The 288,358-nt window shown below is 36.1% G+C and overlaps 3 protein-coding genes across 5 annotated transcripts; all 3 read right to left on the minus strand.

Moving 5' to 3' along the window:
• Positions 1 to 57,792: 57,792 nt before the first annotated feature.
• LOC145674442 (uncharacterized) lies at positions 57,793 to 128,990 on the minus strand. Of its 3 annotated transcripts, XM_081744505.1 has the most exons (11): positions 128,852 to 128,990; positions 125,461 to 125,601; positions 119,140 to 119,349; positions 117,541 to 117,657; positions 107,975 to 108,127; positions 100,116 to 100,165; positions 96,626 to 96,718; positions 86,128 to 86,214; positions 76,239 to 76,343; positions 67,332 to 67,592; positions 57,793 to 60,364 (listed from the first exon to the last, which is right to left on the minus strand). In XM_081744505.1, the coding sequence occupies exons 2-10, from the start codon at positions 125,540 to 125,542 to the stop codon at positions 67,332 to 67,334; spliced, it is 1,158 nt and encodes a 385-aa protein (XP_081600631.1). In that variant the 5' UTR covers positions 125,543 to 125,601; positions 128,852 to 128,990; the 3' UTR covers positions 57,793 to 60,364. The 3 variants fall into 3 exon arrangements, with proteins under 3 accessions (XP_081600631.1, XP_081600633.1, XP_081600632.1); XM_081744507.1 differs by lacking the exon at positions 117,541 to 117,657; XM_081744506.1 differs by lacking the exon at positions 76,239 to 76,343.
• On the minus strand, positions 80,495 to 84,729 carry LOC145674614 (decapping and exoribonuclease protein-like). The gene is given in 3 exon segments (XM_081744831.1): positions 80,495 to 81,435; positions 81,437 to 82,274; positions 84,672 to 84,729. Coding segments are annotated over 3 exon segments (1,221 nt in total). The 3' UTR covers positions 80,495 to 81,110.
• Positions 128,991 to 129,349: 359 nt separating the features above from the next.
• LOC145674441 (uncharacterized) lies at positions 129,350 to 188,649 on the minus strand. The gene is made up of 7 exons (XM_081744504.1): positions 188,532 to 188,649; positions 176,266 to 176,370; positions 157,899 to 158,819; positions 148,388 to 148,492; positions 143,056 to 143,158; positions 135,690 to 135,821; positions 129,350 to 129,484 (listed from the first exon to the last, which is right to left on the minus strand). The coding sequence occupies exons 2-7, from the start codon at positions 176,365 to 176,367 to the stop codon at positions 129,420 to 129,422; spliced, it is 1,428 nt and encodes a 475-aa protein (XP_081600630.1). The 5' UTR covers positions 176,368 to 176,370; positions 188,532 to 188,649; the 3' UTR covers positions 129,350 to 129,419.
• Positions 188,650 to 288,358: the final 99,709 nt, after the last annotated feature.

Genomic DNA, 288,358 nt, shown 5'->3' on the forward strand with positions numbered 1-288,358 from the left:
GTTCTTAGAACAGCTAAAGATGACTTTTCTGAAGAAAATTTGGACTACTTTCTTTTTCCAGAACGATAATGCTTCATGTCACCGAGCAAAAATCGTTCAAGAATATGACTATTTAGAGACTCATGTGGCCTACAAACTCCCCTGACATGAATCCAGTTGAAAATTTGTGGATCAATATGAGCAGAAGATTCAATAGACAACTATCTCAAATAGAATGGAATTCAAGGAACAGATAATCCGGGCCTTATTTCGTGAAATCGAGGTTGCATTTTGTAATAGCCTTGTTACCAAAGGGCTCCGATGATTCGCTGCACTCCAGAAAGCCTATGGTGCACATACAAAACACTAGTTTGGTGTATGGTACTTCCCGATGTTTGCACACAGTATGTCTTACCCTTAAGAAATTCCATTTCTTGTTTTCTGCTATTGTTGTTGATCTTTTTCAGTTTTATGTATAACTCTTCCTATAAACGATTTTGCTCTAAACACACATAACTACTTATATGTGTATATAAATTCATTAAATTCATGTCAAAAGCCTGAAACTTTGGCGCAAGTATTAAGAATGAACTGCTTATTAGGAATATGCATTGTAATATTATCAGGAATTCATGTAAAAAATCATATTGATTAAAGTATGTTGCGAAAACCATATCCGAGCAAGTGTCGCTATTTTTTCTTTACAGAGTGTAGTATGTGCCCTATCCAAATATCTAAGCTTCATGATCCTGCGGTATTTCCGCAACAATTTTTATTGAGGTAGTTGGTGAGTACTTCAAATTATACGCCCGTAGCCTAACTCCCTCTATAAAAATTGTTACGTGAGTACTTTAGGATTCTGAAACTTTTTTTTCTTGATAGCATATATATTAGTTCCTAAGTGAAGTCTTGACCCGACTAAGGTAGATCCCATAGTTTTGGAGCTGTGAATCTTTAAAGTTCATTTTTTTATGTTTTCGGCAGCATATAACTCCGAAAAGAGGCATTTGTGCACCCAGATACTTTTTGTCTTATCTTGGTGTCAGGAATCACCTCCCAAACATTGTCGGTGTTGTTTTGAAACACCCTCTACACATATATGCTAAAGCTACAAATTCGAATTAGAAAAACTAAATAATGCAAAATAAATTACTACAAAAACACACATATATATGAGATATAAAAGAATAACTTCCGTAATAAAGGAACATATACATGAATAATTCTTATATAAGCAACTTAAAAATAAATTACAGGACCTTAGAAGTGTTCATAATTAACAATATGAGCATTAAAGGTAAAGCGAAAAATGAAAATATGGGAAAAGTATAAATGTTTTCTGTCATTTTTACTTTAACTAACTAATTCTTTTGCCTATGGCAAGTTTTCTCAACCTGGGGGTCACGACGCCTAGAGGATCGCGAGGATAAGCGGAAGAGAGAAATATAATTGGAATCTAATACCGGAAAATATTTTAAATATTAATTTGAATTTTGTTCTGATAGGCATATTTTTGTTATTATACATACTATTAAGAGCAACAAAAAATTGGCCTACTAGACATTTTCAACAGGCACAGAGTTGTTTAAAAATCAATTGAAATGAAATAGGTACGATACGAAACTAATGAGAACTGCGTATTGAAATACCAGAAAAATACAAATGCAACAAAACCTGCATATTGAAATACAATTAAAATTGAACGCTAATGAGATATCTGAGCATGGTGTGATTTTACTAGTGCGGCAGCCAAAATTAGAAATAACTTTTTTTTATCATGTGACCCAAAATTAAAGGAGTTACGAAGTTTTAATTTTCAAATGGCATCCGTTCTGAAACAACATGACGGATCGGATTCTATGGATGAGCTCACCAAATTTGGTTTTAATCTATTCGTTTCTAGGAAAGTTACTGTATCCACCTATATACATGAAATCGATTCTACTATTATAGAAATAGAGGGATATCGTGAGATCTCCGTAGAACCGCTACCAGGTTATAGAAGGATTTTTTGTGGACACTCTGTATATTTCGTAAAGACAGTGATTATTATTTTCGATTTGTACTTTATTCTGCGACGTATATAAGTTCTTTCCTCGGTGGTAATTGATTCTTTCCCACACAAGTGGACAAAGAAGTCTTCTATGGCTTTTTCATATATATATTTAAAACATTGCTTTTGGTGAGAACATTTCAGTTAGTGACAAACCATTTCAGTGTTTCTCCCTGACTTATTATATGCACAGTATATATTCTATAGTTATTGGGAACTGAATTAAGTGTTTTTTTTAATCGCTTATGAAACATTCCAATAGATTAGAGCAGACTAGACCAGAACAGGTATTCAAGTGACCATAGTGGCACCAATTGCGTTGCTTTGCAGTCCCTTATCTGTACTTTCTCACGCCCGAGTTATCGCAGTGTCTCGTCCATTGTGGGCAGTTGACTAAAATTAACATAAATTATCTTCCGTATTCTGTTTGTATGTGCATACAGGTGAGTTAACTGAGTGATTTTTGGAATGAACTGCCAACACTCTTCGGTCGACCATTGCAGCCCGTACCTTGAGCTTTGGTGCTCAGGGAGTTTGACTCCGGTATTGTACGCAGCCACCACGCACGTTGCGTCGGGAACCAAGTATGATTGTGTGTTAAGGGGCACAAGCTATTAGCCGGAGAAGGACGTTTTCTTACGGTTAGCCCCCAACTAGTGAAGTCCCAGGTGCACAAACCTTGTGCGTTTAAAAAGTTATACACGCGCCCTCCAACATCAGCATTCTACTTTCTCTTTTTAATTTGCTGAAAACTCATCTTTACGCTTCAGGATTGTCTGGCGTTTTAACTGGATTCCTCGTGGGAGTATCCAGGCAACTTTTCCCCAGTGCCAATCCCCCAAGTGCGTCTATGGTGTGAGAGAAGCATTTGCAGGGAAATCTGAATTATAATCTCATATATATATATATAAAGGGCTACGTTGCATTAGAACGGCAAAGTGTGATTTTAGTGATGAAAATTATTATACATATTCTGTGTTCAGTGTTGTGTTTATTCCTCTTCGCTATTTTTTTAATATAATAGTGTTCTAATAAATAAGTATTGTGTTTTCGTTGTTTGTATGAGTGATGTTTGTGTGCGTTATGGTCTGGATGACAGTCTGATCGTCCGTGAGGTTTTCGAGACGAGACACTCGAACCTCTCGGCGCCTAATACTCATCTCATCATTGAGACCGACGAGCCATTTGGGAACAATTTGTAACTCTTCTTGGATCGTTCTGTCCAGGTAAGTTCAAGTTTCAGGAGAATAGTTATTGGTAGGACCACGAAGCATGAACAGCGACCAGATTACACGGATTGGTTACAGATAAATGTCCGCCCGAAAAGAGACCTCGAATTGAATTGGTTACATCCGCAATAGGTATACTAAAAATCCCACACAAGCTTACTACACTCCAAATATATAAGGGGGTCGCTGGCAAAATGATGTGATAAAATGGGGATCTTGAAAGGAATTAGGTTGAGAAACACTGGCCTATGGAACCCGGAGATTCAATGCCGCGTTCACAAAAGCTCTCCATTGACCTCTATTCTTAGCCAACTGGATCCAGTTTCTATTTTGTATTCCTATTTCTGCGAGATCCATCTTAATATTATCCTCCCATCTTCGCCTAGGTCTTCCTAATGGTCATTTTCCGATTGGATTTCCAGTTAAAACATTGAAAGTGTTCAAACTTTCTTCCATTCTGGCTACATTAGCCTCTTAGACAATGGTGCTATTCTAATTTGTTGACAATCGATTCTCTCTCTCTCTCTCTCTCTCTCTCTCTCTCTATATATATATATATATATATATATATATATATATATATATATATATATATATATATATATATATAGAGAGAGAGAGAGAGAGAGAGAGAGAGAGAGAGAGAGAGATACGAGGAGTGGTCAGAAAATAAAGTTGCAAAGCCTGCAGTAAAGCGTGTATGTATTATTTCATACAACCAATACAGTCAACATGTAGTACAACCATTAGGTTATTTATCGACATAGTCTCCATGTCAGTTGAGGTACTTGTCATATCGTGGGATGTGCTTGAAGGTTCCCTCTTGGTAAAAAAACCTGTCCATGCGTGTCCAGCCACGTTGTCACGAAGTGTTTCACCTTCTCGTCTGAAACGAAACGACAGGCTCCTAGGAGCTTCTTCAAGTAATGGAACAGGTGAAAGTCGTTTGCAGCGAGTCTCGGGCTGTAGGGAGGGTGGTCGATGATGTTGCAGCCAAACTGATTCAACAGCGTGATGGTTATCTGGAATGTATGCGGGCATGCGTTGCCGTGAAGGAAGATGACGCCCTCAGTGAGAAGTCCTGGCCTTTTCTTCCTGATTGCTTCGCGCAGTCGTGCCAAGATCTCACAGCATCGATCAGCAGTAACTAAGCGCTCTCTTTTCCAAAACTCCACCGGCGCTGTCTCGAAAGACTGTGACCTTCATCTTCCCGTCAGATGGTGTCACCTTAAACTCCTTTGTCTTTCGAGAGAGGGGTGTTTCCACTCTTTTGATGACCTCTTACCGCTGGGGAGGTATCGTCACCCTTGACAAAGGGGTGAAGAAAACAGTTCCCTTTCGTGGAGAACCGTTCCAAAGCGGTGAAGAAAACAGTTCCCTTTCGTGGAGAACCGTTCCAAAAGTGGCAGACTTGTCCACAAGTACTTCTCCATGTGTCGGTTGGACAGTTTACGAGGAACCCATCGGGAACAAACTTTCCGGTACTGCAGAGTACCGTACACAATGTGACGAACGGTTCCGACATTCCCAACTCTGTCATCAGATCCCGTAACGTGATCTTTCTGTTTTCCTGAATCACCTCCTCCACGCGAGTTGTATTCAAATCTGTTCATGTCATGCTGGGTCGGCCGACGCGCTCCTCGTCGGTGACATTTTCTCTACCAATCGCTAACTTTCGACACCATTCTGCGACATGCTGACGAGACATTACAGTCTTTCTGTAAACCTCTACCAGCTGCTGGTGAATTTTAGCTTCGGTTGTATGTTTCGCCCACAGAAATCGAATAACTGAGCGAATTTCTTTGCAAGACCTGTTTTCCAAACGAGTCGCCATTTGTGTTTACCTACAACTAGTGCCATAGGTGGTGGTTGAGTTAAACTCTACACAGTTGCCAACTCCATGTATTAAAATTACTGCACACTCCTCGTTCCTCTATAACAGACGAAACTCTAGAAATATTGGCCTGTAACCTTAGTTTCTGATTATATATAGATATATAGATCTCTCTTAGGAAACAAACCATACAAGGTAGACAAAACCAAATACTTTTACTGGATACTACAAGTGACAAATAGATACCTACACAGCATCCTAATACAAGGTGGTGTGACGAAATTATGTAGCACTGCGAATATATTGGAAACGAATTGTCTATGATAGATAGTTGTCAAAATGTATTGGAAAGACCTTCATCCAGCAATGGATTGACAATTGTTGATACTAATGTGTATGTGTTTCAAATACAAATAAGGCTCAGCACTTCACACATATAACCTCAGTGTTCATTCTTGATATCTGAGCATTTGAGATTAAGGAATAAACGCTTATGTTTAACCCTATACAGTAGTTATAAGAATTTCTAAACACAAAGACATTTGAGATAAAATCTGCAGTTCCCCACCCCGCTATTAATCTTCTGATATGTACAGAGCACAGCAAGGTTTTTTAAATAGACCAATTGTTTTTGACTGTGAAAAATGTGTATTCAACAAGCTCTCCTCTCCAGCTACGCGATAAAGTGAAACTAAATGGCTTTCTACTATGTGTGTAAGTTTATGACTTGGTATAACAAACGGTTCTGCGAACTCGAAATATTTTAACAACCGGTTCTGGCGAATCTGTGAGAACCGGCTGAATAGCACTACTGCTCTTGGATTTGATGATTCTAACAATGTTTGGTAAACGTTATAAATTATGTAGCTCCTCGTTATGAAGTTTCCGCCATACCCCATTCCCGTTTCCCTTGGGTCCGAATATTCGTCTTAGGATCTTGTTCTCTAACACTTTCAGTCTGCGTTCTTCCCTTAGACTAAGTGACCATCTTTCGCAACCATACAGAACAACAGCATGATTATCATTTTATATATTTTAAGCTTCAAATTCCTCGACAGAATTCGCTATGAGAAAACTGAATAACGAATCCCCTGCTTTTAGTTGACATTTAATTTCTTCGTGAATATGGTTTTGGCCTGTTAATATTGATCGTAGGTGTTTGAAACTGTCCATTTTATCAAAACTATTGTTCGATATTTTAACGCATCCATAATTTTCAGTATTACGATCTCGATGGACTTCTATGAATGTCACTTTTTACATATTTCACTTTAATAATTGTCTAAAATTTATATTGAAAAATATAAGAAATCTCACTGTAATGCCTTTAAAATTACAAGGATGGTAAATTTTATAAAATATTCCCTACAGAACATCATGTTTACATTCTAATTATTCACAACATATTATTTTATTTTATTTATTTATTTGTTTATTTTATTGTTTCCAAAATCAGTCGTGTGTTAAGTTTTATTGTCATGTTAACAATAATTTTCAAAAAATAATGTAATAAATGTGGTGTGGATAGTAGGAAACTTGCCTATCTTGTGGATTAGGTGAGTGGGTAGTTGGCATCTTTTCGTCACTCTTGAATATTCATGAGTGGCGATATTTTTAATATCGTAAGAGTTCTTAATGATATATTTGATGATATGTTGTAGTTACATTCACGGGCGGTTGACAGTTCAAATAATTGATGCTTTCTTCCTCCGCATATGTAATGGTCCACTTTGTATATGTAAATGACAGAGATACATATAATAAAAACTACGATAATATATGCAGCTATGAATTACGAAGCGTACGGACGTTTTAAAGAGGAAGAGAATATGACGTAATGAATGTTTTTCTCTCTTGTGAAATGCTAATTAGACAAACAGAATATAAATTGACTTTAGAAATGAAATATGCAGATCACACACGTATAAGAAGGTAATATATTTGTGGAGATCCGCTTGATGTGGAATGGGATATCACGTGGTGAACTAAACATATTAAATATCCGGCGTTTGTAGTGAAAAAGGGTTATAATTTGATTTTAAAACATGGATTTACCGAAACCTTTGAATCTTAGTACAAGAGGTGAAAGTGATTTCACAGAGTCGTCATCTTTGTCGGGGACAGAGTTTTCAACATTGTCGAAAGTGACCCCGCAATTTCCGCCAATGGAAACAGAAGTTACTTCGTCTAAATTGGATGTATTAACATCTTTACCGGAAACAGAGTTTTCATCCCAATGGGTGGTGAGCCCGCAACATCCGTCACTGCAAACAGAAGTTACCCCGGCAACTTGGATGTACTGACATCTTTATCGGGGATATCCCAACCGGTGGTGAGCCCGCAACATCCGACACTGGAAACAGAAGTTTTCCCGTCACTTGATGTATTGTGGGCCGATCATGAAATAAAAGAATATCCCCGGTGCAATAGTGAGTAATTCCCCGGTGCAGAATTGGGAGTTGGAAGAATTTTTGAATGTACAATGTGAGTGTACTCTAGAACGAACATCATTGGATTGTATAAAAGACTGTATAATATACTGCAAACCAGAAGATATATCTATTTGTTTCGCTTGCGGGTTCGGAGACGGCACTCATTGGATACATGACTGCTTGGTGTTGGATACGGAATCTCTTGAACGGAAACAAAGCTGTAACAAAATATGAGGTTCACGAAGAATTATTATCAATTTACAGAAGAAAGCACGGACAGCCTTTTGCGGTGATATGGAACTTCATTGAACGTTTTCGAGATCTTGTGTGGGACTTTGAATATAGGCCGACGCTAGTGAAAATTTTACGAGAGAAAGATTATGGGAAATACGTGGACATGTGGTGAATTGTGTATTGTTTTCACTTTTAATTGTTTGATTTCCTTTTATTATTATTAGTATTATTAATCATGTATTGTGATAGTGAGAATTGTGGACAAAACATTAGTGAAAGTTGTGTGTTAGAAACTATAACTGTATACTTACGCTCAAATGGAATAAGTGGTATGCAGCATAATCCTGGAATTTTTTTTGAAAAACACTTGTTGAATGATAAGACTTTAATAGAACTCTTTGAAATCTTTCATGAACGGCACCGTGAAATTTCAATTACAAACTTTATGTTAAAAACTGGTGAATGTTTGAAATATACTGAATTTATTGGACAACTTATTCCAGTTGTCATGGAGCGTTCGTGTGAAATTTCAGTTTGCCATAAAATGTATATTGTAGACATACAGCGATTTAAGATTTCCCCGAATTAATTTGTGATACGTGAATTTTCTCTTACTGCGTATGAAGATACATTAAATTTCCATTGTTTAGTAAAAGTACCATATGTATTTAACGATTTAGCAAAAAGTTGCCAAAACAAATCGATTGGCTTACAAACCACTTGCATGGCTTGTCGTGGTCTAGTAAGACTGACTATCTCGTATCACATATTCGGAATATTATGTATGATTTTTGTGCATCAGATGCAACTTTTCTTTGTAAAGGTGGGGAAAAATCCATTTGGATAAAGAAAATCTTGCACTAGCAAACGTTGTGGATCTGGGAACAAAAGATTGTCCACCATTAGCAGAATTACAAGATACCGTTTGTAATGAAATTTGTTCATTTCATAAAAAAGTAGAATCAAAATCGGCATATGCATATCGAAATGCACAGCAATTGACTTGTTGGTGGAAAAATGAACGATCCACAACCCTTACTAAGCGCATAGAAAGTTTAATGTTTTCATTGTAACCTTAAAATTACTGTAAGAAAGACATATTTTATGGAGAAATAAGAATATAAAATTTTAAAAAATTGGTATTTATTTATTTCTAAAAATCTAAAACTCTACTTTTTCTTTTTCATTAGGTTTTCTACATGTTTTTTTGACAAGCTTATCATTATCTTTTAATTTTTTATGACTAAACAATGCAATACATTTTTCAAATGAAACACCACGTATCATATAATAGAGAAAATACAAAATATCCACACGTAACAGAATGATTTTATTGAATTTCTACAGTATTTACAAAATAGAGTTTACAATTCTTTTGTAGGAACTGTTGAATTAGTTTAGGCACACCCTGTGCCAGAGAATCAAAAGAGTATCCATATTTATTGTTATCGATATAGATCACTACCCAATGGCTACCAGGTAAATCAGACTTGCCCAAATTAATAATTAGCACTACTGTGTGTTGAACAAGTATAAGTAAACGATCAATGGGATAAATTCCAGTCACATTTGCACCACTAATACAGTCCTTTAGTAACACTTGTAATAATTGATGACTACATGTCTATTAGTCTATTTCATCCTTACTTTCCTCCTCTTGTTTTATTTTTGATGGAACATACGTTGCACTATTTGGATTTACGTATAAAACATAAGCATAGACTTTTAAGTATTCAGCATATAATAAAGCTTTACGCACACAACACTTAAATTGTCCAAATCTGTTTTTTAAATGAGCACAAGAATAGAATGAAATCCCAGTGAAGAAGCTTTTGGGCACTGTAAATCTTCTAAATGCACAACAGTCCGTTCCAATAGTTCTTGCAGATAGTCTTGACGTGTCTTACCATAAGTGTACAAGGAACAGGTATTAGCACAATATTGTTTCAATATAGTAGGTAACAACAAGTAATCTACATCTCCATCGTACCAATCAACATCGTAATCATGTTGTACTAGACGTTTGTTCGAAAATATAAGCAGCACACATAATTCATGTAATGGATATGGTAGTTTAAAAATCCAGCCTTGTACGAAGAGGATATCAGGATTTACAATTGCAAGTTCCTTAATAGTATGGTGGAATGAGACTCTGGGAGGTAATGGGAGTACCCGGAAATCTCACAGATACAATATTGTCCATTGCAAACTTACTGGGCCGGGGATCGAGCCAGGGACTCAATGCACCGAAGGTAAGCAATCTACCAGTGAGCCCCATTGCCTCATTTTAATTGGATAATAAGTCTAACAAAGAGTATACATAAGTTAGGAATTAGATTTCTGGGCTTTCGGCATCTATGACCATGTTAGCCTGTCACGTATGAGGGATGACGTCCCTCGGCGATAACACTATCCGAAGTAATGGAAGGAAGAAAAAGGATTGGGACCTGTATGTTAAGTACCATCTCGGCATTTGCCTAGTGTGAATGAGTAAACCCAGGAAAATCTCACTCAGGATGACTGGCCTGAAAAGGCTTTAAACAATTTTTCGACCGAGTGCTCCCACCAAATGCGAGTGTGTTAGCGATTACGCCACGTGGGGCCACGAGTATACATAGGTATAAATGTTATGTCCATATATTTCATACCAACTAAAGATGCCCTGCGGTAATAGTTTCCTACGAATCAATTCAAATTGAAATTTTTGCATGCGATATTTTTAGTGTGCAGAACATATATTGATATGCTATTCGTGATGCATTCAATACATAAATACTATTTTCATGTAATGAGCCCAGCTTTGAATTCATTTACAGTAATTTTGTAGAACGCTATTTCACATACCAGTACATCTGCCTACATTACTTGGTTGAGTGTAAAACAGTAAACAAAGACTGAAACATTGTGTCCATATCGTCGCATGAGAACCAGACAAACGTAACTCCATTTTCGTAGGTTTACAGGCGAGAGAACAAAAATAATATTTTCTTAGAAAGATGTATTTTCAATAAGATGGTAATTGAGCTACATTAAAACAGATGATGGACAAGGAGAATAGATGGCGTTACGTTCCATTTACACCAAGTGGAGCTTTCAAAATTATGTCCAAACATGAAGAAAACGAAAACCACATTTTTGGAGTTAAGTTCCTCTGGTTCTCATGCGACGATATATTACAGAAACACATGCATACCTATACAGATACTTTACATACGTACGTATAACAATACCTCCAAAACGGATTTTAAATCCCGTGTACATTGTATCTTACGTTTTCTAATGGAACTTCTACAGCTAAATGCACTAGCAGACATGAGCAAAAAACCTGCAACATGAGCATTTAAGTTTATTGTGAAACAACAAAGTCTTTTGCTCCAAAATAAGTGTGTAGGGGAGGACGCCGAGATTTCTTCTGGCGTGATTCGTGCCACTTAGACGTTATGTTGATTCCCTACAGCTTAACGTAAGCCCCGAACCACATGAGCCACCGCCGGGAATCGATCCGGGTCTCCCACGCTAAACAAGCGTATAATAATAATAATAATAATAATAATAATAATAATAATAATAATAATAATATGAACTGCGTTCTGGTAGTGATGAAGGAGGTATTAAGGCTAATAGTGATCTTCTGGACACTAGAACTCCGGATTTATTTTAAAGGTTTAGTAATTTGCACTAAGAAGGAATCACAATGGGATATATAGAAAAGGTTTTACACCTGTACATCTTATTTTTGGATAAATTAGAATGTTGTCCATCACCTCCGTGTAATACATATACTATAAAAGTGTACGAAAAAATAAATAAAAATTACAAAATGAAAAAAAGTGAGAACATCGAGTGGGACTCGAACCAGGTTTAAAAGTACTAAATCCGCAAAGAAAGCAAGAACTTACCTCGCATGGTTACCGAAACAACTCTGAAGTTCCATTCCTATTTCATGAATAAAGAAAGAATTTCTTCGTATTCGAAAAGCGTGTGTGTTTTACTTACAATCAAGTTTTCTGCATTTACCAAGTACTATGATGTTCTAAATGTATCATTACATTAAGTTATAAAAAGACAACTGAGTATTTCAAACAGCAAACTGTAAGCTGTATTGGGAAGTCTCGTTATTTTTTCTTTTTACTTCCCCTACCATTACGCCTGCGATATTTGCCAAACCTACAATTTTAAGGGACTTAGAAAAATTCGGGCATGCAATTATATTTTGGAGAAGTGTACATAGTTTCGAAATAATGCATCCTTAAGTATTATGATGAGTGTTACTTTTTTCTACATTTTATAACATTTCAACATATCACCAGTGGCGTCTCCTGACGCGAATGTTATGGCGTTGGCATAAAGGAAAAATATATTAATCCTCACAACCATAGGCGAAACTAGAGGGGATTCACTCTCCCCAGGAGCAAAGCTGGGCCCACCCACATTCCTTTTACTCATCGAAAATAGTGCGGTAAGTTCGCCTCAATTTAGGCATAACTATTTTAATGGGGTTTGCATTTAACATATTTAATAGTGACTATACTTTTCCCATCCGTCGATTTCTTGAATATAGCCTGAATAGGAATGGGCACAAATCGAGATAAAACGCGACTCAACTCGAATTAGACTGTTTTGGAGGTCGAATTTCGAGTCGAGTCGAGTTTGGTAAGTGACTCGCTCGTTCAGCTTGTTTTGACTCGTTTTGAAAGCATGCCTGATTAGACTTGAAAGCGAAAGCCATGAGAAATGGAGGCAGAATGTGGAATGCAATGCTTTTATTGTTGCTCACGAGAGGTGACATTACTGGCATCTCGTCTCGATAACGAGACGACAATAGATTTTTATAACGAGACATCCTCAAATATCTTGAGCACCAATATAAGTAGCTACCTAGGTATATACTGTAGTTCTTACCATCAAGGCTGAGACTTGTATGGTCGAATTTTTGAGCCCAAGCTGAAACCAACCCGAGTAGTGATGTCAACCGGCTCGGCTCAGTTCAACTGAGCGAGCAGCTCGAGCCGGCTCGGTTGGGATGAACTACCGACCAAGTGAGCCATCGGCTCGAGCCGACTCCGTTGAAACGAGTCCATCGGCTCAGCTGTTCAGCTCAACTGAGCCGATAGCTTGAACCGGCTCAGTTTGGGTGAGCCTCGGCTCGAGCCGCCACGGTGGAGTGAGCTGTTGGCTCGGCTCATTTGTCGGTTCGACTAGATAGTGGACGAGCTGTGAGCCAAGCCGCTCGAGCCGTTAACAACCTTAAATTCTGATCGAGCAGTTTTGAATATGTTTTGCCGGCGCCCTATAATTTTTAACAATTTTTGGCTCGTGTCCGAATACTTGCTCGTCGGGGACTCAAACCCAGAACCTTGTGAACAATGTCCTTGCCTCCTGAAGACTTCTAGACGAATGAGATCGGCAGCTAACTAGTTTTTAGTATTCAGATACAAACCGCGTATCTTTCATGGTTATACACGGTGTTGTTATAATAATAATAAGGGTAATAGTAATGATAATACGTAACAATAATTTGTAGTATTGTTAATAATTATATTGTCTATGTAGAATACTGTAGGAAGTACTTGAAACTACACACTGGATTTAGCTCGATTTGGCTCGACTCGGAATCTTTTCGAGTCAAGCTCAAAGATGTCTGTTTCGAGTCGAGTAGAGTTTCAAGAAAAACTCGCTCGTGCCCATCCGTAAGTCTGAGCCTGGAAGTTCTTGCAATTTTCGGAAGTAAGGGACCATGGCCGTCTCCAGCACAATGTCCTAGCTACACCAATACCGACTACCTATAAATAACAATTTTCTTCTAATAATTATAAATACAAATCAAGGAGGAAGCTATTACGTAAGCATTACGTTTAATTACAATACTTGTAGCTAAAGTATGAAACTGAAAATCAAAAACATGCAACCGTCTACTTGCAATTACTTTAATTCCAGCTCATTCTCATTATAAGAAACTAATGAAAAAGGACTTTTCAATATTTTTTTGAATTCTCAAAAAGCTGAAACCACTACAATCGTAAACGCGAAAGACAAGGGGACACCCGGCATTGCTAAATCAGAAAGCCAAAATATCTACAATCTACCGTACAATATATGTATAATTTTATATTTTTAAAAAATCTGTAATGATTTTTCTGTATCTGAACTTTTCTCAGCTACCTACTAATTTCAATATAATAGGCTTATTTAATAGATAATCTCAAAACGAAGAAAGTGAAACAATTCCTTTTTGCAGCATTCAGAGACAACACAAAAGCGATACCTCAGTAAGCACTCGGAGACAGTGTAAGAGACCCCGAAACCGTAAGTCTTGAGGATAACGCACTAGCGACAAAGTAAATAAAAATTTGGAAAAAAAAAAGCAGAATGGAAACCGTAGCTCAACGTGGAGGCGCTTTTTCACCAACTGACACTTCGAACACAACTTGAATCGAGAAAACAATGATGTTTCCTTTCACCGTGTTCCTTACACGTATTTCAGGAAGACGTTTGTACCCATAACGCCTTGTGATTTGAACGATATGTTTAACAATAAAAGTAAGTCCGTAGAACATACGAAAAAAAATGTATCTCTCTACAATTGTTTTGTATAAATCTACATACTTGGGAGCGCTTGACACAAGCAGAAAACTCAAGACGTTGACTTTCTAAACAACGCCTTGGATCACAGAAACACGAAGCGCACGTGAAATCTGAGTCTAGTAGAGCAGTGAAAATGCCAAGGATGTTATAAAATAGAGGATCTGCCAATATGTATCTTCATCCTGTTAACTCAACCAAGCCAAAATACAAGCGAGCATCGGTACGTCTGATTGGCTACTCTCGTCTTCGCCTTCATCTGATTGGCTACTTTCGTTTCTGCCATTATTGTTGGCTCAAAACATTGCGATGCTATTGGGCTTGGTGGGCAGCGTAGGAGTGGCAAAACCGTGACGTATGGCTTCTTGGTTGTATAGGAAGATCCTCTATTTTAAAACATCCTTGGAAAATCGAGCCAAACCTTTGCCAACGACAATGACACTCGCATAGATGCCTCCTCAAAACATCACGGAGAATGGGTAGGACTTGTCTGTTCTTCCGCACTTCAACAGTTGATTCTGTTTTGTTGAAAATAAAGAAAATCCCTAGTTCCGATGATACGTTTAATTAAATTAAAGTACTTTTTTTTTTCGTTGGGCGTTAGCACACGACTTCTGAAAAATGAATAATTTTTATTTTGGACGTGTGGTTTCAGCTATTCAATTCATAAATCTGTTCTCATTATAACGTGTTAACGTTTCTCATATTAGCGTTTTCGTATATAAGTGATGGACATGGTGAATAAATGTGACTGGCCTTTGAAACGTAACAGTTCATCTGGTTTTGTTTCTTCAAGCACTTCAAAGTAGAAATTTATATTTAAAAAAAAAGTTTCCGTAAAATGAAAAAAAAACCTCCGTACTCACAATTCGAACTGCCGCCCTTCGATTTAAGAATTTCAGCAACACTACTAAACCCGCTTGACCACCATAGCAATTTACGACGGACACGTAATATTGCTAATATATCGCTCCAAGCGCAGGTTCACGCTTGAAGTTTTAAACAGTCATTTGGGCATGAAGTGTCAATTGTATGTTCATGGCAGAAATACATAGCTTTATCTTCTGATCTTTACACTTCACATCAGTGGCGGTGGTTGGACGTTAAAAGTGGGGGGGGGGCAAGATATGATCTGAATATTTGCATATAAATGTTACTTTTCCTGGTTGTTTCTAACATTTTGTTTGACGAAAGATTGTATAACTAATAGGATACTATCTTTTTCAGTTAAAATACCGTTTATCGTATTTCATATTTTATAAGTTAATTGACAAGAGCAACGCCAGTAGGTAGTAGTCCTTTGTACTCTTAAACAACGAAAGTTTAAGAAGAGATTTGATTCCTTGCTCTTGAACATCTTAAAATTCTGTTTGGAAAACTGAGTGATCAGATTATTTAATAACAAATTTGCAAAACAAATAAATAGAAAGGATAATATTAATCATAGTAAGGAATAATGATGCTTGTTTTGCAAAATTATATTTAAACCAGGGATTAATGAACAACTTACTACATCTTTAATTCCACACATGTTATTATATGGATTTTGTTACTCTTAGAAAATGAAAGACGGTAAATACTACAAGCATATGCTATTACATTTAAAGAAATATTTGACTTTGCAACTTCACGAAACATGTTCGTTGCCATTAGGTGCAGTTTTCACTTTCTTGGAGCACATCAAAACACAACAATACTTAGAATAACTCCATACTCCAGTTATACAAAATAATTCTAAACCCTAGAATTATGTTGAAATCTCTAAATTTAATTATAATACAATTATACATCCCTAACACACCACTTCACTCGTATATTACACTACAAAACAATGGAAAAGATAGAAGTTGTTTCTCATTACGCTTTTTTCCTTACGTTTTAGGAACTGTCAACTTGTGAAAGTAAAGAATAACTTGTGACTTACTTTTTCTTTTTGCGAAATGTTCTCTCAATTAGTTTCAAAGCGGCTGACAAACATATCGAGCCCTCGTAAGAAGTGAAGGTATGATGAAATTGTTGTGCTCAAATAGGTTAATTTTAGGGTTATTTTGTGTGGGAATTAAAACGCAATTCCTCCACTTTTCTTTGCTCCACGGGAACACAACCAATACGTACTCATAGAACGGCAAATATATGGCACCATTTTTTCTATAACCAATAATACATACAAACACTTCACATTTCGAAATGAAACTATATATATTAATGGGTTACTTCAAAAAAGTGCAAAAAAGTGTGGGGGCAACTGCCCCCTAACGCCGCCCATGCTTCACACACACCTATATATATCTTTGTGAGTGTTCCTAATACCTGGGCACTGTGCCGAGTCATTTTCCTTTACATTTCCACCAGAAAATTCTTCGGGTAATTATTTGGCTGTGAATAAGTTTTATAACATCAAAGGTTTTTTGCTTATAATGTTCTTATTTTGCTTTATTTTTTCTCAAAACTCATAAATAACTATTCATTACTACACTGCTTTGTTAAAACAAAGCACAAGGAAGCAATAATGAAAATGTGGAAGTTATAGCATATGCGAACTTTTTTTCAGATGACAGTACATTTTGAATTCTTATATATGTTGGTAGTATAAAACAGACCCATCAAAGGAGTCATTTTATTGTCATTTTATTCCGTGTAAACTACTACAGTGAAAGTCATAAGTATTCGTACACCGACTGCAAACTATGAATAAATGCCTGTAGCTCTGATTTCCTTGGGGATAGAGCATTGAAACAAACGGCACTGCATTCTGGATTAAGATCTTTAGTATTTACAAAAGAAACGTTCCGTGAATGTGGAAACATAGATAAATAATATCAAAAGAAACAAAAGTGGACATGGTTTTGATGTGTCAAAAGTATTCGTACACGTATGAAACGTCTAGAAAGAAAATGATTGTGCATGATTCAATACTTGGATGGATACCTTTTGGCCCTAATTACAGCTAAAAGGAGCTTCGGCATCGATTGCGCCAAATGTCGAAAATCTTTGACTGTTATAGAAACTCATTCCTCTTCAAGTGCAGTTTGTAAAGAACGTTTACTCGTAATGTTGCGATTGCGGAGTTTCTTTCCGAGTCAGTACCATAACACTCAATCGGATTGAGGTCAGGCGATTGATGAGGAGTGGCCAGTTGCTTTGGCACATTGTATAGTAACCAGAGCCTTGTATTGTGTGCCGTATATTTGGAATCATTATCCTGTTGAAATATAAAGTGGTCGTGCAGGCCCATTTGATCAGCACTAGGACGTAGATTTTTCTTCAAGATATCAGTATACATATGCTGGTATATAATACCGTCGATAATTGTCAACTTTCATACTCCCACAGCACGCATGCGCCCCCAAACTAGCACTTCTCCACCTCAATGCTTGACAGTTTGCTGCATATATTTCGAGTTCATCTCTGTATTTGGCTCCCGCCACATTATTTTTCTACCGTCGGAGCCAAACACACTAAATTTACTATCATCTGAGAATATCACTTTTTCCCAGAAAGCTACATCTTTGTTCACGCAAGCTTTCGCAAACAGGAGCCGCTTCTTCCTATTCATCTCGGAAGCAAAAAATTTCTTTCAAGCAACGCGCCCATTATAACCTTGTTTGTTTCACGCACGACGCACAGTACTATCCGAAACTAACATACCTGATTTGGCTGCTTCTGCCAGCATCTGTGGAGCACTGATTCTTGGGTTCTTCTTAATTTCATTCAGCAGTATGCGCGTCCAAAGATCTTCCGTGGGTGTTCACTACGCGGCATGTTTTTGACTGTGTTTGTTTCGCAGAATCTATCTATGATTGACTGCATGGTCGAATGTGGTCGTCCGATAACATCTTATATCTCCCGTAAGAATTTGCAGTCGATGGTAGATCGTTATGAAGCCTTATAACTATTTTACTTTCTGCATCTGTTGTCTCCGTCCCTTTTTGACCCATTACGTCTTCCGTCTTGAATAACTCTTTGAATTTCTATGATATTTCGCTTGCCTGTAGTTGTATTTAGCTTTGCAAACCTCCAAAGGGCGTTCTATGTCAACAACAGCTCGAACAGCTGGACGTTTTTGTCTTTAATTTCAGTGTACGAATACTTTTGACAGATCAAAACCATGTTCATTTTCGTTTCTTCTGCCATTATTTTTCTGTTTTCGCACTCACGGAACGTTAGTTTTGTAAATAATAAAGAATTTAATGGAGAATGCAGTATCCTTTGTTCCAACGCTCTATCTCCAACAAAGTCGGAGCTACAGGCATTTATTCATAGCTTGCAACCGGTGTACGAATACTTATGACTTTCACTGTATTAACTACTAATCTTGTGTTAGATCTAAGCAATTGTCTAAGCCAATCATTATCTCACATATAACTTCAGATATACAAAGTGTTTCAAAACAACACCGACAACATTTGACAGGTGATTCCTGACACCAAGATAAGACGAAAACTATAGACCAACTTGGGTGCGCAAATGCTCCCTTTCGGAGTTAAAGGCTGCCGAAAACACGAGAAAATGAACTTTCAAGCCCCATAGCTTCAAAAATATGGGACCTAACGTAGGCGGGTCAAGACTTCACTTACTAGGGATGATTTCATACCGGGACCAAGCACCTGGATAAAACTTATATATCTCCTGAAAGCTCTCGCCATGAGAAATACAAAACAGTTTTCAAATCACGGACAAACCCAAAACCTGACATTATAAGGGGCCAGTTTGTTGGTGTTTCTGACCCTATGTATGACATATTCGACAGAATTAAAAATGAATGTTATGACGCATCACGCGTAAGCGTTTGAACCTATTATGTCCCTTTTTGGCTCAATCCTAGAACGTGACTCGGGCAAGGGTTTGATAATATGACTTTGCACCCAGACGTACCCATTTGGTCAGTGTTCCCAACGAATTGTAAATACAATGTAGCAGATGGTTACTCTACCACTGGATGTATATCCATGTAACATGGCATAAACATCATTCTTCACTAGACAAAATATACTGTGGACTTATTCCTCTCTCAAGGACCCCAGTATGTCATTGTTGCTAACCAATTGTAAAAATGAAAAGGTGTAAAACAGGTTCGTACGACGAGATGTTTATACACCAAATAACTTGGCAGAAACATCTCACGACATTAAAGCAAAAAGATGTTCAGTGTAACCGTCCTCTAACCTTTCCAAGTTGTCAGTGTTGCCAACTAAGTGTAAACATCACAATGTTGCAAGTGGCGTGTTGGAAATTGAACGAATATATAACAAATGTAACATAAGCAACATTGGACAATGGAAAACCTAGCAGAGTTTACAGTGTAATTATGTCCATCAATGCAGTAGACTTCATGCGAAAATCATGAATGTTCGCATTGGTTGGCAACACTGCTAAACTGGGATTCTTGTGAGACGGCGACGCTCATACTATGTTTTCCATTGTCCAATGTTGATTACCACACATTTGTCATATATTAATTCAATGGCGCGCAGGCAATTTGCAACATTGTGATGTTTAAATTTGGTTAGCAACACTGACAACCTAGAAAGGTTGGAAGACGGTTACACTGAACGTCTTTTTGATGTAGTGTCGTGTGATGTTTCTGCCAAGCTTGGTGTATAAACATCTCGTCGTACGAACCTGTTTTACACTTTTTCATTTTCACAATTGGTTGGCAACCAGTGGCGGCTAATGTTAGTGTTGCAGCGTTGCGCAACGACCAAAGTATTTCAAGAAAAAAAATATTATTAGCAATAGTAGTAAAGAACAGAAAAAATACTTTCTAATACTCCCATATATACTTTATATAACATACTTTCTTTTTTTACTTCTGTAACTGTCCGTTTCGTTAATCCATTTTAAAAAGCGAAAAATAATCCGTCACAGAGTCTCTAATTTATATTGTGTTGCAGCGAGCATACAACGACCAGATTCCTTCAGCGCGGAAATTGGAGCGAATGTTAAGTCTCCTTTCCCCTATCTCAGAAGTTAAAGGGTCTGGTCGTTGCAGTGCTTCTGCAACACAGCACGGTTTCCGGTGAATGAGAAAGTTTTTCGCGCTAAATAAGCTTTCTGAATTTTATTTTATTAGCAATTAGCAAATGGAATTTGTTTTTATGCATTCATATTTTTAAATTACGGCACTTATACTGAAGCAAATCAATATAATGACAATTTTAAAAAAAGTTATAGCAGAATTACAAAAAAAGAAAAAAAAATATGTAGTAGAGCAGAAATCAAATGAAAGTAGATCCGCATTTATAAGTTAATTCTTAGCTTATATAGATAATGAAGGTTTCTTCTACAGTAATTTGTGAATCAAATATTAATAAGTCAATATGCAGAATCTCCTTTCCCCCTCTGTGGATAGTATTTTAGTATATACATATTTCTTTTATAAAATAAGTATATTTTATACTCTTGATAAAACTTTATGGTGGAGAACGCCACATTGAATTTGGGACTAGTTAACAATGCTCAGAGGCGTAGCCACGAGGGGGAGGGGCACCGGGTCCGGACCTCCCAAAAATTTCGAAACTTCACTAACCTTTGTAGACTTTCCTAACGAACTATACTTGTTTAACAGAGAAATGATTGATGTACGCTAAATATTTTATTTTACGCCTCATCATGTACTCTTTCTTTTCTTATAGAAATAATCGTTCTATCATTTTTTCTAAAAATATAGGTGACAGTAATTTAGAATTACTTATCTTTTCGGGTACAGTATAAGACAGGTTCCTCAAATACCTAGACGTATTGGACCTTCCTCAAATACTTTGGACCCCTCCCAGCTAACATGTTTCTATATCTGGCGGGTTTCAAGGTTGCTTTCCAGAACGTGGATAAACATAGTTTCGCCTCATGTGGAAGTATATTGTGTTCATCGTGCATTGCGTAACAACCAAGACGGATGATTTGGAATGTAGTTTTTTTCTTTTACGCACATGTGTGTGTGTGCGCGTGTGTGTTGATATATTAATAGGGTTGCCAACTCTGTAAAATAAAATAAAACGGCACTTCCTCAAAATTCTCTATGCTATAGGTCTCAGCGTGAAGTATCTCTGTTCGGACCTATCCATGGAAAGGAAATGTACTATCGTGAACGAAAGTGCATTAACACATATATTCTGTATGTCCATAGAACATTTACTAATAAGCTTAATAGATATATTGTGCTATAAATGAGAAACTGAAATTGATTAATCGGCATTGATCAATTTATTGTATTTACCAGTAACTATAATTTCTTTAAAATTATCGAAACAGATGAACAAAAGTATAATAATCTTTACTTGACAATTTTGGATTTGGAAAATGAAATTCACTCTTTAAACATATAGTCTCTAGTAGGCCTATGGCAATATGTGCTCAAAACAAGGGGCGGTAATTACAATAGCAAATGCTTGTAAACGTGAGAGAAGCTCTTATGTAGCTGTCTCGTAATTTGAACCTTGTGTCAATTAAACAAAGAAGGAGCTGTCAATTTAATGTGAGATATGGATGTTGCACAATACTTTAACTGTTGGAAGGCAGAGAGACATGTGAAATAACTTTTAGAAACATGAGAAACATGAAAGAAAAGGATACAATTTGAAATTGACAAGCTTTTTGTAACACTGTTACAATTTGAACCTTCTGTCATTAAAAGAAAGAATATATTGTTACTTAAACGTGACATATGGGTGTCTGAGAAAGTTTAACTGTTGGAAGTCAGAAAAGAGTGTTTTAAACGTGTCAAATAATTTAGTTTAATGTATTTAGAAACATGGGAAACTCTCGATAAAGAACAATTGTTAAAAGATATTGACTGTCTAAGATGGAAGGCGTAGGAGAAAGAGAACCCTTTGATGGGTGAAGAGTAACGAAAGGAACATAGACACCTGCTTGTATGTGTGTGTTCCAAGGTGATGGAGTTGGGGGAGCGAAGTGTAGTGTCCTATGGAGTAAAAGACCATGTTTAATTGGGACTGTAACTTGCACCCTATGGAGAGATAACAGACATTATACTGAAGGAGTGAGAATGTAAGAAAGAGATAGTTACGTGTTACATTGCCACATACTGAGAGACGGGGCATACAATTGTATAAGGGAATTGTATTGTCCTTTTGAGCAAAGGACCAGTTTAAATTAACGTGGGACTTGTTAAGTAAAAGTTAAGGATACTTTTTAAAAGTTAATGTATTGCCTCATACTGGGAGACGGGACATAAGATTGCATGAGAACTGTATTATTATTTTAAGCAAAAGGCTTGGTTTTAAATCGGCGTGGGTTTTGTTAGGGCAATAGTTAAGGATTATAACACCTACAGTGAATTTTGTGTGGATGAGAAAACGTCATGTTAGTTGCGACTCACCTGTATGTCTAACTCTTTTTAGAAAAGAAAGAAAGAATTGAAATAGTTGAAAAAAAAGATCTTTTAAGTTGTTAGGATGTAGAAAGTTATTTGAGAAAACGTATGTGACATTTATTGTTGACGGTTGAGACCCCCTGTAATTTTGAGTTGAACGTAACTCTTTTTAGAAAAAAAAAAGATTTTTCTGACTTGTTAGAGAGAAAAATGTTTCATTTAGAATGTTTTTCTACTCTAATAGAATGGAAAAAGAAAGAAAGAAAAAGCCATTTTTCTGGAAAAGATTCTTGTTAACTTTAAAGAATAGCTATTGTACTTGTTTTTGTGAAAAACGGAAGGGTGTGTGTGAACGCTTGAACCACCCAGGTTAACGAATATATATATATATATATATATATATATATATATATATATATATATAAGGAAGTTGAAATGAGACCAGATTATATAGTGTGCTTTTTAGCGTTGTGGAAAGTTGGTGTGTGTATTTTTCTGTGACTGTGTTGTTTGGAGAATAATTTTGGAATTACTGGAAGGAAAAAGGTAACTTAAAATTTACCATTTAGATAAATAAATATGATAAAAAATATTGAACTTGGATTTTAAATGTATTTACACGAATTAAAATGACTTGTGTTTGCTTTTATTTATTGGATAAATGTCGGATATAACAGTTGTTATGATTGAAAAAGGCATTGAGATTTTTTTACGGGAATTTTTAAGATTGAAATACGCAAACCGGAAATGTTGTGCATTTCCTCAATGGTTTTTATGAGGCAATTTAAAACGCTAAGAAGCCCAAAGTGTACAGATTGCTTACCTAGCATAAAAGAGCGTAAGAGAGCGAGAGAGGGAGGAAAAAAAAAAGTTTGCTTCATTGTACGCTAGGGACCCGGGCGGAGGTTTGTTAGTAGTTTGAAGGAAACAGCGATAGAGACGCGAGGGGATTTTGTGCTTGTAGTTTGACGGAAAGAGTGCATGCGAGAGAGAGAGAGAATGTCTGCAAGGATGGATAAATGCGTTCGGTGCGTGAGAGGGGCGAAAGGATTTTGTGCTTGTAGTTTGACGGAAAGAGTGCATGCGAGAGAGAGAGAGAGAATGTATACATGTATTGGTGTGCGTGAGAGGAGAGGGGCGGGAGGATTTTGTGCTTGTAGTTTGACGGAAAGAGGAAAAAGAGTGGGAGAGAAAGAGAGAGAGAGAAAGAATGCTGGAAGCACACATATATGTATTGGTGTCCGTGAGAGGGGTGAGGTTAACCTGAATGCTGCTTCAGGCGATTTTTTATTGCTAGTTGAATGGAATGGAATTTACAAGGAAAGAAGGAACACGAAAAGTGTAAGTTCGTTTAACCCATGAGAAAACGAATACCAAATGATTGAATTAAATGAACGAAAACGAATAATTTATCTGTTGATATCACTGGCGTATATGCGCGCGTTTATTGAGATTCTAAGTGAATATGTAAATGGTTTTGAGTGACTATTTTTTTCTTTAAAAATATGTGTGTCATTTGAAATAATAGAAATGGATTTATCAGATATGCCTATGTAAAGCTACATTATACTGTATGGGAAAGCACATGTGAAGTATAGAAATGTTAAAATGCTGATACTTACCTAACAGAAATTGTTTTCTCTGATGTTTGAAGCACATACGGGAACTGTATATGATGAACTAATATATGGCGGGAAAAAAAAGACGGGAAACGACAAAATATTTTTGTCGGTAAGCGTATAAGGCAATGCCGGTTGTACAAATAACACTAGAGCGATACGGTTTGATGTTATCGGCACAAAAGCATGCATGGTACTGACATGTGTTGCTATATAGGTGGCGCTGATGCAAAAAGACTAAGATTTTTTCGTATATTAACTTTAAATGCTCATAAATCGTAAACGGTTGATCGCAGGTGAAAATGGACTACAGAAATCGATTTGTCAGGTCAAAATCTATATAGAAAGACACCCTACATGATAAATTTGAACAATTTTTATTTTTTTCGATTTTATACCGGGTGTTCAAAAAGTATAGTTTTTTATTTTTTCGCTTTTTACGGCCAACTATTGGTCGTAGAAAGAAAAGAAAGGTATTTTCTTAATCGTTAGGACCTAATGAACACTACTATACAGATTAGAACATTGTAACTTTAAAATAATATTAAATGGGTGTAACTCCTAAACGGTTGATCGTAGGTGAAAATGGACAACAGAAATCGATTTGTTAGGTCAAAATCTATATAGAAAGACACCCTACATGATAAACTTGAACAATTTTTATTTTTTTCGATTTTATATACAGGGTGTTCAAAAAGTATAGTTTTTTATTTTTTCGCTTTTTACGGCCAACTATTGGTCGTAGAAAGTGAAGTATTTTCTTAATCGTTAGGACCTAAGGAACATGCTCATATCTCGTAAACTATTCATCGTACGACAAAATGGACAACAGAAATCGATTTGTTAGGTCAAAATCTATATAGAAAGACACCCTACATGATAAACTTGAACACTTTTTATTTTTTTCGATTTTATACCGGGTGTTCAAAAAGTATCGTTTTTTTATTTTTTCGCTTTTTACGGCCAACTATTGGTCGTAGAAAGAAAAGAAAGGTATTTTCTTAATCGTTAGGACGTAAGGAACACTACTATACAAATTAGAACAATGTAAATTGAAAATAAAAATTTAATGAATTTACATAAACAATATGGCGTCGATTTTTTTGAAACTTTGGAAATATGTTTATTAAAGGATATATTTTTATATGAGTAGGTAAAATGAATAATATTACTAAAATAAATACCATTTTCGCGCGTTTTTTTATCGCGACCGGTGCGCGCCGCGCGTTTTTACCGCAACCGGTGCGCGCCGCGCGGTATTTGCGCCCGGAAAAATGTTTTCGCGACGCGGGACGCGTAAAATATTGCCGCCCGGAAACTGCGCGGGGTATTGCCGGTTATAAAAAACAAACAACACTCGGTAACTTGATATGGTACATGTACACACACGCACAGTCTTATACACACTAATGTGAATGTTATGGTACAGGTGGCGTTGTTTCAAGAAACAAACATGGAAGATGGATTTTAATGTGTTTTCTTTGCATTAATCTAGTATACATTATTTTTAAAACAGCATTAATTAAAAATTTAAACAAGTTAACACGAACTTAACAGAAGTTTTACGAACATTGCCGAACAAACAAAAATGTATCCACAATTTTGTACATATTGGTTAATGTATCACACAAATAGTTGCGAACTTAACCGAAGTTTCCCGAACATTGCCGAACATAAACCTAAGAGTTTATTTACAATTTGTGTACATGATTATACATGTACCACACAAACGGTTCCGAACATAAACATAAAAATATATTATCATTAATTACCGTACACGTTTAGTATATGTATCCTTTGCATTAAATATAATTTAGTTACCGTCCAAAATAATAATTATAATGTTAACATGGAGTATAACACTATTACTTGTATATGATGTAACACAGTTTGTAATCTCGTACCCAAACGCATTTAGTTTTTGTAGTCTCGTACCCAAAGGCATTTCGTTTTGTAATCTCGTACCCAAAAGCATTTGGTTTTGTAATCTCGTACGCAGGTGCTTTAACATATTTTAAATATAGTAACAGTGATATTACACAATATGATGTAATTTGTACCTTATGTTAGTGGGTTTAAAAAATTCCTTTGTTAGTAATGCTAGGAATTTCTTGTGTTTGCCTTGCTGCAGGTGTTTAAACTGGTTTTATTGTTTTTTTTGTTAGGCATTGTGTATATATACCCCCGTTGCTAAGGAAATATTATCATATGAATGTTGGTAACCCTACCTTCAACACAATATTTACTTAGTTAGTGAATAAATTTATACAACCATATAATAAAAGAAATATTAAAATATTATATTTAGAGAAGAGTATTAATATTAACTGTATTGTTACAGTTGTTGAAATTGAAAACAACATAAGAAGAAAAAAACAAAAGAAGAAAGGAAGTAAGGAAGAAATCCTGATTTTTACCAAGTTTAGAATACATACCAGATTTACTTAGAAGATCATCGTAAGTATAATTATATATTATACATATTTGAATGATAATGTTTTTATACTTTGATTAAATATAGTTATAAAAAATATTATTTTTAAATTGTAATATGATAAATATTTACAATAATATTTTATTTAAAACATACGAAATTTGTTTTATCATTGCACAAAACGTGTTTTTAATAGATTTACACTTTATTTTATGAACAAAGTTGTTGCAGAATTTTAAAAACGTTTACACACCATTTTAAGAACGAACTTTTTGCAGAAGTTTAAAAATGATCACACTCCATTTTAACAATGAAGTTCTTGCAGAATTTTAAAAAAATGTTTACACTCCATTTTAACAACGAAGTTCTTGCAGAATTTTAATGATGATCACACTTTATGAGTGTTCTATTAACAGAAAAAATAAGTAGAGCTTCTTAGAAGGAAACTAAATAATATTGTTAACTGAATAACACTATATTTTTATATATTGTTGTATTTATTTTAATGTATACTAATTTTCGTTTTTATATTTTACAGATGGAATTTCTCGGTGCATCATACGTAAACGAGTTTAACGAAATTGATGAAATTTACCTGGCTGGTGTTATAGAAGGCCTGAATACAAAGGAACGCGTTTTGGAGACTTCGTGGCGTATTATGGATAAGCAACGCCAAGGATTTCGTGGCAGTGAAAGGTATGATACCTTGTTATCAGCTCTTTTTAATTTTTACCATGATAATCAAGCACTTATATTACAATACACAATGTCTAGTGCTGACATTGTTGAGTTATTTGTACACGGATTTTTCCGTGAGCAAATCATGTACCAGTGGGCACATGATAAATTCATTCATTTTAATTATTTTAATTGTGCACAAGGTGATAGGATGAATGCAGCAGAGGTAGCCGAATTTTGTAATTATGGATCGCGTTTTATTTTGGTTCATAATAATGTGATGCCATCTGTTGAAAATTCCGTAACCTCGGTCCACCAAGAAAGTCAACCCTTGGAAAACATACTTCAAGAAGAAGATTTTAATTTAATTGATGAAATTATTAATGAACAAATACAAAATGAAGCAGCAGATGGTACACAAACAATTGAAAATTCCGCAGTTTTAGTAAATTCCGATGAGTTTGGAACATCTGATTATGTAGAGGCTTTATTAAACGAGTTGTGTGAAAACGGACAAAATCCTGTGGATGTTGTAAATAATGAAGTACAGCTATCAAGTGTACAATGTTCACGGGATACTCGTGGTTACGGAATGGGCTCTCCACAGCCTAGCACATCCGGTTACGTTCCTCCAAGTGAACGTAGCGGACATACAGATGTTCAAAATACAGGGGAAGGTAATTTCGAAGTGGTACATGAAAGCAGAAAAAGTTTCACTAAGTTTAACTTGGTGGGACATGAAATTGCGGTAAGGCCAATGGGAATTGAAGAAATTAGAAATCCTGCGGCCTATATTGAAAACCTAATGAACTTCGCATTGGATAATGTACTAAACAATGCGAGACCTAACGATTTTGTTGGAATGTACATTGATTCCTCCAATAGTAAGGATAAGAAAGCAGTGTATGTTCCATGGAGACGCCGCAAACACATTTCTGCTAAGTCCGTTTTAGCTTCCATTACTAGAGTGTTAAATAGTAATGAAGACTTCCTTTTAGGTAATCATGTCCTGTTTCGATTTCATATAGTAAATTCGATGTTTGGTGCTGGAAAAACACGAGATAATAATTCCACACTAAACAAATATTTACCGTTAAATGAATTTTTAGTACAACATTTGGTTGAGCTTCCGGGAACCGATAATGACAAACTTTGTTTACCTAAAAGTATTGCTTGGGTTATAGCAAAGCATACCGAAACACGTCGAAATTTGAGTAATTTAACAGATCCAACTAGAGATACATTAAAAGGTAGAGCTATTAAGCTTTGTACTGAGGCAGGTGTTAGCGTTAAAAGTGGTTGCGATTTTAATGACGTTGAATTATTTGAAAAACATTTAGCTCCAAATTATCAAATTATTATTTATGAAAAAGTACCCGAAAGCAAACGTGAATTTAGAGTACGTTACCCGGAAACAGAAGTACAAAGACCAGAATTGCAGGATGCAAAACCCATTTATATTTATTATGATGAAAGGGGAAGTATTGGACATTTTCGTCCTATTCGTACAATAACGTCATTTTTAAGAAAAGAAAAGTACTGCTTGCATTGTTTAAAGGGTTTTAATGGTTTAAATCGTTTTCATAAGTGTGAGTTAATGTGTTCATCTTGCGAACATATGCATAAACTTGATGTTACGATGGATAAAATGAAATGCAATGCATGCAATAGATATTTTACTAGGGGTGAATGTTTCGACAATCACTTAAAGGTAATCAAATTGGCAAGAATGTGTGTGAATATGTGAAAGTTTGCATCAACTGTAATGCACTCTATGATTTAAGAACACGAAAATCCGATCATACATGTGGTGAATACTTTTGCAGTACATGTCGTGAACATGTACAGGAAGGTCACTCATGTTATGTGAAGAAAGTAAAACCTACTCATATCAAGAGGTTTCTTTATATTGTCTTTGACGTAGAAACCATGCTCAAACTGGAAAATGAGCGTGGGGAGCGGGAACACGTTGTTTGCTTGGTATGCGCTAGACATGTATGCCATAAATGTATGAACACAGGCATTGATGAAGCCTGCAGTACATGTGGTGATGGAAACGGTAACCGCTCGTTTTCTTTTAAAACCATTGATGAATTTATTACACATATTTTATTAGATAGACCCCAATTTAGTAAAGTTTGTGTTATAAGTCATAATGGTAGTCGATTTGATAACATTTTCTGTTTGAGATCACTCATTGAGTCCCAGCATATCATTCCAAAAACTTTAATTCAGGGTCAAAAGATTTTTAGTATTTCTATTCATAATAAAATAATTTTTAGAGATAGTTATTTGTTTGTTGGTGTAAAATTATCAAAATTACCTAAAACGTTAGGCCTTTCAGAAAATTTAAAGAAGGGAGATTTCCCATACTTGTTTAATACATTAGAGAACCAAAATTATGTAGGACCATATCCGGGAATAGAGTACTATGATCCTGAATCGCGATCTGGTGAAGAAAGAAAGCGGTTGGAGGGATGGCACCAAGAACGGGTGCAATTGGGAGAGCAATTTAATTTGCAAAAGGAAATGCTGGAGTATTGTGAAAATGATGTGAGAATTCTCACAGAAGCTGTTATTAAATTTAGTAATATCATAGAAGAGAAAACGGGTGGATTACAATGTTTTCTAGTATCGTCTACGATTGCAAGTTTAGCCATGCAAACATATCGTACATCATATCTTCCAGAAGAAAGTATTTCTGTTATACCACCTTTGGGGTACCATTATAAAAAAACCAGTGAAAAAGCAATGAAATGGCTAAAGTATATGGAACACCAATTGGGTATAGAAATCCAGCATGCTGGACGAAACGGAGAACAATCTTTTGGAAGGTATAATGTTGACGGATACAATGCAGAGCTTAATGCCGTGTTTGAATTTATGGGATGTTACTGGCATGCCTGTAAAACGTGTTTTCCAAATAACCGTAATGCCATAATAGATAATGCACATGGTCCGTACAACACATTTGAAAAAGGTACGAACATACGGAAATCCGGCGAAAATATTTCACAGAAATTCTAAAAATGAATTTGTATGAAATATGGGAGTGCTCTTGGGATAATAAAGTACGCACAGATGTAGATTTACAAAAGTTCCTTAAAGAACAATGTGATACTACTGCAGACTTTCTTATTCCTAAGAGTTGCTACAACGGAGGCCGTACTGAAGTATTTCGTTCATATGTAAATTGTGCGGACGATGAATCCATTCTTTATTATGATATTACATCGTTATACCCCTACGTAATGGCAAGGAAACCTCTTCCGGTGGGGGCACCTAAGGTGCATAAGGGGCCGGTTTTCCCAGATGTGGGAAAAATTCATGGGATTGTAAAATGTACTGTATTGGCTCCTAAACAACTCTTTTTTCCCATCTTACCGTATGTAGCACAAAGCCGATTAATATTTAGACTTTGTAGGCTATGTATGGAAGGAGAAACTATTGATAATTGCACACATAGTGATACTGAACGTGCATTAACTGGAACTTTTTGTACACCAGAGCTTCACCGTGCTCTTGAAAACGGTTATAAAATCGTCAAAATTTATGAAATATGGGAATTTGAACTCATGGGTTCTGAAGATCGGAATTCACCTAGTTTATTCCGGGACTATGTGAATACGTTTCTTCAGATGAAGCAGGAAGCTTCAGGCTATCCTGCTTGGTGTAAAACTGAAGAAAACAAAGATAAGTATATTGACGATTACTATGCTCACGAAGGCATAAAATTAAATAAAGATAATATTAGGACGAACCCTGGACTTAGACAATGCGCGAAGTTGTACCTCAATTCCTTATACGGAAAATGGGGACAGCGTACAGATATGACACAGTGTGTAATTATTGATAGTGGGGCAGAGTTCCATAGGTACCATGCTACACCGAGATATGAGGTTCATAGTGTTATTCCAGTTGGTGATGAACATCTTATTCTAACATATAAAGACTTGGAAACTGAAAATGTACCTTTACAATTTTCCAATGTCATCCTTGCTGGTTTTATTACTTCATGGGCCAGGCTACAATTATATGATTTACTTGTGACTGTAGGACCTGAAGACGTAATTTATTGTGACACAGACAGTATTATGTTTACGTGTAAAAAAGATAGGAAACCTCCGTTGAAGCTTGGAAGCTATTTGGGTGATCTTACTAATGAAATTGAAGAAGGGTGGGAGTTTGTAACGTTTATAGGATTAGGGCCAAAAAATTATAGTATGCGGCTTAAAAATGCCGCAGGGGAATTTCGAAATATTTTCAAAATTCGGGGAATTACACTAAATGATAGGACCTCTCAAAGAATAAACTTTGAGAGTTTCTATGGATTAGTGACAGGAAATATTAACTGTACAATTATAGAAAATCCAAATAGCATTGTGCGGAAACAGGGCTTCACTATCTTTTCACGTAAAGAGACAAAAACACACCAAGAGGTAAACAAAAAACGTAAACGTATTGACGATATACAAAGTGACGAACCAGTACCAAAGACAAAAAGTTTACCTCATGGATATGTACAATAATAATTTTAGCTTGGCTTATAAGTGATTGTTTTTATTTATTTATTTATTTATTTATTTATTTTTTAACAGATCATTAGTAGTTTTTCACTATAAATTTATTTATTTATTCCATTGTTTGCTGTGCAAACTTATAAATTGTAAACCAAAGTATATTCATAACAACAGCTAAGCTGTGATTTTAGTCATTTCAAGCTTTAATATTTATTTTTTAACTTATTCTTAATTTATTTTTAATTTATTTTGTTAATTGTGTTAGTGAGTGAGTGTGTGAATGAGTGTATATAAAGTAAAGTATCTATTGTGTGCATTCAGTTTAATACAAGATGTTAAAGTTTCAACATCCATCAACCATTTTAATTGCTGGTCCTTCACGTGCAGGTAAAACATGTTTTGTAAATCGATTATTAAATGAACGTGATCAAATGTTTACTATGAAATTTAATGAAATTGTTTGGTGTTATGGTGCAGTCATACCAAATTTAGATGCAAGTTCAGAAATTCGATTTATAGAAGGTATTCCAGATATGAATAATTTTGAAATACAAGAAAATTCATTATTAATATTAGATGATTTAATGTCTGAAACCAATGGTGATGTTGCAAACTTATTTACAAAATATGCACATCATAAAAAATTAACAGTAATATTTATTGTTCAAAATTTATTTCCAAAAGGAAAACATGCCCGTGATATAAGTTTAAATGCACATTATATTATAGTATTTAAAAATCCTCGTGATAAATTACAAATACAATATTTAGCAAGACAAATTATGCCACGATATAGTAAACAAGTTGTGAATGTGTTCGAAGATGTAACACGTGAACCTCACACTTATTTGTTATTTGACTTAACTCAAAAAACAAATGATGCATTACGATTACGTACAAATATTTTTCCTAATGAAACACTGCATGTATATGCAAATGTAAAAGACAGTAATTCAGTCGTTTACGTTTAGTTTAGTTCAAGATGTTGAAGGTGAAACAACACTTTGATACTCTCCGTGCTATGTGCAAATGCAAAAGCGCAAAGCGAAAACAAATTATACGACATGCATCTGGTGATTTAATACGTACTATTTCACAAGTTGCTAAAAACACAATAAAAGGAAACATTCCGTTGAATTCGCGTCAGAAGCAACGTTTACGTAGACATAAAAAGATCTTGCGTGCTTTATCTGCACAACGTACAGCACTTAATAAGAAAAAGAAAATTTTATTGCAGAAAGGTGGGGCATTTTTACCATTAATTTTAGGACCATTACTTGGTGCAGTAGCAAGTAGTTTGTTTGGAAGATAAGTATGTCGGAATTTCGTAAAATGATATTAGTGCCTGAAAATGCAATGCAACAAATGCATGCAAATATAAAATCAATAGATTCACATCAATCGCGTTTAGATGAAGAAATGAATAGTATTTTACAACGTCGTAATCTTAGTATTGAAGAAAAATGGAAATTGTATCAGCAAGCATTACAACAATATTTAAATTATACTTCATCAGTTTCACAAAATCCAATTACATTACCTATTATTGAAAAAGATGTTCCTCAAACATCATCATCATCATTATCTCAAGAAGAAAAAAAAATAATTCAATTTTACCCTTTGTATCAGACATTTTACAATCAGTACCAAAAACACAACGAAGGAAAACAGATCTCTTATTAAAACAATTAACAAGTTCTAATAAAATTCATTGGGATCAATCAGGAACAGTACGTATTCAAGGAAAAATAATACCAGGTTCTAATATTATTGATTTAATAAATGATGTTGTTCGTACACGAAAATATTCAAGAAATCCGATAGGCATTCACGAGTTTAAAAATTTATTGGATGATCTTAATGTACCACGTGAATTTATTTCTACTCCTATAGTGAAATCACATAGCAAACTTAAAAAATCACAAAGTCCAACACTAGTAACAAATATTTTTAAAAACTGGAAAGAATATAAAATGTAAATAAAAATGGGAAAATTGTCAAAATTATATTATGATTATACGAATCCTACTTCTTTATCAAGTATTAAAACATTACAAACAAAAACAAAATTATCAAAAAAGAAAATTAAAAATTGGTTAGCATCTCAAGATGCATATACATTACATGCACCAGCACGTAAACTGTTTGAACGTAAACAATATTATGTTAGTGCACCAAATGAAACATTACAAATGGATTTAGCAGATATGCAAAATATTGCCAAGTATAACAAAAATTATAAGTATATATTATGTTGTATTGATATTTTTTCACGGTATGCGTATTGTGTTCCCTTAAAAACAAAAACAGGTCCTGAAATGGCAAAAGCAATCAAAAAAATTTTAAAACATTTTAAACTACCTGTGTTTAATGTACAAACGGATTTAGGTACAGAATTTTATAATCGGCATGTAAAACGTTTATTTAAAGAATACGAAATTAATCATTACAGTGTACATTCAGAAATTAAATGTGCATTAGCTGAACGCTTTATAAGAACATTAAAAGAAAAATTATATCGTTATTTTACGGCTAAAAATACATACCGTTATATAGATGTCTTAGATCAATTTGTAAAAAATTATAATCATTCGTATCATAGTAGTATTAAAATGGCACCGGCAAATGTAAATTACTCTAATGTTAATCAAGTTTTGAATACGTTGTACGGTGATAAAACGAATAAAAACAAATTAACATGTAAATTTCACCCTGGTGATTATGTGCGTGTTAATAAATATAAACATAAATTAGAAAAGGGATATTTACCAAAATGGTCACAAGAAATTTTTATTGTTGATAAATGTATTCCGACAAATCCTATTACATATAAATTAAAAGATTGGAATGATGAGGAAATTAAAGGAATATTTTACACAGAAGAATTACAAAAAGGAAATGTAAATTCAAACAAAACATTTTTAATTGAAAAAGTACTAAAACGAAAAAAAGATATGCTGTATGTAAAGTGGTTGGGATATCCATCAAGTATGAATTCATGGATTAAAACAAATTCTGTTCAGTCTTCAAAATGAGTTCAATGATAGAACATGATTTCTATGTTACTCTTCCTTCAAATGCTAGTAGTGAAATTTTTACTAATAATACAACTTCTTCATTTATAGTAAAGTTAGCACAACCTATTCACTTAAGTGAAGGAGAATGGTATGTTGCCTTAACGCAACTTAATGTACCTTTTAGTTTTTATAATGTTGGTAAAAATGAAAAAATTACAATTGAAACCATCGTTAATGATGAACTTGAAATTGTAGATGTTGATATTACACCAGGATACTATACTTCTATTACATCCATTTTAGAAATGATTCCTGAAGAATTACGCATGTTAAAATATTATAAAAATAAAAATCAAGTTGGAATTAGACATTCTTTAAAATTAAAAGATTTTTGTGTTATTGCAATGACACGTGGGTTACAACATTTACTTGGATTTATAAATGAAAATACAACAGAGTTTACAGATGCTGTTTTTGTAAAACCAGTTAATGAAAATGTTCCAACCGTAACACGCGCAAAATTTCCATGCAATTTAGAATATACCAAACGTTTTTAATGTTTGTGTTGATATTGTAAAACAACAAGAAAATATTGGACCAGTACTTCGTAAAGTTAGTGCATATACTATTGAGCACGGGGATGTAAAATGTTTTCTATTTCACACACCACAATCTGTTAAAGTTGTAAAATCTTATTTTAACACGATTGAAGTAAACTTAAAAGATGAGCACGGTTTAAAATTGCCATTTCAATTTGGAACTTCAAACTTAACACTTCACTTTAAACGAAAATGATTTCTGAAAGTATTGATGATAGTTTTTACATTACACTTGTATCAAACGCAAGTACTGATGTATATCCTACAAATAGTCCAACACATTTTATTAATCAACTAAAAAATAATATTCAATTATCAGAAACCGATTGGCATGTAGGAATAAGTGAATTACATGTTCCTTTAACATGTTATAATGTTAACGATGGAGAAAATGTTATGTGGTATAAAATAAAAATGAAGAAGCACAAAAAGGTAAAATTGTAAGTGGATATTATCACTCTGCACATCATATTATTGATGAATTAAATAAAATATCAAAAGAAATAAAATTTTCTATATCAAATATTGTACAAGTAGATTGTAGTGATTGTGTTGAATCGGCCTTATTATCAGCAACATTAGCAATGCAATTAGGACTTCGTCAACATAAAGATCTTGTCTTGTATAAACGTGGATTTAAACAACCATATGTTGATATTGGATATCCTCATCAAATTTTTATTTATACTGATACCATACAATATCAGTTTCTAGGTGATACAAAAGCACCTTTATTACGTATTGCAACAATATCAAATGTAAAATACGGTAAAGTGAAAACATTAACATTTCAAGATATTCATTATCTTCCACTTGCAAAGTTTTCATTTAACAGTATTGAAATACTATTAAAAGACCATGCATGACGAAATTTGCCATTTCGTTCTGGGACACTAAGTGTTACACTTCATTTTAAGCGCTCTCCTAATAAAAAAGTAATTAATTAATTATATTTTAAAAATGAAATTTAGACGACATTACGGACATGGTATCCCATACTTTTCAGGACCTGTATATCAACGGGGACATGGTATAGGTAGTTTCTTCCAAGGATTATTTCGTTTTGCTTTACCATTTCTTAAACAGGTTGCAAAAACTTTAGGTCGACAAGCATTACAAACGGGAATACAAGTAGCGGGTGATGTATTAGAAGATAAACCATTTAAAGAATCTGTTCGTGCACGTGTAAAACAAGCTGGTGAAACATTAAAGACAAAAGCTGCTAACAAAGTTGGTCAGTTATTAACTGGAAGTGGTAAGAGACGGCCACGCAAGCGTAAAGCTCCGGCAATTATTCGTTTTGGACCTCCAACTAAACGTAAGCGTACAAACAAAAGCAAAAGCAAAAGAAAAGTAAAAAGAAAAATAAGTCGTGTTACAGATATATTTTCATAATGGCACTACTTAATTCGAACAGTGTTGAATGCTGTACCAACGATTTCGATTTATTTAGTACTCCAATGACACAAACTGCAATTGAATCTTGCTTTAATGCTGAATACCGTCCAATTTCAACATTAAGTTCTGATGGACCTATTGAATTTTTTATTCCCGGTGAAACAGGAGAATTTATTCATACTGCATATCTTTATCTTTACGTACGTTGTAAAATTACAAAACCTGATGATACACCATTAGCTGACACTGATGTTGTAGCACCAACAAATAATTTCCTACATTCATTATTTAGTCAAATTGACATTTCATTAAATGATAAATTAATTACTTCTTCATCAGGATTTTATCCTTATCGTGCGTACCTTGAAACATTATTAAATTATTCCCGTGATGCTTCTGATACACATTTGAAATTAGGTATGTGGTATAAAGATACTGCTAAACAATTTGATAGCATTGGTAATGCTAATGTAGGTTTTCAACAACGTGCTAATTATATTAAAAATAGTAAATCGTTTGAAATGTATGGTCGTCTGTATACAGATATTGCTGGATTACCAAGAGCACTTGTAAATAAAGTAGGTCTTCGTATAAAATTACATCGTAGTAAAGATGCTTTTTGTTTATTATCTCCTGCAAATACTTCTTATAAAGTAAAACTTGAAGATGTTACTCTACATATACGTCGCATTGATGTTGCACCTCATTTGGCAATGGAAATCAATACTAATATGAATCATGAAACAGCAAAATATCCCCTTACAAGAGTAGAAACAAGATCGTATACTATTCCTGCAAACGTTAATTCATACAATCTTGATAATATTTTTCTGGGTAACGTACCTAAAGGTGTTGTTATCGGGTTTGTTTCCAATTCGGCATTTAATGGAAAATCTGAACTAAATCCATTTCATTTTCAACACTTTAACGTTAACAAACTGCAGCTACAAGTTGGATCAAAATCTTTTCCTCCCAGTCCCCTCACCCCCGATTTTCAAAACAATTTGTACCTTCTAAGTTACCATTCTCTGTTTTCCGGTACTGGTTTATATTATAAAGATGATGCACATACTATTACTCCTGAAGAATATCCACACGGCTATACTCTTTATGCATTTATTCTATCACCTACAGCAACATTAGATGACTGTACATGGGACCTTGTGCGTGATGCACCTGTAAATATTAAAGTTTCCTTTTCTGAAAATTTAACTGAGCCTATAAAATGTATTGTTTACGCTCAGTTTGATTCTTTAATTCAAATTGATAAAGATAGAAATATATATACTGATAATACTTTTTAAAAGTATCATTTTAATAAAAGAAGTATAACTGTTCACTTCTAAGCATATGAATTACATGTGTCCTACTGGTACAAAGTGTGTTAAACATTGTATATTGTAATATTTTTGCTTGATTATTCAAAGAGTTGCAAGGTATCATACTATGAAGTTTGTCAAAAGTATTTTTTATGCGTTAGCACCATTCATCGTTATTGGAAAAGTTATAAAAAAACTGTCATGAATATTTTAAACATGTTATTTCGTTTTATGAGAATATTCCATATACTCCACTAGGTCTTCCAACATATACGCGTATAAAGTGAAGTGAAGTGATGTGAATTTAAAAAGAAAAGTTATGTACACGGATGATTTAATAAAAGTGTTACTTCGTGATAAAGTTACTGGTGCGAATGTGCATGGCATTTATCCTATTGATAGAATACCAAAAACTGTGCAACCACCGGCTGGACTTATTATAAATTTAAGCAATTCATCTTCAGGTGGCACACATTGGGTGTCTGTATTCATTGATGAAAATCAAAGAGGATACTATTTCGATAGCTTAGCATTACCATTTCCAAAAGAAATAAAAACTTTTTTAAATAAAAATTGTAAAATATATTTTACAAATAGTTCCGCATATCAAGATGATAATTCAATCTTGTGTGGACAATTTATGTTGTACTTTCTGCATCATATTGTACGAAAGAAAAGCTTTAACGAATGTTTAAATTTGTTCAAAAAAAATAATCTTAAACAAAATGATAAAATTGTATTCAATCATGTAAGCAATATAATGAAAAAGAAAAAACAAGTAGATTAGTTTAATGAAAATTTTTTATTTACAATTGAAAATCTTGTATTTTTATTTACAAGAACATATCATATCCTTTTTTACAACTTTGCAAATGCATTAGTTAATGTTATAGTACGTTGAAACTTCCACCAATAACATAACTGTTGTGCATTACGAAATGCACATCCTGATTTTTTCTCAAGTTTAATATTTTGTTCATGAAAAGCACAATAATCATTAAATACGTTTGCATGCATTGTGTTTAATGGTGGACACTGTTTACTTTCCAAATCAATAACATTAGCTAGTGCAAAAATATTTTTAATCCAAAGTGTTTTTTCTGCACCTTTACAATAAAAGGTTGCATCTTGTTTACAAAGTTGATATATAAGGTTACGTATGTGTGATACAGTATAACCGCATTTATCATTCCAAGTTAATCCATGTAAGTTTAATGTTAACCATTCAATTTGTTTTTGACAACCTAATGGAAGTATATTGTATTCTACTGGTGATTTTATTAAACAATGCAAATTTACTGTATCATCACACGCAGTTAAACAAAATTCACGTATAATAAATTCATGATTTGAAATCTTAAAACCTTGTATGTCAATAATGTATTCATTAACACATGGTGAAATTTTATGTTTACGTTCTAAGAAAAATGGTATAATTTGTCCAACAAATTCAGTGTTCTTTAAACAATCACGCACTTTGCGTATAAAGTTTATACTTGAAATTTCACTATGATGTTCTTCAAACACTTCAAATAAATCAATAAGAGTTATGTCGTTGGATAAATATCCTACAGCAAAAGTTCCAATATCATCGTGAAATAAACATTGATGTTCAAGATGCAGCAAGCATTGTTCACAAGAAATATTATTATTAAAACGTAAGTATGAACTTATAGTTTTTAAAACACAAACTTCACTAATTTGTTCTTCACTACATGATACACAAAAATTATTTTCTAAATACATTATGTACAGTACGTTTTCTTAACACACCTCACTATACTCGTTCGATCTGTCTTTTTCAAGGAAAATACTTAAAAGTTCTTTTCGTACATTCACATCCACTGATAGTTCACCAAATGTAATATTAAAATAATCTCTTGTTAATGTTGTAATAACTGTATGTGTTTCTGCATAAATATCAAATAATTCCTCCTGTACACGAGGATTCACTAACACAGACCAAACACGAATGTCTAAAACGTCTTCATTACAATAAAAACATTCATGAGACCATTCACATGTATCATGCCAATAGCATGCATAGCATATTAAATAATCATTTGGTTTCCATTTTGCAATGCAGTCTCTTACACAGTTCACATCCACATAGTTAACACCACATTCACAGTTCCAACTTAATTCTGATAAATCAGGTGAACATGGCGGCGTATCTACATTTGATACCACTTCGTCATTTGATTCCGCCTCAAAATCTGACTTATCTTGCGAAAATTCATACACTTCATTATCTATTCCAGCCTCACTATCACTTGTATAAACTTTTATATTTTCGTTTTCATATCTTTCTAATTCATTTTCATCAAATGTACAATATGGAGAATCTGGATATTCATTCTCAGCGTTTAACTTATGCTTCACATCAATGTCCTCTACAAACTGACGGTTCTCCATCGCTAACAAAACTATACATGTCTATTTTTTAAAACCAATATTTAAATAAAAATTTCAAATGACGTCACGCGCTCGCGCCCGCGCACGCGGGTATTTTCCGTTCGCGCCCCCCCCCCGCCTTCCCGCGCCGCGTCCGCGTTTCCGCCGCCGCCGGGTTAAAAATTCTTTTCTTTTTCTTTATAACAATCCGCTATTGTTCATCACCTAAATTATTATTCTTTAACGCATACAGCTGCAAGGTTTCTCTTTACATACACCTGCAAAGTAATCTATAGTTCTATTATTCTTTATAACAAGCTTCACATTGTTCAACAAGTTTTCCAAGGTTTCTCTTTTATTATTCTTTACATACACCTGCAAAGTATTCTATAGTTCTATTATTCCTTATAACAAGCTTCCCATTGTTCAACAAGTTTTCCAAGGTTTTTTAAAAATCATTTATCTTTTCAACTTTGACATCTTTTATTATTCTCTTTTGTGTCACTACTATACATACAATAGTACACCAGCCATTACCTGTCATCATATGTCATTTAAACAATAGTGTATTTCTATACAACTATACTATCTACCCATTGTCTGCAGGGCAACCCGCTGATGCTTCACTATTATGAATACAAAAGGTTTCTATTCTGTTTACCTCCCCTTGTTTTGAGCACATATTGCCATAGGCCTACTGTCTCTACTTCAACTATGGGAAATTACTTTAAGAAGTCCCTTTCCACTCTTAATAAATGTATAAAATTCCTTGAAAGTAAATTTCAAATTGTCCCTGATACAGTCCCTGTCATCTCTCTAAAATTTTCTAAACAGGTGAACAAAATATATTAATCGTTGATAGATGGTGGAAGATAACAGTTTTGAGTTTACAGAATGACAGCTACTTTTCAATATCTATACTTCGAACTAGATACAAATTAAAAAAAAAGTTATAAAGGGGCTGGTGAGAAGTTTGTACCCGTCACCGGCTTTAATCAAAATAACATCAATTTTTCCGGCCAGGCCAATGAAAAGCCGGCCAGGTGACAGCTCTATGTATGAATATGTAACATTCGCAATTCATATACCAGTATCTCTTTTGTATCAGCTGTTTTGGTTATTAGATTTAATTTTATTGTGTGCGCTTTAATTCTGTACATAACGTACAAATTGTGAATGAATTGTATACCATGACTTCTGTAAATAACTCACAAACAAAAATGCCCAGCTTTCAACCGAGGAAAAACTTACAATTAAGGTTTAGACAAAACAAGCAAAGTGTAATTCAGGTGTGTGTTCGACAAAAAAAAAAAAAAAAGTTTAAATTTACAGGACATCTTATGGCAGTAATGTTGTATGCACTAGATACATTTCCACAATTTATTTACATTTTCGTAGATAAATTGTGAATAAAGCGTGTTCAATGTACATTTTTTATAACAATCTCTCCTACGAACTCTCTTCAATCTACACTGAAGAGGAATTCGGATCACTGTCAGGGACTGAGTTTGCTAGAATGAATTGTTCACAGTAATCTAGAAAAAATATTTAGTGAATCTACAAAGCTTCTGAAACTAATATTAACTGTACCTATGGCGTCAGTAAAAGAAGAAAAGTTTTTTTTCACATCAAAAAGAATTGACACTTTCAAGAAATTCAATGTCCCAAGAAAGTTGTCATCATAGGTTATGCTTTCCATTGAAAAAGACCTGACAATAAGAATACTACAGTTTAACCAGAATGTATTAGGCAGATTTGTTCCAATCAAAGAGAGAAGAATGAACTTGCTAATTGAATAAGGTGATTAATAGGATTAAATGTTCTGCATTTTTTATTTTTTAAAACCATAATTTTATTTGAAGGGTAAGGGGAAAAAAGAAGGAATGTCACAAAACTACATTTTCGAGAAAACGGCACTTTAATATTGGAAAGCTGTATATAATGAATAGGGTTAGTCAAATCTTTTCCCCGTTTTACGTGGACATTTCTACATCTACGCATGCAAGCATATACAGTCAAATAGTACCGACAGTCACCAATAGATAGAACAAAGCACCCGTTAATGCACCCACATGGACATTCCTTGTTTTTTCCCCTTACCCTTCATTTAATTTAACATGTTACATAGCATTTGCAGGTAAAGTTATGCTGATTAGTCAATGAGCCATTTTATATCTTCCGTCTCCGATCGTTCGTACTGCAACACCCGAAACCACAATCCACCGGCCACCACTGTTGGCAACACTCACAGACTGGTGTACTTGAGAGAGGAATACGTCCACAGTATATTTTCTCTAATGAAGAATGAAGTTTATGCAACGTTACATGGATATACATCCAGTGGTAGAGAAACCATCTGCCAAAATGTATTTACAATTCGTTGGGCACACTGACCAAATGGGTACGTCTGGCTGCAAAGTGATATTATAAAACCCTTGCCCGAGTCACGTTCTAACCAAAAAAGGAGCATGATCGTCTCAGGCACTTACGCGTGATGCATCGTAACATTCATTTTCACTTCTGTCGAATATGCCATACATAGGGTCACAAACACAAACAAACTGGCCCCTTATGATGTCAGGTTGAGGATTTGAAAACGGTTTCGTACTTCGCATGGCAAGAACTTTCAGAGGTTATATACAGATGGTGATCAGAAAAATGGAAACACCTGTAGTTGGCAGCACGTCAGATGCATGGGTTGGTAGTGGTGTCGTGGCGCCCGCAGCGCCGGACCGCTGGTGGTGGTGTGTTAGGTCGGTCTCCATACTACGTCAGGCGCAGTGGAACAGCAGTGTCCAGTGGCTGCAGCAGACGGAGGTAGTGTAAAATGGGAGACCTCTCAGATTTTCAAAGAGGACAAATTGTTGGTGCGCGGTTATGTGGAGTGAGTGTGACGGCAGTGGCTACTGTGTTAGGTGTGTCGCGTGGGACAGTGTCGAAGGTGATGACGGCCTACACAACACACGGGAAAACCACATCGGGGAAGCGGAACAATGGGCGGAAGAAAATCATGAGTGACAGGTCACGCCGGGTATTAAAGCGCATTGTCACGCAGAACCGTCGTGCCACTGCGGAGCAAGTGACGGAGGAACTCAATCAGCACCTCCCCCACCCTGTTTCGACAATCACAGTCCGCCGCGAATTACATGACATGAACTTACGGGGTCGTGTTGCACGGGCCAAACCGCTCATCAGGGACCATAACGCTTTCGCACGCCGCAAATGGTGCCGCGACCATGCAACTTGGACCGTTGAGGACTGGAAACATGTGATATGGTCGGATGAGTTATCCTTCACCCTATTCCCAACCACGTTTATGTGTGGAGAACGCCCAAAGAAGCTTATGATCTGCAGTGTCCCCGCCCAACTGTGAAACATGGCGGCGGCTCGGTGATGCTGTGGGCCGCCATATCATGGTTTTCATTGGGTCCTTTGGTCACACTTAGCGGACGAATCACTGCCAACGATTATGTGGCAATTTTAGGAGACCACTTGCATCCTATGGTCCGGATGTTGTTCCCGGACAATGACGCCATCTTCCAGGATGATAATGCACCCATTCACACAGCTGGCGTTGTTGCAGCGTGGTTTGAGGAACATCGGGATGAAGTTCAACACTTCCCCTGGCCCGCCCAATCCCCAGATCTCAACATAATTGAACACTTGAGGTCCGTCTTGGAAACACGACTCCGGCGACGATTTCCACCTCCATCCTCTCTCACAGAACTGATCGATGCCCTGCACGAGGAATGGTGTAAACAGTGGCGTGCCGTGACTTTTCTCACAGGGGACTAGGTTCGAAGAGAATGTGTGCTGTAGAGTGGAGGTCCTGAGTAGTATTGTTGACACCAAATAACACAATTTATATGTTTCTGTAAATGCTTCTTCTACCATGCCTCTTTCTTTCAAGAAATGGATAATTTCAGTCACAGTTTTATTTGAAAAATCTAAGAGTCTGTAAACCTATATTAATTCACTCCGCAAATTGTTAAAATTAAAAAGAAAACTCCCGTAAATTGATTTAAGGGTCAAAAACAAGCAATCAGGAAAACAAGTTTTCAAGCACTGAAAATTCTTTAAATCTAACAACTCAAGAAATTGTAACTCACTGAGATCTTGAAATCACAGTATTAATAATGTCATTGAAGATCCGCACATATTTAATTTCTGAATCTGTTGAGTCATCTACTTTACGTCTTTTATTAGAAGGTTCCCGTTGTCATCCAATTCTACTTTTCTATAAGTCTTCAAAATCATTTCTTGCATTTCTAAGTTGAGATACCATCTTTTGTACTTTTTGGATGCAATATTTCACATCCAAGATTTTACTTTAAAGAATGTTGAACAGTATGTCCGTGCGCGAAAAAAAAATTACTGAAAACTTTTAGTAGAAATGCAAAATCGAAATCCTTCAATGATAACTCACACATTTTTCTTTTTTTCTTTTTTGTAGTCATGAAAGCTTCGGTATCGCAATTATCTGAATCTTCTACAATGTTCTCAGAACACCATAAGAGTTCTATTTGATTTTCATTTACTGCATTCACAATTTTGGAATTGTAATTCCATCTTATAGTGGCAACCGTTGGAAATCACTTAGTTACTTCTGATTCAGCAAGCGCGTTACAGCGTTTCGATGAATATGAAAAGAAATTTGGAATGCCATTTATTCTAAAAATATTTTACATTCCTTGATGTGATTAACATACTGTGGAACAACGAGATTGAGTCTGTGATGATAGAGTGTATGGTGAGTGCACTCAAACACCTTTTCACAAAAGATTGTAAACCGTTCAAATGTCCAGAAAATGTAGCAGCTCCATCCATAGCCTAGTGCTACAAGCTTTTGTTTACAATTAAAATGAGAGAGAATTTGGAAAGCATGCTCAATTAGAGCAGTCGCAGTGCAATCACTAGTAACATCTGCAAACCAAATGTCTTTCATGAATTGCCGTCTTTCACGTACCGATTGAATGTTGAGAGATCTTTGCAATGTCCGTAGTTTTGTCCAACATTATTGCTGTAAGAAGTGTATTGTTTATTTCTGACTTAATTTTATCCAGAATTACTCAACAAACACATTTAATAATATAATTCTGAATTCTGTTTGACGTTCCTTTAAACACTCCCATGCTGTGAAGATGACAAGTCAACATGGGCGCCCGAACGAGAGGGTAGGGTGGGGCCCGGACCTTCCTCTGGCTCACGAAAATGTATATGTAATATAGCAAACCACGTATATTAAATACCAGAAATACCAGACGTAACATAGCAACCATGGAGATGGGACCCTCCCTAGAAAATTTTCTTCAGGCGCCCCTGCAAGTCCTTTTAGTGTCGTACTTAGAAAGTAACTGAATTACTTCAATATAATTTCCCTAATTGACAGAATCTTCCTGTTTGTTATGACTTCTAAATGATAGCTCTTGTTTAGCCATAAAACAAGAGGAATAAATCAATCGGTTCATTAGTTCTCGGTTTGAATCAACTTCTGCATTGGCCCCCGCCAAGTGAACTTTGTGGTGGACAAACACCGTGCTCGTGGGTTTTCTCGGGGTTCTCCCGTTTTCTCCCACTTTCTTCATTCCACCATTTCACTCATCTCTCATCATCACCGTCTCCTTTAGCCTAACCGGCATAACCGTGGGACGTAAAACTCAGATTTCATTTCATTTCATTTCATTTCAACTTCTGCATTGCTTGCTCAATTAAAAATCAATTCTGGTTTCCCGAAAGTTTTCAATTTAGTTATTGTGGACAGGTGTGAATAACATTTTTCTTGGCGCAACTTGGGTTTGTGAAAATTGTTCATTCACAAAAGCCATCATTATTCCACACGTCCTTTTCTATGTGGAACAGAGTACAAGGCCAGCAATACAGTTTGTTTCTTGTCTTACATGCAGTTAACTATTTTGAAGATGCAAAATAATCCGTTTTGATATTATGTATATAATCTTTAATTGGAATTGTCTAAATGGAAATGCTTGGAGTTGTTCTACTACTGGTTATTATTTGTTGCATTTCTTGAAAATTAAGGAATTTAATAGTCCAGAATACAAGACTGAAACGGCCGATCCCCGCCCCTACTGTCCCCTATACCAATTGAAGTAATATCACTGCTTGCGCCATCGCTTTGCCGTAAGGGACTCGATTTCTCAGACGAGTCCCCTTCCATACTTTATTCTTCGAGTCATTTGCACAATATATTGATAATCTAAAAAGTTCACACTTCACTAGATTTCTGAAAGTGTCAAGATTAATACTGTAAATTTAATAGCGTTAAAACTATTAACTGTAAAAAGCAAACGAGCATTAAATTCGCTTACGACAGAACGCCCATGCTTAGAGCTTAGACAACATAATATGAGGACTAGCTGACTGGACCCTGTTCCCTTCCCCGAGAAAAGCCGATTAAAACCCGAGCGTTTCCGATCTCCACTTCGCTGTCGCACCCAGCACACGGGCGCTGACTATAGTTGTGTCAGAACAATTGAAATAGTGTTATTTTACAAAAATAGAGAAATACAAACAATGTTTTCGTTTTCTTTGGTATATATTTATCACTAAATCCTTTAATTAAAATTCCAGGGGACTAGCCTAGTCCCCTAGTCCCCTTGACGGCACGCCGCTGGGTGTAAAATTCCATTTGCTACCATTCACGACCTCTCTGCCTCCATCCCACGTCGCATCAAGGCTGTTCTGAAGGCGAAAGGTGGCCCGACACCATATTAATCTGGTAAGTTGCAATTTCATTCAGGTGTTTCCATTTTTCTGATCACTATCTGTAAGTTTCATTCAGGTACTTGGTCATGGAATCATCCCTAGTTAAAAGCTAGTAGACCCCTATGTGCCCTATACAAATATCCAAGTTTCAGAATCCTGCGGTACTTTCCCAACAATTTTTATAGAGGTGAGTACTTCAAATTGTATGCCCGTAGCAAAACTTCCTCTATAAAAATTGTTGCGGAAGTACGTACCGCAGGATTCTGAAACATATATTTTTGGCTAAAGCACATGTTGGTTCCTAATTGAAGTCTTGAACCGACAATGGTAAGTCCCATAGTTTTGGAGCTATAGACCTTTAAAGTTCATTTTTTTTTTTCATATTTCAGCAGCCTTTAACTCCAAAAGGAAGTTTACATTTTCATTTTACGGAAACTTTTTTTTTTTTTTTTTAAATATAAATTTCTACTTTGAAGTGCCTGAAGAAACAAAACCAGATGAACTGTTACGTTTCAAAGCCCAGTCACATTTATTCACCATGTCCATCACTTATATACGAAAACGCTAATATGAGAAACGTTAACACGTTATAATGAGAACAGATTTATGAATTGAATAGCTGAAACCACACGTCCAAAAAAAAAAAAAAAAAAAATTATTCATTTTTCTGAAGTCGTGTGCTAACGCCCAACGAAAAAAAAAAGTATTTTAATTTAATTAAACGTATCATCGGAACTAGAGATTTTCTTTATTTTCAACAAAACAGAATCAACTGTTGAAGTGCGGAAGAACAGACAAGTCCTACCCATTCTCCGTGATGTTTTGAGGAGGCATCTATGCGAGTGTCATTGTCGTTGGCAAAGGTTTGGCTCGATTTTCCAAGGATGTTTTAAAATAGAGGATCCTCCTATACAAACAAATCTTGAAGCCATACGTCACGGTTTTGCCACTCCTACGCTGCCTGCCCACCAAGCCCAATAGCATCGCAAAGTTTTGAGCCAACAATAATGGCAGAAACGAAAGTAGCCAATCAGATGAAGGCGAAGACGAGAGTAGCCAATCAGACGTACCGATGCTCGCTTGTATTTTGGCTTGATTGAGTTAACAGGATGAAGATACATATTGGCAGATCCTCTATTTTATAACATCCTTGGCATTTTCACTGCTCTACTAGACTCAGATTTCACGTGCGCTTCGTGTTTCTGTGATCCAAGGCGTTGTTTAGAAAGTCAACGTCTTGAGTTTTCTGCTTGTGTCAAGCGCTCCCAAGTATGTAGATTTATACAAAACAATTGTAGAGAGATACATTTTTTTTCGTATGTTCTACGGACTTACTTTTATTGTTAAACATATCGTTCAAATCACAAGGCGTTATGGGTACAAACGTCTTCCTGAAATACGTGTAAGGAACACGGTGAAAGGAAACATCATTGTTTTCTCGATTCAAGTTGTGTTCGAAGTGTCAGTTGGTGAAAAAGCGCCTCCACGTTGAGCTACGTTTTCCATTCTGCTTTTTTCTTTCCCAAATTTTTATTTACTTTGTCGCTAGTGCGTTATCCTCAAGACTTACGATTTCGGGGTCTCTTACACTGTCTCCGAGTGCTTACTGAGGTATCGCTTTTGTGTTGTCTCTGAATGCTGCAAAAAGGAAATGTTTCACTTTCTTCGTTTTGAGATTATCTATTAAATAGGCCTATTATATTGAAATTAGTAGGCAGCTGAGAAAAGTTCAGACAGAAAAATCATTACAGACTTTTTAAAAATATAAAATTATACATATATTGTACGGTAGATTGTAGATATTTTGGCTTTCTGATTTGGCTCTTATATTGGTGCTCACGATATTTGAGGATGTCTCGTTATAAAAATCTATTGTCGTCTCGTTATCGAGACGAGACGAGATGCGAGTAATGTCCCCTCTTGTGAGCAACAATAAAAGCATTCCACATTCTGCCTCCATTTCTCATGGCTTTCGCTTTCCAGTCTAATCAGGCATGCTTTCAAAACGAGTTAAAACAAGCTGAACGAGCGAGTCACTTACCAAACTCGACTCGACTCGAAATTCGACCTCCAAAACAGTCTAATGCGAGTTGAGTCGCGTTTTATCTCGATTTGTGCCCATTCCTATTCAGGCTATATTCAAGAAATCGACGGATGGGAAAAGTATAGTCACTATTAAATATGTCAAATGCAAACCCCATTAAAATAGTTATGCCTAAATTGAGGCGAACTTACCGCACTATTTTCGATGAGTAAAAGGAATGTGGGTGGGCCCAGCTTTGCTCCTGGGGAGAGTGAATCCCCTCTAGTTTCGCCTATGGTTGTGAGGATTAATATATTTTTCCTTTATGCCAACGCCATAACATTCGCGTCAGGAGACGCCACTGGTGATATGTTGAAATGTTATAAAATGTAGAAAAAAGTAACACTCATCGTAATACTTAAGGATGCATTATTTCGAAACTATGTACACTTCTCCAAAATATAATTGCATACCCGAATTTTTCTAAGTCCCTTAAAATTGTAGGTTTGGCAAATATCGCAGGCGTAATGGTAGGGGAAGTAAAAAGAAAAAAATAACGAGACTTCCCAATGCAGCTTACAGTTTGCTGTTTGAAATACTCAGTTGTCTTTTTATAACTTAATGTAATGATACATTTAGAACATCATAGTACTTGGTAAATGCAGAAAACTTGATTGTAAGTAAAGCACACACGCTTTTCGACTACAAAGAAATTCGTTCTTTATTCATGAAATAGGAATGGAACTTCAGAGTTGTTTCGGTAACCATGCGAGCTAAGTTCTTGCTTTCTTTGCGGATTTAGTACTTTTGAACCTGGTTCGAGTGCCACTCGATGTTCTCACTTTTTTTCATTTTGTAATTTTTATTTATTTTTGCCATACACTTTTATAGTATTTGGTCTAGGAATTAATTCGTGTGGGTAGACAAGAGATGGCGCAACGAACGGAGCGTCCCACAGTTCCGTGTATCCACACATGTGTTGCAAACCCCTGTCATCGCGTATCGTTCGTAGTATAGGGCAGTGGATTAAAGCGTCAACAACACCAGTTTGTAGTTAAGTGAACATGGCGCAATTTGTGCCTGATAAAGTGTTTTTGCGGGGTGTCCTGCTGCATTACTTTAACATGCAGAAAAGTGCGACTGAAAGTCATCGTATTTTGGTGGAAGTGTATGGTGACCATGCTCTAGCTGAGCGAACGTGTCAGAAGTGGTTTGCACGGTTTAGAAGTGGTGATTTCGGCTTGGCAGACCAAGAGCGAGCTGGACAGCCAAAAAAATTTCAAGACGATGAATTGACAGCATTGCTCGAGCAGGATTCGTGTCAAACGCAGGAACTTGCAGCAGCATTAGGCGTTGATCAAACAACAGTCTCCAAACGCTTGAAAGCCATGGGAATGATTCAAAAGATGTCACATTGGGTTCCACATGAATTGAAAGACAGAGACGTTGAAAGACGAAAAACCATTTGCGAATTGCTGCTTCAACGACAGAGCAGGAAGGGGTTTCTGCATCGAATTATTACGGGTGATGAGAAGTGGATCCATTACGAGAACCCTAAACGAAAAAAGGCCTGGGTGAAACCAGGTGAACCAGGTCCATCACAACCAAAACGAGATATTCACTGTGCAAAGGTTATGCTGTGCATATGGTGGGATATGAAAGGTGTGGTGTACTATGAGCTGCTGCAACCGGGTGAAACTATGAATGGAGAACGTTATCGACGACAATTAATGCGTTTGAAGCAAGCTCTGGCCAGAACACGACCAGAATGGGAGAACAGACATGATAAACTTATTGTTCAACATGATAACGCTCGCCCACATGTCGCAAAACCGGTCAAAACCTACTTAGAAAATGTCGGATGGGAAGTTTTACCCCACCCGCCGTATTCACCAGACGTTGCTCCTTCGGACTACTACTTGTTCGATTGCATGAACAACGATTTGATTGGACAGTGGTTTACTTCTTCAGAAGATATCGAAACATGGGTCTCTGACTGGATCGCTTCCAAGGATGAGGACTTCTTTCGCCACGGAATCCGTACATTGCCTGACAGATGGGCGGGCGAAAGTGGTGGCTAGCGATGGACAATATTTTTCTTAAGGTATTTATGTATTTTGTGTTTGTACTACAGCTTCAATGTGTGCGTACCAACCGCACGAATTAATTCCTAGACCAAATATATGTATTACACGGAGGTGATGGACAACAGATGTACAGGTGTAAATCCTTTTCTATATATCCCATTGTGATTCCTTCTTAGTGCAAATTACTAAACCTTAAAATAAATCCGGAGTTCTAGTGTCCAGAAGATCACTATCAGCCTTAATACCTCCTTGATCACTACCAGAACGCAGTTCATATTATTATTATTATTATTATTATACGCTTGTTTAGCGTGGGAGACCCGGATCGATTCCCGGCGGGGGCTCATGTGGTTCGGGGCTTACGTTAAGCTGTAGGGAATCAACATAACGTCTAAGTGGCACGAATCACGCCAGAAGAAATCTCGGCGTCCTCCCCTACACACTTATTTTGGAGCAAAAGACTTTGTTGTTTCACAATAAACTTAAATGCTCATGTTGCAGGTTTTTTGCTCATGTCTGCTAGTGCATTTAGCTGTAGAAGTTCCATTAGAAAACGTAAGATACAATGTACACGGGATTTAAAATCCGTTTTGGAGGTATTGTTATACGTACGTATGTAAAGTATCTGTATAGGTATGCATGTGTTTCTGTAATATATCGTCGCATGAGAACCAGAGGAACTTAACTCCAAAAATGTGGTTTTCGTTTTCTTCATGTTTGGACATAATTTTGAAAGCTCCACTTGGTGTAAATGGAACGTAACGCCATCTATTCTCCTTGTCCATCATCTGTTTTAATGTAGCTCAATTACCATCTTATTGAAAATACATCTTTCTAAGAAAATATTATTTTTGTTCTCTCGCCTGTAAACCTACGAAAATGGAGTTACGTTTGTCTGGTTCTCATGCGACGATATGGACACAATGTTTCAGTCTTTGTTTACTGTTTTACACTCAACCAAGTAATGTAGGCAGATGTACTGGTATGTGAAATAGCGTTCTACAAAATTACTGTAAATGAATTCAAAGCTGGGCTCATTACATGAAAATAGTATTTATGTATTGAATGCATCACGAATAGCATATCAATATATGTTCTGCACACTAAAAATATCGCATGCAAAAATTTCAATTTGAATTGATTCGTAGGAAACTATTACCGCAGGGCATCTTTAGTTGGTATGAAATATATGGACATAACATTTATACCTATGTATACTCGTGGCCCCACGTGGCGTAATCGCTAACACACTCGCATTTGGTGGGAGCACTCGGTCGAAAAATTGTTTAAAGCCTTTTCAGGCCAGTCATCCTGAGTGAGATTTTCCTGGGTTTACTCATTCACACTAGGCAAATGCCGAGATGGTACTTAACATACAGGTCCCAATCCTTTTTCTTCCTTCCATTACTTCGGATAGTGTTATCGCCGAGGGACGTCATCCCTCATACGTGACAGGCTAACATGGTCATAGATGCCGAAAGCCCAGAAATCTAATTCCTAACTTATGTATACTCTTTGTTAGACTTATTATCCAATTAAAATGAGGCAATGGGGCTCACTGGTAGATTGCTTACCTTCGGTGCATTGAGTCCCTGGCTCGATCCCCGGCCCAGTAAGTTTGCAATGGACAATATTGTATCCGTGGGATTTCCGGGTACTCCCATTACCTCCCAGATTCTCATTCCACCAATTCTTCTATCATTCACTTGTCTTAATCATCCGTCCCTCTTAGTCTAAAGAGCATAATAGTGGGACGTTGAACTCAAAGATTTAATTTCACTTTATTATCTGATTAATACATGCAGCTATGCATGAAAAAATCAGAATTTTAACATTGTGAATGTCTAACATGAGTTCTATTATATACAATTTAAATTAATATATTTCTTGACAAATATATTAAATAACATAACTTGACATCATCCTGGCTGCACATCTAGGATGATCTCAAATGAAAGAACAATGCTGAAAGATAGGTACTTACCTATTTTCTTTCAAGAGATTGAATTATTAATTCATGCATACATCATTCTCATATGCGTTGAAACCATGTGCAAACTTGTTCATACACACACACACTTCCGTTGCTTATACAGATGTTAACCTCGCTCACGCTTCCTGTTACCTGCACCACTTATATTAACAAACTACCTATGGACCAGAGATGTTCACCCTCTCGAGGGCATCCTCACCCTCATGTTCCCTCGCCCACAGTGACGCGAGGGCGAGGACAAGTGTTGGCCGCGAGGGCGAGGACAAGTGTTGGCCGCGAGGGCGAGGGTGCGCGAGGGCGAGGACAAGTTTCGGCAGGGAGGGCGAGGACAAGCTTCGATGGCGAGGGTGAGGGTGCGCGAGGGCGAGGAAAAGCTTCGACGAAAAGGGCGAGGGTTGCGAGGGCGAGGAAAAGCTTCGACAGCGAGGGTGAGGGTGCGCGAGGGCGAGGACAAGCTTCGATGGCGAGGGTGAGGGTGCGAGAGGGCGAGGAAAAGCTTCGACGGCGAGGGCGAGGACAAGTTTCGGCAGCGAGGGCAAGGGTGCGCGAGGACGAGGGCAACCTTTGATGGCGAGGGTGAGGGTGCGCGAGGACGAGGGCAAGCTTTGATGGCGAGGGTGAGGGTGCGCGAGGACGAGGGCAAGCTTTGATGGCGAGGGTGAGGGTGCGCGAGGGCGAGGACAAGCTGCGAGTGCGAGGGTGCGCGAGGGCGAGGACAAGCTTCGACGGCGAGGACGAGGGTGCGCGAGGGCGAGGACAAGTTTCGACAGCGAGGACGAGGGTGCGCGAGGGCGATGGACAATTCCATTCGCGAGGGTGAGGGCGCGCGAGGGCGATGGACAATTCCATTCGCGAGGGTGAGGGCGCGCGAGGGCGAGGGCCAACTGCTACTGCGAGGGTGAGGGTGAGTGAGGTCGAAGTAAAATGAACATCTATGCTATGGACTTCAAGATCGTTTCACTTCCCTTATGCAATCCACGTGACGCTACTGACTTAATTTGGGTACATGATGTTCATCATAGAATAGTCTGTATTCTCTTGACATTTTCTCGAACTTTTATTCTATTGCTTCTAGTATAATTGATATTGTTATTAATACCACACTAATATTTTTCTAACATGATTCTCATGATTTATACTATTAACAGTATTTTATGAATGCCTTTCAATAATGTTTTGTAATTGCAATAAGATTTCAAAATGAATAAGTATAGGTTTGAGTGAAATAATTTCGTTTCTTTGTATTATCTGTTAAATTAGTATTTATTCTTAGAAGGCTGGTAAAACTACACTTTGTTAGTACTACTAAGTACTCTTTCCTTTAAATATGCATTTGCAATGGAGTGGCGTGACACTTTGACGATTGTTACCGGTTGTGGATACTACAAGTAACTTAGTTTCTCAGTATCAGAAAATCTCTTACTCACTTTTCTTTCAGCGTATCAAGCATTTCAAACTATAGGCATTGGCAATGATTTTTTTTGAAGGGAGGTGAAATTTCACTTTATTTCCTCTTGACCTTTTCGAACAGTGTGGCTGTTCAGATTCTTCCATTTTTAGTAAATATAATCAAAATCGAAACTGTCTTTCAATGATCCTAGATTTTCTTCAAAGTCATCAATTTTCTTTCTGCAGTAACCTACTTTTTTTTGGGGGGGGGGGGGTAAAATATTGAATAAGATTCCTTATCTTGATGCTATAACAGAAAACAGTCCAAGGAAAAAATTGAAGTCAAAACTTTGAAGGGTTTGATAGTATTTTACTGCACTAATTCTGGTTTGAGAATCTCATTCGTCGGTGTTTTCCATCATGCATTTAAAGAAGTCCTAACAGTTCATCTTTATACAGCACACCATGTATCCTACTGCTATAGTTGCACCTTGTGTTTGAGGGTGTTGCGATACTTTTTGTTGAGTATATAATTCAGAGCATTTGTTCTTTTTGAAGACTTCGAGAAAAAAGAAGCAAATCCCGACACAGCCTTTTAACTTACACCCTTTTGTACAGTCAACGGACTTGTCTAAAACTAAACTAACCTTATGGGCATAATAATGAAAAAATAAGACTTATGTATGCCTTTGTTTAACAACAGGCTGCAGCTTCCTACCTCACCAACCATAACCGAAGCTCCATTGTATGTTTGAGCAACAAGTTTTCTGTATTGAAAATTAGTCATTCAACCACAGTTTGGGGCAGTCAAACTATGGCATGATGAAGACAATTGCAAAGTTCTTTTTCAACACATCAAACTGCATCAAAATGCAAATTCAACGAGTAGGGTAGCGGCTAGAGTTAGAAATTTGTTGAATCGAAAGTACTCTATACTAAATTAAAAACAAAATATTTTCAACTTAATTAACATAAATTCTAAATACTAATAAGTATTCGAATTGAAAGGAGCGCAGGAATCATTTCTGCTTCTCTCTAAGCTTCATTACTATTCCCCCTTGCCCTTGAAACAGTTTCCACATAGTACAATGTGTTTCATCGGTAGGTATTTCAGAGACTGACAATATCTTTGCTCTTTTAGGAAAGAGAGCAAATTCTACCATCTAAATTTTCTACCGTTTAAACAGAAATAGAATCTCAATTTAATAAATAAATAAATATAAATAAATTCCCATAAGCTCAAATTAACAGTCAATGAAAAACTTCATTTTGAATCAAAGTAAACCTATATTAAATTTCTTTGTTAGAACATCCTATGGAATATATTCTTCTTGTTCTCTGTTGCTGTATAATTCAAATTTAAAGATAACGTATTAACATACGAAGTCCTGCAAAAATGACATGTTAACATATAAATAACACACTTCGGACCAGTCTCACAGTAGCAGGTGTTCAAGGCTAGACCTATTACTATGAATAACCTGCTACTTACAGATATTTGTCTGAAATTGTGTACTGTTAAGACAATGAAATAACCTTATGAATACGGAAATTACAGTCACATTTCCATCCTTGGAATGGGGAAGCAAACAAAATAGTATAATAGAATCACCGCCCGTTCGATTTTCTAAAGTGAGAGAGCGTAGCGAGTGACTCCAGCGGGAGGTGAGTACAATATACACACTGATGGAATTCTAGATTCTCTTTGTTTTGAGAGGGATTATTCAATTTTTTCCTGATCCACTCGCTGAACGGTAACATAATGGTAATTTCGAAAGTTCAAATACGAGAGCGCAAGATGCTTTCGGCTGGCACGCTGAAAGGTGCTTCTGGAGTGAGTGACCGCTATCTCTGAAATATGTGGTATCAACAACAGTATGTTTGTTGCCTTCATTCACATTGTAAATGCGGCATAGGCCGTCCAAACTTAAAAAGAGAAAAAAAAAATGTAAACATCTTCCCATATTGATAATGAAATTTAGACACACGTGAAAACAACGGAAAATTGTCATATTTTTACCGTTACCGCCTGTAACAGTGGTAATATACAATACACGTCCCTGTGTATTTGATAGTTTTATGTCTTGTTTTCTACGTATAAAATGTTAAATAACTGACACCTTGTTTTCTGACATGGTATTGTTTTTATTGCTGGTTATTATCTTACATTTTCTATAAATAATTTCTATAATTCTTCATCATAGCAGTCTAATTCTGGTAATTTACACAAACCGTTCAGTCTTCCTATAAATCGTGTCCTCTATAGCAGTGCGAAGTTTTAGTATTTCACATTCGGTGAATGTTCCTTTTAACATTATGTAATTTTTGGTTCGCAATTTTTATTAATACAGAATTTTATCAATGAGGTTTTAACATGTTCCAAAAGAATCTTGTGCATTATTACTTATGAATTATACTAAAAATGAAAACAAAGTATTCTCTTAAGAATAATAATAATATGAACGAATAATTTAAATAATTAACAAGTGCTATCGTATACTAATAGCTACCTCTTAATGAAAGAGCTTGTACATACAGCAAAGGACTGCAGAAGATATGAAAACGTTTCGCTTTTAAAAAATAATAAAGTTAGGAAACGACATTACAACGTTAGTTAGTTTTATGAAAAAAATACAATTTCTTTTTCAATATATTTTACACAACGAATACATACAATAAGAGACAACAAATTAGGAATTTTTTATGAGAATCTTACGTCACGAATTCTCAGCATGATTACACACACCAGCATGTCTTTGAAAACATGAATGTGAAGCATTCTTTTCCGCTTGATTACGAATTTGATTTACGTATTCCCACCAGACGGATCTGAGATTTGATTTCCCTATCCACCTACTTCCAGCCGGTGCAAGATGGCAAGATTGTTAGTTTTGTTTGTCTTAATTTACGTTCAATTTTTTAAAAATAAATTGCTTACTTCAATCATGTTGGTTAAATTAGCATGATATAGCAAGGAATCAACAACAATAGGTAAAACAAATGAACTTGATTTCAAGTCAAAAGAAGGAAAATGTAGCTGCGTTGAAAAGCTGTAATTTAAAATTGAGTGTTATACTTAGCAAAGAAATGTAATATTTCCCCCTCAAAGGTTGGAAGAATTCAAAAGACCTACACATGGGCAAAGCAGTATCAACAACAACCCGACATGCCGGTTTTGTCCGGGAAGTAGCAGGACTGTTTTTTCGGCCAAAACATGAAGGAGAGGGATGTCATTGCGCTGGTTGGGTGGTGGGGGTCTTAGCTACCAAATCGCCAATCGTCTCCAAGCCATCGAGTTTAAGGTGAACCCCTTCCACCATGCCTTGTCATCTTCACAATGAATCGTTTGTTAGAGTAGCGTTACGCGGTGAAGTTCTGCGTCGAACTGAGAAAAACTGCGAGTGAGACCCATAACATGATCAAGACTGCGTATGGGAATGATGCCATGGATTGATTAAGTGTTTCTGAATGGCACAATTGTTTCGGGAGGGAAGAGAGCAAGTTGAAGATGAGCAACAGCCAAGACGCCCTTCAACGGCAAAAAGTGACGAAAACTTAGTGAAAGTGCGAAACCTTTTGAACTCTGACCGCAGACTGTGTGCGCGGATGATATCAGGATAATTATCCTTGCCAAAAACTATTATACACGTAACTGTGACCGAAAACTTCGGAATGAGAAAAGTTTGTGTAAAACGAGGGAGCTGAAGAGCATTCCAGTTTCTGCGTTCCAGGGAGCCTTCAGTGACAGGTAGAGTCACTGGAAACGCTGTGTTGATGCAGAAGGGGTATATTTTGAAAACTATTAGGTCGATGTGTCAAATTTGTGAATGACTTGATATATACGGTGTATTTTGAAAACTATTAGGTCGATGTGTCAAATTTGTGAATGACTTGATATATATATATATTTGGTCTAGGAATTAATTCGTGCGGGTGGACAAGAGATGGCGCAACGAACGGAGCGTCCCACAGTTCCGTGTATCCACACATGTGTTGCAAACCCCTGTCATCGCATATCGTTCGTAGTATAGGGCAGTGGATTAAAGCGTCAACAACACCAGTTTGTAGTTAAGTGAACATGGCGCAATTTGTGCCTGATAAAGTGTTTTTGCGGGGTGTCCTGCTGCATTACTTTAACATGCAGAAAAGTGCGACTGAAAGTCATCGTATTTTGGTGGAAGTGTATGGTGACCATGCTCTAGCTGAGCGAACGTGTCAGAAGTGGTTTGCACGGTTTAGAAGTGGTGATTTCGGCTTGGCAGACCAAGAGCGAGCTGGACAGCCAAAAAAATTTCAAGACGAAGAATTGACAGCATTGCTCGAGCAGGATTCGTGTCAAACGCAGGAACAACTTGCAGCAGCATTAGGCGTTGATCAAACAACAGTCTCCAAACGCTTGAAAGCCATGGGAATGATTCAAAAGATGTCACATTGGGTTCCACATGAATTGAAAGACAGAGACGTTGAAAGACGAAAAACCATTGCGAATTGCTGCTTCAACGACAGAGCAGAAAGGGGTTTCTGCATCGAATTATTACGGGTGATGAGAAGTGGATCCATTACGAGAACCCTAAACGAAAAAAGGCCTGGGTGAAACCAGGTGAACCAGGTCCATCACAACCAAAACGAGATATTCACTGTGCAAAGGTTATGCTGTGCATATGGTGGGATATGAAAGGTGTGGTGTACTATGAGCTGCTGCAACCGGGTGAAACTATGAATGGAGAACGTTATCGACGACAATTAATGCGTTTGAAGCAAGCTCTGGCCAGAACACGACCAGAATGGGAGAACAGACATGATAAACTTATTGTTGAACATGATAACGCTCGCCCACATGTCGCAAAACCGGTCAAAACCTATTTAGAAAATGTCGGATGGGAAGTTTTACCCCACCCGCCGTATTCACCAGACGTTGCTCCTTCGGACTACTACTTGTTCGATTGCATGAACAACGATTTGATTGGACAGGGTTTACTTCTTCAGAAGATATCGAAACATGGGTCTCTGACTGGATCGCTTCCAAGGATGAGGACTTCTTTCGCCACGGAATCCGTACATTGCCTGACAGATGGGCGAAAGTGGTGGCTAGCGATGGACAATATTTTTCTTAAGGTATTTATGTATTTTGTGTTTGTACTACAGCTTGAATGTGTGCGTACCAACGGCACGAATTAATTCCTAGACCAAATATATATATATATATATATATATATATATATATATATATATATATATATATATATATATATTCAGTCCTACTACTTTCTGGAAAAACACTAACTTCGAAGGACTGAGGAAGATCGCATCAAGAGGAAAAGAATGCTCGAGAATACTGATTTAAGTAACAGACAGGATACTGCAAAAACAACATCGCTTAATATTAAAAAAAAAAAAAAGTTCTTAACGCTATTACAATTTAGTGAAGAAAAACATAAATAAACAGGAATATTCGAATGTGGTCAACCAATAGGATTCCTCCATTTGAACTTCATACTGAAAAGAAACGTTAAACTATAATTAATCAACCATAAAAACAGAACAAGCGGGTAGTTTCAAAATAGCAGATTACTGTCATCGAGGAATTCAATCTCTATCTACATCAAAATAGCAATGTTTTCAACCTTTAAAATGAAAAAAAAAAATAGTTTTACGTCCAACGATTATGCCCTTTAGCTTAAAGAAGATGAAAAGTAAACGACTGTGAGAGTTGGTGAAATGAGAATGTATAGGGGAGAGGGAGATCCGAGAAAATCCAAGGACAGAAAGCCGCATAGCCTGGGATTGAACCAGAGATCCTTCGCACCAGAATTAGCGCTCTACCACTTGAGCCATCATGTCTTCTTCAACCCTTAAAATGTAGCGAAGCATTATTTACTCGAAGGAGATTACTCCTAGGCTAGTTTTGTAAAAAGCATTTTCTAGAAAAGAATATTAATAGTTTAAAAGTGAGGTTCAAACCTCTATGTTTATATTGGAAACTACGTACCTACACAAAGAATCGAACCAGGGACGACTAACATGCATGCACCTTAATCATTTATTAAATAAAAAAAAATAATATATATATATCGAATCAGATTATTTCCTTATTTTTCTTTCGTTTTCCATGTTATTCATTTTAGTTTTTTTTAATTCGTACAACAAAAATACAAACATTGAAATTTCGAGGACAATTATTAACACTCATGTTCAGAGTGATAAATCAAAACGACGATACTTTACTTCCGGGTTATCAGCTTAGTACTATTTTTTTTTAAAACATTATAACAAGGTTGGTTTCGAAATTGGCGCGGTGTCAAGTTACAGAAATTATTACTACTAACTTTCTCAGGGTTCCAATTGTCGAATGGAGGGCACAGTGGCTCAGAGGTAGAGCGCTTACCTCTGGTACGTGAGGTCCCTAGTTCGATCCCCATCCAAGTAAGTTTATGGTGGACAATATCGTGACAGTGTGTTCTCTCGGAGTACCCTCGTTTCCTCCCATTTTTTCATTCCACCAATTCTTCCATCAGTATTCATCTGCCTAAATCATCCATCACCCTTAACCTAACGGGCATAATCATGGGACGTTAAATTGAGAGATTTTTCCTATTGTCGATTATAAATCTAGTGCCTGGAGTCCCGTTCTTCGCAAGGGGAGAGTAAAGGCTATGCAAAATAAAGAAACGACTACAAGAAATAAATAAATGACGAATAATCCCGGGCCAGCCGACAGCCCAATTCTTCTCTCAACTTGGGCTTAAAGGTCATTAGCAATGTCATTAATCAGCTTAGCGACCCCGAGAAATACGAATTCGACACTAATCTGGATTATTTTTAAAGCACCCTTTTCCATTCGTTAGGGGTGTTAATGGAGGCTGAATCCGGACTTAAACAGCATCTGGAGTGTCAGTATTCATCTCAACAATCCTTACAACTGTAGATCGAAAATAGTATCGGTCGTTTTCGATCATTTTTACTCGTCTATACTTCCCACTTCTTTTAACAGTATTCTTTTTTCAGATTATAAGTCACATGTGTACCAAGTTTCGTTGAAATTGATCGAGGCGTTCCAAGTTATCCAGGAACATACATACAACCTTGCCTCCCTTTAAACGGAAAGTTTAAAAATACTCAGGGACACAAGCTCGTTTATTTTAAACAAATTATTTACATACGACGTTTCATTTTCCCAAGTTGACAGGATCGTGAAACAATCTTTCGCATAAATACTCAGCCCCCACCCATTCTTAGGATTACCTTTGGCGTGGGAGACCCGGCTTCGATTCCCGGCGGGACCTCATGTGGTTCGGATCCCACGTTAAACTGTAGGCCCACGTCTCATCAAATCAAATCAAAACCCTCTTAGGATTGTTATCAAACCATGGTTCACTCACCAATAATCATCAAACTCGAGGTCTACAAGGAGTTCACTGACAAACAATGTTATATTCATTTTTTAATAAATAGTAAATGCCTTCTTGCCTTTCCTTAAAACGGGAATTTTCAAAAATCCTAAGACCTGATTCCGCTCATTTTAAATGAAGAAGTTATATACCTAATTTCATCTTCTTCAGTTGACAGAATCAGGAGATACTTAAATTTACGTATAAATTTTGACACTCCCTGCTCTCTCCTTAGAATAAGCACTTTAATAACATAAAATTAGATACCTAAGTTAATCCATAGTCTAGAGGCATGAACCGAAAATTATCAACTCGGTGTAGTGGCCTAGAAGAAATTAGCAGACAAACATTCTTATATTGATTAGATACTAACGGAATACCCGTTCTTCGCACGGGGAGAATACCTTTCATTGTGGACATAAAGTACAAATGAGGGCTGAATTTCGATTTAAACGGCATCGGAAGTGTCACTGTTCGTCCCAGCAACCCCGAAAACTACTTATTCGGCTCTAATATCGGTCATTTTCGATCACATCTCTATATCTCCCCTCCCGCTCCCCCAAGTTGCAGGGCTTAATTTGGAGTTAAACGGCATCGGAAGTATCCCTGTTCATCTTAGCGATCCCGGAAACTATTAGTTCGGCTCTAATTTCGGTCATTTTCAATATTTTTTCTATATCTCCCCCTCCCAAAGTTACGGAGCTCAATGGCATCAGAAGTGCCACTGTTCATCTCAGCGACCCTGAAAACTATGGATTCGACACTAAACATCGGTCATTTTCGATCATTTTAAATCTCTCTCTCCTTCCCCTCGCCAAAGTTACACCGATAAAGTGAAATGACAAACTATCCCAAGCCCGAACCTCATCTGTGTGGCAAATTTGATCGAGATTGGTCGGGTAGTTAATATTTAGTGAATCACAAGCACAGCGACTTTAATTTTTATATATAGGGCATCTCAAAAGTCCCCTGACATGGGGTAACTCTGTTATTATCAGAGTTACAAGAAAATGTAAGAGGAAAAACCATCTCAAAATATGATGTTTTTAATCTAAAGTGAACGAATTTTTTAAATCAGACAAGCCATTAGGGCTGTACACTCTTTATGCACAAAATGTTAAATGAAAATGCAACGCTGCCGTTTACCTGGACCCACAACATAAATGAATGAAGTTACTATTTGAAATAGGGGCTGGCCATCGACATGTTAGCGTAAAAGGCAGTATCTTCATTCACTTATGTTGTGGGTCCAGGTAAACGGCAACCTTGTATTTTCATTTAACACTGGGCGCATAAAGAATGTACAGCCCAAACGGCTCGTCTGATTTAAAAAATTTCTTCACTTTAGATCGAAAATATTATATTTGGAGACGGTTTCCCGTTTTACATTTTATTGTAACTCTGATAATAACAGAGTTACCCTACGTCAGAGGACTTCTAAGACACCCTGTATATAGAATAGGGCCCCCTTTATAACAACAATTTTCAAAGATGCTATGACATGGGTCAGTTTACTTCATATGAAGAATTTGTATACTAAGTCTCATCTTTCTAGGTTGAGGGGATCATGAGATACTCGTTTTTTTTTTTTTTTTTTTTTTTTTTTTCAAATTTCGACCCTCTTGTTCTATCTCTTAGGATACGAATTCGAATAAAGTAACGTATCTAGAACCTAAGATAGGTCATTGTCCACTCCTATACCAAAAAATGACCGAAATCGATCTTCTGGTCTAAGAGGAGTTCGTGGAGAAACATCGTTACACTTATTATTCATTTTGATTTATATCCATATACAGGGTGGACAATTTATCTGGAACATCCAAGATAACGGACAAACTAGAAGAGGGAGAAAAGTGAAACTTTGCACGGAACAACTATAAGAAGGGGGACATTGTTTTACGTATTAAACAACATTCAGTGAACAGTGTTGCCATCCCAGTATAAAGTTATATTTTTCAAATGACACTACGTCAGATTATTACAATTTCAAATCAACATGTTAAACGAAAACTTAAAAGGCCACATTTATTATTCAGTGTTGCAAACTAAGGATGTTATAATATTACAAACATCCAAAGTTTGGAAGCCTCCATCACACATAACTCAACAGAGATGGACAAGAGAATGCACACCGGAAATATCTCAGCGTTGGATACTATGGTCATGGCATGACTTGTTTTGAATGAATAGCAACGAAGTTACAAGGGCTTGAAAATTTGAATTTTTTTGAAAGTATTTTTAAAAAAATGCTTAAATAAGTACCGTAACTAGTTACCTGTGTGGTTTGCAATGGATGTTTAAATTATTTTGCCGTTTACACCACTTCGATATATCTAATCGTTCCGGAGATATGATACACATTGCTGAAGTTTGCAACACTGCTTAAATCATGTAATTGCGAGGACTTGTAATTACAACTACTAAGTTATTCCTGCAATGCTATAAAAGAGAGGGAAAACAACAACCAGTTTAAATATTGTCCAGAAATACCCCCTTTTCAGCAATGTTATGAACTTTATCAATGTTTATCATATATCCAGAACGATTTGAGATATCGAAGTGCTGTAAACGGCAAAATGATTTACACGTCCATTGCAAGCCACACAGGTAACTAGTTACGATACTTATCTAAGCATTTTTTTTTTCGAAATAAAGACTTTCGAAAAAATTCAAATTTTCAAGCCCTTGTAACTTCGTTGCTATTCATTCAAAACAAGTCCTATCATGACCATAGTATCCAATGCGCGTTGTCTTGTCCGTCTCCGTTGTGCTGTATGTGTGCAAGAGGCTTCCAAACTTTGGATGTTTGTAATATTATAACATCTTTAGTTTGCAACACTGAATAATAAATGTGGTATTTTAAGTTTTCGTTTAACATGTTGATTTGAAATTTAATAATCTGACGTAGTGCCATTTGAAAAATATAACTTTATACTGGGATGGCAACACTGTTCATTGGGTGTTGTTTAATCCCCTTCTTATAGTTGTTCCGTGCAAAGTTTCACTTTTCTCCCTCTTCTGGTTTCTCCGTTATCATGGATGTTCCAGGCAAATTGTCCACCCTGTATATGGATATAAATCAAAATGAATAATAAGTGTAACGATGTTTCTCCACAAACTCCCCTTAGACCAAAAGATCGATTTGGGTCATTTTTGGTACAGGAGTGGATCATGGTCTAACTTAGGTTTTCATCACATTAGTTTTCCCGAGAGGGTTCCCTAAGAGGAAAAAAGCCCTAGTACCGGCATTCGAATGATAACATGAAGGGGAAAAAATTAACGAAAATGGGTTATTACTTTATTAACAATTTTTATTTTTCTTTAAACACAATTAAATTTTATTTATACGACTAAAATACCGTAAAGTAGATATTTTAACGTCAGAACTTCCGCCGTCCGAAATTTTCTTTGTTGCGGCAACTTTGTAATTGCGAGAAAATGGCTGGCTCCTTTGAAACGCATTTTAAAACATACTACATACCTCAAGATGAAATTTTCTATCACATCACTTTAATTAAAGGGCGTATCGTAAGTGGGTAGGAAGGTTCAAAAATGTATTTATCTTTGCCGGGTGTTCAAATTATCTCCTTAAACCTGTTTTCCCCGTGCGACGAACGGCGATTTTAGGTAGCTTATTTATAACAACATGTGGTCTTTATTAGTAATGTGGTTATGAATTTCAAACATATCACATTTCTTATTTACCTGTATAGATAGTAACAATCGTTCCGTCATAAAGGGCATCTCCACCCAATGCATTGTTGACTCCCTACTTTCTTGACTGCTGAGTACCAAGTTCGATATGGATATGTAGAGAACCGGTAGGCTCTGTAGGTCACGAATAAGTTGATCTCGGTGTTGCAAAATGAGGTGTGTTTAAACAGGAGTTGAAAAACCGATCGACGGTCCCGACAGTGTTGTGGTCACTTCTCGGGTCACTGAGCACCAGTGGAGAGGCTTCCGGTGGAGATCTTGGGGTTTACCTTCATCTTCTGACTCTGCTGCGTAATTGTATGTCGCACATTACTCATAAAACCACAGAGATCCAGCAGGATCCTTACAAGAGATGACTAGAACCAGCCCAGAAGCACGGATTGTTTACTTATGGAGCGCGTATCTCTGGTGACCGTCTGGCCCCTCGGGCAATGTGGGTATGGGGAGATCGGGAAGAAACGCTAGTTTCTGATCATGCAAATCCCGGTGTCACATTTGAAGTTATTACAGTGCCGGAGCTCAAAACAGCCATACACTGCTGATCGCTCTAGTCTATTTCGACCAATACGCCAGCTAAGCTGAGATTGGTTAGGTTCCAGTTGAAGCCAATTCTTGGGCTTAGTTGTGATATCCAGCAGGCTCATAGGTAGGAGTATCTTATGGGGGAGGCACATTTCAATTTGTTCCCTGACTGACTGACTGACAGACAGACAGACAGACACACACACACACACACACACACACACACAAAATAGGGAGTGGAAATTGCCCAGAGCGATTACCAGTGTCTGGCTGTTTTGGGCCCCGGCACTGGAACAATTTCAAATGCGAAATCACTGTTTGCTTATTCGGAAACTAACGTGTCTACACGTTCTCCCTATATCCACGCTGCTCGAGGGGCCCTTCGGTCACTGGACATACGCCCCCACAGATAAACAATACGTGCTTCTGGGCTGGTTTTCATCACTTCTTGTGAGGATCCTGCTGGACCTTTGTTGTTTCATGAGTAATGTGCGGCATAGAGTTACGCAGCATAGTCGGAAGATGAGGATAGACCCAAAGATCACCGAAAGCCTCTCCAGTGGTGCACGGTAACCCGAGAAGTAACTACAACACTGTTTAGACCATCGATCGATTTATCGACTCCTGTTCAAACACACACCACTTTGCGACATCAAAACCAACGTACTCGTGATCTACAGAACCTAGCGGTTCTCTACATACCCATATCGACCCTGCTATTCACCAGTCAATAAAGTAGGGAGTTACTATAGATGCCCTTTATGAACGTTGTTGGAACACGCGAATTTACTCATTAGGTGTGAGACTAAAATTTCAAAATATGTTCAAATGATACTTACTTATGAGCAAGTGCCACCATTTTCACACACATTCACAAATTTTCCAGCTTGGAAGCACAATCCCGTTGAACAAAAATGAGGATATATGGCCGTAATTCTACTGCCACACTCGAAGCAAAAACCCTCTAACCACCGGCTGCAGCAATCGAAACAACTATAAAAATGTTTACATGGCCAGAATAAAGTTTCCCTTGTTTGCTTCCTACAGAATACACATACTGACATCGCTGACAGAAGAAAAGCCTGACCAGGATTTCGTACCTGTAAAATAGAACAAAAATTAAAAGGAAAATGACACGAAATATTCAGTTTAACATACTACCGTTATAAGATTTTCATGAGAAGCACAATTAAAGGAGATAATAGTTTTACGTCCCATAGTTATGCCAGCTAGGCTAAAGGAGACGGTGATCATGAGAAATGAATGAAATGATGGAATGAATAAACTGGTAGGAAACGGGAGACCACCGAGAAAACCCATGCACATGATCTTTCTGACCACAAAGTCCACTTGGCGCTAGCTCCGATCAAACGAGGAACTCCACGCACCAGAAGTGAACGCTCTATTAGTGAGCCACCTCCCCCCCTTCCCCTAATGGAAAGAAGAGAGTAAGGAGGAATGGCACAATCTCGTGGAAACTCAGACATACGGCTTGTTAGCAAAACAAATACTCATTTGCAGTAGAGACGACCGCTGTACTGCTGAGCTACCGTGCCTTCCTCGAAGAAAGTAATGTGTAATTTTGTTCGTATTGCATACAGTCTTCTGTCTGCGCTGTGCCTCAAACAGGGGAGGAGGGTTTAGTGCTTTAATCGAAACCGCATCAGCCAAGGTACTTCAGTCAGGAACGTGTCCTCTTCCCTGAACAAATGGCTATCCGCGTGCTTTTGGTGCACGAGATCCACGGTTCGACTACCGATGGGAGAAAATTGAACGCATTATAGAGTTCGGACTGCAGTTTGAACTGTAGGTCTCTTTTTAAATAGCCTCACTGCTGACAAAGGAAGTAAACACAAATAAATCGATCAGTCGTGAGTATGCATAGGAACGGAGAACAGTTCATTTGACGTTGACATTCGTCTTCTAGTGTAGAAGCTACGTGACTACAACGCAACATATTGGAGTTGTCATTAAATTATTACATTTCTTTCAGAAAGGACACGCTGTGAGGGGATAATTCGTTGATTCAAAATACAGGTAACATTACTACGTTGTTTTTGCTTCCAGAGTTCGGTTGAATAAACAAAATCGTAATTTTGCTGTTTCTGGTGGTACAGTCAGAAGCAAATGAAATATCTACTAGCTGAACCTGCGCTCTCAACACATATGAGCATGAATCTTCTTATCATCCCTCACAACATCTGTACATGTCCCTTCACAGACACAAGTGAAAGAAGTCTTGATAAAAATCAGCAAGGGGTACCATAAAGGAGAGATTTTTTCGATTATTTTTTTCCAATATCTCGCACCGTTTACAAGATTTGAGCCTACTTCCGGTTAGAGTTTCTAATTCATGTATGATCAGTGTTTTCTTTCTTCTTACATGCAGTATGTAATACAAGTAAATACATTACATACACAATTAATTATATTGTCAGTGATATAAGGTGTTCATTGGGCAAAACACTCCAAACAATAAAGATTCATCTTAGCCTGGAGAAATAGTTATCCTTCGTTTTTCATTATTATTTGGCCATGAAACAAACGCCTGAGAGATATACAACCCCTGTATACAAATATGTAGTGTTGGAATGTATAACTCGTAGGATATGATGCTTTACTTTTTAAAAATTTCAACACTTCCAGTGTACACTTTAAAAATATAATAAAGAAGTAACAGACATTTTTTTAAATATTCAATTAGAACTTGACAATCTACACAAAATTTGGAATCGACTAGTGAAAACAGCAAGATCTAGCACTTATGGTTTTCGAGATCTCATTGTCGAAAGGATTGGAGACAAACATATAAACCTAGCATTTTAATATATAGATAAAATTTAGTTTAGTTAATAACCGAAAGAAATTGATAGAATACTGGTTTTCCTGGTGTTTTCATTTTCCTCATAAACATAAAGAAAAAATTCTAACACAAATTTCCAACAGTAAAAAAGTACACGTTCTGAGAAAATTTGCACGTGCTCATGAATAGAAATAATAAGTCATTACTGTGGGCTTCCTGCAAATGTATACACCGGTTTCATGAGATTTCCCATCTTCTAAGCTCCTGACTGTGCACTGGGCAGAACAACAAATTCCCTTTCACAATAGCTCACAAATCCTTTGCCTGTACACTGTTATTGTTAAAAGGAAGGAAACGCTTTTCTGTTGTAGTTCGTGCCTTACTTCTAAGTAGCTAAAGTAACTTGGATTCTGTAAAAGATTAAGATATTCGGTGTGAGAGACTTAAGAAATAAGATTCTAAACAAAAGTTTCAGGGAAGTAGAGTGTAAAGAGAGAGAGCTATCGATGGAAAGAAGATAGGGAATGTAGATATGAAGAACAACAAACTTGGCTAGACGCTCAACGCAGAAACTATTCCCGAAGTCTAGCCTGTAAAGTCCTTTTGAGGGTCGACTAAGAAGTTCAGAGGCAAGGAGCTAAACGGAACACGAAGAAATACATGGAAACAAGACCGAGTCAGCAATCCATCAGTCCGATTATAGCCAAATGACGACATGGACATTCACCAACCGTGTTTAGAGTAACACTGCACCATTAAGGAGTTTGCTTTTGTAACACTCAGGTACTACGCTTGAGGTTCCTTTTAATTCCTCTTTTACTTTCTCCATTAAAAAAAAAAAAAAAAAAAAACTAACTTTGAGCTTTCACGTTCTGCATTTATCCAAAACACCCCATTTGTTTTTAAGCCGCAATACCCCTGTGAACAATGCAAATTACTGGAAACTATCGTTCTCTTAAGATCAGTGTGTAAATTGATGGGAGAATGCGAGGAATTTCCCACATGACAAAACTTGATTTCCCTGCAGAAGAAAATTTTCGTCTCTGGTAAAGATAGCTTTTCTCCCTCTAGATTTTTTTCAAATGCGCAAAAAAAAAAAAAAAACTTTTATTTGACTTAAAAACAGTTTATGAAACATCTCGTTTCTCAACTTTATTGTAGACGGCTCAGGGGTAGAGCGTTCACCTCTGGTGCATGGTGTCCTTCGGTTCGATTCCAGCTCGCACCAAGTAAATTTTGTGGTGGACAAACACCGTGTGGATTTTCTCGGGGTTCTTCCGTTCCCTCCTGCATTCTTCATTCCACCATTTCATTCATTTCTCATCATCACCGTCTCCTTTAGCCTAGCCGGCATAACTGTTAGACGTAAAACTTACACATTTAATTTCATTTTTTCAACTTTATTGTAGTCGTTAGAATCATACACTTTTGTTGAAATATTTATCTATACATGCGGAAAAGACATTCCTTTATCCAGGAGCAAGCTGAAGAATATCTTTTCCGCAAGGATACAAGGATGCAAGGTCATCGAGAGTCTCGGTCTGCAATTCTTCGAAAAGCATCCTTGTATGCCGTGTCAGTGCCACAACATTCGTTCAAATTATGTTCTGGTGATCTAGTTTCACCTAGAAGCATGTACATATTTGTAATACGAAGATGATAACTAACTAACTAAGTAACTCTATGGCCTATGGAACCCGGAGGTTCAGTGCCGCGTTCACAAAACCTCTCCACTGACTTCTATCCTTAGCTAATTGGATCCAGTTTCTACTTTGTATTCCAATTTCTGCGAGATCCATCTTAATATTGTCCTCCCATCTGCGCCTAGGTCTTCCTAATGGTCGTTTTCCTATGGGTCTACCAGTCAAGACTTTGAAAGTGTTTCTACTTTCTTCCATTCTAGCTACATGACCCGCCCACCTAAGCCTCCTAGACTTGACGATCCTAACAATGTTGGGTAGACCATATAAATTATGTAGTTCCTCGTTATGAAGTTTCCGCCATTCCCCATTCCCGTTCCTCTTGGGTCCGAATATTCGTCTCAGGATCTTGTTCTCAAATACTTTCAGTCTATGTTCTTCCCTCAGAGTAAGTGACCATGTTTCGCAGCCATACAGAACAACAGGCATAATTATCGTTTTGTATATTTTAAGCTTCAAATTCCTTGACAGAATTCGCGACGACAATACGAAGATGATAGCAAAAATAATAATAAAACTAATAATGATAATGATATATATATCCCTCATATATGTTCCAATCACAATGGCCATTGGTGATTGGAACGAAGCAGTCAGTGTCATCTTAGCGTCAACTATAGAAGTAGTAAGAGAAATTAGAAGGGGGGAAAATAGAAGAGGTGAGAAGTTTTCGATACCTGGGTAGTATTATTACTGATGATATGAAGTTCGAACGTGAAATAAAAGCAAGGATAGGAATGGCGAAAGAAGCCTTGAGGAGGAAGAAAAGAGTATTTTGTGGGACTTTGAATAAAGAGTTGAGAAAAGAGACACACAAAATGCTTCGCCTGGAGTATTGTGCTGTATGGGACAGAAACATGGACATTACGCAAAAATGATGATAAACGACTAGAAGCTTTCGAAATGTGGGTGTGCAGAAGAATGGAGAGGATTAGCTGGGCCGAGCGAGAAACGAATGAGAGGGTGTTAGAAATGGTTGGGGAGAAAACCATTTTAGATAATGTTAAAAGGTGGATGTGAAACTGTTTGGGACATTGGCCTAAGAAGGAACTGTATCATGAGGGACGTACTAGAGGGTATGATGGCAGGAAAGAGAGGGAGGGAGCGAAGGAGACTACAATTAATGGACGATATCAAAACAGAAAAAATAGTACGTGAAGACGACGAAGTTAGCAGAAGACTGTGAAGCGTGAAAGCCTCTCAGTTGTAGCAAGGAGGAATTGCTGCGATGGCTGGGTGGATGTATGAACGAAATTTCTCAGAAAAATATTAAATTTGTACACTGTTTGTGATAAAATGTAGAATGAACTGATAGGTATAACGAAAAACAGTAGAGTATTAGAATGTTCAAAAAATCTTGGGTCATTCCTCCTGTTTTAAAAGAATATATTCTGTCAGCCTTACGTAGGAAATTCTAATACTTCTGTTTTAAATAATTGGTCAAAGAAAATTCACATTTGTTTAATTTAATTCCAGCTGCGGGTAAGAGTACAGGGATCTTGATATAGAGGTGGCTGACCAGGGACTTTTGAACACGACTGTACAATCGCAAGAATATATTACTATTAATTCATCCACCCATACCTTTCGTACGGAATCGAAGCCTGGTATGGAAAATTAAGTATCCAGCTTAAATATAAGATCCTTGTTCTTTAGAACAAAGTAATAAGAATAATAAGGAATGAACATTTTCTTGTGCATACAGAAACGCTACTCCACGAACTGAATATATTAAAATTAGATAAACTTTATTTCTATTGGATAAATTGCCTAATGTACAGAATCCTCAAAAAAACATGCAATTATATTTTCAGCACAGTTAGAAATAAAGTACTTAGTTTACAACACGCGCAAAGACATATAACTTTTAAAAACATAGACCACGATTAAATTATGGTATCAAAAGTAACAGCTACCAATGTGTTAAGGCCTGGAACGCACTACCACTGACAAGGAGACTTACGGAAGTGTCACTCACCGATTTGAATGAAACTGCATACTTGTAGAACATCGAGAAATAATAGACACGTATCTTTTTTATCTCGGTAATGGTGAGGATTTAAAGGTAGAAACCATCCTTTGAACGGTAGGGGTGGTCTCCAAGCATAGACAGAAAACAATCATTTAATGTAGAAGAAAACATACTGCCAGAACAGAACAGCTAATGCAGAATCTGACGTCAAAATTACAAAATTCAAAATGGCGGATTCAGTACGGTGATTACAATTAAAAAATGTCTTCTGGTTTGAAATGTTCTGTAGTTAGGTAAGAACAACTATAGTTGGCAGGTGTTACTGCGAGAATGTTGCAGACCGATTTAAAACCCCTTTCTGTAGTTATTTTAACGGGATGCTTGATTAAAGTGCGTCTCTGCGCCTCTCACTATTAAGAGTGCTTATTTATAATGAACCCTCGTCTTTCACTATTCGGGGTGTTTATTTAAAGTAAGACCCCTCGCCTCTCACTACGTCAGAACTTCATATATTCTCAATTGTTGTAATTATGAATTTATCGAGAAAACTTTTTACAATAATGATATTCCGCAAAAGGTGTGTGATGTATAAACATCGTTAACACCACGCACACTTATTATAGAAATAAGTGTAAATAAATCGCAAAGTGCCACAGAATCTTTGAAACAAAATGCTACAGGATTTTCAAACACAGGTGGTTTTCCTTCTAAATAACCACTTTTGTACCACGTATACCTAATAAGATTTGCAAATCTGGGAAAAGAAAACTGATTATGAATCATTGATTGGATCTTAATTATATTATTATGGAAATGTAAATTTATATTATAGTTGTAGAGGACAATATCAGTAAAATGTCTCAAGAAGCTTTTCCACGGCCTGAAGAAGAACACATCAAGAGGCTGAATGCTACCATTGTTCCTGAAGGAATTGTTTCTATTTTTAGGTACTCTTTTGTTCGTAAAATAGGTTCAAAATTGATGAATTTTGACTACTCGACGAGTCGAACAACAAAATGGACTTTGTATTAGACTCTGGGAGAAAACCCACTTGAAACCATGATCTCACAAGACTTGTTAATCTTCCCTAATTTAATGCTTTAACAACGACACTTTCAGATTTAAAGAGGTTGTTTTGGACCACAATGAGAAGGCGAGGGGACTCACTTTAAATAAGCATGATTGTTCTTGCCTAACTACAGAACATTTCAAACCAGAAGACTTTTTGTACTTGTAATCGCCATATTGGATCCGCCATTTTGAATTTTGTAATTTTGAAGTCAGATTCTGCATCAGTTGTTTTAAAAGCCTCCTGGCAGTATGTTTGCTTCTACGTTAAATGATTATTTTCTGTCTATGCTTGGAGACTACCCCTACCGTTCAAAGGGTAGTTTGTATCCTTAAACCGATACCATTGCCGAAATAAAAAAGAACGTGTCGATTATTTTTCGGTGTTCTACAAGTATGCAAAGTTTCATTCAAATCGGTGAGTGACACTTTCGTAAGTCTCCTTGTGAGTATCAGAGAATTAGAAACTTTTAGAAAATTAAAAAAATAATAATAATAATAATAATAAAAACCAGCTGGATGAATATTTGAAAACTGAGACACTACTATGTTAGTGTGTCATTATTATTATTATTATTAACTTGTTAACTTATTAAGTAACCTCATGTATTTTGTGTTAGCTACACATATTAAGCATTTACCCGCCATCCTATAATATGTAAAAATAAATTCTGAAAGGGAGAATCACAAACAGCAGTAGCTCGACATCTCCTTGAATCGTTTATAGACTGTAAAGTAACCGTTTTGTAATCATATAAATTCTATTCTGAACTCTATCATCCTTCTGAAAACCCACTGTAACATTTGTACTATATGTATGGCCAAATGACACGGTAAAAAACACTTTACACTTCCAAACTATGATATGCCTAAGTGTCAGAAGCCTTATAAGAACGCCTTTGTACGTCCGTCAAACGACAGGTGTCAGAGCAAAAAACGGTGAGAGAGATCAAGATGCAGTTATCTGCAATCGATTCATTGTCCCAAGAGTAGATTTCATCTTATTTATTTAACCCTATATTGAAACCCAAAGTGGTTCAAAATAGCGATTTCCGGTTTCAACATTTATCGCCATAGAACAAAAACGTTTACAAATAGCGGCAAGCGGTTCTCTTGAAACAATTTAGGGTTTCAATAGAACTTACCAGCACAACCCAAAACATTCTACCGAATCCGGAAGTGGCTGAAATTTACTACTATTTTCGGTATCAATACTAATTTTTATAGAGCAAAAACGGTAAGAAATATCCATATGGTTTTATCCAATCGGTTCAGCGTCCCAAGAATAGGTTCGATTTTCTCTGCTAACACACTATTCAAACTGGAAGTGGTTCAAATTAGAAATTTCTGATTTCAACATTTATGGCCATACAACAAAAATGGTATTAGATAACGTCAAGCGATTTCTGCAAACGATTCAGGGTCTTAAGAGAACATAGCATCACAATTTGCAGCACTACCAACACCATAAATGGTTGAAATTTACTACTACTTTCGGTTTCAGTACAGATTTCTGTTGAGCAAAAAACGGTACGATCTGTAGGAATGCGATTTCGTGCAATCAATTCAGCGCCCCAAGGATAGGTTCCATCTCCTCCGGAAATAGTTTAAAATACCCACTCCCGGTTTCAACATTTATAACCATAGAACAAAAACGGTACTAGCGACAAGCTGTTTTCTGCATACGATTCAGTCTCTCAAGAGTGCATATCACAACCCGCAACATTCTACCAAAACCGAAAGTGTTTGATATTAATGACTTCGGCTTTCAATCTTCATTGTCATAGAACAAAAGCAGTCAGGCACAGGGTGTAATGGCTTTTCGAAGTGGACTCAACGTCCGAGAAATAAGTTCTATCTTTGATCTTATTAATCTATTGCAACCAGACTTCACAGATTTATTCTTCGAGTTTGCGTACTGAATTTCCACAGCTTGGAAATCTACTGTAGTGTTACACTGTGAAGCGAAACTCATATATGGCGGGTGGGTGTGTAAAGTGCGTTGTCAAAAGTTAGTGTTTTAGAGAAGTCTCATTTGAAATTTCAGATATGTCCAAAAATCCGATTTTGGGTTTCAGACATAAATAAATTATATATATATAAACAGTCTTATTAACATGAAGAGGTACAACAGCTAATCATTTTCCCAAGGCAAAATGGGTATTACTACTCTTCTTGTAAATTAAAAATGAAACATCTTTACCTCCTCGTTGCCATCATCTCCTGTCAATAAATTGTCGTGGCACATAGTTCGGATGGTTGTTCTTGCATTCAAAACACAGTCAACTCCATGCCGTTTTATTAGTTCCTATAAATAATGAATTGAAATACATTTATATTCATCTTCAGTCATTTTCTTTATTAATACTTTTTAGTATTTAATACAGTGGCGTCATTACGCCCTTCAGCGGGAAGGGTAATTTGCCCCTGAGTTTGACAAACACACACTTTAATTAATAAAATAATAATAAAAAAACTACTTAAAAACGTGAAAACCATTGGACAGTCTTGTCCTTCCCCAAGCAAAACCTTAAATGCCGCTACTGATTTAACGTACCAGTACAATACAGATAATCGAAAAAAAAAAAAAAAACTTTATTTCATTCTATTTTCAACGAACTTAAAAAGTTCGTTATTGAATTCTCTATGTTTGTGTGTGTGTGTGTGTGTGTGTGTTATTTGCGATTTTTCCAATTTTGGGTCATAGACGATGAGCCTAACTTTCCGTTTTGGGAAGGAGGAGAAACGCCATACTTTTAGGAATTATTCATTGATTATCTACGCCGTTAAAAAGTAGGTAACGAAGCGACTTCGAATTAGTTAATGAGTGATTCGAGAAGAAAAGAAAGCGTACCTGTATTCAGCTCTCTTGCTAGTTTTCGTCCCTTTGTTTGTTTTGACGACTTGCGCGTTTCAAAGGTTTGATGAGACGTCAGTGAATGCAACTGCGTCTGCGCAGATTGATGTAGGTGGCGACTGGAGTAGTGAAAGAGAAGGAAGAACAGAAGAAGAGAGCAGGTAAAGGATTACTAGTGCGGAGCTTTGCTCTCAATATTTTTATTCAATTTTTACTTTTGACAATTTAAATGTTTAATACAATTTTCATATACTGTGTTACATTTTCCATGAGTACGTGCGCCGATTCTTCCTCTTATTTACAATTGCAGTGTGGAAACATTTTTACGTAAAACAGGCAGTTTCAGCCATCTTGGCACGTGCCATTTTTGTACATATAATTATTTTTAAAAAAATTGGCTGTTGTGGAAATCACGGAAATCACCACTGAAAACGTAAAAATGATAGAACACGTGTCCTGCTTACCGGTAAGTTGTGTTCTAAATGTTGTAGGGACGCGGTTTTTTTCTAGGGAAAGGAATGTGTTTCGCTCACAACTTTCTGTTGGAAGTTGCTCGCATATACCCTCCAACCATTTGAGGTATGTGAAAATAAATGCTTCGTGGTTCTTATTCTCTTTTTCGTTGCATTCCTGAAAATTGCCCTTGTACTTAATGTGTGTTTTTCTAGTGCCCTTGTACTTAATGTATGACTATGTGTGGGGGGAATTGAAACCATATCGCATGTACCATGTTGGAGTGTGGGCAGAACATGATCTGGGTTTGTTGTGTGTTCTATTACCACTTGTACGTGATATAGAATCATTTCTGTAGGTAGTACAACCGTAAGAAGTATCCACGTGCACGGGAGATGAGAAGTTGCTGTTGTAAACTATTACCCAATTTTGAGCCCTCCATTCGAAACTATCTGAAAGAAGTGATGTTATTTCTTGCGTCACTTTTACCGTTTCGGACTTCGGGAGATTTAAGGAGCGATATCTCGGGAACCATAATTCATAGAGAGGTGATATTTTGCGAATTTTTCAATTTTAAGCATGTTTCTTCGTAAAACAACATATCATAGAACATTTTAACAGAACTCTTAAACAAAACTTGTGGTAAAAAGAATAGTACTGAAGGAAATTATAAATGGATATATATGTTACAATTGTTTAATGAGTATAATAATAAAGTACATAGAACAATTGATATAAAGCTTGTAGAAGTTACTAAGAAAAATTAATTCTTTTTAACTTCCTTCTGGCAATGCTCTTGGAGTATTCTCAACTGTTTCTCTCTCTCTCTCTCTCTCTAACTGCTATTTAAACATAATTCCTTACGTTTTTATGACGTTGATACGAATGAAATATCCACCCCAAGCACGTCATTTCCAAAGGAAACAAAAAATTACAACACCTGCTTAGTCGACATTAGGGACACCAATTCCGGAATTCAGAAAAAAATTCGATTTCGAAAAAAATCAGAATTTGAAAAAAAAATTAAACAATTTAGAAAAGGTTTCATCACCCGTCACTATGTCTGAAACCATGGAATTTATGAAGCATGTCTTAACACCATTCCACATCTGCCTGCTTTTGATTTTCAGTCAACTTGTCTGGCACCCACCGGGATGAAACCTTTCTCACACACAAGTGTTATATGCAGTATGGTTGAATAACTTGGCGCATTAATTCCAAGAGTATACTCAATGTCACTGCATGTCACTTGCGGATCGTCTTTAATAATCTGTTCCACGGCATCAATGTTTTCCTCTGTCATTACAGTTGATAGGCTTCCACTGCGCCCCTCGTCTTCTCATGTCGTCTGGCCTGTTTAAATTCTGAAAACCAACGAAACACTGTTGCACGCGATGGTGTACTCTCTCTAAAGATTCGTGTTAACCTTTACACCGATTCCGACTCGTTAAACCACATTTCAAGTCGTACACGCAAATCCCTTCTTTCTAACTCCATTGCTGCGGTGCAAATGGTCGAAAATCCGGTCACTTGGCAACACCACTCACCAGGTCATATGGTCGTCGCAAAACTGGGCGAGTTAACTTACAAAGAAAAGACGCTTTTCGTGCAAGCAAAATTTCATTCCCGCAGTGTCCCGTTCGGTTGTATCTCAAACCTTTCCTAGTACCACGCAACGTCTCTAGATTAGTTGCCAACCTAGCATAAAGATGTATTTTGTTAAAATTGCACTACATCAGATACTTCATACCTACATGTTAAACGAAAATTTACATTACATCTATTTTAACATTCAGTGTTACAAACTAAGGACGCTACAGCCAGGGCCGGCCCTAGGCAATTTGCCGCCCCCTTTCTCCAGAAAGAACAAATTTTAAAAGCCACGATTTTAAGTATTCTGCCCCATCATGAACACCGAAGGGGAAAAAAAGGACACTCGTACTCAGAAAGGTCTAAACACTACAAATATACTCTCGTTCTGTCTTTTCTTTTTTCTTTAAATAATAATCTATTACTACGATACTATTCGTCGGAGGTCCCTGGTTCGATTTCATCGACGGACTTTTGGATTCACGACATCTACTTCTCTGATTTTTTTTTTCAGTTAAGTATTTTCTTTATTACAAATTTTTGGTGAAGTTGAAAAACTTGGTTAAAATACATATTAGTTGTACATTATATAATATTGCACTCATTGTAAAATTTACATGCTTCACAATATTTGTACAACATACATTTATTTATATCCTTTGATTATAACACTAAATTGTAAACTTTAATATATCACTATACCTGAATATATTGCGAGCGGCGATTGCATTTAGAAACAATTATAAATAAAAAGAAAAAAAGAAAACTTAGTACTCAGCGCAGACCAAGTGTTCATCTAAGACAGCGTTTCCCAACCTTTTTCAACTTGCGGCACACTACGGGTCTAACTTGAATTCTCACGGCACAATCATAGGTATTATTATTATTATTATTATTATTATTATTTGTAAATAGAAAATACCGTCGTATTTGTTTTCTTTGATTACTGACCTCCTTCTCACAAAGAATAAAGCTCGATCACTGGTTTTCCTCCATCGTAATCATTATACTTACTTTTCATTCAAATTAAAAAATAGAAAACAATTCCAATGAAATATAGAACTCAGTCTTTTAAAAAATACACTTTCTTTTTCGAAGAATGTATCCAACCTTTCACAAGGAAGACCACTAAATTACGAACGAACAAACAAATCTCGTACTTTTAAAACAGAATTGCGGTAATTTGTATGAGTGTTTGCTTTGTCGAAAGGATATAATGAGATTTTAAAATTTCAAGTTACGAAATAATCTGTAACAATAAAGAAACAATAATGGTCATAACAGTGATAATTAATACTTTTTTCAACATTAAAAATGAACAGATAAGTAACACAGTGTGAAACTTATAATTTATTAACATGGTTAATATACGTCACAATTTTAAATATTAATAAAATTCTGTTTTCGAAATACGATCTATGTAGTAATAATGTATGTAAAATAATATATTACAATTACAGTATTTTTTCATTGTAGAGATTCATAGTAATGTGAAATTTAAATACACATATTTCCTGTCTTGCAATTATGTTCCTATATAATTAATAATTTTGTTTTCATTTCCTCGCGGCACACCAGCGGCCCATTCGCGGCACACCAGTGTGCCGCGGCACACCGGTTGGGAAACGCTGATCTAAGAACTACTTTCGAAAATTACTATTTCCATTCTCAACTTAGCAGTTGGAAAAACAAAATTTAGCAATTCATTTTCAATATCATGTGAAAATCTTTCTGAAACAGAATATTGGTAACCTGCAGGAAGACCTTCGCACGAGACTGAAAATTAGTGAACTCTGGAAGGTAAATATAGTTAAGTCCTTTCTCATGCTAATTCTAATCCCTTTTTGTGCACAAATTATAGTAGTATTATGGCGTTATAAGGCCTATTTTATGCAACGCGTCATATGTGTAAGTACAAGTTGTCAGTTAAATTCCATGATAGTGAACCTCAAATTTTTCTTCATAATAATCCTGAGGATGGGAATAATACTGGCCCTGAAAGTGTTGGACGTTTCAAGGCAATTCGTCTGGCTGACTATACGAAAACATCTTTCCAGGATAAAATTAATGCAATAATTTGTAATAAATCTAGATATAATTCCCATTAATGAAACAGGATCTTAAAACCGATTAATGTACTTAGACTAGAAATGAACAAGGCACTCAGAAAACACTTTACAATTCAAAGGCGTTTGTAAACCATGAAGGCAGGAGACGATATTCCTCATCATTTTCGAATCTTTCCACCTTTATGTCTTCTATTGTTGGCTTCCTACTTGGTGAAGAAGGTTCCCATTGGAATTTCCATATAACATCTGGGTTATCATCCGTTACAACTTCTTTTGCAAGGCACAGGAAATCATAGCAAAACTTCAAGCATTCACTGGATTGCCCATCTTTGGCTAGCTTTGGAAGGTCCGATACCTTGTATTCCTCTAATTTAAGAACTATTCCATTGTCGTCTCGGATACCACATACAATCTTCTTTGTTCGTACAAGAGTTTTGTATCCACCATCTGAGAGACTTATACCTCTTAAAGCTGTTCATAATTTTTTTCGTTTCTTTAATGTCCTTCTGTACTTTCAGTTCTATGAATGGCAGCGAATCCCATGGAATATCGGAAGAATTTCGGTGATCAACTTCCGAATACATACCATCGACTTCCGCAGCATAAAGCATACCATAATGACCAAAGCGAGATTGAAACACACAACACAGTTCTTCATTTTCATCTACAGGTTTATCTACGTTTGGGCGTCGCCCGGGTTTATCACTTAACATATACTGTTCGAACTTCGCTCCCCATGCTGTAAATTTCTGTTGATATGAGTTCATATTCTTTTTACTATCTATCTCCTTTTCCGTCCTAAAAGGACAGAAGTATATAATGCCATCAAAATTTGTTGCCCAAATGATCCATCCATATTCAGTTTCATAAGGAGTTCGCATTAGGAATTTAAAGAGACCCCGGAAGGAAGCAAAATCGATTTGTGGTAACTTGTTTCCAATCCTTTCATAGTTATCAAGAATCCATTTTAAGATATTGTCTATTTTCTCATCTCTTTGAAGAAAATTATCACTTTTCTTGATTCTCTTCTCCATCCCACGATTTAAGTCGAAGTATACTTCGTTAGGTTTGTAAGGGTATATGTACTTCAACTGATTCAAACCCAAAGTATATTCCCTTTTCTCGTTGACACAGTAATGACCATGCACCTGTTTTACCTCAAACTCATATCTTCCGTATTTACGTGGTGGTTCTTCCGATTCTTTAGTCTCCTCGAATGTTCTCGACCACCTCAACCTTTTTCTACTTTTCTCAACATTCTCTGCGTCACCTTGACCGGCAGGTTAAAATTATTTACGATTAATCATTCCGTATTGGTCTTCAAACGCTTCTTATCACATAGTATAAACACTTAATTTTAAAATTTTGCTGCATCTTCCTTCTATTCTTTTCTTCCTACCTGCCTTGCTCCTCTTGTTTGCATAATGCTGCTCCTGGTCGATGGAATCGAACCAGGGACCTCCGACGAATAGTATCGTAACACTATTATGTTAGTGGAAGATAAAACAAACACACCTGCACAGATGGTAATCATTTTTATAGAATTCAATATCGTGCTTCAATCTCAATATATTAGTTTGGTATTCCAGTGTAACTAACTTTTTTATCTTTATTTCTTGATTTTCCATCTACATTTGATAATTATAATAATAATAATAATAATAATAATAATAATAATAATAATAATAATAATAATAATAATAATCATAAACTTGTTTCCACCTTCAATGATAAGGAACTTGTTTGTGACAAAGATAATACTAGTTTTCATATCAAAATTGTGATAACTAACTAAATGAAACAGGTGTTCGCCACTGTTCGAAAATTTAGTTCTTATATTTAACAACAATCAAGCAATTCATGCTAGGATGTTTGACCATTTGCTTTAGCACTGTTCATGTGACCTTAAACTAATGCGACCTAAACATGATTTATGAATGTAGTATTGAAATAGGTCAGTTTAGTAAATTCAACTACCACAACCATGAAATCTGTTTCCAACAAGAAATATTTATTTTAAATAATACAGTTATGACAGATTTTAATGCCCCGTGCAAATGCATTTGTTGCACAAATGGTAGAGCCGGCCCTGGCTACAGTATCACAAATATTAGTAGATATATAAGTTTTGCTTCCTTTTACAACAGTAATAACACAAGTGAGACGGACATGCCAATAAACATCGGACGTACTACAGTGCAGAATAGTATGATCATGATATGACACATTTCTGGCAAATAGGAACAAAATTACAATGGATTAAAAGCTCGACCTTCTTCAAAAAGGTTTTCTTTCGAAAAAGTGCTAAGTATAGCATCGAATAACAATGGTTTTCATTAAACGTAATAATCATAATGCCGTTTACACCACTTTGATACGAAGGGTGGTCAGATAGTAGAATTCCAAAGCCTGCAGAATAACGTGTATACATTATCTCATACAACCAATACAGCCAACATATAGTACAGGGTTTTCATAAAGTCTGGACGGATTTAATTCGCTTATAATTTACATAAAAATGCTCATATTGAAATCAAATAAAGTGCAAACGGTAGCGGAAGGATTAAATTTTTACCTGTAATCTGCACCAGCTCAGTTCATTCACCGCCACACCTCCAACTGGGCGCCATTTACGTCAACACATTCGCGTAGGCGGCGCTGGAATCCACTCACAGCGTTCCGCCGTGTTTGATCCGAAATGCCAGCCATAGACGCCCTGATTTTGTCCTTTAAGTTCTCCAAACCACTTGGCTTCTTTGCATAATCTTCCGTTTTCACATGACCCCAAAGCCAGACAACTTACTTTTAACAGTCAACATTGAAACAACAATGAAAACAACAATGGATGGAATTTGCTAAGAAACTGACCCTTGCCCTCCCTCTCCCTCTCTCAACGTGTTCAGAGTTGCCGCTTATCTAACAGTGTTGCCAGCTAAAAATTTAATCCTTCCTCTACCGTTTGCACTTTACTTGATTTCATTATGAGCATTTTTGTGAAAATTATAAGCAAATTAAATCCGTCCAGACTTTATGAAAACCCTGTACATATATTAGGCTATTTTTCGTCATAAGTCTCCATATCGGTTGAGCGACTTGACGCATCGGGGGATGAATCTGAATATTCCTTCCTGGTAAAAATCCTCTCCTTGCGTGTTCAGCTACGTTGTCACGAAGTGTTTCACCTTCTCGTCTGAAGCAAATGCAATGAACGCTTCCGAGCAACATTCTCAATTCTGCCATCAGATGCCGTAACGTGGTCCTCCACACGAGCTGTGTTCAAATCTGTTGATACCGTGCTAGGTCGGTTTGATTTGATTTTTAGCTTAGCGTCCCGTTCAGCAGTGAGGCTATGATATGTGGACGTACAGCTTAACGTGGGATCTGAACCACATGAGCTCCCACCGGGAATCGAACCCGGGTCTCCCACGCCAAACACGCACGTACTCTAGCGTGCTAGGTCGGCCACTGCGCTCCTCGTCGGTGACGTTTTCTCCACCAGCAGCGAACTTTCGACACGACTCTGCGACATGTTGACGAGGCTCCGTAAACCTCTACCAGTGGCCGGTGAATTTCAGCCGCGGTTACATATTTCGCCCACAGAAATCGAATAACTCAGCGGACATCTTCGCGAGACCAGTTTTCGAAACGAGACGCCATTTGTGTTTACCTGAAACTAGCGCCATAGGTGGCAGATGGCTGAAACGCTGCACATTTGGCGACTCCATGTATTAAAACTACCGCACACTTCTCATTCCTCTACAACAGACGAACCTCCAGAAATATCAACATTGTAACCTTATTTTTTGAAAACAATTTCCCACAAACACGTGATTTTAAGTATCATCATCCACGGAATGTGTTGAGATATCAGGGAGGATCTGAAACTGTTTTTCTCTACCTCTATAACATTGCAGCAATAGTTTTTGGTAATTGTAATTACAGCAAGTTCTCGCAATTTTAAACAGTGTTGCAAACTGTCATCCAAATCATTCTTGACCCAAACCGTTGGGGAATGGGCCCAGGGACAATATTTTGCAAATAAAGAAGCGCTTCACATAAACTTCATTCTTACCTGTAAATTATAGTTTAAAAAAAAAAATCACTTCAATTCCTTTCGTACTACCGTTTGCATGCAATTCATAGTAATCAGGAATGTGTCTGTATAATTTAAAAGACTGTCATTTAATACATTTGAGTGTTGTATGTATTTTATTTGTTTATTTACTACTGAAATACTAGTTTTTCGCACGGGAGGATAAGGTTTATTCAACATTTGAAAGTAAAGAAATAAATAAGGAGAGCAATCCCTTCGGACTTATTCCTGTCAAATCCTGCGCCAGCTGACATGTCCTTTTAATCTTAAACTTGGGCATAAACGTCATCAAGACTGTCACCAATCAACATGGCGATCCTAGATCGACACTAATATAAGGCATTTTGAATATTTTTTAACGCCTCCTCTCCCCAATGACGATAAGGGCTTAAGTTGGACTGTTTCTCACATCTAGATTGTTTCTATACATCTCAGCAACCATGGGAACTATGGATTCCACACAAATGTCGGTCATTTTTGACAAGCTATTTTTTCACCCCCTCTCCGATGACAATGAAGGCTAAAGTTGGATTTAAACACGACGTTACCAATGTTACTATTCATCTCACCACCCTCAAAACTATGAATTTGACTTCAATATCGGTAATTTTTGACATGTCATCTTTACCCTCCCTTCCCCGATGAGGATGGATAGTTGAACTTAAACGACGTCGGTAGTGTCGCTATTCATCTCAGCGATCCTGAAAACTATGGATTTGATACCAATATCCACCGTCCCAAGTATTTATTCTTTCCTTTAATTTTATGCATACATGTTCACCCCTCGTCAATTCTTTCAAATTACTACGGGATACTAATAACTCTGCTTATTAATACTAATAATACTTCGTAACATGCATTCTGTATTGGACCAATTGGACACACAATTCTTTTCACTTCAACTAGGCTTCATTTTCTAAGTATTGTGTAAACGGGAATACCGCCTCTGCCACTCTGGGGTTACTTACACTATGGGTAAGAACTTTTTGTTCGTATAAAAACTAATGAACAAAAAATTAAACTTCCTTACCTCCGGCATCATGCCAAGCAAATCCCTGACTACTTTCTTCATAGATGTGTATTTTTGGCATCTTATTGGCGGTTCCTCGCTATCTTCCTGAAAAATGGTATTGTGATAATATTTTAAAGAATAATTAAAAGGTAAAGAATAACATCTAGAGAAGATATGATAACTCATTTTTTTTAGTAATGTAGCCAAACAACTTGAGTAGATTTTGAGTTTAGCGTCCTTTTCAGCAGCCAAGCTATATGAGAAGTGGACCTACTGATTAACGTGGAATCCGAAACACACTAGCTCCAGCCGCGAATCGAACCCGGCTCTCCTACGCCAAAGGCGCGTATGCTAACCGCTTAGCCACAAAGGAACTCTTAGTAAAAAAAAAAAAAAATGAAATCTTTGAGCTTTACGTCCCATGACTACGCCGCGTGGGCTAAAGGAGGCATTGATGATGAGAAATGAAGTAGGAGGAAATGGGAGAACCCTGAGAAAATCCATGTACACTCATGTCCAAAATTATTGTCGCATGTCTATAAAGATGTTCTTCTAGGAATATAATTTGATAACGAATTCGCCTGGTATTTTTGATAACGTTAGTATGTGTAAAATTTCATATCAAAAGAGCAATAAATAAGAACAAAAAAGCGAAAATAAAACTTTCTTGTCCATTTAGCAACATTTTGTTTTACTCATTCTAATTTTCGTATTTATAATTCTTTTCCTATGAAATTTACCAGAAATATACATTTACCGATTATACACATAGTATCAGTATTAAAAGTACCCTGCAAAATCATTATCAAATTATATTCTTACAAGAAGACGGTTATAGATATGCGACAATCATTTTGGACATGAGTGTACATGGTGTTTGTCCACCAGAAAGCCCACTTGGGGCGAGCTGGGATCGGGCATTTTTTCTTTTTCCGTTACAGAGATCCCACTGACACCAAACGATCAAATTAACAGCTTTTTCACAGTTTTTATGATTTAATTTTTTTTCAATTCGCGGTCAGGAACTTCATAAAAATAACCTTACTGACCGCACAACACAATGAAAACAGCCCGGTGCAAGTTCTGTTTTTTTTTTTTTTTTTTTTTTCTATTAATTTCAAAATCATCTACATTTTGCAATGTCTGATAACGAAATTTATGGCCTATTCCAGGTTTTTTCATGAATCCGAACCACATGAGCTCCCTCCGGGAATTGAACTCATAGCACAGTTCAAAAATCTGATATATAGTGTTTCAATACAACACCGACAACGTTTGGAAGGTGATTCCTGACACTAAGGTACAACAAAAAGTATAGACCAATCTGGGTGCACAAATGCTTCCTTTCGGAGTTATGGGCAGCCGAAAACATAAAAAAAATGAACTTTAATGGTCCATAGCTCCAAAACTATGGGACCTAACGTAGTCGGGTTAAGAAACTAAAATGTGGTCTATCCAAAAATACATGCTTCAGAATTCTGCAGCACTTCCGCAACAATTTTTATAGAGGTAGTTAGTGAGTACTTCAGATTATATGCCCGTAACCAAGCTGCCGCTACAAAAGTTGTTGCGTGGGTACCTTAGGATTCTGAAACATGTATTTTTGGATAGAGCACATATAAGTTCCTAAATGAAGTCTTCACCCGACTATAGTAGGTCCCATAGTATTGTAGAAGAGATCAAAACCAACGCGATGCATGAACTCGATGAACTCGATGAAGATACCGAAAGAAGACTTTCGTCGGGTTTCCAGCAGGTGCTCCCTTTGAAGGCGATTAAGAAAATGTGTACTTACATTGTGGTATAAAGAGCTGCAACAGAATTCCGGGAACATTCTGACCGTCCCTCGTATCGTAAGATAATAAATATCAGTATTCTCGACGCACACTGCCGGTATTTTACGGTTGGTCCAATGGTTAACTGTAGCTCTGGTTAATATCCCCTATAAAAACTCATCAGCAAAAGGTTGCTAAAAACACGATGTGTAGACAATAATCGAACCAATTAACACAAACCAAAATACTAAAAAGGAAGCACAAACAATAATAGATATTTATTTGTGTATACGAATGTGAAAAGACCGAGCAAAAATTTTAGTTATTTTAATATCAGTTTAAAACTATTGAGCCTTTTGCTCACGATTTGACATTAGTGTACAAAATCTCAGGACATTTCGATGTTCAGGATGCTCCTCGCAGTGAGCGAACAATCACAGGAAAAGTGAATGATATTCTCGCAAAAGTCGAGCAAGATTGGCATGTAAGCAGCCACGACGTCGCCAATGACCTAAGTATCCATCAAAAAACAGTGTTAAATCATTTGGAGAAAATGACTTATATACACACATTTATTCGTGCGAATTGCTATCTGCAAATGTCTACTGAAACGTAACGAACTCTAACCATTTCTGAAACAGTTAATCACGAGTGATGAAAAGTGGATAACCTACAACAGCAGTAAGCGAAAAAGATTGTGGTCGAAGCGAGGCTCCACAGTCTGTGACAAAGCCAATACTGAAGGTCATGATCTGCTTTCAGTGGGATTGCCAATGCATGTGGTGTGTTACAAATTTCGGCCGCCGATCAGAACGATAAACTACCTATATTATCGAAAATTGACGCGAGTATAGCTAGCAATTCAAGAGAAATGACAGAAGAGATGATGTTGCGAAGCTGACAACGGCAGATCGTAAACATGTTTAATGACCCGTGAAAAATTTAGAGAACTTAGCTAGGAAATTATAATGCATTGACCGTATACTCAAGTCCTAAATTATGATGATAAAAGAACAAACACGGTACAGTAAATAATAACAATTACAGTAGTTTACGGTTTTATTTTCACAACCCATTCTACCGTATTTAAACCCAAAATAAAAATAATTACAACAATGGGCGTTAATTTCAATATACGAAGTGTGTTCAAAAAGTATCGAAACTTATTTTCCCCCGCGTAAACCAATGAAGCGCGGGAGACTTTCTTCAGTGTAGGAGTAGACGGGACACTCGTGCGCAGTCATGAATTTTTTTCCGCCCGGAGAAAACGTCAGTCGCTGGCAGTCGGCCAATAAATGAAGATGTGTATTAAGCGGTCGTCGGATTTCAGTTTCTTGTAAAACGACAGAAAAACTTGCAGCGATTTTGCATCAAATTTTACCAAAAGCTTGGCGATACCCAAGCTGAAATCATTAAATCGGATCCGTATATTGAATTTTGAACGAGAATTTCGGTATGAGGAAAGTGTCTGCAAAATTTGATTGAGGCTTTCATCACCAAACACAACATTCATACGTGTCCTCAGGCTGCGTACTCACCCGACATGGCTCCGTATGGCTTTTGGTTATTTCCTAAGATGGAAACGCCACTAAAAGGAATCCGATTTGAGTCAAGAGAAGACATCATGCGGAATGCGACAGCACAATTGCTCACCATTAAAAAAAAAACTGCGTTCCAGAAGTGTTTCTATCAATGGTGGGAGAGCTGGGAGAAGTGTATGCATTACCAAGGAGACTACTTTGAAGGTGATTAGTGTTTCGGATTTCCAAATCAATACATTTATTTTTGTCAATCAAAGGTTTGATACTTTTTGAACACACCTCTTGTATCTGTGTAAATACATACCTGTAATAGTAAACCAAACCACTGGCTAATATATTTAGAAGTCTATTCTAAAAAAGTTCAACTTAAACCTGCCATCAGTACTGGAGGAAACAATTTATTTATTTAATTTGTAGTAGAGGTTACCGATCACTTCAAGGTTAACCTTACTTTTATATACTTTTACTCATATTTTATACAGACAGAGATTCAGTAACGAACTTTTTGAGTTCGTTGGAAAGTAAAGAAAAAGAAATTGACAGAGATGAAAATTGATGGTTGGAAAATAGAGTAAATGTATTTGATTAGATTTCAATTTAACGTCCCTTTCAGCAGTGAGGTTATATGAGACGTGGACCTACAGCTTAATGTGGGATCCGAGCCACATGAGCTCCCGCCAGGAATCGAACCCGGGTCTCTCACGCCATGTAGTGGTTGTAGCGAGGTAAGACATTATAAACTGTTTCACCTTCTATAATACAGCCTTTCTTATTGAAAACAGTCATTGAAAATTCAGTCAAATGAATAACACGTCTTTCTTCAGTTTCTGTCAACATGTAAATTATTTAACCAAAGAAAATATACAAATTCTCCGTTGTTCTTCAAATACATTTCAACATTTGTTTTCAAAAGATGATACTGATTTATCTTATACAGGGTGTTTGGAAACAACCCCGACAACGTTTGGGAGGTGATTCCTGACACAAAGATAAGACAAGAAGTATAGACCAACCTGGGTGCACAAATCCTTTCTTTCGGAATTATATAGACTCCCAAAAACGTGGAAATATGAACTTTAAAGGTGCATAGCTCCAAAACTGTGGGACCTACCGTAGTTGAATCAAGGCTTCACTTAGCGTATTTCTTACTAACTCTTGTAAGATTCAGAACATTATAATTTGCGACATTCCTCGCTACGTAGAAAACGTAGGTAACATTTTTCTTTCTCTCCGTGCTTAAAAGGTAAAATTAGATTTTAAAAAAATATACACTGGTAGAATCGCATTTTAGAACAACCCGTAAACATCGCCCATTAGAACGAAATACGCACCACAGTGTGTGTGTTCAAGGAGTGATTTTAATTAAAATTCCAAGCATAGTGGCCACCGCAGAGGACACGTTAATCGTAGCCGCACCTTAAAGAGCATGCTACTAATAGAAGAAATGAAAATATAATCTTTCAGTTTAACGCTCCGCGATTATGCTCTTAGAAGAAATGGTGGAATGAGAATATGGGAGGATTAGGGAGTACCCCAAGAAAACCCACGATGTTCACCAGAAACTTACTTGGCAGGAAATCGAATCAGGGACCCCACACAACAGAAGTAAGCGCTCTACCACTGAGCCCTCCAATATAATAGAATGGAGATTTACTATGTTTATAATATGCATGCTGACAAATTTTCAATATGTACAAGTAAGAGTTTGAAAAAAATGTATAGGCGCCAATAGAATATGAACTATCAAAGCACTGAGAGCCAAATTTTAAAAATAAAGAAAAGCTATATTTGTAGCTATTATATGGTGACTTATTCTCAATCTGCGTGTGCTGTACTTTCAATTTGAATTGATGTAGTAGTTAGATTCCTAGCTTTTGAGATTTAATAATATAATAAAATAATCTTGCTGATACTAATAAAACACCTTGCTTTTGTTGTTCTGACGTAAGCAGCGCATTTTTGCATTGTTTGAAGCTTTGTATCTCTTTAACTAAGAAATATTTTACTGAGATTTTTGAGTTGATTTTGAGTTCAACGTTCCTTTCAGCAGCGAGGCTATATGAGACGGAACCTACTGATTAACGTGGAATCCAAACCACATGAGCTCCCGCCGGGAATCGAACCCGGGTCTCCCACGCCAAAGGCCTGTACGCTAGCCGCTTAGCCACGAAGGAGCTCCCAGAGATTTTTGATACCCCTTATACTGAAGACTAGTTTTACAAGATGGTCTCAATAAATTACAACTTTTGGTCAGAAAGGAAATGTCCATTGCGTACCAGACGATGGGCTACTTGCCCACTGAATTTCGTTCAGATCCGGCCAGTAGCTATTGAGAAATAAAGTACAACGTACACATACATACACCTGGAGTGAATCCATAAGCTTCTGTATGATTAAGCCGGAAGCTTTAATATATATCTATCTATCTATATATATATATATATGTATATATATATATATATCTCGATATATATATATATATATCTTATAAATAATTAGGTTTTCACAACACATTTCTTTTCTTTAAAGGCTTCTCAATTGGGTCTGTTGCTTGGGTTGAAATCAGCCAGAGACAATTCACAAAATTTAAAGAATTAGAATCACATTTTAAACTTAAGGTTTTCAGAGAGTCTCTCGATACCCTTTCTCCACCACCACTACCACAACAAAAATTATAAGGCTGACATTTTTATGGCTAAAAGTTGAAGATAGGAAACAATAAATAAACACCATAAACCAACATATCACTGACTATTCTATAACATCTAATATAGCATTGTACAATTCTCTTTCAGTAATTTGCCACTGAAGTGGAAAAGATAGTTCGTTGATTTGTAATACTGATATAAGCTTTTGTTATTAAGAAACCAGTTTTAATGTAGATCATCCAATATTAAGTCCCAGAAGTACTAGCAAATTTCAGACTATTTTTTTACGAATCTGAAAAAGAAATCAATTGAAAGGTGTGCATAATTAGTGAAAAAGACATCAGTGTCACCCACTACATATATTTGAATTCAAGTGACCAAGAGGAGTATATACTGCGAACTTAATTGAACTCTTGTATTGAAAGCAAAGTTACACACCATTTTCATACTTTTTCATGTTTTTTTTTTTTTAAAAAAAATGACATTACGTATCATTTTTATTTAAAAGATCTGCAACGCAAGGTTAATAGATTTCTTGTTGTGACGCATATGATACACTAGTTCTTGCATTGAATTAAAAAAATAATACAATGAAACGAAATCTTTAAGTTTTACGTCCCCCAGTTATGACGGCTAGGCTAACGGAGACGGATGATGATGAGAAGTGAATTAAATGGCGGAATGAAGAAAGTGGGAAAACCCCTAGAAAACACACGCACACGGTGTTGGTTCAGCACAAAGCTCACTTGGCGCGAACTGGGATTGAACCAAGGATCCCATGCTGGAGAGATGAACGCTTTACCACTGAGCAACCTTCCTCCCCCCAAAAAAAATGATGATGAAGGGAAAGGAAACAATCGAACGAAAATAAGAAAAACTTAGTTCATTGATATGTTGAATTGTGTTCTTACGATTCAATGCAAAACAGTTATTTTTCTCAACTTTCACAGGTCACTGAGTCAATACAGACCCTACAGACCAGTATACCCTCATGATTAAAGTGAGTGTTCTCGAGTTTAGTTTTCGGAAGAGTCGCATAATTTTGGTGTTAATCGCGAGGCAGTTTGCGAAGCTACCTGAATTAAGAGGTCTTGAGCCTTCTTATTTCAAGTGTGACCCTGATGGTGCTTCTGTTTTCATGTACTTCCCTCGAAAGAGGAGGGACACGTTGCTGTAGCCGAAATCCTTCAATAGGTGGATTTGGACAGGGTTGCCAGGTTGACGGGCTTCGCTATGCATTGTCTTGTTAAAGTAGCCTACAATATTTACTCGAAAAGACCAAACAACTGAATGACGAATTGGCAACACAGCCGAGGTCACATTCACTTCTTTCCCCACAGCAAAGGGAAGATTTCCTCCGTAAAAGGTGGCGGAGGTGGAGCCGAAGTATGTTTCACACATTTTCCGAGGACATACTTGAAATAGAAAGGCTGTAGCGAGAAATGACGATGGAAGCCGATGTGTTGTTCATATATTACGCAGTTAAAAACTTGAGCATTGTTGTTGTGAACTACACAATTGTTATGAGCTACAATGATCACATATCCGCCAACGAAGATTATGATTGCATGACTTGAGAAGTACAGTCTCCGAAAAAATATTTAACTTACGCACAGAATAACTATTATTATTATTCGAACATGTACATACTCAATATATTTACAACAAATCTCAACATTCTAACATAAAACAAATATTTGGAGATATTTCCATGTAATATCTTATCGGATAACAGCTTGAGGGAAAAAAAAGTAGAAATACAATACAATCTCTCATCGAATTAAAAAACAAAAATGCATAAGAAGAATTTACCACCGAAACCAAAAACAATGAACTAAAATCTAATAATTTCTCTCACATTGTTAAGTCTGTGATGACGTGTTTACACATACTTGACAACTGGATGTACTCACCGCTCCACACTAGGCTTGCAATGGATTCCTCCAGATATTTGGGAACCAGCATAATTCTTCCTCGAAAGGATAAAATTGAGACAAAATGTGGATAAAACATCAAGTTAGAATGAAGAAATTATCACAGTACACCCCAATAAAATATAATGAGTCAGATAAATGAACAGGTATGCTAAAATATAAAATGGCGGAAAAAAAATATTCCTTATTTCATAGATTCAAGGAAGGGATACATTCGAGAAAGGAATACATTCGAGGAAGGGATACATTCGAGGAAGGAATATATTCGGGGAAGAAATACATTCGAGGAAGGGATATATTCAAGGAATACATTGAGGAAGGATACACTGGAGGAAGGGATACATTCAAGGAAGGAATACGCTCGAGGAAGGAACACACTCGACGAAGGGATACATTCGAGGAAGGGATATATTCAAGGAATACGTTGAGGAAGGGATACATTCGAGGAAGGGATACATTTGAGGAAGAAATACATTCAAGGAATACATTGAGGAAGGGGTACATTCAAAGAAGGGATACATTCGAGGAAGGGATACATTCAAATAAATACATTCAAGGAAGGAATATATTAGAGGAATACATACAAAGAAATGAGGAAACTATTTCTGAATTGGAAAACACTTACTCAGAAAAAGAAAGGAATAATAATAATAATAAAAATACTTATAAGACTAAAATTTTACATAAATCAAAGTTCTAGACAGAAAAGAATAGTCTAAATCATTTTTCGTTAAAAACTTCAGATCTATCTCTCAATGCTGAACTGCAATAATATCAATGGTATTTTCAAAAGTAATGTCATTTTCAATAAATAACTTTAATAGTCACAGAGATATTTCACTAGTATTCCAGCCTCACTCGCTAATCCCCCCCCCAAAAAAAATAAATAAATAAATTCTAATTTCTTACCCATAAACAAATTTTTCTGACCCAGTATTTTGTGGTCCAACTATGGAGTCAGAAACACTGGTCTACGAAATATTTCTACTGCTCCTAAGTAACATAAATTATATACTAAGCACCGTTTTGATTGGAAATGAATTAATGTAATAAATAAGTGTGCCTCAACTTCTTGCAGGAGCATGCATTTTACATGCCAGGAAAATTATAGTACGAAATATGATCTTTTGGATCTAAACAATTTTCAGACATGACAGAATCAACCCTGTGATCCCATGTGCCAAAGACATGTAGCATTTGGAGAGAGCTAACTTTATCGTATGGTCCTATTAGAATAAACCAGTCGTCTTTTAACCGCACTTTATTCACACCTCTAACCGAGATTAAGCTAAAATTTTAAAACTTTTCGCATTTATTTTACTAGAAACGAAGTACTAAGCATACACAGAATTCGATTTAATCTCCTTCAAAGTACTGTCCTTGGCTAGAAATGCATTTATCCCAACGTTGAATCCATGACTGGAAGCATTTCTGGAAGGCTTCTTTTGGAAGGGCGTTCAGCTCCTCTGTCATGGCCCTCTTAATGTCAGGAATGATGTCAAAACGTTTTTCTTTAAGCACGGTTTTAATTTTTGGGAAGAGCCAGAAGTCGCGTGGTGCTATATCTGGAGGGCACAGCGAATGTAGATAGAGAGGATTATTTTTTCGGCCAAAAACTCGCGGATCAATACCAAGATGTTGCACAGCGCGTTTCCGTGGTGAAGAAGGAACTCATCTGCCTATTTAATCGGTGGTTAAAATGCTTTTCACAGACCCATACGAGATGTTTAGTTCTTTGAAAAACTCTCGAACAGTCATTAGCCTGTTTGAACAAATCATTTGTGCCACTTTTTGCACGTTTTCATCTGTTTTAGACGTTGACGGAGATCTCGATCATTGCTCATTTTCAACCGACCCCTTGCCACTTTTGAAATGAAATGAAATGAAACTAAGTTTTACGTCCCACGGTTAGTCGGCTAGACTAAAAGACAGTGGTGATGAGAAATGAATGAAATGGTGGAATGAAGAAAGTGGGAGGAAACAAGAGAACCCCGAGAAAAACCACGCACGCGGTGTTTGTCCACCACAAAGCTCACTTGGCGCGAGCTGGGACCGAACCAAGGACCCCATGCACCACCTTGCCACTTTTGAATCGCTCATACCATTTTGTAAACAGTCTTCAATGCCATGCTTCATCGCCATACACTGATTTTAACATTTCGTGAGCTTCTTTGACACTTTGTTGCAGCTTAGACCAAAACTTATGTTGGCGCGCAACACACTCTTAACACGTCCTCATTCTTTTGCCTCTGGAAGCCAACATGTCACAATTCGTTCAAACTCGATACTGACTGTACCAAAAGTTCAGGCTACCGGGTTTACTAATTGAAATGGATACAACATCGATAGATAAAACTGTACAACTACATTCACCGCACTTTTTGATCACCCTTCACAAAGAATTCTAACCATACTAAGTCCCAAGTCACTTGCTTTAGCATTACTGCAAAACTTTAATAAAACATGAGCCTGTTTCAAGTAAGATGAAGGCAGTTTGACAATAAGTTGGTAGATCTCTTAAAAACACTAATTTTTATACAATTTTTAAACTTTGAAAAATCCTATCAATCTATCTGAAATTTTTATGTACATATATATATTAAAATTAAAGTTCTTACAAATCTTTGAATTGGACGAGGGATCTTGCTTGGCTCACTGATATTAATATATCTCTTGTGCGAACGTTCTACTGCTCCCCTTCCGGGCATATTCTAAGGGAAGAAAGAGAGAAGTCAATTAGAACACGAAAGATTTCCCATATATTTTACATACATACAAACTAAAGATATTCCTGTATAGATATTATACATAATTCATATGGACATGCAAGTGCAACCAACAACTTATATAATCTGCAGTCAGGAAATTTAAAATATGCTCTCTCAGATTCGGTAAATTATACTAGTTAGAATAATAATAATAATAATAATAATAATAATAATAATAATAATAAGAAGAAGAAGAAGAAGAAGAAGAAGAAGAATAGAAAGAAAAACAACAATATTAACTCATATATGCACAGTGGATTTTTTCTTTTTTAATTTCTAAGTTTTATATTTGATAATATTTCTACGAGGGGCACTCAAGAAGTTCCCCGAATGCTGTTGTAGTTTTGGCATTTGTGAAGCAATCACAATGAATCTTGTACAGTCCGCAGCAAAAAAACTGCAACATGAGCATGTAAGTTTATTGTGAAACTACGCCTAACAGCCCAGGGAATCAACATAACGTCTAAGTGGCACGAATCACACCAGGAGAAACCTAGGCGTCCTCCCCTGCACACTTATTTTGGAGAAAAAGACTTCGTCGTTTCACAATAAACTTATATGCTCATGTTGCAGGATTTTTGCTGCGGACTGTACAGTATTTACGAATATGACAAGTGTGAATAGATCATAACAGTCAGTATTTACGAGTAGTGTACCTAAACCGAGGAGTATGTGGTGATGAGTTGATGTATTATCGCAGGTTCGAGCAACGAGCGAGTTTTATACAAATTGGGGGAATCTGCTTAAGATACATACTTTGGTAGCTTTAAAGTCAGTTTACGGTGGCAATGCTTTAAGGAAAACAGCACTGCTACTCGTTTCGCCAACAGGGGGCGCGGTGGCTCAGTGGTAGAGCGTTCACCTCTGGTGCTTGGGGTCCCGGGTTCGATCCCAGCCCCCGCCAAGTGAACTTTGTGGTGGACAAACACCGCGCTCGTGGGTTTTCTCGGGGTTCTCCCGTTTCCTCCCACTTTCTTCATTCCACCATTTCACTCATCTCTCATCATCACCGTCTCCTTTAGCCTAACCGGCATAACCGTGGGACGTAAAACTTAAAGATTCCATTTCATTTCGTTTCGTTTCGCCATCGTGGAAGAGATCAAAAACAACGCGACGGCTGAACTTCTGAAGATACCAAAAGAGGCCTTACGTCTGTGTTTCCGGCAATAGCAGGAGCGATGGAGGAAGTTTGTGTATTCCGAATGTGTCTACTTTAAAGGCAATTAAAGGTCTTTAGTAAATGTACTTATATTGTGGTAATAAAGAGCTACAATAGAATTCCGCGAACTTTTTGACTGCCCCTCGTATATAATGAAATAAAGCTTGCTTCAGTATATGATTATGTTACCGCCTAAGTTATGATTTTGTTGTTAACAGAAAATTCAATCTTTGTGCAATACACATACAGGTTTAAAACGAAGTATTTCAACATCTACAGTGTTTTATTTTCTGACTTTCGAGTTCCAAATTATTCTATGAATATGTATCGAAAATTTATGGCGGTTACCGTATGCGCCTTTGGCGCCGGAGACCCGGCTTCAATTCCCAGAGGGAGTTCAAATGGTTCGGATTCCACGTTAATCACTAGGTCCACGTCTCATATAGCCTCGCTGCTGAACGGGACGTTAAACTCAAAAGTCCTAGTTCCGAAAATCTTATGCAACATTTATGTTCTTCTTCGAGATATTAAAGCGAAAATTGTAAGAAATTTCGTAAAGCGGCTGTTTGCAATCGATTGAGCGTGTGTCCTAACAATAGGTTCCATCTACTGCATTAACTCTCTAGTCACTGGATAGATGATTATGCAATGCCAAATTCTTCGTTATTATTTCTGTAATATTTGTACCTCATACCAGAATTTAAAGAATTACTTCAAACTGAAATACCAGTAGAGGGCCCTAAAACCGAGAGTATTACAGGCTTTATTGCCACTCTTAATCTGACTTTCTTCTTACAGAACTCTGAAGCCGCCACTGATCGTACATAAAGCGAAAAATAGTGAAGATATTAAAAAAAAAAAAAATAACAATACTATATGGCAGAGAAGTGGACAAATGGGTAAAGGACTAGTGCTTATCACACAAAGATAGGAGGTAAGATATTGGATCATCCTAACTTCTAGTACGGCGAGTGAAAAGCAGTATTAATTAAAACATTAAATAATAATAATAATAATAATAATTATAATTATAATAATACTTATGCAAAAAAAAAAAAGTTCAAAAACATTTCTAACCAATGTAATTACAATGATTGGTCAAATGAAATAGTGATGAACACTCTAGAACAGTTCCTAAGCAGGATGTGGATTACCCGAGCGCACTGTTAGCAACAACCAGTGGAAAATCATGTTGGGGTATGTCTCTCAACACACAGGCACAAGGCAAGAAAAAAAAAATAAATCTGGCGTCAAATGAGCTGTCATCCAACGATACTCTGCCAGCTGTGTCAGAACTCGTTTAGGGCATGGCAGTTACATTCATCGGAGGATGGATTGACGTTCATGGGGAAGATTGTACGTCACAGACAAACGTGTCTCAGAAAATTTTTGATTTCCTACAACAATCTCACTTTGGAAAAAATGGAATCTTCAAATTAACTTTTCATTAATGAAGAGGGATGATTACTGAAAGTGAATTATTATGGAGTAAGTGATGTAATGAAAAAAAAGTATAAGGACACCAGAGAACATTGAAGGAAACCCACAGACACAACATCGTTCACCACGAACTCATATCGCCTGAAATTGAATTACAGCCTAGAACTCTACTATTGAGCTAACGTGTCCTCAGCAACGCTGGAACATTCGTCCTAGAGCCAAGACCAGTCAACGAGCGACTTTCATTTGTCTCTTCTCAAGAAATACATAAAGGGTAGAAGTTTTAGATCGTATGCCGAATGTCGGACGTGTGTGAAGAACTGGTGCTTTATGGCCCAATGTCTTCCTTCACCAGGGCATCTCCCGGCAGTCTCCGAGCAGAATGTGGATCACTCTAGTGCACTGCTAGGAATCCAGAGCTAAATAAACTCATGATCTCTGCAGTCAGTTAAATAAGATCGAGCACACATAGTTACCCACGAACACAGAAATCACAGATTTAATACTTGAATACATCAGAAGCAGTATGGACTCCAGAAACACCCTCGGATAATGCTTACTTATGCTGACTAAGAAACCAATCTTACGTAGCTGAAGGATTCTGCTTGGGACAGAAGTGTAATTCCTACTTTCAGCAGTACGGCACGTAATGCCAACTGGTACTATTCCATCTTTCTATTTGACCAATCAATGCAGTTTATATTTAGTTCAGAAAGGTTTATTAACAACTAGTCATTTTACCTTCTTTGTGACACAGCGGATCTTCTCTTTACCTCCATAACGAATCAATTCTGAAAGAAAGAAAGAGAGAGAGAAAAAAAATAGTGAAGTCTTTTGAATTTGTATTACTGATTTCTTATTTTCTACTTCAGTGTCTTGTCTTTCTTACGGAAAATTTCAGAAGTTCTATTACAAGCCAGTCATCTTTTAAAAATAAATTTCCGCTTCTACTGTAGCTAACATTTTTCTCCAATAACTCTGCTTTCTATGTATCTATCTATATTGGTGGAAACGCATTTTAAAAACATCCAATAGGAATTCACGGATCTGGCTCAAAGTTAGTACACAAAAACAACATAATGGAAGATATTGTCCGTTCACTCTAGGATGGAGGATTGTTTACAAACAACAATTGTAGTGCGAGCGTCAAAACTTTGCTTCTCAAATTACATGGTTAATTCATGGTTGCCAGGCACATAAATCGTCAAACTGAATGTACCTACTTCTGCACTACCATGGATAAATTATTATTACTACATAAATTTTTATTTTTGAGATGACTGAAACATTAATGTTATGACACATCAATTTAATTATGATGTAATTCAATCTTACATATAATGCTCACTCAATTTTGTACAAGTGTTCTTGTTCGAAACTGTGAGAAAGCCATGTACGCCTGGCAACTTTGAGGTTGCAGTTTGTGTTGTAAATAATAAACAGAGAGAGCAAAAGACCGTTAGGTTCCCTGGACAGCATTGTTTTCATGATAAGGCGACAGAAACGTATTGTACTGATTGTAAACAAGGGCTGGGAATTTCGATGCGAGTGTAGGTGGAAATATTCTCGCCACATATTGCCTGTTGGTGAAGGTTTGCAATGTTGCAAACTGCCAAAGTTAGAATTTCATACTAATTGAATGAGCTTTGAGAAGGAGGATTAGGATGCAATAATTATAACGACTAACAACCATGGACTTAAAGTACTAGGAAATAAAGCATACTGCTGTAAGAAGAATAGAATACACATTGAATTACGGGTTGAAAGTACAATATAAAGCAAATTTTAACATGTAAACATTTTTAAGCAATACAGATTTGTCCTCACTGTCTTGGTGCCCTTATCAGACTCTCCAACAAAAAACGTAATAAAACAGATCGAGCGTGGAAACGAACTGCGAACGTTGGCTGCGGCTAGTCAGGAAGATTAAGGTTTTCCTCAGTCCCACGAGGTGAATGCCTAGACGGAAGTTTCTGTAAGGCCAGAGCATCTAATTTGCGCAGCCTTGTTCCTCTTACGCGCAACACAAGTATATATTCTCAGGATAAACCAAGCACATAACCACCGGAATATGCGATATGTTCACAATATTCCTGATATGCGCAGTATCCTCTTAGCAATTGCTAAGAATATCGCTATATCAGCTCTTTATATATATTTTAGCATATTCTTTTCAATATGTTATATTCTTTTCAATATGTTTAGCATATTTTTCAGTTTTTTCCACGGATATTCTTTTTAGTACATTCGCATATTCTTTTCAATATAATATGGCCTCGCGTAGCGTAGTCGCTAATGCTCTCGCCTTCGGTGCGAGCGGCCACGGGTTCAATTCCCGGTGGGGTCACTCGGTCAAAAAGTGTAACACGCTTTTTCAGGCCAGCCACCCTGCATGAGGTTTTCCTGGGTTTTCCTCATACACAACAGGTAAATGCCGGGGTGATACCTAACTTATAGGTCCCAGATCGCTTCCTTCCTTCCCCAATCCTTTCTTCCTTCCCTTTCCCCGGATTGTGTGCTCGCCGAGGGACGTCATCCCTCAAATCGTGAAGGGCTAAATGGCCTTAGATGCCGAAAGCCCAGAAATCTAAATCCTAAATCTTTTCAATATATTGTAAAAAAAAAAGAATATATTGATATACTAAAAGGAATATGCGTGGAAAAACTTAAAAACATACATAAAGAACACACTGAAAAGAATATATATAAAAAGCGGAAACAGCGATATTCCTAGCAATTGTCGAGAAGATACTACGCAAATCTGGGAATATACTGAACATATTCGCATATGCTGTGCTATTTGGCTTTAAGTACAAAAAATACCAAGGAAATACTATATGTACTGTAGGTTATTATATATATATATATATACACGTGTGTGTGTGTGTGAAATTTCACTGTTTCACAACCTTATGAAGTAGGATGTTTTGTTTAAAGTAACTTCCAAGGAACACTTTCCGAATAAATATTACAGATGCACATACATCAAACAAACATTATTTTTTTTACACAAATATAGATACTCAATATAATTATACTTCAAAGAGACAAGAAGCCATTTCTTGTTCACACATATACATAGCTAATATAGGCCTAGTCTATACACGTATACTTCAGAACACCTAAACACAATTATACTTACTTCTGCACACAAAGTCTATAGGCGTACTTCTGACAGTGAGCCACGAAGTATTTTAGCACACAAAATATATACAGTTAATATAGTCTATATGCTTCAGAGTCATTAAACATATACACATTTATTTTATACACAAATGCACAAAGTTAATATTTACAATACAGAGACACGAAATACCTACATGTTTATATACAAACATCACAACCTCACTAGTGCTAAAGTTGATTAGTTAGTACCACTGTTGCCATTGCGATAAGGGGAATGGAGGGGAAGGACTGCTAAAATTCGCTAGCCAGCTTTTGTGTCAAAACACAGCGCCAAGCTACAGCAAACAGAACAATACACATCGTAACATAAACAGGTTTTCTAGCAAATAGCTACCCCCTCCCCCCCCCCAAAAAAAGCAATGTTTGTCTGAGGTACGGTATAACACTTTGTGCAGATTTTGGTGTAGCTGGGTAATGATTATTATTGGAGTTCGACGGGCGGTCAAGCGCTGTCCTGCCATGTCCCACACATGCTGAGCCAGGGACCCAGAAGGATAAAAATTCGGCCAAGTGACATCAGCACTACTTACGTCATTTAACGTGAAAAATATGTTTTTTTATGATCTATATCTAGATACATTATATGCTTGGACTTTATGATTCAGCTTTCCCAAGATTGCTTTATATTTGCTGTAGAGACATCATTAATCATATTCATTGCTCAGAACAAAAACCTACTCTGTCACGTTCCAATATATATATCGGGTGTAGCAAAATAAGTGTTACAACTCTTGGGAGGTGACTCCTGCCACTGAGACAACAAAACAAGTTCTCTTGAACTTTCGGCTATCGGACATAGTTTCGGATCTACAACGTGCCGAAAGCGTGGGAAAATGACTTTCGGACTCCAATAGTTCGGAAACTATCCAACGTAAAGAGGGCGGGTAAAAAATTCACTGAAGAAGTCATACCTGCTCTATTGAATTTTACATGTTTCGTAATCCTACCATGCACGCGCAAGGAATTCCCCAAAGGAACGTAAGGAGTCCCTCATAATCTGTCAATGAAAATTGGTCTAAATGGATATGAATTGATAGGGTTTCTATCAGGTAACAACAATTCGCTTGTATTAAGTCGATATCTGGAACAAATACAAAATGGCGGACACCTTCATGCCCGTTGTGTGTGGTTGCATAAGCGCAGGTACGGATGCTGACCAAGAGTGACGCTCTGAGTATTAAGTGTAGCGAATTTGTAGTCAAATGCTCTAGAAAGACATCTGGAGTGTCGGTAGAGCACAACACATGAAGCAGGGTGATTCACATGTGTGGAAACAATTAACGAAAAAGACCCAAAAATACACTCATACTCAGTAAACGTGAGTTGAAAACGTCGAAAATGTAAGGAATAGCATCAAGAACATGAAAGCCATTGCCAATTCACCAATATTCCCTCAATCCGATGCAATATGATGTGCATGGTTGCATACCAATAAGGATGCAGTAACTGATGCCAAGTTGAAATTGTGCAAGGGGACTCACTAAGAAACTGGGTAAACTAAATGAATGTCACATGATCGATGTTGAAATGTGGCCAATGTGTGTGTTCATATCAACATGTAGCTAATGGACAAATGTCAACATGTCCCACTACTGCTGGGACACCGTCTCAGGTGCGAAAATAGGAAAATAACTACTCGGGTCTTGAATCTGAGGCCGTGGGCTACCAGTAGGATTGGAAACTGCGACTACGCGAGCGAAAGCGAGCGCTCTAGCCCTGAGACTTCGAGGGAGCCTCACTTTCTCTGTATTTATTTCTTTGAGGAGTACCCGATTTGATTGGCAAGTGCTCTTGTACATCCTCCCGACAAGCTTGTGTGTTTCATTTTGTTACTCCTACTGCACACTTGTAAACAATTAGAGCTTTAAGACGTTTATTCCTATTTCTCATATCGTTTAATTTTCCATATATGTGTGTTCCAACAGTAGTGTTACATGAACCAAATTAGTTCATTTTCATCTTTGCCTTGGCATGTGCACTGTGTAAGATACGAATTTCTGGAGGTATTTTCCTATATTTCGAGAACGTATTATGTCCCAAAAGACGTGGGACATGATACAAGTTTGTTAGTTTCACGCTCTATCAGAATTTGAACCATAGATTAAGATATTTCTTTTTATATGTGTCGACGGTGGGACAATGTCCCAAATAAAGAGGGACATTGATACAATCGTATTCTAGTTACGTTCTACCAAAAAGTCCACCAGGTGTAATACAGAATGTACAACGTTATTTTCCTAGTTTTCGCACGTGGGACATGTTGACATTTGTCCATTAGCTACATGTCGATATCAACACACACATTGGCCACATTTCAATATCGATCATGCGATCCACTAGTGACATTTATTTAGTTTACCCAGTTTCTTTGTGAGTCCCCTTGCACAATTTCAACTTGGCGTCAGTTGTTGCATCCTTATTGGTATGCAACCATGCACATCATATTGCATCCGATTGATGGAATATTATTGGTGAATTGGCAATGGCTTTCATGTTCTTGACTCTAATCCTTACATTTTCGACGCTTTGAACTCACGTTTACTAAGTATAAGTGCATTTCTGGTAATTTTTCCTTATGTGTTTCCACACATGTGAATCATCCTGCTTCATGTGTTGTGCTCTACCGACACTCCAGATGTCTTTCTAGAGCATTTGACTACAAATTCGCTACACTTAATATTCAAAACATCACTGTTGGCCAGCATCCGTACCTGCGTTTATGCAACCACACACAACGGGCATGAAGGTGTCCGCCATTTTGTATTTGTACTAGATGTCGACTTAATACAAACGAATTATTGTTACCTGGTAGAAACCCTATCAATTCATATCCATTTAGACCAATTTTCATTTGACAGATTATGAGGGACTCCCTACGTTCCTTTGGGGAATTCCTTGCGCGTGCATGGTAGGATTGTGAAACATGTAAAATTCAATACAGCAGGTATGACTTCTTCAGTGAATTTTTTACCCGCCCTCTTTACGTTGGATAGTTTCCGAACTATTGGCGTCCGAAAGTCATTTTCCCACGCTTTCGGCACGTTGTAGATCCGAAACTATGTCCGATAGCCGATAGTTGAAGAGAACTTTTTTTCTTGTCTCAGTAGCAGGAGTCACCTCCCAAGAGTTGTAACACTGATTTTGCATATAAAGATTCCTTATGATATCGATGTACGTAGACTTACATTTGTCATGGAAAATATGGCCTACCTACAAAAATGGCAAATTTTAAGTTCTACAAGATAAATAGTAAAATTAAACCGCAACTAGGCTTATTATTATTTTGACAATGAATGTTGAATTTGTTCTAAAATCTGTTTCATAAACGCTGATAGCGAGTATACACGTTACTTTGGTGTGCATTTGCTGTTCCCAACTACTATACTAGTATTGTCAAATATAACTCTCTAGAAAGAGGTTCGCAGGATGATGTTCTTTTCATATTATTTTCTAACATCATATGTTTTTCTAGTATTAAAAAATGAAATTTTTGAGTTTTACGTCCCACGGTTATGCCGGTTAGGCTAAAGGAGACGGTGATGATGAGTAATGAATGAAATGGTGGAATGAAAGAAGTGGGAGGAAACGGGAGAACCCCGAGAAAACCCACGCACACGGTGTTTGTCCACCACAAAGTTCACTTGGCGGGAGCAGGGTTTGAACCCGAGACCCCTAGCACCAGAGGTGAACGCTCTACCACTGAGCCACCGCGGCCCCCCTTCTAGTATTAAAAAGAGCTATGTACATTAGTATGTGTGTGGTCTTACAAACATCATTATTAAATTTATGCAAATATATATCTGATGGTGAACTAAAATTTTTCAATACGTTGCTGCACTATAAGAGAGGCGGAGAAAAATTCGTCCGTCGTTGGTTAGAGCAAAACTTCATTTTCACCATACAAATCACCACAAGACTAATCAACACAGGTAATTTTCATTAGTGTCAAAGTCTGTTTCTTCCTCACTTGAAAATGCATTTTTGGTGTACAATCTTCACAAGGAAATGGAAATTGACTTCAACACAGTATAATGCTTTCCCATCATTTGAATCGTCTCTGCATATTATGTACGTTCTATACCCTGGACGTGTACTTTTTCCGTTCTTACAAGAATTTTGTCAAGTTCGTCAATGGCACAATCACACATTTTCCAGGAAACTAACACCTGGCACCGTGACAAGTTCTTGAATCTCCAATCGTTTATGCTGTATCAGTTATGTATTCTCCCGTTCCGCAACATGGTTTGATTTGCTTTCTACAAAGCAGGATACCTGGATATCGAACCCGAAGCATTCCAGACACCCATTCAGTAATGCTTCGACTCCCTTACCACTGAATTGCGTTATCATTGCAAGTCGATGATCATTGCAAGATATCCACATTGTAAAACTGCTTTTGTTTGCATTATTCGATTTTTCTACTCTCCATATCAACTGTGTGGCTTGAACATGTCATTTGAACTGTTACCCCACCTTCACAAATACATAAGAAAGACGGAAGAAACGCATTGTTTCTTGCGTTTGCCATAGACCCCCATGTTACCTTTGAAGTCCCATCACTCTCTCCCTATTGGCGAACTGTAGCTAATAAGTTGGTAATTAACTAACAATATGATGCTCTTTAAGGATATATAACTTGTACTGCGCAACTCGAGTCTGATATCGTACCCTCTGCTTGTTAGCATTTCAATTCATATGCCATTCAAGTTTGTGAATTACATGCAAATAACTGCAATACTACTAATAGTCTAATTATCACAATTAAGCTACATGATTCATATAGAACAGTGATCGCCAAACTGTCGGTCGCGAGCTACTAGTAGCTCGCGGGGGCATTTCTGGTACATCGCGTTAACGCTCCGATTGGCTAACCTTGATTCGTCCACTGAGCTGACGCTAACGATTGGAGGCGCTGACGACAACAACTGCTTGTTTCTCCCGTGCAACTGCCATTATCAGCCTCATCTCACAGTTGACTGTGTATGCTTGGCTTGTGCACATTGTTTTTCGTGTGTATATTAGACATTTGCTAACTTGGATAGTTATGCACTTTGTTTTTCGTGTGTATATTAGATATTTGCTAAATTGGATAGTTTGATTTCATATTTACTAGAAATGTAAGTTTATAGGAAATAAATAAATATAAGATTTGTTTTAAATGATAGTTTTTTTTTTTTTTTTTTTTTTGATTGGTAGCTCACAAAACGGTACGGTAGCTCAGAAGCTCCAAAAGTTTGGCGACCACTGATATAGAGAATCTTAGTTAATAATCTCAATTAGTAAATTGATTAATAATCTGGAGCCAAACTAGTTTTGTTTTCTTAAGAAAATCTTGCCTAGGTCCTGTCAATACATCATTAACCAATTAACCAATACGTCAATAAACCCGTATACGTCTATACTTCATGACTTACGTCTTCCATGTTGGAGTGGCCGATGCATTTCCAGATCACTTTTGCTCGACACACCCGATCCAGATGTGCCGCGAGAAGTCAAACGTGAGGCTGTACTTGGACTATGGCTTCTGAATGAAGTCCTCCTTGTTTTTGCTGCTGGCCCCATTATACCTATGAATTATAAAATGAAAGACATAATAAGACGAATTTGTGAATTTTACAATTTCTTCTCAGTGCAGGACCTGTTCTTCTAAAGTTTGACACCCAAACTTGAATAGTTTTTCTATCCGAAACAGAATTATATCGGCCAAATCCGAACCGAATGAGAAATGCCTGCTGAGTATTAATCACAGATCTACCATTACGAATATACTTCTCCACAACAAACGCATGATGCCATTGAGACTACTGAAAATGGAATATGCCACTATCAATCGATACCGCCACCGTATCCGCATCACAACTCGCATAGCACCCTCTCCAAATACGGGAGGACTCTTTGCCGGACCCTGTATTTCGCGATGTTTAAGAGGAATGAGCTTAACCTCCTACGTAAGATATTTTCTTTAGTCGAGGTGAAAGCAGAGAAGATTAAAAACCGAATGGGTTTATATTGAGCCATGATAAATTAGTTGGGAACAGAAACACTGGGAACGAAGTTGGGTGATCACGATCCTCCTTTTTATTTTATATATTTATTTTGGACCATAATATGATTTTTTCATGAAAATTCAATAACACTATATATCGTATGAGTTCAACTGAACTCATCCAATCGGAATCAAACTTGCCTTTGGTGGTCGATTATGAACTGTTATAAAAGAGCCAAACATTATGTTATCCAGACTTTCGGTTTCCGAGTAATAGGCAGTCAAATTTTGATTCATATTTTCGAAAACAAGAATTATACGAGCTCGTACAACGAACTTATCCGATCAGGATCAAACTTAGCATGCGATATACCCTGAACTCCTATTTAAGTGAATAAAATATTATGTTGGGCAAGCTTCTGCTTTCGTGTTATGGGAGGGTGAAATTTTGGGTCACATTCTCGAAGAAAAAGAACATGAACCGAACTCATCTGAAGTACATTGGACAGGTTCTTTATCTGTGACGTTGCCACATAGTGTAATTCGCGTCTCCAGATAAGGACCAAAAAGGTACACAATTATAGATATAGATATATATATATATATATATATATATATATATATTTTTTTTTTGCTTTGTTTTGACTTTATGTATATAGAGTGACTGGTAATTCGACCTTTTCCTTGAAATGGGTCATTCTACAGCTAATTGGGAACAAATTTGTCCCTATGAACCGGGTTGTCAAACATCAGTGGTTTCGAAGTAATTTGCAGAGCTATGCTTTCTTTGAGATTTGCCAACTTACAACCAAAAACTGCAAATTTTGAACAAACTACTCTTACTCTGACCACTAAAATTATATTTTTCTAAGAGCTGACAAATGAAGTACAACTGAAAAAAAAGTCACAAATCCTAAATCGTGTTATTTTCTAAAAACTTCTTTACACCAAAACGAAAAACTTAAAAAGACGTTAAGACACTTCACGTAAAACTTACTAAAATAACTACTTAATTTCATAAGCTTTCCACAAAGGTATAAATGTTGTTAAGTTTCGAAAAAGTTACACAAAAAAAGACACAATGCGCTGTAGTATTAATTTGGATTTGATTCGTAACTTGAACATGGGAAAGTTGCCAGTATAAAGAAATAAATGAGGAAAAGGTTGCAAAGTAATCAAGTTTGATGAAACAAATCAAAAATAAACTTAAAAATTACAAATTATTTTCGAATTCCCCCTTTGATTGCCCATGGAAACACGCAGCCTACGACGTAATAAAGTCACTATCATTCGCGATGAGAGCGTATCTTTATGCTCTAGGCGACTGCCAAGATCCTCTCTCTTGCAACTCTTTTACGGTTGCTACTGGTGTACTGTAACAGATTCTTCATGTGACCCCCAATTTTGAAGTCTCGTGAAGTTGAATCCAGATTTCGCGCCACTCATCGGTATTGAACCACCACCTCCACAAATGTTCGAATACACGAAAACAATTACGCGCAAGGCATAGTAGTTCTTTTTACAAGAATACTGCATTTGTCAAGTATTTGAAAAATGTCGCAGCATATTAGGATATAAAAGATATGCTTTTGTTTCTCTGTTTGTTTCTAAGAAAGAAAATTGCCATGCTATTGGAACAAGTGACGATAGCCACAAGAAGAGACTTGGTTTACCAGCATGATGGCTGCCCAGTCCACTTTTACCGAGAAGTATAACAGTGGATGGACAATAATTATCTACTCAGATGGATCGGTCGATTTGATTTGTGAGTTCAGCGTCCTGCTCAGCAGCAAGGCTATATGAGACGCAGACCTACAGTTTTAAATTGAATCCGAACCAAATGAGCTCCCACGGGAAATCAAACCCGGGTCTCCCACGCCAAAGGCATGTACGCTAACCGCTTAGGCACGAGGGAGCTCATGGCTCGGTCGAGGTCACACAAAATATGTCGCATACCGCACACCGGTAGTATCCGTAAAAGAGTTGGGAGATGTGAACTTGGCATCCGCCTAGCACGTAAAAGACACGCCTTCAATGCCAATGACAGTGACTGAAGTACGTCGCAGGCTGCGTGCTTGAATACCCAATCAAGGAATGCAATTCGAACGTTTTATAATTTGTAAATATATTATCGAATTGTTTCATTAAACCTCATAACATTTTAACTTTTTCCCCGCTTCCTTCTTCACAATGACAACTTTCTCAAAAAGCTCAAGTGAATTTAAGAATCTAATTAGTTCTACAGTGCGCTGTGTATTGTTTTCTTGTCTAACTCTTTCGAATCTTGGTAACATTTGTACCTTTGTGGAAAGCTTACGAAATGAGGTAATCATTTTAGCAATATGTACATTTTTTTTTTAAGTAAGTTATTCACTTTGATTTAAAGGAGTTCTTTGAAAAGGTATAATACAATTTTCGATTCGTGACATGAAACTTATATATGAACCAACGAGAAACTGACAGAGGAAATTGCAATTGGAAGGGAAGTTCGACGAAGATGCTGCCTCTCGCCAACACTATTTAATGTCTATCTAGAAGAGATAGTGAAAAAGAGTTTACATGATGAAGATGGCATTTCGGTAGGAGGTAGAATGATTAGCTGTATAAGATTTGCAAACGATATGGCGCTTGTTGCAGAATCTAAACAGAAAATCAATAGGGTGTTAGAAAACTTGAGGAAGGGCTTTGAAGATTATAGGATGAAAATGTTAGAAAGACAAAAGTCATGGTGATTGGAACGAAGCTGTTTCTGACAAATATAAAAGTGGGAAGACAGAAAATAAAACAAGTGAATAGTTTTCGATATCTGGCTAGTATTCTCAGTAATGACATGAAGTGCGAAAGTGAAATAAAAGCAAGGATAGGAATGGCGAAAGAAGCCTTAAAGAGGAAGAAAAGGCCTTGAATAAAGAGTTGAGAAAAAGACTTATAAAATGATTCGTGTGTTGTGTTGTATGGGACGGAAATATGGACATTACGCAAAAGTGATGAAAAACGACTGGAAGCCTTCGAAATGTGGGTGTGGAGAAGAATGGAAAGAATTGGTTGAGTCGAGCGGAAAACGAATGAGAGGGTGTTAGAAATAGTAGTGGAGGGGGAAAGAACAGTTTTAGACATTATGGAGAGGAGGAAGAGAAACTGGTTGGGACATTGCCTGAGAAGAAATTGTATCATGAGGGACGTGCTCGAGGAAATGAAATGAAATCTTAAGTTTTACGTCCCACAGTTATGCCGGTTAGGCTAAAGGAGACGGTGATGAGAAATGAATGAAATGTTGGAATGAAGAAAGTGGGAGGAAACGGGAGAACCCCGAGAAAACCCACGAGCACGGGACGTGCTCGAGAGTATGCTGGCAGGAAAGAGAGAGGGCGAACGAGGCTAGAATTAATGGACGATATAAAAACAAAGATCACACGGGAAGACGAAGAGGTTTGTGGAAGACCGTGGAGCACGGAAGCTTCTCAGCTGCGGCAAGTGACCTGTCAATAAAGGCAGAATAACTATGATCAGGGTTGTTGGGATTTTCCCCAGTCCAAAATTCCCCAATGGGTTTTATTGGGTAAAACCCACATAAAAACCAAAAAAAGCCCACTTCAAAAAATACATTTCAAAACTTGGAATGAAATATTAATCGTAATATGATTATAATTACTTTCTTTTAATCGTACTTCTCAGTGTATGCCTAGATTCAAAATTGGCATAATGTATGTATTTACAACCAGAACAGAAGAGAACACCATTGAAAACAACAAAGGTTTGGGAATCATTCATAATGGATTTTATTTGCGGTCGATCAAATTCACTGTAATACTGTTCAACTGTAATCTATTATATAAAAATAAAGAGAATTTTGTTTGTGCGCGCAACACGGGAAAACGGTTAAACGGTTTGGAATGAATTTTTGGATACAGCTATCACGTACTTCGAACTAGATGTTTAATCAAGTTACTTTGATTAAAATGTGTGTTCTATAGGGGAAGCGAATGGTCAAAATCTATGCGATAATCTTAGTATCTCTCGATTCTGTCAAGTTAGGAAGATGACATTTTTTATGTAAGCTTCCAACTAGAAGTAAGTGGACCCGTGTTCCAGTACTTTTGAGAGTTTCCATTTTAAGTGGGAAAGGGAAGCATTTACTATAATTTGAAAGCAATTTTACCCGCTGCTTCTGATCGCATCACACGGGGAAACGATTAAGCAGTTTGAAATAAATTTTTGAACATAAAGTAGTTAGTTTCTACCCAGAGCTGGGGTTTTCATATTACTTCGATTCAAGGGCGCATCCTAGGAGGAGTAAAGGAAGTTCAAAATTCATGTTAAAAAAAAAAAAAAAAAAAAAGTATGTCACGAGCTCGCCAAGTTAGGAAGATTAAACTCGGTATATAAACATTTTATTAAAAATAAGCTGGCATGTGTTATAGTGTTTCTGAAAATTTTCATTTTCAGGGGGAAGAGGTGATTTTCTATGATTCCTTTGTTCACATTGAAAGCGATGTTGTCTGTTGTTTGTGATCGCGTCATGGGAAATGCTTGAACAGTTTGAAATGAGTATTAGAAGATATTTAGTACCTACCTCAAGCTGGGGTATTATTATGTAACTTTCCTTAAAGGGCGTAAGGGAAGGAAAAGGTAACTTTCCTAAGGGAAAAAGCGGTTAAAAATTCAGGCCAGAAATAGAATATCTTACTACACTTTTATTGATATGCGTATCCTAAGGGGCAGACGAGGCTCAAACATTTTCCTTGAGCCTAATTCTCTCTGTACAAAGAACGGGCACTTCAGCTAGTATGGAATCAAAAGTAATGCAGCTATATTTCCTTTGTTTTTGTTATATACTTGGGTATTAATATAAAGAGATAAAAATGTCTGTCTCCATGTGTCAGTTAATTACAAAAAGAGAACGCTTCACTTGAAAAAGGAAATTACTAAAGATACACCTCTATCTTCTCAACACTAACGGCAATCAGATCGGGAGAACTCTCTAATTCTTCTTGCGTATCTGATGGAATATGTAAAACATAGTACAATTATTCTATGCCACAAAACCCCTTTAATCGTAAAATATATTGTAAGAAACCAAACTGGCAACTGAAAATGAGAAAAAAAAATCCATGTCCAACATTTCAGTTCTTTAAAAAAAATCTAGAAAAACAACATCCATTCAATAAAGTCATTTTTTAACTCTGGCTCCTGAACTTGAGGTACTATCCCAGTATTTGCCCCGCGTGTTTTAACTGAAACTCAGGACGGCCGGCTCAGGGATTTGAATCATAAGTGTAAGAGGGGATTTTATTTCTATTCTGTATTACATAAAACTATCGACCTCTTTGTTACTCTAGAAAATTGTGGACTTACTTCTTGCAAGAAATCGAAATATAAGCGTGTCAATGGTGCAAAGTGTGTCTCACAAAACACTTATGGGACTCACGGATTCCTTGTGCATTATTATTATTATTATTATTATTATTATTATTATTATTATTATTATTATTATTATTATTATTATTATTTCTAAGCTTAGTTCAATGTCTCACGATTATGTATCACGGCTAAGGGAGACTGTGATTATACGGATAATGGTGGCATGACGAAACCAGCCTGAGAACCCCATGCATACGATGTTTGTCCACCACAAAACGCACTTGGCTGGAGCTGGGATCGAACTAGGAACCCGCCCCAGACGTGAACTACCGCAGTCTCACAAGGGAATTCCATAGTTTCGTGTGTACAGTAGAAAATATATGCTTAAATGGTATATTAAGTAGGAATATGGCTTTAAATATACGTACAAAAATTTAATAAAACCACCCAATATTGCCCAATAAAACCCACTGGGCTTTTTTTTTAAGTTGGGTTTTTCACAACCCTGTCTATGATGATGCTTATTAGTCAGCTATTAGAAAAGTATCACTTCAATGGTCAGAGTAAAGCAGTTTGTTCACAACTTGCAGTTTTTGGTTAAAAGTCGGCAAATTGAAAGAAAGAAAAAAGAAAAATGAAAATTGCTCCGAAACCAATGGTTGCTGATACCAAGTTTATAGCAACAAATTCCTTCCAAGTTAGACGTAGAGTAATCCCTTTCAAGGAATAAGTCGGATTACAAGTCCCCTGTGTGTACATATTAGGTTAGTTCAGTAGGTTCATATACTCGTATAGGTATATTAGGTTTGAGTTAGTTCAATAGCGCTACAAGGAGAGAAAACAGGAAGAAGAGAGACATATTGCAATTTGAAGGGTTAGAAGTAACGGAAAGGCATAGCATAGGCCAAGAATGGGAAAACAGAGTCTCGATTTAGATAGTTTTTACTGTTGATTTCTAATAAACGATAAAACGCTTCCAAAAGTGAACGTTCTTATAAGAAAAAAGGAAGAGAAACGAGTAGTTTCAAGTAGAGATTAAATTTGACGGCTAAAAAGAAATTGGGTCTTACATAAATGGATATGTAGAGCTAATGCTACAAGCTGAACGACAGTCGGTTTAAAACCCTCCAGGTTAGTCTAATTGCTAGCGTGAGGACCTTCGGTACACGTAGTCCTGGGTTCGTCTGTCGATAACCATGGGCCTGTATTACGATAAATCATGTAGTAATTGAATCCAGACGAAAGACTAAGATGGTCATAAGGGAAGAATTTGTCGTTTCAGGTATTTCAGGAACAGGTTGGCGCATGAACGGGCAGAATGGCACATTATCACCCCATTCGTAACGGTGTTCCTGGCATTCATTCTCTCTAACAACCCACCTTAAAAAATTCTTCTCGTTTTCTATATACCCATTTTATCCCTACTAAAAATTTAGATTCATTTTATTCTTCTATCCATTTTGTTTCTTGTTCTTATTATTGTTACTAAAAATATGCAAAATAAGCAAGGAAACAAGACACGAAAAATTAAAAATATACATAGTAAAATAGGCATAAAAATCTAACTTGAAACTTTCAACAACTGAAATTAAGTCATGTACACTCATGTCCAAAATGATTGTCGCATATCTATAGCTGTCTTCTTGTAAAAATATAATTTGATAATAATTTTGCAGGGTACTTTTAATACTGTTAATCTATATATATAAAAGAGAACGCACAAAATCCTTTGTCCGCTCATCACGCTAATACGGCTGAACCGATTTCTTTCATTTTTGGGGGGTTGTTAGGATTTGGACCCTAGATGGTTTTTATCATATCACTTTAATTTTCAATTAACAGTGTCTTGAGATAATTGACCAATCAGGTGTCCATACGTACAAAAAATCCTTTGTCCGCTCATCACGCTAATACGGGTGAACGAATTTCTTTCATTTTTGGGGGGTTGTTAGGATTTGGACCCTAGATGGTTTTTATCATATCACTTTAATTTTCAATTACCAGTGTCTTGAGATAATTGACCATTCAGGTGTCCATACGTACAAATCCTTTGTTATTAGTTCATCATAGGTATAAAAATAAACGTATTTATATGCAACCCGCATGACCCTGTGACTCGGCGGGTTAACATACATGACAGGCGCTATAAATCACTTGAAAGCGAAAAAGTAAAAATTATCTAAGTAACAAAGTTTATTGCGTTCCGGGATGACCGCAGCGAAGCGGGGCGGGTTGGGGTGACCGCAGCGAAGCGGGGCGGGTTAACATAAATGACGGGCGATATAATGTTAACATTAGTGCAATCTTCTATGGTTTTTATCATATCACTTGAAAGCGAAAAAGTAAAAATTATCTAAGTAACAAAGTTTATTGCGTTCCGGGGTGACCGCAGCGAAGCGGGGTGAACGCTGCTAGTAGGTGTATAATCGGAAAATGTATATTTGTGGTAAATTTTGGAGGAAAAGAACTATAAATATGAAAATTAAAATGAATAAAACAAAATATTGCTAAATGGCAAAGAAAATTTTATTTTCGTTTTATTGTCCTTATTTACTGCTCTTTTGACATGAAATTTGACATATACATGTCTCTGTCGATTATACACATACTGGGCGAATTCGTTATCAAATTATATTCCTACAACAACATATTTATAGATACGCGACAATAATTTTGGACATGAGTGTACATTATTTAAAAAATTTAGAAACATATCTGAACGTGGTTTGTAAAAAATGACCTTTAAAGAAGAAAGCACGAAATTCTTTCAATTTATTTCTAATAAATAAATTATCTATTTCATACCATTTTATAAAACAATACAGTGTTTTAAACTACACCAGCCTTTCCCAACATTTTCAACACTGCGTCCCCCTTTAGAGTCTACAATACATGTGAAGGACCACTTGCAATATATATGGTTAGTATTTATATTTCTGCCCCATGTGTGGGGGTATGAGGTTTTTGTTTTTCTTTGCAGTGGTATAATGTTTATTCCGAAATCGAGTGGTCCTGGGTTTCAAACCTGGGGTGGGACAACTTGACTAAGATGTTTCAAATATAAAAATAAATCCATTACGTAAACAAAACTAAATCACAATAGCCTAACCATCAGATATAGAAGAAAAATAAAATGTATTAATTTAAACAAGTTAAAATGATAAGTGTATGATTCACCGAGGTACACAACTTCATTTAATGTGATGGTTGATGTCAGGATCAAAGAAAGTAACTTTTAAGCGATCGACCATTTAACTTAGAATGGTGTATTTCTCACTCGTGTGTATGCCTTTCTCAGATTGGCTTGCGGACAACAATAAGATCGTCTTGCGGACTACAGGTTGGGAAAGGCTGCACTACACGTAAAAGCTGAAAAAAGACACTATTGATTACTTTCAAACCAGAAGATAAATTAATAAATACATTTTGGCAGTCTATCATAAGGAATAATTGTGGTTCTGCATGGTAAGATATTTGTAAAGTTGTTAATTGACAAATGATATGATATTTGAAAAATACTTTTAAAAAAAAGAAAGAAAGAAAAAGAAAAAAAATAGTCTTTCCATTTCCCCACATGTAATCGCATGCAATGTATTTATAGCATCCAAGAACATGCGAATCAATTTCACTCACTTATTTCTGCTCTTGAGCACTGGAACAATTGTTCGAATTTTTGCTCAGTTCGCATAAGCTCGTTCATACTTCTGGCGGCTGCATCCTTTCTACACATGGGTGGAGCTTGTCCTTGACCTGAGCATAAAGTAATTAAAAACAAAAAGGAAGCAAGTGAAACCTTTATTGAAACACGAGATCTATGCAATTATTATAATGAAATCCTTTAGTTTGAAAAAAGAAAAACAAATCGAAGGTGGAAATATTTGATATTTCAGCAATATAGGCATTGCAGGTCGAAAAAGGCAAAAATTTTACCGAAACTGAAGCAAAAATTCTCGAAACGAACTTCAACACGTTCATTTTTCCCAGTGATTATTTTATTTTTCGTAATATACTCTACGGAAAAAAATAGTGCTTTAATTTACATGACAGAACTTAATAGACTTCACACCTTGCTATAATTTAGAGGATTAGACACGATGTCGACTAAGCTGCACGTGTCTCACACATTTCCCTTCTTTCTTACAGTTTTCTTATTCAACGAGTACCTAGTTATTCATCAGCATGTCTGATAAATCGATAAACAAAATTTGTAATCTACTTTCATTAAATTCAGTTGTGTTATTATTTTTTAATCTTTTCTTCTATATTGTAGTAAATTTTCATGTCTGCTTCGAGATTTGTTTGCTCCAACATTCATCCCCCTACACGTGTAGATAGGAAGCACGCAGTTGGTTAATAATATGAGCAGTTAGTTGGTTATGCATCAGATTTGCCGATGATATCGCAATAATAGCATACTCAGAAGACGAGCTAAATACAATGCTCAGAGTCTAAGCTCAAGCTAAAAATAAATACCAAGACGACCAAAATCATGATTATAAATAAGAAGAGAGGTGAAGGAAGAAGCCGACAAAAAAGTGAAGACAAGACAAACTCAAGAAAGTGGCCGAATTTTGCTATCTCGACAATATAGAAGAAAACAACAAATGTGTTAGTGAAATAAAGAGAAGAATAGCACTGGCCAAGAACGTCTTTCAGAACAAGAACCTTCTCCTCAATAAGCATATTAACTTCCACACTAAAAAGAAATTTATAAAAACATTTCTGTAGAGTGTTTTGACGTATGGATGCAAAACCTGGATGTTACCGAAACAGGAGAAAGCCTGTCTTGAGGTAGCGGAAATGTGGTTTTGGAGAAGAATCACCAGAATTAGCTGGATTGAAAAGAACAGCAATAAGATGGTACTCTAAGAAGTGAATGAGAAAAGACAAGTAATCAAAGTAATAGAAGTACGTAAAGCAAAACTCATTGGTCACTTACTTAGACATGATACTTTCTTCTAAAACATTTTCGAAGGCAAAATATTAGGAAAGAAAACGAAAGGAGACCGAGAACATCGTGCCTTACAAATATGATCAATGAGATGGGATGTAATTCCTACAAGGAGTTGAAAAGGGCTGCTGAAAATAGGAAACCGTGGCTACAAAGCCAAGGCTTAGTCTTTTAATAGAAGACGAAAAAGAGTTGGTTACGTTCTTTCCTTACCTAACCCTTGCCCACAGTCTCATTAGTAATTACAAGTTGTACATACTATCAAGTACTGTATGACTTACGTCTCACATGCTCCGGTGAGAGAACAGCCTCCAAAGTTCGCTTCGTGGAAGCTCCCAATGTTGCAGACGAGCTCCGGAAAGTCATGCAAATAGGAGCATTAAAGGAAACGGTGCTCACTGAGGCTGAAGCTGCAGGGACGCTCCCTGAAGCTGAAGCTGTAGGAACGCTCCCTGAAGGCGAAACTGTTTCACTGGATGCTCCAGATGTATCTACAATTAAAAATCGAAGACGTGATAAGCCAAATTCGTGAATTTTACATGCTTTATAAAATAAAAAGTCAAACCTATATATATATATATATATATATATATATATATATATATATATATATATATATATATTTGGTGAATACTAGGGTTATCAATAATAATAATAATAATAATAATAATAATAATAATAATAATAATAATAATAATAATAATAATACCAAATAAATAAATACATATTTATATGCACATGTTGTAAACAGGAGAACTTAGCAATATTTCGCCCATGACCTTGAACAAAGAGTTGAGAAAAGAAATCATAAAATTCTTCGTGTGGATTACTGTACTGTATTGGTCAGAAACATGAACATTAAGCAAAAATGATGAAAAACAACTGGAAGCTTTCGAAATGTAGGTGTGGAGAAGAATGGAAAGAATTTGCTGGGTGGAGCGGAAAACGGATGAGAGAGTGATAGAAATAAATATTATTAAGAAGAAGAAGAGAAACTGGTTGGGATATTGGCTAAGAAGGAACTGTATCATGAGGGACGTCCTGGAGGGTATGGTGGAAGGAAAGAGAGGGAGAGGGAGAAGGAGACTACAATTAATGGACGATATCAAAACAGAGAGATCGTAGGTGTTAAAGAAGAGGTTAGTGGAAGACCGTGGAGATTGGATGCTTCTCAGTTACGGCAAGTGACTTGCCATTAATGGCAGAATACCGATGAGGATGATAATCATCGCCCATTTCTATTGCCTTGTGAAACACAAGGCGTAAAAATGTTACAGTTCAATAGTAAAGACAATAAGGATGTAAGCAGCTGTTAACAGAAAGAAAAGGGAACCAAACGACTGAGCTCCTTATTCCTAAATCACTTTGTGTTTCGATATATTGCATATTATTATTAATTTCAGTACAGATTACCACAAAGATTTCCTGATCTGATGACATGTATTATATCGTCAGACCTCAACATTGAAAATAATTCTCTGACGTTAAATGCTATATTACGACCAGAATTATGATAATCTACTATCACTGTACTGCTACAGATATTATACTCTCATCTTCGCAAGAAATAAAAACTTTATTATACAATCTTTCTTTTCATCCAGTTTGGTAAAAGTGACAAAGTTAGGATTAGCGGTGGGCACAAAAAACAATTTTTCGGTTTTCGGATTTTAGGAGAACCGAAACTGGTATTTGAAAATTTTCAATAAAACGGTGTTTCGCCGAAACCACTTTTGGTCTTCTCCCAAACCGGTTCGGTTTACACTGAATCCGGTTTTCGATTTTCTCAAAAACCAGTTTGGTTTCTCATCAAATCCGGTTTTGGTTTTCTTCAAAACCGGTTCCGTTTTTCATCGAAACCGGATTCAGTTTTCTCAAAACTGGTTCTACTTCTGACCAGAATACTGTTTCGTTGTTCTCCGGAGAAAACCGGAAACTGTTTCTGTGAAAAAACGAACTAGTTTTGGAGAAAACCGAAATATCGGTTTTTCATATTTCGTTTTTTCCAGAAACCGATTTTGCCCATCCCTAGTTAGCACCACTGATATTTTATCCTTTTACTATTTTGGGAACCGATTGGCATCGAGTGTGGAAAATACTCATTTGTGTGCGTGTGCAGAACGAAGCCCTATCTATACAAATATGAGAATTGTCTTTTGCGTATTGTCTTACGGTCCCAAACCTATCACAGCACTTGCCTTTGCCTTGTAAGGATTAAATCTCGCTTCTGATTGGACAGAGCATCTCGAATAACCAATCACAAGCTTTTTTGTTTTTGAGCATGCTTTTCAACTGTCAATTGTCCGGACTGTTTGTGTGACGACCTGGAAGCAGACAGACGGTGAATAATTGAAGTGCCACCTATTGTGAGAAATTCACATGTTAATTCGTAAAATGTTACGATCTAATTGCTTGGTGTGATAACATGACACTGTTAGGTACGTATTAAGTAGGAGTCCAAAATCGACGTATTTACCGGAAGTCAATTCGTAAAACCGAGGTGAGGAAGTATTGACAACATACTAATTACTGTTGTCATGTACAGTGAATAAATAAAAAAATAAAAAAAAAAATAGGGAGCAGTGCATAAATAGCCAATAAAATTAACAAATATGCGTAGTTAAAATGTAGGATACGGCCTCAAGTATATGTATCTTATAGTCTAACAGGTTCATTTATTTTTTGTGAATATTTCTGTTAGATCAAATTTACTCATGAAAGCTACTGTTAAAAGAAAATGTGTAATGTAACTCTAACAAAAGTTTGGAAATATGACAATTTAAATCATACATTATGTTCTATAGCTCAGTTTAATCAAGTTATAGTTAGTTAAAAACCTAGTGCGAAAAATTAACACATTCATCCTGACGTGCGCCACCGGTGGTACACGATCTTTATTCATGGCTGTAAGTTGCCTTCGGGTTTTTAGTCACAAAAGTAGAACAGTGTTACGGACCTTCTATGTTATTGCACTGTGGTAAGTGTATATTTTGAAATGAAATGAAATCTTTGAGTTTTACGTCCCACGGTTATGCGTGTTAGGTTCAAGAAGACGGTGATGATGAAAAATGAATGAAATGGTGGAATGAAGAAAGTGAGAGGAAACGGGAGAACCCCGAGAAAACCCAAGAGCACGGTGTAAATGTATATTTTGAATACGCTGAAGGGAGAATGGCATGCGCCACCGGTGGCTCACGTCGGGATTTTCGAAAAGCATAGCTTCTTCATTACTGTCAGATGTCGGACTGAAGTGTTACATATTTTCTAATGAAAATAGTAAGTAAGAAAGAAAGAAAGTAAGTAAGTAAGTAACAAAGCAAGAAAGTAATAAAAGAAAGAAAAAAGGCAAGCAAGCAAGAAAGAAAGCAAGCAAGAAAGAAAGCAAGCAAGCAAGAAAGCAAGCAAGAAATCATGAAAGCAAGAAAGAAAGAAGAAAGAAAGGAAATAAAAAAGAGAGAGAAACCTAAATAGGTTGTTATGGATAGCCCAGACGTGACCAAACACGTTGCTACCACTCGTCATTCAAATCTTCTCCGAAGTTAGTTTGACAATTAGTAATGCATGTTATGTTACCATAGTATGAGAGATGATTGAGAGTAGCATATAAAGTGTCTGTGTTCTGTTGTAAAGATTAGTTCCATTTCACTTGTCTTCTCAAACCAACGACAGCAGTACACTAAGTGTAGTAAGTATAGTACTTTCTGTTTCTCATGATTTCTTACTGAACCCTCCTGTTAACAACTTTCTTAGTAAATTGTTTAAGTCTTCAGTTTTCCCGTCGGTATTTTGTATGTCCTTCAAGTGTGTACAGTCAGCGACAAAAGTTCTTTCCGTTTGGTAAAATTTATTTTATAAATAACGGTAGCATGGCTGGAACCGTACAGAAAATTACACTCTTTTTAGTTTACTGAAAACTGTACTCAAATTGTCTTTGTATTCTGAAGATCTTTACGGGACTGATTTCATCAAACGGAAAGAACTTTTGTTGCTGACTGTACATGGACATGGATGTGTGGAATCTCCTTTAGCGCTTTTTTATTTTTTCTCTCTTTTATCCACACGATACAGCAAGAAAGAAACCTAGTAGACGTTTGTCCATGAATGTGTTACTGATTTTCATTATTTTATAATACTGTTTTCGTATGAAATGTACACAATTTAAATCTAACGTTAATTTCAGTGACGTGCAATCCACCCGCACAAACCCAGCAGCCAGCAGTACCTGGGCACTGCTTGATTAAAAGAAATTAAATATTGTGTTGAAAATATATGTATTTCTTTTTATTTTTATGCTTGTAAAAATTACGATTATAAATACATGATTACACTTTTTGTTTATTTAATAATGAAAATATGAAATATTTCTAAACCTGGTTTGTACCTTACGATTGGCTCGAGAGAGCCTTGTGAGAAGCCTTGAGAGCGGAGCACGGGCAAGTCTGAAGCATCCTTTCTCCATGAAGACAAGTCTGTAACCAAGCATTCTGTTGAATGAATAGGCTAACACTGCTTTGTAGTGTGTGCTTTTCGCCGAACTCCCCCCCCCCCCTCTCTTATATTGTGTTTGTGTGTTAGGTTAGGATTTAGATTTCTGGGCTTTCGGTATCTAAGGCCATTTAGCCCGTCAAGTATGAGGGATGACGTCCCTCGGCGAGCATACTATCCGGCAGGGTTGGCTGGTTTAAACCAAGGTTTAAACCAACTGGTTTATTAAAAAAAACTGGTTTAAACCAAAAAACGAAAAATGTTCGTAAAAGTGTGTTTGTAAAATCTTGATGAAAACACATTTGTGGGTTATCACGTTTCACTTCCGTATATTATTCGTATTATATTCAGACCTAAATTCCCCATTCATTACTCAAAAAGATTATACTACAAAAGCAAATTTTTAAATATAAGTTTATAAATGTTTGTTTTGTGATTTTTTTGTAGTTATTATTGTTATGTAATTGCAATCAAAGAAAAATTCTAAATATTCTTTCGTTTCAATGTTTACTATTGATAAAATACATCGAAATGCCGTACTTTTTGTCTGTGTGTGTTGGTGGTGGTGGGGGGTCATATAGACCCCACGAGAGGCATTTAGTGAAATGAGAATTATCTTTGGTATCTATTTATGTATAAATGAGTCTGAGCCAAAGTGGACTCAAATAATTCTTATCTTTATTCACTTTTCTTACTGATATACAAATTAAGTCGTTGTATTTCTTTAATTTGGACTAATAAAAGTCGTTGTTAACTAACTTGAACTAAATTAGTTCTTCTGCACTCCGTAGTACTTTGAAATTTATTTCACATATGGACAGAAATAACTTTGTTTCGCCTTGGTGTTGTTATACAACAACCGGGTTATGCTGGAATGGGTCACATAAGCTTAAAGTGGAATCCAAACCGTTTCTCGGCTTACATCCGAGAATCCGAGAGAAACTGTCCTCCATTTGAACTCGAAACCGGGACTAATTGGCCACAAATGCGATACGTCTCCCAACTTACTCACGAAGGACTCCTGATAAAATTACGTTGTACTGATCTTTACATACTTGTTCATATAATTGTCAAGAGTCATTTCAGAAGGACAGAAAGATAAACAATTGCACAAGTGAAACCATTATACAGAATTACATACGGACAATTTCAAAATACTGCAGAGTACAGACGAACTAATTTAGTGCAAGTTAGTTCAGTACAACCTTTAGTCCAAGTTAAAGAAATACAACGACTTAATTTGCATATCAGTAAGAAAAGATACTTCTGATTTAAATAAATGCCTCTCGTGGGATTTGTATGACCCTTCCCCCCAAAAATATAAGAACAACATTTCGATGTATTTTATCAATAGTTAACATTATTACAACGAAACAATATTTAGAATTTCTCTGATTACAAATGCATAACAAAAATAAACTGTAAAAAAAATCACAGAAGAAACATTCATACACTTCATATATATATAAGTTGCTCTTGTGGTATAATCTCTCTGAGTAATGAATGGGGAATTTAGGCCTGAATATAATACGAATAATATACGGGAGTGAAACGTGATAACGCACAAAAGTGTGTTCATCAAGATTTTACGAACACTTACACTTTTACGAACATTTTTCGTCTTTTGGTTTAAACCGGGTGGTTTTTTTGAAGAAAGAAAAAAAAACAGCTGGTTTATACCACCTTGGTTTAAACCAGCCAACCCTGTTAGTGATACATCAAGAAGAATCAATTGAAATATTAGTATGAATGAAAGCATCTTTAGATTTGATGGGTGATCAAAATAAGTATATGTATGACAAAAAAAAAAATAATTGATCACGGTAGCTTGATATGCGAGATACTGATATTTAAGGTGGAAATAAATAAGAATTGGAGAAGGAATCATTGTGAACCTTACTGAATTACGTTTCAGAAATTGCTTGTAAGAGCCAATACTATAATATTAAGAGGGGTAACAGGTAAATCAGTTTACAAGTCTCTGGCAACCCTTTTTCGAAACATGAAACTAAGAGAACTAGCGAAAGACAGAATTTGAATTGAGCTCTATCTATTATATAGCAATACACGAAATTTGCTTTAAATTATGCCATGCTGTGAAATAAATTTCTACTCACCAGGACTAATTGACAGACTCTGGAAATACTGGGCTACGTTAGTGGCATCAATGACCTCCTTCATCGGATTTATGGAAGTCATTTTCTCTTCAGGACGAGATTGTGGATAGTTTTCAGCCAACTCAGGGCTTGACACAGGACCTGGAGAAGAAAAGTAATTAAAACGTACGTATGATACATTCTTATCACAGACGCATGCAATATAATTCTTAAACAGGCGGGCCACAAGCACTACAAGTTTCAGGTGAAGTAATTGATGCTATCATGACAATGATCAGAAATTAAGTCATATCGAGTTAATGAGTAAACTTCGTTCTTAGTTAAATGAAGAGTACTGACAAGTGGTCGAAGTGAGACGGTATGCGGTGCTATGCCATACAGTCACTGGAGTAGATGCTAAATACCTTTAATAAATCCATTTCTTTGCACAGTAATTGACGAACAGGTTTGCACGTAAAAAGATTTTATTTCTTATGTGGAAATGATTTGTAAGTTGACAACGCCGACTTTTTTTGTTATTTTTTCCTACTTTTTGTTTTTAAATGAAACGATATCTGTCAGTTTTATGTCCCGCGATTATGCCGGCTAGGCTGAAGGAGACGGTGATGATGAGAAACGAATGAAATGGTAGAATGAAGAAAGTGGGAAGAAACGGAAGGACCCCGAGAAACCCCACGTATACGGTGTTTGTCCACCACTAAGTTCACGTGACACGAGCTGGGATCGAATCACGCACTCCATGCACCAGGTGAACGCTCTACCACTGAGCCACCACGGCCCTTTTTGTTTTTGTTTTTAAAATGAGGTGTCTTCAAAGAAGTTAATTTACTTTATATTGTGATGTGCCATATTGAATTGTTTCTTATGTATATGTGCATTCTTGCCGTAATGTATATAAACGTGGTGTTTTGATCATGGACGAATTTAAGAATGTCTGCTTTCCCACAGAAAATTGTTAATATAAAAAACTCGTTTTTTGAATATTTTCGTGTATAATTCTCTATAATACAACATAACGGGATATATTTTTTTAAATTCTTTTTTCAGAGAGTTGTTGGCAGGGGATCAAAGTCTCTCCATGTCCTCCCTGTAACTACAGAAAAATGAAATCTTTAAGTTTTACGTCCCACGGTTATGCCGGTTAGGCTAAAGGAGACGGTGATGATGAGAGATGAGTGAAATAGTGGAATGAAGAAAGTGGGAGGAAACAGAAAACCGCGAAAACCCACGAACACGATGTTTGTCCACCACAAAGTCCACACGGCGCGAGCAGGGATCGAACCAGGGACCCCAAGCACCGGAGGTGAACGCTCTATTACTGAGCCCCCCCCCCCCTGTAACTACAGAGAAGCTCTCCAATGGTTTCCAGTCATTATATAAATAGAAATGCAATCTTTTAGGCAACAAACCCTTACTGTATTTCAACATTTAGGTAGGCGGTATGTCGAGTCAAAAATCGTAATAAAACATACCGCCTCTGCTTTTTTCCACTTCGAACACTGGTACTGAGTACTACGTTTTACTATACAATTACTCGACTCTGTAATCTTAGTCAAGAAATACTTTACTTGCTTATGTAGAGCTAGTTACGTTGTGAATTAACCTATGAATGCTATTTAGTGTTACTAAATCCTATTATAGCATCAATTTATCGAAGTCAAGTGGACTCTTTCAGAATAAAGACACTAAATAATATTCGTAATGTTCATAAAAAGGCTATGATGTTCTGCAATGGCTACAATATTGACTTCTCAATGATTTCTACAACTGAAACAACAGTTACTATATTTAAGTCCCGTAATATCAATCATATAATTAGATCGACATGAACTACATCATATCATACAAGAAAAAACAACTGACAACGTAATTATAAAATATACTTTTAGATAACTCAAAATATGATATAATGCCTAAAGCAGTGATCGCCAAACCGTCGATCGCGAGCTACTAGTAGCTCGAGGGGACATTTTCGGTACATCGCGTTAACGCTCCAGTTGGCTAACCTTGATTCCTCCACTGAGCTTACTTTGTTAATGTAAGATTTTTTAAAAGAAGTTCGTAGTTTTTTGGCTGGTAGCTAATAGTAGGACTTAGAAACGGTGCTGTAGCTCAGAAACTTCGTAAGTTTGGCGACCACTGGCCAAAAAGTGCCACTTCACACTTGCCAGGTAATATGAGACATCTAGTATTAGTAATACAGAGGAAAAGTTTGATCAATTTTATAAAAAGCTGCAACTTTGATAAATTGTTCCCCGTAACAGACATAACAAGTTAAGAGAAAGAAAGAGTGGATTACACAAGATATAAAATGCTACAATTAAAAGACAGTTAATGAAAGAAATACAAACGAAGTTTACAGAATGTTTAGTTGTTATAATAATAATAATAATAATAATAATAATAATAATAATAATAATAATAATAATAATAATAATAATAATAAAATATACAGGGCGTTTCAAAAAAAGAATGACTTGATTTTAGAAATCCACATATATTTATAAAAGCATACTCCAAAAATGGGATAAATTGCAAAATACTCACAAAATCTCTAAGTTTTAGCTATGCTTTTACAAATTGCTCTATGTGCCCACCAGCAGCAGCACGAACAACTCTAGACGATAGCTAAACTCCACCATTACATCGGAGGTACGAGGCCGACCTGGACTCTTACCTTTGCACGAGCATCATGTCTTTTAAAATTGGCGATACCAACGACGAATGTTTTGCGATGCAGGCAGATCAATGCCAAAACGCAGAGGAAAAGCACACTGGACCGAAATCACTGACTCAGTCTTTACAAACTGCAGCACATAAAACTCCTTCTGTTGAGCGGACGCCATCTTACTTCTGACTGACTGCAAACTGAGAAGACGCATTGACTGACATCTAACGGCGATTTTCTGAAACTCTATTCCACACCCATTCAAACAACACTTACTGTATTTCCTTGCCGGCACATCTCATGTTCAGTAATTATTACCATCCCAAATCAGGTCATTCTTTTTGAAACACGGTGTATATACATTGAAGGGTCGAAAATGAAAAATGTGCTCTATGGGAAGGAGTAATACAAGAGTTAAATCTAAAACTAACATGTAAACGATCTTCTTGTCAATGACATTGTAAATCGCAAACACTTTAATCAGTATTACACAAATGATGTTGATATTCAAATGAGGCGAAAAATTTATCCTGAAGAGTAACTTAAGATACCAGAATCGAGAGTTTCTCGAATCACGAATACCACCTCCACAAGAACTTGCGAAGACCAAGTATTTAAAGAGAGGATTTTTTTTAACTAATTGGAAATATGGGGTTGGTGTGAATAAAATATGCACCCCAAGTGCGTCATTTCTAAAGATTAAAAACATGCATACTACAATACCTGGTTAATCAGAATAGTTGCTGTCTCGAAGCAAACACTTTTGTTCAGCCAACGATTGGATTATGTGGCGACAGAAGTCTGAAGTCTGCGAATTAAAGAACTCCTCAGTATATTTGACCTCCCGATCATCAGGGAAAGTCTTTCCTCCCAAGAAGTACTCACTAAAGATGCCGCAAAAGATGGTAGTCATGGAAGAGATATCGGGAAAATAGGGTGAATGAGGAAACGTTTCATAGAAGAAATATCGGGTAAATACGATGGGTGAGGAAAGGTTTTATGCACTTGAGGAGAGAGATCGGGGAAATACGGTGGATGAGAAAAGGTTTTATGCACTTGAGAGAGATCGGGGAAATACGGTGAATGAGAAACGTTCTATAGGAGAAATATCGGGGAAATACGGTAAATGAGGAAAGGTTTTATAGGAGAGATATCGGGGAAATTCGGTGGATGACGAAGGATTTTATACACCAACTCACGGAGCGACTGTAACGTTCTTCGGGCGACATTTGTGAGTGTATAATCGTGTAGTATGAAGACACCACGTCTGTTGAACATTTCTGCATGCGGACTAAGTTGCGGTGCATTCTATGGAGTCCAACACTGTAGTGATTTGGAGTGATGGTTTCGCCTCGCCTGAAAAAGATATGCATAGACTTCACCATAGACTACCATACTAGTAACACCATTTTCTCTATGAGTTTTAAAATAAAAAAGCCTGTATTTTGATTAAGATCCAGCCACGGTGTCGTAGCAGATCTATTTTTTCTTTGCAATAACAATCCGATTCAGGAAACTTTCCTGGTGATTTCTTACACTCAGAGACCTGTACATCTCCAGGCAGCGATTCTTATTGGCCGGTGTTAAGCCATGTGACATACACGAGTTAATACATACTGAGTGTCTCAAAAGTCCGCTGACATACGATAACTTTTTGTTATTATCAGAGTTACAACAAAATGCACGAGAGAAACCATCTCCAAATATAATGTTTTCAATCTAAAGTGAAGGATTTTTTAAATCGAACGAGCCGTTTCGGCTGTACACTCTTTATATGCCCAATGTTAAATGAAAATGCAACGTTGCCATTTCCCTGGACCGACAATATAAGTGACGAAGTTACGGTTTGAAATGGGGACTGGCCTTCGACATGTCAGCGTAAAAGACAGTAACTTCATTCACTTATGTTGTGGGTCCAGGTAAAAGGCAACGTTGCTTTTAACATTGGGCGCATTTCACTTTAGATTGAAAACATCATATTTAGAGATAGTTTTCCCTCTTACATTTTGTTGTAACTCTGATAATAAGAGTTACCCTATGTCAGGGGACTTTTGAGATACCTTGTATATATCGACATGAAGTCACTTTCCCCAAAATACGAAAAGAAGAGAAATAAGCGAGTAATCAGTTTTTTTTTTTTTTTTTTTTTTTTTTTTTTTTAATGGCAATACTGTCTTAATGTGGCTGGGACTGGTGATCATGTTTGAGTAAGTGTTTTGCTTTTTTTAAGAGTTATTTTCTGAGTGAAGTTAAAACGTGTAACTAAGGTGTTGAAATGATTCGCAAATTAACAAACGAACAATGTTTTCGTATTAGAAGCTTGGTGGAAACAGAACGAAAACAGAAATGTGGTGGCAGCAGACAGACTTCAAGAGAATATTTCCACCACCACCACGTTAAGCCATGAGAAACCTCAACCAACAATTAGAGGCTACAGGTTATGTTATGATATGAAGGAAACACTGAAGTGTATGAAATGAAGGATACACTGAACCTGTTGCTCAGAGCTGTGTATCTAGCCTGAAGAAGTCTGCCAGAAGGCGAGCAGGTGACCTGAGATGACAGGTACCTCTTTAAGGAACATATTAAAGTATCTGAAGATGAAACTTAACCGGCCAAAGCTTCTGCACACGTTGCACGAATGCGGTCCGGACGGGCGCGTTGAGTTGTGAGTGGTTTCTCATTCAAAACGAAGCTGACAGAGATTTCTAGAAACGAATTTTGTGAGTAAATCAGGCCTCATTCAAGACAAAAGGTCCAGTAAACAGACACAATTCAGTTTATTGCAGTGATACCAAACCATACGAAACAGTGACAGAAGAGTTAAACATCACATCACCGTTTGTAGTAGTATTTGGAGTAGTTGTGTCAAAGGACCATTCTTTTCTGAAGGAACTGTTACCGGTGACATACTTTCAGATGTCGGAGGAAGCTGTGCTTCCAGAACTTGAAATTAACCCTCGTTACGAAAACATTCAGTTCACGTGGCAACACGATGGCGCAACACCTCGGTTTGTTAGTGTTGTGAGGGATTTTTCTTGGATTAACATTTCGATGAATTGATTGGTCGTCGTCGTACAAGAGATTGACCACCCCATTCATGTAACCTCATATTATGCAACTTCTTTGTGTGGTGTATTTTCAAAGATGCGGTGCTTTCCGGCCAATCGCAGGATTTGGATTATTTACAGCCAATCGAACATTCATTCGAAAAATTGATTGCCAATTGCCAAAAATTGATTGCCAATTGCCAAAAATTGATTGCCATGGTATTTGGAAATCAGTGTTGAAGAGATGTACCTGGGAGACAGTTTGAACAGTACTTGTAAGTACAATAAATATTGTCAAGTCACTTAGCTTCTTTTTATTTTATTTTTTCACGTATTACGGAAAGTGACTTTGTGTCTAACCTGTATACATACAGGCTGTAACGGAAGTCTCTTGCCATGGGCTAACTTTGTTATGAGTGTAGAAACGAAAATATTGTAGTGGGCCGCAAATTCGCAAACTATTTTTTGCGAATAAATATTCTTTTTTATTTTTAAACCTGCAACAGAATTCGTATTCCATTTACTTCTTTTAAAATACAAATTCGTGTTGAGTGTTCTTTTTTTCCCTAGCTGGAAACCAGACCTTCTGTCTGCTTTCGCGTCTCGCCAGCGAGTTACCCCTTTCTGACCTGTAGGTCAACAGCAGTTAAGATAAACATTCTCCCCTTCTGGTTCGATACAGAAGCTTGGTTTTTTTATATATTTATGTAGTCTTTTAACAAGTTAGATTATTATTATTATTATTAGTGGTAGAATACTGTTAAGAAAACCCATATAGTTGGTGTATCTTTTTAAATGTCATTTTTGCTTCTAAAAAGATTCTTTTTCGTTCTTCGAAATATTAAATATATATGTGTGTCTTGATCAAAAACAAGTAAGATAAACTGTCGAAGGGTCTTGAGTTCATTATATACAAAACCTTTCAAGTTTGTTACTTGAAATCTTTTATGTTTAATATATGTTTATAGTTTAAGATACTATTTGTACAATTCTCTGTAATATCTCGATGTAACCTCATTCTTCCAGAGGAAGGGGCTCACACACATAAACTCAAGGACTACACATCACATGCACACGCATGCGCACACACAAAATCTTATCTTTTGCCTGGCTCCGCCCAAGGCACCTTGTTCTAGCCAATCTAGATGTTAATGGCATGGCTCGTTCCAATAGCTAGCAACTCCACCCCTCAGAGTGGAACCCTTCCGAGTACTTGTGCACTCGAAGTCGTGTGCAAAGCCAATAATCTTTCTTTTCAGGATACTGGTCCCCCTCGGGCTCCGCCCTAGGTACTTTTTAGATCTCCACGCATGCTCAACCTCTGACCTTACGGTCCTCGTGCAACGTTTGCTCACGTTACTATTTTGCACACAGACCGTAAATTGGTGCCGCTTGCACCTCCGACCGAGGCCCTTAAAAACGCATGTTTTGGTCTCTCTCGTCGGACAACGTCCCTCTCCTGAACCCCTCAGAGACGTGCAGACTACGAGGAGTACGCAATTCGTTAGGTACGTCTCAGTTCAGGAACTTATCACGAAGAAGTCTCTAGTTGTCCATCCCTCTGCCTTCAAACTTCTCTGCCTCTACGGAGGCCTGCCTACTCAATATCTTGGTTACCTACCTCACTACCTTGGTTTACCCAGTACTTGGCAATCTGTTTCCGAAAGCTCGATGGCTCAGCCAGGGTTCTCCCATAATTGCTGGTCGGCTTAGGAAACTGACGGTCAAAGTACTACCCTACCTAATCCTCACAGTAACTTGGCAATCTGTTTCTGAAAGCAAGATGGCTCAGCCAGGGTTCTCCCATAATTGCTGGTCTGCTTAGGAAACTGACGGCTAAAGTTACCTCCTTCCGAACTTGGCAATCTACTTCCGCAAGTTTCGCTTCAGCCCGGACTCGCTCCAGAAACTGCTGGCAAGCTTAGGAAGTTGACGGCTAAAGTTCTGTCGCACCCCTATTTGATGTGTGTTTTGACAGACTCTAAGTTTATTGCTTAGCTGGCCTAAAACGCACCGGTAAATCAAATAGTTACTCCCTGTTTGATGTCTGTTCGCAGACCGGTAGATCAAACGGTAAACCCTAACACCTTCCTTGTTTGATGTCTGTTCGCAGACCGGTAGATCAAACGGTAACCTTAATTCCTTCTGGTAACCAACTTTGTTTGATGTCTGCTTAGCAGACCGGTAGATCAAACGGTAACCTTTACACCTACCCTATTTGATGTCTGTTCGCAGACCGGTAGATCAAATAGTATACCTCTTACCTACCTACCCACTAGGACTGATTCGTGCCCTCCCAGTCTAGTGCAGTTTTTGTTTTATTTGTGAAAAGTGATACAGTTAGTTTGTTTTATTCAGTGACATTTAGTGAGTTATTTTTACTACCTATTGGAACGTCGCCACGTAAGTTAAACTCTTTTATATATAGACACAGTACTTACACTATCGCCCCGGCTCTGGTTTTTGTAATTTGCTTAGAGCCAATAAACTGCAGGCTTACTGCAAGGAACATATTTGTCGAGTTTTGTTTCAAGAGATATCCCAAAGGATTGTTTGGTTATAAAACCTTAATCAGGATAACGATTCCATTGTTTCCATTAGAAGATAAGTCTTGGCCACGGCCAACGCTACCGTGTAATACTAAGATTCTTCAGACTGTTTTGTTAGCTGAGTTCCTGTTTCCAGTATAACTTTGCCGCTCGAGTTATAGTTGGTGTTTTGCAGAAACTTTGGTTGACTAAATAGAAGTATTTTGGTAAATTACAAAACTCTCTTGTGTGGGTGCCGGTCTACGCAAACGCATACCGCCGGCCCGCCACAATATGTTAAGAGAGTAAAGTTGCTGGAAACAAGTTTTCAATCTAAATTGTTGGTATTTTTCACATCAGACCAGCAGTTTTAGCTCGACACTGGTAGTCGCCCCAATAGTAATTGAAAACAACGTTGTCAGCCAAGGTGTTAACGCAATAATTGAACGGAAAGCAAGCAAAAATTATGCCATAGAGAAAAAACAAGAATACTAAAATCTCGGTTGCAATCTTTAGTATCGTGCAGTACTGGGATGGGAGGGTAGAGGGAATGAAATTTTTAACAAGTTGAAAACTGGTTCTGAAAAAAGTATCCATTATGTCCTGAAAAACAATGCAGCTATTGCTACGTATTACTGCAATTATTAATTCATCTTGCTACGTACTACCATTAATAGTAATACTTTAATTCAATGCTTTTTTTTTTGTTAACATATAGTTTAGAAGTAACTTTACCGCAAATTTAATCGAGCTTAACCTTTACGTTTGTAAACAATACAGGGTGGCCCAAAAATTGGTATAGAGTCCTATACTAATCGGCTCATGGCATTTTATATCATTTACTTATTGTTACTCATACAAGCATTGCCTTAGTTTCTTTATTATTTGTTTTAATTTCTTTTCACTTATATCTTAAGCTCGGATGAGACCTAAGCAAAGACACTCATTATCTTAACAAACTAAAATCTCATACTGATTAATGCAGAGCTGTATACCTACTTTTGAGCCACCCAGTATACAAGGGTGCATAACAAATTACAAAATGGTTACTATGATTACATCAAAAATACAGAGGAATTCACAAGTGCTCCTGTGCATTATGTGATCTGTGTTTAGCATCTACAACTGCAAACTCCACATCCGAGGTATATGGAGTGAATCTGTTCCAAAGTTTAAGGGTACGCGTACCCCCCATCAAAAAAGCTTTAAATAATACTAACATCAGAAGTCTCGTACCCTAACCGTACCGTACTTTAACCGCGACTGAAAAAAATGCTTCCGTTTTCAATCTCCTTGCGGCGAGCGGGAAAGGAGGAAATAGGATTGCGCCTTTTAGTTGTATGCTAATTACGCGAACGCTACATACGATGAAAAGGGAGGGATTTGTTCTGCTTCTCGAGGGAAGACGATTTAATCAACTGTTTCAAGGACAACTCCGCACTAGATTTTCCATATTTGCAAAACTTCTTCTTGTATATTTTGCAAGTATTTAGGGATTTTTTAAACAAATTTAATTCGATTTGTCTCTGAAATGGTTCAGTGAGAGTACGCATGCGAAGGCATAGACAAGTGTTATGCTTGTAATTCAAAAACGTAATTATGATATACTAATAGGTAGAGAATGGCAGAATATAGAAAAACAAAATTTCAAATTTATAAGAACTGGATGGTTTCCCTCTATAGATGAATAAAACTTACATTTTCTGTTCCAAACAATGCGTCTCCTAGGTAAAGAAAGCACGGCTGATATACGAAGAGCAGTCGAAGAGTTCCCGGAATTTTGTAACTATTTATTACAACAATATTCACTTAATCGCCTTCAAAATGGGCTCCCACTTGTTCCACCGCTTTTGAAACTCGTCAAGGTAAATATATTACAAATACACGGAACGACGATAAAAAATAAATTAGTGGCCAGCGAATTTCTAGTTCGATCACACTGCTTTAAATATTTGTTATAGTGTGAAATTAATTTCTACTAACCTGAATCTGTACTAGCACCGGCCACGCTTCTGATGCCATCATCTAGTTTACTGGCAGTCTGCGAGATATCTTCAGCTGGTGGTGGTTCATGAACGTTTTTCGGCCCAGGAGCTGGAATTCTCCATGCTGATGCTGGAAAAGTAAATAAAATTTTATTATACAGGGTTATTCAAAAAGAAAGAACAGATTTCAAACATTTATTTCTTTCAAACTACAAAAGATAGAAACATGATTCGAACGTTAATTGATTAAGAAATGTTTACAATTTAAACCGCCCGGATAGAAGTTCCAATCACGGCCGCATTGGCGCTGTTGTTTGTTGTTATTTGTCTGTAGTGAAATGGTGGCGTCACCACAGGAGAAGTCTTTTTGTGTGCTACAATTGACAAAACTTGAGTCCATTGTTGTAGTTCAGCGAGTATTTCGCCGTCAATTTAATAAACAACCGCCGCATCATAAGCAAATTTACGAGTGGCATCGAAAATTCGTAGAAGATGGTTGCATCTGCAAAGGGAAAAGCACGGGACGTCCACGCACATCGAACGAGAATGTCGAGCGTATTCGTACACTTTAGGAAAGGAGCCCAAAGAAATCTACATCACGAGCAAGCAAAGAACATTCCTCAACCAACGGTATGGCGAGTTCTAAAATATCGTCTGCACATGAAGCCATACAAACTGCAGTTATTGCAAGCATTGCATCCTGACGACCACAACAAAAGGTACGAATTTTGTATTAGTACCGTTTTGACATTTGTCGTGTAACACACGGTGCTCATATTGAATGCACACCATAATTACTAACAATAAATTGTAAACTTTTCTTAATCAAGTAACGTTCGAATCATGTTTCTATCTTTTGTAGTTTGGAAGAAATAAATGTTTGAAATCTGTTCTTTCTTTTTGAATAACCCTGCATATCTTACCACAGACATACGACGTGTGATCGAAACTTTTGTTGGCAAAAGTACATTTATTGATTTGGAAATCGAAAACACTAATCTCCTTGGTAATGCACACACTTCTTCCAGCACTCCCACCATAGTTGGAAACTCTTCCGGAACGCAGTTTTTGGAATAATGAGCAACCATGCAGTCGAACTCCGCGTGATATCTTTTCTTGACTCAAATCGGGTCCGTTTTAGTGACATTTTCAACTTGGGAAATAACCTAAAATCACACGGAGCCTGATGATGCACAGGAATGCTGTGTTTGACGATGAAAGCCTAAATCCAATTTTGCGGACACTCTCCTCATGCCCAAACTCTCGTTCAACATAGAATGTGCCGATCCGATGGAATGGTTTCCACTTCGGTATCGCCAAGCTTTTGGAAAAATTTGATGCAATATCGCTGCTCAAGTGGTTTTGTAATTTTACAAAAAACTGAAATCCGAGGACCGTTCACTAAACGTCTTCACTTGTTGGCCGACTGAAAGTGACTGACGCTTTCTGCGGGCAGGAAAAAATTCACGACTGCGCATGCGTGTCCCCTCTACATCTACACTGAAGGAAGTCTCCCGTGTTTCATTTGTTTACGCGCCAGCGACTGACGCTTTCTGCGGGCAGGAAAAAATTCACGACTGCGCATGCGTGTCCCCTCTACATCTACACTGAAGGAAGTCTCCCGTGTTTCATTTGTTTACGCGCCAGCGACTGACGCTTTCTGCGGGCAGGAAAAAATTCACGACTGCGCATGCGTGTCCCCTCTACATCTACACTGAAGGAAGTCTCCCGTGTTTCATTTGTTTACGCGCCAGCGACTGACGCTTTCTGCGGGCAGGAAAAAATTCACGACTGCGCATGCGTGTCCCCTCTACATCTACACTGAAGGAAGTCTCCCGTGTTTCATTTGTTTACGCGCCAGCGACTGACGCTTTCTGCGGGCAGGAAAAAATTCACGACTGCGCATGCGTGTCCCCTCTACATCTACACTGAAGGAAGTCTCCCGTGTTTCATTTGTTTACGCGCCAGCGACTGACGCTTTCTGCGGGCAGGAAAAAATTCACGACTGCGCATGCGTGTCCCCTCTACATCTACACTGAAGGAAGTCTCCCGTGTTTCATTTGTTTACGCGCCAGCGACTGACGCTTTCTGCGGGCAGGAAAAAATTCACGACTGCGCATGCGTGTCCCCTCTACATCTACACTGAAGGAAGTCTCCCGTGTTTCATTTGTTTACGCGCCAGCGACTGACGCTTTCTGCGGGCAGGAAAAAATTCACGACTGCGCATGCGTGTCCCCTCTACATCTACACTGAAGGAAGTCTCCCGTGCTTCATTTGTTTACGCGCCAGCGACTGACGCTTTCTGCGGGCAGGAAAAAATTCACGATTGCGCATGCGTGGCCCCTCTACATCTACACTGAAGAAAGCCTCCCGCGTTTCGTTGGTTTACCCGGAAAAAAAAGTTCAATACTTTTTGAACACACCTCCTACATTCTATAATGTTATTAGCGTTTAACGGGGAAAATATGCCCAAAAATAAAACATATACCAATTGATAGAGATTATTAGGCTGAACAACATGATAAGTGGGAGCTTAAAGGATTGTGCACACTTCTCGAGATAATGGATGAAAATGATGCTGTACAAGAGCCACGCCACTGACTGCGATGAAACTGGCACTGAAATACAAGGTGTTTCAAAACAATACCGAGAACGTTTGGGAGATGATTCCTGACAATAACATAACACAAAAAGTATAGATGCACCTGGGTGCACAAATGCTTCCTTTCGAAGTTATAGACTGATGAAAACATGCAAAATAAATAAATAAAGGTTCATAGCTCTAAAAGTATGGAACCTACCTAGTCAGGATTTCACTTAGGAATTAGTATGTGCCCTATCCAAATATCTATGCTTCAGAATCCTACGGTACTTCCGAACCATTTTTATGGAGATATTTGGTGAGTACTTCAAATTATGTACCCGCAGCCAAACTCCCTCCATAAAAATTGTTGCGTGAGTACCTTAGGATACTCAAATATGTATTTGTGGACAGCGCACATGTTAGTTCCTAAATGAAGTCTTGACCCGACTTCAGTAGGTCCCATACTTTCAGAGCTATGGAGGTTTAAAGTTCATTTCTTCATGTTTTCGGCAGAATATAAATCCGAAAGGAAGCATTTGTGCACCCAGGTTGGTCTATACTTTTTGTCTTATCTTATTGTCAGGAATCACCTCCCAAACGTTGTCGGTGTTGTTTTGAAACACCCTATATATCCTAATTAAGCTCTTTATTATGACATTAATAAGATGACAATACATACTATGCTTACTGAGATATAGCTTGAAAGTGTAATTAATTCTCAAATTTTAATGTCTGTTTACCTTAAATACTGTCCAAAGGTAAGATATGCATCACTCAATAGATAATATGAAACCAAATTAAATTAAACTTTCGTGGGTAAAATTCTCATGAGCAGTTCTTGAGGATGAAACAAAAACGAACTTTTGTGGCGCTAAAAAAATGTTTATTACCAATAATAATGGACCTATTTTATTTTGCTGGAAGAAATTGTTATTTATGTACTGTACAGTCACTGACAAAATTTATTTCCGTTTGGTAAAATTTATTTTCGGAATAACTGTGGTATGACTGGAACGTACAGAAAGTTACATTCTTTTCAATTTACTGAAAACTGTACTCAAATTATTCTTCCATTCTGAAATTATTTACGAAACTAATTTCATCAAACGGAAAGAACTTTTGTCTCTGACTGTACATGTAGCAAATTAGAATGTCAACTAACAGATTGTATCTATTGTCGTTGTTTGTCTTGAGCAGTTCCGGATTTAATTCCCGGCGGGGATACACGATCGAAAAGGTGTAACAGCTTTTTCAAGCTAGCTATCCTGAATGTTTTTCCTGGGTTTTCCTCATTCACGCCAGGCAAATGCCGGGATGGTACTTAACATACTAAATAGTGCCACGCTGCTTCCTTCCTTCCTCTCCAATTCCTCGGGAATGTTTTCATCGAAGAATGGCATCCCTCATATGTGTGATGGGCTAACCTGGCCATAAATGCCGAAAGCCCAGAAATGTAATTCCTAATCCTCTTGTCTTTTTCCCTAACGCTGACATGCATACACCTTTATATATATTGCTTGTAATATAAATTTTCAACTATTTATTTACATGTATATTCTCATACAGTACCTCTCTAAAGCAAGCCAATACAAATTAGCCAAACATGGAGAAACTGCAGAACGTACAGTGAAATAAAATTAACGAAATATTTACTACTTGCATCTTGAAATTATTCCAATCTGCAGATCAAAACAGTTATTTGTAAACAGTTTGAAAGAAAGAAAGATTTTTCCAGTTATTAGTGGAATTTTTATCAGATAATGGTTACATTCATCACGCCTGTTGTTTTGTATGGTTGCGAAACAGGGTCGCTTACTCTGGGAAGAACGTAGACTGAAAGCACTTGAGGACAAGATCCTGAGACGAATATCCGGACCCGAGGAGAACGCGAATGGGGAATGACAGGAACTTGATAACAAGGAACTGCATAGTTTATACCGTTTACCAAACATTGTTAGGGTCATTAAGTCTAGGAGACTCAGGTGAATAGGCCATGTAGCCAGAATGGAAGAAAATAGAAACGCTTTCAGAGTTTTAACTGGAAATTCAATCGGAAAACGTCCATTAAGAAGACCAAGGTGCAGATGGACGAACAATATTAAGATGGATCTCACAGAAATTGGAATACAAAGTAGAAAGAGGATTCAGTTGGCCAAAGACAGAAGTCAACGGTGAGCTTTTGTGAACGCAGCATTGAACCACTGGGTTCCATAGAATTAGATTAATTAGAATTAGAATGGTTGCACTGTTGATACTCTAATCACTTTTTAATATATTGCCGTCCCCCCCTCTAGTAATTTCCATCTTGTTGTTAACATATAATGCCAATGTTGCTGTTCATACCCCATGAACCTTCGCCGGCTAATTCCATAATAATGCAACGCCATCGATTTCCGAGTGCCGAACCCACTCGGTAAATGAAAAAAACACTTGAGAAGTCACTGTTAACACTGCCATTTCACGTAAAAAAAACTCGATATCAACTTTTGGATGAAGATGCTGATTCTCTGGCGGCGAGAGCGAATTTAAGCGAAGTTTGTATGACGTCATCACATCGGTGGGTGCATTGCATTCCGAACACGCATAATTTTAATGTTCGTGAATTATTTTTGATTACTTGACAAACTATTTTCGGCAGTCTCGATTTTTCAAATTTTATCCATTAGGCACACACTATGCGGCGCTTCATCGAATAAACAAAGCGGAAACACATATCTCAACGAGACCATAGTAACTCATATCATAAATCTTATGCTCAATACAATAATTTCCCGATCTAGCGTGTTGCATACGCCGCTGAACACACTGTAATTATGGCTTTCCGATAACAATATGTTGCAATCCTTATATTTTGTTCTTTGATATGTGATAGCCATGTAAAGAAAATACGACATTTAAAAACTTAATGATCAATGTATTACACACAAAGAATGAAAAGATGAATGACTGGACCAAGAAAGACTCAAACCCGGAATCTCCAGTATACCTTACCGATGCGTTAACCAATAAGACACCCAGTCCGCTTCCCAAAACAGCCACACATTCTCTCATTGTATTGTACAAGCACAGCAGCTAGGCTGTGGTACAATCCGCAGCAAAACACCTGCGACATGAGCATGTACGTTTATTGTGAAACGACGAAGTCTTTTGCTTCAAAATAAGTGTGCAGGAGAGGACGCCAAGGTTTCTCCTGGCGTGATTCGTGCCACTTAGACGTTATGTTAATTCTCTTGGTTGTTAGGCGTAGTTTCACAATAAACTTACATGCTCATGTTGCTGCGGGCTGTACGAGCCATGTTGTCTGAGTGAAGATCACCGACTTCACGAGTGAGAGAGTGTGGGACTAACGTAAAGATCATGAATGGTAGGAAGTGAAATACGTATTATACTATTCCACTGCAAAACATCACTCAGTACCACGAAAAGATGGAGGCGGAAGTCTTCGACAGATTCTTGTGTCCAAAACAGACCACTGCCGTTCAATTTTGTTCAGGTTTGGGGATTGGGCGCGCCAAGAGAGCTGTTCAACTTCATCCCAATGTTCCTCAAACCACGCAGCAATAGCTTGTGCTGTAAGAATGGGCACATTACCATCCTTGAATGTGGCATCATTGCTCGGAAACAACATCTGGACCATGAGATACGCATGGTCCTCTAAACAATAAAATCTCGGGCAGTGACGCGATCGGTAAACATGTGACAAAACCCACTGCAAACTAATATGGTGTGGTCTACAGCATTACACCATACGTTTCTTCGGGCGTATATCGCACATAAACACGGTCCCTAATTTGAAATAAGGTGAAGAATGACTCATCTAACCCTATTACACGTTTCCAATCATCAGTAGTCCATGATGAATGGTCGCAGCACCATTCACACCGTGCTGAAGTGTTATGGTTGTTATCAGCGGTTTCACCCATGGAACCCGACCCAGGATGTTCATGTCATATAACTCGCGGCGGACTGTGATTGCCGATATTGGCTATAGGAGGTGTTACTTGAGTTTCTCTGTCACTTGCCCCGCAGTTGCAAGGCGGATCTGAGTGACCATTCGCTTTAATGTTCAGCGTGACTTGTCACTGATGGTTTTCTTTTGACCAATGTTCCTTTTCGCCAATGTGTTTTTGGCCTGAGTTTTGTTACCATTCACACATTGGACACTGTTCTTCGCGACAAATCCAATACATTTGCCATTTTCGGCATGCTTGCACCACTTAACCGAGCGCCAACTATTTCCCCTACTTGGAAATCTGACCATTTTCAACTATCACCCCATACTCAGTTCATTGCACAATTCCGTTCTACAGTTCCTCACATACTACAGGATTTGTTCTACCTAACGCACCACCACTAAGAACCTGAGCGCTGAGGTCGCCGCATGACCTTTGCTAACCCACACATCTGACGTCTTTCTAATTCCAGGTGCTTGTATCATATTATCTTGATAACCATCTAGAATAGTACAATTTTTTTGAAAAAATAACAATAAAAACAACATATTTTTACTTGAAGACAGGAAACATTAACGATTGATGAACTTATTACGAGATGTTTATTTTTTATGTAAGAAATATTCTTAAAACCGAAACTTTTGAATACTTAACTTATTGGAAGTGAATTTCATTTAAAGTATATTAATGAAAGGAAGTTTTATTCTAAATGGTATGCAGTTCCGATACAAAGTGCGTTAGAGCTACGTAACACTAAAAAAAATATAGTAACATTTAAACATATAACAATAATACAGAGGAAACAAAACTAAGCCTAAACAACTCACCAAAAATCGAAACTACACTGTTTCTGCATTGCTCTACATGATCTTCATACTCTACAGGCAACACCTTGTGCTCCTGAATACTCTTAGGATTCATGAAGTAAGCCTATTAAAAAAAAGACAAAAAGTCATTAATTATTTCGGAATTATTCCTACTCCATCACGCTTTACTGTACACAAAAGATATTTCTTCCTTCAGGAGTCAGACTATGTTCTTCTGATAGGTTAAATCGGTTTAAGACAACTATTCTGACGTTGATAATAATCCTTAAAAAATGGGGGGAAAAAATCAACCTCGATTATGCCAGCGAGGCTAAAGGAGACGATGATGAGAAATGAACGAAATGGTGGAATGAAGAAAGTCGGAGGAAACGGGAGAAAACGGAGAAAACCCACGCACACGGTGTTTGTCCACCACAAAGCTCACTTGGCACAGGCTGGGATCGACCAAGGACGCAATGCACCAGAGGTGCAACATCTACCATTGAGCCACCGCGGCCGATGCTAATCTTTAGTTCTTATTAGGTCATAAAGGAGGTGGTGATTAACCTAATTTAGAAAAAAAGTTTATATTCTATAACAAAATAAAATGACATTGTAATAACAAGTTCTCCTTTTAAAAAAATCAAGCTAAAAAGAAAAAAATATAAATCAAATATAAATTTAAAAAATAATTTTGTCAAAAAATTAATTTAAAAAATCTATTTATCCACGCAAAAGAGGACTGCTAACATCAAGAAATGTGTCGTTGGACGTTCGAAAACGATTTATTAAGACACTGGTATGGAGCGTGGCGATCAGAGACATAGACATTGAGAAAAGCTGAATATCCAGGCTGAAAGCATTTGAAATGTGGTGTTGAAGCAGAATTCTGTGCATATCATGGACCGAAAGGAAAATGCATGAAGACGTACTAAAGGAAGCTAATGAAGGCCGACAGATCATGAAGATAATAGGAAAAGCAAGAAACAGCATGCATGGCCATCTTATTCGGCACTCCGATTGGATCACCGTGTTGATAGAGGGAAAGGCAGAAGGAAAACTAGGAAAAGGAAGACCAAGGACAGAATATCTAGATGCAGTTACGAAGAAAAGACCTTATCAAAGTATAAAACAGCTCTTCTAAGGGAAAGAAAAGTTTCAAACTTTCATGATGTCACAAACCTATGGTTGAGGAAAGATTGAAGATTTATACATGACTCGAAAAAGCAATAGCAGCGCTCTCATATACAATGAATTTATAGTCTTCAAATCAGACGTAATATTATATTGAACTCTATACAACATTTCATGGGATGAAATAATATTCTAGTACGAACTCACTACCTCCACAATTTTTTCCCCCATGAAATGGTAAGTTTCCTTTGATTACCGAGAAAGGTATTTAGCCTATAGGACCTGCAAAATACTATAATTAAAATTGCTTCATTTAAATTGAAATTTTGAAGGAAGTTAAAATATTCTAGGAAAAAATTTAGATTATTATCATTTTAGCCCTTGTCATTTCCGATTCCTTGCAGCTCTAGAGAAGCTTGACAATCTTTTGATATGTGCATTGGTATTCCTGGAAACTGAGAGGAAGTATGTCACAATTTAATACTACAGCTTTACATTGAATGTAAATAGTATGGTGATAAAGGACCTATTCTGTGCGTGATGATTATGTATGATGGTTGTGCACTGTTAACTACACTGGATTCAAATTTCAGCGTGGTTCGGAGCTGGAAACGCAACGTAACGAAATATTAGATTGAATCCTAAATAACTTCGGCACCGAATACCGAAATTGAGTAAGACATACTAGCAATTAATTTCCATGAAAATTGGATGGTTAGTTAAATTGATGCTTAGCGTCCTTTTCAGCACCAAGGCTAAATGAGATGTGGGCCTATATCACATGGAATCCGAATCGTATAAGCCCCCACCGGAAATCGAACCTGACTGTCCCGTTCCGGAGACGCGTATTATAGCCATATAGCTATGGCACAGCTCTCATGAAAATTTAATACGCTGTTAATGTAAGGGAGGTGTGGGGCGTTCATAAGGTTTAAGCAAAATTACCGTGTTTGCGCGAATATAAGCCGTACCTAAAATTTGAGAAGAAATAATAGAAAAAGTAAATCTCGAATATAGGCCGCAGTAGTAAATTTATGAGAAACTTCAATTAGACAGTACTTCGAGATGCATATCCCTCCCGTTTCTTTAACTCCAGCATAACTAAGGGTGACTCATGAAGATGATGATCTTTGTGATAATGACTCTAAGCACCATTCTGGATCGTATAGCGAAGGTGAAGAATGAGATGCTGATGATGCTGAGAAGTGATTGTGCTTGATTTGGGTGGGTACAAACAAGCTGACACAGTCTTTCGAAACAAAGTTGCTTTTCTTTTTTCAAGAACAGTTACTGTATATAAATATTCCGTATATATTATATATACAGTGTATAAGAAAGGTTAATAAAAGTATTACGTGTGCAAGTGTTTAAGGTGTTACTGGTACCCAATAAAGGTGGCAATTTTTGCGAAGAAGATATCTTTTTGTGCTTTTTCTTCTTAAGTCTTTGATGTTTTACAAAAAAACTGCAGTAACTTGTAATGGTATTCACTTCAATCCACAAGATACGTGTACATGCCATTTTGAAATTGACGACTGACGGAGAAAATCTCGATTACAGGCCGCATCAAGATTTTTCAAGGCAAACTTCCGGGAAAATGTGTGGCCTATATTCGCGCAAATAGATAATCTCCATACCCAGAAACGACATACGAGGGGCAGTCAAAAAGTTATCGGAATGTTGTTGCACTTTTGCCATTTGTGGTGCAATCACAATGAATCTTATAGAGTACAGTTCTTACGTTGCTTTGATTACGAAACTAACCAGTGTGAACAAGCAGTGTACGAGAAGTGTAGCTGAACGGAGAAGCGTGTGGTCATAGTTGGCACAATGTCGCAGTTCGAGCAACGCGCAAACATTAAGTTCATGTACAAATTGGGGAAATCTGCTTCTGAGACTTCGATAGCTTTAAAAACAGTTTAGCACCATCGGATGTTCGGCTCTTCCCAAAGATAAAAATGGGTCTCTTCGACACCGTACCTCAAAGAGATCAACGCGACGGCTGAACTTCGGAAGATATCAAAAGAGGTCTTTCGTCGGTGTTTCCACCAATCGAAGGATCACTGAAACAAGTGTCTTTGTTCCGAAGGTGCCAAATTTGAAGGCGATAAAGTAAATGTGTAGTTATATTTCGGATATAGGATTTAATTTCTGAACTTTCGGCATCTATGGTCATGTTAGCCCGTCACGTTTGAGGGATGACGTCCCTCAGCGAGCACACTATCCGCGGAAAGGGAAGCGGCCTGGAACCTGTATGTTAAGTACCATCCCGGCATTTGCCTAGTATGAATGAAGAAAACCCTGGAAAACATCATTCAGGATGGCTCGCCTGAAAAAGCTTCTTACATGTTTTTGACCGAGTGCTCCCACTGGAAATCGAACCCGGGATCGCTCACACCGCAGGCGAGAGCGTTAGCAACTACGCTACGCGGGGTGTAGTTATATTGTGCTAATAGAGCTACAACAGAATTCCGGGAACTTTCTGACTTCCCCTCGTATCATAACTTTTAAGAATCAAGATTTTCCTGATAGGTTCCTAGCATGGTCGACTAGTGGTGCAGCTAGTGACAGGAGAATCGACAAGGCAGCTGCTTCGAAGAAAAGATGCTGATCCTAAAAATTATAGTGCATAGAAAATCTTGTTGCCACGAAAAGAAGCCCAATTCGAGAGATTTCAACAATTTAAATCTTCGAATGACTGCCTCTAAATGCCGAAAAAGCTATTTTTGGATGCTGGTCCAAATGTGCAGACTAGCAACTATATAATTTAACGAATCGGAACCAAATATTAAACTTTACACTTTCACATGAATCCTGAAGATCTCTCCCTTCGTGCATCACCAAATAAAAACAAGGACCACGACACTGTAGTTTCTAATTAAATCATGAATTATACCCGACTAACCTAATCTAAAATATCTTAATCCTCTACTCCCCCTGCTATTGCACCAAACTTGGCGTCTTATGGAAACCTCTACTGCCTCTGTCTCTTGTTAATATATTATTCTTAACAGGGGGCAGCTGAGTTTTTATTTTCGTGCTTTTGTACCGTTTGAAATATCCAACACATAACTGCAAGTATATTTCTCTTTATGTAGATTTATTTATTAATCTGTTATTATATTTTTTTCTATTGTTACACTTACAACGAACTAGTTAACACGTAAATCATAAACAAGTTAAATTTGTGATTATTGCACGATACCGAATTATTCTAATGCATAAAACAACATATTATATTACGCACAATGAAATATTACACATCAAATCACGTTTGTTTGTTTTTTTTTTTTTTTTCCTTACCACAGTACCCCAACATGAATAGTACGCCATATTACAAATTACAAACTACATATTTATACGAAAATGACAAAACATGATATGTGAGCCTTCGGTCGTTCTCTGATTTTTTTGCTTCGGTAGTTGGCCACACAGATTTATACGCTGACAAAAATTGATAAAGACTTAATTAAAAGTTCCATATTTGGCATTATATACATATATTTCACTGTTACGAGTGAACTGAAAGCATTTTTAATTTAATGAAAAGTCATTTAATTCGCTCTTCTGTAAAATAGTTGTAGATGTTCATATTATGTTTTGCCATCCTCGTGAAAAAATTATATCAAATCTTTAAGTTTTACGTCCCACGGTTATGCCGGCTAGGCTAAAGGAGACGGTGATGATGAGAAAAGGAATGAAATGGTGGAATGAAGAAAGTAGGAGGAAACGGAAGAACCCTGAGAAAGCCCACGAACAAAGTGTTTGTTCACCACAAAGCCCACTTGGCGCCAGTTGGGATCGAACCAAGCTCACCATGCACCAGAGTTGTACGCGCTACCACTGAGCCTGCTAGTTTCTGATAACAATTCAAAATTTAATGCCAACCTTCAGATTAGTATTTGCGGAGTTCGTTAATCAACTTTCCTTTTACAGAATTGCAGGTACATTAAAAATATATAAATAAGTAAATAAATAAACCTAAATCCAATGTAGAACTAAAGAAATTGTTCAAAACTGAATCAAACGTAGTACACATACATACGAACTTGTTTGTTTTCCGTACGCGAATAAAACGGCGTTCTACTGTAGCTAAATTATGTACTGAAACGGAAACATTCTTTCATACAATCTTAATTACAGGTTACATTAATTAGTCAAATTTATTCTAGAATAAGATGGTATGTTAAAAGTTACAAAATTGACGTGTTAAACTTACCATGGCACACTCTCGGACGTGATCATCAAACATACTGAATGGAACTTTGTGCTCCGGATTGTACGGGCACGTTCCCAGATCATCATCTACTATTCCTGCCATTCTCTGAAAATAATAACAAGAATAAAGGCAATTAACATAAGAAAATTGAGTATTCAAATTAATTCAGAATTGAAGAGCATCGTAAATATTCCTAGCAAACATATTGTAATTCATGTAAAAAGGTAAATGCTATCCATAGTTGAATGCTCTCAAATTTAATGTTAACAAACTACTATACTCACACTTTTTCACTACATTTCTTTCTATTACAGAATTTGGAAACACGTAACTTCAGCACTTTCTAAATGTGGAATTAGTTAGAGGTTAGCATATGTGCCTTCCTCCTTGATTTTGTGGCCAGCGAGCGCGTCTTCGGTGCACGGGGTTCCGGGTTCAATTCCACCTTAAACTGTAAGTCCACGTCTCATATGGCCTTGATGTTGAAAGGAAAACTAAACCACGATCACAGCAACCAAAGTCAGGACACAAGAACATGGTAACGCTAAAGGCGGATTTACATCGAAGGTAACATTGTTAAGAGCACGTGTCACTAACAATTCTAACAAATACATGAAAGCGAAATTTACAAGTATCTCAAATTCCATGCAGTGACCCTCTGTACAGGTTCCTATGCGTTTTTTTAATTTATCTCGTTTAGGCGAATATCCACCAGATACTCCCTGCCCTGAACCAGAATAGATACAAATCCTACTTGTAGTGGCCACCTAGCACAGGTTAGTACATTTTAGCACTTGTTTTTACGTCGTATGTTCGCACGCACATTATATATCGGTATACAACTGATGTGTAGCATGTTTATAAAACCGCACAACAGTTTTCTTTAAGGTGTTTCGAATTTGATCGAAAATACTGCTGCATTTATACCTATAACAGAGAGCACCCATAAAGTGAGGTGAGGTGATTTTAGTTTAGCGTCACGTTCAGCAGCGATGCTATATGAGACGTGGACCTACTGATTAACGTGGAATCCGAACCACATAAGCTCTCGCCGGGAATCGAACCCGAGTCTCCCACGTCAAAGGCGCATACGCTAACCGCTTAGCCACGAGGGAGCTCTCATCCATAAAGTAAATCAACACAGACAAAGAATCATAAAAGTACTAAAAGTAGATTTAATTAAAAAGGAAGTAAATATGAAATGAATTTACATATAGACCCATACTGTAAATCTGCCCGAATGGTTAGAATTGAAGTACAGCATCAACCAGATGGCTTAATAACAAGCAAATTATTTGAAGCAGCCTTAGCGTGTTAAAGAATTGTAGGAAACTGTTCAACTGCATATTTCTTTATGTAGAACTCATTTTTTTTCATAAAGCACGTTAATTACGGTATTTTACAGACTATAAGACGCACCTTCATTTTTAAGCATTTTAAAAAAAATACCGTAACAATTTTACCATTTTTATTATTGCAAGCTTGTGAATTCCCGCAACTCATGCTCGTTGCATTGGCTCACTGCTGCTGCCAGTTAGATCCAATGTTGCCAGATAGAGATAGGTTTCCCGCGGCATCGAATATATGGCCATTTTTAAGACTGGGGGGAATTTTAAATCAACCACTGGATATTTTTATATTAATTTCAAGTATAAGACTCACCTGAATTTTAGAGGCAATTTTTCGAAGAAAAAAGTGAATCTTATAGTCCGTGAAATACGGTAACTCTTTCCTAATATTTCCTAATCCACAATTTTAATCTACTTCATCTCTTATTACCGTATTTTGGAAAGATCTACAAACAAAATCCCACTCAAAACACTATAAATACGAGGATGATTCATAAAGCAATGCCTCCAAGTCTACTACTTGGTCAATGGTACTGCAAACATTCTGAACTGTTTATCATTAATGAACTGATGTGTAAGCTACAGAATGTAACTTGTTTCATCTTCCTATCTTTTCTCGTTCCAGAGTAATGGAGCAATCCATGCCATCTGGTGATGACGTCCGGTTGAAACAGCGGGCTATCATTGAATTACTGACTGCGAAAGGTTGTGCGCCCAGGAACATTCATCGCCGGCGAGGAGTCGTGGATACGCCATTATGATCGGCAAACAAAGCGTCGGTCGATGGAGTACCACCACACGTCCTCTCCTCCGCCAAAAAATGCAAAGTTGTCCCATCTGCTGTCAAAGTGCGTCATCCTGCCTATAGTCAGGATCTTGCGCTCTACGACTTTTGGCACTCGCCCAAACTTAAGGATCACCTTAAGGGAAACGCTACACTTGTGACGCGGAGGTGGATCCAGCAGTTCGGCATTGGTGTCGCCAGCAGCCACTACAATTCTTCGACGACGGCACGAAAAACCTTGTTTCCCGTTGGCGCATGTGTATTGTCCGTAATGGGGACTAGCTTAAAAATGACGCCACCATCTGTAGCTGACATTGCATGCTTTTCACTGATACCTGTATGGATGCTATCTGTTAAACAGAGATAAAGGTATCACCTTGGAGGCATTACTTTCTAAGTCACTCTCGTACATCTAATAGAATGACTATTACCAAGAGAATTATGAAAATACATAAAAGAACTTCCTTTTTTCCGGAATACATATTTCCTTTTCATTAATATTTTCATACATGGCGTGGTACTTCCCGAGTAGGTAGAGGTGCACAGTTTGTTTTATTTTTTTATTTAACAAATGTTATCGATTTACTATTCCCGGTAAGGGAGACCTAACTTAACCTGTAACTATAAATTTAACCTAAACATCACTAGAAATCTCGCGTAATAAGATTGGACGGATGGGTGAAATGTTAACTGTTTACATTTTGCTGATTTTGAGCAAGCATGTAGGAGATGACCTGTGCACGGGGATATTTTCATTATAGCGAAAGATTCAGGGTGGTAGTAGTACGTTGAAATACAAAGAATTATAAATGGTAATTCGTGCTGTCAGATGTATTAATATAGCTACATAAAATTTAATTATTAAATTAGTGATTGCACTAATTACTTACACTGGCCTTGAGGTATGCGTGTATAGATTCTAGAGGAGCTTCGTAACGTATTAATGACAGCAGAATATTCCCGAAGCCCGATGGAAGAACTTTGTCTTTCTGCGATGAGCCTTTGTAAGTCAAAAGTTTTCTGCAGGAATTCTGCAAAAATTTTCTGCACAAGAAACGCTTGTGATTCTTAAAAATACGCTTCACGCGACGTAAAAAACAGTACAAACTATATTTATGCGAGTAGTCCGTCCATTTAAGACACCTACACACAGCAGGCATATTTTTATGCTTGTCTATTGGCGACTTTTTCTCCTCTGGCAATTTTTCTGCACAGGCGTGGCAAATTTTCTGCGATCATATCGCAGATCGTGACATGTTCTGTTATGGGGCCCCGAAGTACTATTTACGTATGTGAAAATAGGTGGATGTTCTTAGACAAGTAGTGTAAATTATTTCCAATATTGGTGTAATTCTTGTTGGAAAAAAAGCAGTCTGTTCTTTTAAAAAAATCGACTTCGTTGATACCAGTGTTGTTCAACGTTGGAAATTGAAGGGGAGAAAACACTGTGAGTTAGTTATACATAACGAGTAATAGCGATGGTTATTTATGTGCTTCAAGGTGACACTAGTTGTGCAATATTAAACAGATATTAACAACTGAAAATGCTTTTCTGAATAACGTTAAATATCGCTTTTCAACAAATATGTTTGATCGTATAGTAACAGGGTTGGCTGGTTTAAACCAAAAAAATAAAAAGAACGAAAAATGCGACTCGTGTGAACTTCATGGTGACGTTTCCACATATCAAACTATTTCCGTTACTTTTATCTTTTTTTCACATTTTAATGAACGTGTCCCATGTTCAATTCTCGGTCGAACCACAATCCTTCTTTCAAGTGTTAACCAAGTAGCGGTTCGGATGTCGCTTTGAGCGCAAGTTTTCTTGATAACCTCTGTATTACATTAGGAGTTCAATTTAATTAAATGACATCCACATACTAAATTTGTAATTTGATACCTCAGTTTTAGCGTACTGATTATGATATGTTGATCTTAAAATTTTACACGCAAAGCTATAACAGGATTTTCCCGTCATTGCTTTGCATTTAAAGTAATTACGTGGTTTTCTCGATATCAGAAATTTACTGACTGGATTTCTTCAAGCTTATGTGACCCCTTAGAGTATATAGCTTATGTGTCCGTACGTATAATAACACCAAGGCGAAACAAATTTATTTCTGTCCATATGTAATGTGAATATATAGAGCAAATTATTTAAACCAAAAAAAAAGGGTTTTTTTTTTTTTTTGTTTATTCTTTCAAAAACAACCATGGTTTTTGCCAACCCTACATAGTAGAGTAAGCCTATTGTAGTATAGGATAGATTAGCATAATATAGAGTATCACAAGAGAGATATAAGTAGCGTACAAGAGAATGAAGTACCAGAATATTGTAGGGTAAAAGCAGTGCAGCTCCGCGAAGTGTAATTCAGAGCAGCAAACAGTAAACTGTAGTTGTGTACAGTGGCATACGGCAAAGTAATAGAGTACAATACTAGGGAGTGGAAAAGTGTAGATTAGCGCAGAATAAAGCACCGTAGTGTAGCGTAAGTTACAACCTAATAAAATAGATCAATAACAATTACGGTTAGGATATGTTAGGTTTCGTTTGTTGTAGCTTAGTAGTCTAGTCTACTCCAAGGTATGTCGTAAGCATAGACTATTTGTTAGATATTTCCCTACTTTCCTTTGAAGCAATACATTGCTACTATCCCAAAGGAGGAGTTCAAACGATAACAACATAAAATGTAGGTTAAGTTAGGGTTAGGAATGGAACGGTATACAGTGCAGCCCACTTATAACGAATTCGCAAATAGCGAATTATTGGACACTACGAACATAAATGAAATCCGCGTCTCACCTCCTATTTAAAACAGAAAAAATGACAATATTTTCCGTAAAGATCCCTTATAGCGAAGTTTTCAGAACGGGATCATGTTTCCTTTCCTCCTGCGAGAGGACAACTCAGGTAACGCGAAACTGTTTTTCATAGCTGTTGACGCTGTGCAAGCCAGGCATGATTCATTCTTCCCATCCAACTCAGATGACAGCAGAAATAGCCCTAGGTGCAGATATTTACGACAACGCGCGTCCATCAGACTTCAAGGTTGAGGTTAAAAATAAATCTGTTTTCACTGGAGCTCATTGTGTTAGACGCGGAGAGAAACCGAGGTGCGTTTCTCGGTAGCTGTAAGGTAGGAACACGCCGCAAGTTGATTTAATTAACTCGTGTTTGTGCAACGCTAGACTGAAACGAAAGAAAAGCCATATATTTTCAGACAAAAGTGAAAAAAGATTAAACAGATTCTGATGATGAGGGAGAAGTGGAAAATGTGCAACAACCCGTGAGTTCCAAAGAAGCGATCCAAAGATTGGAAATCTTGCAACGCTATTTTTTCGAACACAGCAACACGGTGCCGGACAATGCATTTCGGGCATTTGAGAAAGTGGAAGCGGCGGTGCTATGAACAGCTGCAGCAGATACGGTTCAGAAGATGATTACACTTCTTGAAGCGTGCTTGAACAGCGTAATATGTATGGTAGGCTAGATAAAAACCCAATTAATGAAATTATCTTCAGATGTAATGCTATACTACTGTATATTCTTTTTTAAACGTATCTGCTTGTCATATAATCTTTTTCTTATATAATTCGGAAAAATACATGAGTTTGCTTATAACAAACTTCGGACATAAAGAACTCATTGTGTCCGCTCCTTGAAATTCGTTATAAGTGGGCTGCATTGTAATAGAATAGGGTGACGTAGGGTAGGGAATAGTAGGCAATAGGATAGGGTTAGGTTAAAGTTGAGTACAGCACGGTTAGGTTAGGGCAAGGTGGTAAACTTTACAATGCTCAGTCTAACTAGTATCCTTACGCAGGCACAAGAAATTACATTCAATTAATTTTAACAAAATGAATATAAACTTCCCAAAATCTAAGATAACCCGACCCTACTCTTCTCTTCTATACCTTTTTAAAGCAGCCATACTTTACTGATGGGCAGCTGGAGCGTGTATTGTAAAGTTTACCCGGCCAATGTAAGTCTAGACCCCTTTTGTGAAACTTAGCCTTTCTCCGTTTCACCCAGGGTTGTTGAAATCTTCCCCATCCCCCAAAAAGATAAAACCCACCTCCAAAAATATACAAGAAAATACGGATTGAAATGATAACCCCCACTGCAGAACATGCCGCAATCTGCGATGTGATCGCAGAAAATTTGCCGCGCCTGTGCAAAAAAATTGCCAGAGGAGAAAAAAATAGCCAACAGAAAAGTATAAAACATGCCTGCTATGTGTAGATGTCTTAAATGGACGGCTACTCCCATAAATACAGTTTGAACTGTTTTTTACGTCACGTAAAGCATATTTTTAAGAATCACAAGCGCTTTTTCTGCAGAAAACTTTTGACTTACAAAAGCCCATCGCAGAAAGACAAAGAAAGTTCTTCCATCGGGGTGATAACCTCAATGTGACGAGTTTCTTCGATAGGGTTTATCAGTAGTTTTCTCGAATACAGATCACATGCACCGCTGAGATCTCAGGAATAAGCTTAATCTATGTTTATTTTATCTATTCAACTAATAAAAGCCATATTCAACAAACAACTTTTTTTTTGTGTGTGTGTGTGTGTTACACAAACCTAACAATGTTTTGTGATTTTATATACGAAAATTAAAAAGTGGCGTATTTTAAAGATTTACAGCCCGCAAATAATTAAAAGTAGCCCAAAAACAAGCATGTCGCCTAACTTGAAATTTTTGTAGCAAGGGCACTTGAAAAAAAAAAATCTCCCAATCCTGCAACACTGCTTTCTAGAGAGAGTGTAAGAAGGATTTGAAATGAAATGAAATTTTTGAGTTTTACGTCCCACGGTTATGCCCGTTAGGCTAAAGGAGACGGTGATTATGAGAAATGAATGAAATGGTGGAATGAAGAAAGTGGGAGGAAACGGTAGAACCCCGAAAAAACCCAAGCACACGGTGTTTGTCCACTACAAAGTTCACTTGGCGGGGGCTGGGATCGAACCCGGGACCCCAAGCACCAGAGGTGAACGCTCTACCACTGAGCCACCGCGGCCCCACTAAGAAAGATTTTTCTAAAAGACCAGCAGTAATTACAATCTGTTTTCAATGCCATTTTGTATTTTTGAATAAATAACTTTTCTATCTGCAATCCTTCTTGTTTTATTAGTTTTTAAAATATATGGGAGGTTTTACTGGGTCACCCTGTAGAATAGTTCAAAAGTCACCGATCACAAATATAGCCTATTCATTATGATAATTATCGAAGCTTTATGTGTAATATATCTTTGTTGAAATCGAAGGATCTAATAGGTTGGCTTGTTTTAATAGTGTCACCAACCAATGGCCTCCACAAAGAAAGGGCTAGCCATTGCTGCAGCAAGGGGCCCCGAGGAGAGAACATAGACTATATACAAATCAATCGTTATTATGTAAATAATAAGGGGATTGTTTATCGTGCTTCAAGCTTCAACTGTCATATGTTCAAAACAACTGGTTACGGCGACGGAACCTAAGTTTGGCCACCGTGTCACGGGTTATCTGTGTTCTGTAGTGCTATATGACGGATGACTCCCAGCGAACGCAATGATGTCAATCCGTTCTTCCTTAGTTAGTGGCATCTTATTTTCATTGGTCCACCGGGCTGAAATGGAGAAGTAAACACTGCCACCGTTTTCACCATTTCGATGAAAACTTATGACACACTGTATCAATAATAATGAACTTGTAATTGTTAATGACTGAAATGAAAGTAAATCTTAATCATCTTTTCATTAATTTGGCTATATAAAATATAGGAGGCATTCGTACAGATTTCATTGCTATTTTTTTTTAATGTGTAAATCTACATTAGAAGTTAAACTTAGCCCATTTTATTTTCTATTAGTTGTTATAGACTTTTTTCACACTTGTCTTTAAAAAAAATACTTGTTTTAAAAATAAAACGGAGCCTCGTGTATTTTTATGTTTTTTTTTTTTTTTTTTTTATTTACAACTCTGTCAATGACGCAATACATTAACGTTCTTAATTAGATTGACTGAGTGTTTTCCGTCATTGTAGAAAAGGTTATGAGCAATAGGATTAACCCATGAAGAAAAATCTGAATCTCAATCGAGATTTTGTCCGAGGCGTTGTACAATAGTTCGTTTGATTACATAATTTGACATTTAATCTCAGCACCCAAACTATAGTATATGAAACCTGGACCTTCAATATAACGCACAGTTCGAACCTAGGACTACGCGTCAGATATTCGTGAGTGCAAGTAAGTAATAATTTAGTAATGGACAATTTTGTCAATATATTCTAAACTAAGAAAAAGGTATTTAAAGAAACTGTGAATAACTCAGATATTTTTTGTCTGTTGCTTAATGCATTGTTAACTTAGTTTATACATTGAAATTCATCTGTGAATTACACGAGACATCTGCAAACGAATATTTCTTGTATCTGGTAATTATGACTGACTGAAACTGTTATAGAAATATATATATATATATTCTGCATTTACATTGTTTACAAAATCGAAGTTTCTTTCAGTACCGAGACTATCTATGACGTGGGCTTACAATATAATACGGAATCCGATCCACACGTGCTCCCAATAGGAAATCGAATTAGGGTCTCACTATAGGTTTATTACAAAATAAAGCAAATAGCCAATATTTATAACGCTATTGTCAATCATGATCTTATGCTCTGTATGAATACTATTACATCCTGAAAATGCGACAATCTTGTACAGATTATAGAGAGACTACTCACAATTTTGGAATTTCTACAACAATGTTATCATTTATTGTGCTGTGATAAATTAGATAAGATTTGGATTTGTGATTAAAAATAACTGCGAAGGTTGTAGGAAGGGCAAAATATAATTGCTTTATAGAAACATTAGTTCTCTAATGCTTCACTAAGTCTTATTTTAAAAGTCATATTAATAGAATCCCAAGAGGTCTATTCAAATATGACCAAAACCACGGTAAGCAACCTGGTTCGTCACTGTTGCAGTAAAACGCTTCATTTGTTTCACTTGACAGAATTAATTCTTTCTGCATTTTGTTAAAAAAAAAAAAAAATCCTTAATCTACTAAAAATACTTGAAATGTCTTTGCAACGAGTAAACACTTCCGAACTTAAAGCAGCAACTGTACGAACTACCTTCTGGTCAGCAATATCGGGATCATGAATAGTTTAAGTACTTTGCTAATAGCTATATTTTCCGGTTTATTGTAGTGGTTGGCAGCTACTATTAGGAAAAGAAGAAAATGTGGTGACTGAACAATAAAGTATTTGTATAAAAATAAATTAAATTTCAATTTTAACACAATAAGTTTAGGTAGACACCAGTTTATCTAAATGTTATAAAAAGCAAACAAATAAATAAATATCTTTGTAATAAAAATACTTACCGTATTTGATTCTTCATCTGCTAACGACGCCTGCTTGTTCAACACCAATTGTTTGGACATAACGCAATGATATAAAGCTGACTGCAGGCTAATGTTAGGCGATTTTAGGTCTGAAATATTATTATGTACACTGCGACTGTTATCACTTAAAGCTCTTTCTCTGGAACCATGCATTTCCTGGCCAGGGACTCCAGGCAATCGCACTGCACCATTAGCACCAACATTTGAGAAATCCGAATACAAGCGATCATTGTTTAACATATCTACTTTGAAGAATGAACTTAGATCAGCTGCTTGATCTCCTTTGTATGTATAAATACAAAACTCGTCAAACATTCCATCCTCAACCTCATCACTAGATGCATCATCATCATCATGCTGATCCGTTGCACAACTATCACCTTTATCAGAATCATTTTCACTCCCGTATCCTTTGCCACCTACCGCGTTGTCTAAGCCATTACAATCTGAAGCAGCGTCACGTCTCGCCAAGGCACTCATATCACATTCCTCTTTCGAGGATCTACCACAGACAGCACGCGCTTCTACACAATTGCTACCACTACTAGCTTGCTCAATGTCTTCTGTCTCTTCAACTTCACCATTTTGTATACGACCATTGTTCTGAGCAGGCATACTACGAACTTCATCATCTGTGTTATAAAGTTTTCTTGACGAAATACTATTATTTAATTTGGACGCAGCTACCGGAGAGCATCGAGTGGTTAATCTATTCGGTACACTACGAATGAAAGTTTTGAACTTTGGCCGTGCACCTCCAACGGCAACACTCTCCTGGCTTCCCCAACCTTGTTTGCTTCCTCCATCCTGGGCAAGCTCTTCATTTACCCAACTGCCGGTTTCTCCATTTGTTGAGTTGTTAATGCCTCTATCAGTCTTTGCTTCATATTTCAAAGCAGCCTAAAAGAAAATAATAATAAAGTATACATTGTTGCGTGAAGTAATTTACAATGAAAAAAATATGATCCAATTATAAAATTATTCATAAAATCACTATACACCATAACATCGACTGAAATTTTAACTACTTTTAATTTTACTGGGACATAACTTAGATTTCTAATTGCTCTCTTTAACGCATCTGAGTCTGAATGTCTTAGTATTCATAATCACTGGTCTCGTGAAGCTTACAATAGTTTTCCGAAAGTTCCAAAGAATTTCACTTATTTATTTAATGTCAATATAACAAACATCAAAATAAAAAGATGAAACTCAAACTGATCAAATTTGATGGTTATTACAAATGTTCAAATTAAAAGAATGTTAGGGTACTAATTCTACTCTTTATACTTATGTCAATTTTGGAAAATAGCTGATAATGCTACTACATATATAAATGAATGAAGAAGTATCTACCTGAAATAAACTAAAATAAAATAAAATTCCATACACAACTTTTTGTAAATTACAAGTTCTAATGAAACTGCTAATTTATAATCCATCAAAATAAGAATAAACAGCACATCAGAATTCCCGAATCTTGGTTTCAGAATATCCCCTTCAAAGGCATCCTCTACAAACTAGTTGTTATTCAAATACGACTACATGAAAATAAAATATTTCATCTATTTATAGCTTAGTCACTGCTAAAGCAAAGAAAGAAAACGTTGGCTTTTCTAAAAATAATCCTGTTTCTATATAGATAGGCAGAAGGAAAAAGTTACAAGATAATTCCAAAATTCAACAGTTTTACACAATATGAAATAATCTCCACCGTCCATCCTTTGACAGCATACAGAAATAAGTTTTTTTTACGGAGCGTCTCGCTTAACGTATTACAAAAACTACTATCAAGGTATCCGTAATTTTCCTTTACAAGAAATAGTTCTACCAACACCAAAATATATACTAAAATCAGCATGGATATAAAATCTAAATATCTGAATCAATTCTTTAGTAAGATTTACGTAATTCCCTACCAACAATTTCTAAATTTACTTGTTTCGAATACATAAACTAAATTCTTCCTTATATATAGGCAATGTATGCTTGGGATTAGCAGAAGAAAATTCCGCTACAAGTACCATCTACCATTCACTATTATTAAGTATTGAAACTCAACTCAAACAAATGGAAACCTAAACACGAAACCCGACATAAACAACGCAATCATCCGTACGAAGTAATTTGGATATAAAACTCTGCACATTCTCACAACTTGAAATTCGGAATGAACAAAATATCGAGGGGAAATATTGATCTAAAGCAATTTAGTTTTATTTTAGTTATACAAACGATAAGAAATAATAATAATACACATGATTCTTAGTCATTCGAGAATTGAGAATATCGTACCTGAAATCTATATGCTTTTTCTAAACAAGTGTAAGTATCAGACAATGCATACAAACCGGAAAAATAACAAAAATAACTAGAATAGCATCAATAAGTGAAAATAACATTATAATCGGAACACGCCCGGAAATAGAAAATCAGTACAAGGATAAATAATCTCCCCGTGCCTGACGGGATCTACTGTATTCACTAAACAATATAATGAAAGCAGTTCTGTTACAAGTTTATTAGAAAGTAACATAACCGTAAGAAGCGTTATCGAATACATCTTACGTGTTGACGGACATAAAATGAAATGAACTTTCCGTTGTGTGAATAGTAATCTCCGGAACAAGCGAAGAAAAAAAATGGAAGCCTACTTGTTACGCAGGGTTGGCAAAAACCACGGTTTTTATTGAACAAACCACAAAAACCATTTTTTTTAAACCCGTTTTTTTTTCTTTGGTTTAAGTAATCTGCTCTACGTATTTATATTACATATGGACCGAAATAGGTTTGTTTCGTCTTGGTGTTATTATGTAACAACGGATTATGATGGAAGCGGTCACATAAGCTTAAAGCGGAATCCAAACCGCTTCTCGGCTTACATCCGAGAGAAATTCTTCTCCATTTGGACTCGAAACCGGGACTAATTGGCCCAATGCAATGAGTCTGCCGTCACACTCACTGTAACGAATAGTCCCAATAAATGCATTTGTATTTATTACTATGTATTAAATATATTGTGAGAGCACAATGATTAAAACTCTGTAAAAACAGAGAGATAATCTGTTGTATATTAGCCTGTGTCTGAAGTGTGCTGCCATCTTAAGGGCAATTGCGGTACTAGAGCCGGAACTTAACCGTGCCGTACCGATTTTCAATCACTGGATTTTCGCAGGTAAGAAGTAGGATTACGTTATTTACTACTTCTATTTAGGTCTCAATTTATGTTGTAACTAATTTTTTTCTAAAATATATGTGTAAATGGGAAAGGAAGTTCTACGGTACCATTCCAGCATAAAAAGGCCTCATTTAATTACATGTTTAGTCTTATTAACCTTCAAAAATATTGCTACTCTTTACTTGTCGCGAGGCCCTTTGCTCACGTATCATTTGTCCTCACTTTCACATTCTATTTCAAGTGGTATTTAAATATTAAGTATAAAAAAGAATATTTATGGTTAAGAAGTATTTAAAGAATACAATATATGAATTTCTATTTCTGAACCTCGTTTATTACGGATCACCTGTCGTTGAAAGCAACGAACAGGGTTGTCTTGTTATTCAACGTGTTGAAAAAAAAATCATTCTTTTACTTGTTAATAAATATTTGTTGTTTCAAATTTAGTTATAATTCACACGATATATACTTATTGTGACCTGTGCTGGCTTCCGTCAAATTTTCAAAATTTACTAGATGGCTTGCACACTACATCACGAAGGACTCCTGATAAAAATACGTTGTCTTGATCTTTACATACTTGTTAATTTAACTGTCAAGAGTCATTTCAGAAGGACAAAAAGATACACAGTTGCACAAATGAAACTATTATATAGAATTATATACAAACCGGGAATCTCCCGCCTTAGCTAATGGGGAAATCCTGTCATTGCTTGGCACGTAAAATTTTATGGTCAACGTATCATAATCAGTACGCTAAAACAGGGGTATTAAATTACAACTTTAGTATTTAGATATCATTCAATTAAATTAAAACTGAAAGTCCAATCCAAGCTAAGTAGGCAGTCGATAAATTCTGCCTATTTCTATCAATATATTTAAGCAACCTTGGTTTCTTTATAAAACAGGCATTCAGGCAAAAAGAAATATACAAGTTGGTCTCGTTTCGTATGTTTAAACTTATCATCCTTATGTAATACCTAGGTTATTAAGAAGACTTTCGCTTAAAGTGACATTCGAACCGCTACTTGGTTCACACTTGAAAGAAGGGTTGTGGTTCGACCGAGAACTGAACATGGGATGCGTTGATTAAAAGGTGAAAAGGAGATAAAACTAATGCAGACGGTTTGGCATGTGTAAACGTCACCAGAAAGTTCACACGATTTAAAGCATTTTTCGTTTTTTTTTTTTTTTTCTTTCTTTAATTTAAACCTTATAAGAAAAGCTGGTTTAAACCAGCCAATCCTGTTCTTACGTAAAACTATAAGCAACTTTTGGTAAACTGTTGACTCTTACGTAACATATGTTGATGTATGTTTTGTATAGTATAATCAAGAGTGCAGCGTACAACATTCGTTTCTTTGCATTTCTCAGAGTTACAAAGATATAAATCTTATCATAGATATCCAAATAAACGCAGATACTTTATATAATACGTACCGGAATACAAATTGTTTTTAATACTCCAGCAAAGAAATAAACAGATATGTACTAAGACAGCACTGCAACAGTATTTACCTTCAACGTCTCAGGCAGTTCTTGTTGCAACACTGAATTGAATTTGCCCTGGGTTCATAAATTTACACTAACCCACTTATTCTATAGCCTATGGAGCCTCGAGGGTTCAACGCCGCGTTCAGAAAAGTCCTCCATTGACTTCTGTCGGTAGCCAACTGGATCCAGTTTCTATTTTGTATTCCTATTTCTGCGAGATTTATTTTAATAATTTCCTCCCATCCGCACACCTAGCTCTTCCTAATGGTCGTCTTCCGATTGGATTTCCAGATAAAATTTTGAAAACGTTCCTACTATCTTTCATTCTGACTACATGACCTGCCCACCTGAGCCTTCTAGTCTTGATAACTCTAATAATGTTTAGTAAACGGCATAAGTTTACACTACTATGTAATTTTTCGGTGCAAGTTACTTAATTGAGCTTTTCAGAAACATTTACGTGATATTCATTATTGATATTCAGCAAAGATGTAAAAAGATTGTAAGTACAAAGTACATTGCAACTACTGTGTGGAAAAAGACTGAGTTTCATTTGTAAAGTCGAACCGTCTAGCTGCTGAAGAAAACAGAATTAGTTACTGAAAACATATTACGAATATAACAATCCTTTTAGGATTGCCGTGGGACATCAGTATTAGTTAATCTTAACAAAAAGTGTCAGATTGTACCTGTGTTAAAGTTAAAATATTACGAACGTCTTCCTGCTACTGCCTGATTAGGTTTGTCAAGAATGAGAAACATCTTAAAGGAGTTCTACTATTAAGAAAAAAATTGTACTTAAAACAAGGAAAATCTTGAAGTTACAGGCATGAGAATATTGTGGAAATGAAGAAGTAAAACAGTCACTTAAGTTCAAGGTTGCTATGAGACTGAATTTCCTTTACAGGCTACTAACATGTGCAGAAAAGCGAAGAATGGGCCTTTACGTTGCGTAACTTCTTATATGAATACTTACTTCCGTATGAATATTATACTCTGATTAAATTAAGAGATGAATTGATAGTTCAAAAACATGTTCGAAGTTGATGGTGAAGGGAATATATGTCACGGGTGTTATTAAGGTTACAAAGAGAAGGGTCAATCAGAAAGTGATTATGGTAGTTGCAAGCGGGTGGTGTCTTCAGGAAGAAAGAACAATATTTTAATGTTGCCGTCCTGTAAAACGTGTTCTGAAGTACATGTCAACTGAGATGGAAGGAATCCATCTGTGCATGAAATGATTTTCGTTGTCGTTTTCTTATATTTGTCATTATTCTCTATATATAATTCTATATATATTTATATCTGTATGTATCCTCGTGTGCGTGTTGTGAGTGTGAGGAATATATTTTAAAACATAGTTATTGGATCGGACGAGATTCTTCGCGGGAAACGAACTAGGAAAATACTCAGAGGAAGAACACTTTCGGAAGAGGTGTTACTATGAAGTTATTCAGTTCGAGATTACTTCAAACAAGAATGGGGCAATGAAGGACCTCCTATTCCAATAAGTAAAGTACTTGATAGAACTTCTGCTCTTACAAAAATAAACAAAAGCACCATTGTAAAAATTCGGGAAGAAAAGTTTGAAATAAAAGACAATCAATCAGTGTCTTCAAAATTAGAATCATCAGGAAAAAAAGAGGATAACGTGCAAATGAGTGAAAAATTTGGATAGTTTCCAAAGAATGCTATTCGACGACATGTTTATGCTTATTTGAAAAAGAGAGAGAGAGAACACCACAGCCAAAATTGTACTCGCCACTTAACCATGGCAGGAAGAGTTCACTTAGAACAATGGTTAAAAATTTGGGATTTTTATACAAGAAAATAAATGGATGAAAAATTCTTATAAAAAAGCAGGAGATATTCATGGCAATATACATTTCTTCGGGAAATACTACAGCATAATTTTGATCAAATAGTGTAGTTTGATTAAACGTAGGTCAACACCAATCACAGTGTTAATAAACGATGGACCAACAACAATCTTGAGGGGACAATGAGATTGCCACTAGGTAAAGAAGAAAGGATTATACTTCTTCATGCTGGTACATTCACTAGGTTCCTCCCAAACTGTTGTATTCTGTTCACCTCTTAAAAAGAAGATAAACTATGAATCAAGATACATTTCTTACATGGTTCCAGGAATCACTCATTCCCAGCCTACATACACTGTCTATTATTATAATGGACAATGCTAAATATCAATCAGTGGTTTTAAACAAGACTCCAACAATGGCCACAAAAAAAGTGATATCATCCAATGGTTAATTCAATAGCATGTGCCAGTATGAGCGGACCTTAAGAGTCTTCATCCCGGCGAAATTAAAATACCGCTAATTTTACTGTAATTATGTGATATCTTCAAATAGATAAAAGATAATCGAAATCTGGAACAAGAGCGCCCTAGACAATATTATTTTGCGTGAGGTACCGTTATCACAAGTCACCTAGTGGCTTTCCGTTTTCAGCTGTTTAGAAACGCGAAAATAAATGCCGATTTTCAAAATAGCTCGAAATCGAAAGGGACGAAAGCAGATAAGTGAGTCGTGATAACGGTTTCTCATGTAAAATAATATTGTCTAGGGCGCTCTTGTTCCACATTTCGATTATCTTTTATCTATTTGAAGATATCACAGAATTACTGTAAAATTAGCGCTATTTTAATTTCGCCGGGATGAAGACTCTTAAAAAAAGCAGAATTGATGGAGCTTGTTCAAAAACTCAAGCTTCAGTTATTCCCACCTACGTCATAAACAAGATCGCTACCGAAAATGGGCATAAAATAGTTACACATCCTCCTTACCACTGCCATTTTAATTAAATAGAACTGATATAGGTACATATCAAAGAGTAACAACAAATATTTTATTATGTCTTCTGAAATTAACAGAGGAAACCACAGCTTCCGTTACCCCGGGACACTGCAGAGATGTATATCACAGTAAGAATACAGGGTGTCTACTAAATGTTCATTTTCAAATTCCAGGTTTTATCAAGGTTTATTTTTCCTTTTTTTTTCCAGGTCTATTCAGTAGAGTGTCATTTATTGTAACACATATAAGTTAATGCAATTTTATATAGTTCTTAACAAAAACTGGTTATAATTAGAGAATGCATATGACAAGTGGGTTTCTTTAAGTGACAAGATGAAAAGAAAAAACTGACTGAAATGTAGGTTCTCAAAACATTTTACACAAGAAAATGTTTAATTAAAATATCCCCTACCAGAAGGCCGGTTGAGAGAAATGTGCAGTAGCTTTAAATATCCTAATGTAGGAATACTATACAGGGGTGAACCTTAATTAAACCGACAAACTTCGGGAAATGATTCTCGGCACCCAAACAAGAAAAAAAAAATTCTCTTTAACTCTTCTCCAGGGCGCATAGTTTCCGAGCTAAAAGGTGCCGAAAGTGTGAAAAAATGAACTTCCGATGCCTATATCTCCAAAATTATCCAAAGTAGGGAGTGCTGCTTAAAATCTCACAAAGGAAATCGTATGTTCAGAACAGATAGGACTTCCTTAAAGAGATATTAAGCTGCACTCTCTACGTTGGATAGGTCTGGAAATATAGGCCTCGGAAGTTCATTTTTCCACAGTTTCGGCACCTTGTAGCTCCAAAACTATGTGCCGTGGAGAAAAGTTACAGGACTGTTTTTCTTGTTTCGGGCTCGGGAATCACCTCCCGAAGTTTATCGGTTTAGTTAACGTTCACCCTATATAATAGTAAATTTCCGTCAAAAACATTACTTCAAATAAACTAATATTATAGTAGTAGCACGTAAGTGTTGATGAACAATGACAAAAATGGCGAGAAAATAGCTTACTCACCGCTAAGTTATGGGATAAAATACCACAAGAGTATTTTACTACAAGCACTCCCCTTTAAAGTACTCTTGTGGTATTTTATGCTACGTACTGGTAGGACTTAGCGGTGAGTAAGCTATTTTCCCGCCATTTTTGTCAAACTAGTATTAGTTTAGAAGTAAAAAGAAAATGACCATATATAATACAAATTCTTTACGCAAAGTAGTCCATATTGTTAAACGTTACTGCAGATTCTTCTTGGATGGGGACTGGCCATCAATTATATTTTATTTAAAAATATATTGTAACATGAAAGTTTAAAAAACTGAAAATGTTAAGGAACCACGCACATTATATGAACAAATATAGAAAACAACTTTCACAGTGAACAGTTTTTGACATTTAACTTCTAGAGTTCAACATCCCTTTTAACTTTTTCACCTGTTCTTCCAACGCATCTACTGCTTCGACATCAGTTAGTATTACTTTCTTCTTTAATTCCAACTCTTTTATTTTTTTCTTAATATCTTTCTTTTCTCGAGCTGCTCTGTCTTCTTTTTCACCGCGGTCTTTCAGATAATCATTTCTTCTGCTTGATGCATTCCTCACATACTGGATCATACTCTTTGTGATATTCATATTACGTATGTCACCAGCAACACGCACAGCATCCAACACACTTCTCTGGGCAATCAAGCACTCCTCTTGGAGCTTTTCAACAATGCACTCTTTGTTAACTCCTTTCCACTGCTGCGTTGCTATGGAAAAGTACACATATCTTATCAATGTTTTAAACGCATTGGAGACACCTCCTTTACTTAACAGATCATGGAGGAAAACGTCTAATCTGTCATTTTTGTAACTGAAATTTCATAGTTTTCGTGCTGTGTCTTGGTCTGAACAGAATTTTAAATATTCCCGTTTCACCATATCAGCATTTACAGGTGTTATTTGCTCCTTCTCGACAAATGTCTCCAGGGAGTGTGTTTTCACTGAATCACCATAAACTTTTAAGGCAGGAATCATAGTTATGGCACGGTTGATAACTTTAGAATTCTCCACCCACCTAATAGAACAAAATTTAAGAGGAAAAACTGCTGTTCCAGATGCTGCCATGAAATCTGCTCCTTGAAGTCCTTGAATAAATAGAACAACGCTCGCAAAAACTCTGTCACATGCACAGTCTTAAAAGCCCCATTAACAATATGTAAAGAGCACGTTCCTGTCTCCAAAAGCTGTGGACCTTCACAATTTTCTTCACTCAGATAGGCCTTCAAATCACTCAGAAATTTCAAATGAACGTTGGGGCCATCAAGAGAAACCTGAAGTAACTTACGAAAATCGAGACCCTTGTCCTGAAAGTATTTATAAATGCACTTAACAAATCCTGGGCAGTAGCATGTCCGAGGAATACTGATGTTAAATAACGTGTTAAAACTTTATTTTCGTCAGTGTGCCAGAAACGGACTACTAAGTCCATTTGATTTTTCTGTGAGATAGTGTTTAGGCTTTCGTCGAACGATACTGCAAAAAATTCACAATTTTGTAGTTCACGAATAACGTCTGTTGGAAATATGGGCCCAATCCAAAGGTGATGACATAACCTATTTTGTCTTTGTGTAACTGCATGACTTCCCACTCAGGAAACATTAAAGGAAACAAAATCCGTTGCACTCGCTTGGCTTGATCTTTGATAAGATAACTCTTTATTACACCACTAGTTTTTGCTGGGCTTTCATTTTTCTCCTGAACAACTGGAGTAGATGATGTGCTAGTCACTGAACTGGAAGACGCTGTAGAATTTTTTTGTACAGGAAGGCTCCTTGTTAACATTGCTTGAGAACTTTACGATCGTACATTATGCATTAAGAGCTTTAACAGCTATTTGATGTTTCTTTCCTTTTTCATGAGATTTCAATGATCCAGCTCCCATATTTGAAATGTCAAAATCAGTTCTGCAGAGTTTACAACCTGCTTTAAATGGATCGTTGGACCTAATAACCCATTTCCACTGGCCTTTCCACGAGTCCTGGAATTTAGTTTTACTTTTCCCCATTTTAATGGCTGAAAAATAAAATGTTAATTGTTACTGTGTAACAGGATTTATTGCAAGACTAGTAAAATGTTAACCTAAATACAAAAAGTGATTCCGTTAAGATGTGGGCAATTTTATTTTTTTCCGGTGATACATCTTTCGGCCACCGGGAATGGTGTTCACTGCGACATCCGTGGGATTGGACTCCTGTTAAATATCTTCGACACAGGAGTATAAGCGGAATGTTGTTCCAGACCTGTCTACTAATCTTGCTATAGAAACATGTAAACCAATGTCTTCACAAAGCAGCAAATAAGCTTGATTCATACTATGCAAATAAGCAGCAACTACAGAGAAAGCTTTTGGCTTGTATGCCAGTATCCCCTCAGTGTAAAACACAACCTTAATAGATCATGAAATTTAACCTTTTCAAATACCTTAATCTCATCGGGGACTAATTTAGCTCTTTTTGTAGTCACTGTTATTCACAACGACCATGCCAAACAAATACAATCTTGTTGTCTCTTCTTGTACCCTCAACATACTTTCCAAAAACATTCACCGCCTGCACTCTGCTCACGTCTGTCTGTCTTTCTCAACTACGTCTCCACTGAATAAGTTATTATTGGCTTTTGACTTATGCTGTAGTATATAATTTTCTTGCATTTTACAAAAATATACTTATTCCATACCAATCCCCAAAACAATATTTTTTTAAAAAATTAAAACTTCCAGGTTCCTCGTCCAATTCCAGGCTATTTCCAGGTTTTCCAGGTCCAAAAGTAAATTCCAGGCTAATTCCAGGTTTTCAAGGTTTTCCAGGTCAGTAGACACCCTGGAATATCATCAAGCAATGTGGAAAAATGGTGGTGTACTGAAGGAAGGTATAGAAGTAGTTCTTCAAATGAAGATAAGGAAAGCAGCAGCGATAATAATAGCAGGGTTTGCCCAAGCGGGCCCAGCCCGAAGAAACCCGCTGGCTTTTTCGGGTCGGACCCACCTGAAAAAAGAAAAGAAAAGAAAAGAAAAAACCTAGGTTTTAACCTTTTTGTTAGTATATTATTGGTACAACTAAGGTGATCACATTGAAAGTTATTTTTATCAGATTTTGAACTTACTTTGGGCGAATTAGATGCTTTCACGTTAAGCTAAACAACAACATTCAACATAAGACCTTTATGAAGTTCTGAATGCACTGAATGAATGAATAAAAAAAACTCACCTTAGCGTGAGATAATTATAGAACAAATTAATGTATGGATTATGCTTATAGCCTATTTGAAATAAAATATGCAATTTTATATTTTAGAAAACACTATCCGTGAATATTGTGCTCCCTGATTCGGCGCCGCCGAGGGATGTTATCCTTCACACGTTGACGGGTTTAAGGTCATAGATGCAGGTACTAACAGTAAATATGTAAATACATTAGTAAAACTATTAGTATTATTTCTTATCTTTGATGGTAACAAAAGTATTCAGTAAAATTCGGTTCTCCAACAATAACAGTTTAGTTAAGTCATTTGTTCTACTCTTCAAATAAGCATTCTGTAGAATCAACACCAGCAATAGCGTAAAAATTCATGTCAAAATTAAGAAGCTAAATGCTCCGAGGTCCGAACACTACGCAACGCTTACTATTTCACGTGCTGAATTCACACTTCAGCATTAATGGAAGTTTCGTTGTACAGAAAACAGAGCTGCATTTTCAGGGAAAACCCGTTGTGAAAGAAGTGTTCGGGAAATTCCCGCAATTGAACCCACAAAGCATCGGAAGTGGATACTTCAAAACTAAAACTATTTATCTTACGCTGGAAGATATTTCGTTTCATTTCAGACATTCTGAAACATTTACCTTATAAAATATGAATTATAGGCCTATCTTTGTTAATTGTTTTAAATTAATTTTCGGAAAAGAACCGTCTTGCAACAAGTGCGCCGGAAATTCCCGTAATTGAAAGCATAAAGCATCGAAAGTGAACTTCAACAATAAAACCATTCATTTTACGTTGAAAAATATTTATTTCATATTAAACATTTTGATGAATTATGTCTTTGTTTCAAATTAATATAGCTATTTGGTATTCATATTTGTCGAAAGTCACCGAGGCTCCTGGGATGACTCGATCTATATTTGTTCGTTTGTCTGCCTGTACCACACAGTGTTCAACCTTCGGTCTCTTAAATTTTCAGGATACAAGCCGGAGACACACTAAATTTCCTGTATAGATTCTTGCCGCCATACTAGCGTAAAATTATAAAATTACGCCTTTAAAAAAAAAAAAAAAAAAAAAAAAAAAAAAAAAAAAAAAACCTTATATCCACGCTACAAAACGTAATTTTCGGTCTTTCAAGTTGAAATTTTTAGAGTAGAAGCACGAGAGACTAAATTACCTCTATATATTTTGGCGGCATAACATTTTAAAATGGCGGCTATTTTTCAAAATAGCGAGCATCCATGCTACAGGGTTCAATTTTCGGACTTTTTAAGTTGAAATTTTGAGGGTAGAAGCACAAGAGATTCTAAATTTGCTGTATAGATTTTCTCGGCGATCCAATATAAAATTTCAAAATAGTGGCAATTTTTTTAAAACAGCAGTTAATAGAGAATTGTTGCAAGATGTGACAATGACAATCTTGAAATGTAAATCATATTTTAACATTTTTACCCCAAAGACATTGAAATATTTAGAAACAACCCAATTAAACCCGAAAAAACCCACATGCGCCCAGGTGGGTGGGGTTTTTTGAAACCCTGCAGCATATTGAAATGAATTTTGATGGTAGTGTAACTATTTACTGAAGCGAACACAAGAATGCAAATAGAGCAGAAATAAACGGCAGTAACTTTCGGCTTGTACAGGATTTTTCAAGAAGTTATGAGACTGGCCGCCGAGAGCGCTCTCAATGGGTGGTATCGGTGGTGGGGGTATTACCTAAGCATCGCATTGCGCGACTGTCGCTTCTGAGCAGTGAGAGATCGGTAGTTGCGCAAAGTGTGATTTTTTCATCTTGGTCACGGGGTAGAAAGCGGAAAATGGAGCGGCAATACGCCATTAAATTCTGCGTTCGGTTGGGCAAAAGTGCTTCAGAGATTCTTGCCTTGATTGAGCAGTCCTACGGAGACAACGCCATGTCGAAAGCCCAGCTTTTTCGCTGGCAAAAGGACTTCAAAGACGGACGGGAGACAGTTCAGGACAAAGATCAATCTGGACGCCCTTCGACGAGCTCTTCGGATGAAAATGTGTCAAAGGTGAAAGAACTCTTGGACTCTGACCGTCCGTTGAGTTTGCAATTAATAGCGGAAGAACTTAACATGTGCAAGTCAACGGTACAGAACGTTGTAACCGAGAAATTGAAGATGAGAAAGTTTGTTACCAAAAGTGTTGAGTGATGAACAAAAACAACGACGAGTATACGTGTGCCGTGCAATGGTGCAGGTTGTGGAATGTAAAGCAGACTACCATCTTTTCCCCAAAGTGAAAATTGCCCTGAAAGATCGCCCCATTGATGATGTTACCGCCATAACCAAATCTTTAAAAGGTATTTCGGAAACTGACTTCCAGGCAGGGTATGAATAATGGAAATCGAGCTGGCAGCGGTGCATCGACGCCCAAGGGACCTATTTTGAAGAATTTTGAGATCTTAAAATCGAATGAATAAATTTCTGTTTATAGACTCAGTCTCATCACTTCTTGGACAAACCTTGTACGTTAGTAATGGACGTGTGCGATGGATGTAATGCAAACATACATTTTTTTCTTTAACACAGCGTATCAGCTGTGAAAGATGCTACCTCCACAATTTTTCTCCCCATGAAATGGTAAGTTTCCTTTGATTACCGAGAAAGGTATTTAGCCTATAGGACCTGCAAAATACTATAATTAAAATTGCTTCATTTAAATTGAAATTTTGAAGGAAGTTAAAATATTCTAGGAAAAAATTTAGATTATTATCATTTTAGCCCTTGTCATTTCCGATTCCTTGCAGCTCTAGAGATGCTTGACAATCTTTTGATATGTGCATTGGTATTCCTGGAAACTGAGAGGAAGTATGGCACAATTTAATACTACAGCTTTACATTGAATGTAAATAGTATGGTGATAAAGGACCTATTCTGTGCGTGATGATTATGTATGATGGTTGTGCACTGTTAACTACACTGGATTCAAATTTCAGCGTGGTTCGGAGCTGGAAACGCAACGTAACGAAATATTAGATTGAATCCTAAATAACTTCGGCACCGAATACCGAAATTGAGTAAGACATACTAGCAATTAATTTCCATGAAAATTGGATGGTTAGTTAAATTGATGCTTAGCGTCCTTTTCAGCACCAAGGCTAAATGAGATGTGGGCCTATATCACATGGAATCCGAATCGTATAAGCCCCCACCGGAAATCGAACCTGACTGTCCCGTTCCGGAGACGCGTATTATAGCCATATAGCTATGGCACAGCTCTCATGAAAATTTAATACGCTGTTAATGTAAGGGAGGTGTGGGGCGTTCATAAGGTTTAAGCAAAATTACCGTGTTTGCGCGAATATAAGCCGTACCTAAAATTTGAGAAGAAATAATAGAAAAAGTAAATCTCGAATATAGGCCGCAGTAGTAAATTTATGAGAAACTTCAATTAGACAGTACTTCGAGATGCATATCCCTCCCGTTTCTTTAACTCCAGCATAACTAAGGGTGACTCATGAAGATGATGATCTTTGTGATAATGACTCTAAGCAGCATTCTGGATCGTATAGCGAAGGTGAAGAATGAGATGCTGATGATGCTGAGAAGTGATTGTGCTTGATTTGGGTGGGTACAAACAAGCTGACACAGTCTTTCGAAACAAAGTTGCTTTTCTTTTTTCAAGAACAGTTACTGTATATAAATATTCCGTATATATTATATATACAGTGTATAAGAAAGGTTAATAAAAGTATTACGTGTGCAAGTGTTTAAGGTGTTACTGGTACCCAATAAAGGTGGCAATTTTTGCGAAGAAGATATCTTTTTGTGCTTTTTCTTCTTAAGTCTTTGATGTTTTACAAAAAAACTGCAGGAACTTGTAATGGTATTCACTTCAATCCACAAGATACGTGTACATGCCATTTTGAAATTGACGACTGACGGAGAAAATCTCGATTACAGGCCGCATCAAGATTTTTCAAGGCAAACTTTCGGGAAAATGTGTGGCCTATATTCGCGCAAATAGATAATCTCCATACCCAGAAACGACATACGAGGGGCAGTCAAAAAGTTATCGGAATGTTGTTGCACTTTTGCCATTTGTGGTGCAATCACAATGAATCTTATAGAGTACAGTTCTTACGTTGCTTTGATTACGAAACTAACCAGTGTGAACAAGCAGTGTACGAGAAGTGTAGCTGAACGGAGAAGCGTGTGGTCATAGTTGGCACAATGTCGCAGTTCGAGCAACGCGCAAACATTAAGTTCATGTACAAATTGGGGAAATCTGCTTCTGAGACTTAGATAGCTTTAAAAACAGTTTAGCACCATCGGATGTTCGGCTCTTCCCAAAGATAAAAATGGGTCTCTTCGACACCGTACCTCAAAGAGATCAACGCGACGGCTGAACTTCGGAAGATATCAAAAGAGGTCTTTCGTCGGTGTTTCCACCAATCGAAGGATCACTGAAACAAGTGTCTTTGTTCCGAAGGTGCCAAATTTGAAGGCGATAAAGTAAATGTGTAGTTATATTTCGGATATAGGATTTAGATTTCTGAACTTTCGGCATCTATGGTCATGTTAGCCCGTCACGTTTGAGGGATGACGTCCCTCAGCGAGCACACTATCCGCGGAAAGGGAAGCGGCCTGGAACCTGTATATTAAGTACCATCCCGGCATTTGCCTAGTGTGAATGAAGAAAACCCTGGAAAACATCATTCAGGATGGCTCGCCTGAAAAAGCTTCTTACATGTTTTTGACCGAGTGCTCCCACTGGAAATCGAACCCGGGACCGCTCACACCGCAGGCGAGAGCGTTAGCAACTACGCTACGCGGGGTGTAGTTATATTGTGCTAATAGAGCTACAACAGAATTCCGGGAACTTTCTGACTTCCCCTCGTATCATAACTTTTAAGAATCAAGATTTTCCTGATAGGTTCCTAGCATGGTCGACTAGTGGTGCAGCTAGTGACAGGAGAATCGACAAGGCAGCTGTTTCGGAGAAAAGATGCTGATCCTAAAAATTATAGTGCATAGAAAATCTTGTTGCCACGAAAAGAAGCCCAATTCGAGAGATTTCAACAATTTAAATCTTCGAATGACTGCCTCTAAATGCCGAAAAAGCTATTTTTGGATGCTGGTCCATATGTGCAGACTAGCAACTATATAATTTAACGAATCGGAACCAAATATTAAACTTTACACTTTCACATGAATCCTGAAGACCTCTCCCTTCGTGCATCACCAAATAAAAACAAGGACCACGACACTGTAGTTTCTAATTAAATCATGAATTATACCCGACTAACCTAATCTAAAATATCTTAATCCTCTACTCCCCCTGCTATTGCACCAAACTTGGCGTCTTATGGGAACCTCTACTGCCCCTGTCTCTTGTTAATATATTATTCTTAACAGGGGGCAGCTGAGTTTTTATTTTCGTGCTTTTGTACCGTTTGAAATATCCAACACATAACTGCAAGTATATTTCTCTTTATGTAGATTTATTTATTAATCTGTTATTATATTTTTCTCTATTGTTACACTTACAACGAACTAGTTAACACGTAAATCATAAACAAGTTAAATTTGTGATTATTGCACGATACCGAATTATTCTAATGCATAAAACAACATATTATATTACGCACAATGAAATATTACACATCAAATCACGTTTTTTTTTTTTTGTTTTTGTTTTTGTTTTTTTTTCCTTACCACAGTACCCCAACATGAATAGTACGCCATATTTCAAATTACAAACTACATATATTTATACGAAAATGACAAAACATGATATGTGAGCCTTCGGTCGTTCTCTGATTTTTTGCTTCGGTAGTTGGCCACACAGATTTATACGCTGACAAAAATTGGTAAACAATTAAAAGTTCCATATTTGGCATTATATACATATATTTCACTGTTACGAGTGAACTGAAAGCATTTTTAATTTAATGAAAAGTCATTTAATTCGCTCTTCTGTAAAATAGTTGTAGATGTTCATATTATGTTTTGCCATCCTCGTGAAAAAATTATATCAAATCTTTAAGTTTTACGTCCCACGGTTATGCCGGCTAGGCTAAAGGAGACGGTGATGATGAGAAAAGGAATGAAATGGTGGAATGAAGAAAGTAGGAGGAAACGGAAGAACCCTGAGAAAGCCCACGAACATAGTGTTTGTTCACCACAAAGCCCACTTGGCGCCAGTTGGGATCGAACCAAGCTCTCCATGCACCAGAGTTGTACGCGCTACCACTGAGCCTGCTAGTTTCTGATAACAATTCAAAATTTAATGCCAACCTTCAGATTAGTATTTGCGGAGTTCGTTAATCAACTTTCCTTTTACAGAATTGCAGGTACATTAAAAATATATAAATAAGTAAATAAATAAACCTAAATCGAATGTAGAACTAAAGAAATTGTTCAAAACTGAATCAAACGTAGTACACACACATACGAACTTGTTTGTTTTCCGTACGCGAATAAAACGGCGTTCTACTATAGCTAAATTATGTACTGAAACGGAACAAAAGAAGTATAACATTCTTTCATACAATCTTAATTACAGGTTACATTAATTGGTCAAATTTATTCTAGAATAAGACGGTATGTTAAAAGTTACGAAATTGACGTGTTAAACTTACCATGGCACACTCTCGGACGTGATCATCAAACATACTGAATGGAACTTTGTGCTCCGGATTGTACGGGCACGTTCCCAGATCATCATCTACTACTCCTGCCATTCTCTGAAAATAATAACAAGAATAAAGGCAATTAACATAAGAAAATTGAGTATTCAAATTAATTCAGAATTGAAGGGCATCGTAAATATTCCTAGCAAGCATATTGTAATTCATGTACAAAGGTAAATGCTATCCTTAGTTGAATGCTCTCAAATTTAATGTTAACAAACTACTATACTCACACTTTTTCACTACATTCCTTTCTATTACAGAATTTGGAAACACGTAACTTCAGCACTTTCTAAATGTGGAATTAGTTAGAGGTTAGCATATGTGCCTTCCTCCTTGATTTTGTGGCCAGCGAGCGCGTCTTCGGTGCACGGGGTTCCGGGTTCAATTCCACCTTAAACTGTAAGTCCACGTCTCATATGGCCTTGATGTTTAAAGGAAAACTAAACCACGATCACAGCAACCAAAATCAGGACACAAGAACATGGTAACGCTGAAGGCGGATTTACATCGAAGGTAACATTGTTAAGAGCACGTGTCACTAACAATTCTAACAAATACATGAAAGCGAAATTTAGAAGTATCTGAAATTCCATGCAGTGACCCTCTGTACAGGTACCTATGCGTTTTTTCCACTTATCTCGTTTAGGCGAACATCCACCAGATACTCCCTGCCCTGAACCAGAATAGATACAAATCCTACTTGTAGTGGCCACCTAGCACAGGTTAGTTCACTTCTAGCACTTGTTTTTACGTCGTATGTTCGCACGCACATTATATATCGGTACACAACTGATGTGTAGCATATTTATAAAACTGCACAACAGTTTTCTTTAAGGTGTTTAGAATTTGATCGAAAATACTGCTGCATTTATACCTATAACAGAGAGCACCCATAAAGTGAGGTGAGATGATTTTAGTTTAGCGTCACGTTCAGCAGCGATGCTATATGAGACGTGGACCTAATGATTAACGTGGAATCCAAACCACATAAGCTCTCGGCGGGAATCGAACCCGAGTCTCCCACGTCAAAGGCGCGTACGCTAACCGCTTAGCCACGAGGGAGCTCTCATCCATAAAGTAAATCAACACAGACAAAGAATCATAAAAGTACTAAAAGTAGATTTAATTAAAAAGGAAGTAAATATGAAATGCATTTACATATAGACCCATACTGTAAATCTGCCCGAATGGTTAGAATTGAAGTACAGGATCAACCAGATTGATTGATTTTAGTTTAGCGTCCCTTTCAGCAGCGAGGCTATATGAGACGTGGACCTACTGATTAACGTGGAATCCGAACCACATGACAGGATCAACCAGATGGCATAATAACAAGTAAATTATTTGAAGCAGCCTTAGCGTGTGTTAAAGAATTGTAGGAAATTGTTCAACTGCATATTTCTTGATGTAGAACTCAATTTTTTCATAAAGCACGTTAATTACGGTATTTTACTGACTAAAAGACGCACCTTCATTTTTAAGCATTTAAAAAAAAAAATACTGTAACAATTTTACCATTTTTTATTGTTGCAAGCTTGTGAATCCCCGCAATTCATGTTCGTTGCATCGGCACACTGCTGTTGCCAGTTGAATCCAGTGTTGCCAGATAGAGATAGGTATCCCGCGGCATCGAATATATGGCCATTTTTAAGACTGGCGGGAATTTTAAATCAAATACTGGACTGGCAATTTTCCGAAGAAAAAAGTGAGTCTTATAGTCCATAAAATACGATAACTCTTTCTTAATATTTCGTAATCCACAACTTTAATCTATTCCATCTCTTATTACCGTAGTTTGGAAAGATCTACAAACAAAATACCATTCAAAACACTATAAATACGAGGATGATTCATAAAGCAATGCCTCCAAGTCTACTACTTGGCCAATATTACTGCAAACATTCTGAACTGTTTATCATTAATGCACTTACGTTTAAGCTATAGAATGTCACCTGTTTCATCTTCCTCTCTCTTCTCGTTCCAGAGTAATGGAGCAATCCATGCCATCTGGTGATGACGTCCGGTTGAAACAGCGGGCTATCATTGAATTACTGACTGCGAAAGGTTGTGCGCCCAGGAACATTCATCGCCGGCGAGGAGTCGTGGATACGCCATTACGATCGGCAAACAAAGCGTCGGTCGATGGAGTACCACCACACGTCCTCTCCTCCGCCAAAAAATGCAAAGTTGTCCCATCTGCTGGCGAAGTGTCTTTTTAACATTCTGCGTCATCCTGCCTATAGTCAGGATATTGCGCTCTACGACTTTTGGCTCTCACCCAAACTTAAGGATCACCTTAAGGGAAACGCTACACTTGTGACGCGGAGGTGGATCCAGCAGTTCGGCATTGGTGTCACCAGCAGCCACCACAATTCTTCGACGACGGCACGAAAAACTTTGTTTCCCGTTGGCTCATGTGTATTGCCCGTAATGGGGACTAGCTTAAAAATGACGCCACCATCTGTAGCTGACATTGCATGCTTTTCACTGATACCTGTATGGGTGCTATCTATCAAAACAGACATAAAGGTATCACCTTGGAGGCATTACTTTCTAAGTCACTCTCGTACATCTAATAGAATGACTATTACCAAGAGAATTATGAAAATACATAAAAGAACTTCCTTTTTTCCGGAATACATATTTCCTTTTCATTAATATTTTCATACATGGCGTGGTACTTCCCGAGTAGGTAGAGGTGCACAGTTTGTTTTATTTTTTTATTTAACAAATGTTATCGATTTACTATTCCCGGTAAGGGAGACCTAACTTAACCTGTAACTATAAATTTAATTTAAACATCACTAGAAATCTCGCGTAATAAGATTGGACGTATGGGTGAAATGTTAACTGTTTACATTTTGCTGATTTTGAGCAAGCATGTAGGAGATGACCTGTGCACGGGGATACTTTCATTATAGCGAAAGATTCAGGGTGGTAGTAGTACGTTGAAATACAAAGAATTATAAATGGTAATTCGTGCTGTCAGATGTATTAATATAGCTACATAAAATTTAATTATTAAATTAGTGATTGCGCTGATTACTTACACAGGCCTTGAGGTATGCGTGTATAGATTCTGGAGGAGCTTAGTAACGTATTAATGACAGCAGAATATTCCCGAAGCCCGATGGAAGAACTTTGTCTTTCTGCGATGAGCTTTTGTAAGTCAAAAGTTTTCTGCAGGAATTCTGCAAAAATTTTCCGCACAAGAAACGCTTGTGATTTTTAAAAATACGCTTCACGCGACGTAAAAGAACAGTACAAAGTATATTTATGCGAGTAGTCCGTCCATTTAAGACACCTACACACAGCAGGCATGTTTTTATACTTTTCTATTGGCGACTTTTTCTCCTCTGGCAATTTTTCTGCACAGGCGTGGCAAATTTTGTGCGATCACATCGCAGATCGCGACATGTTCTGTTATGGGGCCCCGAAGTACTATTTACGTATGTGAAAATAGGTGGATGTTCTTAGACAAGTAGTGTAAATTATTTCTAATATTGGTGTAATTCTTGTTGGAAAAAAAGCAGTCTGTTCTTTCAAAAGATCGATTTCGTTGATACCAGTGTTGTTCAACGTTGGAAATTGAAGGGGAGAAAACACTGTGAGTTAGTTATACATAACGAGTAATAGCGATGGTTATTTATGTGCTTCAAGGTGACACTAGTTGTGCAATATTAAACAGATATTAAGAACTGAAAATGCTTTTCTGAATAACGTTAAATATCGCTTTTCAACAAATATGTTTGATAGTATAGTAGCAGAGTTGGCTGGTTTAAACCAAGGTTTTTTTTTTTTTTTAATCAACTGGTTTAAACAAACAAACAAACAAAAAAAAAAAAAGAACGAAAAATGCGACTCGTGTGAATTCATGATGACGTTTCCACATTTCAAACTATTTCCGTTACTTTTATCTTTTTTTCACATTTTAATGAACGTATCCCATGTTCAATTCTCGGTCGAACCACAAGTGTTAACCAAGTAGCGGTTCGAATGTCACTTTGAGCGCAAGTTTTCTTGATAACCTCTGTATTACATAAGGAGTTATGCCTAAACATACGAAACGAAATCAAATTGTACATTTCTACTTGCCTGAATGCCTGTTGTTTTATAAAGAAGCCAAGGTTGCTTAAATATATTGATAGAAATTGGCAAAATTTATCGACTGCCTACGTAGCATCCAACATTAGCTTGGATTGGACTTAGTTTTAATTTAATTGAATGACATCCACATACTAAACTTGTAATTTGATACCTCAGTTTTAGCGTACTGATTATGATATGCTGATCTTAAAATTTTACACGTAAAGCAATAACAGGATTTTCCCGTCATTGCTTTGCATTTAAAGTAATTACGTGATTTTCCCGATTTAAGAAATTTACTGACTGGATTTCTTTAAGCTTATGTGACCCCTTAGAGTACACCAACGTTGTTGCATAATAACACCAAGGTGAAACAAATTTATTTGTCCATATGTAATGTAAATACATAGAGCAAATTATTTAAACCAAAAAAAAAAAAAAGTTTTTTGTTTATTTTTTCAAAAACAACCATGGTGTTTGCCAACCCTATATAGTAGAGTAAGCCTATTGTCGAATAGGGTAGATTAGCATAGCATGGAGTATCATAAGAGAGAGATAAGTAGCGTACAAGAGAATGAAGTACCAGAATATTGTAGGGTAAAAGCAGCGTAGCTCCGCGAAGTGTAATTCAGAGCAGCATACAGTAAACTGTAGTTGTGTACAGTGGCATACGACAAAGTAATAGAGTACAATACTAGGGAGTGGAAAAGTGTAGATTAGCGCAGAATAAAGCACCGTAGTGCAGCGTAAGTTACAACCTAACAAAATAGATCAATAACAATTACGGTTAGGATACATTAGGTTTCGTTTGTTGTAGCTTAGTAGTCTAGTCTACTCCAAGGTATGTCGTAAGCATAGACTATTTGTTAGATATTTCCCTACTTTCCTTGTGAAGCAATACATTGCTATTATCCCAAAGGAGGAGTTGAAAAGCTAACAATATAAAATGTAGGTAAAGTTAGGGTTAGGAATGGAACGGTATACAGTGCAGCCCACTTATAACGAACTCGCAAATAGCGAATTATTGGACACTACGAACATAAATGAAATCCGCGTCTCACCTCCTATTTAAAACAGAAAAAATGACAATATTTTCCGTAAAGATCCCTTATAGCGAAGTTTTCAGAACGGGATCATGTTTCCTTTCTCTCTGCGAGAGGACAACTCAGGTAACGCAAAACTGTTTTTCATAGCTGTTGACGCTGTGCAAGCCAGGCATGATTCATTCTTCCCATCCAACTCAGATGACAGCAGAAATAGCCCTAGGTGCAGATATTTACGACAACGCGCGTCCATCAGACTTCAAGGTTGAGGTTAAAAATAAATCTGTTTTCACTGGAGCTCATTGTGTTAGACGCGGAGAGAAACCGAGGTGCGTTTCTCGGTAGCTGTAAGGTAGGAACACGCCGCAAGTTGATTTAATTAACTCGTGTTTGTGCAACGCTAGACTGAAACGAAAGAAAAGCCATATATTTTCAGACAAAAGTGAAAAAAGATGAAACAGATTCTGATGATGAGGGAGAAGTGGAAAATGTGAAACAACCCGTGAGTTCAAAAGAAGCGATCCAAAGATTGGAAATCTTGCAACGCTATTTTTTCGAACACAGCAACACGGTGCCGGACAATGCATTTCGGGCATTTGAGAAAGTGGAAGCGGCGGTGCTATGAACAGCTGCAGCAGATACGGTTCAGAAGATGATTACACTTCTTGAAGCGTGCTTGAACAGCGTAATATGTATGGTAGGCTAGATAAAAACCCAATTAATGAAATTATCTTCAGATGTAATGCTATACTACTGTATATTCTTTTTTAAACGTATCTGCTTGTATATAATCTTTTTCTTATATAATTCGGAAAAATACATGAGTTTGTTTATAACAAACTTCGGACATAAAGAACTCATTGTGTCCGCTCCTTGAGATTCGTTATAAGTGGGCTGCATTGTAATAGAATAGGGTGACGTAGGGTAGGGAATAGTAGACAATAGGATAGGGTTAGGTTAAAGTTGTGTACAGCACGGTTAGGTTAGGGCAAGGTGGTAAACTTTACAATGCTCAGTCTAACTAGTATCCTTACGCAGGCACAAGAAATTACATTCAATTAATTTTAACAAAATGAATATAAACTTCCCAAAATCTAAGATAAGCCGACCCTACTCTCCTCTTCTATACCTTTTTAAAGCAGCCATACTTTACAGATGGGCAGCTGGAGCGTGTATTGTAAAGTTTACCCGGCCAATGTAAGTCTAGACCCCTTTTGTGAAACTTAGCCTTTCTCCGTTTCACCCAGGGTTGTTGAAATCTTCCCCAGCCCCCAAAATGATAAAACCCACCTCCAAAAATATACAAGAAAATACGGATTGAAATGATAACCCCCACTGCAGAACATGCCGCGATCTGCGATGTGATCGCAGAAAATTTGCCGCGCCTGTGCAGAAAAATTGCCAGAGGAGAAAAAATAGCCAACAGAAAAGTATAAAACATGCCTGCTATGTGTAGATGTCTTAAATGGACGGCTACTCCCATAAATACAGTTTGAACTGCTTTTTACGTCACGTAAAGCATATTTTTAAGAATCACAAGCGTTTTTCTGCAGAAAACTTTTGACTTACAAAAGCCCATCGCAGAAAGACAAAGAAAGTTCTTCCATCGGGATGATAATCTCAATGTGACGAGTTTCTTCGATAGGGTTTATCAGTAGATGCCTAGTTTCAGAACCAACTTTAAACACGCGTTACTGAAATATCTTCAGAACAGATTACCGTTGAAAAATTGTGATTTCGAATCATGCATAACGAATTTAGTCTGTGCTCGTTAAATTTGCTACAACGGTGTTCACTCTAATCTGGAACAAAAAGCAATGTGACTACGTTCCCTTTGTTTTGTAGTACATAATCGAGTATTAGTGGAAATAAAAAATAAAACGTCCTTCACCATGTGTCAGTTGATCACAAATCGAAAATGTTTCATTTAGAAAAGGATTTTTGAACATTGCATGTAGATGATTACAAATGCACAAATCAGACCTTTTGGTCTTTTCTTCTTTTTCCTTTGTAATACCATAGTGTGGCAGTACCAATCTTAGATTTTATTTTCAAGTTAAATCTGATTCTCATTTTTAGTTCATGAAATAAGAAAATACGAAAATAAGTTCATTTGTAAACAATTGTGCCTGAAGAATTAGATCACGATGTAACTGTTACACAGTCATGTATGTGAATTTGTCTTATGCGCTTATGACAGCTTTGCTTACATAATTGAACTCGTTACGAAAAGCTAGCACAGACATACTTCTTTCTATCTAAATTCCGAAATTTGTTCTGGAACTTCTAGAACCCGAACTCAGAATACTTTATTACTGCACGTGACTTTACGACACGTCCACGAGTTATTAGATTATCAACCTCAGCAAAGATCCTGATATAAAAGACTGGGTAATTTCAAGAAAAGAGAGTTCCGACAGATCCGGGAGTTGATGCAGTTTAGGTAGTTCATTGAGCTGGATCACTATCTCTATCTATCGTCATCATGGACATAACGACCCCTATCAAGTTTAAACCCGCCGAAACAATGGGTGTTCGGCATAACCACTATATGACTAGTAAAGGACTACTAGTCATCTGTACTCTGTCTCCGAGGTAATAATTCGCCACAAACTAGAACCACATCAGGGTCGGAGCTGACTAGTAATCTATAGCATGGAAATGGAAGCATCATCCTTATCAGAACATACCAGGTATGTGTCAGAGAAATCTGTTTGTACTAGGATTACCAAGTGCAAAAGATAATTCATTCACAGACACACAAATTCACATTAAAATTAACTCTATTAAAGCCCTTTTTAAGTTTGATATATGTGATTTAATTATTGTACCTCTCGCTATACACCTCCAAATTAGAACCTAGAATTAGAACAATCTCATATAACAACAATAGTTTGCGCCAAAGACACCAAATACTTCACTTAAGAAAGATCTACCTCTATTTTCTTAACACTACACCTGGGTAACTACATACACAAAAACGAAAAATATCTGCATTAAAAAACAGATCGGAAACTTCTGTATCTAGAGGAATGTGTATGTATAGTACGATTACCACATCTTACAAAAGTCTTTTAATTCCAACATTTCAGTTCTTCCAAAACTAAAATAAAATAAAAACTAGGACTAAATAATAACAATAAATGAAATAAATTCAGTTAACTTATTTCACTCTTGCAATTTTTGAGAAAAATCTTGAGTTTCAATTAAGTAGTCACTGGTTCAGTACTAATCATACGAGTGTCATTATTCATACGTCTTTCTATTGGCCGCTTTGCAATTAGAGTTCACACGGGCTCCAGTTATAGAGGATGAAAGCTTGTGTGTTATTTTAAGTAAGCATACGGCTTTAAATGTAGTACAGAATTTAATAAAATTCACTGGGCTGGGCTTTAAAAATGACCTTTTTACGACCCTGTTTAAACCTAAAATGTCGCTGATATATTCTTTACCAGCGCAGACTTTTTCAGTACCTCAAATGAATGTATGGTAACCACCGGACCAACTTGTACTAGGCAGTCATTACAAATTAGGGGCAAGGTTCTAGAACACGGGCCCCCTTTCCCATTTATCTGTAAAGACAGAAATCAACGTGCCATGCGGGGGCTCTAACCCGCCTTCACTCGCTAACGCTCGCTCAGCAATACTGTATGAATTAAATGTTAAACTTTGACACAGAAAGGAACCAACCTAGCTACTAACTTGAGGGGGACCTGTGTTCTAGAACCTTCCCCAAATTAGGGGCTAAGTGTCTGAGAATAGGCCTAGAAATAAGAAAAATTTACAACAAAAAAAATGGCGGACTGGTTATTTTTCGTGAAATTTCACACTAACAAAACAAGTTTAATGTGGTATTTTGAAATGTAAAAAATTTGGTACTATTTTGGTTGGAGGCATGCTGACGTCACACACTAGGATGTGACATTTGGATTTTGTGCTTTATAAGAAAGCATGCTAATGGAATAGAAGAGTTATTACGTTTTGGAAAATGACACGGATTACTGAAACTGAGTAGAAAGTGTGGCAAATGTAGAAAGGCACTGAAACTAAAGAAATGCAGGGACACTCACATATTCAAATGTGAATATCATGCTGATAGTAAAAAAAAGTGAGCACAGGGAAGGTTATATACCAAAATACTCTAGCACAAACGAGTCAGTTGTCCCTAGTTTCCTAAAGGCAGTGTCGGAACCGTACAATTGGAGTGAATGTGTTAAGAAAGCAACTAACATAATGTAACGTAGTAATTTTAGCGACAACCACGTTTACGCGCATACTCATCGTCCCTGACGCGCCTACTCCATACAGACCAAACCCTTCAGTACCGTTCACACTGTAGTTCTTACAGTATATATGCGAACTAAGTATTTACGCACAAAACACTGACGTCATCTTTAAGTGAATCTGCACCGAGGAATTCGAGAGAGAGAATTTTTAAGGTAGTGAAAGTGAATTTCCTAATAAATGACAGAATTCTGACGTTTTTAAGGCTGGAAATACTTTGCGACACAAACGCCCAATTGTATAGTTTCCTTAAGCCAGTGTCGGAATTGCACAAATCGTAAGGGCAAGTAAACACAGTAAACGCGCTAAAAAAAAAAAAAAAAAAAAAAAAAGAGGAACTTAACATGGCGTACTGAATTTAGACATATCCTAACTTACGCACATACATACCGTCGCGGACGCGCCTGCTTCTTACAAACGCAAACCCCTCGCTATTACTCGGGCAACCCTGCCCTGTCTCGGTTAGATAGGATTCGTGCTTTTTAGTGACCATCTAGCACATGTCGATTTATGGTTTTTAACACCTCTGTTTTATGACACACTTCCCGACACAGTATTCACACACAAAACTGTGAAGTCCTTTTAATGTGAATGTGCACCGAGAAATTCTACAGAAACTCTTTCTAGGGTACTGACATTGAACTCCCTAATAAATGACAAGATTTTAACGTCTTTAATCCTGTACGTACCCTGCGCCACAAGTTTCATCCAATCCGGCCTAGGCCAGCGCAGCCAGTGAACACTAGAGGGATCCATAGGAAGCATGAGCGGTAGCGATGAAAAATATGCGAGTATACAAAGATTTAATTCCAATGCAAACATTTGTATGCGTGGAGATCGCATATGCTTGTATGTGTATCATTGTTTCCTTGGTATATAGTGGGACGGAGTAAAATAGTACAATGTTAGTAAAGAACAACTCGTCTTGGGGAAGTTTCTAGAACACAGGTTCCCCCGTATATGTTAGTAGCTAGGTTGGTTCCTTTCGGTACCAAAGTCTAATATTTAATTCACATAGTATTGCCGAGCGAGTGAAGGCGAGTTAGAGCCCTGCAGGGCACGTTGTTTTCTGTATTTTTTATAGTTAAATGGGAAGGGGAACGTGTGTTCTAGAACCTTGCCCTCGTGTTGCTACTATTTCATAATAAGGTACCGATAATACAAGTAACACAAAGATATGCGATTTCCAAGTAAAACAGCGAAGTCCTCTTAATATGAATGTGCACCGAGACGAGAGCACCGAAAATGGTGATGCAAAAATAACCGCATCACCATTTTTTGTAATCAGGAGGGCTATGATCAGATGGGGAGGGACAGTTAAATAAAAAGGCAGATTTACAGGCGAAGTGACTTGATAATACACAAGGGTAATTGATTCTTCTATAATTTAAGAGGTCAAGGAATACAACCACACTGTATGGAAGTGAGATATTTCTCAAAGGCTGTGCTCGATTTATACAAAACGTAAACGTAAGAGGAAATTTTGGTTAAACCTAACCTAACCTAACCAGAAAACAAAACAAAATTAGTACTGGTTTACATTTGGCACACAACATGGAAAACTTACAAGTAAAATTCAATAATTTGCCTCTAAAGACTTTGCAACACATTTCTGAAGGATACAAAAATACATACGTAATGCAGCTGTATTTTAGCTTTGGAAGTTTAGGGTTACTAATGTAAAATCATTACAATTGCTTTACTACAGATAAAATGAGTGAGTGCAATATGAAAAATGACTGTAGGAGACACTATTTTCCACCTGTGGTGTATTTCTGCACAGTGTACAAAAGCCGTATTTTATATATAGCGGTACAAGTGGAGCTTTACTAGTGGGAAACCACGATACGTGCTATTGAAACTAGTACCATTGCTAAAATCCACCTGCTTTCATTATTCTCGCGGACGCGCCTCCTCCCTTACAACCTGCGAAAGCCCACCAGCTTCGCCCTGAGCTGATCCGTTTAGATAGCATTCATGCCTGTTGGTAGCAACGCAGCACAGGTTGATTTGTGCTTTTTATACTATAGTTTTTACGTCATATATCCGATTACCATATTTATACACAAATCGTAAAGGAATTTCCATATTTAAAAATTACTTCTGATGGCCCCTTGAATTTCATCTATGCTAAACTGCATAATGTCATATCACCCAGGGCAAATAGTGAAAGAATTATAATTTCTCAACAATTATTTCAAGTGATATGTCAAAAGTAAATCTGTCCACTAAAATCAGCGTGATTTAAACATTTTTTCTCAAAGAAGGCTGGCCTCTCAAAACATATGCTGTGATTAATAATAAATTGGATACTCCCAGGGATTAATGGGGCGTATACCCACCTAAAATTTGTATAGTCCAGCGTAAATTCACCTTAAATTTACGAAAGAATGAGCGTATATTAGAGTGCGTATACTCCAAGTAGTCTTGCGTATACGCTATATTGTTGAAAATGATCGAGCGTATTCCCACCAAAAATTATAGCATTACAGCACTAGATACTCCTAATACTACACAGAAATTACATGCGTTATATATGCTGTTTTCAATACGGGCAATTAACACACCTCTTCACACTTGAGTTTCTTAATAGCAAAAGTATCTCTCATAAACGAATACTACATGCATAAACATTACAAAATTATTCAGAAGGTATCAATACAACCATTACATTGCCAGGTGAGGATTTTGCAATGTGTGATTTGGCAGGTGAGGATTTTGTTTGCGTAACCTTACTTTTACTCACTTATAAAGCATATTAATTATTTTTATCATAACTAGAATATGAAAATTACGTACGGAATATATGAATACGTCCTATACGCCAACCAATTCTGCTAAAAATGCAAATAAACTTCGCTGCAATTAAAGGCAATGTTGAATTTAGAACCTCCTTGTTAAACAATTAACTTTACCACCGTTGCCAGGCAATTAATATAAAATTTTCACCTTGTTCTGCATTATATTATTGACTAGTAAAAAAGTACAGTAAGGAAACTATAAATTTATTAAACACAAATTAAACTAAAATAAGAAGTTCATAATATTGCAAAGTACTAGAAGTGTGTAGTGGAGAAGCACGGGATGAAAAATAAATCTCTGGGGGTCATTCCGTAAAGCGTATGCATCAACGCAACGCAAAATATGAGTATCCAGTTATGATAAACGTTATAATTGATTTAAGAAGACTTGCATTGCATTTCTATCAGAAAATTATGACAAGCCCGATACTGATTTAGCCAGTCTGTCAAATGTAGCAGTATTGTTTTCAGAGTTTAAGCTTATTTTCTAGTGGTTTGCATCGAATAACGCAAAAATAACCCTTTTGGGCCATTTGCAGAGTCGTTTTGAAGTCTGATTAAAGCCATACTACGAAGTTGACTAATGGATGGTTATCAAAATTGTATTGAGAGTCTCTGATTGAGACGTCGTTAATCGAAGGTTAGACACAGACTAGTCAGTAAGCATACTAAATCTTAACTAAGGAAGGTGCGCTTTTTAGTATTCAGAGTCTATTTTAGTACAACTAAAGTGATGATTCGGGTATAATTAACTTATAGAACCCTAATGCATTGGTGAGTAAAATAAATATGGCAACTACGGAAAAGTAGATGAGCGCATGCGTAGTCTTTAAAAATGAAGATACATGAATTACGAAATACGAAATGTTGTGTCGCACGCTAAATCGTGGGTAAAAGATTAGCCTCTGCTCTAGATTATTTAATCACGTTTGAGTAACTTTGTCCAATACTAAGTCCTAATCATAATCATGATCAGAGGCTCCGAGTACGATTTTCGTGCGACACAACATTTCGTATTTCATATCGTCGGCGGCAATTCAAAACCTGCTATGTGCATTTTGCAGGAGAAGCGAAAAACAGTATCCTGGTTAGCTTTTTGGCTTTATAAAAGTGATGTTATAAGTAATATTTGATGCTGCACGTAACTGGTACCTTCTCAAGTTACTTGAGAAGGTACCAGTTACGTGCAGCATCAAATATTACTTATAACATCACTTTTATAAAGCCAAAAAGCTAACCAGGATACTGTTTTTCGCTTCTCCTGCAAAATGCACATAGCAGGTTTTGAATTGCCGCCGACGATATATTTTCATTTTTACAGACTACGCATGCGCTGATCAACTTTTCCGTAGTTGCCACAATTATTTTTCTCACTTGATGCATTAGGGTTATATAAGTTAATCAAACCCAAATCATTATTTTAGTTGTACTCAAAGTTGACTTTGAATACCATAACGTGCACCTTCCTTAGTAAAGAGTTAGTATGAATACTAACTAGTCTGAGATCAACCCTCGGTGAACGAATTCTCTCTGAATACCACTCCTAATGTTTTGGTTTGCGACAAACGGTCAGTTTGAATGTCTTTTTCGTTGCATCACCGTCACACACAAACAATTTCACACTTCCAATCTTAGGACTGTAGTTTACAACCTCATTTGTGTAAATATTTAGAACTTGGAATCTGAAAAGTAATTATTAAAACCGATTAATATGCAACAAAAAACCCTTTTTCAATATGAAAGTTTAAAAGCTTTCTAAAAATTTCATTATTTTTTTTTTTTTAGTTTAAGAAGCTTTTGAAACATTCATGGAAGATTATAAAAATTCTTGATTAAATGTTTTAGTTTGAAAACTGTTTGCACACTTGGTTATTTTTATTAAAATTGTATTTAGAATTAATTTGAAAATTTTGCTTAAATTGTATTCACTAACTGTAAATTTGTAGTTCAGTGAAAAATTTTACAAGACTAAGAACTGATCTTTTCTAAATAATTTAAACAGTTTAGAATAAAAACATCTGCTAATACTGTACACGAGAATTGTATAATCATAATGCATTCGTTTCCATGTCAGAAGGGACCGGACAAAAGGGCGAGGACAAAAATGCCCAAGTAAAACCGTCCCCGTGACAAACAAGCCCGAGTCAAAAGGAACCCGCGTCAATGGGGCTGAGTTCATGAGGCGTCGTGTCAAAATCATGAATCCAGAGGTCCCCGCGACGAAAGGACTAGTGTGAAAACGGTTCCACAGCTATAAAGCCTGAAATAAAAGCAGTATTGAAAACCAGGAATTAACGATGGGATATTGTCCCCTTAGTATCTTGAAGTGTTGGTCCAAAAGAAGGAAGAATATCAGCAGTTATTGATAACAAATTAGAAACTTGAATGATATTCTTGATTTTGTTTGATTGTTGTTTGTTCTGCAATAATCGCTTTCTCGTAAGTCGTACCTCTATGAAATTTTGCTTGCACCCCCGTGTCTCTGGGTTTCTATTTTCGCGACATAGCCCGATTAACTTTATCTGTTAATGACTAGCCCTAAGTTCTAAAATTCCATTTCCACCAATGGATCAGAATATAATTTTTAGTATGAAAAAGATTCTGTGAAAAGCATTGCTTTAATTTTGCTGTTAGAAGACACATGTGAATCTGTGTACAGGGTTAGTAAAAGTTGGGACAGAACAATAATAACGAAGCGTATATGGACGAAAAGCAAATGTTACAATTGGTATTATTGCAAAAGCTGCATTGGTTTGGAGTTTAATCGCCGTGGAAACCACCTTGAATTCCGCCGTATTGCATATCACACAATATTTTTTGACGGATAATCGTACAATTTTACACTTCAATTTAGGGTTGAATAATCCAACAAATGAGAATGTGAACTCATTTTTGACACATCACCCTCTGTTTATGAGACTGGGTATGCTATGTTTCACATATGTATCTAATAGAAACAAGTATCATGACAGGGAAGTAAAAAGAGACGCGTGGACGTAGGAAAATCAACTGTTAGAAGTTGGTATTTGCCGTAAATACTGCGTTAAATGATTATGTGTACATCATGGCAGCCACTTTAAATTCGTTGAGTTGATTTTGAGTTTAACGTCCCTCTCAGCGACGAGGTTATATGAGACGAGACCTAGGAATCCGAACCACATGAAGTCCCGCCGGGAGTCGAACCCTGGTCTCCCACGCCAAAGGGACCTTAAATTTACGTATTGTATACCACACAATAATTTTAAATAGAAAGAGGTATGTGTTGTGGAGGGAGTTCTATGAGAGAACTTCCACTGAAGTAAGGTGGTGGTGTGACGAGGGAATAATTTATTATTTTCATTATCATCAGGTGATAATTAATTTATTCACTTTTCGAGAATGCGAATTCCCCACTGAAGTCAAAAGGTGACTTCCTTCTGGAGCCGCCACTACCACACTTAGTACCTTTATTGAGCATGAGAAACAAAACTAATATCAATATATCTAAGGGATTTGATAAAATATCTCAGGGATTTACTTCTGTTACCTCCAGTTATGGTCACAGATGCTACTTGTAAAGGAGTATGCATGAATTTCAACTATTTTAAAAGAAAAAAAACTAAACTTAATTTTTGTTTGTTTTCAGATGAACAGGTTACAGCCTGTTAGAGGCTCCTTTACACTCATAACTGAATAATTCAATGGTTCTATGGGGCGATACCTTCCCAAGCCCCAACTGGGAAGGTTGTCAGAATACTAGAGTAGATTTCTGGGATATTCACTTTAACTCTCCATCCTGTAAGAAAGACATATGAAAATTGGCACTTTGGGTACTTACCAACACAGGAAAAAGTAAACCCTCTGGATACAAGTAGGTGGTACCATTTTATTTCCTAGATAATCAAGGTTATTCCACATGAATCCTGAATAAACACATTTTCACAAGACACTAGAATGGTAAGACACTAGAATGGTGCACCACTGAAACGCTAATTGAATATTATATCTTTCACACTCTTTGTAAAGCACGATATTTAAGAATTTTGTAATTTTTACCTGATAATCAGATAAAACAAAGATATACTATATATAAATATATGTATGAAAAGAAGTCACCGATTAGACATTTTCTAGCCCGAATAGAATATGAATCTATTCTCTCATTCTTTGAAAGTTTATTGGCCTCTTTCTTTCTTTTAGAATGAAGATAAACAAACTAACAAAATCATATAACGATGCACAGTTCCAGTTTAGATGAAATTACTATTCCACTTAAATTGATAGTCTCTGTATATGCCAATGAAGATCGGACAGTTTCTGTGACGATATACACACAGCAGGACTGATAATAGTTATTTCTCGTATTTAACCCAGAATGAAATACTTTCCTACAGGAAGGCACTGGCACTGCTAAACCATACTAAAGCACAGTCCATGGAAATACGGGCAGTTCTTAGCTCACCCAAAAATGGTGACAGTGTGAGTGCCCTAATAGGCACTGTATTCGTAAAGAGCACAAATACAAATTTGCGTTAATCTGTCTCCTTCATAGTAAAGTTCAGGAGAGTCCTGTCCATAGCAGCGGACAGGCAACTAGATATTTTAAAATACAAGATCTTCAACTCCTGAAGACCAAACGTTGGTGTATTGTACTGTATAAAGATAAATTCAAATTACGTTGCACTTCAATTTTAATGTACAAGTGGCCATTATACCCCACAGTTTTTATGAAGAACGCTAATAACACTTTTCACTTGAGAACGGTTTGTGTGTGCGAACATGGAGAATGTAGTATAACTGTTTTAATTTTTATATAAACAACACATGATGATAATTCTTGCTGAACTTCTATTAACTGAGTATAGTATTAACACACTCGTCTCGCGTTATAGAAATTCTTTTCTATAAGAATCTACGGAAGTCCTCGCAGCTCGGTCGTGCTGACGCTTCCGGGTTTCAAAAACAACTAACGTAAAGTTTTCCTCTTTTTCCCAACATAGTTCTGGTACTTGAAGAAAAGAAAGAGACTTATTTTCTCTATTCGCTCTTTTCAGAATTGTTTTCCGAACTGTCAGTAGCCGGAGGCAAAAACCTGGGTGGTCTCTCCGGACACAAGGGCCAAGACCGGCAAAACTGCACAAAAATTCCAAAACACCCTTGATATGTGCTGCCCTCACTGCCACTAGCGGCAGGTCTGAAAGTTCTTGGACTAACAGGTGTCCATTGCAGAAACAAAGGTAAACAAATAAATATTTCATTAATACACACTATATACAATATAGTAAACCATCGTACATCATACATAATGATATAATAGGTAACACAGAATATAGGTACATATATATTTACTCATGACACTAAATAGTAATTGTTCAGGGATTCATTTTTCCATGGCATTGCCCTTTCTCGTCTGCAATTTCCGTCTGCCATTCTACCAAGGAGGAGAGAGAAAGAGAAGCTGCGATGCAGACAAAATTTTGAAATAAACCAAAGATCTAAATGTCTTTGACGAAAGGAATCCCGATTAAAAATCAAAATATGAATTATGACGTTCTTTCCAAGAACATGTGAGCGTAATACGATAGTATTAGTAAAATATATATGAAAATAGTCAAAATAAAATACACAATTTCAAACAAGCAATGCATCTCGGGAAAAGTAGAGAATGGTTCGCTGACTTACGGCCCAACGACGGTTGAGACCCACGCTCCACGCAAGAGAGGCGAGACATCTTTTGAAAGGTGCCAAAAGCACACGTATAGAAATCCAAAATCCAACATATCGTTGCTAAATTTTTTATGATTTTTGAAACAAAGAGTACAGTGCGTTTTGTAATCAATGCTTCCAACTAGGGTTTCTTTTCAGAGGAAGTTTCTGCATGCTTCCTATACCATATTCTCTTCCTATTCATGGTTACCCTAGACATTTCTTCTTACACATAGTAGCAAACATTTTAATGCAGACTTCCAGGACAGAACGCTGTCACCAACGGAAAAAAAATTCGCTGTACTTGCTCTCGCTGAATAAAGAACTCCAAGTCTACGTTATACGAAGTAAACGATATTATATATTTTTCTCATCTCTTGTATGTAGAATATTCCAATAAAGTCATACATTAAGCTATTTACATACTACTTCCCAGTAATGAGATGCATGTGATAGACATAATCCCTTAAATAAACCTAAGATAAATGCACATATAAAAGAATAATATAAATATCAAAAAGAGTATTAATACTACCGTATTTCGCTCTGTGGTGTTTACCCAATATAATATGTAAATATTACGCAAAATTTAAAAATGAAGCTAATTATGTAGCAATTAATTAAATCACAAAATTAACATATCAATAGATAAATGTGCACTCATCTGCATTATGATATGCAGATGAAGCAGAGGGCACACGGCTTCACACAGTAAATCCCCCCTTTGATGCTAGGTGCTGTGTTTACTAGCACAGGACATAGATCAAACAGGGTGCACATTTCTTATTATTGCAAAAATTATATAACAAATATATCATATGAACACACAAAGTGATGAACACTTAAATACTAAATATGAGATTCAAACTAGCTATCTATTGAGAATGCATGTTTTCCTAACTTCAACTGCTACTATAAACATGTACATAATATTCCCTTATATAACACAAAAAATCACAAAATACACTAACTCACAAAATACATTAACTCACTATTTACACATACATGGGTCACCGTTAGGAAATTTAGCCTTATGAACTGGTTCCCAATTAAATTTTACATTTTTCTTCAGGAGACTGAACAACGGAAATAAGACTTCTGAGTATTTTCTGCTGAAGCATCGGTAATACTGGCAGTAACCTATGAACGATCTCAGCTCTTTTACGTTCCTTGGTGTTCTAAAATCCAACACTGCCTTCACTTTCTCCGGATCTTTACCGATACCGATTTGAGAAAGCTGGAACCCAAGTATGTTTAATTTCTTTCAAGCGAAGTCACACTTTTTCAGCCTAAGTGTTAGGCCACCCGCAGCAAGTAAACCTAATACTCTATCTAGGTGTTCTAGATGTTCTGTGCAGCTTTTATCGGCCAAAACTAGGTCATCTACATATTGACCATAGTACTCTCTTGCTTCAGAACCAATAATCATATCTAATTCACGTACACATAAGGCTAGACTTTGTTTAGTTCCAAACGGCAATTTCTGAAAAACATACGAAATTTCTTCGTGTAAGAAACCAAGAAATTTTTGGTCACTTTCTTTTACCTTGATTTGTAAGAACATTTCAGTGGCGTCCATACAGCTAAACCATGACTTATCACAAATATCCTGAAGAACAGACAAGGGAGGCATGGGACGGTCGGGTAAATCACCAGAAATTTTCCCCAAAGCACGACCATCCTAACAGACTCGAATACGTCCATCGCCTTTTGCAGTGACTACCAATGGATTTATGTAAGCTGTAGGTTGCTTACGAATAATACCCCACGCTAACCACCGAGAAATTTCATTGCTTACCTGGTTTTTAAATCTCCTAGGGTAGGGATAGAGTTTTGTCTTTATGGGACGTTCGTCCGTTACTCCAACCTCATGCTCGTAGTTAACTATGCAACCAGGCTTGACATCAAATAATGCCTGATGCTTAACTAGCACAGCTTTCGAACCTTCTTTCTGTGTGTCCGAGAGATCTGAGTAGTTGGCAATGAATTCTTCAATATCACTATGGGAGGAGCGAGTTTTTACTTTCAACCACTCTTCCGGTGGGAAAACATAATCTGCCAATTCTTGGGTGATTGGGTATCTACCATCATCCAAGCTTGGTGCATGAGATGCCTTCACTCTTGAGGTCTTATACTCTTCATGTGCAACTACCCTATTAGCCTTCCGTCTACCATCTGACGGGAACAAATTTTCATCAAAATTATCTAACTCCTCCATTAATGAAAATGGTCTGCAGCACTCACCATTCCACTCAATACAACGAACTACTAAATCTTCGGTTACACATTCTACTGATCTAAAGCAGATTTCTACATCATGGAGATGGTTAAGATGTAGAATACCGGTGTCATAGTTTAACACGCCACGAGATTCGGTGAAAAAGTTCGAACCCAGGATCAATGATCTATTCAAACCAGCAATTATGATCCCTAAAGTATGAAATTCCTTCTCTTGTATTTATATTACAAGTAAAGTCTGTCCTACTAATGTTGCATCTTTATTTCCAAATGCTGACGTAACTCTAATATTCTTTGCACTTAAAAATGCAGGTGGGGGTTACTATTCGACACAGTGTCCCAAAATTCTTTTGAAATCGCACTACAAGTCGCACATGTATCAAGGAGGCAATCAGCATTGTGACCAAATAATTTTATGTTAATCTCTGGAAGAGAAATTACGTTGTTGCTAGGCAACGGTTCACTACTTGAATCAAAAAGGTTCAAACCACATTCGAAATTCCATTAGCTTCTTCAAAAATCTCCCTATGTCAATGTGTTCTCCATTTCTACATAACAATGAAATTTTGTTCTCGACACTTACCTCATTAAAATGTGACGTGCTAATTATTTTCCTACAAAAACCACAATTATTTTCTTCCTCTTCTACAGTAATAATTTCCTTGACTGCAGTTTCACGCTCATCTGAATTACATTCATTTTCTACTAATGTTACTCGATTTCGCACATACTTGGGAAAATTTTTAGTCAACTCAAATGAACTAGAGTTATCCGTGTTCAATCTACCGTTGTCACAAGTATGTGCAGACATGTCTCATTCTCTCGCTGAGGAGGATGCGCGATTAGTTATGTCTGCACGCGTGTTGTTGTTTTGGCTGGGTGGAAGACGCTCCCTATCGTACATCTCTAACACTTGGATAGATTCCTCCCCTCTAAAAGTGTTACGCTGAGAAGCGGGATTTCTCGCGTTTCCTCTCCTACCTCTGGCTCCACGGGTGGTGTAGTGGCTGGAGTTGTTGTTGTTTTGATTGGCACGTGACCTCCCAGCTGACCCGCTGGTTGGGAGGAAATGATTTTGAGCCGACTTGTGTTTGCAGTCTGTTAACGTTAAAATTTCGAAATTCAAAGAGATTAAGATGTGATTTCCCATTGAAGGCTGTGTTGGAGATGAAACTAATAACCAGGCCTTTAGGAACATTACCCAAGAAGAGATTATCAATGTTTTAAGACTTCAATTGTGCACATGTAGTATAAGACATTGTCTCCACTCTCGCCAGAGGTAACTTGGCATTTTCCGAACCTATTCGTGTATTTAATTACATAGCTAAATCTGCATCTACATCAATACGTCGTACATGAAGAATAACTTCCTCAAGTACAAATTTATAACTTGTATTTTCAAAAGAAATTAAGCAAAAATTATCTTTACTACGGTGTAGTTTTGCACGTAAACTTACTTTGTTAGGGAGCATACGATCTAAACTTACAATATCAGTATGAAGACGTCCATACATTTCAAAAGATTTACTATTTTTACTCTATTAGCACGTTTTTGAAAACCAGCATTTCTATTATCTAATTTATTAAAATGTTTTGCAGTATCTTTATGCCACATGGCACATGCTAAATGTGTTTTAGAAGCATCATAAGAATAATTTAATAATGTTTCAATGTATGCACGATAAGGATAAGATCCTGATGAACTAATTAATTTATCATTTAACGAAATATCAATTCGACTAAATAAAGAATGTAAGAAATTATTTACTGGTGCAACAGTGTCATCTTGAGCTAAACTTGTACCATCAGCTTTTGTAATTTTACAACGTACATAAAGATATAGATATGCAGGATGAATAAATTCCCCTGTTTTTCCCGGAAAAACGAATTCAATAGGTCTTTCTAAGGTTAATGTAGAAATAAGACGATATTCAGCATTTGCAGTTGCTTCAATAGCGTTTGTGTCATTGGTATAGAAAAGAAATCAAATCCATTGGTACAACATTCAAAACTATTTGAATTTAAAAGCGCCATTATGAAAAATGTCTTTTATATGTTTACGTTTTGTTGGTTCTACAAACTTTACAATTGCAGGAGTTTTTCTCTTGTGTGACCGTCTCTTCCCGTTACCAGTTAGCAACTGCCCGACTTTATTAATCGCTCTTGTCTTTAAACTATCACCAGCTTCTTTTACACGCACACGAACAGATTCTTTAAATGGGCAATTTTCTAATACATCACCCGCAACTTGCATACCGGTTTGTAATGTCTGACATCCTACAGATTTTGCACCTTGTTTAAGAAATGATAGAGCAAAACGAAATAATCCTTTAAAGAAACTACGTATACAATGTCCCCTTTGATAAACAGGTCCTGAAAATATGGTATTCCACATCCACGGTGATAAGCAACACGTCTTGCTCTCATCTTTTACTATTATTATTTAGCAGATGAAGGAGAGCGTTTAAAATGTAGTGTCACGGTCAGTTTCCCAGAACGAAATGGCAAATTTCGCCCGCATGATCTTGTAATAGTATTTCAATTGTGTTAAAACAAAATTTTGCAAGTGGCACATAATGAATATTTTCAAAGGTAATTGCTTGAACTTTTCCGTATTTAATATCAGAGATTGTTGCTATACGTAACAATGGTGCTTTTGTATCACCTAAAAATTGATATTGTATAATATCTGTATACATTTAAATTTGATGTGGATATCCGATATCTAAGTATGGTTGTTTGAATCCACGACTTTCTTTAATAAGATCTGATTTTTCAGAAAAATCTAATTGTAAAGCTAATGTAGGCGACAATGTAATTGAATCTACACGTTCATCACATTAAACATGTACAACATTTGAAAAACTAAATCTTATAAAAGTTGATATTGCGTTTAATTCCTCTAGTAAATGATGAATGGATGGATAATATCCAACAATAATTTTACTTTTCATAGGAACTGCATTTTACAATTTTTACCATATAACATTTTCACCTTCGGTGATATTATAACATGTTAATGGAATATGTACTTCACTTAATCCTACATGCCAATCGGATTCTGATAAACGAATATTATTTTTTATTGATTAATAAAATGTGTTGGACTATTTGTAGGATATACATCTGCACTAGCATTTGAAACTAATATAATGTAAAAACTATCATCAATACTTTCAGAAATCATTTTCGTTTAAAATGAAGTGTTACGTTTGAAGTTCCGAAACGAAATGGTAATTTTAACTCGTTTTCATCTTTTAAGTTTACTTCTATCGTATCAAAATATTTCTTTTCAACTTCAACATAATGCGGTGTGTATAACAGAAAAGATTTTACATGACCGTGATGTACATTATATACACAAAGTTCTCGAACTAATGATCCTATATTTTGTTGTTGTTTTAGAATATCAATGCAAACATTAATTGTATTGGGAATAATATAATCTAAATCACATGGAAATTTTCCACGTGCTAATATTAAATCAAAATTTCTAACTTTTGTCTATACAACATTTTTAATATCAAGCATATTTTCAATAATAAATCCAAAAATGTGTTGTAATCCTGATGTAATACTAATCATACATTGATCTTCTAATTTCAAAGAATGTTTAATAACAACTTGATTTTTATTTTGTAAATAATGTAACATCCGAACATTTTCAGGAATCAACTGTAGAATAGAGTCAATTGATGAATAATATCCCGGTGTTATTGGAACATGGTGGTGTTCAACTTTATCATCGATAACAGTAGTAATTATAATTTCTTCATTTTCATCAACATTGTAAAAACTCTACGGAATATTAAATTGTGTTAATGGAACACCCCATTCCTCTTCACTTAAATCAATAGGTTGTGCTAATTTAACTCGAAACGATGATGTAGTAATATTATCAAAAAATTGCTATTTGCATTTGAAGAAAGAGTATCGTAAAAGTTGTGTGTAAAATTCGAATTCATTTCGAAGACTGAACAGAATCTGATTTAATCCACGAATTCATACTTGATGGATATCCTAACTATTTTACATACATACATTCATTTTTACGTTTCAATACTTTTCAAAACGTAAAAGTTCTGTGTAAAGTTCGAATTCATTTCGCAGACTGAATAGAATCTGATCTAATCCACGAATTCATACTTGATGGATATCCTAACTATTTTACATACATACATTCATTTTTACGTTTCAGTACTTTTCAAATGAGATATGTTTTCTTTGAATTTATAATTACTTTTTGTAATTCTTTTGCATAAAATATTTCTTTAATTTCTTCACCATTTCAATCTTTTAATTTATAAGTGATCGTATCTGATTTAATACATTTATCAACAATAAATATTTCTTGTGATCATTTAGGTAAATATCCTTTTCTAATACATGTTTATACTTACTAACACGAACATAATAACCCGGACTAAATTTACAAGTTATATTGTTTTTATTCTTTTTACCGTATAATGTTTCCCACACTTGATTCACATTGGAATCATTTACTTCTGCAGGTGCCGTTCTAATACTTGAATGGTATGAATGATTGTAATTATTTACAATTTGATCTAATACGTTAATATAACTATAAGTATTATCTGCAGTAAAATAACGATACAATCTTTCTTTTAGTGTACGTATAAAACGTTCTGCTAACGCACATTTAATTTCGGAATGAACACTATAATGATTAATTTAATATTCTTTAAACAATTGTTTTCAATGACGATTATAAAATTCAGCAGCTAAATCTGTTTGTACATTAAACAAGGGTAACTCGAAATTTAAAAAAATGTCATTGCCTTTACCATTTCCGGACCTTTCTTTGTCTTTAACGGAACACAATATGCATAACGTGAAAAAATATCAATACAACATAATATATATTTATAATTATTATTATACTTTGTAATATTTTGCATATCTTGTAAATCCATTTGTAATGTTTCAGTTGGTGCAGTAACATAATACTTTTTACGTTCAAACACTTTACGAGCTGCTGCATGTAATGTATAAGCATCCTGAGAAGCTAACCATTTTTAATTTTCTTTTTAGATAACCTTGTATTGCGTTGTAATGTTTGTATACTTAACAAAGAATCAGGATTTGAATAATCATAATATATTTTTGATAATTAAGTCATTTTACATACTATGTTCTTTCCCGTGTTTAAATAAATTAGCATCTACTGCAGAACTAGGAGATTTTCTTATTTTACGAATACGTTGTCTACTACTACTTCTATTCACTTTTGATGCTGGTGTGCTAATATGTGTACCAATAAATTCTGTAGGAACATTAAGATCTTCTAAAAATTTTTTAAATTCATGAATACCTATAGGATTTCTTGAATATTTTCTTGTACGAACAACATCATTTACTACATCTATAATATTTCAACCTGGTATTGTTTTTCCATGAATACGTACTGTACCAGACTTATCCCACTGAATTTTATCAGAACTTCTCAGCTGTTTTAATAATAGATCTGTTTTCTTACGAAGTGTTTTTGGTACTGATTGTAAAATGTCTGATACAAATGGTAAAATAGAAGTATCGCTATCTTGTTTGGAAGTTGATGATGATGATGGGGATTTTTCTTCTTCTTCTTCTTCTTCTTGAATAACAGGTAAAATAATACGTTTATGTGAAGATCATGCATACTGTAAATAACGATGCAAAACTTGCTGATATAATTTCCACTTCTGTTGTACACTAAGATCACGACGTTATAAAATGTTATTCATTTCTGATGTAAATTTAATAGGGGATGATAGGAGAATAATAGAAAGAACTGCAGAGATCTTATTAAACGCTTACACGGATATAGGTTTAGAAGTAAATGCAGAAAAATCTAAATACATGGAAATGCGTCGGGATCGGAATACAGCAAATTATGGATGCGTTAACATATTAAATAATACTTTGATAAAGTGGATAGTTTCAAATATCTAGGATCAACATTAACAGAGGAAAATCATATTCACGGAGAAATTAAATGTCGACTAAAAGCATAGAATTTGTGTTACTATTCGGTTCAAAATCTCTTGTCGTCGCGAATTATGTCGAGGAATTTGAAGCTTAAAATATAAAAAACAATAATCATGCCTGTTGGTCTGTATGGTTGCGAAACATGGTCACTTACTCTGAGGGAAGAACATAGACTGAAAATTTTTGAGAACAAGATCTTGAGACGAATATTCGGACCCAAGAGGAACGGGAATAGGGAATGGCGGAAACTTCATAACGAGGAACTACATAATTTATATGGTTTACCCAAAATTGTTAGGGTCGTCAAGTCTAGGAGCCTTAGGTGGGCTGGTCATGTAGCTAGAATGGAAGAAAGTAGAAACGCTTTCAAAGTCTTGACTGGAAGACCGATCGGAAAACGACCATTAGGAAGACCTAGGCGCAGATGGGAGGACAATATTAAGATAGATCTCGCAGAGATTGGAATACAAAGTAGAAACTGGATGCAGTTAGCTAAGGATAGAAGTCAGTGGATAGCTTTTGTGAACGCGGCATTGAACCTCAGGGTTCCATAGACCATAGAGTTAGTTGGTTATTAATTTCTTCATCTAAACGTGACTGATGTGAATCTGGATTTAAGATTCGATTGAATTTCATGTATAGCATTTTCAGGAACTAAAAACATTTTACGTAATTTTGACATACTTAACGACTAAAAATGCTGCTTCCTACTGCTGCAAGAAGTGGTCCGAAGATTAACGGTAGAAGCGCACCACCTTTTTGTACTAACAATTTCTTCTTTTTCTTCAATGCAGTACGCAACTGAGATTAAGCACGTATGATCTTTTATGTCTACGGAAACGTTGCTTCTGACGAGAATTAAACGGGATGTTTCCTTTTATTTTGTTTTAGCTACTTGAGAAATTGTTCTTATTAAATCCCCTGAAGCATTTTGTAAAATTTGTTTGCGTTTAGTATTCTTGCATTTGCACAGCGTGTTGAAGAGTCTTTTGACGTTCAACATCTTGATGCAGACTAAACAAAAATTTCTGTATCCATGTCTTTTACGTTAGCGTACACATACATGAACCCATTGGGAAAAATATTTGTACGTATTCCCAATGCATGTATTTATTTAGTATACCAAGGCATAATGTGCCTTGCTAAATATTGTATTTGTATTTTATCACGTGGATTTTTAAATACTATAATATAATGTGCATTTAAACTAATATCACGTGCATGTTTTTCTTTTAGAAATAAATTTTGAATAATAAATGTTACAGTCAACTATTTATGATGTGCATACTTTGTAAATAAATTAGCAACATCACCATTAGTTTCTGACAATAAATCATCAAGTATTAATAGTGAATTTTCTTTAATTTCAAAAATATTCATGTCAGCTATTCCCTCTACAAAACGTATTATGCATTTGCATCTAAGTTTGTTATTACTGCACCATAACACCAAACAATATCATTAAATTTTATACTAAACATTTGATCACGTTCATTAAGTAAACGATTTACAAAATAAGTTTTACCAGCCCTTGAAGGACAAGCGACTAAAATAGTAGAGGGATGTTCAAACTTTAACATCTTGTAGTCAAATGAATGCATACAATAGAGACTTTGCTTTATATATACACACACACTCACACATTGAACATCGAGCTTCTATAGGAATTTTAATATTTTCACAATCTACGATTCTTCGGAGTTTACGCAGTAAACGAAACGGTTAAAAATCACTGGGATATAGGATTAAAGCTTGAAATGACAAGTTTATATACTGTTTGCACAGCAAACGAAAATATAAATAAGATGAGCTTCTATAAGAAGCGTACCAACTAAAATTGCACAGCAAAGGGTCCAATAAAAAGAATATATTAAAAATAAATAAGGAATAAATTAAAAATAAATTGAAAATAAATTAAATTTAAATATTTTCACAATCGAGGACTATTCGGGGGGTCCATATCACGAAAGAGACATTCATACAACTCACATTCACTCATTCGTGGGCCTATAACCGTAAGGAACACTTGCACGCTTCCGTATAGGTTCATCGTCAGTCACGTCAAGTTCGTCAATACGTTTAATTTTTTTGTTGCTCTCACGGTGTGCCTATGTCTGAGTACAGCTAAAGATACGGAATCCCGGTCTACCTACGATGATATTGGGGTTTTCCATGACTGTGGACTCTAATTGTCCAGACACTAAATTATAGAAACTTTCAAAATTAGTTTTCTGAGAGGTCCTATCATTTAGTGTTATCCCTCAAATTTTGAATATATGCCGAACTTTCCCTTCGGCATTTGTTAACCTCATTGCATAATTTTTGGCACCTGAACCGATAAAGGTTGGAAACTCCCAACATTCATTAATTTCATTTGTCAGATCACCCAAATAGTTTCCGAGCGGTAACTAGGGTTCGTCATCTTTCTTCTGTATGTACATGATGTTGTCAATGCCACAGTAGATTGCTCTGTCAGGTCCTACAGTAGTAAGTAGTTCGTAAAGTCTAAGTCTAGCCCACGAAGTAATAGATGCGGCTATTATCACGTTGGAAAACTGATCGAACGTTTTAATTTTCAATGTCTGTACGTGAGAATGAGATGGTCATCATCAATTGGCACCATACTTTGAATTTAATACCTTTGCCATAGTTAAATACCTAAGAAATGTGACCTCATCACTAACGATTATACTCTATGACATATTTGTGCGTTGCCCCCACATTCCATACAATGAATTGAAGTATACTTTCGCGCATTGCCTCAATTCCGGGTTCATCCTAATATTGTCATAATTCAATCGCATGCATTCATGGGCTTAATATTCATCGATATATTTTGTCCTCTTCAGTGGTACATTAAGCAGGAAAACCAGAGGTTTCCTGCTTCATCTGAAGGGAGGAATTCACATAGGTCCCGAACAGCCTACCTGAGTTCCCCTCTTCAGGATCTAAGTGTTCAAATTCTCATATCTCATGTATATCGAATATTTTGTAACGTTTTTGAAGAACAATGTGTAACTCTGGAGTGCAAAATGTTCCTGTGGGAGCACACTCAGCGTCACTATGGGTACGTTCGATAGTGTTCTCTTCTTCCATGCATGTGCAGCAAAGACCGAAGAGTAATCGACCTCCCGCAACGTATGGTAAGATCGGAGAATAGAGGTCTTGTGGAGGCAGGATAGTGCATTTTCCTATAACGTGAATACTTCCCACATCTGGAAAGTCCGGCCCTGTATGAATCTTAGGTGATTTAGCCGGCATAGGTTTACGTGCCATCACCCATGGTTATAGAATTGTTACATCGGCATAGGCAATTCGCTCATCACTCGCACAATTGACGTAGGAACGAAAGACCTCCGTGCGACCACCGTTGTAACAGTTCTTAGGAATAAGAAAATTAGGTAGGTTAGTACAACGTTCTTGAACAAACTTTTGTAGTTCCTTATCCTTCTTTACCTTATTATCCCAAGAAGATTCCCATATTTCGTATATGTTTACACCTATATTTTTCAGTTACCTACGGCCCCGCATGGTTTTCTCATATCTTTTCTCCATCGTTTTGTACGAGTCTTGAGCGTCGTGCAAAACAGCGTCACTGTTAAAAGGCAAACAAAGCCTATAGGCATGGAAATAGCCTGTGAGTACTGCATCTATTTACGATGTTGGATAGTCATAATGGTTAAGTTTCCGTGCCATTATGATGTAGTAGATTTTTATAGTAAAAACCATTTCGAGTCCTAATAGCTTGTGGTGTGATGTCGAAAATATCCAAAAGAAATTGGTTATTTGATTTCTTATCCTAAGAAGATTAGTTAAATTCATCCTTGAGTTGTTTAAATGCACGGTGTTACAAATTTAAGATGAGATACGCTTTTCCCTCAAGTATAAAAAGTAACTAAGATACTAAATCATTCTAGTTAGAGATTTGTAGAATACGTTATGGTGGAAGCATCCGGTTTTATCCATTTATGGGTAAAATTAAGATTGCAAACAACATTAATTAGATTATGGTCATTTACCACATACGTTTCGATTTCGGAGATCTCGCTATTTTTATAGGCCATTCAAGTTACATTAAATTGGATCCATCATGCTTGATTCCGTTGCCTCATACATATGGGAATGAAGCGTATCACGCGTAGTTTAAATTATTTAGACGATAACATCAGTTTGTTGAGTAAAAGGAGTTTCATATTTTTTCCTCTCTCTGCTAATTGCTCATAGTATGCTGAAATTACAGACGTCAGTTGTTGTAATACTATATAGTCTTGCAAGATTCATTTTCTCTTGTTACTAAAGAAACGGACAATACACCAAGATATCTGCTGTTATATAAGAATTTACTGCATTTACAAGCTAATTGTCAGTGTACTTTGCTTAGGTTGCAACATTAGCCGCAATGCGATAGTTTATTTTCTGTTCGTATGTAGGATATGAATAATACTTCCAGCAATGATACAGAACTTTCATACGAACAATTTAGAACGTTAAGATACAAAAAGATCCCAATAAAAGTAAAAATCCCTGCACTAAAACTGAAATACAATAATGTCAACAAAAAGACTGTGCTTGTGCCTATGAAGCCAAGGGATGTAAATATAGTTGCACAGTATTTGTTGCTTCTACCTACTATCCAAAGTAGGTAGGAAACCAGAAACTCCTTCTATCTCCACCAACCTAAAACTTAGGATTTATATTGACTGACATGCGAAAGGTGATATAATTAAAATTGAGAATGTTTACCATTGAAACTCATTTATTCAATTATCGTTTATAGTAGAGATTTAGTAGGATGTTTGTTTGTGTTATATTAAGTAAAATAGTTAACTCGCATTGCATAGAACTATCTGTGAATTGGTCAAAGATTGAATATCAGAGATGTTATTCTAGCATACCTTGATGAACGAGGTTCGAACGTCAGACTTCAAAGTTCGTCTTCCAATTCCTCACAGTGGATGGATGTCCACTGGAACGTAGTTCGCTGTTGATCTCAATAATGACTCTATTGAGACCACTAAACCATTGAGACTGATCCAACAAATGGCTCTCCGGTGACTGATGTTAGAGACCGCCTGAAACTGATCCTCTACGGGTCTCTCCGAACTGATCTTCCAACAGACCCTTGGAGACTGATCATAGAGACTTCCTGAGACTGATCCTGATTCCCTCAAACATTAGGTTTTTATCATCATGTTCGTGATGACGAATTTTGTTGTTGTCGATTGCATATTCTGACATTTTACATCTCTGAGCCGAAATTGTGCTTATTCACAATTTCTGCATTTTCTTTCATTGACCAAATTCTCTAGACAGCTTATGTCTGCGAAATTTCCACTTTTACCTAATTTTAGTTATGTGTCTGTGTTTACAGAATTTTCACAACGTTTGACATTTATATGTTTCGTATTTGTTTTGTTATTATTATGACACTGCAGACTCGTGTCTACTTCTTGAAGAAACAACAAGCATCAGCAATGCATAATGATGATATAACATGTCTACAACCTAATTACAGCAATTTAGAATAATAAACAAAACATTGTAATATTTCTCTCTTAAACCAATTAATGAAATTAATAGATTTTAAATCTTAACATTTTCTATAATTTTGGAGTGTCGTGACACGCATACTGCGACACGCCCCCACTTTAAACTGAGGCATCTCCGATGCCGACTAGATCTTTGAAAAAGATCGGCTTTCGGAGAGCTCACTGTATATGAAATTTCAAAATTATTGATTAATGTGAAAATTTACAAAATAATTCTTTTTAAATCGAAAGCCAAAAATATTGTCGAAAAATAAACAAAAATTAATGATTATTAATTTTCACGAATTTTCCTTTTTCCTGTTTTTCTTTTTCCAAAAGTTCACTCAGTTCTTTTTTTTACTTATAAAATCACATCTGTTTGATAACAGCATACTGCATGTATCTGCCACCTATTGTCAAAACTCAACACTACTTGAACTTTGTTCGTTGTAAACACAATAATGAATGTTTCCAACCTAAGTCCTTTCTTAGGGAAATTGAAACTGATCTATTAATATTCACTTTATATATACACACACACTATAGTATTTCTTTATACACTTTCACTATGGATTTCCATTTAAATTCACAAAAACACTAAATCACTAACATAAACAGCATTATATTTTCCGCAAACTTGACCTAAATTGCTCACCATAGTTGGCAACTCAATGTCAACCTCGCGTCAACGCTTTTATGCAAAACTGTTGAACTCAGCAAAACTTCATCTCTCTCATCTTCTTTCTGCGACTTCCGTTCAACCTTGACACGATTACATATCCACTCTACGTGTAAAGCGTCCTTCCGATACATAACGGTCTACGTGCACTCACTCTTACAGTTCTATTGTATGGTACAATATCACCTCTATATCGTGATTAACCAATTCATAGTTCAAATGCGAATTATATGTAAATCTGAACATATTACTTTTTTCTTTTTTTTAAATGAAGTGTGCAAAATACGTGATGCGTGATTTCGTGTGTGAACGTGTTGTATATATTATTATTTTTTTTCACATCCTTTATTATGCTATATATCATCTCTACTTTTAATGGTGAGTACTCTACTATTCTATTAATTACTTTATTAAATTTAAACGTTATTTATAATACTATACATGTTACATTTACAAATATTTTAATTTCTATTATTAATTATGTTCCCGTAACCGATTTTCTTTAATTATTGTTATTATTTAATTACTTATTTATCACAATTCACTGTACACAAAACGTATTTACAGATTCGGGAGATTTACTGATGCAGATTCATATTTCCATGAATCTGGGAAGGCTTTGGTTGTTTCCTTGCGGCCTGACTCGCAAGACATCGTATAAATCCATTTTGTATACAGTTACTTTATTTATTTACTTACTTCTCTTACTACTATTTATTTACTTAACAAAAAAAATTTATTTACTTTAAATCTCCATTCTTCTCCATACTCAAAAATCTTATTTATTTATTTAACTATTTAATTCTGTCAAAATCGGGTATAAAAATCACGTAAAATCGATATCTCGATGTTATTTCGATAATAAATAGTACATCAATTGTACTTCATACTTGTCTATTCCTAGTTCTTAACTTAAACGTCTTTAGTTACTGGCCTTGTAACCCAAAAACTATCTAAGCCATTGTCACATTCAGGTTTAATCAATAATAATCAATAATATAATAATAATTAATAATAATTTTAATAATAATTAATAATAATAATCTTAATAATAATTAATAATAATATAATAATAAAGTAATGTTAACTAGCGCTAAATAATAATTCTTAATTAAATCATTTCTTGCCAAATGGCCTAAGCGTTGAAACGAAATCTCCGACCAGTTTAATAAACATGATACTTTAACTCGTCTCTTAGTGTTCTGTATCTATTAAGGGTATCCTCACTGACTGCATATAGCAAAGTCCTATTTCCCCTAAAAATCTCTTTTAGTAAGCTTAATTTTTATAGCTATCTCTAGAGCTCTATATCTTAACTAGTATTTATATTCAGTGCTTACTTATATATTTATTTATCTAGCTTCTTATTTTTTTCATTAACATTACTATAATATAATAATCATAATTTCGATAATATAATAATCATAATAATAATTAATAATTAATAGTTAATAATTAATAATCGTCCAAATCCAGTCATAATAAAAATATTTCAAGATTAATTAAAATCTTGCCTTGTCAAATCCATAATATTTTGTCTATTAATCTATATACTATTAAATTAGCTATCTATTTCTCTATTATCTTCAGCTATTTTCCTTCTCTTTTTATTTCTCTTTCCAGATCTTTCCATCTCGTTTTCTCATTCCTTAATTTAATGCATGTGATAAGTATATTTTTGTACCTTTCCTTAACCTAGAACTTAACTATTCTAACCTAATCGCTAGATAGCAAGTCTATTTTCTATTCTTAATTTTCCTTAACATTTATGTCCTTAACATTTAAACTATTGCTATGCCTACAATCCAATTACAAAAAAAAAATTCAAAATTTTGATCTTCCTAGTACTCGACTAAATAGGTAAGATTCACTAAAAAAAAATTCACTGCTTTGCGAAACGACAAGTGGGTATCTAACTCCTCTCTGTACCGCCTTAATGTCGCCGAAGACTTATGTGTTCCTACAAATTTTCGTGAGAGGTTTGGCGCACTCCCAGTTCAACGTCACGAAAATGTGATTTCTAACCTACCTAGGTTTCCCTATCAAGAATGTCCTAATTACGTTGAATATATTTACTATATTTAAACTTAATCACTACACATTTAAATTTCATCAACCATTTTTTTTTTCATTCTTTCTTGCCTTTTATATCTTTATTTACTAATATTTACTAATATGTTCTTATTCTTCTTTTTTTTTTCCAGATAGCTACTTAGTCATAATCACTTATCCTTCATTATCTAGTTATTTAATCCTATTTATTAATTTTAAAACTCCTTATTACTTTAATAATTTATTATTTACTATGTCTTGAAGACATTTCCGTTTATTTACTTATATTTTAACTTCTAATGTTTACTTCCTTATTTTTAAATTCATTTTTAACTTACTTATTTAAATCTTACTCAAAATATTAATTTACAAATCCTACACCCTGAATACTTATTATAATAATTCTTAATAACTAACATATTCCTAAAATCACTTATAATTACTTTTACTATAATCTTACTTAACTACTTGTGACTATATGTACCCGAATCCTATAATATAAACTTACAAATATAACAAATACTAATACTATATACATTCTAAAAATTTATCTATCCTCTATTTACATGTCTAAGTCTAAAATTTACTGGAACGCTTCTTACTTCTCTCCAGAAAAAAACTCGCAAACGCTACTGTGTCTAACATTATCTTTTCCCTAGATACAATTAATTTTGACTTTTTCTCCAGTGAGCTAAAAGTCCCTACTACATCAGCAATTTGAATTGCGTCCGAGCAATCATATGTATTCTTAAACTTTTCGAGCCATGTGTTGACCCTTGCCTGGTCGACACACTCTCTAAAAATTCCACATATCTGATATGATTGGCCATCTAACTTTAAACCAAAGAACGTAGCGTTCTTTAAGCTTAACGATACTTCTACCACACCTGATACCACTGACAAGAAATGCCTGCGATAACCTAATTCAATTAGCTCATTAACATCAAAATCTTTTCTCTGAAAGGTCACCATGTACCATTTTTGATACTTCCACCGTTGTCTTTTCTCTCGAATTACTTCTTCTTTCTCGGAAGAATATGTAGGCCCATATTCACTAAAACTTCTTAACACACCCAAGTCTAACCTATAATACCTACTGTCTGTAAATATCGTCGCTGGTTCGCCATTATCCTGAAGAACCGGATAATGTTCCTTGTGATTATTTAATAAGGATAACATGGTTCTACCTTATTCTATTTCTACAACTATCAGTACGGGTGGGTGGTGTGGGTTTAATTTTAACTATTACTCGTTAATGAAATACTTAACTTGTGGAAAATAATCCACCTAACGCATGTTATTACTTGGCGTGCAAGAGGTTTATTTTAACTGAGATTGAACACCAGAATCTCCGCCATGTCAACAAAAAGACTGTGCTTGTGCCTATGAAGCCAAGGGATGTAAATATAGTTGCACAGTATTTGTTGCTTCTACCTACTATCCAAAGTAGGTAGGAAACCAGAAACTCCTTCTATCTCCACCAACCTAAAACTTAGGATTTATATTGACTGACATGCGAAAGGTGATATAATTAAAATTGAGAATGTTTACCATTGAAACTCATTTATTCAATTATCGTTTATAGTAGAGATTTAGTAGGATGTTTGTTTGTGTTATATTAAGTAAAATAGTTAACTCGCATTGCATAGAACTATCTGTGAATTGGTCAAAGATTGAATATCAGAGATGTTATTCTAGCATACCTTGATGAACGAGGTTCGAACGTCAGACTTCAAAGTTCGTCTTCCAATTCCTCACAGTGGATGGATGTCCACTGGAACGTAGTTCGCTGTTGATCTCAATAATGACTCTATTGAGACTACTAAACCATGGAGACTGATCCAACAAATGGCTCTCCGGTGACTGATGTTAGAGACCGCCTGAAACTGATCCTCTACGGGTCTCTCCGAACTGATCTTCCAACAGACCCTTGGAGACTGATCATAGAGACTTCCTGAGACTGATCCTGATTCCCTCAAACATTAGGTTTTTATCATCATGTTCGTGATGACGAATTTTGTTGTTGTCGATTGCATATTCTGACATTTTACATCTCTGAGCCGAAATTGTGCTTATTCACAATTTCTGCATTTTCTTTCATTGACCAAATTCTCTAGACAGCTTATGTCTGCGAAATTTCCACTTTTACCTAATTTTAGTTATGTGTCTGTGTTTACAGAATTTTCACAACGTTTGACATTTATATGTTTCGTATTTGTTTTGTTATTATTATGACACTGCAGACTCGTGTCTACTTCTTGAAGAAACAACAAGCATCAGCAATGCATAATGATGATATAACATGTCTACAACCTAATTACAGCAATTTAGAATAATAAACAAAACATTGTAATATTTCTCTCTTAAACCAATTAATGAAATTAATAGATTTTAAATCTTAACATTTTCTATAATTTTGGAGTGTCGTGACACGCATACTGCGACAATAAGTATAAGAAAATGCAGGGACAACACAGTGAAGGTCAGGGAGCTAAAATATCCTATTGGCAATGTGTACAATTCTCATTATCCTGTTCCGAAATTTAAACCACACAAAATCACGATACAGCATTTCTTTGATGAATATGATGATTGTGTACGGTTAAATAATTGGACTGATAAGATAGCAAAACAAATGATAATCACTGCGTTTCCAGGGAAACTAAAAGAACAATTGCGATCTCGGTTAAAGAGAAAGAACATTACAGATGAAACAGCCTATGCGAATTGTAACGCTGAGATAATTAAATGTTTCAAGAATGCAAAGGTAGTGTAGATTTTTTTCTCTCCCGTACAGAATAAGTTTAAGGAAAAACAAGAACGCATTCAGTCGTTTGTTTATGATATTTTATCCATGGTAGATAAACATGCTCCGACTTTGACAGAAGAGCAGATCATTTCAATCATTACAGCAGGGTTGAAACCGTACTATATTCAACACCTAAGTTACAATTCTTTTGACTTTTTAGATGTGCTTATTCAGGCTCTCTATACGTTAGAAGCAAATGAATGTAAAATTAGAAATAGGAAAAAGACAGAAATAGATGCACGTATTCAGAAAGCTTATAAGAAGAAGTGTAGAAAAGGGAAATGTAGGTGTTGGTCATCTGATTCTGAATCAGAATCTACGGTTACTGACAGTCCTTCGTCCGAGTCTGAGGACAAGATTACGTCACATAGGCACAGGAAATATAAAAAGAAAGCAATTAGAGAATTACTAGAAAACAACAACACAGAGCTGAACACTCGGAAACTCAGAAAACAAACACACCTTCATCATCCTCTCAAAGTAGGGAGGTTACATCTTCCATTAACCAGTTACAGAAAAAAATAGAAAAATTGTCACTGAGAATCGAAGGCGGTTCTTAAGACTCGCAAAGTCAAACACTCACTGTGTGCAAAATAACTCGTAATCGCATCAGAATAACAGAAATAATTTTCGAGGTAGTAAGAGAGGCAATTTTAAGAATAATCAGGGTAGACACAATACTCAATACAACAATTTTAGAGAGAAAAATAATAATTTTCGAGGCCGTGGTGGACGTGGTAATTTTAGATCAGGACGCGCAAATTATCATAACAACCAGTGTTGTTCTCACCATACTAATGTGTCTCATGCACAACAGGTACAGAGCTTTAATCAAATGCAGGGTGTACATCCCATGCAAAGTAATGGTACGACATATTATGCTCCTGTACAAAACCCTTCTCAAATGAATCAGGTACAGGGGACTCATAATTTAAACGTCTGTAACGTCTGGACATGCAGACGGTGGATGTACAGATAAGAAGAAAAGTACCCACACGTAGAGATTAATAATACCAGTATCCACAGTCAATATAAACAGAAGAATGTTCCGGGAGAAGAGATACAGACGCCATTAGAAATTGAAGGGGATTTATAATGCAGTAGATTTACAATACAACTGAGAAAGAAACCATTAAAAATATTTCCAAATACGGAAAGTACAATATCAATTTTAGATAAATCATTTCTATCTCCTAAAACTAAATTGTATCAGGAAATTACGAAGGTTGTTCGTGTTTACTGTGAACCTATAGAGCTGAAACACACAGCCATAATCAAATTTCTAATCAACGGACGATCCTTTCATCACAGGCTCAGAATAGTGGAAAATTTTGGTCCGAAAGCTCTTTTAGGAAATGACTTCTTTATTTTTCATAACTCCCGTGTTGATTACCTTAATAAGATGCTATCTTTATTTAGATATGGAAAGCCTCCTCATAACACACAACAGAGTAATACAGATTTCAGAGCCAATATTTTGTTTATTGACAGAGTTATATGATCCAAAGTTTGTTATTCATAAGAGGACGTATCTTCCTCCAAGGAAAAAATAATTGTTCCACTTAAATGTATTAATTCGAAATCAGGTCAAGAAGTGATTTTAGATACAGACATGTCTATAATTGAGGAACTAGGAATTTTAGTGCCACCAACTATTTTAAATAAAAACGAACCTGTAGTTGAAATTATTAACCCTTTAGTCACAAAAGTTATACTTCATAAGAATTTTGTAATCGGAAAAGCGGAAGATGTTCAAATTGAAGAGTCAAATCAATGTTGCCAATCAATAGATGAAAATTATGTGGATGAGGAATTATTACGGGAAAGACAACGGTTATTTCAAATCTCTAAATTAAATATTGGTCAAAATGCCAGTCCTGAATATAGAGAAAAAGTAATAGACCTCTGCTACCGCTTTGTTGATGTGTTTACGTGGAATCCTAATAGCATCGGAAAAGCAAGACATTTTCAATGTAAAATTAAACTTAACACAGAAATTCCGTTTTCACGCAATTTCCAATTCCACATGCACTGAAATCGGAAGTTACGCAATTTATAAATACGTTATTGGAACAACGGGTGATGCAAAGATTTAATTCGCCTTATAATTCTGCGGTTGTTTCTTAGGAAACCGTCGAGAAAATTGGGCAAGATTATTGATCTGAGAGAACTGAACTCCCGAGTTTTTTTATAATAGTGTTTGTTTACCTCCTGTCAGTTAAATACTGTCAACTATGTCAGGACACTTGTATTACGGATACTTGGATATTTCTAATCCCTTTTCAAATTAGAATTAAAGCCTCAATCAAGGAAATTTACATCATTTAGCATTCCAAATCTTGGAAAATTCGAATAACTTCGTATGCCACAAGGTTATGTAAATTCTCCTTTTTATTTTAATAATTTCCTATAAGTTGTACTAGCTAATTCACAGCCCGAGAATATAGCCTTATGTGTGGATGATCTATTTCTATTTTCAAATTCTGAAGAGAAATTTGTAGAAGTTCTAGAACAACTGTTGCATAGACTGAGAATCTATGGTTTAAGAGGGTCGGTAGAGAAATCACAGTTTTTCATGAAATCAATCATAGCGTTGGGACACAAAATTTCTAAATTTGGGTTTGAAGTTTCGGACAGAATTTTAAAAACTATTGAAACTTATCTTTCACCTAAAAATACGAAACAATTGCGATCCTACTTAGGGCTTTGTAATTATATTCGAAAATTTTTCCCAATTATGCGGAAATCACGGAACCGCTTCAAAAGTTCGTTCGAAAACGAGAGAGGTTTGAATGGACCACTCAACATCAAGAAATTTTTGAACTTTTGAAACAGAATTGCTAGCAGCCTCCGCTCTGGCACCGTACGATCGAAACAAACCCTTGTGCTTGTATACTGACGGGTCAAGGACAGCATTTTCTTCAATTTTGTTGCAGACAGATGATGAAAATTCAGGTGAATGGTGTGTTATCTCACACTATGAATTGGTAGATGGAAAACTTTACCGAATACATAAGTTTGCAAACGTAGCGAAACGTTTACTTTGTATTCAGTTTAAGTTACAAAACAAAGTGTTTGATATGATTCATAAGTCACCATTAACCTCTGCTCATCAAGGTCAAACGAGAACATATAAATATGCATTGCATAGAATTTATTTTCCACACATGAAAACTTTCATTAGAAACAAGGTTAGAAATTTCCCATCCTTTTTATTAACTAAGAGAGTCACTAAACCTCCAAAAATGTTACCACCGACATATACTCAATCACAGCCTTTTTCTACTATCAAAATTGACCAGGTAGGCCCTTTGCCAATGTCGAAAAGCATAACAAATACATTCTCATTATATGTGATCTCTGTACTATGTATATTGTAACAGATGCTTTAATAGACTTAACATCAGAATCAATTGCTGACTCGTTATATCGAAAAGTACTTCTCAAGTATGGTCTGCCAGAGAAGATTATTTTGGACAGACTTCCCGGGCACCGTAGTAAAATAATGGCCGAACTTTCAGAAAGGTTGGGAACCACATTGAATTTCATAGCTGTCAATCAGCACGAATATTAAGTTTAGTGGAGAAAACAGCAGACACTATTCAGCGAGCGTTACGACACTATGTATTGTCTAAAGGACACACATGGGACTTATTTTTGTCAGCACTCACCTTTTCGTTAAATAATGTCACAAACGTAATAACAAAATTCAGCAATTTCTTTTTGCTACATGCTTACCAGCCAAGGTCATTTTTGGAAAATGAATTTCGGACTCCAGTGCAAAACATTGAAAATGCAGACCGCATTAAGGTTTTGAAAACGATAAGAGAATAGGGTTATCAAAATATTATCAAGAATTATCAATAGCAACTGGAGGTTTCTTCAAGAAAAAAAAGCAAACAGAATTCCAGATTGGGGACGTTGTCTTAGTGAAGGAGCATCAAAAAAAGAATGGGATCCCAGAAGTGTTCAGTCACAAATATAACAAGAAAGCTACAGTTGTAGGTTTCACTAACAGTACGAACAAAATCGTCATAGAATATTAAAATAAGAAGAATAACGCCAAACGTGATGAAGTGGACATCAGATCTTTAAAGAAAATTTCATCAGTAAGAGAAGAAGATGCCGTGACATAAACAATTCAACATCTACAACTAAGAAACATGATGAATGATGTGATTAGCACCAAAGGACAAGCGAAGACGCTAGATGACACTCATAGACGCCGGTGGACACAGACGACGCACAAAAGAGAAACAAGTTTCTACTATCAAGTTAAGATGTTCCCACGCCGAAACTTTGAGAAAGTCAACCAGATCTTCAATCAACGAAAGATGACCACAAATAAAAGCGAAATCAAGATCCGCTGGACGAATATCGAGATAGTACATGGGAAAAGAAGACGATCATATGTTAGTCTAGAATAGGGATATTAGGTCATCTGGTGAAAGCCTTTCGTATTGATTTCTTTTGTTCACATAGCAGGTGCGAATAGACTGCGCGGTAACAATCTTTCTTCTTCGGACACCGTGAGTGTAAGTGCCTTACGGTTTTCTTTTTCGAACACAAAGGAATCAATATCCTTATTTCTCTTTCCTGGGACTGTTCTATTTCTTTGATAAGCTAGTTAGGCCGAAAATTTTCTTATTTCGCGATATAGGAAATTAGAGAATTTGCTAATGTTTATAGACATTCAACAAACTTAGAAAAAAGATCTTCAATTTTTTGAGTATTTATTCATATTATTTTAATTAGTCGTTATTATATATTAAAGTATACTACGAACTCCAAATTTATTTATCTATACACCCCAGTAGGCATTTTGTTTTCAGCATCAACAACTGTTCATGCTGTCAATAGAAATGTCCAAGCACCAGTTTATTCAAATTATTCAGACGATCAACACAGAGCTTATTTCTTATCTTACAATGCGTTCGATTCAGTGATAACAAATCAAATAATCTTAGATAGTAAACATACCGTAGAAGTTACATATCATCACATAGAGTTCCCTATAAATCTTTCATTTTCACAATGGGATGTAGGAAACCAATTTTACTTGGATACATTACACAACCTTTCTTCTCAACTATCGAATTTGACAGTGAACCCTACTATGCCAATATGGACTCACTTTGATACTCATATTACTTATAGCATTGGAATTATTCTTATACTAGTAGGATTTGTATTACTAATTCTTATTCTAGCTCTAGTTATTAAAATGTACAAGCTGAATAAGATAGTAACTGAACTAACTAATCATATTCACAAGCCTGAAAATGATTAAAGAAATAAACAATATTGTTATTGAAACGTGAGTAGGGTATGAATATAAATTTTGCGAAGCAAATTTTCAAGTAGAGTCTAATTCACAGCAGATTAACTAGGCAACAGGTATGCATAGCATCCTTCAAAGAAACTAGTTAATTCAAAAAAGAGAATATTTGGTTATTATTAAAAAAATTATGCTAAGCATATTTCAAAGAAAAATAACCAAGTAACAACTTCATTTTCTGAATCTTTTTTCTTTTGCCTTTCTAGGTACGCTCAAAAATGCAATCATATACTTTTGTCATCCCTATAATTACTATTTTAATAATCATTTTAATAATTTTGTCATTTATAACATACAAACTATTCAAAATTAAATTAACCCCAAATAATATTCCAAATTCACATATTCGATCTGTCAAATATTTTTCTTCAAAAACAGATTCACACATAACCCCAGATTGTTCTTCGATACACCTCTATGATGATACATTAAATGAATATCCAACAATGAAGCCTTCTACGCCTACTATAGTTCTTAATGTTAATGGTATGTCAATGATTTCTTCTAACTTCATGTTATTCAAACATTAAAAAGTGACTCATTTCACTACTTCTAAGTAATAGTGCAGACTTAACAGTTGTGCTTGTCCTAATATCTATAAATGAATGTATTTACTACACGCATAAACAAAAACACTAAATAATCACGCCTACACAACAACATATCAATATCATCAACAAAAGAACAACAGCAGTTTCCCATAGATGCCTTATCTCTAATGTCAGATATCAACAATGGACCATGTGAACTGAGCCGAACAACAAGTTCCTGAGGAATCTATGCTTGCAGAGTATTAAATACTACTACCAGTTATTGAAGTGAGGACTTCAATGATAATGAAAATTAAATACATGTGACAGAATACATACCTCCAAGTAACATGTATTCCGGTATAGCAAAGAACAGACTACGAAAAATACAAACTGACACATAACTAAGTGAAATAACCTAAAGTGCAGTGTTTTACTTCATTCAGAGTGCAAAGTGTTTTGTGACAGTTGTTTTCTTCCTTTCTTACAGACAGGATGCGGTGACATTAACCTGCATTTATTGTAATATTACTTTGTCAGCAGAATACTCATGCAATAGAAACAACATATATCCATATTATTGGTGACGGACAATGCTGGTGGTGGAACTTATATACATACATACGAGTCAAGAGAAAACTTTAATATACAGAGTGTTCGAAGTTTAATGGACGAATTTAATTATTATTTTCTTTTCATGTTTATACAGGTGGACAGTAATCCATTTTTCTTTTGGCACATAGAATTGTGCTCAAAATTTCGAGGCAGGGGTAATGTAAAGTACCCAAAATCCTTACATGTGTTTTTTAATTTATGTTGTTTGTAATGCAACGGAAATTGTATTTTGGCAACACTTGGCAATATTCTGTTTTTGCGTTGTCTTATTATTATTTATGAACGTACTAGCCAAGATGTAAAACATAACATATTTTTAGCATGGCTCGCCACTTCTTATAAAAAGAAGAAAAAACTTATCAAGGAACTAATTTTACTTCACGTATTCTGGTTCGTTGCTTCAAGACTTGTGCTATTATAATTTCGTTGCCTCATGACACATTATATTAAATCTGAACCATAGTCATTAAAAGAAAAATACTATAGCGGTCATTCCTGAAGGACAATAAGATATCAATTTATTTAACACTTACTGTACAGATTATACTGTACGCCGAAAATCTTACCGTAGTAACCAATACACATAATACTTTGCAGCTGTGCTGTAATACTTAAAGAATGCAGATAAGTCTTTAGTATTTTCCGACTTTTTAAAAATAATACTATTACTTATAAGTGCAAAAACCACATTCTAGCACTATAATTATATCAATACCCGTCTGCTATTTCCACTTTGATTTGCAGTTAGTTTTCATTCATAACTTTGAAGACTAAAATTCACAAGGAATGTTGTATTTTAAATATTCTATTTCTTTAAAAGATATACTTATCTTGCTTATGAATTTATTAATTTTAACACTAATTGTTGGATAAGTAACATGCTCCAATCTCTGCTTTTCTTGCCGCGCAATTCCGGACGGTAAACAGTTCAACTTACTCTCTTTCTTTACGGAAATTCTTTTGAAAAGCACAGCATAAAATTATAAAGACTAATTTTGACAATTGTAAAGACACTAGTTAAACAATCTCAAAAACACACCAAACCAAAAGAGTGAACCATAATCAAAATTACATAAACAAATGAAAACAGACAAAAACATTATAAACGGGAAAAACTATTGCTCAAAATATTGTAGGGAAAAAACTGAACGATACATTTTTATTATAAAACAAGAAAGTGATATTCAAACTGTTTAGAAAAAATAAAAACAGATAACGTCGGCATCACACCTCAATTATAGGAAGTTTTCCTATACGGAAATAACTAAGTAAGAGATTGCAGAAGGAGACCTGCGCTAAGCTCTACGCCATAACCAGGAAGCACCTGAATCCCGGAAAGGGGTTGTGCTGGTTGAGGACAGAGAGTGAACTGGAGAGTGGTAATTAAGAACGGATAGTGGAAGGACATCGTTTGGAGTTGAACAGAGCTAAACTACCTGTGAGTATTGCATCTATTTACGATGTTGGATAATCGTAATGGTTAAGTTTCTGTGCCATTACGATGTAGTAGATCTTTATAGTTAAAACCATTTCGAGTCCTAATAGCTTGTGGTGTGATGTCGAAAATATCCAAAAGAAATTGATTATTTCATTTCTTATCCTAAGAAGATTAGTTATATTCATCCTTGAGTTGTTTAAATACACGGTGTTACAAATTTCAGATGAGATACGCTCTTCCCCCAAGTATAAAAATTTCTAAGATACTAAATCATTCAAGTTAGAAATTTGTAGCACACGCTAATATATTCCCGGTTATTCTTTTCATGCTCCTCATAAGCCACCATTTGATAGTCCCCTTTCAAATATGACTGGAAAGTATCAAGATCGGAAAAGTCACAGCCCCCCTTACTTTGAACGTTAACACCTGCCATCTCGCAGAGAACTTCTGCTTTAAGAAGCCATGTATCGGAGTCTTCTTTTTTTAAATTATACAAATCATATTTTGTACCGTGGAGCATTACTTGGTCCCATATTATAGCCAGAGGTAGACAGTAAATATTTTTATTTTCAATACGAATTAATCGCTTTTCCAAATAGTCTTGGTATTATGAGTATTTGTCAACGGCAGTTGCATTTCTTCCCTGGCCATGCATGCTCTCAGTTATATGGAATCGAAACAATACTTCTTGCCCCAAAAGGAACACCTCATTCGAATTTAGTACACGTTCGATTTAAGTGAGGACTGTCCTATCAGAGGAATTGCCCTTTCTTCTCCACGGAACATACACTGCTTTGTTGTTGGTACTATTACTACTGTCTATGTATAAGGCAATGTAGGCCGAGGGGCGTGCATTGGAGATCACATGTTCCAACGCAAAATCAATTCAACCTTCGATATAGGCCTCTGGGTTATTAATATTTCTTACATCACCCACAGGTCTGACAGCAATTTAATGGCCCGTAAGACGAAACTTACGAAACCTTTGTCTGCTTTCTCTTACAACTTCGAAATTACTATTTCTTTGATTATACCCGCCATTATTATTATTACTACTACTACGACTTGCACGACCACTACGAGGACTACTAGTAGTACCACTTGTACGATTGTAGTTCGTGTTTCCATGTCCAACCATTGCTGGAACACGAGCATATGACGGGTCAGGCTGAGGAATGAAAAACATTTGATCCCCATAGTCATGATTATCCTGTACACAGTGTTGAGGTGGATTGTATACAGGATTTTCTCCCTGGACTTGTGCGTGGGTATGACCACAGCATTGTCCTTATTTTGAACCAAACTCATTTCTTCAACTCGTGTTTCAGCGGAATTTTGAGTGCCAATCGCATCTACTTCATCTAAGAAAGCTAGATCTTCATTGGCTAATTGATGTAAATTAATAGGACTCAAGTTATGATTTTTCGTGGAGGGGACATGGCTATGGTATTATTTTCAGATGGGATTAAACATGGTTCCGAAACAAACCGCGTGCCGAAATCAAAAAAGGCCGATAACTCTGCATCCTTTATCCAATCCACCTGACCTTCCCCACAAGATAATAAATACAAAAGTTTTCATTGTGCCGTTTCATAACTATCACGCGTACGTAAAAACCCATACAGAAACAAATTAAACGGAGAAGCAGTGTATCATTACTTTCAGAGGCACGAACAGCGCGTAGGAGTGCATCGCATCTCCCCGACCCACAATGTCCCAGGCGTTGTAGTTCCGTTATGGCTTTCCAGGTACTGAAGACCCTCGAATAGTCGCTGAAACCGCGCAGAAATTCCTGCAAATAAATTTCATGTAAATAAAAAGCAATTACTTATTTTCAGCCTATAGTTAAATAATATGCAAATAGAAAGCAATCTGTTTGATTTATGAAAAATATTTACTTTATATTGAGTTGTAAACTATTCTTTTAAAATATCCACAAAAATGTCTCTCTCTGTTCGTTAATAATGCTTAAAAACAACTCAAGTACAATTAGAATATATATAATTTATTTTTAAAAAAAAAATCACAGTAAATATAAGAAATATAAAATACACACCTCTCAAGCCTTAGTTGACCTTTCACAAATCCACAAAAAGAAGAAGAAATGTCGACTCTCAGTCGATACCTTTGAAGGTCAACAAGATGGCTGGCTCTCCTAATTGCGTTGCTACTATCACACAGGGTTCAGCAATGCTTCACTGTCTGGAATACACTACGCTACAATGAATGTCTTGGATACTTTATTTAATACTATTAAACATCTATATACTTTAATTAAAATGCGCGTAGCAGAGGATAGAGCTCGTCTTTGATCTTGCACGTAAGTTGTAGTGAAAGGAAATGATGTCCCCACACGCCAAATGAAAATTATATTATGTCTTATCATGTATTGCGCCGCCACTACTACCAGTGACACCTAGCGACAAAATTATAAATTAGAGATTAGTTGTGCGTTGAAAGTCTTGCAAACGCGTGTGTAACACTGTTCCGTATATTTCTATATATTTAAGGTGCGTATAGTATATTTGCAATATATATTTTTTCAATAAATCCATAGCACATATTCACTATTTCAATCTTAATGTCATACACTAGTTAATACTAACATGTGTTCCATACGCTAATTTTTTCTCTCCCTCATAAGATTCAAACATTTTTTGAATACTCAAATACATATGCTTGTATGCTCTGGTGATATTAATATTCTGTTAAGTATTCGCGATCAATACAAGTAGAAGTAAACTTAACAAATAGTTAAACTGTTGGATTGAGTAAGGGGACATAAACCCAAGCCTTTCAGTAACGCAATGAGTATTTAGTTAGGGGGCCCCGCACACTCTTAATTTACGGGACATGAATGACAGTTTTTCAGTAACGCAATAAGTATTTAGTTAGCAGGCCCCATAGTCACTTCTTTCACAGTGGATATCTATCTCTAGCACTAATGCTGCAAATGTTTACTTTGAAATCCTAATATCAAAAAAGACGGAGTAAATGGTCTTTGGTAAAGCAAAAGTATAGGGGTTACTATCTAACGAGAATAGGGATAAACCCTCCGTCTCTTACTGCGAAAGAGACCGTTCGCTTTGAGGAAGCCATCTAGCATAAACAAATAGCGTTCAGTAATGGGAAAGTCTAGGGGGAACTCAGTCCTAAACACGGGTATAGTCTCCTCTTCTCAGTGCGAAAGCACCGTTCGCTTTTGGGAAACCGAGTATAAAACAAATAGCGTTTAGTAATGGAAAAGTCTAGGGGATTTACTCTTAAACACAAGGGGTAAAGTCGCCTCTCTCACACTACAGTGCTTTGGGTTCTGTTTTTGCTTCCCTAACAAGATATTCTAGAACTAAAAATGGTTATCAAAATTGCAAAGCAGAGGCTAGAGATGCAAAAAAGCCGGCTTTTTTGAATCGATGGTTTTTTTCACATAAAAAGCCGGCTTTTTGGGGAAAAAAACGAGAATTTTGGAAATTTTGGCTTTTTTCAACTTCGTGATTTTTCTATCTAAATAGCTTTCTTATAGTATATTCTATAGATAAATAAAAATTCCATGACCTGAATGTGATATTTCGCTCTGAAATTCACCATCAAGATGGATGGAGCACATGTTTTACGAATTAAAGCTAACATGAAGAATGTAGTATTTGAGGGTAATTTTAGAGGCTATTTAACTTTATTTTAACTTTTGAGTTATCGACATCTTTTTTCTTCTCTAGTTTGTCATCCGTGTTTCATTTCTAAGAGCTTTTAGTACTCTAGCTTCTAGCGCAAAAGTTAAACTTGCCCGTTTTTCTATTTATCCGTCAAAGCGTACGCTTTCAATATATCCGTCAAACCGTACTTCCACATTACTTTTATACTGTAGCTGTGAAGTGATTTAGCAATAATTTTCCGGACACAACCTTGAATACCAATTTATACAAATAATCAGTAGCGGATTTAGAAAAGTACATTAGGAGGGGTTTTTCTGATTGTTTCGTTTCCTAAAAAGTCCTAATTTTATTTGGGAAGTGCTTGAAGTTTATGAGTACAGGCATAACTAATATTTCGTTTCGTTTATATGTTTAGCAATAATCTTCCGGATACAACTTTAAAAATCATTTTATACTGAGAATCAGTGGCGGATTTAGAATAGTATTTTGGGAAGGGTTTCTTACTAATATTTAGTTTTTTTTAAACATTCGTAATTTTTATTTGATGGGAGCTTAAAGTTTATGAGTAAAGGCATAAATAATAGATATTTCGTTTGTTGCAGACATTCCGTAACTTTGGGGAACGGGCTTCAGTCCGAAAGCCCGCCCCCCTAACCTTCGCAAAACCGTCACTGCTGGTAATTAGTAATAATAACGATTTAAAAACAATAAAAAAGGAAGTCGCCCAACTCACAGTACACGCACTATTTCTACATTCACAGATGGAATGAAGAAAAGCTTTGTCAGAATGGTCGAATGCTGGTTGAAGCCCGGACTTCCCGATAGAAGCGCAAAAGCTAATCACTCAGTCATGTTTGTTGTGCAATTGTATTTAGCTTAACTTAAATATATTCCGTAGTCTTTTTTTTGGGGGGAAAGGCGGGGAGTTCCGTAATGATATGTTGAATCCCTCTTGTTAAAAATTCAGAAAACTTGAGGATTGGGTAAACCGTGATGGTGGTTATATAAAACTTAACTGTAGAATTTCAAGAATATACAGAACCAAAAGCTCTAGATGTGCAGCCTTTAAGTGTATCATATAAATCTAAGTATTTCTCTTATGTTTTATTTTAATTTTATTTTGTTTCAAAAACAGGATATGGAATATTTTGAAGTAAAAATACTACATACTACTTTGCTAGTTATTTGTGTATTCTTTAAAAAGAAGTGTTTACTTTTAGGGTTGGCTGGTTTACACCAACTTTTTTTTTTTTTAATAACTGGTTTAAACCACAAAAATGAAAAGAATGAAAAATGCGAATCGTGTGAACTTCATGGTGACGTTTCCAGATATCAAACCACCTGCAATAGTTTTATTTCCCTTTCACCTTTTAATCAAGGTGTCCCATGTTCAATTCTCGGTCGAACCACAAACCTTCTTTCATGCGTAACCCAAGTAGCGGTTCGGATGTCAGTTTAAGCGAAAGTCTTCTCCTTGATAACCTCGGTATTTCGTAAGGATGTTAAGCCTAAATATACGAAACAAACCAAATTGTATATTTCTGCATGCCTAAATGTGTGTTGTTTTATAAAGAAGCCAATATTGCTTAAATATATTGATAGAAATTGGCAAAATTTATCGATTGCCTACGTAGCTTCCAACATTAGCTTGGATTGGACTTTCAATGATATCTACGTACCGGTACTAAATTTTTAATTTAATAGCTCAGTTTTAGCGTACTGATTATGGTACGTTGTTGACCTTTAAATTTTACATGCAAAGCAATAACAGGATTTTCCCGTTATTGTCTTACATTTCAAGTAATGACGGGATTTTCCCAATGGCTAGGGCGGGAGATTCTCAACTTAAGAAATTTACTGACCGCACTTCTTTAAGCTTATGGGAGTTCTTCCGGCATAACCCCGCTGTTGCATAACATCAAGGCGAAACAAACTTATTTTTGTGAATATGTAATATAAATACATAAAGCTAAAAATCTAAGTCAAAAAAGCCTGGTTTAAACCAAAAAAGCCTGGTTTAAACATCCCCCAAAAAACGGGTTTTTGGCATTTTCAAAAATAACCACGGTTCTTGCCAACTCTGTTTACTTTTGTATATAAGAGGTTAAAAAATTCTTATTATATACATTGGTTAATCCTGTGGAATTCATAATGTAAATATGTTGAAGAAAAATTGTTTGAAATATTTTTTCGAAATTCATAGTTTATTTTCGATGTTTTATATTATTATCAGCATCAACCACTAATTAAATGATTTTTTGTGTTATAGAAAAGCGATACAAAGTCTGTTTTATCAATTTAAAGCAGTATTTTGAAAAAAGCCCAAAATTTCCCAAGCAAAAAAGCAAAGCAGAAAAAACCGAGTTTTTTTCCAAAAAAGTCGGTTTTTTTCCGAGCCCTTGCATCTCTAGCAGAGGCTAATATTTTACGTATGGTTTAGCGTGCAACACAATATTTCGTATTTCATTTTTACAGACTACATTTGCGATCATTTACTTTTCTGTAGTTGCATATTTATTTATATTTTCACTCGATACATTGGGGTTAATCATACTCAAATCACCTATTTACTTGTATTCAAAGCAGCACACCTTCCTTAATATAGAGTTAGTATGTAACAAGTCTGTGACTAGTACACGATTAACGAATTTTCTCTGAATACTGCCCCACATGTTTAAAATACGCAACTTCATATTTCTTACATTTTTTCAATGTATTCCCAATACTTATCCAAAGAAAAACATCTAATTTAAATTTTTCTCACTAAACTATAAGCAATATTGCAGGAGATATGGAAAAACATTTGGGAATTCATTACATTTCGCAAGATTTGCGATGGATATGTTATTCTAACGCAAATTCAAAGGGGGAAGTCTAACGTATACTTCTATGATCCAAAAAATAAACTAACATAGTTCTTTCTTTCGAGTCTAACTGTGGGAAAGTGTCATACATCGAGAGGAAAAGCCTACACATTTACGTAAACGCGAAAGCAAACTTACAGCAAAATTTGCAATAATCGTATCTATTTCGAGAAACTGCCCCACTGCAACTAAAAACTCTTTGTATCTTCATTTTTGAATATGGGAACACTTTTTGAACAGTTTTGAACCCTTAATACTAATTGATTTTTTAAATACTAGGGAATATATCTCCATTATAATTTCTTCTTTGCATTTATTCTTGTTATGCAAGCAAGACAAAAGTCTATCTTTCTGTTGAAGTTAATTATTGTACACTACAGCAAATTAAACAATATTTACTACAGATGATGTTGAGAAATAGGCTATGTTGGGTATCTATCTGTTCCAAAGTGTTCTTTAAGTGTAAATTGCTCATTTTCCGGAAAGACTTCCTAATATGATTACAGATTCTCGACAAATCATTCAGACACAATGTATTCACATAGTACCTGCATTATATTTAAACAATATAGTATCTACAATCAAAAATATTGGACAGTACGCAATTCTGTTTAATTTCGCTTTCTGTTATAAAGATTCAGACAAATTCCACACTTGATTTTTGACGTAAACTATAAACTCCATTAGTGGTGGGTCTTTAGGCACATCACCAAACATTTCCATAAAAGACTAACTAATTTAGACTTAATTTCTGCAGTAAACTATAAACACCATCAATGGCGGGTCTTAAGGGACGTCACCAACCATTTTTTCTAAAAATGATTAACAGTATTAAGATATTTTCCGTGTAAATAAGACAATACTTCGTTAGAAAAGTGCCATTGTAAAGTTTTAGATCTCCACATATTCCTAGTTTTAATAATACTTTCATTCTTCAGTCTTTTCTTGGTTAACTTGCCCACAAACCCCGCAAACATGTACTGTTGAAACAATATAAAATTTGAATTGCCTATGAAATGAAACGAGATTAAAACATACTCTTCAAACACCATACTGTTGCTTAAGTTCACCACGAGACGAGACGACACTAAAACAGTGTTCAAACAATAATTTAATTGACCGTAAAACAATTCAGGGGTAACGCTAAAGGGGGCGCTAGCACCCTCAACTAATCTTTCTAACACCCTCAAACAAAAAGCAAATATCTCCATCAAATAATGAGTCACTGGTAGAGTTTTCTCCGGTATTGGCGGAAATTCTTGGTTCGTGTCTACAGCACGTTAATTATTTTCATAAGAAAGACAATATGTCTCAATTTTCTAAAGAGGGTTCCCCCTTCGATCCTTATGCAAATCAAGTACAGGTAGCATTCTCATGACAAAAAGAAGTGTTTTTGATTTTTGATAAATTGTCATGGGGTGACACCGTGTGCGTGGTTTTTCTACGGGTCCCCTCTACTCTCAATACAAATATATCAAATCAATAATAATAATATAAAACTTACTTTAATATGATATCTTCTTTTCACAACCACAAAAAGCAGAGAAAAAGAAACACAAGTTTTAGACTCTGCAAAAACCACAACTTAACCACGTCGCAACAGTAAACTATCTTTACAAATGATTGTGTACTGCATTTATATATTATATTTATTTATTTATTAAAGATATAGGTGGGGAAATAAAAGGAGAAATAAGGTAAATGAATTTTCCTTTGCAATACCGCTTGGGTTCAGTCTACAAAAAAGGAAAAGAAATTGATATTTCGTTTGCAGGCATCTTGTCAGATCAAAGAATACATTTCTTTCTTTCTTATGGAGGTCATTAAATCAAATTTTCTTCAAAGTATTAACGGTTATCAGACAATTTCATACTGTACCTAAAGTTTGGAAATCGTCAGTATGTATAGAATCTTACAACATCTTGACTAGAATAAAGTATGCTGTATTTTAATAACACAAGGGGCCTCATGACACAGCCGAACTGATAACTACAAAGAAGTAAAAATTTGTTAAGGCGGACTCAACCAGCAATTTTCATAGAAATGTGATTTTAATGGTACATACATTGAAACGAGGGAATGAAACCCGATGTCAGCTTAGAAATTTATTGCCTTCATTTCAACAACCGTTTCTATGAGTCTTGTGTTTTTGCCAAAAAGAACAGACCATCCATTTTGTCTCTAAATACACAGAAACCTATAAACCATTCAAGAAGGGTTAATGTTGTCTGCAAGATTGGTTATAGGAGCCACCCGAAAACAAATGCAAGAACCCAAGCGTTTATCCATAAGGTTATTCATATGAGAGCCATTCCGTCGAGGGGTAGACGGTGAAAGTAGCCTATGCAGGCTGTTCGTCACCCAGCGTGAAAAGAATGGAGGGAAGGGGGAAATGACCTGGGACCAGACACAAAAGTGGTCAAAGAGTTGGGGGAAAAGGAAGCATTCATCCTTTCGTGACAAGAAATGTGTGCTCATTCAGGGTAAAGAACAATATGGCTTGTCAATCATCGGGGGGAAGGGAGGTGTTCACTTGTTCAAACAAGAAACGTTGAACATTAATGCGGCAAAAGGAAGGGGGAAAATGAAACCTTCCATTCAGTCAAAACTAAAGGAAATGATTGACAGCTAACCATCTCCCCTGGTTAAACAGTGAAAGGTGTAGCAAACTAAACTTTGGTTACCAATCAAATCGCAAGGATGTTTGCGTAATCGGAGGACTTAGAATCCTCTCATTTCCAATGGGAGCTACAAGTGATCTAACCACATGGATCTGTATATCTGTTGGTTGGATCGGCGGACTCTCTCATTTCAGAAGCAAGCTAAAACGAAAACAGACTGCACTTTGGAAGGAAAAAATAAATGAAAAATAAATAAATATTCATTCCCTTTCCTTCCCGTTCCTACAGAACTTATTTTTATTTATTTTGTTGTGTTCTGTTCTGTTAATATTTTCAAAGCTACTGTAGCTCACCTTAAGAGTTTACGCAATAAAACGAAGCACCATTAAAAAATTATACTTTTTAAAATATTTTCAGAACATTTTCTTATAGCTATTTTTAAAACATTCACACATAAATTTACCAACGAGTATGTTATACATACGATCCGTCAAGATACAAGTTGCAAAAATCAAATGATCCAATTTAAAATAAATAATACGTTTAAAACGAAATCAGAGCTTATACAATCGACACGTAAAAGGAGACAAGTAATTTTAATGAAAACGAATTAAATTAAAATAAATGACATCATTTTGATAGATTTAAATAAATATTTAAGTAAGATCAAAATTATATTTAGGCGAAAAAGCTTGTAGGAGCTAGGGAACGCGTTTTGAGCTATATACAGAAGTTCTAATAATCTGAAACATATTTTTAATTTTAATTTGATTATAATTTTTTAAATTTCGATTAAAGAATCGTGTAGGATCATGTTTCGACAAGAAAAAGGTCATTCCACTTTCCGAAAACACTCCATTCCCTTCTATTGCCCAGGTAACCAATCTTCTTTCCCCAGGGATCTACCCAGGGCCGGGGCGACTCCACAGACAAGAAAGTGGTTAAGTAAAAACTCAATTAATCAAACAATAGCTATATTGCGTACCCCTTTCCTAGATCTCCCTACTGATGAGACCGTGAATCATAGGTCAGAGTTGATGACAATGGTTTCTGGTGGGTGGTGGGTTACAATGGGTCAGACTAGGTGACAGAGGTTAATGGTGGGTGGTGGGCAGGGATGGGCACGAGTCGAGTCAAAGATAATTTTCTCGAGTCGAGTTCTGGGCAGACTGACTGTTTTAGAGGTCGAGTTTCGAGTTGAGTCGAGTTTGATATACCTCTCACTCGTTCAGCTCGTTTTAACTCGTTTTGAAATCATGGCGGACTAGGATGGAAAACAAAAGCCATGAGAAATGTAACCAATAATGTGAAATACTTTCATTGTTTCTCAGGAGAGGGGACGCTGCTTACATCTCGATTAGTCTCGATAACGAGACGACAATAGATTTTTATAACGAGACAGTCTCAAATGTGGTGAACACCAATATAAGTATGTACTGTAGTTCTTGCCATCAAGGCTGAGGCCTGCTCGGTCGAATTTTTTAGCCCGAACAGAAGCCCAGCTCTGACAGTGATGTCAATCGGTTTGGCTCGGCTCAACTGAGCGAACAGTTCGAGCCGGCTCGGTTGTTTTGAAACATACGCTTAGCTCAGTTTGAGTCGACTAGGTTGGGATGACTAATCGACTCGGCTCAGGCGAGCCATCGACTTGTGCCGGCTTGGTTGAAACGAGTTAATTGGTTAGAGCCAACGGCTCGAGCCGGCTCGGTTAGGTGAGCTCTTGGCTTGGCTCAATTCTCGGTTCGGCTTGATAGAGAATGAGCTGTGTGCCGAGCCACTCGAGCCATTGACAACACGAAATCCTGGTCGAACAGTTTTGAAGATGTTTGGCCAGCGCCTTATAACATTTAACAATTTTTGGTTCGAGCTCGAATACTTGCTCCTCAGCCTCGTGAATGATTTTCTTGCCTCCTCAAAACTTCTCGTCGACCGAAATCGGCAGTCAACCAGTAAGTAAATAATATAACTTTTAGTATTCAGATATGTTTATACATGTTGTTGTAATATTATTATTATTTTATCATTAATAATAATGACATTATGTAGGGGAAAAACTTTAAAAAGTTGTTTCACAGCGTGTGGGTGAAAAGGAGAGAGAAACAAATTCCCTTTCTAAATAAAGAGGACAGAATTTATTCACCCACAGAGTTGATATATCGAATAAATCTGGTCATCTTTTGTGTATATCCGCTAAAAATACTCCGACATATTTATGACAAGTCAAGTAGCCATTCTTTTCCATTTTCTTTCTTTGAATAGTCGGTATTGCCCGCATATTGAGTCGTATGAGTTGGGAAGTTGACAGTCCTTTCCAGGGCTAAGACTATGAGAAGAATATCTTGAAAAATATTTTTTTAAATGTTTGTTTATAACACAAAAGGACAACTGAAGTGCCTTTCAGAAGTCACTTTGTCATTCACGTTCTTGCTCGTTTTGTCAGACGTTCACCTTAGTCTTACGATTTAGTTTCGTGGTCCTTTTCCAGGACGGAACAGATCTATAAAGAGAAGGAACGAAAGGGTAATTTTCAGTTTACTCTTACTATTAATTTGCAAATAATATATGAGGCCCTATGCAGAGTCGTTTTGATGTGCGATTAGTTTCATACTAAAAACTTCGACTAACATATGTTTCTTATAATAGTCAGGCGTTTAGTATGACGCTAATCATACGTCACAACGACTCTGCATAAGGCCCATGATTACTAAAACGTGCACATTAAAATAGCCACATGAATCCGGATATGAAGTAAGGATCCACAGATTCGAATTTGAGGTACAAGGTGCTGCTTTTAATTTCGGAGTCCGAACGGTTCAATCTTGGTCGCGATCCACGAATTCAAAGCATGTTCAAAAGTTATTTTAGTAACTTGTAAAGTGTTTCTTTATTTTAGTTACTTACATCGCGTCGCGCAGCCCGAAAACTACTTCACTTGTACCAATCCCTTGTTGTTATATATATAGTCTGGAGGAAATTCATCGAAACTAAAAAATTCATTATGTCAGATCACTGGCTCAAATCCCGGGTGGATGAGGGGATATGTCACCTCTAATCTTGGAACTGGAGGACTGTCTCCCTAATAATCCGATTTAGTAGTATTGAAGGTTTAGTGGTCAGACGCTTTGCGACAAGGCGTTAAACAACCTGTTTTTACGTAATAATGGTTTTTCTAATGGTTTTCAGCTGTTTACAAGGTAGAGAAAGTCATGTATTGTTAATTGCTACATAGGTAAAACTAGGTGACGATTTTCTAAATGGTATCAATGTCAGTAGGTGGTGAATAATGACCTTTGATGCTTGCTGTGGCCAGCACGAGCATGATCTCTGGCTTGAGAAGCTTTTATTTATTCGTATTATTAATAATAATACACATTGCTAAAAAAAACGTGGCCTCTCAAGAGTGCCTCTGGGGTCTTGTATTGTTCAGGACCCTCCCGTTGTGGTTTCAAGAAGATTTTTTGACTTAGACAGTATATGTGAACGTAATAAAAAAAGTAGTTGTTGTTCCCTGAGTTTTTAGGGTGAATTCTGCATACTGTACGTAAAGCTAATTGTTAAAGTGGTTCCCAGGACCCTCCTGCGTCCCCAATGTAAAAAACATGAGCCCCTGTCTTCCCCAATTGATTCCCAATGGTGTTAGAGGGAGAGAGAGATTGTTTGCAGGACCCTGCCCTTGTCTTTTAATCCCCCGTAATTTTTACTTGAGCATTATGTGTGGAACTTATGAACAATGGGAATTGAACACTCTTAGTGTGAACAATGGGAAAGGAACCTGGGACTCCCGCGTCAAAGGCGTGCACGCTAACCTCTTAGCCACGGAGGAGAATGAATACAGGAAAGTGCAGGAAAGGAAGAAAAGGAATAGGGAAGGAACATTTCTTTATTCATTCGTAATATTTATTTATTTATTTATTTTTTCATTTGTTCATATGCTCTGCAAATTCTAAAGAGGTATAGCAGGACGCGGACCAGTCTTCAGGTACATATTTCTTTGATGAACTTAATACACTAATTGAAGTTTTCGCGCAGTTCCGTTGTAGAACGTGTACCTTGTTTGATACTTCTCATAGAACTAACCAGCTTACTGCTAATGCTGTCTGACCCGTTACACTGAAAAGAGAAAATTTTGGCGCTAGTATGCAGACAGCTTCCCCTCTCTCCCCTTGTGAGCTGTGAGCAGTGTGTGACGTAGGGATCCTGACGTCACCCTGCCGTGTTGTTGACCTCTGTGCTTATCCCAGGACCTGTTAGAGCAAACTGTGTTCCTATAACGTAGGAAGCCCCCTTTGCTGCCGTTGACCTCTCGTATTTCATTCAGCGCAACACTTTCATTTGAATTTCCTTATGTATTGCTACAGAGATGAACATAATTTTTTCCTTAAATGCATTAGCAAATGACAGTATATGTCATTATCAGCCGTTGTGGTTATATACTGATACCATCTTAAAAGCATTGCCATCAATGAAATGTCAAGGTACGAACTGGAGAATCACTAATTTTGAATCGCAATTATAATCTATGCAAAACATGCCTGGAATATTCCAGAGTACTATGTAGACGTTACTTTGAAAATTTAAATGAATATGTAAATGCTTTAAGATGTGCTGTTTTCTTAATTGATGTAAATGCATTCTCTCCCATATGCATTAAAATTTGTAATATTGCAAAGTGTCATGTTCTTGTCAATTGTGTATGAAAGCATCTTTGCATTTTTGTAGAGATCTTAAATGATGTTAGATGAATGACTGCCCTGTCCTTAATAAAGGTATATAAAAATACATCATTTACTTTATCCCTAGATTTGATAGTATTCTGTGTTATATATTGTTTCGATGCAGTTTTGTTTTCCTATGATTCCTTATTTTAACTCTTGTTTTTCCCCGGGCTACAATATACATGGAAGTTGTATTTGTACTTTATTATTTTTAAAGATATGGCTACATATTAAAAATTATCCGTTGTACATTTACGCAGTAATAAATTACAGTCTTTGAAAAAATAATAGAATAAAAAGTGGGAGAACCGCGAGAGACTCACAGACATAATGTAATTGTTTAGTACAAACCTGGTTTATTTTTTGAGAACTGGTTTAGCACACACTTACGCAGTAATAAGGTAGTATCTTTGAAAACATGGTGAACTGAAGAAAGTGGAAGGAAACGGGAATAACCCCGAGAAAACACACGAACACAAAGTCATTGTATGGTATAAACCTAGTTTGTTTGTTGCGAATACCGTTATATTTAACAAATCCTAATAAGATTAGTTACGGTTCTCGAGAAATGAATGAAATGGTGAACTGAAGAAAGTAGAAGGAAATGGAAGAACCCTGAGAAAACTCATGGGCATAATGTAATTATTAGTACAAACCTAGTTTGTTTGTTGAAAACGCGCCATATTTATTTACCTTATATGAAAAGTTAGTGTTTGAACAATGTAGAATGAAAAAAAGTGGAAGGAAATGGAGGAACCCCGAGAAAAATCACGGACATGTTTGGCTGTTTACTATAACTTGTTATTGTAAAAAAGGAATGGTTGAAATGATTGGTTGGGAAATTCACTTGAACATTGTTAAAAAGTTAAGAGAGTACTATTTAAAAAAAATGAGACTTGGTTAATGGATAATCAATTGTAGAGAACTTTTGTAGCGTTTTTAAAATGTATGTTTCATATCTGAAGTAGTTCTCTTGTTTATAAGAAAAATGGAGTACTTAGGAAACAGGATTTGAATCACACTTATATGTAGTAATACGGATAAATATTTTGTAGTTTATTCTTAAACACCACGTGGACCTACACTTTTAACTCATTAATAGCTAGGTACATAGTTAAAAAATAAACTAGTAGAGGTGGAAAAGCTTAATGTACAATCTTATTTTGAGTTTAATATTTACCGAGCCACATTTCTGAGGGAAATATTAAATTACCGATTAAATTAAAATTTACCGAACCACAATTTTTACTGCTCGCGGTACGAATTCGGGTCTTTACGCAGTCTAAACGTGACGCCCTATCCGCGGTTTGAATTCGGGTTTTTAACGTCAAAAGTGTGAACCGGATGGGGTGCCCCGCAGGGCCCGATCCGGATTTTGATCTTGGATCTTTCGCAGCACAGGCGCTTCCGGGGTGGGCGTCCGGTTTTTTATGCGTACAATAACCAGTTAATTATGAATTAATTACTCAAATAAAATAGCTGTGCTATGATTAAATTATAATTTCTTTGAAAGCTCAGGATATATGTTCGTTCGTATGCCAAAGCATATTCATTGTTAAATTGTTTCATAAATACTAAAAGTTGTGATCGTAATAAATTACGCAAATAGAATAGCTGTGCTATGATTAAATTATAATTTCTTTTGAAAGCTCTACTTATGTGTTATTTCATTTTTTATTAAAAACTCAGAGGAATTACACTCCAAAAATACTAAAATTTGTGAACATATTAAATTGGTACTAGGGCCAACTTGCTATATGGACCTCGTAATCATTGTGTACCCCAAAATCCTTTGGGTTATGATTATCTGCCTTATGGGCTTTCTGGGCCTCCAAAGAAGAACAGTAGTAGGACATGGTTACTTCTAGCGCATATCCCCCTCCCAATATTTTTAACCAGCACAGAAGGAACCAACTAATTATACAAACTTACACAGCGCAAAGTATTCCCATAACTACAATGTTAAAGTGAGATCGAATAGGTTTTTATGACATTTAAAATCATAAAAACTTACATCTAAAAGAAAGAATTTGTTTAGATCACTGTTCCTTTAATGAAAAAAAAAACAAAATTTTATATATTTTTCTGGTGAATGTCACCCCAACCGTCGCGACATCCTGTGAGCACCATCCATATATTTGTGCACTCCGATTTCAAAAAATAAAAAAATGCATTTATCTTAGGCCCATAGGATTCATTTCCTCATTTTCATTTCTTTTTATTTTTTCTAGATTTAAGATTTGCAAATCTATATTATCAGATTCTTTTTCGCATATTTGTAGCTTTTCAGTTTGTTGTCATATTTGTTTTCGTAATTGTCTAATGCTATCATTTAAACGTCTCTTTCTTAACTTTAATTGAGATATTTTCACTTCTATAGCATCATTGTTCGATGTATTAGCTAAGGACTCTAAGAAATTATACATTCTCTGTTGTGAAGAACTCATCAGAATGAAAGCAGCTTAGATATGCATAGTTGTTTTATAGAATAAGAAATAAGTTGCATTAAAGCCAAGGTTATTTACTTTCATTGTAATTCAGAAACCTATATGAGGAAGGTTCTGCATGCAAGTTGCGTACGTGACTTCCATATGAACATAATTGTAGTAACAATGTAAAGGAGAACTTGTTTCTTTTTAAGTCACAAGTTGCATTCCCTCAGGCAGTCATACGTGTTTTTCTTTTCTTTCTTTTTAGTAGTCAAGCAGTATATGGAATTGTAGTAATAACAATACCAATTCTGTCACGTTACATTGTCACGTTATGCACTCACAATTTTCTCTCTCTTCACAATGGAAAAAGTTTTAAACTTCTTAGTTGTAACGTGATGATTTTTGCCTTCACGTGACAAACAGGGTTGGAAACTAACATTCTTTAACATGTTTTTCCAGAATTGTTAAAATTATGAATTAAGCTCTGAAACTATTACAAATGAACTAGTACTAAATAAGGTAAATATGATAATTTTTTGAATCGATAATCAACCCCTGTTTTAATGGCGGCTCATGAGGGAAAATATCTCCAGATCTTTATAACTTGGTTGTTTATTAACCGATTTTCAAAATACAAACGACAATCGATAAAGAAAAAAATTGCTATTTTTTATTGTATTGTGGGCTGCATAACTCTAAAAATACTATTTCGAATTTGTTATTACTTCGTCAAATATTAACCGATTTTCAAAATTCAAACGGCAATCTATAGAGAAATAAATTGACTATCTATTGAATGTCTTATAAATTGCATAACTCTAAGGATATAATTACAAAAAACTCAAATAAATCCCTTATTTATATATGTATCTTTAAAATTTAAATGACATTATGTTCTGTATATCCAAAGGTCTTAGTTTTTTATAGTCCGATACTATAAAAACACTTATACACTTAAAATTACCAGTTCGGATATTGATAATGAAATCATAAAAACACTTATACACTTAAAACATACTTAAAATTACAAGCTTGGATATTGATAATGGAATCTTCTGCTAACCTCGTTCTCTATAGGAAACAATGACTTCTTAAACTCTGTCTACTGATCATAATTCAAGCTGAATAGACAGCCGTTAATATCAAAAATTACTTGAACTTCAGTTTGCACATTTTTCACAATTACATTGAAATTATTAGTAAGTATAAATTTCTTTTGAGGATTCATTCTATCCACTCCATTTTTTACTTCTGACGACATATTTTTGGTCATTTTTATTATTTTTTGGATTTACAAAACCGATCCTCATTTGAAATTTACATACAGAACTCAACAGTTGGATAATTATCTTTTAAACCAGTGTATTTGATTTTTATTTCATCTTTAACGATCTCATCAATCATTTTATCTGTTAAGTGTTTTGTAAATCTAGGTGAAAGAAATACCTTAAACTCTTCACATTCAACTAAAATGCTCTTTCCAAACTTAGTTTTAATCTTTTCCATTTTCGCAATCTTATATTCTGTATCTAATTCTAATTCTCTTAATCCAATAACTTGTTTTTGTTCAAGACTTCCAAGCTTGTTTAAAAAATCAACGTGTTTTGCCATATTTATTATATAGAATTTTTTCTAATAGTCTCGAATTTCGTTAAGTATGTCATTGATTCTGTTAACAATATCTCTTACATTTTCACCTGTTAATACTCCATTCATGAGCTTAATTACATTAAGTTCATCTTTAAACAGCCCAATTGGATTCACCATATTTTTATAATATTCTTTCTTTGAAGCTATATTAAACCGTGTTGATAGACCAGTGATAACAGCAGAAGCCGAAGCAAATGCAGTTGTAATAATTGAATACACTGTAACAGGAATAAATACATTGATGAACCCTGTAGAAGCTGATAATAGAATTGATAACGTAATAAGAGTAGTATAAACACATTTCATTCTCTTGAACTTCCTTTTGTTTTTCATTAATAACTTCTCAAGATTTAATATAGTATCTTCAATTAACACAATTAAATTCTCACGTGGAATGTTATCTGGAATAGTCATTTTATTAAATAAGTTTTTATGATGTTGTCATAAAAACACTTACAAACTAAACAAATCTAATAAACATATAATTGATTTATATCTTCTCAATTATTTTTTCTTTCTCAACATCATACTGTAAATTTTTTCTTACCAATCATAACAACATAGCAAATTGTTTTATCTGGTACATCGCTTTCAAAATTAGCAGTCAGTTTCAAATTAGTTCTATCACTTACAGTTACTGATTTATGCTTGCTTGTGTTAATTACGAACATTGGTCTATTTTCTAAAAACTCTTTAGGATAATAAAACATCTCAGTGTTTCCAATTGTAGCTCGCTTATATACCTTATACATTTCATAAACTTTCAAATACTTATGTTTTGCAAACTCTGAGTTTAAAGATTCTAATGGGAAAGATTCATTTCTAGAATTACGAAAATGGATATTCTGAACTTTACAATGATCAAAATAGCTTGAATCTCTTTCTTGATTATCATTTCTATCAGTTTGGAGAAAGGCAATCACAAAATTAGGCATATCAAATTCACTTGAGTTAAATTGTGTGGTTAAATCGAATTCTAAATACTTTCCACTAACAGTCTTCTGCAAACATTGATACGTGTTAAATGAAATAGGAATCTTACCTTCTTTTAACATATTAGATCTTAACAAGGTGGCATAGTTAGGTTCATAATTAACAATAGGCATTCTTAACTCCATATTTGTAATCTTAATTTTACCTGGATGCGGTTGATTGTCTTCATATGTTCCCTCCTGCATTTTTGTTTTCCAAATAGCAAATGCGTTATCATCAGAACCACTTCTTTTAAATGTATATTTCAAACCTCCTTTCCACATAATATCTTTAAAATCTGAACAAAATCCTGGCAAAAGTCTGAGCAAAAACACTATTTCTTCATCTGTTCTTGCCCACGTAATTCCTTCCCATCCACATTCATCATAGTGATTTGCCTCTGGTTTTGAAATCGTACATGTGTTTACAGCTGTTGAAGTTAAACCAGGATAATCTATAATATCTAATATCTGTCCATGTTTACTAACTTGAATTTGAGGAAACAAATGTGGGAAGAAATTATTAATAAGTCTAATATTTTGACCAGAGTATATTCTCCATCAGCGTCTCTACCTCTAATTTCAAAAGTTACATAAATATCAGCATAATAAGGATGTATGAAGCCATCACCCACGTCAATATAAAAATTCAATAGACCTGTTTGGCTTATTTAAATTCTCGATTGTTTTTTGATTAGGTTTAAAGGATTGTAATTCATATGATTCTATCTTATCCATATTTATTATAAAAAATATTTGTAATCGTTTTATGAATTAAGTCCATAAAATAAACCCATAAAAATTTAAATATAACTTGTCCAAATATCCTTATTCCTATTCACCTGACTAATAATTTCTGAAAAACTATACACATCTGTAAACATTTTTAACACTGTAATGCATAAATGTCCACAAATTACCTCGTTAAAATATTGTATACGGCTGCTATTGTACTCTATATTATGACCAAGATATTTTACGAGTGTTTTTGGCGGATTACCTCCAAATGAATCAAACACATACTTTCTATTTCTTTTTTTCCAATAACAAATCCAATGCGTTCCTATATTATTAGACGTATCAAAATTAACAATACCACACTCATTCTTCCTTGGATGTTTAGACAATTCATCACTCATAAATACACCTCTAAAGTTTCTTATCTTAAGTTTTTTAACAAGTTGTATTAGGTCTAAATTACTTAAAGGTTTAATTTCTTCTTTTTCTTTACTGTTTTGGAGTTTACGTTTTTTGAAAGCTTACCACCTTGTTTTTCTTCCATTGCTAAGTTATGTCGCTTTTGTTCCTCTAATTCCATTTTATTCTTTTTTGCATCATCCACAGTCTTAGCAATAGCAGCCGCACCTCCAGCAACAGAACCTAGAGCACCTATTAAAACTAAAATCGTTGGAATAGTAAATATAAAACCACCATAATGAACTTTATTATCATTTGCCTTCATTTCTTTGTTTATTTTCTTAAGTTGTGGTATAGAAAGAGATAGAGACATACATTGTCCTTTACTTAGTTTTGCTTCCTTTTGTTTGAGTTGTTTGTTAGTTAAAATGTGATCTATATTTAATTGTTTAAGTTCCTGATTAGGAATCGTAAATGTAAAACCTTTTAACTGCATATCTGTTATATAATTAAAAGCTTTTTATGAAAAATTTCCATAAAAAGTACATATAAATCTAAACCAAATCTTACTTTTGTTACTTATAAACCTAAACCAAATCTTACTTTTGTATTCATCACTAAAGCAGTTCCAAGAGCAGGTAGTTTTTCAGTTATTAAATTAGCATCTTTATCAAAAACTCTTTCCCAAGCTTTATTTTCTAATTCCTTATCTGCAATATGTCTTGATTCTGTATCTTTATTATCCCTATAGTATATATCATGTTCTTTACAAGCCTCATCTAATGGGTTAATACCTTTATCACCTCTTTCTAATCTTTCTTGAAGTTTTGTACCCGGCAGTTAACCCTCCAAGTTTCCCTGAAGGCTGGACTTTATCTTAATGGATCATAGGAGTTGGTCAGACTCCTCACCACCACACCCGTTCAGTCTCTGAGACGGCTCCATATTAGACTCACCATTATATTTCTATGTTGCATAATTCTTTCCATACAGTTTTAAATAGCTTCTCTTTACTTCTTCGTTCTCTCATTCTAAGTTTATTTCTTTCTTTTTCTTTTTCATGCCAAATAGGATCTTGTTTATGTCGATGATAATAAGCCCTTCTTGATGCTGTCTTTTTATCCAAATCTCTTGTTTTCTCTCTGTTGAACGAATAAGCTCGAAGAACATTAAGTATAATATTTTTATCAAATTTTTCAAGCTCTTGTTGTTCTCTAATTTTTAAATCTTTTCTTGAAGAAACAGTTACTATCTTAATAGGTTCAATGGAGAATTTATCCATTCCAATAGTTCTCATATATTCGCTAATAAGTTTAGGATTCTTATTTCTAGCATCATCTCTATGAGGACCCATTCTTTGGGATAATCTTCTAGTTGTACTTCCAATATAAATTTTATCATCGATGCTATTTACGATTTTATATATAACACCTTTCATATTTATTTTTTCTTAATCACCTTTATTATACTAACTCATTTTTTTATTCTGCTAACTAAGGAGCTCGCCTGCAGATTATCCAATCCTAATCGTTATTACCATTGTGTTCGGTCGTTATCCGAGTTCCCCCTAAAAGTTTCCTAATAGAGGTGGTAGATTAGGCTCTAAGGACGTTCCCGCAACAAGGTGTGTGTTGCCATGCTCTTTTCAAGCACGACAGCGGCCCAGTTGACCGCAAAATTCGTATCCTGAAATATGCAACTCAAATGGAAGTTTATTAATCAAATCATTTACTAATCCTTTTCCATACTTTTCACTATTCCAAAATTTTGGCGGCAGCGTATTCAATATCTTTATCAAATAACCTATACCTTTTGGATCATTAGGTATAAATTGTATGAGTTTAGAAATAATCATATCCATAATACCTACTTTCTCATTATAAAAGTTATCATTTCCAGATTTTTCTTCCCCATCAATAACAATCAAGCGATCAATTAGTTTTCTCACATCATCCATACATACGTATTCTTTTGATAATTCGTTATATACCTTTATTCCTTCTCCAGATTTTGGAGTCTTTTTTGAAGGTGTTGTTGATTTTATATATTCATACCAAATAGGTTTGATAATTTCTTTATATTTTTTACCTTTACTAGAGTTTTGTTTTCTTGTACTTGGATCATTATTATGAAATGCAACACTAGAATCAATTACTATTTGTTTATATTTTTCTAGATCATCATCACTATAATTTGTTGGATTATGTTTTGTCAATAATTCCCATAAACCTTCTGTTCCTGTATAATGTCGATTATTAATAACTAAATCATCACCATCAATTTTAACTTCTGCATTTCCTGTCATATGTATAATTTTCCCATCTTCATCATATGGTTGTATTCCAAAACTTTTATCATCTCTAGTTGCATAATATCTTGAGGCAAACTTACCAAAATGAGTTGTTGCTAAAGATTCTATTCCTTCTACTTTATATTTAATTTGTTTTTTCATGTGTTTTATTTCTTCTGTTATAGGCGTATCACTTTCATTTATAGGACTATCATACATAGGCGGTGTTTCTAATAAGCTTGAATCCACTCTCGCACATTTATGTACAACTAGAACTAACTCTTGAATTAGATTTTTATTTTCTTCTGCTACTTTTGATATATCTTGCCCTAAATCTTTAATTGCATCAATAACAGGCTGATCTTGTTCTTTAAATTTCTCATACTTACTTCGATTACTTTGTTTAATTTCCTTAAATCTTTTAATAAGTTCTTCTTTTAACTTAATATACTTCTTAGCTTTATTAACATCCATTTATTACATAAAGAAAAAATAAAAACATAACATAACATAACATAACATATACGTTCACCTGCATTCATATACGTTTAGTTTACACTTTTAGAAATTCTTTAATTTTATTTCTATATTTACCATTATTCACCTTCCTAGTCATATCTATTGTTAAGAAACCATGTTCTTCACTCCAACACTTGCTACATAATGATTGTAATTTTTCAAACGACATATCAGATGCAACAAATTCATCATATATATGTTTTAAATTTACATTGTCCTGTCTAAGTATACAAAGAAAGTTTAAGTTGTCCCTAATTAATTGTTTTGGTACTTTAGAATATATTTGTCCAAGATAGAAACAGTTCAAACCCTTATGACGACCTCGAGTAAAATATTCTCTAACGTGATTTTGTTCTTCTAATATGAAATCATCAAATACTACCACAGAATAGTCCTCACATTCATCTAATGGAATAACCTCTTCATTGTTTCCTTTTATTATTGCTACTGTATCTTTAATATTACGTTCTATATCTCGAAAAAGTTGTATTAAGTGTTGGTATTTAGGTTGATTTAGACTTTTAGAATAAATATAAACATTTGCATATTTTAACCATTTAGGTGCCAACATAAAATTATCAATCAATAACGTTGTTTTACCACATCCACTAGGCCCAACTATTAAACATCTTATATCATCAGGTAACAACTCACCATTCCTCTTTCTCTTCGCTGCTTCTTCTGCTAACCTTACTTTAATATCCTAATTATCCATATTAGTTATTTATTATATAATAAATGAAGGTATTTAATTTAAATGGTTATTCATCTGTATTAAACATGTCTTTGCACTACCCATTTGAAAACGATTTAGAAGTAGCTGTTGCAGGATTTTACACAACAAACTTAACTCCAAATATTACAGAAAAGAACAACAAATTAATATTTTGTAATAGTAACTCAAAATTTACAAAACAACTCATAATTCAGCCTGGTCAATATAGTTTACAAGAATTAGAAGAATATATTAAATCAAACCTTCCATATACCAACGATCCTTTTAAAAATATTCAATTTACTGAGGATAGAAGGAAAAATAGAGTTAAAATATTTAGCCAGCAATGTGATATAACCCTAGATACCATTAATACTGTATTAGGTTTTAGTGAAAAGAACTTGGCTGAAAAGATAGAACATGTTGGAGATAAGCCACCAAGGTTTGATCCGTTTGATACTATAAATATTCACTGTGATTTAGCAGAGGGTATGACTTTAAAACACAATGATACAACACACAACGAAACAGACTTAATTGCAGCATTTAGAACAAATGCAGAGTTTAGAGAACCAATTATATACGAACCTAATGAAAAGATATTTTTCCTAATACATCACAATAAATTTAATAATTTCAAAGTTTCAATTAAAGATGAGAATGGTGATTTGATTGATTTTGGTGGAGCTCGTATAACTGTTTTACTTGCTGTTAAATAATTCAAATTATTATATAATAAATATGAATATTTGGTGATGTTAAAAGTAAGGTAAGTGATATTAGTGAAGAGCAGCTGAAACAGTTAAGGAATTTAGATAATGTTGTTAAGAATGAAGAATTTGAAAAATATAAAAGAGAAAATTATTACACACATCAAAATTTAATGAGTCGTACAAATTTTAAATCTGAACTAAATAAAATTTTCACAACAAATTATAGATCCTGGATTGATTTTACACAAACAAGAATAGTTAATATAACTAATGGTATTGATCAACAAGATGCTATTACGTTAAACCAGCTCGAGTCACTGAAAAGCGATATTAACAACCAATTAGAAAGAGATAGAAACAAATTTGAAGATGTATTAAAATCATTACAAGACACACATATAAAGAAAGATGATATTGAGGTTTTAAAAGGTGAATATATGGAAGAAATTAAAAAGACCAATAATAATGTTACTATTCTATTTAAAGCAAAAGTTCCTGTTTTAGAATTTAATCAATATAAGAGAGAAATATCCCTGTTAAATACACTTACAACAAAAAAAGATTTCCAAATGATGAAGAAGGAAACTTTTAATCTAATTATGCAAAAAGAAACTATAAATTTATGTTGATTGAGAATTACTAGAAATGTTCCAAATCAAATCTTCAGAATATTTAATTTATCTAGTGGTTATGAGTTTCTCTACAATGGAAAAATAATGCATGTGGAATTAAGTTTGGATAGATACTTTTAGATATATTTTTGAACAATACTTTAGTGGTAAATTTTCCTTTAAACATTAAATAGGGTGATATAATTATGTTTCAAGCACAAAAAAGTTCAGCTATGGAAGAAGGAAAATTATTGCAAGTTATTATGTATATATATAGAAAAAGAACCTTAATGATTTTCTTTTAATAAATAATTATGTATTGTGCTAAGTGTAAGAAATCAACAGGTGCAATGAAAGGTACCATTAGAGTAGAACAGACAAAGAATGGAAGATATGTTAAGAAAGGTATATGTGTTGTATGTGGTACTAATAAATCCCAATTCATTAAAAAGCCCGATTGACTATATGAAGGTGAAGGTATTAGAGAAGACATTATAGAAGAAATTCATAAACCATCTAGAAAGAATTATCCTAGGTTAAGTGTTATTGTTAAAGGTATAGATGACTTATGGCAAGCTGATCTTGTAGAAATGGATAGTGGTGTGTTAAAAGGAATCTCTAAGTTAAATAAAGGCTATAAGTATTTGTTAACGATTATAAATGTATTTTCGAAATATGCATTTGCTGTTCCCGTTAAAGATAAGAGTGATAAGAATGTTACAGAAACGTTTGAGCCAATATTAAAAATGAGAAAACCTAATAACTTACAAACAGATCAAGGTAAAGGGTTTTACGATAAAGAATTTTAAAAGTTGATGGAGGTAAATAAGATTAATCATTACTCAACCTATAGTGGTAAGAAAGCTTCTGTTGTTGAAAGATTCAATAGAACACTTAAACAGAACATGTGGAAGAAGTTCACACCAAGGGAAAATTATAAATGGATAGATACATTACCTATCTATCTAGTTAAAGACTAGTTAAAGTTAACACTAGTTAAAGAGTATAATCATCAAATTCATAGAACAATTGGTTTAAAACCTATAGAAGTTAACAAGAAAAATGAGCGAACAATATTCGAGAAAGTGTATAAGAAAGAATATAAACGTGTTAAACCCAAATACTAATTAGGTGATTATGTTCGTATAAGTAAGTCGAAAGGGTTATTTGAGAAAGGATATACACCTAATTGGTCAACAGAAGTATTTGTTATTAGTGAAGTTATTCCATCTAATCCACCTACCTATAGAATTAAAGATTTAAAAGAAGAGGATGTACAAGGTAGATTTTACGAACCAGAACTATTAAAGACGAAACACAAAGATGAATACTTGGTGGAGAAAGTGTTGAGAAAGAAAGGTGATAAAGTATACGTTAAATGGTTAGGATTTGATGAATCACATAATAATTGGATAGATAAAAGTAATGTTGTAGTGTAAATATATATTGTCTTTTATGGTTATTATTACATAAAAGGTTAGTATGAATAGTGAATCATTCCACTTGTGTTTAAGCAAGATGAATGATGATTGTTTTAGTTGTAAAGGAGTACCTAACTCAATCAACCTTCTAAATAAAGTAAAAGAAAAAGTATGATTGTCATGTGGATGGAGAAGAAGATGATGAGATATTTATAAAGGTAAGGGTTATGTAAATATAACTTTTATGATTATTGATCATAAAAGTTTAACATTAATCTACACTAATCTAATTCTTCATAAAAACGTGCTATCAATATCTAGAATAAACCGGGTTATCAATTGTTATTATTATGTATAACCGTTCTACACAAATTACAAGTGTTATTATTTCCTAACCAGGTAACCATACACTCAACACAGAACACATGTTCGCATGCTGTTTTACACAATTCAGTTTTTGTTTCTTTGCATATTGGACATTCTTCTGAGTTTTCTATTAAGCGTAAACCTGATGAAAGTAACATTAGTTTGTTTCTAAGGCGATCGCTAACATGTCTATTCATTCTTAAGAATTGAACTATATTGATCTTGTCTTTGATTCTCATTATAAAACTTTCAAAAAAACTCCTATTCCAACAAGCATATACTATCTGACTTAAATTTAAACCTTTGCTTTCAAACTCGAGAATGAATTTTTCGCTTTTATCATCTAAACTAACATATGGCCAATAAACTTTATTTTGGTATTTTCTTACATGTGTTTCATCTAGTTTCGGTGTAATAGCTCGCCAATTGATAAGAGAATTAAATTCGCTCAAGAAGGCTGTTTGTTCTTTTCTTTCAATATGACACTTTTTAGAAACTGCATCCCAACAGAGTTTATCTTTAAAGGTTCTTAGGAACTCAAGTGTGAGCAAATTTGTAAGATAAGAGATTATTTCCCAATATAAGTATTCTCTGAATTGTGTACAAAAATTAATAGCTTGTTTCTCTGTATACTTTATCCAGTTATTTCTTTCAGTGAATGCAAGCCAATCAATCTCATCTTTAAACTCATTAAGAAAATTTTCCGTCATTTGTCGAGCATATTCATCAGTGTAGTAATACCATTTTATATGTTGTCTTACATGTTCTTTATGTTTTAATACGAATTCTGGTTTTAGATGAGAATATCGCTCATACCTTGAATCATACTTTGGAACACACAATTTATCCCAGAAAATCATATCGCCATTCTTATTAATAATGCTTTCGTGTTGAGTCAGATCTTTTCTTCTTGATAATCTAACCCAATCAATGTGTTCTTTGTGATTTTCAATAAAAGAAAGTGATAGATTATGCGTTGATGTAACTGAATACCAATTTATCTTGTTTTTGAAAGCATGTAGAAAGTTATCGGATAAATCCTTTATTTTTGAAATTTGTCTCCATTCTTCGACATTTCGATTACTAAGTACATCTATAACTATATTTTTATAAAGCGGATTTTCAAAGTAGTTTACGATATGTTCAGGATTTAATTTTTGAGCCATGTCTTTTATAAGTTCAGTTAGTTGTTGTGAACTTGTGGTAGTTATTCTGTGTTCGTTGATTAAGGTTATTAGTTCTGCTTTTGTAAGCTTTGAATAACCTCGTATTCCCTTTTCTTTACATAAGGTTTTTAGTTCAGCAACAGTATGTTTAATTAAACTCATAATTACTCTAACGTTTTATATATAAATTAAAAAAATAATGATCATTTTTGCTAATTTTCTATATAATAAATATGAAGACACATTTTGATTTATTACATGATAGATTTAAACTAATTCATCATGATCTTAAACTCATAACAGCACTACGAGAAGCAAATACTGTTAAAGGAAAAAGAATTATTAATAATACAACAAAAGACATCTGATTTGGATAGTGATGATGAATATAAATATGGTAGTGATGATTATGACGATGATGAATAAGTTTACAAAAATGATTTAATTTTAATGTGTGTATATGTAAGTTTGATGGGTTATTCCCATAAAAGTCGTGTTCTAATACAACGCGTAATATGTAGACAATGGCAGGAGTGTACAATGTTAAGTGATGTATTAGGATATGTGGAAGTAAAAATAGTACAAAAATGACTGGAAATAATCCGGCGAAAATAAAAAATTGAGTAATAGTAAGATTTTCTATATAAAACGATAGAGTAATTATGAGTTTAATTAAACATACTGTTGTTGAATTAAAAAACTTATGTAAAGAAAAGAGAATCAAAAGATATTCCCGATTAAGAAAAGCAGAACTAATAAACCTTCTTAAACAATATGATGATGAACAGATTAGAAATATATTCCCATTTAAACAAGAAATAATTGAAGAACCAAAAATCAAAGTTGAATTAATACCAATCGATGTAAAACGCCAGAACATTGCTTTAAAATCAAGATTAGAAACATGGAGATTGACAACAGATTATAAGTCACAAGATCCACTTGAACAATACATTACTACAACATCTAAAGCCATATTAAACAGATTACAAATTAGCTTAAGTAAACATAGTTCATTGAAAGCTAATCTTTATATAAGTTGTACATATAAAAAAGGTGGGGAAACTCAAAACTTTTATTTTAACACTGAAAACCAAGAAATATATCAATCAAGTAATTTAAAAGAACAAATAACTAAGATGAAACAAAGATTAAGAACAAGAATGGATGAGTTCTAAGCTAGAGGTTCTGGCTGGGCCCTTATAAACATTAACTTTTTACAACTAGCAATCGTCAAATATACACCATATAGAGGATCAACATACATAGAATTACCTAAACAAATTCAAAACAAAAAGGCAGTAATTAATGTAAAGAATGAAGATGAAAAATGTTTCTTATATTCAATCGCTTCTGCATTACATCCTGTTGAAAAAGATCCACAACGACCACCGAAGTATAAGCATGTTATTATAGACTTAGAAAAAAATTAAAAGGCATCAATTATCCTGCAAAACTAAGTAACCTCTCAAAAGCTGAAAAATTACTTAATATTTCTATAAATGTCTATGCATATGATAAAGACTATTCAATTATAATACTATATCATACACAAAACAAGAAAAAAAATCATATCAATTTATTATATGTAAAAGAACAAAATGAAGACCAAGTTAAAACACATTATTGTTGGATTAAGGATTTAAGAAGACAAGTATGTGCACAATTAACTAAAAAGAGAGCTCGAAAATATTTATGTGATAGATGTTTATGTGTCACAAGACGCTTTAAATAAACATGAGCAAGATTGTTCGTTAAATGAGCCAGTAAAGATAATAATGCCTGAAGAAGGTAAATGCGTTGAATTTAAAAACTACCAATACATAATGAAAATGCCGTTTGTGATTTATGCCGATTTTAAATGTTTGTTACATAAAGTTATGGGTTGTGAAGAATGTTATCCGGATAACGAGCCATATACGAAAAAATATCAGCAACATAAACCATCTGGATTTTGTTATTATGTAGTAAAGAGTGATGGAAGTAAAACTAATCCTGTTTTGTATAGAGGTGAGAACGCTGCTAATAAATTTATAAGACTGTTAACAAAAGAAGCTAAACACATATCGAACATATACAAACAAAATAACGAATTGCCATTAACAAAAAGTCAGAGAAAAGAGTTCAATAAATCTGAATGTTGTTATTACTGTAAGCAGGGGTATACTAAAGAAAATTATAAAGTTAAGCATCATGATCATATAACAGTAAAATTTATAGCACCACTATGTAATAACTGCAATTTAAAAGTTAAAGTACCAAAGTTTGTACCAGTGATCATCCATAACTTGACAGGATATGACTCACACTTGTTTATAAAAGAACTTGGATGTAATAAAGAAGAAATAGATCTAATACCCAATAATGAAGAACGATACATATCATTCAGTAAAAAGGTTGGAACTATTAAATTGAAATTTGTAGATTCATTTAGATTTATGGCTTCTAGTTTAGACAAATTATCATCAAACTTGAAACCTGAGCAAATGATACATACCCAACACTTTTATCCTAATCAAGAACAGTTTCAGCTTGTAATAAGAAAAGGTGTTTACCCATATGATTATGTTAACAATTGGGATAGGTTTAAAGAAAGAAAATTACCGCTAAAGGAAGCATTTTTCAACAAGCTTATGAATACACATATAAGTGATGCAGACTATGAACATGCAAAGAAAGTATGTGAAACATTCAACATTAAGAATCTCGGACAATACCATGATTTATATTTGAAAACAGATGTATTATTTTTAGCAGATGTTTTTGAGAACTTTAGAGAAACATGTCTTAAAGCTTATAGTCTTGTTCCTGCTTGGTATATGACAGCGCCAGGTTTAGCTTGGGATGCAATGTTAAAGATGACAAATATAAAATTAGAATTGTTGTGGGATTATGATATGGTATTAATGGTAGAGAAAGGTATAAGAGGTGGGATTAGTCAATGCTCAAAAAGAAATGTTAAAGCAAATAAAAAGTATATGGAAGATTATGATAAGAATAAAGAAGATTCTTATTAAAGCAAATAATAAGTATATGGAAGATTATGATAAGAATAAAGAAGATTCTTACTTAATGTATCTAGATGCCAATAACTTATATGGGTGGGCAATGGGTCAATATCTACCGTATAAAGGATTTAGATGGTTAAGTGAAGATGAGATTGAAGAAATAGATTTCACAAATATACCTGATGATTCTGATACTGGTTACATATTAGAAGTTGATCTTGAATATCCTAAAGAATTACATGATTATCACAAAGACTATCCATTAGCTCCTCATATGTCCGCCTGGTTCAAAACAATCAAAGCTCTTAACAACTTTATACGATAAGGAAAAATATGTAATTCACTATCGAAATCTAAAACAATGTCTTTCACTTGGATTAAAACTTAACAAGATACATCGAGTAATAGAGTTCGAACAATCAGATTGGCTAAATAAATATATTGATTTAAACACACAAATGAGAACGAAAGCAACAAATGATTTTGAAAAAGACTTTTATAAGCTCATGAATAATTCAGTATTTGGGAAGACTATGGAGAATATTAGAAAGAGAGTTAATATTAAACTTGTAAGTGATGAGAAAAAATACGAGAAACTTGTAGCAAAACCGAATTATAAAAGTACTACAGTTTTTACGGAAAATTTAGTAGCAGTTCACATGAACAAGGTTAAAGTGCAATTTAACAAACCGATTTATGTTGGTATGTCAATTCTAGATTTGTCAAAATATTTAATGTACGATTTCCATTATAATGTGATGAAACCAAAATATCAAGACAAAATAGAGGTATGTTATACAGATACCGATGGTTATATATACCATATCCAAACAGAAGATGTGTACGAGGACATGAAAAGTTATATTGATTACTTCGACATGAGTGATTACCCTAAAGATAACAAATATAAGATACCACAGGTTAATAAGAAAATACTTGGTAGGATGAAAAATGAGATTAAAGGTACAATCATACAAGAGTTTGTGGGTTTAAGAAGTAAGATGTACAGTATAAAAGCACCTCAAATAGATTTAACAGATAAAGACTTTAAAGGTAAGTTCGATAAAGAAAAGTGTTGTAAGAAAGCTAAAGGTGTTAAGAAGAGTGTCGTGTATAAAGAACTTACATTTAACGAATATAAGGACTGTTTGATTAGCCAAAGGGAATATTATAAGAAGATGAATTTGATTAGAAGTTATAAGCACGATTTGTACAGTATAGAAGTAAATAAGTTAGCTTTAAGTTGTGTGGATGATAAGAGATGTGTTTTAAAGGATGGGATCGATACCCTACCATGGGGACATTATAAGTTAGAAGAGTTGTAGTTTTAGATGTAAGATTTTAGATTGTAAGTTTTTTTGATGTAAGTTTTTATGATTTTAAATGTCATAAAAGCCTATTCGATCTCACTTTAACATTGTAGTTATGGGAATACATTGCGCTGTGTAAGTTTGTATAATTAGTTGGTTCCTTCTGCGCTGGTTAAAAATAATGGGAGGGGGGAAATGCGCTAGAAGTAACAATGTCCTACTACTAAGAACTTTTGGTAAAAATCATAGGCACGAACTGCACTTACGTTTGAAACGTGTCAGCGTGTGTGTGAAGTTGGAAAACAAAAAAGTAATTAGTGGGACGTTATGTTTTGTTATACCACCAGTATTGGAGGCAGATATACCAGATTTTTAATGGGAAGGGTCGAAGCAAACTTATACCCTTATGTTTTGTTATAGCACTACCATTGGATGCTGACAATACTAGCTGAATGATTTCTCGACTTAAACTTTTGCACACAATTGGAGGGGGACCTTGCGCCAGTGGTACGGCACGTACCCCTTGATTATTAATTTTTAATGCTCATTTATTTAAAATAAATCGTTTATTTTTTAAAATCCTCATTTATCTACAATAAATTCATATAATATAGAATAATTTTACATGGTATAGGAGTTTACCCACCTCAACACGGAAAACAGTACAGCAGATGTCTGACCTGATGAACACGTAACAGTAAACTGATCTTTAATTTTAAAAAATTGACACGAGGTGTCGCTACTAGCGGCGTGGTCGGCATACATGATGGGAGGTGATATAATAGCTATTTATTCGGTTTTGATATCATTTCCCTTTACGCAGTCATACGTAAAAGATCAAATAGGAATTTACTCTACATTCTGAGCAGTTGTTTCTAAATATATAGAGAATTTTAAAGGAGATGAGATTCTCATTGAGATCTATTATTATATTATAGTAAGCTAATTCTTGCTGAAGCATTAGTAGAACATTCAGAAGCGGAAAAAAGAAATCCAGTTTTTTTTAGGAGAGATTCCATTTTGATCAACGGCGGGACCACCGACGTGATCACGTCATCTTTTTGGAGAGATTTACCAGAGGTTAACTAGAGATTAAGAGGTGTGTATTCTATATTTCTTATAGATACTGAATCTTTTAAAAAAAGAAATCATACATTTTGCAATCTTCCTTGGTTTGTTTTTTTATTAATGAAGAGAGAGACTTTTTAAGTTTTAGTTATTTTTCATAAATAATTTGATTGCCCTCTTTCTCCTTTTACGTATTATTATTAAACTGAAACTTGAAAATAAGTGATTCTTCTCTTACTTTTTACATAATATTTAACTGTAGTTTGAAAATAATTGATTGCTTTCTTTCTCTTTTTACACAAGATTTAACTGAAGATTGAAAATAATTGATTACTCTCTCTCTCCTTTCTTACATTATCATTATTAAAGAGATATATTAAAAGTGAATAACACAGAATAGTTGTTTCTGTTTTATCTATTTTAGATGGATTTCTGCCCATCCGAACTGCTCAACCTTGTGGATGAACTTTACCTTCAGGAGCTGGTGCGCGGCCTGAACGATTACATGAGGATCTTTAGCACTTGCAAAGGCATAATGGCAATGCAACGACTAGGACATCGGCGATCGGAGAGGTGTGACATACTGCTACGCGCCTTCGTGCTTTTGAAGGTAATGACAAATTAATTCTGCAGCACTGCGTATCCAGTTCTGTCATTTTAGACTTGTTTGTCCACGGATTTTTCCGTATATATGAAAGTTATGATCAGGTTCAGGATAAACTTATGTATTTATTATTTTGTGGAGGTCAGGCGGAACGAATAAAAGATACAGAGCTGTCATACTTTTTAATTTTGGGACGCGGTTTCTTTCGGAACAATGATAAGTCCCACCTAAAAGTAACATATTCATGACCCATCAAGAAAATCATGACTTGAGTAATAATATAAATGAATTAACTAATGAAGATTTAACAGTTGTAGATGAATTAGATGGGATTTGCAATCTAAATTCTGTTGAAGAAATGAAGAAAATGGTTCAAAAGGAGGATGACAATGTAGTTACATCCACGCAACAGGTTCAAGAAGAAAATTCTGTATGCAACCCCCCTCCTCAACATTGTGTACAGGATAATCATGACTATGGGAACCAGTTGTTTTCTCCTCAGCCCGGTCCGTCATATGCCCCTGTTCCAATATTGGTTGGATATAGGAGCAATAATAGTAATAGCACAACTGGTACTAGTAGTAGTATTAGTAGTAGTAATACAGCTGGTAGTAGTAGTAATAATAATAATGACCGGCAAAATCAGAGAAATAGTAACTTCGAAGTTGTTAGAGAAAGCAGAAAATAGTTTCGTAACTGGCATCTTACTGGGCATGAAATGGCCGTTAGACCTGTGGGTGAAGAAAGGGAGGTTGATAACCCAGATGCCTGTATCGAGAGTTTAATTGATTTTGTGTTTGAACATGTGTTATCGAACGCACGCCCCACGTATTATATTTGGCTATACATAGATAGTAGTAATAGTACAACCAGTAAGCCCGTGTATGTGCCATGGAGAAGAAAAGGCAGTTTCCCTCCTAGAACGGTCCTCAATTCAATCGAACGTGTGTTAAATTCGAATGAGTTGTTCCTTTTGGGGAATGAAGTACTGTTTCGGTTCAACATTGTCGACAGCATGTATGGAAGGGGAAGAACTAATAAAACGAATGCCGTTGACAAATATTCAAAATACCAGCACTATTTGGAGAAACGTTTAATACGAATACAAAACGAGGTTTCTATTGTCTCCCCCTTGCGACTCTTTGGGTCCAAGTAAAGCTCTGCGGTACAAATTATAATTTGTGTAATTTAAAAAGAAAAGACCGTAATACATGGTTTACCAGAGCAGAAGTTCTCTGCGAGATGGCAGGAGTTAACGTAGAAACTAAGGGAGGCTATGACTTTACAGATGTTGATGCTATGCATTCTTATTTGAAAAGGGGCCAATCATATTGTCATTTATGAAGGGCATTAAAAGAATAACCAAGAATATATAGTTCGTTATCCTGCAGAGCCTGCAGAAAATAATAACTTTATTTACTATCAGAGAAGTGACACTGTGGCTTATTCGCAACATTAAAACTTTCCTTAAGCCACGGGAGTATTGTTATTATTGTTTGGAAAGTTATGATGATGTCACATAAACACAGGTATAAAACTCGGTGTTCTCTTGCGAACATACTCACGAACGCGATTATACTATGAACAAAATTAAAGTGATACATGCAGTAGAGAGTTTGATGAGGGTGCATGTTTTGAAAGTCATGTGAAGCGTATAAAGAGGGTAGATCTATATGTGATAATGTTAAGGTCTGCATTGGATGTTTTGTCATCTTTGGTAACAGACTTCGAAAATCTGATTACGTGTGTGGTGAACATTTTTGTTCAACATGTCGTATGCATGTAGATGTAAACCACACATGTTTTCTTTACAGACAAAGACCGGTACATACTAATAAGTTTATGTACATAGCGTATGACGTAGAAACGACGTTAAAGGCGCCGAATAATCGTGGTGAAAGGGAACACGAATTTGTGCTCGTGTGTTGTCAGCACATTTGTCACGCATGTTTAAGGAAAAGCATCGATGAGCCTTGTGAAAGGTGAAATGATAATATTGGAAATCGTTCATTTTCTTTTAAGACGGTGAAGGTATTTATTAACCATGTATTAGTATAGCGTCCAATCTTTCACAAGGTAGAGGCAATCGCGTATAACTCTAGTCGTTACGATGGTCTCTTCTGCCTTAGAAATCTAATAGAAAGGCAGCATATCATTCCTAATGTCCTTATCCAGGGTCCGAAAATTTTTAATGTTAAATTATCAATTGTATTTTTTCAGAGATTCTTTTTTCCATGGTGTTAAATTATGAAAATTACGCAAAACTTTAGGTATTAGTCAAAATTTAAAGAAGGAAGATTTCCCATATTTATTTAATACTGAAGAAAATCAAAATTATATTGGCCCCTATCTCGTGTTTGAGTTCTACGACCCTCAGTCGCAAAGCACGAAAGAAAGACAACAAACTGGAAGCCTGGCACAAAGAACGTACGCTAAGTGTCGAGGAATTTAACCTTGAAAAGGAAATGCTCTCTTATTGTGAAAATTATGTTAGAACTCAAGCAGAAGCGATAATCAAATTTATCGACATTATTGAAGAGAAAACGAATGGTTTACAATGTTTCATTACTTCATCCACCATTGCAAGTCTTGCGATGCGAACATGCCGAACCTTGCACTTATCTGAAAATACTATTCCCGTAATTCCCGCGTTGGGTTTTCATCATAAGACCAAATATAGTACTAGAGCTATGCAATGGCTTATGTATATGGAAGACCAATTAGGGGTAGAAATCCAGCATGCTAAGAGAGGTAGGTAAAAGTGTATTGGTAGGTACAAGGTCGATGAATGGAACGAAGGACTTAACACTTCCTTCGACGTCTTTGGCTGTTACTTCCATGCTTCTAAGACCTGTTTCCCTTTAAACAATGACGACATGATGCTCATGACTCGTACAATACAATGTAAAAAAGGTACGAGTAAACAATACTGCGCCGTAAGGACCTGGAAAATATAGATGCAAACTTATACCAAATGTGGGAATGTTCTTGGGATAACAAGGTAAAGACGGATGTGGAAGTACAAAGATTTATTCAGGAACGTTGTACAAATCTGCCTGATTATCTTTTTCCCAAGAATTGTTACAACTGCGGTCGCACAGGTGTTTCGTTCCTATGTTAATTGTAGTTGTGATGACGTCATAAAATATTTCGATATCACAAGTCTTTATCCCTGGGTAATAGCACGTAAAATTACGCCGGCTAATTCACCTAAGATATATACGGGGCCGGAAAGTATTCATGGTGTAGCAAAATGCATTATATTGCCCCAAAAGAACCTCTTTTTTCCGATCTTGTCGTACGTTGCGGGAGGCCTATTATTTTTCGATCTTTCCGGTACATGTATGGAGGAAGAAAACACTAACGATTGTATTCATAGTGATACTGAGTGTGGTCTCACAGGAACATTTATACTCTAGAGTCACACTTTGCTCTTCAAAAAGTTTACGAAATACTCGATATACACGAAACATGGGAATTCGAACTCATGGATCCTGAATAGAGGAAATCAAGCGGTCTGTTCGGAATTTATCTAAATTCTTTCCTTCAGATGAAGCAGGAAGTCTCTGGTTTTCCCGCTTATTGTAAAACAGAAGACAACCAAAATCATATCGAAGAATATTATGCCCATGAAGGCATAAGTTGAATTATGATAACATTAAGACGAACCCGGGATTGAGGTAATGTGCAAGACTATACCTCAATTCATTATATTGTAAATAGGGGCAGCGCACAGATGTGTAACAAAGTGTGATCGTTAGTTATGAAATAATTTTTCTCAGTCATTTGACAACGGCATGGTATGAAATTCAAAGTGTGGACCAAAATAATTATGAACATTTCATTAATACTTACAGAGACATTGAAACTGAAAACGTTCCATTAGTGTTTTGCAATATTGTAATTTCCGCATTTATTACTTCCTGTGCTAGACTTAGACTGTACGAACTACTGACGATGGTAGAACCAGACAGAGCAATCTACTGTGATGCAGACAGTATCCTGTTCTTACAAAAAAAAAGATGAGGAACCTTTGTTACAGCTTGGAAATTATTTGGGTGATCTAACAGATGAAATACCAGAAGATTGGAAGTTTAAAAATTTGTAGGATTTGGAGCCCAAAAATACGGTATGAGGCTAATAAATGCCCAAGGGGGTGATCGGCATATACTCAAAATTAGCGGGATTACACTAAACGATAGGACCTCTCAGAAAATTAACTTCGAAAGTTTCTATAAATTAGTGTCTGAACAATTAGAGTCTACATTAATAAAAAAATCCGAATAGTATATTGCGTAAATCGGGGTTCCGCATCTTAAGCTGTAGAGAGACAAAGACACACCGTGAGGTCAACAAAAAGCGTAAACGTATTGACGAACATAACGTGACTGACGATGAACCCATATGAAGACATGCAAGTGTACATTACGGTGATAGGTACACGAACGAGTGAATGTGTCATGTATTAATGTCTCTTTTCGGATTTTTAAATATGTTTAACCATTCAGATTTGAAATTGTTGTATATTTTGAACTCTTCGTTACTATAGCTCTTAGCTGTACAGTAAAGGAACTCTTTCGCTGCGGATTTTAACTTTTGGGTGGTGCCTTTTGTCAGGAAAGTATGCAGCAAAACATCAATGTTATTTTTTAAATTGAGTGTTTGACGCTAACACACTTTCGTAATATTTCGTATTTTCCTGCGTGAAGAAATCGCTGTCAGTTGGGAGCACAGTACAACGCATTATTGCTACCAAATATTTCGTATGCAACCCTGTAAACATATTTCACTACTCACATAATTTATTGCTTCTACAGTATAAATTTTGTACATTTAACATTAGCAATAATTTTCAAAATGAAAGTGTGGTTATTGGCGTGAGCAGCTGTAATATTCCTTGCTACAAATGCTTGCATATCCAAAGCTGAAACGTTCTTTCAATATTCTATTTTTATGCAGTTTGCGGAGAAATTGAAATGCCTCATGAGCCCTTATCATTTTGTTTGAAGCAATATCCTTATGTTACAGCTGCTCGCTAGGAAGAAGGGTGACGAAGTGAGAAAAAAAAGTAGTCGATTGATGTGTACTAAAATGTTTATTTGCATATGCCTTATAAGATTTATACAAAACCTCCCATAGCAATTCTTTGGTTCGTTTACATTTCTGTGTATGCATTGTTATGTATCAGGCCTTTATATAGCTCCACACAGTCATTCTTCATTTGTAGACCTCTATCTTCTTCAATGCCGCTTGTAAGTAATAATGTTTTGTCCGGTACCTGGCAATGAGAAGAAACAGTAAAAATTAGTTTGTTGTCCGGAAACGGGATTTTTACAAAGTAAGGTTTGAAATGATTCTTAATGAAAGAAGTGTCTTGCATAGAACCTTTTACAATTAGTGCACAAAAAAAACAGCCGATTCCATACAGAACGTTATAACTAAAATTGAGCTATTTTCACACAAAATGGTTTGCGTCTAATATCAAATAAATCAGCTTAAAGTTTACTCTTCAATGGAACTATGGAAACACAACTGGTTTGGTAGTCATTTGTAGAGGCAACGTACAGTCCGCGGCATAAAATTTGTTACAAAAATTCTAAGTCCAAATGAATAACAAACTCTTGCCCAGTTTTCTTATGCATTCCCACAATACATGTATCAATCGATTAGTTGCTTCTAGTATTTATTCCAACTCCTTCCCGTCCTCCAACTCTCCTTGTCTAAAGCAGTGTGTGTGACGTAGTACACTCTTTCCATTCAGCTGAAAAAGAAACAGGAACCAAGTTTACAACGTTATAGCTTTAAAACAGTCTTTTCCATTCGTTTGTTCTGAAATATTTTTAAGAGCCTAAATTAAAGGAAAGTCACACAATCTTCCCAGAGCTTCATAAATATCTTTAGTTTCATTATTTTCTTTCTTTAAAGAGTGCAAGCTAGTAAGATGCTCCCTAAGAAATCTATGGAAATTGCCAAGAGCTCTAAAATATCTACGCACAGAAACGAGTTTTATTCAATGATTCATTGAATTTGTTTTCAGTAAGTACAAGCAAATGTTTCAGGGGCGTCATTTGGGCAGGACAGAAGGGTGTAATTCCCCCTCTCTTGAGCTTCATAAATACGTATTTTTTGATCAAATATATAGTAATACACTAATAAAAAGTGAAAATCTTATGTCGCCGGAGAATCTCTTCCTCCTCCTCCCTCCCCCCGAATAAAGTCTAAAAGACACTGGTTTTAACAACAAACCTATAGAGTTACGATAGCACATTGCTAAAGAGCTTACATTTGGTTTCAAGAGTCGAAGGTTTGATCTCAAGCCATATGAGTTCCTGGGTGACACTGAGAGAGAGAGAGAGAGAGAGATAGATAGAGAGAGGGATTCAAGTATGGAGACAGAGAGGAATGATTTGTATACACAGATTTAGAATTGGGGAAAAAATAATCGGACAGCATTCGTATTATGACGAAAATTCTGATTTTGTGAAAGAGAAGAAGAGTAGTTTTCGAACTGCGAGGATCACATTAGGCAGTTGTCGAATTAATGTGGAGAACTCTTTTTAGAGCATCAGATGATTACGAAAGGAGAGAAAGATATTCAGAACTGAGGAATTAAGATTTTAAAAAATCTGGTTTCGGCGACGGGTTTCGAACCACGAACCTTGTGATTATCGAACCATGACTTTATCCATCCTGCTACGGAGGATTCTATTACTCGTTCACATACGTTTCCCTTAGCTTTGTTGAAAGCTACCTTAAGGGGATATTCTAAAAGATGACTCGGTAGATGCGTCGTTCAGTTAGGACGTAAACATCTTGTAACTTAGTTACAATGTGCAAAATGAACTTCCTCTTCTTCAGCACACTTTTTAAAGCTTTAAAATTTGTTACTATTGTTTTAATTAAGTTACATTTGATAGAACCATCTGATAAAGTAGTGCCAAGCCCTGTGCGTCATTGTCTGTTAGGTGAATGGTTAATGTAAGTTACTCCTACGTGGATGGTCCGAGCTTCCAATCAAGACCATTCTTATTGATTATTTTATTTGAGCTACGCTCATACTGTATATTCCACAAGTTCAAGTTTGAAGTAATGTTGTCACAGCTAGTTTAATTCGAAATAATTTTCAAATATTATATTTGTTACTAAATTTACATGGCACTCCTCACTTGTTTGTAGCCCTGCATAAATGAAAAATTGCTTTAAAAGTATATTTTATTTTCAAGTAGTATTGATTTTTTTTAAATTGTCCTTCAACTTTATTTTATAATTATTTTCTATTTCTTAATTATAACATATTTTCTATTTATATTGTATTCTTTGTTGCACGTTTATTATTTATATTTTATGTCTTAGTTTTGAAGAGGAGCTTTTGACAATTCAGAGCAGCAGGGACATACACAGGATGCAGGCCTTTGCAATCAAGAGCTTTTCCTCCAAGAAATCAGTCCTTTTTTGTTTGTATATATATCTAATTTTAGAGATGATGATAGCAGGGGCGGATCCAGGGGAGTGCGTTCGGGTGATCGCATCCCCCAGAATAGGGAACTTTTTATACTTTTTATTTTAAAAATAAAACATATCCTAAGTATTTTTCATCTTTGTATTATAAACGTAAATTAAAACCTAAAGTAGATAGGCCTTACTTTCTTAGGAAAGTTAATTCTGCCGAAGAGCTACTTCTCCTTTTATAAATTTGTTTTCTTTTCTTTTCTTTTCTTTCTTTCTTTTGTTTTGCAATCCGCTCTTACCTTCATTTGATTTTGAACGACCGCCCCTCCCAAACAATCATTCTGGATCCGCCCCTGTATGATAGACATTTTAGTAAAATATGCCCTCAATCGCTGAAATAAATTTCTGTCAAGATTTCGATCGCTGAAATAAATTTCTGTCTACGGCCCTGAAAAACAGTGACGATTTTAGGGAGTGATCAGTTAGTAATGCCTCCCTGGAGCAACGACACTTCCCCAGAAGTCATATCTCCGATAATTCAGAATGTGATTTGTGCATTATCACTTTTCACTGTCAGTGTCTTGAAACGTACCAAAAAGGAACTGTTCTGATGTATTTACTGGTTCTTCCTATGACCCCATTTCAATATGGCCAACTTTGGACATATATACATCTGAAATATCTCCTTTTATGTCAGTGATCCCGAAAGCTATCCATTCGACACAAATATAGGATATTTTCGATTCTTTATTCCTGTCACCCTCCCATTGTCAACTCGAAGCCAACCAAGGCTTATTTTGGACTTACGCAGCATCCACAGTGTCACTTTTCATCTTTGCACATGAATTCGACACTAATTTCGTTTGTATTTGACTACTTTTACATGTCACCTTTACCTCTTGGTAGGGATTTTTTCATTATCTCGCCCCCACAACTATGGAGAAATTTCAACCAACTAAGTATAATAATAAATTATCATCTGAAACACAACAGTACGGGTGATCTTTTTCGCAGAGGAATTCGTTAACTACTGTTTCAATATCAATGTATTGTTTTTTTTTCTGTCCATGCTGAAGATTGGCAAAGGGTTAAACTTCATCTGCACTATTGTGCAATGAATATAGGTTTTAGTGGTTTAATTTACTGAATACTCGCTTAGATGTTGCTCTCGTCACAGAAAAAGTGATATACAGTTATAAAAGAAAAATGAAATGAAATATCTAATTTTTACGTCCCACGATTATGCCGACTATGCTAATGGAGAGAGTAATGGTGAGAAATAAATGAAATTGTTTAATGAAAAAAGTGGGAGGAAATGGGAGAAACCCGAGGACACTCATGCACACGGTGTTTGTCCATAATAAAGTTCATTCGGCGTGAGCTGGGATCGAAAAAAGGACCCCATGCACCATAGGTAAAGTTATAAAAGAATAGGCGTCTAAATACGGAACACTACTATCAATGAGAGTTATATAAGATTAGATTTTTAGTTATTTCATTCTAAGTTAAAATTTCAATCAATCTTGTTCTTCATTACTGTTCGAAAACTTAAAGTTGTTTCTGCAAGGACGTGATAAATCTTTTCAGTAGACTTCGCAGTCCCCTCCAGAGCTTCTTTTTCATGTAAGGCTAAAGTAGTCTCATTTTAGACATCGAAGAAAAATAGTGGAATTACAAATTTTCAAAGGGCCCCGTTTTACTCTGGGCTCCCTCAACGCACTGCCGTTAGTTACGTCACTGTTCAGGATGCATGATGCAGCTTCTGCTTTTAGGAATACTTTCTAAGGCAGTACGAGTTTCTTTTTAACTGCTATCTGAATTAAGTTGTATTTGCTAGAAGTGTCGGTTAAAGGAAACTAAAGATCCTACACTCAAACACAAATAATCTCTTTCGAAACTCTAATGGAAAACGAAACGAATTGTCCTAAACATGTTACGCTTTTGAAGAGAAAAAGAGCAAAGCAATAGTTGCACATACGCTTAATGGTGTTTCTTGGATACAAATTTATAACTTACATAAGTCATGTTCACGTCATGGTTTGATAGATGAAGGGTTAGTAAAAGGAATTCTTACGCTGGTGGTCGTGGGTTCGAATCTCTGCTCTTCTTGTTACTTTTTTCTCTTAGCTACACTTAGTTTGTGCATTCCAAACCTCGAAGTTTGGTTTGGATTATTTATGAAAGCAGGTAGAGAATTAATTGTAGTCGAAATTAGTTTCAAATATGAGATTATAATTACATATTCTGTCTTTAACTTATTACGTATCAATTTTTATATCAAATTTTCCAGTCTTTATTTAATTCATCTTCCGGTGTAATACAATGAACATTTGCAGAGCGACGTCAGTCGGACGAAAGTACTATATTCCATTGTTACTCTAATATACCTAGGTATTTGTTCATACACGTATATTTATAAATTGTTTACTAAGTAAAAACTTATGGCGGTCCACATTATGAGTCATATAATAGACCGTACGAAGGCGGACATAGCAGAATGCGTATTGCAAATATCCCTGGTGATAAAAAGTAGGGGTCTTCTTCACTAGATTCGAACCACTGTTACAGGCGCTTTTGGTTTACATAGCAAGCATAATACCACTCGGCCACCTTTTTTTAACCTTCTTTATTGAGGAGAACAAACAAATAGATGAACATATTAATAATTTTTTAAAATTATAAATACATTTGTAAAAAATATGGTAAAATAAAAACAAAAAGAAGAAAAAAGAAGAAAAACTGACATAATGAACAAAGACAATGCATATATACATAGGTGTCTGCACGGGGTAGGCAGGTTACATTATTATTAGTAGATTTACAACGAGTTATTCCTACATTATCATGAGCTGATGTGACAAAAGTGTATTACTGATTTGTCATCTTTCTGTTTTTTATATATATGGTATATATAATATTACTTACATGGACAAAGACTCTGTAAGAACAGTTAAATAGTTAGCAAAAAATTTCCTTTTTCGTGCAGGTGAGAGAAGGCTGGCCTGATATTGCAAATATTGCTTGTATAATTCTATATGATAAGGCCGATTAGTATGCATAAGAAACATAATTGTCTGTATAGCAATCCAGATAACAGCATTGTTTTTAAACCACCAAGTCTCGCACGTTAGCCTCTTTATTAATGCAGAACATACTGAGACACTTACATTCACTGGTGTCGCGTAATGTATTTCATAAAATTTTGTTAATAAGTGGGACGAATTAGGTAGCCCTCGACAGGGCTGATGTTGTTGTGGGCTAGCATTTATTAATAGTGTGTATAGTCCCCTTGGGACTCGATTACAGCTGCCTTACGCCGTGGCATTAAATCCACCAGGCGAGAGATATAGCGTTGGGTGCAACAGATCGACCACGCATCTTCAACCCGCTCCCAAAAATCATTAGATGTTCGTGGAGGATTGTTCAACCAGGTTTCCCGCAATGTTCTTGCAACAGAGGCCCACAAATTTTCAATAGGGTTCAGATTTGCTCCATGAGGAACCCAGTCAACTATTTCGACATCAGGTTGCCTCTGCAACCATGTCTGAACCACATTTGAATTATGTATCGAGCTATTGTCCTGTTGCAAATATAATATGCCGTCACCTACATGAGCTTTTATTTCCGGAAGCGTTTCATCCAGATGTTCCACATACCTGTGGGCGTTTAGGCGACCAGGAATCCTGTAGATTTCTCCGAAATTTGCAGCCTTGCATATCCATGCCCAACAGTGGACAGTTACATGTCCTATTCGACCAGAACGGGAAACGTATTCAGAGGCATACCTTTTTCCAGGGGGGCGGTAAACACGCTTCGGCCCGAAGTTTGCACTGGAAAATATTTTTTCGTCTGTGAAAACGACCTCGTCCCACACACGTGCAATATTTAACTGTGCAAACGCCAGACGGTCAACCATGTGGTCTTCTGTTAGTCGCTCCTTAACAGCTGCCCTGTATGATCTCAAAACCAAAGGATTTGAGTCTACGACGGACAGTCGTAACATTGCCTGGGAAATTGGTTTCCTCTCGTAACTGTCGGGCAGACATGAAAGGATGGTTACGGCATTGGGCAAATACACTCTGGTCTTCTTCGGCAGAGGAAACTCTTTGTCGCCCACTTCCTCTTTTACGTCTTACATCTCCTGTTTCCTCATATCTCCTCCACCACCTTCGTGCTATAGCACGGTTAACGCCATATCTCGCGCCTGCCTCGCTATAGTTCATGCCCGCATGCTCAATTAAAGCAATCACGCTGCTTTTAACAGAAGCTTCGTAGTGAGCCATTTTCACACCAGAAGCAAAATGATAGCTTTGCTTAGGTGTTTGAACGGAACGTGCTTCATGTGACGTCACGTAACAAGGCGGAGTTTCCTCTCATTGCTATAGACGATATCGTACGCCCTCTTCTGGGTGTTTCGTGACGGAAAAAGTGCTTTTAAGCAGTTCGTGGCGACCGCTTTGAAATCAAATGTAAAGTATGAGAATTAAATTTGTCATATCTGTAGTTAGGTGTAGAGACAAAACAAAATTGGAAACCAAAGGTTTAAGAACAACTCAGATTATTACTATAAAACAAGTCAAAGATTATTAACTTGTATTATCATACAAGAAATGCGAGAATTTTGAAACAAAGAAAAATAACTTAGAAATTTGCAACTGAAGACAAAAAAAAGAAAAAAACTAACTTAAACACACTAAACGGTACGAGTAGGGGATTAATGGGGACGTCAGCAATGAGGCTATATGTCCCCGTCTCGATTAACGCGAGGGATGGATTTTACCATTTCACTTTGACGGAATAACGTAGAGGATGGAGAGGAGGGGGAAGATACATAACAGCTATAAATATAAAAATAAAAGTGACAATGTCCGGTGGTGAATAACTCTTGAACTACCCGATCGTTCTCAATCACATTTTGAACATAGATGAAATTCGAACCTGGGAAGCTTTTTGTTATTTCATTTTGATATTAGAACTTGCGGAAGAGGAGGGGAAGGTAAATATATGAAAATGAATAAAACTTAATAACTCTTGAACAATCCGACTGATCCCAATCAATCAACCATTCAATATAGATAAGGTTCGGACCTGGGATGTTTTCATTTTTTGCCTTGGCGGCACAATGTAGGGGAGGGGAAGGGGGGACTATGTAAAAAATAAAAAATAAAAATGCTGTCTTGGTGACTTCATCACGCTTAAACCACCGAACTGCTCTTAATCAAATTATCAACATAGATGAGGTACGGACCCGGGGTGGTTTTTTATCATATCCCTTTGATGGTAGAACGTAGGGTAGGAGAAGGGGAGGGGAGATATCTATGAAAATGAATAAAATTTAACAACTCTTGAACCACCTGACCGATCTCGATCTAATTTTCAACATAGACGACGTTCGGGCCTATAAACTTTTGTTTTGATATTTTCACTTTGACGGTAGAACATAGGAGAGGATAAGAGAAGGGGAGATTAATATATAAAAATAAATAGAACAACTCTTGAACCATCCAACAGATTTCGATCAAATTTTCAACGTACATGACATTCGGGCCTGGGATAATTTTTGTCATACCGTGCCCCCAACATGGAGAGGGGAGAGGGATACATAAAATCATCGAAAATGACCAATATCAAAGAGTGCTTTAGTAATAGTAAAACCATAACATATTACTATTTTTCTTTAATTTAGCCCAGCGAAATCGGGGTGCGACTTAGATTCGAGGACGTCTTAAGTTCGAGTAGTTATCGAGAAATAATTAAAGATATTAACGTGTTATTGAATTACTTTGCTAATAATAATAATAATAATAATAATAATAATAATAATAATAATAATAATAATAATAATAATAACTATTATTATTATTATTATTATTATTATTATTATTATTATTATTATTATTATTATTATTATTATTATTATTATTGAAGATTTGATCATTCAAATATTGAAAGATCAAGATATTCAAATACCTGAAGACAATTAAACGTGTGTCATCGCCGACTATTCGTTTTTTCACGAAGCTTTGCAGCTCTTGTAAACAACGCAGACGGCAGTGTGTAAATGTTGCCAACTAACAGACTCAAAAGTTTATAGAAAACCTCGAGCTGACAAATTAAGAAACAAACCGAAGAGCGGGAGATTGAAAATGAAATGGCATGGACTTCTGATAGATTACCAAGATGCATTTTCTCTCTCCAGAATATTTGAAGCAGCATATAAATATAGACACAGAACACTAGGAAGCATGGCTGCCCGCAGCGGGGAAGGGGCAAAGGGGATGTTGCCTCCCAGGGTTTTGAAAGGTTTTTGGAAGTGCATGTCAAGACATACTAATTTGCTTACTTAAATGTTATAACACTTAATATATTCATATTAAATAATACAGTATCTGGTATTATAGATTATTTACTGTAGTTAATAAGCATATGCGCGTAAATAACTGTTGTTTTACTTGATGTATTATGTGCCCTCGTGTATCAAAATATTGTGTATTCGCGACTGAGTTTGTGTGTCGGTCTTTTGTCCTCCCCCCCCCGTGGAATCAGTATTTTACCTCCTTGAAAAAGTCCTGCGGACGTCCATGCCTGGAAGCCGGGCTGAACAATCTCTTAAATTTTCCCTGTAACTGCAAATCATGGCTAATCGTGGTTGACCATAAATCTTCATCCTCTGTATATCAGATAGTTCGCATTAATGGTTCAAAATATTCAATCTATCACTACTAAATTTTATTTAGCCTGCCCATAGCGTCAAGGGATAACATGGAAAATTAGAATCAGAGCTATTGGATCTTACTATGTTCTCTAGTCTTTGTTGTCTTACTATATTTATTAGCTTGACTAGCAGATGTACTAAAACATATGCTCTTTTACCCCCATCCATTTCAAAACTGTGTTTCGGATCACTATGTAACTCTCAAGTAGAGGCAAGAGAACATGTGGGTAATTGTTTATTAAAAAAAAAGCGAATTACAATTTTAGTATCCCTTGAAGATTTTTTCAGATATTTTGTTACTCCTGAGAACGGACAATCATTCTTACGACTCTTAAATGTTCATTTAACCCTTAACGTACCAAGCCTAACTCGTCAACGTTGTTTACCAAGCTGGGGTCTTCTGGGGACCCCAAGTATTATTTTAATTTCTCAACATAGTATTGCAACTCAAATTATTATTCTTTGGATGTTTAAAAGCATACCTAAGTTAAATGAGCAATGTTGACATCAAATATTATGTTTACTTGAGCAATATTCAGTTTTTCGTACAATCCTATACTTTTGTGTGTGTAAATCTGAAATACAAGTTTAACAATGGAGCTTTTACATTTTCCAGTGTGTTTTTATTTTTTGTATTTTTTTTAACGAACGCATCGTTGATCTAATTATGTAATAGATAGTATATCCCAAACGGATGCAGGACACACATAAAAATCCAGAATAAATTGATTCTTATAGTTGCAGCAGTATCACCAAATATCGCCCTCTGGGGTTCCTAGAGGACCCCGCTTGGTATGTTAAGAGTTAAACCCGATCGTTTCTTTTAATCGATATGCGAATTATAACCAGGGATAAAAGTGAGGGAACGCGGGAGAACGCCATCCCCGACCTCGTAAAAATATTACGACGTCCCCCAGTTCCTAAGAAATTAAAAGGGGCAAGGATAGGCGGGGGGCGGCGTGACGTCATGCCGCTTGCTACCGTACCCCTACCTTTTCAGATCCACTTTTACCCCTGATTATAACATACAGAATTAACATCAGACGTTACGCTACTTCGAATCGGTGAAATTGCTTTTATCTTTATTTCTTACTTATCTTTAAAATAACAGGCCTACAACTTTTTATATCCAATGAAAGGCTCTCCAATTATCTGAAGTATAATGCATTTAATATATTAAATAGAAATTTAGTACAAGGGCTCAGTTTTTCTTTTGGGTAACATAATGAACATTTGCATCCCAGTTCTCTGAAACTGACTAAACAGTCTACGATTCTTAAAAAAAAAAACCGAAATATAATCAGAAGTGAGCAACACTTGCAATGAGCCAAATGACCATTATTCTTCCATAAGAAAATAGTCCCCAAGAAATTCCACTTGTTCAACCAAAGTAGCAATTATTGTATTTTTAAATCACACTAAGAACATTTTAGTTTCAATTAAAAGCACATTTCTATATGTGGATTGACATCTTACACAAAAATTTAAATTTAACAGGAAAACAGATACACCCACTGACAAATACGCACAGCGCGCGCTATATTTGATGATGGCCATGCAGGCAGGAAGGTTACCAGTGAAGGATTACATGCACGTGCAGCAGCAGAAATATTGCGGGAAACAGACGAAGCATTTTCTTCTGCACCAATCGCTGAATACTCGTGCGCGGAGTAATACAAATTGAGTTACGCGGTTTGTTTTTGAAGAGTGCAAAGGTTTGTGAAAAAGCGATTAATGATCACCAAAAATTCTACATTTAAACAAAATATTCACACATGGTTCCGACTTGAGAACCTCCAGATTATTAGCTAGCGCCTTGAGCACAGATCCACGCTCTATATGCGCTAAATGGTATGTTTTAGTATGTTGAAATTAGATTTCCTTGCCTCCAGTTACAAAATTCTAAGTTCGTATTTTTCGTTCTTTCAAAATGTCTTTCAATTTTTTTAATCATATAAGTCAATAATCTTTGGCATAGTTTATATTAATAACGTGGTTGTTAAACCTTTCGTTCGCTATTTGGTTTCTTCTCCACACCAAACTACAGATATGATACGTTTAATTTTCATACTTGTCATTTGGTTTCAAAGCAGTCACCATTATCTGGTAAAGCAATTTTGTTCACCACGATTCATGAGTTTTATAACAAAACACGTCAAGAAATGAGTTAAATGAAGGCTGCAAGAGTTTATATCAAAGTTGAGTATTGTGAGCTAGTGACAAGCATGTAATAACGTCTCGTATTTGAAAATAATGTTAACTACTTTTAATTCACTAAGTGGTATTAGATTTAATTCAAGCTTAAAGAATTGGAATGAACAAACTCAGTGTCGCTTAAAGAAACAAAACGTAAGAAGAACGGACGAGATTCGAACCCTGGACCACCAGTACAAAAATCCTATTCACTAACCCCTCACCTAACAAGCCATCGACTTCTATAAGTTTTAAATTTGCAAGCAAATGATACCATTATACGTTTGTGCAATCAATGTTTTGCTGTTTTCCTCTTCAAGAACGTAACATGTTCACGACGATTCGTTTCGTTTTCCATTAGAGCTTCTAGAGAGATGATTTGTGTTTGAGTATAGGATCTTTTGTTTCCTTTAACCGACAGCTCTAGCAAATACAACGCAATTGAAACAGCTGTAAAAAAACTAGTACTGTCTTAGAAAGTATTCCTAAAAGGGAGAAACTCCATCGTGCACCCTGAACAGTGACGGGAGTGCGTTGAGCGAGGCCAACAGCAAAATGGGGTCCATTGAAGATTCGTAACTCCACTTTGAAGGGTTTTAATTAATTTCACACTTTTTCCTCAATGTCTAAAATGTAACTACTTAGCCTTAGATGAAAAGGAAGTTGTGAAGGAGCTATAGCCTGTGAAGTCTACCGAAAAGATTTATCACGTCCTTGCAGCAACTATTTGCAGCTACTATTTCCAGCAAAAGGGAATAAGTATATCAGACCTAAGTTTTCAGAAACGCTAAAAAACCTTCCCGAGGCGTATTTGTATTTGTTTCAACACGTGTATAACTGATTAATTGTAGCAAAAGAACTGACAAACTCTAAGACAAGAAGAAGAATCTTGTATTGTAGCACTGCAATTGGTGAGAAAAGCTTAAAAGTGGAAAAAATATTTTTATGTACTTATTCCCTTTTTCCAATCAGTGATTCAATTATGAGCCTATATGTTTGACGTGTTAAAAATAATAATAATAAGAAGAAGAAAACTTATTAACTGGTAGGTTACGCTGGACTCTTAATTGTGTATATGGAATAATGGAACGTGGGGTTATACAGAGGATTTAGGATTTCTGTTGGCGATTCTAGTAGGGAATACTGGTTGGTCCGGATTTCGAACAGTAATGAAGATCAAGATTGATTGAAATTTCAACTTAGAATGAAATAAATAAAAATCTAATCTTATACAACTCCCATTGATAGTAGTGTTCCGTATTTGTTTAGACGCCTATTCTTTTATAACTTTACCTATGGTGCATGGAGTTGTTGGTTAGATCCCAGCTCGCGCTGAATGAACTTTATAATGGACAAACACCGTGTGCATGAGTTTTCTCGGGTTTCTCCAGTTTCCTCCCACTTTCTTCATTAAACGATTTCATTCGTTTCTCACCATCACTGTCTCCATTAGCGTAGTCGGCATAACGTGGGACGTAAAACTTAAATATTTCGTTTCGTTTTTCTTTTATAACTGTATCTCACTTTTCCTGTGACGAGAGCATCATCTAAGCGAGTATTCAGTGAATTAAACCACTATATTCATAGCACAATAGTACAGAATGAAGTTTAGCTCTTTGCCAATCTCCAGCATGCAGAGCAAAAAAAGCCAATACATTGATAATGAAACAGTAGTTAACGAATTCCTCTGCGAAAAGGATCACCCGTACTGTTCTGTTTCAGATGATAATTTATAATTATACTTAGTTGGTTGAAATTTCTCCATAGTTGTGGGGGCGAGATACTGAAAATATCCCTACCAAGAGGTGAAGGTGACGTGTAAAAGTAGTCAAATACAAACGAAATTAGTGTCGAATTCATGTGCAAAGATGAAAAGTGACACTGTGGATGCTGCGTAAGTCCAAAATAAGCCTTGGTTGGCTTCGAGTTGCCAATGGGAGGGTGACAGGAATAAAGAATCGAAAATATTCTATATTTGTGTCGAATGGATAGTTTTCGGGATCACTGACATAAAAGGTGATATTTCAGATGTGTATATGTCAGAGGTTGGCCATATTGAAATGGGGTCATAGGGAGAACCAGTAAATACTTCAGAACAGTTCCTTTTTGGTGCATTTCAAGACACTGAGAGTGAAAAGTGATAATGCACAAATCACATTCTGAATTATCGGAGATATGACTTCTGGGGAAGTGTCGTTGCTCCAGGGAGGCATTACTAACTGATCACTCCCTAAAATCGTCACTGTTTTTCAGGGCCGTAGACAGAAATTTATTTCAGCGATCGAAAGCTTGACAGGAATTTATTTCAGCGATTGAGGGCGGATCCCACAAATGTCTATCATCCAGGGGCGGATCCAGGATGATTGTTTGGGAGGGGCGGTCGTTCGAAGTCAAATGAAGGTAAGAGCGGATTGCAAAAAAAGAAAAGAAAAAAGAAAGAAAGAAAGAAAAGAATAGAAAGAAAAGAAAAATACCCAAAATGAGAAAGAGTTCTTCTGTAGAATTAACTTTCTTAAGAAAGTAAGGCCCATCTACTTTAGGTTTTAATTTACGTTTATAATACAAAGATGAAAAATACTTAGGATATGTTTTATTTTTAAAATAAAAAGTATAAAAAGTTCCCTATTCTGGGGGATGCGATCACCCCAAACACACTCCCCTGGATCCGCCCCTGCTATCACCATCTATAAAATTATATATATATACAAACAAAAAAGTAGTGATTTCGTGGGGGCAAAAGCTCTGGATTGCAAAGGCCTGCATTCTGTGTATGTCCCTCCTGCTCTGAATTGTCAAAAGCTCCTCTTCAAAGGTAAGACATAAAATATAAATAATAAACGTGCAACAAAGAATACAATATAAATAGAAAATATGTTATAATTAAGAAATAGAAAATAATTATAAAATAAAGTTGAAGGACAATTTTAAAAAAATCAATACTACTTGAAAGTAAAATATACTTTTAAAACAATTTTTCATTTATGCAGGGCTACAAACAAGTGAGGAGTGCCATGTAAATTTAGTAACAAATATAATATTTGAAAATTATTTCGAATTAAACTAGCTGTGACTACATTACTTCAAACTTGAACTTGTGGAATATACAGTATGAGCGTAGCTCAAATAAAATAATCAAGAATGGTCTTGATTGGAAGCTCGGACCATCCACGTAGGAGTAACTTACATTAACCATTCACCTAACAGACAATGACGCACAGGGCTTGGCACTACTTTATCAGATGGTTCTATCAAATGTAACTTAATTAAAACAATAGTAACAAATTTTAAAGCTTTAAAAAGTGTGCTGAAGAAGAGGAAGTTCATTTTGCACATTGTAACTAAGTTACAAGATGTTTACGTCCTAACTGAACGACGCATCTACCGAGTCATCTTTTAGAATATCCCCTTAAGGTAGCTTTCAACAAAGCTAAGGGAAACGTATGTGAACGAGTAATAGAATCCTCCGTAGCAGGATGGATAAAGTCATGGTTCGATAATCACAAGGTTCGTGGTTCGAAACCCGTCGCCGAAACCAGATTTTTTAAAATCTTAATTCCTCAGTTCTGAATATCTTTCTCTCCTTTCGTAATCATCTGATGCTCTAAAAAGAGTTCTCCACATTAATTCGACAACTGCCTAATGTGATCCTCGCAGTTCGAAAACTACTCTTCTTCTCTTTCACAAAATCAGAATTTTCGTCATAATACGAATGCTGTCCGATTATTTTTTCCCCAATTCTAAATCTGTGTATACAAATCATTCCTCTCTGTCTCCATACTTGAATCCCTCTCTCTATCTATCTCTCTCTCTCTCTCTCTCTCAGTGTCACCCAGGAACTCATATGGCTTGAGATCAAACCTTCGACTCTTGAAACCAAATGTAAGCTCTTTAGCAATGTGCTATCGTAACTATATAGGTTTGTTGTTAAAACCAGTGTCTTTTAGACTTTATTCGGGGGGAGGGGGGGAGGAGGAAGAGATTCTCCGCCGACATAAGATTTTCACTTTTTATTAGTGTATTACTATACATTTGATCAAAAAATACGTATTTATGAAGCTCAAGAGAGGGGGAATTACAGCCTCCTGTCCTGCCCAAATGACGCCCCTGAAACATTTGCTTGTACTTACTGAAAACAAATTCAATGAATCATTGAATAAAACTCGTTTCTGTGCGTAGATATTTTAGAGCTCTTGGCAATTTCCATAGATTTCTTAGGGAGCATCTTACTAGCTTGCACTCTTTAAAGAAAGAAAAGAATGAAACTAAAGATATTTATGAATCTCTGGGAAGATTGTGTGACTTTCCTTTAATTTAGGCTCTTAAAAATATTTCAGAACAAACGAATGGAAAAGACTGTTTTAAAGCTATAACGTTGTAAACTTGATTCCTGTTTCTTTTTCAGCTGAATGGAAAGAGTGTACTACGTCACACACACTGATTTAGACAAGGAGAGGTGGAGGACGGGGAGTAGTTGGAACAAATACTAGAAGCAACTAATCGATTGATACATGTATTGTGGGAATGCATAAGAAAACTGGGCAAGAGTTTGTTATTCATTTGGACTTAGAATTTTTGTAACAAATTTTATGCCGCGGACTGTACCATCCCGGCATTTGCCTGGTAGAATTGAGGGAAACAATAGAAAACCCCAATCAAGATGGTCGGCAGCGAGAATCGAACCCGGGACCTCCCGAATGCGAAACCAGCGCTCTACCACTTGAGCTACTTCGGGCGGTATTAGTGATCTCTGTAAGACACTGTGGTTTTCTAGAACACAAGCTCAACCTGCTATAGAAAATAGAACAATCATACTATTGACGTGCAGCGGAATGAGACGGAGACAACTAATAATAGTATAGATTAGTATAACGAGACCACGATAAGGCAAGTGCAATTAGAGAAGGAATTTAAGTAATTGGTTTTATTAACCTATTCAAAATCCTAAAGATCTTCAAATTTTCTATTGACCAATTTTTGAATCACGAAAATCGGACTGTAAACAAAAAAGTTTAGATATATTTAAACACGCAAAATAAATACGTTTTAAACAATTCAGAGTTTAAACCAGCAAAACTGCCGTGGCAGAAATCCTGGGATCCATCTAGGAAGGTGGTGGTTCGTGTTTCCTTCCCAGAATTTTTTTAGTTCTCTGTTTCGAAGTACCAGACACGCCCAGCCTTATCCACACGTGAATCACAGGTAACCATCTGGTGACATGGAATAAAACCGAACAGCTCACTTCACTTTACAGTTCATATACATACAAAAGCAATTTCATTCCCATCCGTAGATGGGCGGGCCACAGAAGGTTACGCCTTCTCTCTGGCCAGAGGTCTGAGTGATTGTAGAGTGAAGAAAAGAGAGATGGAAATCAGGGCAAGTACGTGTTTGGAGGAGAAGATTCAGCCTTAATGGGCTGTATGATTGTTAGTTATTCTGGCATAGCAAAAGACGACAAAATGCAGTGGACAAGTGAGCTGCCAAAAGAATGAGGTTTAAGTAGGGTATATGTGCGGATGGTCTATATATATGCGTCGAGTTGGATTATAGTCCGCCGTTTGAGCCTCTCTTTCATAGATCGCCAGCAGATGATCGACCGGTGGGTAGGTGTCTGATCTAAAAGATCTGCAATGATCGGATGAGCATTTGTAATGTGGTGGATGATATATCGGCTTCGGAGACGATAAATGTGAGTAAGGAGAAACGGCATTGTCGTTTGTTTATAGACTAGGGCGGTTGGTGTTCGGGGTGGCAGTGAAAAGGCTATTCGGATGGCTCGGCGTTCTAAGATCTGGAGGCGGTCATAGTAATATTGATTGGCAGAGAGCCAGGCGAGATGGCCGTACGTGATTGCGGGGCGAACAAATACTTGATATGTATAAAGTAGAAGGGTGGAATTTAAGCCCCATGTGGTACCCTTTAAACGGCTCAGCAAGTACAGTCGCTTACGGATGTTTTGCTCCACAAGTCGTAATTGATGTCGCCAGGTTAAGTGGCTATCAAAATGCACGCCGAGGTATTTAATACTATTGCTAAGAGGTATAGGTGAGCCCATGACGGTGATATGTAAACGGTCCGGATTCCTAGAGTGACAGTATTTATGTTTTCTAGGCCCGAAGAGCGTCATTTGCGTTTTAGCTGGATTTATCTTGAGTTTCCATTTGAGGCACCAGGCGAGCAGATTGTCTATTGCAAGTTGTAGCTGTGTTGTTATGCGATCCACGGACGATCCCAGGGCAAGATAGACCGTGTCATCAGCATATTGAAAGGCATGTATCGGTGAAGGTGGGAGAGGCATGTCAGAAACATATAGGATATATAAGAGGGGGATAAAACGGACCCCTGTGGTACTCCAGCCTGTAAAGGAAAGGCAGTAGATTGTGCGTTATTGATCTGGATGAAGGCTCGCCTATGAGATAAAAAATTTGAAATTAGGCGCACATATGGAAGAGGTAAAAGTTTTTGAAGTTTATAAATCAATCCTTCATGCCATACCGTATCAAATGCCCGTTCAATGTCAAAGGATATCAGGACCGCTGGAAGATGTTTATTATAGTGATTGGCGATCAGTGAAGAGAGTTTTAGTAGCTGATCGGAGGTGGCAAAAAATGGTCTGAAGCCGGCCTGCGTGACTGGAAGGAGGTTATGTTGTTCTATGAATGTATGAAGCCGTTTCACTATGATCCGCTCAAATGTCTTACTGAGTACTGTGGTTAGGCTGATTGGTCTATAGGAAGTGACCTCCGTGGGATTCTTCCCCGGTTTGAGAAAAACAATGATTTTGGCTAATTTCCAGGTGGAAGGAAAAAAGCCCGTGCTGAGAATGGCAGTGTAGAGTAGTGCTAGCAATCGATGAAAGAGAGGCGGCGCGCGTGACAGCTGGCGGTAGGTTATTGAGTCCACCCCCGGTGAGGTGTTGCGCCTGTTTGAGAGAACGGAATGAATGTCTTCAGCAGTGATGGGTTGTAGGAGATTAGTGCGGACTGTAGGCTGAGGTGCGAAGGTCGGTTCCAAAAGAGGCTGATGTGGAGTACCTGCTGCGGTGATTCGATGGTGACTAGGATGAGCGAAAACGGGATCCATATGTGGTTGAAAGACTATTTGAAAATGGTCGGCGAAGGTTTGTGCAATATCTGCATCAGACGTTGGAGCTATATTATTGATGAGAAGTGGATATTCCGGTCTATTGGATTGAAAAGTAAGGCGTTTGAAGAGGGCCCAGAATTTCGTTGGGTTTTGTTCGTTGCGGAGGTTGTTGCAGGAAGCGCGCCACGTAAGACGTTTTTTGGCGATGATATAAGAGTGGACCATGCGCTGTAATTGTTTATGTAAATGGAAAAAATGGTGGTCCTTGGTGCGTCTGTATTCTGTAAGGTAACCCTGGGAGCGGACTAAAAGCGTACGAGCGTATGGAGAGAGAGGGGGCCTGGACTGATGTATTGCTGCTTTAGGAACTGAATGGTCTGTGCCCTGAATTATAGCGTCGGTGAGCGTTTCAGTGAGTTGAGTGATGGCGTCTGGAGTAGTAAGATCGGTGGATGTATCAGCCAGCTTCTCCGTTATAAAGGTGTTAAATATTTGCCAGTCTGCCCGATGGAAGTTGTATTTAGTATTCGGTATATGGGGAACGGCACTACGGCTAGGACCGGATGGTTAGTAGGACCGGCAGATGGTCGCTCCCGATGGTCCCCAGGACGTCGACAGTTGATATTGTGACCAGATTGTGAGAGACAAGGACTACATCAGGCGTAGTGTCTGTAAGCGGTCGAGTGGCGTGCGGTATGGGCATGAAGGACTCGTGTGTTGTCAAGAGAAAGTCCTCAAAGCGTTGCTTTTGTTTTGCGGTGCGTGATAAATAATTAAGATCTGCCAGGAGTACGTATGTATTAAAATGAGTATCCAGGTAGGTAAGAAAGCGGTAGGGTAGTGGTTGAGTCGACCGGACGTAAATGGTGGCGATAGTGATAATTTTGTTGGCGAAGTAGACTGTGGCAATGACGCTCTCCGGGTACAAGGCAGGATGAACAGGCGTGACATGTCGATATGGTAGGAAAGATCGAACGGCCAGCGCAGCGCCACCCCGAGCAACTGGTTGCGGAAAATCTGAACGTAACATATGATAGTGGGGGAAATAGTAAGGTTCTGTGCGTTTGAGAAATGTTTCATTTAGTAGTATACAGTCCGCTTGGTGAGCTGTAGCCAGTGTCTCCAGTAGAACCCGATTCGTTGGTAGTGAGCGGATGTTGCAATACAGCAAGCGGATCGGTCGGCTGGCATTCATTCCTGGATTCATGATGGCAGATCTGAATGAAAGTGGAAGTACGTTGATAAGCCAGAGTAAGTAGCAGCCATGTGGAGATGAAAAATATCCATGGCGGCTTTACTGGCGTGGGTGAGTATGGCTTCCTGCTGGTATGGGAAGTTATTCTGGAGTACCAGTGTAACAAATTGAAGTATATTCTCTACCGTTGGGGGCGGTAAGAGAGAGGTTTGGGTGCCAGTTGATATTTGAGTAGCCGGATGAAGGCGGAGAGGTACGACTGTTTCTGGCTTATCAGGGAGCGGTTGTGGCTTCTTCGGGCAGCGGTATGAATACGTTGGGTGGGGACCATCGCACTTGTTACAGGTTGCCGGCTGTTGTAGATTCGGGCAGCTCTTCATTTTGTGGGACCCCTTGCAATGTGGGCACACTGTAGGTAACGTACATTTATTAGTGGGATGAGTATTGTAGGAAATTACAGTTCATTTAGGAATATAAATTTATACTCTGGCCGCAGTTATAAATTTGCAAATCCTTGGCTTGGATTTGAACCAACGTTGTCAGTTCAACTCAAGCATCATAGAACTGCGTCTTAACCAATTGAGTTACTTGGCTAAGGCGAACAACGATGAGAAAATTCACTCTTTTATTCCTGGCAGCTATCCACAAAGCAAGTAACTAATACATCAAGACAAAGACATCTGTTGGATAAGTGTAGAATTATTTCAAGAGCTCACTACCAACATAACAGTAAGACAAGAGACATCTATCAGCGAAGTGTTGGAAGAGCGTGAGTGAGTAACTGTTTGAATATGTTCCGTTTGCTCAATTGACCGTTAAATTAAAAAAACAATAAGAATAGTAGTATCTCACTTCCTACTGAACATTTTGGCAATCTGACTGCATATTTGAATAGCCCATATATGTATTCGGGGTTGCATAAACTCAGGGGGTAAATTCTAGAAACCTTAATTTCTCAGCTTTTAGTTAAGGTACGTAAAAAATTCAAACGGGAGAATTGCGTAGTTTTGATACTTCCGTAATAAACTACCCCTAATATTTTTATCCTTGCGTAAGGTTAACATTTTATATCTGAGCTTCTAATTAAGATATTTTAAAAATTCAAACGGGAGAATAAATTTTAATACTTCCCCAATAAACTCACCCCTATAGTTTCACCCTTACTCATTTCGAAATTTAGTATCTCAACCCCTAGTAAGATATTTAAAATATTCAAACGATATTCAACAAAGTATTCTCCAATGCATCACAGGCAGCCTACCTCTAAAGATAACGCTAGAAAATTTCTTTTATGGCACTAACATGTAAATATATATATATATATATATATATATATATATATATATATATATATATATATATATATATATATATATATGGGGGAGTTAACGTTTAGATACCAATATGAAAGAAGAATGAAGTTTTTGCTTCTTTCTGCCTTCAGCAAACAAAATTAACGCATCCAAAGCCACTTCACAAAAATGTCATATGCCATTGTTCAAAAGGACCGTCTCACAACTGTGAAGGAAGCTCAAAGCTCGCAAAGGTTACTCAGCGCTGCCTACTACGAGAGAGAACGAAGCGTCATCAATGCGCTATTGGTAATATTTACATGTGAAAATGGGACAAATGGATAACTTAATTGATGCTTGTAAAATTCTAAATCCATGTTTTCAGTCCTTTGTTATCGACTGGACTCCAAAAAAATCTTTGTAACCTAACTTAAAAACTGACAAAAGATTATAACGTTACTAGATAGAAGAAACTCAGCTCAGAGAAGACCTTCCTGCTGACAATAGAGACGATAATCTACCAATTAATATTGGAAGCTCTCAAAAATATTGCTATATATTCATTTAGAGGTAATTGTTGAAGTTTAGCGTCCCGAGTCTAAATGCGACACCAGATCAGGGAAAAACACTTTTCCGGAGGACATTACAAACATGGCAGAACATAATTCCCGCCCTTTTAATATTCCTCACCTTACTAAGTACTCCGGGCACGTCACCGAAGATCCCGATAGTTTTTTTTATGTTGTTCGACCACCTCACGCTATTGCATTCGTGGAATGCCGAAACTCCTTCCTGGGCTGATGTGCTTTCGTACTCCTCAAGCGGCGCCTGTTCCATCATCGATTCTGCACTGTCTTCGGCCTGTGAAAAACCTGTAAAGAGGAATTGTATGCAATATCTGTTATCCAGCTGCAACAGTCTTCTGCAATGGAAACTCATGCCTTGCGACAGTCAGTAGAGGTGGTCAGCAGTTCGAACACAACGGGTGATGGAAACACAGGATTTTCTAGATAAATGGCACATTCAAAGTCAGCTTAATATAAGTGAGTCAATCTCTGTATAATTAGAGTATTAATGTTAATGGAATGTCAATCTCAAATTATCAAAGAAACTGAAAGAAATTATCAAAGACTGCTAATTCAGTAGCGATACAATCTCAACAGTTGATTTTGAGTTTAATTTCCCTTTCAGCAACTAGGCTATATGAGACGGACAATCGTAACATGTATGCTTGTTCTAATATATGTGAATATGTAACTAGAACACACACACGCACATACATACATACATACACATAATAGTCTGCAAATTACATCAAGGAGAACATATATACGGTTTCTTCTGATGTCATGTATCATTAAGAGATAATGTCAATTGGAGCAAAAAACCAGATGCTGAGTAATCAACATTTGCAGAACAATCAACATATGATTATATTACATGATATTAGTCATAGAAGTGAGAACTTCAGAGCTAACGAAACAAATATGGAAAAATCTTTTCATTTACATGTGCTTCTAGACATTGTGGTGCACAGGAATTGGCAACAAACACAGAAAATGTAGAAAATAACAGACTATGAACACATATACATACATAGAACTAGTGAAATAAAATGGTGAAAAGTATTTTGTTTTACTCATAGTAAAATTTGTGTTTTGTGGATTATGTAACTTTTTATCTCTTACAGTAGCAGGATGCAGAAACATCAACTTTTCTTTGTAATTTGTCATCACTAACGTCACTACCATAATGTCATAGAGACAAGCATCCTATATTATTGGTGATGGAAGTTTATATATCACAGGTGGGCACCTCTACATACAGTGTCCAATAATTAATCGATGGTTTCTTTTACGTCTACAAATCAAAACTTGTTTATTAGCAATTATCATTGCATCCAAACTTTTGGGAAGGGGGTAATATAAAGTACCTAAAATAAAATAATTTCTTAAATTTATGCTTGTAATCTCACGGACGTAGGTTCGAGTCCTAATTAAATTAGAAATTTTCGTTTTCTTTATATAATGGAGCAATTTTCTACAACTTATGAAATATTCATTGACAAGCGCAAAATCAGCTAAGGTATCGGTGGTGATAGAATACGTAGATAAAACGAAACACATGGTTGTTTCATGACGCCAACCTTGAACCAAACGAGTCTTTAAAAACAACACTTTGCATTGCTTGATGTCAATATCCGTAGTACACTTGACTCAAGCAGTGTGTGGACATTTACTGTTATTGTTTTAAAAATAATTTCTTTCCTTTACGCTCTTAGGAACATCATTTTCTAAATTAGAAACATATTTGTTAATCTCTTCATATAAATTATATACTAAATTTTATACCTTTCGCCACTGGCGCTCATGGAATTAAAAGAAAAAATAAATTACTCCCGTTTCCACCTTAGAGCAACATTTCCGTAACTGCCAGTGAATAACTACATTTTAAATGTTCGAAATGCGATATGTATAAGGAATTCACTACTTGTTCACTATTTAAACGTTTTCCATGGTTACTGATATTTAAAGCTTTTCTAAGACAGTTACCTACTATTGTTAACACGAGACGAGATGAAATTGTAGGTTGTCTCGTGCAAACTCCGTCTCGTCTCGAAAATTACATGACTGTCTTGTCTCGAAGTATCACTACTTAATTAAATACGTCACAGAACTTTCACCTCAACAAATGTTTACAGAGAAAATTAAACATTTAACAGGGAAGTTGTTCTGAAACAAGTAGATAGAGGAGGAAGATTTATAATGCATTAATTAAGTAGTGATGCCACGAAACGAATCATATATTTTTTTGAGACGATAAGTTATGTGAAAATTTAGTATAAAACTCAAATACATTAGTGCTTTCAAGAAATATAATTTACTAGAAAGCATTCTTTTATGCATAAAAGAGCGTACAGATAATAATTACGAATCCTTTGCAAACACAAATGAATAAAGAACAGTAATACAGGTGGAAGCATAGAATTTTTTCTTACTTTGATACATGATGAGTTTTAAGCATATGTAGTAGTTTATTTTTTTCTCACGTACAAAAAACAAAAACAAAATAAAAAATGTAATAGTAAAAAAAATCCGTGTATGAGATTCCAACTATCTTCAACCGCATTTACTGATTGATTTTACATTTCACACAGTTCCATACCAGCTCTGACTATAAAATTTTTACAGATATAAATCCGACGACAGTATTATAACTTCACTTAATCATCTCTCTAGTTTAAAAGTTTTAGTATAAAATTAATGATTATCTTCTGAGTTATTACGTTCATTCTCTCGTCATACTGAGTGCATAAAGTGCAAGGACTCGCCGTTAGATGTAATACTGATACAACAACTTTACAAATTGTTAGTTTCGCTCAAAAGGTAATAGATAGCCCTGACGGTTGTAAGTTTAAATGAATACAAAGTAAGAAATACAAGGAGAAAGCAGACATTGGTAAATGAACTTCGGGACCATCTTTCACGAGGTAGTAGTGCACATTCAAATTGTTAATATTACAAACTTTGAGGGCGCAATAGCCAAAATAGCAGAGAAAAGCGTCTTAAAATTGCCGACTCGCCTCATATATGATACGGCGCATAATGACAAAATGAGAAAATTTTCAACATCAAATATATGTACATTTTTCTCCATTCTCACTGAGTTCACGCTCATGTGTGGAAGGGCTCTCATAAGACTGCGTGTTTTTTTCTTCCCCGTCAGCAGCCCGCTCGAGCCAGCTACTGGTGGGGTGATTTTCATAGCAGCTCAGAGCCGCGGCTCGCTTGCACCGAAGTGCATGTGTGAGGGTCTACATTTAAGACAGTGTAAAGCTAGTAGCTGCAGCTCACATGAACGGCTCACAGGATCCAAGTGTGAAGGCTACCTTAGTTTCCATGAAGCAAAGCGCGTATTTTCTTGGAAGATAAAGAATTACTGCTGTCGTTTGGAATGGTACTTGGTTAACGGTAAAGCGATGTAACTCTCGACTATCGACCTAGTTCAAGAAAGAAACGAAGAAAAAACTCCATAATAAAATGAGTAATGTTTTTTTTGAATGGTCTACTCGACTTGTAACGGCTTCGTGAATACGTGACTTTTTCAAAGCGTTGCAACGGAAAACAACAGAAAATAATCTAATCCCCTTAAGAATGGTTCAAGGTGATTGAAGGAACGCTGCAACTACAGGATATTAGTCATCAGGGGGAAGCGACATCAGCTAATTTTTTCTTCTGCATAAAGAGATGGACATTGCGTCGCGGAAGAGAGCTGAAATGGAAAGCCAGGAATCTGTTAAAGACTTTTTCCAAAACGAAAAACTAAGTTGTGACCTTCCATATTTATCTTATTACTGAAGAATGAGTTTAATTTACTTTTTCGGAGTTAAGCTTACGTTTTGAGTTAATATTACACTTATTTAAAAATAGTACGTATTCATACTGCACAGTAATCATCTAACTAACAATCATTTGTGAAATATTGGGTTGTATTGAGAGGTCAGAAAGTATGAATCAAACGTAGTCTTGGGTATAAAAATGTGATTGTCTACTAATATACTAAGAAAAAACGTGAAACTCGTATGTCGGTGAAGGATCTTACCTCCCACCCAGGCAAATCTAAAATGACGCTCCTGCAAGCACACGTTGAATATTTGTACTCTTATTTCAACTTAATTGATTTCAGTTTAGAAAAATAAAATGGAAATATTCAGTTTTGTCTGTGTACATTTTTACCTGAAATAAAATGTTGAGACAAGTTGAAGCTGAAAAATACTGATTGCAGTTTTAATGGCAACAATTGCAGACTGGTGAATCTTATGTGATATGACACACACACAAATTTAGCATTGAATCTAATCTTTTATTCTATTCATAGAAGGAAAAGGAAGCATCCTCTTGGCCTACCTAATTTCCCGGGTTACTTATTCCTCCCTCTTGATTCTCTTTAGTTCAAACATTTACCTTTCTTTATAACTAAACGATGTAAATACACCTTTTGCTATAATAACTAAAGTCCCGTTATGTTTATATCCGTGCAAGTTGGTGTGGAACTCCAGTTTCGCTTAACAGCTTCTCTTAGTTTTGGTGTTACTGACGATTGCCAACTTGAATCACAACTAACAACTGTCAAAAGTGTGATAGGAGAAACGAAAGAAAGTAACAATTAAGAAACAGGAACAGAATAGTAAAATGGACGAAAGAAAGAAAAAAAAAGAAACGCAGTTCTTACATGGAATGAAATTTGACAAATACAGTATTATTACTGAACAAAGACCATAAGAAAATGGGAAGTCAACGAAATTATTAGAAATGGTAAGAAGAATTATTGTTGTATGTGGAATGCGGAAAACTAACAAATTTATTTCGAGGGGCCTTTAGCCCAATAGCCTTCCCCCCCCTAAAATATGCCACTGGGTATGGGTGAAGGAGGAAGTGAGAATTTCGGTCTATCTGGTTTTGTCACCCGGCATGCCTTTCTGCCAATTTAAACAGGATAATTGGATGTCTATTGTAATTTTTTTCTTGCTTCTACAATGCACAGATTCAATAGTTTGTAGATTGATTACTTGCAGAGTAACATATTATTGCCACAAAAAGGAAATTAATGTGTAATATTAGTACTTATTTCTCAATCATATAGGAGCTAGAATTTACCGCTGTACTCAGTGACGTACGCAGACTTTCATCAAGGGGACTCAAGTTCTCTATCTCATATTGTTTCAGAACATATATATTTGTACATACACGGTGAACCTGAAAGATGTGCAAGAACTTCGGGAGGTGATTCTTGACATCAAAAGAAGACAAAAAGTCCTCTTGAATGTTGTCGAATCCCGTGTCGTACGAGTGACATAGGTACCAACTTGGAATCGACAGTCTAATCCTGACAATTGGGACGGAACAGAAAAATGCACACAAATTCCGGGAGGTCATTCGTTACATCAAAAGAAGACAACAAGTCCCTTTGCATGTTGTTGAATTCCATGTCGTGTACGAGTGACACGAGTGCCAACTTGGAATCGAAACTCGAATCCTGACAATTGGAACGGAACAAAAAGATGTGAACAAACTATCTCGTATTGTGCAACTGCCTAATGTATCATTTTGCTGATGTTCCTAGAAACATTTAACTAGTTTTTATGTCACGCATCACTTCCCACAGTTTGCGCATATCCTTCTGTTCCGTTTCAATTGTCAGGATACGATTTTCGATTCCAAATTCACACTCCTGTCACTCATATACGACGCAGAATTCGATCACATGCGAGAGGACTTTTTTGGTCTTGTTTTGATGTCATGAATCACCTCCCTAAATTTGTGCATGTCTTTCAGGTTCACCCTGTATATGAACGGCTTGGGAGGAAGACAATGATAAGCGCCACTTTCAGTTAAATTGAGTTATTAGATGGAATGATCAAACCACAGAACAGTATGTAGGTAGTTTAATTTCAGAAATGTACCTACAGATGGCAGGGGAAGATTGTTTACTATGTGTCATTGCATTTCGTTGAACGGGAATGTTGAGGTCTGTTTTCCAGTTTACTCGAAAGCTTTTTTTTTTTTTAATTGGCGTACCATTGTCTCCTTTTAGGCCTCATATCTTAATCTAGTAAATGTTTCTTTTTCCATAATGTCATGCTTAAAGGGGTTTAAAACCTGAAAATACCCTTGCGTACGTCACTACCTGTACCCTTGGTTTTAGTACTCCTTTTCGCATATATAACGTAGAAAAAAATCGGTAAAACCAAACCCGACAAGCACCGAAGACTGTGTTGAAACGTCTAAAATGATTGAGAAGTGGCCCCAGAGATCTAATGGTAGAATTTTTGGGAGATATACGCTTTTTTATATGTGCAATACGTGCATTTGCAAAGGCTGGTAAGTTTCAAGCGGTGGCAAAATTTGTCATAACTTTAGACCTATATATTTAAAACAAATATTTCTTGTTGGAAACTGACTTCATGATTTTGGTAGTTAAATTTACTAAACTGGCCTTCTATTTGAATACTACATTCATAAATCATGTTTACGGAACATTAGTGCTAAAGCAAATGATCAAATCCCAGCATGAATTGCTTGATTGTTATCAAATATAATAACTCAATCCCCGAACAGTACTGAACACCTGTTCCATTTAGTTAGTTATCACAGATTTGTT

This window comes from Thermobia domestica, chromosome 17 (assembly GCF_964235325.1).
Source record: "Thermobia domestica chromosome 17, izTheDome1.hap1.1, whole genome shotgun sequence".
Taxonomy (NCBI): Eukaryota; Metazoa; Arthropoda; class Insecta; order Zygentoma; family Lepismatidae; genus Thermobia; species Thermobia domestica.

Bases quoted from the DNA above. Each gene is read 5' to 3' on its own strand.
- LOC145674442 (XM_081744505.1), bottom strand. From the start codon at position 125,542: ATGACTTCCATAAATCCGATGAAGGAGGTCATTGATGCCACTAACGTA. The intron at 119,350-125,460 runs GTGAGTAGAAAT...TTTTAATTGTAG, and splicing joins GAGTCTGTCAATTAGTCCTG to ATACATCTGGAGCATCCAGT. The intron at 108,128-117,540 runs GTGAGTGAAATT...TATAATTCATAG, and splicing joins GTGCTCAAGAGCAGAAATAA to GTATAATGGGGCCAGCAGCA.
- LOC145674441 (XM_081744504.1), bottom strand. From the start codon at position 176,367: ATGGCAGGAGTAGTAGATGATGATCTGGGAACGTGCCCGTACAATCCG. The intron at 143,159-148,387 runs GTAAGTTTAACA...TTTTTTTAATAG, and splicing joins ACGTCCGAGAGTGTGCCATG to GCTTACTTCATGAATCCTAA. The intron at 129,485-135,689 runs GTTAGTAGAAAT...TATCTTTTTCAG, and splicing joins CGGTGCTAGTACAGATTCAG to GCGAGGCGAAACCATCACTC.